The following is a 288,358-nucleotide window of genomic DNA, read 5'->3' on the forward strand; positions in this document are numbered from 1 at the left end:
CGCTTAAAAAGGTTACATATTTAAAGAAAATGTGACAAAGGCGTATTATTACAATTATCATTTCATCTTTTTGCTTCCCCTCCCAATTGTTGTAATTTTTTAGCCAACTTGTATGTTTTTAGAATCTGCCACACTTTGGACAACACTGAGTTAGATGGACACTAAACAACCCTAGTGAATAACACAAATAATTTTACACAAGTGTTGGGATTTGAGCATGAAGTAAAAAGGTCGTTGGAAGATGTAGTTTAGATTCTCGCTTTATTGGTCAACTTGATGAAAGACTACAAAACGAATTCACAAAAAAAAATCTCTTTCAAGTAATCAAATCTGTACAAACCTAAACTGCATGGGGGTTCAACAGCTCTGGCTCATATGAATCTGAAGAGTTGTGCATGTGTGCGGGCGTGCGAGAGAGAATGTGATGTCGTGTGGGTCAGCGAGATGCCGCAGAAACGCACGCGCGCACACATGTGGAGATTTTACAGTACAGAGGACTGGGAAAACAAAAACCTTCCCCCTCCCTCCACAAGGACACACACGCCACCTACTGGCAAGGGTCTGCTGCCTAATATTTCCTCACATCAGGCAAACGCTTGCCAGATTTTTCAGTCAAATTACTGTACACACTGTGGTTTTAACCTTTCCACAGGAAGAGTGGCAACAGAGAAGAGAGGGGAAAGTAGAAATCGCTAATACTCTCATAGCAAACGTACATGTGAACACCTTTTTAACGCTCACTGGCAGACGGGCACATGTGTTGCCTGCACATGCACGCACTCACACTCATTCGAAAATTTTGTAACATCATATGTTTTAAGAAGTACAGATAAAAAAGGGAAAAAAAGCCCTGGGTAAAGGTTTGATTTCTGGCTGTTTGGTGAAAGAAAGGATTAAGAGAGGTAGAGAGGGCAGAAAGGATGGGTCAGAGGTTAAGGGCAGACTACTGCTGTCATTTCTTAGCTTTTCTTGGGGGGGTGACTGGACGGCCGGAGCCCATGCCACCTCCCCCGCCGTAGAACAGCTTCTTTTCTGCAGGTTTGAGAATCTGAATTCGAAAAACAAAATGAAAAATCAGGGAAAAAATGTCAACTTATTATCTGTATATTGATTTGACTAGCTCACCTGGAATGAGCACATGAGGGTTTCATCTACGCTCATCATTGCGCCCGCATTGTCAAACTCCCCGCAATAGTTTGGAGCAGAGAACAGCGTGACCAACTGCCTCTTTGCAAAGAACTCATAGCCGTCCTCGACCACCTGAAACAGATGACCTCCGTCATGACCAGAATGCTCTAGATATGTTGCTAATTCATACAGCCTGTCCTAAAAGAAACAAGATGCCATCTGATTGGCTGCTCAGCTTCTGTGACTGACAGCGGAAGACACAAAAGTGGCAATAAGAAAGAAGTCTGCTGCCATCTGCTGGCAGATTGTTAGCAATGATGACTTCCACATTTGAACCCATATGATAGTTGGGAATCAATACCAATGTTAAGTACATTTGTGTGTTCATGTAGTAATACATGTTAATTTCTTTGATAATATAATTTAACTGTTCTTAACCTTTAACACTAAGCTTGATAAAAGTATAGTAATATTTGTTTTCTTACACTTATGTCTCTTATTTGCAAATATGCATTAATTTGAATGTCTTTAGTGTGATGCCTGGGGTCAGGAAGAAGTCTGCCAGTTTTGTTTTTTGCTGAGCCCTACAATGGGTATATACTGTAAGTTTTGTACTTATTACACACTAACACTTTGATTGTAACCTGGATCTCACCTGTTACTTTGAATACCAAATTTGGAGGAGTTGAAATCACCATGTACAAACCCCGTTTCCATATGAATTGGGAAATTGTGTTAGATGTAAATATAAACAGAATCCAATGATTTGCAAATCCTTTTCAACCCATATTCAATTGAATGCACTACAAACACAAGATATTTGATGTTCAAACTCATAAACTTTATTTTTTTTTTTGCAAATAATAACTAACTTAGAATTTTATGGCTGCAACACGTGCCAAAGTAGTTGGGAAAGGGCATGTTCACCACTGTCTTACATCACCTTTTCTTTTAACAACACTCAACGCAGCCCCATACCATCACAGATGCTGGCTTTTGAACTTTGCGTCGATAACAGTCTGAATGGTTCGCTTCCCCTTTGATCCGGATGACACGATGTTGAATATTTCCAAAAACAATTTGAAATGTGGACTCGTCAGACCACAGAACACTTTTCCACTTTGCATCAGTCCATCTTAGATGATCTCTGGCCCAGAGAAGCCGGCAGCGTTTATGGTAATTCTTTAACTTGCACTTACAGATGTAGCGACAAACTAGTGACAGTGGTTTTATGAAATGTTTCTGAGCCCAAATGGTGATATCCTTTAGAGATTGATGTCGGTTTTTGATACAGTGCCGTCTAAGGGATCGAAGGTCACGGTCATTCAATTAGGGCTGCAACAACTAATCGATTAAATCGATTATAAAAATAGTTGGCGATTAATTTAGTCATTGATTCCTTGGATGTATGCAATGCGCATGCGTGGAGGTTTTTTTCCCCCCCTAAACCTTTATTTATAAACTGCAACATTCACAAACAGCTGGAAAACAATATTAAAATAAGTACAAAAACAGTTCAAAACAGCGCCAGGGCGGCGCTGAGCCCACGTCTCATGAGGTGGCAATGAGCCAGCCAATGAGGTGTCATGTGCAGCTCACGTGACCACGGCGTATCCTTTGTGGAAACGTTCGAAAAATGGCGGAGGGAAACAGTACGTATAGTTCAGCGGAGAAACATCTCGAGGTTATAAAAGTGTACGACCCAAGTCGTCAAAAGTGTCGGAACAATTTACTTTAAAGACGACATTTCCTGCAAAATTATTGCTATTAAGCATTACAATTGTGCACTTTATAAAAGAAACCAAACATTTTTCTAACACTTGCATTGTTTTTTGGCAAGTCGAAAGGACATGGTGCCAGTATGCTGTTTTTTTAAAAATAAAGTATAGGAAAGGATAGAAATGTAGTTTGTCTTTTTTATGCGATTATTAATCAATTAATCTAAGTAATAATCGACAGATCAATCTATTATCAAATTAATCATTAGTTGCAGCCCTACATTCAATGTTGGTTTACAGCCATGCCGCTTACGTGGAGTGATTTCTCCAGATTCCCTGAAACTTTTGATGATATTATGGACCATAGATGTTGAAATCGCAAAATTTTTTGCCATTGCACTTTGAGAAACGTTGTTCTTAAACTGTTTGACTACGGCTAACCAGTAGCATGTATATGGCATAGCAAATATAAATTAGCATTGCACCAGGCATGTTTGCTTTGTTGGCATGGACAATTACAACATTACATAGAGAGTCTACTACAATTACGCCTATTTGTGCAACCGGATATGACATCACGTGCAACAAAGGTATTAAAATATGGTAGGGTTTTATTTTGCATTAATCAGAAGTCAGTAGCACAGACAAAATATGATCGATACTTCTAAAAGTACGGTACTGAATCCAATACCTATCCCGATAAATAACTTTTTTTTTTTTGGTTTATGGGGACAGATTATTTAAAACGTGTCCTGTTCAAAACTGACTTTGTAAATGGTGTAATCCAAGTAATATGTGACACTACACAGAGTTGGTTTATGAGACCCAAGTGTAAGAAAAATGTATCTCCCTTACTTGTCTGCTTGACCTCTTTGAAATAAGTGTCACTTTTGAAGTTGTGACTTCATGAAATAATGAAGGAAATTCGCATTGACATGACGCAACAACTGACCTGCTCCTGGATGGACAAATCTACCCTGTGTAGATGCTAGGGATGTAACGATTATTGATGACTGCTTAAAATTCCTGACGGTTAGTATTCCATCCATCCATTTTCTACCGCTTATTCCCTTTTGGGGTCGCGGGGGCGCTCGCGCCTATCTCAGCTACAATCGGGCGGAAGGTGGCGTACACCCTGGACAAGTCGCCACCTCATTGCAGGGCCAACACAGATAGACAACATTCACACTCACATTCAGACACTAGGGCCAATTTAGTGTTGCCAATCAACCTATCCCCTGGTGCATGTCTTTGGAAGTGGGAGGAAGCCGGAGTACCCGGAGGGAACCCACGCATTCACGGGGAGAACATGCAAACTCCACACAGAAAGATCCCGAGCCTGGGATTGAACCCAGGACTGCAGGACCTTCGTTTTGTGAGGCAGATGCACTAACCCCTCTGCCATTGTGAAGCCCACGGTTGGTATTACCGTTTTAAATTAAAATGATTGAAAAACCATGGTTAATAACTGCACTTTGATAGACTAAAGCACTGACTGGCGCCAGCTTTAATGCTAACATGAAAACTAGAGTCATTAACATCTTTCCCAATTAAAAAACAACACCCCAAACTACAGTTTTAAAAACATTCAATTGTACACATTGATTTTACAGTCTGTGCTCTCTTAGCTTGATCTTTCTATACTCAGCGGAATAAAAGACAGAGGTGTTGGTATTGTGCCGTTTTAAGGGCCGTTGACCATGGTAGCATGCCACAGTCTACTAGAAGTAATCCATTATATATTTTGTTACCTACTTTTCATTTAATTATATCCTAAAATGTGAGAGTATAAACCAATATTAAAATAAACTGCAACTGAACTAAACAAAATCAATAAGTCATTAAAACAGATAAAATACTGAAAATAAAAAAACACTATTAGTGAAGCATAACAAACAGAAAACATTCATAGTTTTCTAACATTGTGTCTATTTTTGTTGTTTGTTTTTAAATACCATGGTCAAAAGATTTATTTGCGCTATTACCTTTTGAGCACTGAAGGCTACACAATGAATGAAATTTTAATCATGACCACAATTTTGGCAGCGATGATTAAATGAGGTTGATCGTCGTTGATAAAATTTACAAACAGTCTCCACTGAATTTCAAACCAAGCACGTTCATAACCAACAGTCAGCCAACCACCAGGGGGCGACCGATAGACGGTGTACTTTTGAGGGTGAGTAAAAGTGATTGACAACAGAGATTGAAGGTAGATCAGCCAGTAGCTCTAAAAAATATTATGAAAAATAAATGCATTACATCGGTGTCCTCCTGGGCCACAAGATTACCCACAGGGTACCAACACAGGGCGCACATTTTAATCCCGAAACGCGATCTTTTTGCAGACACTTTCGCTCGTTTGCCAAAACCCGGAAATGCTCCCTAACGGGTGATCAAACAAACACCACAATGAATTGCACTGCAAATCTGCGTTGGTGTGCACATTTAAACAAATTATAAGTTGCAAAGATGTGTTATCCCTTCATTTCTCAACCACCATTGTAAGCTAGTTGCCAACAGAACAGGCCGCGCAATCGGCACAAAGCCCCAAAGGACAACTACAAAAGCGGGAGTTCCCAAAATACAAATGAGGGTAAAATCAATCACGCACAGAGGTACCCCTTATCCATCCACATTTCAAAGACATGTCAAAATAACGGACGTAATTAAGTTTTATTTGGCCGAAGTCATGTCCAATATATACTCTGAGCAGTTCAATGAATGTGTTTTTGTAGCTATGTGCCTTTTGCGCATAGTCTTATTTTTTCAACTTCTTTGCACTTCATGATCACACTCTGCAACTGCTTATTAATTTTAATTCCTCCTTTGTACATTTTATTTTATAAATAATATTTTTTATAGTTTAATTTAGAATTTAAAGCTATGTTCACACACTGTTTAAAATGGAATTTGCAGTTTTAGTTAACAGTAAATAATTGTGATTAATAATCGTGATTTCAATATTTATAAAAATAATTCTGATTATTATTTTGGTCATAATCGTCCAGCCCATTCAACGATATTGTGATAATGATAACTGTGAACATTATCGTCACGATAAATGTGATAAGAAATGTTTATATCTTTTATAACCCTCGTATACAACAACTTCATGGAGCTTTGCTACACATCTTAAAATTATTTTTTACCAACATTCTGTCATAAGCTACAGATGTGAGAGCTATATGTTTGGTCAAAATATGAGTGTAATGTTGGCATGTTAGCAACTGCTCAGTGGCCTAGTGGTTAGAGTGTCCGCCCTGAGATCGGTAGGTCTTGAGTTCAAACCCCAGCCAAGTCATTCCAAAGACTATAAAAACTGGACCCATTACCTCCCTGTTTGGCACTGAGCATCAAGGGTTGGAATTGGTGAAACGATTCCTGGGAGCAGCCAGAGCTGTTACTCAGTGCTCCCCTCACCTCCCAGGGGGTGAGGGTGATGGGTCAAATGCAGAGGATAATCTACCACACCTAGTGTGTGTTGACAATCATTGGTACTTAAACTTTATGTAGCTCACAGAGCTATGCTAGGGTTGCTAATGTTTCTGTCCTATCTCTTCACTACTGTTATGTTGTGTGATGTATGACATCTTTTACCTTGGACAAGTGCTTCCAGGAGCCATATACTGTCTGGGATAGGTGTGGACAAATACACAAAATAGTAGCACTACCTAAAAACAATTCTTAACATGCGTCTGAGAGGTTATCGATAGACCTCTGAGACAGACTTAAATTTGTTGAAAAACAGTACCGTAAGGAATCGTTAAATCTTCTAAACCTGACTCTGACCTGATGTGCCCGGCAGATGAGGTCCATGTCGTGTTTGTGAAGGAACTTGGTAACCACGTCAGCGCCAAATGTGAAAGAGACACCGCGGTCGTTCTCGCCCCAGCCCAGGACGTCCTTGTCGGGGTCGGCCCACAGCAAGTCGCATAGGAGGCCCTGGTCAGGCACATCTGTGGGTCGCATGACCCTTCGCACCTGCTCCATAGACTGCAGATCTGGAGATAAGCCTGGAAAGGAGGAACATGGCGGGAACGTCAAGTACTATCTTCTTGTTTAGAGATTACCAAACTAGTGCTAACACATTTATGGGGCTATAAGTGCAAAGGTGGCCACAAATGAATAACTCTGGCAAATACACTGTGTGTTTTGTTTGCCATCCAGTGGAACATCACATGATCAGACAGGGAGACGTGCTTATCCGCAGGATTATCACTGCCTGTTTGCATATTCAGCAAAGTGTGTGTTGATGGTTGAGACATGTATGAGAAAGCTGCTTGTGCTAGTCTATTAGGTAATGATTACATAATTAAAAAAAAAAAGTAAAAAGAAAATGTGGTCTCTCTGTTAGTGTCTACTATGATTTTACTGTTAAAACAACCACTGGCATCTAACACTTTTCAAATATATAATTTGTTCTATAAAAGTGTCTAAGGTCAAATACATCTATGTTGACAGTAAACATGGAGCAGAGACAAGCTGGAGTGTGTTTGTTGTTTTTATGTGGCTACTACCTCCATGGCAACAGAAGATCTTCTCATCAACAATGGCAGCGACAGGCAAACAGTTGAAACAGTCAGTGAAGGTCTTCCACAGCTTTATGTTGTATCGCCTTTTACCTGCAGAAAAACAAAACTTGATTGCGCTTATCTGGAAAACTATGAAATCTCTAAAAGGCTCTGCTTGTTGCATCACATTATTAGCACAGCCTTTTACACAATAGGGGCCAGTAAACAGGGTGTGATTTATTGCTTCCCATGCGGCTTGATCATGCTATCTAGCCTGACAGCACATGTAGCTTGAGGTTGTCAGTGTACCGTGACACCAATAATAACAAATTACTTTAAAACCAGAAGGCAAGAATGAACAAGCACACGGCGTTTAGAGGAAAATGTGCTCTGTATGCAAGTTAAAGTGTGTTCATGTTGTGCCCATTTTCAGGACTATATGCAGATTGTTTTTAGTTTGGGATCAATATTGCGCAAAATATGACCGCTTGTAGTGGACAATATATGCTCAGCTGGTTCTGTATTTCTACTAGCTTGACAATAGTATTAAGGCAACTTTTTATTATAGTGCTATACTAGTGAGAAAGCATTATACACAATGACAGACCTTAAATAACTTCCACCATTATTACATTTAACAACACATTTAGGGCCTAGAATTAAAATACAGCCTTTAATCATAATGCCAATGCCTGAGCGTACCATACAAAATTACATATCCACAGAAGGTACTTCACTGGTTGACATGTTGCAGTTTGTTATAGTCCCTGTTTTCTCTACTTGTTCAACCCCATTGCTACTTTATTACTTCATAACCTGTGTCACAATTAAAGCAGCCCTTACATCATTACGCTACACAGTGAGAACAGCATGAACGGTTGAAAAGGAATCATGACTCACACTCGTCGTAGAAGCCGTATATCCTGTTAATGGAGGCACACTCGTGGTTCCCCCTTAGCAGAAAGAAATTCTCGGGGTATTTTATCTTGTACGCCAGCAACAGGCAGATAGTCTCCAGCGATTGCTTGCCTCTGTCCACATAGTCCCCTAGGAAGAGGTAGTTGCTCTCAGGTGGGAAGCCGCCATATTCAAAGAGCCTCAGCAGGTCATAGTATTGTCCGTGAACATCCCCTGTTGAAGGAAACAACGTTAGTGGCAAGCTGGCAATGATGGAGTGATTATACTGATGTGGTAGCTGAGATAGGCGCCAGCGCCCCCCGCAACCCCGAAAGGGAATGAGCAGTAGAAAATGGATGGATGTTAATGCAAAACATCATAATTCCTTTGAATGGGCTTTATAAATCCTTACTGGTTCATAATTATGTTGCTTGTTTGGAATTGACTGGTGATTAAGTGAATATTACCGCAAATAGTGATATTGGGTGCATTACTTGGCTGCAACCTTCAGAGACACTGTTGATTTGATCTCAACTAGTTTGCTGCACAAAAAAGTTGACATGAACAACTAATACAACAGGGCTTTTTAAGTCAAATGCTAAAATTTGACTTCGATCTAAATTTCCTGGAAAAAAATCAAACAAAAACATGGTAGTTCCAACCTTCAAGTGCACCAGTGATGGTTAAGAAGAAAGGTTTTATGAGAGCCATAAATGGACTTGCTTGAACAACATATTGAATTTATCACAACGGAAAGGGGTAGCTATTCGTACAAAAAGTAATACAATTAATTAATAATATAAATAACATACAATGTATTATCAAATAGCTGCTAACAAATGTGGGTAGAGTGGCCATCTTGTAACTGGAGGGTTATCAGGTCGATCCCGGACGAGAGAGCTCATGTCGAAGTGTCCCCGAGCAAGACACCGAATCCCTAACTTCTCCCGACGTGTTGTGGTTAACGCCTTGCATGGCAGCTTCCGCCATCAGTCTGTGAATGGGTCAATATGATATACATTGTAAAGCGCTTTCAGGAACATAAAGCCTTATAAAAATACGGACCATTTACCTTTAAAGGGGAACTGCACTTTTGTATTTTACTTTGCCTATCGTCGATAATCATTATGAAATACATGAAGGATGGATGACATTATCTGTTTAGGGTACACTTATTAATGATGAAAAATTTGACCTATATGCAATGAATTTTTAGTTAACTTTGAACAATGTGATTAATCCCGATAAACATTTGAATTGTTTGACAGCCCTAATACATACAGTGGGGATAAAAAATATTTAGTCAGCCACCGGATGTGCAAGTTCTCCCACTTAAAATGACGACAGAGGTCTGTAATTTTCATCATAGGTACACTTCAACTGTGAGAGACAAAATGTGGAAAAAAAAAATCCAGGGATTCCAATTGTAGGAATTTTAAAGAATTTATTTCTAAATTATGGTGGAAAATAAGTATTTGGTCACTTCAAACAAGGAAGATCTCTGGCTCTCACAGACCTGTAGCTTCTTCTTTAAGAAGCTCTTCTGTCCTCCAATCGTTACCTGTATTAATGGAACCTGTTTGAACTCGTTATTTGTATAAAAGACACCTGTCCACAGCCTCAAACAACCAGACTCCAAACTCCACTATGGCCAAGACCAAAGAGCTGTCGAAGGACACCAGGAAAAGAATTGTAGACCTGCACCAGACTGGGAATAGTAAATCTACAATAGGCAAGCAGCTTGGTGTGAAAAAAAATCAACTTTGGGAGCAATTATCAGAAAACGGAAGACATACAAGACCACTGATAATCTCCCTCGATCTGGGGTCCACGCAAGATCTCATTCCGTGGGGTCAACATGATCATGAGAACGGTGAGCAAAAATATTCACCAGGTCCCCCCCGCACGGGGGGACCTGGTGAATGACCTGCACAGAGCTGGGACAAAAGTAACAAAGGTTACCATCAGTAACACACTACGCCGACAGGGAATCAAATCCTGCAGTGCCAGACGTGTCCCCCTGCTTAAGCCAGTGCATGTCCAGGCCCGTCTGAAGTTTGCCAGAGAGCACATGGATGATACAGCAGAGGATTAGGAGAATGTCATGTGGTCAGATGAAACCAAAATTTTACTTTTTGGTATAAACTCAACTTGTCGTGTTTGGAGGAAGAAGAATACTGAGTTGCATCCCAAGAACACCAGACCTACTGTGAAGTATGGGGGTGGAAACATCATTCTTTGGGGCGTTTTTTATGCTAAGGGGACAGGACGACTGATCTGTGTTAAGGAAAGAACGAATGGGGCCATGTATCATGATTTTGAGCCAAAACCTCCTTCCATCAGTGAGAGCTTTGAAGATGAAACGTGGCTGGGTCTTCCAGCATGACAATGATCCCAAACACACCGCCCGGGCAACGAAAGAGTGGCTCCGTAAGAAGCATTTGAAAGTCCTGGAGTGGCCTAGCTAGTCTCCAGACTTCAACCCCATAGAAAATCTATGGAGGGAGTTGAAAGTCCATGTTGCTCGGCGACAGCACCAAAACATCACTGCTCTCAAAGATGATCTGCATAGAGGAATGGGCCAAAATACCAGCTACTGTGTGTGCAAACCTGGTAAGACCTATAGTAATCGTTTGACCTCTGTTATTGCCAACAAAATGTTATATTACAAAGTATTGAGTTGAATTTTTGTTATTGACCAAAGACTTATTTTCCACCATAATTTACAAATAAATTCTTTACAATCCCTACAATGTGAATTCCTGGATTCTTTTTTCACATTCGGTCTCTCACAGTTGAAGTGTACCTATGATGAAAATTACAGACCTCTGTCATCATTTTAGGTGGGAGAACTTGCACAATCGGTGGCTGACTAACTACTTTATTTATATGCCCGACTGTACATAAAAATTTAGTTTTTATTGTCAATCTTATACTAATAACAGGCCTTATTCTAACAAGTATTCCTCCCACATCCTTCGAAACCTTATGTGATGATGTAAGCTGGTGTATATGCACCGGGTTGCCTGGAGCAGAAGCGGTATGCCTGCGCTGTGAACGTACTTTAAAGCATTCCAGTTGTACCTGCAGACAGCTATCTTCAAAATTTAAGATGACAGTGGCGGCTTTAAAACAGAGAAAAGCTTGCAGCAACGTGAAGCAAGAACGACGATAATGTGAATGCAGGTCTCTTTTCGTCGTCGACGTGGAGTGACAGGAGTAAAGAGTCTCTAAACTGTCTACGAGTACAGTCTCCAATAACACCAGAAATAGATGCTAAATTTGTTGCAAGTCGTGTTTAAGAAAGAGTAACTAACAGGACGGGAGAAATCTCTTGAAAAAAATTAATATTAGTGGTGTAACGATTCGTTTTAACAAACATTTGATTCAGAATTTGTGGTTGCCAATATGACTCAGGGACGATATTATTTTAGAACGATATGATCCAAAACGATTCAGTGAGTTGAAATCAATTCAGTAACTTGTTAGCAAACAAAAGTCAACCAGTGTGCCTGTGAAATATATACTGCATACAGCCACTGCAGGTGAAGTTTACTATATTCCTGTAGATATTTCTCATAAGGAAATCTGATATAAATTAATTATGAATGCAAACAAGCAAGTAAGTAAATAACAATTAATGGCCAATGCATTTACATCTATTTTGAATAAAGTGCAACCAGCACTTTAAGTTGAATTAACAGGAGAAAACACCTATGCTCTCATTTTCAATATTCAAGCAATGTTCAATAAGACTAAAGTTAATTTACTTGCTAAATAAAGTTCCCCGACCTGGCCATACAGTGTCTGTTCTGCGCCACGCTAATGAAGGACAGCATTCCATGTGTGCGGAAGCACGCATGTCTTCTCATCCTTGATGATGTTTGCCCCCTGTTTCCTAATTTCCATAGTCTCCTTCATCCATCTTTTGTATTTTTTGTTGCTGATGAAATCTTTTTTTTTGGCTGCTTGTTGTGTTCTGAAAGTCAGCACGTTCCTGTGACTTGCAGCGCTGTCGCTTCCGTTTTATAGGTCGCATCTTTTGTGGCTTAAAATTGCTTTATATTATTGTGTTATTGTTTGTCTTTGTTGTGGCTGTTGCAATTGTGCTGTAGCTGAAAGTTTGTGTTGTACTTTATGATATTGTTCTATTTGTTATGATGACACTACAGACGGGCAAACAGACTTAATGACAGTAGGAAAACAACGATGCTTGGTACAATCCTACACAAAACAATCCACCTTTATTGTCTCTGAATGAGTTTGTGTGCATGTGCATTTGTGCGCACGGCCATCACTGTCCACCGTCACAAGTCAGACTCGTCATGTCATAATAATGTTCAACAGCGCTGTACCCCTTCTACTTTACACAGCTATAAATGTGTAGTCCAGAAGAATACAATTAAAAAATATATGGCTAACACTAGCACAGAAGATGTGTCAACATATAGAAGGAGCAGTAACTTCAGTGATAGACTATAGTTTCACTGACTACTGCAGCTCAAGAGTAATCCTGCCCTGAATGCGGACTAGCAGGCAGGCACAGAATGTCTTTGTGACTGAAATACTGTGGGCTATTAATCCCAATTTAAAGAATAAACACATCTAATTTAATAAGGAAGACAATCTTTTTTTTATATATCTATATATTATGAATCAGAATGTGTGTGTGTTTGCCCTGATTCAACATGTACTAAAAACTCTGCAGACATTTGTTCATATCCTTTTTGAATTTATGGATGAAAAGATTTTGTTTTCGAAATAATCATTAAACATGTTTTATGTGTTGCTACACATTATTTTACAGTACCTCAAATTCAAACTGTACACTGAACAGCTACAGTAAGTGTTTTTAAAAACTCCACAATAGGGGCGGTATAGCTGGGTTGGTAGAGTGGCCGTGCCAGCAACTTGAGGGTTCCAGGTTCGATTCCAGCTTCTGCCATCCTAGTCACTGCCGTTGTGTCCTTGGGCAAGACACTTTACCAACCTGCTCCCAGTGCCACCCACACTGGTTTAAATGTAACTTAGATATTGGGTTTCACTATGTAAAGCGCTTTGAGTCACGAGAGAAAAGCGCTATATAAATACAATTCACTTCACAATCTGAATCACTGCTTGTTGAACAACAGGTAGGAGGCACCGATGTATACAAGTAATTAAGGAATACAAATAATAATTTACCATTTGAAAGTGTTTCGTAAAAGGCCTACTGAAACCCACTAATACCGACCACGCAGTCTGATAGTTTATAAGCCTACTGAAATTAGATTTTCTTATTTAAACGGGTATAGCAGGTCCATTCTATGTGTCATACTTGATCATATCGCGATATTGCCATATTTTTGCTGAAAGGATTTAGTAGAGACCATCGACAAAGTTTGCAACTTTTGGTCGCTAATAAAAAAGCCTTGCCTGTACCGGAAGTAGAAGCTGATGTGCGCGTGACGTCACCGGTGTGAGGGTTCCTCACATTGATTACAATCATAGACACCAGCAGCGCGAATGATTCTGACCGAGAAAGCGACAATTTGCCCATTAATTGGAGCGAGGATGAAAAATTTGTGTATGAGGATAGTGAGAGTGAAGGACTAGAAGAGAAAAAAAAAAAAAAAAAGACGAGGGCAGGAGCGATTCAGATGTTATTAGACACATTTACTAGGATAATTCTGGAAAATTCCCTTATCTGATTATTGTGTTATTAGTGTTTTAGTGAGCTTTTAAGGTCATACCTGAAAGTCGGAGGGGTGTGGTGATAGCCAGTGTCTCTGAGTGAAGCCATGGAGGAGCCAAGAAAGTCGCAGCTGCCTCTTTGACAGCTGCTGCAGGAAGAATGACACAAGCGCCGCTCATGTTTACGGTAAGAGCCAACTTATTACCACAATTTTCTCACCGAAACCTGCCGGTTGACATGTGGTAGAGAAACATGTTCGCTTGACCGCTCTGTTCCATATTAAAGCTTCACAACAAACAAAGAAACACCAGCTGTGTTTATGTTGCTACTGCCGGCCGAAATACACCGCTTTCCACCAAATGGATTCTTCTGTGTAGTACCCATTAATAATTGAACAAACTGCAAAAGATTCAGCAACACAGATGTCCAGAATACTGTGTAATTATGCGATTAAATCGGACGACTTTTAGCCGTGAGTGGTGCTGGGATAAAATGTCCGCTACAACCAATAACGTCACAAGCACGCGTCAACATAAGCGTCATCATTCCACGACGTGTTCAACAGGACAGTTCGCGGGAAATTTTAAAATGCAATGTAGTAAACTAAACCGGCCGTATTGGCATGTGTTGCAATGTTAAGATTTCATCATTGATATATAAACTATCCGACTTACTTGTCGGTAATAGTGGGTTTCAGTAGGCCTTTAAATATCAATGATGAAATCTTAACATTGCAACACATGCCAATACGGCCGGTTTAGTTTACTAAATTGCAATTTTAAATTTCCTGCGAAGTATCCTGTTGAAAACGTCGCGGAATGATGACGCGTGCGCGTGACATCACTGGTTGTAGCGGACATGTTCTTCCAGCACCGCTCACGGCTAAAAGAAGTCTCTTTTCATCGCATAATTACACAGTATTCTGGACATCTGTGTTGCTGAATCTTTTGCAATTTGTTAAATTAATAATAAAGAAGTCAAAGAACAAAGATGTAGGTGGGAAGCGATGTATTGCAGTTGCTTTTAGCAACACAAACACAGCCGGTGTTTCCTTGTTTACATTCCCGAAAGTGAAGCTTTACTATGGAAAAGATCGGTCAAGCGAACATGGTTCTCTACCACATGTCAACCGGCAGGTTTCGGTGAGAAAATTGTGGTAATAAGTCGGCTCTTACCGTAGATATGAGCGCAGCTTGCGTCCTCCTGCAGCTGCGGACTCTCTTACCTCCTCCCACCGGAGATACTGGCGATCACCACACCCCTCCGACTTTCAGGTACCATACAATCTCACTAAAACACAAGTAACACAACAAGCAGATAAGGGATTTTCCAGAATTATCTTTCATCCTCGCTCAAATTAATGGGGAAATCGTCGCTCTCTCGGTCCGAATCGCTCTCGCTGCTGGTGGCTATGATTGTAAACAATGTGAGGAGCTCCACAACCCGTGATGTCACGCGCACATCGTCTGCTACTTCCGGTACAGGCAAAGCTTTTTTATTAGCGACCAAAAGTAGCGAACTATCGTCGATGTTCTCTACTAAATCCTTTCAGCAAAAATATGGCAATATCGTAAAATGATCAAGTATGACACATAGAATGGACCTGCTATCCCAGTTTAAATAAGAAAATCTCATTTCAGTAGGCCTTTAATAATTGTCAACTAGAAATAAGCATTATCATATTCAGTATACCACTGATACTTTGGTTACTGCAGAAAGAAGTCTGTGATGACAAGCAAAATAACAAAATAACTTTGAGGGGAAAAGGTTGTTCTCTTTACCCCCACAAAAGGCACCGAAAAATAAGCAAAACTGTGGCTCTAAAACCGAGGAACAGACTGCAGCGGGGGTTACTTGTACCATTGCACTTCTAGTAAACCCAATCATAGATATGAACAAAATGATAGTTGTCAGTTGTTAGCACATATTACTGATCACACATGGTGGAAATATCTAACACGATACTGCAGTAGTAAACAGTAGGAATGCAATGGTACTCTGTGTAATCCTGCACTGATAATCCACCTTGAATAAAAATAAAAAAAATATTAACAATTGAGATCGGTTGATATTAAAAACATTAAATGTGATAATTTTTTCTTGCCATATCACCTAGCCTTTGCTGAAAGATTAACATCCCTAGTAATTACTACAATTTGTTGTGGATCGGTTCGCAGCAGAGTGTGAAGCGACCGGAATGAGAATCAGCACCTCCAAGTCCGAGTCCATGGTTCTCGCCCGGAAAAGTGTGGAGTGCCATTTCCGGGTTGGGGAGGAGACCCTGCCCCAAGTGGAGGAGTTCAAGTACCTAGGAGTCTTGTTCACGAGTGAGGGAAGAGTGGATCGTGAGATCGACAGGCGGATCGGTGCGGCGTCTTCAGTAATGCGGACGTTGTACCGGTCCGTTGTGGTGAAGAAGGAGCTGAGCCGGAAGGCAAAGCTCTCAATTTACCGGTCGATCTACGTTCCCATCCTCACCTATGGTCATGAGCTTTGGGTCATGACCGAAAGGATAAGATCACGGGTACAAGCGGCCGAAATGAGTTTCCTCCGCCGTGTGGCGGGGCTCTCCCTTAGAGATAGGGTGAGAAGCTCTGCCATCCGGGAGGAACTCAAAGTAAAGCCGCTGCTCCTTCACATCGAGAGGAACCAGATGAGGTGGTTCGGGCATCTGGTCAGGATGCCACCCGAACGCCTCCCTAGGGAGGTGTTTAGGGCACGTCCAACCGGTAGGAGGCCACGGGGAAGACCCAGGACACGTTGGGAAGACTATGTCTCCCGGCTGGCCTGGGAACGCCTCGGGATCCCCCGGGAAGAGCTAGACGAAGTGGCTGGGCAGAGGGAAGTCTGGGTTTCCCTGCTTAGGCTGTTGCCCCCGCGACCCGACCTCGGAGAAGCGGAAGATGATGATGATGATGATGATGTTGTGGATTTCATTTCATATTCGTGATGTGTTTACCAAGTTATAATTTATTGATATCATTGAAGAATTCAAATTCCTATTCTGTTCGACATGCATGTCACAAAATATGTTTTGTCTTTCAATCAATCAATCAATCAATGTTTATTTATATAGCCCCAAATCACAAATGTCTCAAAGGACTGCACAAATCATTACGACTACAACATCCTCGGAAGAACCCACAAAAGGGCAAGGAAAACTCACACCCAGTGGGCAGGGAGATTTCACATCCAGTGGGACGCCAGGGACAATGCTGACTATGAGAAACCTTGGAGAGGACCTCAGATGTGGGCAACCCCCCCCCCTCTAGGGGACCGAAAGCAATGGATGTCGAGCGGGTCTAACATGATACTGTGGAAGTTCAATCCATAGTGGCTCCAACACCCTGTTTATGTTTTTGTTTGTCTAAAGTCCCGGTTTTGGACCGTTAAAGCATAAACACTGTTTCAAAAGAACTATTTGGCACAGTCATCGATACAAATACCTAATCATAAAGGCTGTGAATGGTCGGCTTGTAATACATTAGGTCCTGTGTGTATATGACTCGTTTAGATAGCATACGGGCCACCTTTGTAAACGCCTTCTCCTTCGATTTCAGATCAATATTTGCAAAAAAATGACTGTTGTAAATATTGGATTAGTTCCACCTCCAATAAGACTTTCTTACCCAGAAGTACCATTGTTTGCTCAGTGGCCTAGTGGTTAGAGTGTCCGCGCTGAGATTGGGAGTTCAAACCCCGACCGAGTCATACCAAAGACTATAAAAAAAAAATGGGACCCATTACCTCCCTGCTTGGCAATCAGAATCAAGGGTTTGAATTGGGGGTTGAATCACCATAAATGATTCCCGGGCGCGTCACCGCTGCTGCCCACTGCTCCCCTCACTTCCCAGGGGATGATCAAGGGGATGGGTCAAATGTAGAAGACAAATTTCACCACACCTAGTGTGTGTGTGACAATCATTGGTACTTTAACTTAAAGGAAACTAACAAGCTAATAGTCTACGACAGTGGTGCCCATTACGTCGTTCGTGAGCTACTGGTCGATCGTGGATGTTGTGTCAGAGTTTGCCATCAATGTATTTCTTGTAAAGTGTATACAAAGTAAATATGAAAGCTGGACACATAAGATGCAAAAAAACAACCACTTTCACGAGGTATTGGACAGAAAGGAGAACTTTTTTTTCTCCTCCACAATGTAAATTAAAAGTTAGCAGCATTTCTGTGAATCCTGTCTGATTCCAAACAATGAAAGTCATCAAAATCAGGTAATATACCAATTTATATCCTTGTCCTCATGAAAGAAAGAAATATATTATATGGTTTGAGTTTATTTTGAACATGCATACAATTACAACACGATAGATGTGTTGAACATGCCTGTATTTTTGTTAAACAACTTTAACATATTAATGCACCCGCACACACACACGATTAGATAGATCACCTCGACACAGTCATTTGAAAAGTAGCTCGTCTGCTGAAAAAATGTGGGCACCCCTGGTTTACGAATTCCATGGCTGCTATCCAGATAACACTATCCCTACCGTTTCAGCAGAGAATTGCACATATGCTCAACTAGGGATGTAACTCTATTAAGGTGCTCAAAAAGTACTTATACACGCTGAAAACGTATGACCAAGTTAAAAATAAGTTAATACATTTTAAAACTGTGATAAAACCCACTATTTTTCTTGTTTTGTGTTTCTTGTTTTTCCACTGATAGTGATTTAGTCTTGGGATTTTCTCTGTTTTAATAATATTTTATTGCTTTAAATATTGGTTTGTAGTGTAGCACTTAAAAAAAATTTAAAAAATAAAATAAAATAAGAAATGTGCATACCAAATCATATTATTATTTCTGCGGGCATTCGGGCAGCCTACCCTGTTCAGCAGTCCTTGGAACACATTGTAAAAACACATCTGTCATGTATTCCTTAGTCTTGAACAATCATTGTAAGTTCAAAGTGTACAATTTAATATAATTGTTGCTGGGTACAGCAATGTGTTTATATACGTTTAGATTGGAGTTTCTTAAACGGGAAACAATAACTAGGTTTTAAGGCGGTAATACTAACCATGTGAAGTTTTACCGTGGTTATCATTGATACAGTTTATGGTTACATACCACAATCCAACCAAACAAAAAGCTCAAAAAGAAGGGACAACGGCATCGTGACGACGCAGTATCAAAATCCAGGCTTAAGTTTACTCTTTTGTAGTTGCATTATTCAATGGCTATACTAATTTAAGGTTTTATAACGACAGGTGTTTGACTGTTGTAATCAACTAATTACCATTATTTTCTTGATGGAATTTGTTCTAAAATTATAAATCTGGAAGTCAACCAACATTTTGGAACAGGTTGTGTTCATTTTGGGAGTTTCCAATGTGGGAAGTTGAACCCACTCAAGCTAAATTAACCAGCAACGGGTAGTGAAAAATGTTTATCTTTAGAAATCATAGTAGTATTGTTACGAAACATGATGGGAGAGGCTCATTGCAGAGTGACCAAAAGCTACATTATCGTATTCACGGGGCAGAGTCCAACATTTTTATGACCCTATTATTATTCATGCATGACTTATTCCTAACATAGCCTCCACACCTGGTAAACAAATTAAGCTATGGTTAGTAAGACCAACACAGCAGTGTGTTTGTATACTTTTGGACTGGGGTTTGGTGTTTCTTAATGGGGAAAGCCAATGTATCCTGTTTTCATTTTAGCACTTAAGCTAACAAGCTGGTGCGAGTCAGTCCATTAATTTATCAAACTGGAGTTTTGGTTTTTCAATAACTATGGTTTAAGGCGGTAATACTAACTGTCTGAACTTTTACCGCGGTTATCATTATTACAGTTTAAGATTTTATCCCCACACTCAAACGAAAAAAAAAGTTCAGTAAGAAGGCACGACACAGAATCGAAATCTAGGCTTAAGTTTACTTTTTTTGTAGTTGTAATATTCAGTAAATATAGTAAATTAAGGTTTTCTAACGACAAGCATTTGACTGTTGTAACCAAATGATTATCATTATTTTTTGTGGGAATGTGTTGTACAATTAGAATCTGTAAGTTTTGGAACAGGTTGTGTTCATCCTTGGAATTTCCAATGTGGGAAGTTGAACCCATTCAAGCTAATTTAATCAGCAACCAGCAATGGGTAGTGAAAATGTTTATCTTTAGGGATCACCCAGTAGTAATGTTACGAAATATGATGGGAGAGGCTCACTGCTGGGTAACTAAATTCTACATAATCGTATTCACAGGGAAGTGTCAAACATTTCTATGACCCTAATATTATTCAGGGCTTCACGGTGGGAGAGGGGTTAGTGCCTCTGCCTCAAAATACGAAGGTCCTGCAGTCCTGGGTTCAATCCCAGGCTCGGGATCTTTCTGTGTGGAGTTTGCATGTTCTCCCCGTAAATGCTTGGGTTCCCTCCGGGTACTATGGCTTCCTCCCACTTCCAAAGACACGCACGTTGGGATAGGTTGATTGGCAACACAAAATTGGCCCTAGTGTGTGAATGTGAGTGTGAATGTTGTCTGTCTATCTGTGTTGGCCCTGCGATGAGGTGGCGACTTGTCCAGGGTGTACACCGCCTTCCGCCCGATTGTGGCTGAGATAGGCGCCAGTGCCCCCCGCCACCCCAAAAGGGAATAAGCGGTAGAAAATGGATGGATATTATTCATACATGACTTATTCCTAACATATCCTCCACATCAGATAAACAAATGAAGCTATACTTAGTAAGAACAACACAGCAATGTGTTTATATATGTTTAGATTGGGGTTTGGTGTTTCTTAATGGAGAAAGCCAATGTCTCGTTTTCATTTTAGCACTTAAGCTAAAGAGCTAGCGCGAGTCAGTCCATTAATTTATCAAAATGCAGTTTTGGTTTTTCAGTAATGGCGGTAAAACCAACTGAACTTTTACCGTGGTTATCATTAATCCGGTTTAAGGTTTCCTCCCCACACTCAAACCAAATAAAAAGTTCAATAAGAAGGGACGACGCAGGATTGAAATCCAGGCTTAAGTTTAGTTTTAGTACTTGTAATATTCAGTGGCAATTGTATTTTAAGGTTTTCTAATGAGAAACATTTGACTGTTGTAACCCAATGATTATTATTTATTGCTGGAATTTGTTGTAAAATATGAATATTAAGTTTTGGAACAGTTTGTGTTCATCTTGGGAGTTTCCAATGTGGGAAGTTGAACCCATTCAAACTAATTCAATCAGCAACCAGCAATGGGTAGTGAAAAATGTTTTTCTTTAGAAATCACCCAGTAGTAATGTTACGAAATATGATGGGAGAGGCTCACTGCAGAGTAACCAAATGCTGCATTATCGTATTCACCAGGCACAGTCAAACATTGATATGACCCCAACTCGTATAGGACTTTCTCCTAACATATCCACATCAGGTAAACCAGTGGTTCTCAACCTTTTTTCAGTGTAGCACCCCCGTGAACTTTTTTTTAATTCAAGTACCCCCTAATCAGAGCAAAGCATTTTTAGTTGAAAAAAGGAGATAAAGAAGTAAAATACAGCACTATGTCATCAGTTTCTGATTTATTAAAATTGTATAACAGTGCAAAATATTGCTCATTTGTAGTGGTCTTTCTTGAACAATCGGGAAAAAATATATAAAAATAACAAAAAAACTTGTTGAAAAATTAACAAGTGATTCAATTATAAATAAAGATTTCTACACATAGAAGTAATCATCAACTTAAAGTGCCCTCTTTGGGGATTGTAATAGAGATCCATTTGGATTCATGAACTTAATTCTACACATTTCTTCACAAAAAAAGAAATCTTTAACATCAATATTTATGGAACATGTCCACAAAAAATCTAGCTGTCAACACTGAATATTGCATTGTTGCATTTCTTTTCACAGTTTATGAACTTACCTTTATATTTTGTTGAAGTATTATTCAACAAATAATATTTATAAAGGATTTTTGAATTGCTGCTATTTTTAGAATATATATTTTTTAAATCTCACGTACCCCCTGGGGTACGCGGACCCCCATTTGAGAACCACTGAGGTAGACAAATTAAGCTATGATCAGTAAGTAAAAATAAGTGTTGACATAAAATTGAGACTGTACAGACATTCCAAAACCGGCCCAAAACCCAAAAAAAACAAGTCTCACCACAAATCTTAAGAGGCGCCTCGAGTTCGAGCAGGATTGGCTGGCTGAGAAAGATCTCCCTGGATTTGAGACAGAGACCCCGAATTTCATTCTCTGTTAATTGGACATTTTTGCCTGGTCTGGAGCCTTTCACTGCAACCGAGAGAGACAAAAAAAGGAGAGGGCGTGAGAAGTTTTGAAACACTAAACAACCGATCGAGTCATTCAAACGTTGCATAGCCAAACACCTTAGAGCAGGGGTGTCAAACTCACTTTAGCTCAGGGGCCACATTGAGAAAAATCTACTCCCTAGTCGGCCAGACTGGTAAAATCAGGGCACAATAACTTAAAAATAAAGAACAACTTCAGATTGTCTTTTTTTTTTTTTTTTAATTGAACAGGCACATTCTGAAATTGTACAAATCGTAATGTTATTTTTTTACAATTACCTGTTGCGGTTAATAGTATTCTAGCTTTATCTGTCGTTATTTATTATTATGGGATAATGTCATATTCTTTCTGTTTCTGTTATATTGCAATAATGTCTCCGAAAATGATGACTTTTTTATGTAAAGTTATTACTTTTTAATGCGAAATGGCAAGATTTGTCATATACAATTCTGACTTAACACAATATTGACCATTTTTGTGGGTGTTTTTATTAAAATTGTGACTTTTGTCTTAATTTTGCCAATCAAAATTCCGATCATTATTATAATAGTGCCAACATTTTTAAGTTTTCCTACAAAATTGTGACTTTTGTCGAGTAAAATTACAACTCTTTTCATAAACTTGCCAAAATGTTAAGCTTTTCTTGTTAAATTGCGACAGTTATTGAGTTAAATTCCAACTTTTATCATAATATTGCACAAATGTTCAGTTTTTGTTGTAAAATTTTGACTTGCGTTGAGTAACATTACGACTTTTATTATAATACTGCCAAAATTCTGAGTTTTTGTGATAATGTTCATCAGTCAACTCATCGGTGTTAATTTTCAATCTATCAAGATAAAGAAAATTCTATCAAAATCCAATTACAGGATGTTATTTATGTAGTTTTCTCCTTTTCCTCGACTGATGTACTAACATCATGTGATTTTCTACATATGTAGCATCATCTACATAGATCAGTGGTTCTTAACCTCGTTGGAGGTACCGAACCTCACCAGTTTCATGTGCACATTCACCGAACCCTTCTTTAGTGAAAAAAATATATATACATTTTCAAATTCAAGACAAAGTTGTATATTTTTTCTACTGGTGCACAAAATTATCCATGCATGAACATCACCTTGTTCAAAGAACAAAACCAAAACAGTGCATGAACTCACAACAAATTACACACCTGAAAATCAGTGTGACGTCTGCTGTTGCCGTATCCATAATACGCAGATAGGGAGAAGTTTTTATTTACACGTTTAGTCATGTGTATCTTGACCTCTACCGAACCCGAGGCCGGCTCACTGAACCCGTAGGGTTCGATCGAACCCAGGTTAAGAACCACTGACATAGATACAAATAATTGCTATTGAGCCATCCAGTTGACACATTTAGAACATAAGTTTCTTTCATTCAAACATTTCAGGTTAATTTTTGTACTTGGCAAACTCAACCCGCGGGCCGGATAAAACCTGTTCGCGGGCCTGATCCCTCGGGCCGTACGTTTGACACCTCTGCCTTAGAGTTAGGAACAATTCTCAATACATTTCTGCAATACAGCAAAAAATCCTTGGTCAAGTAATAATTATTTGGTGAAAAGACTGCTTTATAGTTGTGCACTTCGCATGACTAGATTTATTACTCAAACTTCAAATACGTTAGAGCTTGCATATAAATGGAGGGAGAAATAGTGCGGCTTAAATTACATTAAACATACACTGACTCCTCTCGCTGAGCTACTCTGTACGTATTTACTATATATTAGATGTATGTGTTACTAAAACAGTGTTAAATCGTTGCCAGTTAAAAATAAATCTTAAATAGTAAAACAAGTAGCTGGGTGCCTTCCATCGTTGGCTGGAGTAACGAACTTAGCTAAAATGGCTACCTCGGTAGAGTATCGAGCGAAATATCGAGTCTTACCTTCCAGCAGGCGCTGAATGATGGAGTCGATGTTCAGTTTGTCGGGTTCTGCCATGTTATCCCCCGACTTTCGTCGTTTTTTTTTGTTTCAAATCCCTACGAGCCAAAAGCGGAGTAAGCGATAGCGGGCTCCTGAGTAAGAGTTAGCTCAACTAGTTTAGCGCGATAGCACTTAATCGGCTATCAGCTAGCTAGCTAACCTTGGGAAATAATGGGCCCCGCAAATGGCCGTCTACTAGCGTTGCTCAATACGTAACCCTTGAAATTTGCTTTAAAAAAATCCACTCCAGTCAACGATTTCCCGAGCGATATCCGAATTCAATGTGAATTGTCGATGATTGTCGTTGTTCCTGCCGTAATTTAGCACCATGCCATCGACAAAAAAAAGAAGACTGAATGAACGCTAGCTTGAAAGGAGGACAGGGCGGAAGTGGTAGCGCGAGATCGCGCCTTCTTATTGGTCAGTTGTAGGGGGAGGCGGGATTAGCGGGATTCAATATTCGTTGTTTCCAACGTCTGTTGGCATTTACTCACATGAAGAAAATTGCAATTTAAAATCACAAAAATTTACCCAACCGCCCTCTTCTCTGTGGGTTTCACACTGCCAGTATTAGTATTTAGTTTAGTTTAGTCTTTATGTTAAGGGACAATGCACAGAAACATTTAGGTCAAAGACAGATATGTTCTGTACCAGATTATAGCTAAATAGCTCCTTTCCATCTGCAGTCCCTGGCTACCTGAATTAAAGAGATACAAAAACCATTTAATAAAATAATTACAATAAAATCATACCATATCACATAATCAAATTTTAAAAAGTCATAAAATGCCTTTTCATGGACACATACTAATATACAATACAACCACATCTCATTTACATCATCACACAAAGACAATACGCCGTATTTCCTTGAATTGCAGCCGGGGTGCTAATTAATTTAAAACCTCTCCTCACTCCTGCGCTTACAAAAGGCATGCGGTAAAAGTAAGCATGCGCTAATTATTTTAAAACCTCTTCTCACTCTGGCACTTACCAAGGGTATGCAGTAAAAATTTGAGTGTGATGTAAGCTTGGACCTTAAATCCAGCTGAATAGCTCTTAATCTTCTTCCCTTTATGCGATTTCAAATTACCCGTATTGAAATCAGCCTCCTCCATTTTGAAAATGATGACAAGGGAAGTGTCACTCGTGACGTCACGAGTTTGACCAGGCGGTAATACTATCAATCAATCAATGTTTATTTATATAGCCCCAAATCACAAATGTCTCAAAGGACTGCACAAATCATTACGACTACAACATCCTCGGAAGAACCCACAAAAGGGCAAGAAAAACTCACACCCACTGGGCAGGGAGAATTCACATCCAGTGGGACGCCAGTGACAATGCTGACTATGAGAAACCTTGGAGAGGACCTCAGATGTGCCCCCCCCCCCCCCCCCCCCCCCCCCCCCTTCTAGGGGACCGAAAGCAATGGATGTCGAGCGGGTCTAACATGATACTGTGAAAGTTCAATCCATAGTGGCTCCAACACAGCCGCGAGAGTTCAGTTCAAGCGGATCCAAGACAGCAGCGAGAATCCCGTCCACAGGAGACCATCTCAAGCGGAGGCGGATCAGCAGCGTAGAGATGTCCCCAACCGATACAGGCGAGCGGTCCATCCTGGGTCCCGACGAGTGGTCCATCCTGGGTCTCGACTCTGAACAGCCAGTACTTCATCCATGGTCATCGGACCGGACCCCCTCCACAAGGGAGGGGGGGACATAGGAGAAAGAAAAGAAGCGGCAGATCAACTGGTCTAAAAAGGAGGTCTATTTAAAGGCTAGAGATACAGATGAGTTTTAAGGTGAGACTTAAATGCTTCTACTAAGCATGCGCTAATTATTTTGGGAAGTGAGTTTGACCCGGCAGTAATTCAAGGCAGGCGCATACTATACGCCCTGCGGCAATTCAAGGAAATACGGTACGCTCTTGTTCACATCTGTCATCATTTGTAAAACAACAAAAACAACCATGATTTCAACCCACACGCCTCACAATTTACAATTAAAATGCTGTCATGGATAAATATAATACACATTAATTTCATCTGTCAAACACAGTGCCCACCTCAGTGACCGTGTGAGCAGCTTTGATTATTCCAAAGCCACTTTTTAACTTCAATTGTAAATGTAATGTAATCTGTTAAACTTTTCAAGTTTGTTGTGAGGTTTTTCCATTCCTTTAGGGCTTTATATGAAAAGGCTGATTGTGCCAAATATGTTTTACATCTGGGTATGCTACACTGCCCCCTGGTGGAAGCTCGCATGTTTCTGGTTGCCACAGCAGATGTAAACTGGACAAAGTGCTTAAGTGGCGCTGGTGCTGTGTTTTTTTAGGATTCAAAGGGCCATTCGTATTGATGCTAATCTTTGAATATTAGCTAAGTCTAACAATCTATATTTTTGGAGAACTAAAGAGTGATGGTGGTGTTGTGGTTTTCGGTCAAGAATTTTGAGCGATTGTTTGGTACAAAGTTTCCAATGGCCTCAGAGTCATTTTGCTTGCCTGCGACCAACATGTTAGACAATAATAAAAATGAGACATAATCATTGCATTAAAATAAGTTTGAGCTGCCTCCAGTGTTAACGAATTCCTGATACATTTGAACGTTTTTATGTTGTATTTAAGACTCTGGCACATCTGTTTGATGTGTTTTTTAAAGCCAAGTGTTGGGTCTAAAATGACACCCAGGTAACGATATTCACTAACATTTTGTATTATCTCCTTATCAACCCGTATATTTGGAAAGGATGACATTTTATATTTATTTACAAAATACATTGTTGCCATTTTCTTAATGTTTAATGTAAGACAAGAGTCATGTAGCCATCTTGCCATCTTCTCCATGGCTGCTGTAAGTTTTCTGACAACCGTTTCAGCGTCTTTTCCCCAAGTATAAATAACCGTGTCATCTGCATACATCTGATATTTACATCCTCACATACAAAAACATCAAAAACATGCACGTCCCTCCTTCATGAACCCTGCCCCGTTTCTATCATGGGTTTGTTTGTTGTGCTTGAAAAGCAACACCCACAAAAGAAGAATGAAGGAACGAAGGAATGGAAATAATTTATGACCGACGTTGTTATGACGCAAATACCCAACCTTTCCTAATACATATGCACTTGTCCGTAGGTGGAGCAGTAGATGGATGATTTCAATCATCTGTTTGTGGAATGTGAGAGTGTACATGTGCTTTGGGAGGAGCAGAGATTGGCTGAGAAACAAGGGTGTGGAGTTGTCCCCATTCTCTATAGAAGAGATCAAATTTGGTATTTTTATAAACGACTGAAACATAAAGATGTTTGTCAACATCATTATACGCCAGGCAAAATTTTAACAATACTGAAATAAACAGCAAAAAAACAGTGCAATACATTTTCATGACATGGTCACTACTGCCTAGTTTCTCTTAATACATTCATATGTTTACTGCTAAATGATAAATGGGTTGTACTTGTATAGCGCTTTTCTACCTTCAAGGTACTCAAAACGCTTTGACACTACTTCCACATTTACCCATTCACACACACATGGAGGGAGCTGCCATGCAAGGCGCCAACCAGCACCCATCAGGAGCAAGGGTGAAGTGTCTTGCTCAGGACACAACAGACGTGACGAAGTTGGTACTAGGTGGGATTTGAACCAGGGACCCTCGGGTTGCGCACGGCCACTCTCCCTCTGCGCCACGCCGTCCCTACTGTTAAATTGTTATTGTTATGTTTTCTTTTTCTTTTTATTGTTGTATTTTATATTTTATTTCCATTCATACCCTTATTATTTACTTTTTACTTTAAAAATCGACCTCAATTCTGTACCCTGCTGCTGGAATTTTAATTTTCCTGAGAGAACTCTCCTGAAGGAATCAATAAAGTACTTTCTATCCATCTATCTATCTATCTATCTATCTATCTATCTATCTATCTATCTATCTATCTATCTATCTATCTATCTATCTATCTATCTATCTATCTATCTATCTATCTATCTATCTATCTATCTATCTATCTATCTATCTATCTATCTATCTGTCTGTCTGTCTGTCTGTCTGTCTGTCTGATTGTCTATCTATCTATCTATCCATCTATCTATCTATCTATCTATCTATCTATCAATCTATTTATCTATCTATCTATCTATCTATCTATCTATCTATCTATCTATCTATCTATCTATCTATCTATCTATCTATCTATCTATCTATCTATCTATCTATCTATGTCGATTTATGAAAGTAAAACCTACATTTTCTAATTGACTTAATGGTTTACAATTATCAATCAAATTTAGGAGAATGATGAATTGTACAAACGCCCTTAAATTGATATCCCTGTTAAAAAAACATTTAACCTCTTAAGTCCCAAGCTGTTTGTTTGCATATCTTTTTTATTTATTTATCTTTGTTATTTGGGCTTATTGGACCCTAATTAGAATAAAAACTAAGAATCATATTTTTATATGATGTACTTAGTCCATAAGTAACAAACGTGTACTTCATGTTGAGTGACATGCTAATTCTTATTTTTACACTTTTTTCCCCCCCCAAATTCCATTGTATGTTATACTCTTCTGACACCACCAGAAAGCAGTATAAGTCTCCACATAAGGGCCATAAGACCCCAATTCAGTAGTGTACACCATTTTGGAAATAAGAGCTAAAAGGTGCTGTCCACGCATGTGGACAACTAAGCCTTTAGAGAAGGGGTCACCAACGCGGTGCCCGCGGGCACTAGGTAGTCCGTAGGGACCAGATGAGTAGTCCGCTGGCCTGTTCTTAAAATAGCTCAAAGAGCAGCACTTACCAGTGAGCTTCCTCTATTTTTTAAATTGTATTTATTTACTAGCAAGCTGGTCTCGCTTTGCTTGTCATTTTTAATTCTAAGGGAGACAAAACTCAAATAGAATTTGAAAATCCAAGAAAATATTTTAAAGACTTGGTCTATGTAGAGTTTGCATTTTCTCCCCTTGACTGCGTGGGTTCCCTCCGGGTACTCCGGCTTCCTCCCACCTCCAAAGACATGCACCTGGGGATAGGTTGATTGGCAACACTAAATTGGCCCTACTGTGTGAATGTGAGTGTGGGCGACTTGTCCAGGGTGTACTCCACCTTCCGCCCGATTTTAGCTGAGATAATCACCAGCCCCCCCCGTGACCCCAAAGGGAATAAGCGGTAGAAAAATGGATGGACGGATGGTCTTCACTTGTTTAAATAAATTCATTCATTTTTTTACTTTGCTTCTTATAACTTTCAGAAAGACAATTTTAGAAGAAAAAAAACAACCTTAAAAATGATTTTAGGATTTTCAAACACATATACATTTTTACCTTTTAAATTCCTTCCTCTTCTTTCCTGACAATTTAAATCAATGTTCAAGTATTTTTTTTATTTTTTATTTTAAAGAATAATAAATACATTTTAATTTAATTCTTCATTTTAGCTTCTGTTTTTTCGACGAATAATATTTTTGAAATATTTCTTCAAATGTATTATGATTAAAATTCCCCAAAAATATTCTGGCGAATCTAGTAAATCTGTAGAATCCAATTCAAATCTTATTTCAAAGTCTTTTGAATGTCTTTTAAAATGTTTGTTCTGGAAAGTCTAGAAGAAATAATGATTTGTTTTTGTTAGAAATATAGCTTGGTCCAATTTGTTATAAATTATAACAAAGTTCAGATTGGATTTGAACCTATTTAAAACATGTCATCAAAATTCTAAAATTAATCTTAATCAGGACTAATTACTAATGATGTTCCATAAATTCTTTTTTTAATTTTTTCAAAAAGATTCGAATTAGCTAGTTTTTCTCTTCATTTTTTTCGGTTGAATTTTGAATTTTAAAGAGTCGAAATTGAAGATAAACTATATTTCAAAATTAAATTTTCATTTTTTTCGTGTTTTCTCCTCTTTTAAACCGTTCAGTTAAGTGTTTTTTTTTTCTCATCATTTATTCTCTACAAAAAAACCTTCCGTAAAAGGAAAACAAATAATACGACGGAATGACAGACAGAAATACCCATTTTTTTAAATATATAGATTTATTTCATAAATGTAAATTGAGCAAATTGGCTATTTCTGGCAATTTATTTAAAGGCCTACTGAAACCCACTACTACCGACCACGCAGTCTGATAGTTTATATATCAATGATGAAATATTAACATTGCAACACATGCCAATACGGCCTTTTTAGTTGACTAAATTGCAATTTTAAATTTCCCGCGAGTTTCTTGTTGAAAACGTCGCGGAATGATGACGCGTACGCGTGACGTCACGGACTGCAAGGAAATATTAGCGCTGCACCACACACAGCTAAAAGTCATCTGCTTTAATCGCATAATTATACTGTATGTTGGACATATGTATATTGCTGAATATTTTGCAATTTGTTCATTTAATAATGGAGACTATAAAGAACAATGCTGTTGGTGGAAAGCGGTGGATTGCAGCTGTCTTTAGCAACGAGACACAGCCGGTGTTTCTTTGTTTGTTGTAAAGCTTTAACACAGAGCGGTCAAGCGAACATGATTTCTCTACGTCAACCAGCATGTTTTTGGATGGGGAAATTGTGATATATATCTTACCGGAGACATCAATGGATTATTCGTCGTCCTGCAGCAGCTGTTATGTCAAAAAAGGCAGCTGTGAGCTTGGCTCCTCTCTGAGAAACTGCGTGTTCACCGCAGCCATCCGACCTCGAAGTGTGTCTTTACAATCTTTAAAATCTCACTAAAACACTATTAAAACAATAAGCAGATAAGGGATCTTCCAGAATGATCCTAGTAAATGTGTTTGATTACATCTGAAACGCTCACACTGCCGCCGCCCAGAGCCGTCGCTTTTTTTTCTTCTTCTATTCCTTCACTATCAATATCCTAATTCACGAATCTTTCATCCTCGCTTAAATCAATGGGGAAATTGTCGCTTTCTCGGTCCGAATTGCTCTTACTGCTGGTGGCTCCCATTATAAACATTGTGAATATGTGTGGTGCCCTGCAACTCGTGACGTCACGCACACATACTTCCGGTAAAGGCAGGGCTTTTCTATTAGCGACCAAAAGTTGCGAACTTTATCGTCGATGTTCTCTACTAAATCCATCCATTTTCTACCGCTTATTCCCTTTTGGGGTCGCTGGCGCCTATCACAGCTACAATCGGGCAGAAGGCGGGGTACACCCTGGACAAGTCGCCACCTCATCGCAGGGCCAACACGGATAGACAGACAACATTCACACTCACATTCACACACTAGGGCCAATTTAGTGTTGCCAATCAACTTATCCCCAGGTGCATGTTTTTGGAAGTGGGAGGAAGCCGGAGTACCCGGAGGGAACCCACGCATTCACGGGGAGAACATGCAAACTCCAAACAGAACGATTTCGAGCCTGGGATTGAACCCAGTACTGCAGGACCTTCGTATTGTGAGGCAGACGCACTAACCCCTCTTCCACTGTGAAGCCTCTACTAAATCCTTTCAGCAATATTGCCATATTTCTGCTGAAAGAATTTCTACTAAATCTTTTCAGCAAATATATGGCAATATCGCGAAATGATCAAGTTTGACACATAGAAAGGACCTGCTATTCCCGTTTGAATAAGAACATTTTATTTCAGTAGGCTTTTAAGTGTGTATCAAACTGGTGGCCCTTCGCATTAATCAGTACCCAAGAAGTAGCCCCTGATTTAAAAAATGTTGGTGACCCCTGCTTTAGAGGATGATTTAGGTTGCCCTTTTTGTCTTTATTCTTTTTTTTCTTATGTTTTATTATTATTATTATTATTATTCATTAATCTATGTGTATTTTCTTTGGTTTTCTTTATTTGATTATGACAGGTGAATTATAAATGCAGGTTTGTTGTTCAATAAAAAATAAAATAAAAAAAAAGGAAAAAAATAAAACAAACATATGCACTTGTCCGTACTTGTGAACGAGCGTAACGTCACCCACAGCCTTTTCAAAGGGCGTGTTAATTGTTTATGTCAATAAAGTTTGAAAAGCAAAAAGTAAAAATACCGAAATACCCGGATGTTTATTTACCTCATCCATTTTTTAATAGAAGACAGGCTAGCGCGTCATCGATACATGAGCATGTTTGGATTTAGCATCCATTCATTTTCAAGTTAAGAGATGATTTAAAAAAGCTAGTTTTAATGATGACGCTGAACACGGATTAGCGTGTGTACATCGTATATTTGCAGGTGTACAACATAACCAACCATGAAGCTACTTCACAGGGATATTGAAAAAGACAACACCGGGTGAGTAGCCGAAGTTAGCCGAGGAGCTAGCACGATGTGGCCAACGTAACGTAGCTAGCCTGCCTGCTACTTTTTTAACAGCTGATTCCCCCACGTGCCACGTAAAGTTTGTTGACATTCAAAACGAGCACGTAATTTACGTGTAATAACCGGGAACACGCTTATTTATATAAAAAAGACGTCAGTGTCAACTAGAGAATAAGCGGTAGGAAACGGATGGATGGAATACTGAACCGCAAACTTTCGAAGGATGGCATCGCATGTTGTGACGAGGGGTGTCAAATGCCAGCCATCCATCAATTTCCTACCATCCATCCATCCATTTCCTACCGCTTATTCCCTTTTGGGGTCGCGGGGGGCGCTGGCGCCTATCTCAGCTACAACCGGGCGGAAGGCGGTGTACACCCTGGACAAGTCGCCATCTCATCGCAGTGCCATCACAAATAGACAAACGACATTTACACTCACATTCAAACACTAGGGCCAATTTAGTATTGCCAATCAACCTATCCCCAGCCCACTTCCAATTTCCTACCGCTTGTCCTTAAAAGTTAACGTAACAATGATTGTCACACCAACACTTTGTGTGGTAAATTTAATCTCTGCATTTGACCCATCACCATGTTCACCCCCTGGGAGGTGAGGGGAACAGTGGGCAGCAGCGGTGGCTGCGCTCGGGAATAATTTTTTGGTGATTTAACCCCCCAATTCCAACCTTTGATTCTGAGTGCCAAGCAGGAAGGTAATGGGTCCCATTTGTATAGTCTTTGGTATGACTCAGCCAGGGTTTGAACTCACGACCTACCATGAATTTACCATGAATTGATTAATGTGGCCCTGCCCCAAGTGAAGGAGTTCAAGTACCTAGGAGTCTTATTCACGAGTGAGGGAAGAGTGGATCGTGAGATCGACAGGCGGATCGGTGCGGCGTATTCAGTAATGCGGACGTTGTACCGGTCCGTTGTGGTGAAGAAGGAGCTGAGCCGGAAGGCAATGCTCTCAATTTACCGTTCGATCTACGTTCCCATCCTCATCTATGGTCATGAGCTTTGGGTCATGACCGAAAGGATAAGATCACGGGTACAAGCGGCTGAAATGAGTTTCCTCCGCCGTGTGGCGGGGCTCTCCTTTAGAGATAGGGTGAGAAGCTCTGCCATCCGGGAGGAACTCAAAGTAAAGCCGCGGCTCCTCCACAGCGAGAGGAGCCAGATGAGGTGGTTTGGGCATCTGGTCAGGATGCCACCCGAACGCCTCCCTAGGGAGGTGTTTAGGGCACATCCAAACGGTAGGAGGCCACGGGGAAGACCCAGGACACGTTGGGAAGACTATGTCTCCCGGCTGGCCTGGAAACGCCTCGGGATCCCCCGGGAGGAGCTGGACTAAGTGGCTGGGGAGAGGGAAGTCTGGGCTTCCCTGCTTAGGCTGCTGCCCCCATGACCTGACCTCGGATAAGCGAAAGAAGATGAATGGAGATGGATGATTAACGTGGACCCCGAGTTAAACAAGTTGAAAAACTTATTCCGGTGTTACCATTTAGTGGTTAATCGTACGGGGAATATGTACTGTACTGTGCAGTCTACTAATAAAAGTTGCAATCAATCAATCAATCAATCAATCAATCAATCAAACCAATTTCAGGGTGGACACTCTAGCCGCAACGGGTCGCGGGGAGTGCTGTAGCCCAGTGGTTCTCAACCTTTTTTCAGTGATGTATCCCCTGTGAATATTTTTTTTAATTCAAGTACTCCCTAATCAGAGCGAAGCATTTTTGGTTGAAAATAAGAGATAAAGAAGTAAAATACAGCGCTATGTCATCAGTTTCTGATTTACTAAATTGTATAACAGTGCAAAATATTGCTCATTTGTAGTGATCTTTCTTGAACTTTTTGGAGAAAAAAAAAGATATAAAAGTAACTAAAAAACTTGTTGAAAAATAAACAAGTGATTCAATTATAAATACAGATTTCTACACATAGAAGTAATCATCAAATTAATGTGCCCTCTGTGGGGATTGTAATAGAGATCCATCTGGATTCATGAACTTAATTGTAAACATTTCTTCACAAAAAAGAAATCTTTAACATCAATATTTATGGAACATTTCCACAAAAAATCTATCTGTCAACACTGAATACTGCATTGTTGCATTTCTTTTCACAGTTAATGGACTTACATTCATATTTTGTTGAAGCATTATTCAATAAATATATTTATAAATTATTTTTTAATTGTTGCTATTAGAACATTTTTAAAAAATCTCACGTACCCCTTGGCATAACTTCAAGTACCCCCATTTGAGAACCACTGATGTAGCCTATCCCAGCTGCACATGGGCGGAAGGCAGTGTACACCCAGGATAAGTCGTGTGTCAAATTGTTATTTTTTTTTAAATCAATTTAGTCACGATTTGGATTAACCATGAATATTCACAGAATGTTACTCACTTGCATAATACATATTTGCTTAAGACAGGATCCCAATATTTGTACACAAAAGCAATTGTATTATCAGATTGTCATGCAGGAATATTTTTAAATGTTTTACTTGAATGCATGTCATTTATTTGCTCGCCACTGGTGACAGTTTTAAGTAAAGTTCTTTTAAGGCTGGATCATGGAGTAATATTTGCCAGGGAGGACACCAGTTGGCGTCTCCTCACTCATTTCAGTTTGACGTATGCATTGATCTCATCACTTGACTGTATAACGGCGATGGTAAAATGGCTTGTACGGTCCAAATAAGTTGCATGATGTATCCAAGAGTGTACATGATTAATGCGTTATTTTTTGTGATTCAACACAAAGGTATGATTTTGACAGCCCTGGTTGTGACACATCATGGCTCACCTGTCTAACATCTTTCTCAGCCAGGTGACTCTGATGCCAGAGGAAGCAGAGGACATGTGGCACACCTATAACCTGCTGCAAGAGGGTGACAGCTTGAGGGCCTCCACCATAAGGTACTGACAACAATACGACTATTTTCATGCCCTACGGCAGGGCCGTTCAACTGGCAGCCTGTGGGGTAAAACCTGTCAAAAGATGTCGAACCAGTCTGCAAGTTCAGTTCATTATTTGAGAGCATTTTAAGATTTTTGCAGCAGATTCCTTAACACACCAGAGCGTTGTTATGTATATGTATGATCCTTGGACTTAGGTGTTTATTTTGCCATGGGTCCTTGAAAAACAGCAGTGATCTTTTCTTATGCAGGATGTTTGACATATTTTCAGTGGTTTTTTTTATGACTATGTTATCCATTTGGGTAAGGTGTGGCAGAACCTTTATTAAATACAATGCCCCTTAAAATTTACAGTGTTAATCTGTTCCAAAGGATCTGTCGAAAAAACCAACACCATTTTTCCCAAATTATGCGTTCTATACACTAAAATGTTAACTCAAAACAGATTTATATGGAGCTATTATAGTTTAACATGTACATGCAATCACTTTTACCTTTTATTGAACATTCTTGTTGGCAGAGACGGCGGTGAGTGGCAAGGGAGGAAGGAAAGCACCTCCATGCTTCACTACGCCATCTCTTTCTTGAATTCAGCAGTTTTTTTTTTTCCCGACCTATTTATCAAAGTGCTGGCTGGCACTCTTGTTATATCCAAGACCACGGGGACAATGACTGTGTGATCACACGACTTTGTTTACATCAATGGATGCATTAGCATGCATGCGCAACAGTGCTCTACTGCACAACACATCGCACTGTCGGGAAGGGCTACACGATTTTGAGAAAAAACTTAATTGTGATTTTTCTCTCTAAAACTGCGATTCAACTTGAGAATTTTATATTTTGTACATATAGTGTATAATGTAGCCCGGAAGAGTTAGGGGTGCATGGGATTCTGGGTATTTGTTCTGTTGTGTTTATGTTGTCCTACAATGTGTTTGTCATTTTTGTTTGGTGTGGGTTCACAGTGTGGCGCATATTAGTAAGAGTGTTAAAGTTGTTTATATCACAACCCTCAGTGTAACCTGTATGGCTGTTAAACACGTATGCCTTGCAGTTGCCAACGCGCTGTGTCAGCAGCAGCACACTAGTATAGCATAGTATAAAAGCAGACGCGACAACATTGACGAGAGGACTTTTAAGGCATTGCCATCACAGCACGCCCTCATTATTGTTGTCTGAGTGAGAATCTGAGAATGTTATCCTGGGGAGACTTCTGGGAGAGGCACTGAAATCCGGAAACCTCCCGGAAAAATGGGGGGGTCGGCAAGTATGCAGATGAGCCACATCAGAGTGATCAAAGAGCCGCATGCGGCTCCGGAGCCGCGGGTTGCCGACCCTTGTTCTAGAGTATTTATAGTAGCCAGCGAGAAAATCTGTTTTTGACGTGATTGATTGTAAACAGAGGAAATATAATAGCCGAGGGGGCGTGGCAACTGGATAGAGTTGCCAAATGGGAAACATTTTCTATGTTCTTTACATGAATGTTATCGAATATTACATAACATTTTAAATAATGATAATGTTGGTAAATTATCTACTAAAAAACAACACATTATGTGGTACATTATATGGGACATGTAAGTGTCAAAAAGACAGCCAAAATAGTTTGGTAGATGAGAATAAATCTAAGGGTAAAACATAGTTTAGAAATTCACCCAATGGCAGGTAATGTTGTCTTGATTTACCAAATTTTCTTTCGGGGCTGGCGTGGTAGCACTTGGTGCCAATTGAAATGTTCCTCTTTTTTTCGTCAGTTTTCCTCTATTTTTTCAATGGGTGCTAACATGTTTGGTGATGGAAGATATGTGACTTTTAGACTGTCAATCAAAACATTCTTGTCTGAATGTGCCACACTTGAGAACAATATGCAATAATTTACTTCAATAAATATGTTACTTTTAGGGATGGCGTGGCGCAGTAGGAGAGTGGCCGTGCGCAACCCGAGGGTCCCTGGTTCAAATCCCACCTAGTACCAACCTCGTCACGTCCGTTGTGTCCTGAGCAAGACACTTCACCCTTGCTCCTGATGGGTGCTGGTTGGCGCCTTGCATGGCAGCTCCCTCCATCAGTGTGTGAATGTGTGTGTGAATGGGTAAATGTGGAGGTAGTGTCAAAGCGCTTTGAGTACCTTGAAGGTAGAAAAGCGCTATACAAGTACAACCCATTTATTTTATACAGACGTGAAGTGAATTATATTTATATAGCGCTTTTACTCTAGTGACTCAAAGCGCTTTACATAGTGAAACCCAATACCTAAATTACATTAAAACCAGTGTGGGTGGGACTGGGAGCAGGTGGGTAAAGTGTCTTGCCCAAGGACACAATGGCAGTGACTAGGATGGCGAAGTGGGGATCGAACTTGGAACCCCCAAGTTGCTGGCAAGGCCACTCTACCAACCGAGTAGAGCTTTTGTCTACATCAAAAATAAATAAAAACTATACAGTGTTTGTAATGTAATCATAATATATAATAATAATGCAAGTACCCATGTAAGAGGATATAAACTTGATTCTCATTACTGTAGAATTGTTTACATTCGTACTGTATTGGAAAGTAAATAACTTTGTTACCCTAAATGAATAATGTGCTCATTTCTGTGAGCAAAATTGAACTTAAATCTTAATCTTAAAGTGCATTTTTTTTAACAGTTGGAAAAACTAGGTCGGACATTGTGTTTTTGTTTATTGCTTTTACAGATCAAGGCGTTCTCGCTGTTTCATCCCCGTTGATGGGCTCATATAACCTATCTGATTTGAAGCTGAAATATCATAATCATATTTTTTTCCCTCACAATTTGTGTTATTTTGCAGAACTTTACACTGGCGAGTTGCAAGACTTTCTGTCTGTGTTTCCTGTGTGTGTATAACTGGCGCGCTGCTGTCCACCCACCAAGACAAAGGCCCACTGCCTTCAGTTAATCCGACTAAGACGAAGAAATGTGAAGCTCAAAATTTCTGATTGGCGAACGTGTCTTGTCACTCAAAAAAAACCTCAGCCTCTTGCGTTATCGTATCGCACTCGTTAAAACTTTGATGATGATTCGATGTCGATTAATTGGGCAGCCACACTGTTGTGACTCTCGCAAATTCCTTGGTAACCCCTCCTCCCCTTGCGAGGAAGTTCAGTTTCTTCCATGAAGGTGCCAGTGCAAGACCAGACCCTTCACAATCTTTGTAAGACCTATGGTTAGACCTAATTTAATCACTGTGGTGCGTTCAGTGACACTGTGGATACACAGACTCTTAATTAAGGCTCTTGTTGACATGGACTTTCTTTGGCCCAATAGTGGCTAATTTTGCATTCAAGAAAAAAACTCAGAGTTTGACTTTTTTTTCACACACAATGTTTAATCGTAGGAAAACCAAGACCATGTACGGAAACCGAGGCCAACTTGCGGTGCCAATGTACTTCGAAAACCGAGTTACGAGTGTAGTTGGATTGCCTAAATCAGTGGTTCTCAAACTTTTTTCACCTCAGAAAACACTTGGCTCTCCAAGTCCTGCCAAAATGACCAACATTAAAATACAGTAGCATAGTAGGCCTAAGTATTTATTAAAGCAAAGTGGAGGTTTCGTTTAAAAAGTATATTTCATTTTTTTTGTCCACTGTAACATTACACACAGTTTAAATATTTAATTGATTCTTTGGCGTACGACTAGACAAGTTTGCGTACAACTAGTTCAATCGCTGACCTATATCATTAAAATGATTAAAAAGGGAGTCAATATAATACTATGCTCATTACTGTGTTTTGTTGTCGTTCTTCACCAACAGAAAAGTACAGACAGAATCCAACACCGGAAGCGTGGGCAGCTCCAGAGTTCGGACTACCTTAACGTTATGCGTGGAGACCATCGACTTCGACACACAGGCCTGCCGACTGAGAGTAAAGGGGACCAACATCGAGGAGAACCAGTATGTCAAGGTCTGTGTTTGGCTTTAATAATGAGGACTAGTTTCATAAGTCCGTTCAAGCACAACAGCTTCCTTAAATAGGCACAAACACATTTAAACTACTCACAACAAGAATGTAAACAAGTTATTTAGTGCCTTCTCATGTGGTCTGCTATGACAAAGTTCCCTGAATGCTTGTAAAAGGTGTAGTGTGCTCTGTCAGGAGGAACGATATGTTTATTGTTGTGGTTGACTGGTGCTGAATGAGCAGTTACACACCACTACAATCGGCAGTATAACCATAGTAGTGACACTTCCTTCACTCCTCAGATGGGGGCGTACCACACTATCGAGCTGGAGCTCAACAGGAAGTTCACCCTGGCTAAAAAGAGCTGGGACAGCGTAGTCTTAGCCAGAATCGGTAAGCAAACAGCACCATAGTCCTTTCAGCTAAGTCATTGCAGTGTAATTAATATTGTTAAAGGGGAACTGCACATTTTTGGGGCATTTTGCTTATTGTTCACAAATATTATCAAAGACGTGACCACAAATTGAATTTTGTTAATGCATATGAATTGTTAAATAAATTAGTTCAAAAGTCAACTTACAATGGAGCCTATTGGAGCCGTTCAATTCTGCCTGTAGAGCTCCTAAAAAAATCCAAACACATCCAGTAGGGTTTTATATACATGTTGTAAAAATATATGTAATGTAGCAACAGGCACATTTATAATAACATTTAATATTAACTAATTTTGATCATTTTAAGCATACGCTGAACATTAATTAAAAAAATGTATCACAACTTTTTCTTTTTTTCTTCATCACTGAGTTCTGCTCACTGCAGACTTTATGAGAGCCAACAAACATAATAAAAAATCACTTACTGTACAAGGGGAGTGGGGAGACAAGCGCTTTTCGTGTCTCCCTCCTAAAATGGCTGTCAAAGTGTCCCAATTTGTTGGATTATATTCTCAGCCATCTACTTTTCTGATGAGAGGCATGATTTATGATCTACAAAAAACTTCTAGGGAACTTAAGGAAGCGAGAAAGAAGCAGACCACTCTGATGTAAACATAGGGACACACGGTAGTGATCACGATGCCGCTATAAAGTTTGTCTGCGTTAGAGCGTATAATAACAATATCACGAATACTCGGTTAATATTTAAACCAAGAAATGTAAATTGAGTTTTTTGGCGCTTTTTGAATGGTTATTTATCCATTTAATGTGCGGAGTAATGGAGCTGTTATCGGCTGCGCTCTGAGCTGACTTTTCTTTACGTCTGTTTAATATTTAGAATGCAATAATAAAAAAAAAATGTCTGTGGTCATGTCTTTCAGAATGATTGTGAACGATAGGCAAAATTCCAAAGAAAGTCCAGTTCCTGTTTAAAGGAGTTCTCTTATGCAGTCTGTTGGTACTTTTATATGTAGTTGGGATCCCCATAAATAGTGAAAATGGGAAATCAAACAATATGGTGGAGATATTTATAAAACATTCAGGAGCTGTTAGGAGTTTGAGACAATTGTGATGTATTTTCTCTAAGTTACATCTCTACCAGTTATAGTACAGGTTTACCGGAAGAGCTCTGCGTGAGCAAGTCCGCCATTTTTATTCAGTTGAAGTCAGTTATTTCTTTATCTTGAACCTTTTGTGGGGCAGACTGGCTTGTACATTTTTACACATTAAAGTTTTTTGTTTTTTTTTCACGTGAAAATACATTTAAGTAATATAATGTATAAATACAGTGTAATATGTTTGGGAGGGTTCTAATCTTTTTATGGCTGTTAAGTAGAGGAGACACGTACATCAGCATGGATCAACCTTAGCTTCCTTTTTCAACTTACATGTAAGCAAATACGTCACATTTCTTTGGTATCAAAATATGTAAAATATGGATACATATTTTGATTCCGAAGGAATAGTGATTGTTAAAGGACCGGAAGTGACGCTGTGGCGAGTTGAAAAATAAAGCTTGCGTTCGTCCACGCTGATGTCCGTCCGTGCCTCCTCTACTTAGTGATGCACCAAAAATTCGGCCTCTAAAATACCCTGCTCACCAAAACCAGATGTTGTAATGATGTATCCACTTCTGCTGGCGACTGCGTCTTTCCCCGCGCTCACGAATGAGGAAGCTCGCCGAAAGCTGACGAAAAAGTCTCATTCAGGTTGCATTGCTGTTTAGACTGAAGTTTAAAAAGATCAGATTCCAATCGGAATTGGACTACCTTCTAATGTGACCTGAGTCTGGTGTGCACTTTAAAGCACTTAGACAGGCAAAAACATCAGATCCGTATCACTTGAGGGCAGAAAAATCCGATTTGGTGTGCAGTGTAAACGGCGCCTTGGATAAAATTGTGTACACAAATAAATTTTATGAAGCAGACGGAAACATAAACTTGTAGCTGAAAGCAGAATGGCTAATGACTAAAGTACTGAAAACAGCTGAGTAGTTCAGTTTTTTTTATACAATTCCTAACTTTCTTTCACACTTAAATTAAAAGACCGCTTGTACGTTTAATGAAGGCCACAGTTTGACGCCGGAATGAATTAATTCACTTCACAATTCCAATTGAGGGAAATATCAACTTTGAAATGTCACAGCACAAAGTGAGTTGACCGTTGTTCTGCCGCAGACGAAGCATGCGATGCCACGCAGAAGGCAGACGTGGCGGCGGTGGTAATGCAGGAGGGTCTTGCCAACCTGGTGCTGGTGACGCCCGCCATGACGCTGCTGCGTGCCAAGGTGGAGCTCACCATTCCTCGCAAGAGAAGGGGCAGCTGCACCCAGCATGAAAAGGTAGCTAGATAGGACTTCCACTTGGGAGATGGTCACATTTTTGAGAGTGACTTGTGTCTCTGCAGGCTCTGGAGAGGTTCTACGACGCAGTAATGCAGGCTATACTGCGCCACATAAACTTTGATGGTGAGACTCTTTTTATATACGACAGCCGCCTTGTCAAGTTGTCATCTTTGCCTTCTTTCTCAGTGGTCAAGTGCATCCTGGTGGCCAGTCCCGGCTTTGTGAAGGACCAGTTCATGACGTACCTTTTTAAAGAGGCTGTGCGACAAGACAACAAGCTGCTGCTGGAGAATCGACCCAAATTCATGCTGGTCCACGCATCATCCGGTCACAAGTACTCGCTCAAAGGTTGTCATTGCAGATTATATTACTTTACATTAGCCAGTCTCGTGTGCTTAATAGAACCAAGTTCAAATGCTCTAATCCAACATGTTCAAAGAAATCTACCATTGCCAGTTTTCACAGATGCCAGTAATGCATCGGAAAATCTTGCGGATTAAGCGTTGTAATAAAACATTTTTTCAAATGTACTTGACCATATTTCATAGAAAGACTACTAATCTTACAACAACTGCATTATCGAAATAAACTGAAACTGATCTGAACTGATCTCACGTTTCGATTCGATTCCGATTCTTGGGGTGACAATATGAATCAGAATCGATTCTCGATTCAACACGATTCTTAATTCATATAAATTCTCGGAATATATTATTTGGGTTCAAAATATAATTAAACCTTTCAAAAGGGGTTAAAAAAACCCTCATCTTGGCTTATAACGCATATGTGCGGAGAGTCAGCACCGAGATGGCCTGAAAAACACATATATATTTTAATTTATTTATTTCTAATCAATTTTTGAAAATTATAAATACAGCATTTTTCGGAGTATAAGTCGCACCTGCCGAAAATGCATAATAAAGAAGGAAAAAAACATATGTAAGTCGCACTGGAGTATGAGTCGCAATTTTGGGGCAAATTTATTTGATAAAACCCAACACCAAGATTAGACATTTGAAAGGCAATTTAAAATAAAGAATAGTGAACAACAGGCTGAATAAGTGTACGTTATATGATGCATAAATAACCAACTGCGAGAGGTGTCTGGTATGTTAACGTAACATATTATGGTAAGAGTCATTCAAATAACTAAAACAAATAGAAAATGCTATAAATTTACCAAACAATCTGTCATTCCTAATCGCTAAATCCCATGAAATGTTATACGTCTAGTCTCTTACGAGAATCAGCTGAATAATATTATTTGATATTTTACGGTAATGTGTTAATAATTTCACACATAAGTCACTCCTGAGTATTAGTCGCACCCCTGGCCAAACTATGAAAAAAACTGCGACTTATAGTCCGAAAAATACGGTAGATTTTGAAAAAGTAGAATCTGAATAAATAAGACTAACCATAGGGATGGGAATTGATTTTTTTCCAGCACATCTAGTATTTTACATGTATACATATTTAAAGAAATTATTTTGTCATTGAAAAAATTGTCAAAGGTTTATTTGTATTTTACTTTCTTCCCCAAAATTAAAAAAAAAAAAATCAATTATGAAAATAGTGTCATAGGATTATTTTACTCCCATAATATATTTAGGATAAAATGAAAAGCAAAAATAAAACTAAGTACCGTATTTCCTTGAATTGCCGCAGGGCATATAGTATGCGCCTGCCTTGAATTACTGCCTGGTCAAACTCGCTTCGCAAAATAATTAGCGCATGCTTAGTATTACTGCCTGGTCAAACTCGTGACGTCACGAGTGACACTTCCCCTGTCATCATTTTTAAAATGAAGGACGCTGATTTCAATACCGGTTATTTGAAATCGCATAAAGGGATGAAGATTAAGAGCTATTCAGTAGGATTTAAGGTCCAAGCTTACATCACACTCAAATTTTTACTGCATGCCTTTGGTAAGTCCCGGAGTGAGAAGAGGTTTTAAAATAATTAGTGCCCCGGCAGCAATTCAAGGGAATACGGTATGTTTAAAAACACACATAGGGTTTTTTTCAAATGTAAAATAATACTTATGGGGGATTAAATACAAAATATGTAAAAACAAATGTATAGATATGAAATATTGTTATATTGATCAAAATAAAACTTTTAAGACATGCATTTATTAAGGCCTTGAAATATGATTATTATATGCAAATCTTTTTTGTTTATTGTATATTTCTTTGAATTCCGTTTTTATGTATTTCCTAAGCAACTGTAGCACAACTTTTTTTTTTAAATTTCCCCTCAGAAATCCTCTCGGACCCCACAGTAACAAACAGGCTGTCTGACACCAAGGCTGCTGGAGAAGTGAAAGCCCTGGAAGACTTCTACAAGATGCTCCAGCATGAGCCTGACAGAGCTTTTTATGGGTTAGACCTGTCACGATCACGCAGGCTGACACAAATAATCAACTATTGTCTGCTTCCTCACAGGGTGGCTCATGTGGAGAAGGCTGCAGACGCCCTCGCCGTCGACACTTTAATGATCAGCGATAAGCTGTTCAGGTAGGGGAGACGCAGAAAAACTCTTCACATGCTAGGACACCTGCAAGGTACTATTTGTCTCGTCTGCGCAGGCATCAGGAAGTCTCTAGCAGGGCTCGCTATGTCCGCTTGGTAGACAAAGTAAGAGACAGTGGCGGCAATGTCAGGTAAGAACCCTCTATTTTGTCCTGAGCCTAAAAGATGGGATTGGCGCAAATGTTTTTGTTTCCTCTTCACACAGAATATTCTCCAGCCTTCACGTCTCGGGTGAACGTAAGTTGCACAGAACAACAAGCCTACTTTCAAATAACTCCTTTGCATTTTTTTCACTATAGAAGCACACAATTGAATGCTAACTTCTTTGCGGCTTTAGATCAAAGTTGTCCAAACTATGGCCCGCTGACATCTTTAATTTGGCCTGTGAGACATCATGACTTTAATAAGGACACTTACTCACAGGGAGATTGCATTTATTTTAATTTTGATGCTGCTATAATGTTGCCATCTTTTGGACAAAGTGTGTAGTTCAGGTCAATGATCTTTAATTGCTCTATGTGCACAGCATATACTTCTATGACCCAATGTATACGATCTTATTTAGTCATGGTGCAAAAAAATTAATAAATATATATATATATATATATATATATATGTATATATATATATATATATATGTACACACATATATATATATATATGTACATACATATATATATATATATATATATATATAGCCAAAAGTATTTAGCCACCCTTTCAGGTGTCCTAATCACTTGGTCTGACCACAGGTGTATACAATCAAGCACTTATGCATGGAGACTCTCTACAAACATTTGTTCGAGAATGGACCACTCTCAGGAGCTCAGTGATTTCCAGCGTGGAAATGTCATAGGATGCCACCTGTGCAACAAATCCAGTCGTGAAATCTCCTCGCTCCTAAATATTCCAAAGTCAACTGTCTGCTTTATTATTATAAGAAAATGAAAGAGTTGGGGAACAACAGCAACTCGGCCACAAAGTGGTCGGCCACTTAAACTGGCAGAAAGGGGGTCAGCGAATGCTCAAGCGCATAGTGCAAAGACTTTCTGCACAGTCAATTGCTACAGAGCTCCAAAGTTCATGTGACCTTCCAAATTAGCCCACGTACAGTACGCAGAGAGCTTCATGGAACGGGTTTCCATGGCCGATCAGCTGCATCTAAGCCATACATCACCAAGTCCAATATAAAGCGTCGGATGCAGTGGTGTAAAGCACGCTGCACCGGACTCTAGAGAAGTGGATACATGTTCTCTGGAGTGATGAATAATGAATTTCCATCTGGAAATCTGGTGGACAAGTCTGGGTTTGGAATTTGCCAGGAGAACTGTACATTTCGGACTGCATTGTGCCGAGTATGAAAATTGGTGGAGGAGGAATTATGGTGTGGGGTTGTTTTTCAGGAGTTGGGCTTGGCCCTTTAGTTCCAGTGAAAGGAACTTTGCATGCTCCAGGATACCAAAACATTTTGGACAATTCCATGCTCCCAACCTGGTGGGAACAGTTTGGAGGGAGCCCCTTCCTCTTCCAAAATGACTTTGCACCAGTGCACAAAGCAAGGCCCATAAAGACATGGAGGACAGAGGCTGGTGTGGATAAACTTGACTGGCCTGCACAGAGTCCTGACCTGAACCCGATAGAACACCTTTGGGATGAATTAGAACGGAGACCGAGAGCCAGGGCTTCTCGACCAACATCAGTGTGTGACCTCACCAATGCGCTTTCGGAAGAATGGTTGAAAATTGCTATAAACACACTGTGCAACCTTGTGGACAGCCTTCCCAGAAGAGTTGAAGCTGGAATAGCTGCAAGAGGTGGACTGACATATTGAAACCTATGGGTCAGGAATGGGATGGCACTTTAAGTTCATATGTGGGTCAAGGCAAGTGGCCAAATACTATTGGCAATGTAAATGTAGTGTATATCCAACCAAAAGAAAATGTCAACAGACATGGTCACGCATAACAGAACCTGCTCACTGAACTTTGTGGAAATTATAAAAAAAAAAAAAAAAAAGTCTACTCACCATAAAAAAAAATATCTAAATCACACCCATTAAAAATCAATTACAGAGCATGATGGGGAAAATGCAAAACACTCTCCACACTTATCCATGTTTGGAACATTTTAGCTGCTTGCTATTTCTGAATGATTACAAAACATTAAGAAGGTTGACACGGAAGTAAACAAGGCAGAAGTCGAACTTTCACATACTCTTAGTATCCAACTATATTATTAATTATATACCGTTACATCAAGACAATATGTACATGAATGTGGAGGCTGTGTATATATATATATAAAATACTGTCCTAATACTTCAACATACATTTTCTTGTTTCCCCTTTCGTTAGAACTGACTCAGCTGAGCGGTGTGGCAGCCATCTTGCGCTTTCCTATTGCCGACTTTTCAGAGGGAGAAGACAGCAGCTCAGATGACGATTGATGACAGAAATATTGCTGATTAAAAGACACAAATTCAATATTGACTCTTTGGGTATTGCAATAATATCAGGTGCAGTCCGCCAGAAGAAACATTTTCAAAATGACAAAGCTACACAAATAGCAACATATTGGTTCCTCGCCAGCAAAAATGTCCTCCCACATTTCTGTTCACATTTATCTTTACACAAACCAAGCATTTTTAATTGTTATTGATTTGAATTTAAAATGATTTTACCTGCCCTGCGATGAAGTAGCGATTTGTCCAGGGTGTAACCGCCTTCCACCCAATTGTAGCTGATAGCCACCAGCGCCCCCAAAGGGAATAAGCGGTAGAAAATGGATGATTTTCCCTTCAAAGCATGCAGCAAGAGTTCTTAGGTTTTTGCATAGAAACCCATGGTACTGAAATGCCATCCATTTCTACCGCTTATTCCCTTTTGGGGTTGTGGGGGGCGCTGGTGCCTATCTCAGCTACAATCGGGCGGAAGGTGGCGTACACCCTGGACAAGTCGCCACATCATCGCAGGGCCAACACAGATAGACAACATTCACACTCACATTCACACACTAGGGCCAATTTAGTGTTGCCAATCAACCTATCCCCAGGTGCATAACTTTGGAGGTGGGAGGAAGCCGGCGTACCCGGAGGGAACCCACGCATTTTTTGGAGAGAACATGCAAACTCCACACAGGATTGTGTGGAGTTTGAACCCAGGACTACTCAGGACCTTTGTATTGTGAGGCCCGCTACTGAAATGATAAAATGGAAAAAATATATTCATATGTTTACACACACTACTTCCATGGCTTATGAGTTTCCTACGATCAGTTTATACATCAAATGCCTCTTAACTGCCTGAATTAATCGGTTTACAATACATCAAACTTATATTTAGGCCCGTTATGAGATTCTAGTGTTGTTAAATTGTTTTAAAATGACCTCATGACCGTGAATAATCAGTAATTATTAATCAACACTGTCCAAAACGTTGAGTCACTCACACACACACAAACTTTGGGATTTGGCGGACGTCTCAAAAAGATTCTCGAAATGCAATTAAGTATATTTTATAGACACAATGTTGATATACTCATGTGTAGCATTTGAAACTAGTAATAATTCACAAAAAAGTAATTAAACCTAAGCTATAGCAGAACCACTCACAGATTTCAAAGTGGTGGGTAAGCCTATATTTATTTTATTTAATAAATAAGAGAGCAGATATTGGACATATGCAAAATATTTAACTGTCATTTTAGCCAAAGGCTAATTTTGGTGTTCTCTCTGGTCAAGTTGATGTGATCATGCAGCAACAGAGTACTATTATCTAGACATGGTAACATTTCAAACAAAACGACAAGGGAGGCACAAGTTGTTTCTCTTACACCAAATGAAATGTAAGACCAGATAAAATGTCTTGTTTTTATTTCACAAATAATAGTACTAGTTATAAAGCGTATTTGTTGGCCTGGAAATTTCAAATGCTTTCAAACAATCAAACAATTGAATTAAAAGCAAACAGTGTTAATAACATACTTTTATTTAGCACAGGTAAAAAAAAAAAAAAAAGTGTTTTCAGCCTAGATGTAAACATTACACATGTGAGATGGTGAAATAGTATGGCTAAATAACCTGAGTTTTTTGTTCCAAAATTATTTCAACAACCCCACTTCATGTGATCACAAACAAAACCACTTTGCGGAAAAGTATTACAATAATGTGACTGTTGTAAAATAAACATACAGTATGCACATTTCATAAACATGGATTTAATCTCCTCTGTCCCTCTCTTGACTTAGATGTGGCTGCTTGTGACCAGAAGCTCCACCCACCTTGTCAAACATTTTGACAAAATACTTACCTTGCATGTAACCCCTTTTCAGCCCATAGACCAAATTAGTCCAGATCCAAAACCACTACAACTGGACTCATAACTAGAGCCCCGAGTGGCTTATTTTGATCTCAAACTGGACTAGTGTGGTTTTCATGCTGAAAAAGGGGTCAAATGTGTATTGCAGTCTCTCAAACTACATTTTTTCTTTATGGATTCAGTCCAAATTTTAGAGGTATTGGTAAATTGATTTTATTTTTATGTGGTCTAGATGTAACAGAGGCCAGCCTGTGTGGCTGGGCCATGTCTACTTTGGTTAAACTGCACAAGCAACGCTGGTTACTGGGTTGATAGCTCAGTAGCTAGCACACTCACTTCTCTCATGCTGGTTGACCAACAGAAGTAGGGACTGAACCAAGCGGGTTACACTAGTGCCATGACCCGGATGAGAGCGGTTTAGGGGGACTAGTGTGACAGAAGGCAGCCAGGGTGGCTGGGCCATGTGTAAATTAGTAAATTAGTCATTCCCTGCCTACCTTAAGAACATTGCTAGTTGTCAGGTTTATACTCTGGCTTTTAGCACGGTAGCTAGCACACTCATGCTGGACAATAGTTAGAGTTAAGTCCCGAGCAGAACAGAAAGCAGGGACTGAACCAGGCGGGTTACATACACTAATGTCCGCTTGTCGGAAATTTGATGAGTTGGGGTCACACATTCTAACGGTAACTTGCTGTACTTCTTTAATGTTCATTTATTATATTTTCACAAATGTAACTAAGGTTTCACAATTACAACTGTTTTCATAAGCTGTGTGTGATGTAGGCCCAATCTGAAAAGACCAAATAGAATGTATTTTTCTCTGAATTTGGACTAATGTGGTCACAAATAGATAAAAGATATAACAATTTATTTTTATACATATTTAAACGTTCATTTTTTGTTACAAGTATTCATTGATGACATTTCAAGTAAGGTGTCTGGTATCAATCACCAGTGCTAAAGTGCGTTTTAATACTTAGCTCCATTAATCCATTGACTTCTAAATAAATTTGATTTAATGACTAGGACACTGGTAGTTTTTAATCCAGGTCAGATCCTCCAGAGTCCCCCAGTGCAGGTAAATGATGGCGCAAATAACCATGACATGCATGATCTGGTGGCTATTTCCCCAGTTGTCAAAGAGCCCTGGGCTGAAACGCTCCGGTATCTGGATAACGTTGACCAGCCCACCCAGGACAGCCAGCACTTCCATGATGGCAAAGAGATGCAAAGAGTTAGGGCTGCCCACCCCAATACCGTACGCCCGAAAGAGGAAGAGGCTCAAGCGGAACAAGGCCTGCCACACAAAAGCCTGCAAACGCAGCACGTTGGTGCGAGCCGTGGTAGCACAGTAGATCCCGTAGGCCGACAAGAAGATGTAGACCAGCAAGGCAGCCTGCTGCACAGTCGGGAGGCACAGGAGCGTGATGTGGATGATGGGGAGAGCCCCTAGGGACAGAACATGTTTTTCCTCAGAGCAGTCGGATTACATACAACTACACTCCCAGCATAAAAAAAAAAAAAAAAGTATGACCTCCCCAAGTAATTGTAATAGTTTTTTCTACACTTACCACCTAGAACAAGACTTGTTTTATAGATACTATACATTCGTATCAATTACTGCCAAATTGCAGCAAGCTGACATTTGTTTCAAGATGATTCTAATTCAAATATGAAATAATTTAGTCAACATATGTTCCATCCATTTTCAACCGATTATCCCCTTTGGGGTCGCTGGTGCCTATCTCAGCTACAATCGGGCGGATGGCAGGGTACAACCTGGACAAGTCGCCACCTCATCGCAGGGCCAAAACAGATAGACTAACAACATTTACACACTAAAGTCAATTTAGTGTTGCCAATCAACCTATCACCAGGTGCATGTCTTTGGAGGTGGGAGGAAGCCGGAGTACCCGGAGAGGACATGCAAACTCCACACAGAAAGATCCCGAGCCCGGGATTGAACCCCAGACTACTTAGGACATTCGTATTGTGAGGCAGACATACTAACCACTCTTCCACCGTGAAGTCCCAATTCTAGCTAAAATGTGAATTTAAGAAATTATATGAAGTTCTTGTCAAAAATACAATCTGAAAGTAATATCTTAAACACTGATAAAGTAGATGTATGTAAATTTCATGAATTCATTTTAGCTTGTCATATTTTGAATATTTAACTGCAACCATAAACATAATGAAACAGCATTTAGATCACTAAAAATTTAAATGTATTTAATTTTGGCACAAAAAAAGGGAGCAAGTCAAAACAATGTATGTAGGCCAGTTTGTTTTAGATTACATAAGAATGTAAAATAAACTCGTTAAACCTATTTAAAAAAAACAAAAAATGAAACTGGACATATATATCCAGTATTTGCACCCACATTTTCATCAAAGAGCTGCAGCTTCGCCTTGGAGTTGGTAAAAGTCTGTGCTAAATTTTAAATCATGCCTCACACCTGTATGGTAGAAGGTTGTGTCCATACACCAGCACTTCTCAAATATGTTGTGTTACAACCTCCCCAGGAAGAAAATATTTCCACCGCTATTTGAGAGACTGCAATAAGCTAAGAAGTTGGTCAACTCTGAGATTCAATTAAGATATTGCGAGGGAGGCGTGAGAAGACGCTCATTTGGTCCCATTTTATTTTTAACTTGAGTGCATTATGCTTAATTCATTATGTAAATGGGGAACACACGTCTTGTGCTGAAAGATAAACATCCCATAAGTCAACATCTAACTGAAAGTAAACATTGTACAGTGATATGTTCATAGTTTGTATTTTATTTTTTTCAGAACCTGGTAAAACTGCTACATAATGCGTGTTTTTTTTTTTTTTTTTACATTCAACTGCTTATAAGCACCCAAAACTTGTAGCTCATTCTCTGTATTTTCAGGCTCAGAAATATAAAGTTCTGGATCATCTGTCTTAAAGTTGACATTGTTGTGTTCACGGTCTGCCATGATTAGTATTAGTAAAGGGAAATAGCGAACATTGTGATGCGCTCTGTTATTAATACACCACAATAGTGCTTAAAATGACCAAAATACAGTAATTACCTATGAAAATGCATTTTACTACATTACATGTACAGTACAGGCCAAAAGTTTGGACACCTTTTCATTCAATGTGTTTTATTTTCCTGATGAAGGCATCACAACTGTAAATGAACAAATTTTGAGTTATGTACTTAACAACAAAAAAAAAAAGGTGAAATAACTCAAAACATGTTTTTTATTCTACTTTCTTTAAAATAGCCACCTTGTCTGATTACTGCTTTGCACACTCTTGGCATTCTCTCGATGAGCTTCAAGCACACCTGTGAAGTCAAAACTATTTCAGGTAACTACCTCTTCAAGCTCATCGAGAGAATTCCAAAAGTGTGCAAAGCAGTAATCAGAGCAAAGGGTGGCTATTTAAGAAACTTAAATATAAAACATGTTTTCAGTTATTTCACATTTTTTTGTTAAGTACATAACTCAACATGTGTTCATTCATAGTATTGATGCCTTCAGTGACAGTGTACAATGCATGAAAATTAAGGTTTGTACTGTACTGCACTTATGGCATGAATATAAAACAACCTGCATTGTTAGCCACCTCTTGCTAACATTTAGTTATGATTTAGAAAGCATAAAAAAAAAAGTCTTGTCTCCTACAGGGATTGTGAGTGAGACAATTATAAAAAAAAAAGTGTTCACCTTTGATCATATAATTTAAGTTTCAGTTAGTTCTAATTTAATTTGCCAGCAGCGATCACATGGTTACACTGCCTTGTTAGACCAGATGTGGTTCCTTAAACATGTAAGACATCTATTGAGATATTTTTCCACCTACCCAGAGTGCTGACCAAGCACACACCAAACATGTCGAGCGAGAGCAGGGTGTCGTACACGTGCTCCCCTCCCACATGGTTCATGAACACGTGGTAGACCACCGAGCCCACTGTGGGGCTGAGGCAGGCCAAGTAGTGGACCACACAGATCCAGGCGCTGTCCACCTCTCTCCAAGGAATTCTGAAGGGCAGGAGGACCAGGAAGAGGAAGAAGGGAATACCTGCAGAGAAGATGCAGGCGGTCATTTGTTTGGAGCGGAACCAAGCTGGCACACATGCATTAATACCCTTTGCTTCCTCAGTAAGAGTGTTAGACTTAATTAACTTAAGGGATGGTGAAGGAGAAAATGAAGCAGAGCCTGACCCACCTGGAGTACTTGACACCTCAGCATGGTGCAACCCATAACATGCCCAACATTATTCTTTGTAAATGCACATGTTGGATATATTTGGCTGATTGTGCAGTTATAAACTTAAGCAAGGAGAAGTCAGCCGATAAAGAGCCGGTTAACAGTTGGATATTTCCAGAACAGGGATTCACAGGGCAGATTAGAGCTAATACCCCATATCCTCATTACACAGCTCTGTCAAGTCAGCTTTCAAACGGTCACTAGTGAGAGTACAGTAGACATCTGCGACAAGGTGAGCATCTTTTAGTGTATGCATGTTTAAAAAGACAGAAAAGTCTCACCATGAGTGTAGATGTTGCCCAGCTCATTATGCATGTAAAACAGGCTCCGCAGACACTCCTGAGCGGTGGACACTGGACGGTAGCCCGTCAGGACATACTTGTTGAATTGCAGATGAGACGGGGTTTTAGTGAAGTCCAACAGCCGTGGCCCTTTGCGAACCATCATAACTTCCCTGCTGGCCACATGCAGCATTCTTAAGAGAGGCCGCACAAGACCCTGACGAGGGCAAGACCTCTGCGACTGCCAGCCATCCCTGCACAGGTGTAATTGCGGCAGGCAGCGCAGGCAACCTGTAGCCCTGGTTGAGCAGCATGCTTGCAGTCCAACCAATCAGCACGCCCTTCTTACTCTTAAGGATAAAGCTGCACTAATCCTGGCAAAGAGCCACACACACTACTGCATCAGACTCTCGTCTTAGCAAACAGATCAATCACATTTCAAATTTCTTATTTACAAACAGAGAAGTATTAGAATTAATCACATGGGTACTTATGCCCAAGTCTTTTTTAACTTACAAACTGTACAAAGTTTTGGTGTGTCTGACTTTAATCCATCAAATACTGTACAATATATATATATATATATATATATATAAAACACATGCTTACAGGTAGTAATACAATTTTACCATGCCAAATAAATTATAATGCATTATTAGAAGTATTCTGATTTGTTTGCATGAACACAAAAGTGCAGGATGTATTGAAATTGCAGGGCGCATAAAACTATGTATAAAATGCACAAAAAACAAAGTGTCTACAAAATGGTAAATAGTAATGGGCAGGAGTAAATAGAATATACAATCAGCAAGTGATGAAAAAACTATCATACAATGACAGGAAGAGAAAGGATGGGCATCATTAACCTGTGTGGGAGGAAAAGTGCATATGAGAAAGGTGAGAATGTATCCATAAACGTTTGTTTTTACCTTTGTAGCCACTGTTCCCGAAGAAGCCATTCAAATCGTGATTAGCATCTTTGGTCCCTAAAGGAAAAAAACAAAAGATTGTTATTTTCCTACAATTCAAGCAATAACGTATATAAAGTTGTACACCTTCATTGACATGCATGCATCTTAAAAAAACAGAAGTCCGCTATACAAATCCAGAATTCCTCCTCAAGCCTCGCCCCTCTAGCAAGTTTCATGGGAATTTGAGTTTTTTATTTTTTTAAATTCTGCCCAGCAAAACAAAAACTGAAAGTTCCTCTGCAATGGCAGTTCATCCAATTTACGTGTGAGAAACCGGTTACGGCCACTTGTATTTTCTGTATAGTAAGCACCAATACACACCCAAACCTAAATATAGTATTCTAAAAAAAGAAAAGCCAGCTTTCCTTGAACACCTTACCCTACAGTGGTGCTCCTACAGTCACAAGAAAGCTAACTTTTACTCTTGAACTGCTGCATATAGTGAAAATTGGTTAAAAACATCCTGTGTTGCTTTCAGGGATGAGAGATAGGGCCTAAAATCGTTCACAAAATATATTGACGCCTCCTGTAATAATGATATACATCACAATATATTTGTCATATATACACAACCAATATAGATGCTGACACATAAATTGCATCATTTCAAGTTCAATCAATCAATCAATCAATCCATGTTTACTTATTTGGCCCTAAATCACTAGTGTCTAAAAGGGCTGCACAAACCACAACACGAACCACTACGACATCCTCGGTAGGCCCACATAAGGGCAAGGAAAACTCACACCCAGTGGGACGTCGGTGACAATGATGACTATGAGAACCTTGGAGAGGAGGAAAGCAATGGATGTCGAGCAGGTCTAACATGATACTGTGAAAGTTCAATCCATAATGGATCCAACACAGTCGCGAGAGTCCAGTCCAAAGTGGATCCAACACAGCAGCGAGAGTCCCGTTCACAGCGGAGCCAGCAGGAAACCATCCCAAGGGGAGGCGGATCAGCAGCACAGAGATGTCCCCAGCCGATACACAGGCAAGCGGTACATGGCCACCGGATCGGACCGGATTATTTCCTTTAAATTATTAATCATCTTGCTAATCAACTGTTTATAATCGATTACTTTCTGTGTAACATGGTTTCTATCTGCACATATGTACAAATGTAATGAGCACTTATTTTTCCGTTTGGCGACTTTGTGTTGGTTTTCAAATTTCCCTAAATATTTTTAGGTACAAAATGTAAAAGAGTCAATGTGTAAAATAACTAAAAAGCAAGAACTACTATTGCATCTTTCATGAATTAACTAAAAAAAGTTTTTGTGATCGTAAAAATGATCGATCACTGCAGTATCGCCAACAAAGGATATAATAAAGTACTTTGTATCACTATTCAATATTTGTATCAATCCGCCCACCAGTCTACATTTAAAAGCTCTAGCATAGCAGGCATGAAGCAATGCTTTTTGGTATCCTATAGTGTGTAGCATGTATAGCATTCCTTGCCTCAGTACTCCAGTGACATACTTGTAAAAACTGTTTATTTGCTGCCATGGAAGCAAGTGTTACTACATCGCGTTGACACATTGCTGTCAACGTTTCTGGTTTTGCCAGGAAATCCCATTTTTTCATCTTTTCTCTCCGCCACTTTGTCTCCGGATTTTGGCCGCCACCTAATCATGACTACTACTTAAAGTATATTTTTCTCATATTTTCTGTAATGTCAAGGGGGAAACAGTATCAGCCAGCTTGAACAAATTCTCAATCATAAGCGCTTTAAAGGGGCCCGAAATAGTTTATTTATGCAATATTACAGAGTTCCTTGTATCAAACTAGATTACTAGAGGGTTAAAAGCCAGTGTAACATTTTTCTAAATTGAATTAACTATTTGTGATGGAAATGAAAATACCTAATTCTTACCAATTTTTGGGGCAAATTTCCCATATTGTGAAAAGCAAGTGTTGACTGGTATGAAATTCCTTCATTTGCTTGTCAAATTTGCAGGACAAAGCTAGATTTTGTGTCAAGATTATCCTGATATGAAGATATTAAACGCTCGATTATCAGCCAAATTTCTATCATTTGTGTCATCCGTCGCACAACCCTAATTTTTTGTGCTATTTGACAAATATGCCGTTATTTTCCCTATAAATCGGATTGACTTAAAACTTCTAACAGCTTAATGTGCTCTACCAATTTGCTACACACCTATAGGTGACTGTCAAGTGTACATTTGAGCAAAATGGATTAAATAACATGGCCGCCATCAAGCAAACAGTTTTAGGGACTTGGCATTTAAGGCCATGTCCACATAAACACGCATATCCAGGGTTAAAAAACAATCTCCATCCCCACAAGTGTAATTTCAAAACTGACTGTCCACACAAACCCTTGCTGTCATGCACATTTTGTCTAATCAGAAGCCTGGAAAAACAGCTGACTTAATACAATACCTCTTAACGTTTGTGATGTAATAGCTGTACCATGACATAGATATCTTTAAATTCAGCGCTTTACTTAAAATTAACTGGCTTCTATTACATTCGCACGGACGTGCATGCATTCTGAGATGTTTTCCTCAACAAAATTACTTTAAAGATGGATGATTTTGCATTCTTGCTCTGGTGTTGAATAAAATCACTATGTTTTTTCAAACTGTTTTCATGCCCCCATGGTGTCCCTCTTTGCGGATGGATAAGAGGCCTAAACACATAGAAAAGAATGTTTTCATAAAGTACCTGTGTTCGTGTGGACAGACCAATTGTCCATAAGTCAAATGATTACACAATTTTAAGGATAGCTGTATTACATGTCTTGCAAAACATTTAGATCACAACCCATGACTATATTTCAATGTAAAAAGTATATTAGAGTGCTCTTTTAGTTAACCACTACATACCTTTTGGGTGAAAATGCAGTTTGAGGTGCTGCTGGATGTGTATTTGACGTGGCAGCTGCTCTGCGTCGTCCGGGTGCTCTGAACCCCGAGCCTGCTTGTCACCCACGCCCGCAGAATCATAAATGAGGCCGCCGGGGCCCGTGAGGTCAGAAGAGAGGTCATCTGTTCCAGCGGGTGTGAGGGCAGACTCCAGAATAGGGCCGGGAGTGGGCGCAGCAGGTAGCGAAACAACTTTGAAAAGGAAAAAAGGGAAGTTGTTTGTTTCCAATTATTAACTTCCCTATGGTAGTCTTACCTTCAGGCTGCAGTTTGCTTCCACTTATATAGCCAACATTTTCTGGAATTAGCAGAACATGACATTACATGACTACACTCCAGCCCAAAAAAACATGGAGGCCACTTACCATATTTAGTCGCCATTCCTGTATCTGCTTGTGCTGGAACACTTTCCACTGAGAAAAGATAAAGTAAATATTAATTGGGGTTGGGAGGGATATTTCAATTGATAGACATACCATTAGTATTGGCTGAGGTATCTGGCTGAGCTTCATAAGGTGGACCTGTTAAAACGGAACATATTTACACTGTGCTTCTTTCTATGTTGCAGAGGGATGTTGGAAAGTATGATTTATACCAGATTGACTTTCAGACGCTGATTCAAGAGACTGTGAGATGGGGACTCCCTGGTTATCTGTGGAAAAATCAAAAATCTATGTAGGAAATTCTTTTTCTGAAGACAGTGTAACATACCGTATTTCCCAGCAGGCTTTCCTTCACTGCCAAGCTCAGCACCTTGTGGCACATAGTAACCATCACCGCCCCCTTAGAAACACATGTTAGATGAATAACAAACTGGTGTTTTGTATGATGGCTCTAACTATAATTCTCACTTGGTGCAAATCCAACAGCTCCTGACTGATATGGTGAACCAGCTGGACCTGAATGTTGGAGTAGAATAACTCAAAATGAGGTTTTCTGAAATGTACACAGTCTAGGTTAAGTTATTGGAGTGCGTATCCTCCAGTAAAAACTGGTTGTACTCAAATTTCCTCCAGGTAAACTCAAACAAAATAGAAACTCTGATCAATACCCCCAATAAGAAGATCCCCCTGATCAAGAACTCTCTTGGTGCTCTGGGTATATCTGGTAAAGGCAGCCTCAAAAACCTTGTGGTTGTGTTTGATCAGTCAATGTCTTTGGAGGGTCACTGTTGTCAACTGACCAGAAACTGTTTTTAATCATCTCAGAAATATTTCTAAAGTGAGAAATTTGTAATTCAAAATTGGATCTCGAAATTATCATTCATTTCGTCTTGATTATTGCGATTCTCTCTTCACCCTTCAACAAGTCAACGCTAAAGAGACTTCAGACGTTACAAAATGCGGCTGCCAGACTTTTGACCAGTGCACCCAGAACAGCCCATATCAACCCCGTTTTATCAAGTCTTCATTAGCTTCCAGTCAAATTCCGCATTGAATTTAAGATTTTAGTCTTGACATTCCGTGCGTTGCATGGTGGGGCCCCTCAGTACATCACTGCACAGCCCCTGGTCTCCAGGCCAGGGTCTTCTAAAGATCCCGAAAACTCGTTTTAAAACCCGTGGAGACCTGGCATTCCAGGCTATTGCTCCCAGACTCGAACAATTTGCACCAGTCCTTCCGTGATCTTGACTGTTGAAACATTTGAAAATGTCTCTTTTTAGTAAAGCTTTTAATTAATGCACCTTTTAACTATCATTTTTAATCCACTTGGTATCCTTTTTATGATGTTGCCCCTGATGTTATAAATGTTTAACTTAACCTATGTTTTGTACAGCACTTTGTGATTTAATCTGTGAAAAGCGCTTTAGGAATAAAATTTTACTTACCATATATGCCAGCACCAGGAGACTGGACTTGAGGAACAAATCCAACTGGCTGAGCTTCATGGGGCATTCTTCCATATCCTGCAGAAAGAAATGAAACAAATCCAAACACCAAAACCATCATGTGTGTGTTAACACAAACTACTCACCATATTTGCCAGCAATATTTCCATTACTGCCAAAACCTAGAAGGTTGGGAAAGCCACCGTATCCTGAGCAAAGTAGATAAACATTCACCACCATCTCACTTTTGCTATACATTGTCTTGCTGGTGCATTATACAGACCATATGGAAACCCTCCCATACCAGCACCACCTGCAATGACATCACAAGCCATATTACTCACAGAACACAAACAAAAATGTATGAATGGCAAAAGGCAGATACACGTTACTTTTTCAAAGCTGGCTTTTAAAAATGTTGGCCAAAACAATGCTCCCATTTTCATATCCTCTTATCGCACAGCCAAACAATGTATTTGCTTGCGTATAACTCCTTGGCATCAAGTACTGAAACAAATCATCCCATGAGTTGACCTAGTCTATGTGATTTAAAAAAATATATTTGACCATTGCTGGAAAATAAACCCCCTTGGGGCCAAATAAAATTGCAAGTGCTAGCACTTTGATTAAAAGGTCAGACATTATTGAATTTAGTTAAAACATTTGTAAGAAAGTACCAAGAGAAAGACTGCAAGGTCTATATCGCAAGCATGTACAAACCATTTACAAACCCCTCATGAAACAAATATTGTACACAGAGACGTGATACATGCACCAAAACCTACTTTTAAATTTGTTTAATGGTTTGTAAAACCAATGTTTTATCCACTTTGTGTACCTCTCAGTACAGGCATTTTGTGCCCAGCAGCACAGCCATTGGGGCGGCCTGACCAATAGCCACATTTCATCCGCACCAATGTTGGGCAGTAGCTCGCTACATGTATCAAAGCTTAAAAGTATATTTCTCAGTAGCTTTGCTAATTTTTGAATGAGTAGCAGTTTCCACAGCTTAGCTATTTTTACACCCATGTAGCTGGTAGCTTAGCTACAAAGCTACAAAAGAATAGGGAGAAGAGATAAAAAGAAAAATAGACTAGTGCAACTCCTCAGGCAAATATATGGGGGAAAAAAAATCCATGATTGGTGGGATTAGGGAAAAACATTGCGGACAGGCCAGTAAGAGGAAAGATAGGACGGGTCTTCAAGCCAGATACGCACATCGGAGAAGAGAAGAGGGAATATTTAAGCGCGCGATTTAAAACAAAACAAAACAAAAAAAAACTAGTGGGAGATTGCAGAGGTATTCTCTTCCTAAGATGTTTCTTTTAGCGATGTCGACGTCCAGGAAACCCACTATGCATCTACTTGGCCACATTTGGACAAATGTGAGTTTGGATAAAACAAAGCCCAACCCATTCATTTTGTTTCCCCTTGTAAGCCCGAAATCAAAACGGCTCTCGACACGGAAGACATGGAACACACATTAAAGGCAACTTGAAATGGGATTTTCTTATTTAAACGGGGATAGCAGGTCCATTCTATGTGTCATACTTGATAATTTCGCGATATTGCCATATTTTTGCTGAAAGGATTTAGTAGAGAACATCTACGATAAAGTTCTCAACTTTTGGTCGTTAATAAAAAAGACTTGCCTGTACCGGAAGTAGCAGACAATGTGCGCGTGACGTCACCAGTTGTCGGGCTCCTCACATCCTCACATTGTTTACAATCATAGCCAACAGCAGCGAGAGCGATTCGGACAGAGAAAGCGACGATTTTCCCATTAATTCGAGAGTATGAAAGATTCGTGGATGAGGATAGTAAGAGTGAAGGACTAGAAGAAAAAAAAAAAGGCGAGGGCAGTGGGAGCGATTCGGATAGACATTTACTTGGATCATTCTGGAAAATCCCTTATCTGCTTATTGTGTTAGTGTTTTAGTGAGATTATATGGTACCTGAAAGTCGGAGGGGTGTGGCCACGGGTGTAGTGACTGCCAGTGTCTCCGGTGGGAGGAGGTAATAGTCCGCAAGCTCCGCTCATATCTACAGTAAAAGCCGACTTATTAGCACAATTTTCTCACCGAAACCTGCCAGTTGACATGTGGTCGGGAACCATGTTTGCTTGACCGCTCTGTTCAACAGTAAAGCTTCACCTTCGGGAATGTAAAAAAGGAAACACCGGCTGTGTTTGTGTTGCTAAAGGCAGCTGCAATACACCGCTTCCCACCTACATCTTTCTTCTTTGACTTCTCCATTAATAATTGAACAAATTGCAAAAGATTCAGCAACACAGATGTCCAGAATACTGTGTAATTATGTGATTAAAGCAGACTACTTATAGCTTGGATCGGGCTGGAAGAACATGTCCGCTACAACAGGTGACGTCAGGCGCACGCGCCATCATTCCGTGACGTTCTCAACAGGATTCCTCGCGGGAAATTTAAAATTGCAATTTAGTAAACTAAACCGGCCATATTGGCATGAGTTGCAATGTTAAGATTTCGTCATTGATATATAAACGATCAGACTGCGTGGTCGGTAGTAGTGGGTTTTAGTAGGCCTTTAAGGAGACCTGAGTTTTACTGCACACAACCATCAACTGTTCCCAAACACACAAAACAGTTTTTATGTCAAGCTGTTCTTATTTACTATAGGCAGAGAAAATTAAACAGTGTTTGGCCAAAGAAATTGCACACAAAAAAAAATACATACACTGGGGTGTGGGCACCCCCCGAAGGAGTTGTAGGGTGTCCCATTATGACAGTAAATAGCAATGGACCATTATTTGGTTGCATATGTCATGTTCGTCCTTCATTTTCGATGATGCCCAGGTGACTTCACATTGATTTGTGTGTGTGTGTGTGTGTGTGTGTGTGTGTGTGTGTGTGTGTGTGTGTGTGTGTGTACGAAGATGGCTGATGAGGTCAATCCTTGCGTGGAATGACTGGCTACAGTGAGGGCAGGTTATGGCTGCAGGGTGGCTGGCTTAGAGGGAGGTACGGTCTCTGGTCTTGCGGAGCTGTCGCTTCTGTTTGGCTTCATTGATGCGTTTTTCCTCGAAGTCAGCTACACCATGCCAGACTGCAGAGCGCCAGTTTGAGGCAGTTCGAGTTGGGCATCAGCTTCCCAGGTCTCTGGGTCAAGATCACAGCCATTGATGTCCTGAAAGAGTTTCTGCTGTCCGCCGCGTGAGCGCTTTCCATGGTGCAGTTCACCGTACAGGAGCATTTTTGGTAGGCGTTAGTTTGACATACAGCAATCATGGCCAGCCCTTCTCAGCTGTGAACGCTTGAGGATGGCATAGATGCTCTCCATCTAAGCCCCATGGAGGACCTCGGTGTCTGGGATCTTGTCCTGCCACCTGATGTTGAGCAGCCTCCTGAGTGATCTCATGTGGAAGGCGTTAAGTTGTTTAGCATGCCGGCTGTATACAGTCCAGGTCTCATAGGCATAAAAGCAGGGCGGGTAGGACAACAGCGCGGTAGACCTTCAGTTCGGTCCGTAGGCTGAGCCCTCTGTGCTCCCAGACAGAACTGCGGAGTCGGCCGAATGCAGCACTTCCATGCACTATCCTACACATGACCTCCTTGTCGATGTTGCCCATGCGTGACGAGGTGCTACCCAGGTAGACAAAACTTTACTGCATCTTTGAAGTCTTCACCGAGGGGCTTAGTGTACGGGTCTCCAGGAGCAGGTTGATGCATCGCCTCTGTTTTCTTTGTTGTGATGGTGAGTCCAAAGTCTGAGCCTGCCGTGGCGAAGTTATTCATGCTCAGTTGCATTTCCAGCTCGTTGGAAGCATTCAGGACACAGTCGTTCGCAAAGAGGAAGTCGCAAACCTTGGTGGTCTGTACTTGTCTTTGCCTGGAGTCTTCGCAGATTAAACAGCTTGCCATCCGTGCAGTAGCGCAGGTCTATTCCTTTTTTCCCGAAACCGGAAAGCATCTGTCAGCATGGCTGAGAACATGTTGAACAGAGTGTGTGCCAGAACACAGCCTTGTTTGACTCCATTTTCCACATGGAAAGGCTGAGATGATACACCGTTGTCCAGGAATTGTGCCTGCATTCCATCATGGAATCCAAAGATAATGTTTATGAAGATGTTTGAGCAGCCAAACTTAGTGATGAGCTTCCAGAGGCCCTCTCGGCTGACAGTGTTGAAAGCCTTCGTCAGATCTACAAAGATGGAGTATAGAGTGACATTCTGTTCTCAGCACTTCTCGGAGTTGGCGAGCAGCAAAGATCAAGTCGACTGTACCACGACCTTGTCTGAATCCGCATTGGCTCTCCGGTAGGAGGTTTTTGTGTTCAAGATGTTCCTTCAGGCGGTTTAGCAGAATTCTGGCCAGGATCTTTCCTGCTACAGACAGCAGAGCAATGCTGCGGTGGTTGTTGCAGTCCTGCCATTGCCCTTGCATTTGTATGGATCAGGGGTTGGCAACCTGCGGCTCCGGAGCTGCATCCGGCTCTTGGATCACTCTGTGGCTCAGCTGCATACTTGCTAACCCCCCCCATTTTTCCGGGAGGTTTTCCGGATAGCAGTGCCTCTCCCAGAAATCTCCCCAGGATAACATTCTCAGATTTTCACCCGGACAACAATATTGAGGGCGTGCCGTGATAGCAATGCCTTAAACGTCCCCTCGACCATGTCGTCGCGTCCGCTTTAATACTATGCTATCCGAGTGCCGGCCGGTCACATCTAATGTGTGGCTGCTGAATCAACACGTAAGCGACTGCAAGGCATACTTTTTCAACAGCCATACAGGTTACACTAAGGTTTGTGATATAAACAACTTTAACACTTAATATGCGCCACACTGTGAACCCACACCAAACAAGAATGACAAACATTTCGGAGAACATCCGCACTGTAACACAAGATAAACACAACAGAACAAATAACCATAATCCCATGCATCCCTAACTCTACAGGGCTACATTAGACACCCCCTCCAACAACCACCCCCCTACATGCGTTGGTTGAGGTGGGCGGGGTGTATAATGTAGCCTGGAAGAGTTCGGGATACATGGGATTCAGGGTATTGGTTCTGTTGTGTTTATGTTGTGTTACAGTGCGGATGTTCTCCCGAAATGTGTTTGTCATTCTTGTTTGGTGAAGTTTCACAGTGTGGCACATATTAGTAAGAGTGCTAAAGTTGTTTATATCACAACCCTCCGTGTAACCTGTATGGCTGTTGAGCAAGTATGCCTTGCAGTCGCTTATGTGTGTCTGCAGAAGCCTCATACGACATGTGAATGGGCTGGTAAGCTGTTTGTTACGGTTGTAGAGGGCGCTAAAACACATTGTTATCATAGCACGCCCTTATCATTGTTGTTTCGGTGAAAACCAGCAGACAGTCAAGAGAATGGTTGATCTGAAACTCGGTAGTCTCCCGGAAAAATAGAGAACGTTGGCAAATGTTATGTTGTCAAGCGGCATTCAAATAAAACTTGCGGGCCGCACTAATATTACATTTTTATATTTTAACAGGTGCGAGCCGCGTGTCTGAGACCCCTGGTTCATACATAGCACAAAGCAACAAAAAAAAAAAGAAAAAAAAAAGAAAAAAAAAAGAAAAAAAACTTTGTACACTGTGGTATTTCATTTTAAATTTCAAAATAATTTTGTCGCTCCCATAGTTTTATTTTGTAAAACAGGTCAAAATGGCTCTTTGAGTGGAAAAGGTTGCCGACCCCTGGTATAGAATGATGATTAAGGCGTCTGAACTCTGGTGGCAGCTTCCCTTGGTTCCACATGGTGCAGAATAGGTCTAACAGTTGTTTGGTCAGAGGTGGTCCACCAGTTTTGTAGATTTCTGCTGGAATTGCATTAACACCAGGTGCTTTGCCATTTTGAAGTCCTCTGATGGTTTTGATGACCTCAGCTTTCGTTGGTGGTTCGTCAAGGGAGGTGTTGACAGGGACTTGAGGGAGGCGTGCAATAGCTTCCTCATTAATGGCTGAGGGGCGGTTGAGAACACAGTGGAAGTACTCAGCCCAACGCTCAAGGATCTTCTCTTTGTCTGTGACCAGTGTGCTGCCACCAGCACTGAGGAGAGGGGAAGATCCTGATGCTGTGAGCCCATAGATGGCCTTGAGGGTGCTGTAGAACTTCTTGCTGTCATTCTGGTCTGCATGGGACTGAATCTCATCAGATTTTCGGCAGAGCCTGTCGTCCTGCATCCATCGCAGCTCTCGCTGGATGGTTGCTTTGATTTTCTTGAGGGCAGACTGTTTTCGAGAGGATGTTCAATCGCTGAGGTGGGCTTTATGCAGAGGATGTTTTTCCTGGAGAAGATCTCTGATGTGATCATTGTTCTCATCAAACCAGTCCTGTTGCCTGCGGGTTGTAGATCCTACTGCATTGAGAGCAGCAGTGTAGATGGTGTCTCTGAACGCAGTCCAGTCCTCCTCGAGGTTCCCAGAGGGTTTCAAGTCCTGCAGTTTGCTGGTGAGCTCTTCAGTCAGCGATTGCTTGACAGAAGCATTGGGGAGCCTAGAAACGTTCAAGCGCTTCAGAAGTTTGGAATCTTGAGGCCTTTTGGGAGGATGGATCTTGATGTTCAGCTCAGACACAAGGTGCCTATCGTCAGTCCAGCACTCTGCACCGCACACCGCCTTTGTAACCCTGACATCCTGTCTGTCCCTTTACCTCACAATGACATAGTCCAGTAGGTGCCAGTGTCTTGAGCTGGGATGCATCCATGAGGTCCTGTTGCGTCTTGATAGACGCTAAAGTGTTTTAATATTTTTGGCTGCCTGAAACAAAATTGATTTACATTCCTCACAGCAAAATTGCTTCTTCACATATTCCCTATATTTTAGGTCATTTAGCAGAGGTCAATGGATGCCATAACCTGCATGATAAAATTACACATATTTAAGAATACAGAAATGACTGTCTTGTTAATTTTCACTGAATAAATAAATGGGCAGACATTTCAAGAGAAGCTATAAGGAAACACCAACTTTTCTTACAAACCCTGTTTCCATATGAGTTGGGAAATTGTGTTAGATGTAAATAGAAACAAAATACAATGATTTGCAAATCCTTTTCAACCCATATTCAGTTGAATATACTACAAAGACAAGATATTTGATGTTCAAACTGTTAAACATTTTTTTTTGCAAATAATCATTAAGTTTATGATTTGATGCCAGCAACACGTGATAGAGAAGTTGGGAAAGGTGGCAATAAATGCTGATAAAGTTGAGGAATGCTCATCAAACACTTATTTGGAACATCCCACAGGTGTGCAGGCTAATTGGGAACAGGAGAGTGCCATGATTGGGTCTAAAAACAGCTTCCCAAAAAATGCTCAGTCTTTCACAAGGATGGGGCGAGGTACACCCCTTTGTCCACAAGCAATTGCAAGAAATTTAGGGATTTCAACATCTATGGTCCATAATATCATCAAAAGATTCAGAGACTAAAGAAATCCCTCCACGTAAGCGGCATGGCCGGAAACCAACATTGAATGACAGTGACAGACGGCACTGTATCAAAAACCGACATCAATCTCTAAAGGATATCACCAAATGGGCTCAGGAACACTTAAAAAAAACACTGTCACTAAATGCAGTTTGTCGCTACATCTGTAAGTGGAAGTTAAAGCTCTACTATGCAAAGCAAAAGCCATTTATCAACAACATCCAGAAACGCTGCCGGCTTCTCTGGGCCCGAGATCATCTAAGATGGACCGATGCAAAGTGGAAAAGTGTTCTGTGGTCTCACGAGTCCACAGTTCAAATTGTTTTTGGAAATATTCAACATTGTGTCATCCGGACCAAAAGGGGAAGCGAACCATCTAGACTGTTAGACGCAAAGTTCAAAAGCCAGTATCTGTGATGGTATGGGGCTGCATTAGTGCCCAAGGCATGGGTAACCTAAACATCTGTGAAGGCACTATTAATGCTAAAAAGGTACATACAGGTTTTGGAACAACATATGCTGCCATCTAAGCGCAGTCTTTTTCATGGACGCCCCTGCTTATTTCAGCAAGACAATGCCAAGCCACATTAAGCACGTGTTACAACAGTGTGGTTTGGTAAAAAAATAAATAAAAAGGAGTGCGGGTACTTTCCTGGCCCGCCTGCAGTCCAGACCTGTCTCCCCTCGAAAATGTGTGGCGCATTATAAAGCGTAAAATACGACAGCGGAGACCCTGGACGAAGCTCTGCATAAAACAAGAACGGGAAAGAATTCCACTTTCAAAGCTTCAACAATTAGTTTCCTCAGTTCCGAAACGTTTATTGAGTGTTAACAGAAAAGGTGATGTAACACAGTGGTGAACATGCTCTTTCCCAAATAATTTGGCATGTGTTGCAGCCGTGAAATTCTAACTTTATTATTATTTGCAAAAAAATAATAAAGTTCATGAGTTTGAACATCAAATATCTTGTCTTTGTAGTGCATTCAATTGAATATGGGTTGAAAAGGATTTGCAAGTCATTGTATTCTGTTTATATTTATCTCTAACACAATTTCCTAACTCATATGGAAAGGGGGTTTGTACTTATTGGTACCTGCTGTTGTGTATTTGTTATCTGCATAAGTCTAAAAAATGTGAAAATCAAATTGAAGATTTTGCACAACCTGTGACGTTTTTGACACAGATGACGTCAGCAATTACCCATATATGGTGTAATTTTACCCAAGTTCCTTCTTTTTTGTTATTGAGTTCTGGGTCAGACTGGTTTGTACATCGACATGCATCCTCGCTGTTGACATTTAACTACAATATAGCGTATATTTCAAACTTCAGCCGTCAGTAGACTCACTATGGAAGCGCTAAAAACTACAACAAAGATGGCTGGGAAGAGATAGTCGAAGTGGAGCCACATAAGTAAGACTGCCCACAAAACGGCGCATACTGAAGGAAGCGGCTTGAAAACTGTAAAACAATCTCTGCAAAATGTAGACCACATAACTACCATTAGATGTTATGTAGACTTCAAACTGCCTTAAAATGTATGTAATAGTTTACAAATCATAATATGACCTACCATAATTTCCTCCACCATCATTTCCTGCCAAGGGGTTGCCACCGAACTGCAGTCCACCAATACCTGATCAAAACCAAAAGGAGACTAAAGATAGATGAAAAAAAAGATGGCTTTTGTTAAAAATATGCAACCAAACTCACCATACTTGGCGTTTGAGTTTTCAGCACCCATCCCAGTCTGAACGCCATAAGGTAAGCCATCCATTCCTTTTAAAATTAAGCAAGAAAATTGCAACAAAAAAAATATTTCAATTATTACATTTTTATTTTAAACACGATATCAAAAAATATCCTTCAAGATCATTTCAAACAAAGTAGCGCTAATAAAGTAAAAAAAAGTATGTCCAAGGCTTTTTTGTCATTGCACATTAAGTAGCAGATGCTTATGTAGACACTCATATTACCTGATTCATAGTTACATAATACTGTGATCACAGGCTGACACACAAAGATGAAACATACCGCCATGAACGGGGCCTTGCTTTCTACTAGGACCAAGACCAGCTGATTGTGGCTCAGTCTGACTAGCGCCTAAAATAAATATGCATCATATTTGAAGCATTTAAAAAGACCACGTTAAAAAAAAAAAAAAGACTGATCTCTCCATATTCAAACTTAAACTCCCAGTAAAACCTTACCATTTAGTCCAGCTGGCACTGCTGGTGCACCATTGTAAGGAACCTGCATGCCACCACCTGCAGGTTTAGCAGATAAAAAGTAACACCCAAAAATTCCAGTCTCTGCCAAACATACTAGCACATCCTCAGTGAGGTCTAAACTTGCCGTTTTGCCATACCTGATTTTGCATCAGCAGTAGGAATACCATAGCCAAGACCTGCAGACAGTTCAAATATTTTAACAAATCTAAACACATCGATGTCTTTCAAAACAGCATTTTGTTGCTTACTAGCATAGTCAGGCTGTAAACCAGCACCATAGCCGTTTGGATAGCCTGCATAATGAACAGCATCAACTTGAGTAAGCTGGAGCCATTTTCACATAAAGATAAGCACAGAGCTTGCCTGCTTTAGAATTGACACCTTCTCCAGGGCCTGCATTTCCTGTAAATACAGTACATCACAATGTTCATTATTAACATACTCTTGTGCATGAACTGTATAGACATGCACAGATGAATGCTCACCTGCATAATAGTTTCCTTTTCCATAGCCAGGTCCTCCAAGATAAGCTCCTTGTCTGTAAACTGACAAAAAGCCCTTTAATACTTGTTTGCACCAAGTAACGCGTGTAAATAGTGTGCTCACTTGGCTGCTGGGGCTTGCCTCCGAAAGGATATCCAAGGCCTGCATTCACAACAATCACGCATTGATGACTAACCGATTTTTTATGCATGCACAATGTGGTGAAAAAATTACCAGCTGCATATCCATTTCGAGGCCCAGTATATCCTCCTGTTCCGTAACCTCCCAAGGATTATAGAATATTTGCAATTTTAAAAAACAATTGAGCAATAGACATTGACCGTTTGGTTTAGCACCATATCTATTGTGAGGAACACCAACTCCTGCTATGTAACCTAAGAACAAAAATATTTACAAGTATAAGAGAAACTAAAAGTGTTGTATAGAATTAGTACCTTTGGTGTTTGTGCCTGCTGATGCTTCAGGTCCTGCATTATAGCAATAAATGAATAAATTAGACATTTAAAATTAGACCCAAAAATGGCAATTACACATTTTCATGTCATAAAATAACTGGTTATATGTCCCAAAATGAGTTTATTAGATCCAGTAATACACTTAAAAGATTTGCACTACCTGGTCTAGGTATTTTCATCCACTGCCCATTTGCACCTCCAGGGCCACAGTCTGGAAAAAAACATACAATATAATAATCAGTACCACCCCAACATGTAGAAGGTGATTCCCAGCCACTGTGCTGTGGCAGATTCTGTAAAAGAGCTGATGTGCTGCTCGAAATTATCCAATTTCAGTTAGTCTAAAGATTTACAATTTCATGCAGTGCAAATCTGTTCATCTAATCATGGATGTCAAACTCATAATTGACGGCCACATCGCACTTACAGCAGTCCTGAGAGACGGCTATAAAAAGGTGAAAAAATGTACACTTAATAGATTTTTCAGTATAAAACTGTCAGCTAGTTGCCAGAACTTTACTTTAAAATTTGCAGGTTTTTTTTTTTTTTTTACAGATAACTGTCATTTAGTGAGCTGCCAGTTTGTTTATTTTTTCACTATATAATTTACAGTTAATACAGTAATACTGCAAATGGTAACAGTATAATTTTTACAGCAAAAATCTGACCACTGAGCTACCAGTTTACTTTAAAACATTTTTTAGAGTGTACAATTTGATGGATAAACCATAAGTCAGATATTTTAGTACTTACTATAATAAAAATGTTTGGAATGTATAATATAATTTGGTGTATTTGTTAATTCATCCATCCATCTACTACACTGCTTGTCCCTTTCAGGGTCACGGTATTAAAGTTTAAGACATGCAAATGCATGCGGTACATATATTTTTTTTCTGTCAAAAACGGAAAAAACTAAATACATTAGGTAAGAAAAGTACTTTAATCGATATTTCCAGGCTTTTGAGGGGCCATAAAATGTGGCGGGTCAGACCTGGCTTTGGGCCTTGAGTTTTATACCTGTGATCTATCTATAAGCTAGTGAAGTATACAATTAAAAGCTCTGAAGTATACAATTAAAAGCTCTTCCACCAGATGGCAGAAAGGTACAAAAATAAATATGTAGCCACTTGCTGTCATTCGAACAACAAAATAAGTCATGCACACTTCGCATATGTGCCTTGGCTCAGTAAAAGTTTGGGAAATACTGGTAATAAAACATGCATATTTACAGCCAGATAATGTATATTTACCAGGTTTGGTTGCTTTAGCTCCCTGTCCTTTAGAGTTTGAAGCTCCTCCATACTCTAAAAAGGAATGACAAAATGTGTCTTTTTGTAGACCAAGAATGCATGTGACATTATGTTTTACTGTAAAAACACACTGTTAGGTTACACTGCATGCAGCAAACTGAACATTAAATAAATGGCAAAGCTGTGAGAAGATGTCAAGATCCAAACAGAAAAGAAAACAAATGACATTTTCCAAGATAATAAACATTACATGCAACAAATACCACACAAACATCTCAACATAAAAGGGTCAATCAACACTACAACATGCATTATGACATCTAATTCAGGATCTACATAATTCAGTTTACCAATCGACCCAATTTTCCCTGAATGGACACCTTTGACCCCAAGCTTGTCAGGTCCTTCCTCAGGCTCCAGATGCTTGACTCCCTCCTCTGGGGGGGTGTAAACTCTCTGTGCTCTTTCAAGGAGGGTGTTCTCAAAACTTGTAGGAGCAGCTTGTGTGATGTCTTGAGGAACAGCATCCCCCTCACTGTTGCCCACCCCAAACACATCTGCCTCTGCACTTTTTTGTTTGGGCCCGGTGCTGTCAATCACATAACCTAGAGGCCATACATGCGGTCAACAACGGAGCACATTTTAAATGCTTTACTTTCCAAATCAAGCATATTAGCATGGAGCGATATAGCTGTTGGTAAATTCTAGAGCACTCCCATTGAAAAGTATCAAACAGGAAGCAGATCAATACTTGCCCTGAGGAAGAGCTCCGGGGGTCTCTACTGCCGGGTTGTGAACCCCTGCTGGTGGTGCGGCTTTCAGACTCTTGTCTTGCGAACCAGGGAATGTGGAACCAGTGTTTGGATGCTCTCCCAGCTTTGATTCTTTGCCCTGAGGAAATGCAGGAATCTGCTCTGGAAAACCTTGAGGCATCAGCTGCTTGTAGCTTTTCCCTTGTGGCACAGGTGAGGGCAGTCTTTGGTACTGGTCTTGGGTCACCAGAACAAGGCCACCATTTGTAGGCTCAGGCGCAGGAAGCATATCACCTCTTATGATTGGCCGTTGAGGAGCAGCACCCTCCTGTGGTGCTGACCTTGGTTGCTGAGGTGACAAAACGTCACCTTTAAGACCTCTTCCGTCTGGTGCACCAGGTAACTTTGGACCTTTTCCATACGGAATCTGGCCATAACCTGAGGACCAAACATAATCCTGGTCTGAATGCAGGAGACCACATGCATCCCTATAGCAGAGTTACCTGTGTTAGGCATCGGTCCAGTAGGTATTCCACCAGCACCCCCATAACCTGGACATAAAACAACACATCCAAGTTCAGATGTCCAGCATAGTTTGATATCAGAAAAGTACAAAGAACAACCTTGGCCAGGTGACACAGCTCCCACTCCTTTGTTGGTTGGAGGGTTTGGGCCCGCACCAATTCCTCCATATCCTGTATATTATAGTTTCTATTGATCATAAATGTACCCACACATGTGGCACTCCCTTTCTGACTAGATGAAACACACCATTTAGTTTACTTCCAGACCCTCCAAGAGCTGCACCATTTTTTACTCCCGGCCCTGTGGAGAACACAGAGCACAGGAGTTCTAATATGGGTGCTTCATTGTGCATTTACAGGTGTGTATGAGTGTCACCATTGGGTTTGGCTCCATATCCTTTAACACCAACGGCTCCAGCTCCATGGCCTTTAATCAGATGCAAACATTTTATACCATAGTTTTGGTAGTATTGGAAATTTTGTGATTGTGTAAGTGATAAACCATTTTGTGATCCAGTACCATTAGGTTTGCCTCCATATCCAATAGGAACAGCTCCAGTTCCATAACCTTGAAAAAATAAAAATAAAAAAATCAAAGAGATTGCATTTAATAGTAATTGTGTTTTAAATGCATTGGCCAATTTATTTCGCTCTTGCGGTACCTCCTCTGGTTGCACCATATCCTGAAAAACAGAATGTTCCTTTAATAGCTCAGACACTACTATAGTGGAAATGAGTATTTGAATTTTAAAAACATAAAAAAAGAGAAGTCTTACCATTAGGTTTAATGCCATTTCCATTTGGAACATTGCCATATCCTAACAGTCACAAGGAGGAAGCAGGATCACTTAGTTTATTAATTTATGTCGACATGAATATAAAGAGGTAAAATCACAAAGACCTGGTTTGGAAGGCTGGTTAGCGCCGCCACTTGGGTATCCATAAGCTTCATATAATCAAAGATCCATCATACAAATTACAATAAATAAAACATACAAAATTTAAATAGCTAATACGATTTTTACTCTTGTGGTGAAAGTATTAGGTACAGCATTAGAGTTTAATGGCCAAAGGTATTAGCTGGTAGCTAGTAAGTATGTTGCAAGCTTACCATTGGGAGTTCCATGTTGTCCGTTGTGCATACCCGCTCCTGCGGCATATCCTGAAGATGTAAAACATATGTGACAGACAGTTGACTTTTGAGGCTCATTTGTAAAGAAATTTTCATGGTTAACCTTGTTTGGGTCCTTTTGTTCCTCCATTTCCATACCGAGGTCCAAGACCCATACCAGCATTGCCATAACCAAAGTTGTAACCTTAGGACACATGGTCTAATCACTGCTGTGTCTAGAAAAAGGCCAAAGACGACTGACCTACCACTCATTGGGAGTCCTCCATAACCATTGTGACCATTATTTCCATATGCTGGAGGAGCAAAAAAAAATATTGAAAGATTAATGTAGCGCATGTATTGGTGATAAATTCACTCACATTTGCCCTTGTTCCTGGCAAGCTGAGGCACCCCCTGACCTTGGGATAGTCCAATCCCTGCACCGACACCTTTTTTGTTAACAAAAAAATTCAGTTATTAGGCATGAATTGAGTTTACCAATGAGTGCGCTTCAATCACCTGCTCCATAGTATGGTCGGCCATAGCCTTTCATTGGTTTACCTCCAGCCCCCGCCATACCTGGTACAAAAAATAAATACATAAATGACCTTTACCATATGGTAGTGTTTCTCAAAGAGTGAGTCAGGACACCCTGGGCTTTTGCTGGTAGCAGTAGAGATGTTCATTATTTGTATCTACACTTCGGTACTCATGTTAGAACAATACAAGTCTGCAGCTAGCTGGCAGCACTGCTCAATCTGATCAACAAGCTCCCTGTTCTACACTGTAGAAGTCATTTAATGGTAACAAAGCTAAAAAAATAAAAAAAAATTGCTGGGGTTAGGGGTGGGTCATAACAGAAAATAATTGAACCACCATCTTATGGGAATATACAAGTGACACGTTGGCTTTTGAAGTGATTACCATTGTTTCCTTTCGGTATTCCACCATTTGGTGCTCCATATCCTAAGAAGAGGAATAGGTATTGTAAATAGAAGTACTGATTCCAAACAGAAATTCAAATGTTGGAATGGTTTGTTTTAGGTGATAGTAAATGGTGTATTCATTTCGGATACATATAGAAAAACAGCAAAGGTTTTCTTACCATAACCTTTATTGGCAAGTCCTTTACGTCCAACACCATGACCTTTGAGTTGTAAATAAAATGTATATATTTAAAAAAAATAAAATAAATACACCTAGTCAAGAGTCAACATTATCAGTCACTCACCATTTGGACTAGCTCCATTTCCACCAAGCGCACCAGCAGCAGGGCCGTAACCTAAAAACATAATGCAACATTTACTGCATTGCTTTCAAATATAGGCTCATGCACAGTGCCGTCCCTGGCTAAATAAGGGCCCAAAGCCGGATTTTTTTGGAGGACGCTCCCATTACAATCGTCCCACACAAAATATTTTTTGACTCCAAATTTAGTTTGATGCATGTTTTGGACTAAAACAAATGGAAAAATGTTCAATAATATATTTAACAAAAGTAAAATAAATTACATAAAGAAAGTAAACCTTCCTGACAGTCTGAACAGGGAACAAACCACATACAACTATTTAAAATACCAGTGCAAACGCTCTACGCACAATGCGACACAGAATATCATGGGAAATTTGCCATTATATTGCAATTGCAAAAGCAGGAAGGAGCTAGGAATACGTTTGCAGTAAACTTTTATAATAAGCGCTTTGTCATTTATAATTGATCTTTCATATGCCCTCCTTCACGCAAAACGGGGCGTCCCACGGATCATGGGACCCTACACACAGCGCCTGATCTGCGTATAGGGAAGGCAGACCATGCTTATGGAACATTAACTGCACAAAATCAATTAATGTACCATTTATTGGACCTTTGTTAGCTTTCTGGGCTCCAGCAGCAGCACCCCCATAACCTGTGTAAAGAAAAATAGTTTAATAAATAAAAATCAACAAAAAAAAAAATATATATTAATAAATAGATTTAAAAAAAAATATTAATAAATAGATAAAAAAAAGGTGAGGCTGCCTTTATTTCCTTGTCCACCAAAGGCACCAGCGTGAGCGCCGTAGCCTGCAATGCAAATATTTTAAATGAAACACTGTACAAGAGTATTAATTCCGATAAATGAGAATGCTATTGTTGCCTTTCAATGGCTGTTGATTGTTTGGGCCAGCTTGACTACCATATCCTGGTAACAACAATATGTACCGGTCAGTGCCACTACTTGTACAATTGATTCTGATACTAGAATCCTGCCAAACCATTATATTTAGCTCCGCCCCGATTAGGTGAAACTGCTGGATTTCCTCCTTTAAAATACAAACAAAGATTGTACTTTTGTTTAACTTCTATCAGTAAAATGTATTGTACAAAATGTGAGCATTTTTTCTTCATTAACTACCTTGTCTCCCACCAGAACCTCTCACTGCACCATTTGTTGCTCCATAGCCTTAAAAACAAGATAGGGTTACAATTGTAATCGTAAAACAAGGGATTTAGTGACTTTCATGTCCTGCAGCTACTCCATAGTCTTCAATTATATTAAAATGTTCTTAATTTCATCTTGCAGCCTTGGCACGGTGGGTAACGCAACTGGAATTACATGTTCACTTACCGACTCCTTTCGTTGGGTATCCACCGTATACATTGTGAGCGCCCATTGGTGAACCTACACCTTAGGAAAGTAAGAGTTACTAACATCTGTTATGAATACCAGAATAATTCACTATGACAATGATGGATGTTAGACCTTTAGATGGCATCAGCATTCGTCCAACTCCTCCACCACTGTGAGTTTTCCTTCCTAAATGAAAAAACCTTTAACGCTTTGAACATAATTGAAACAAATTAGGTATGTATTTATCTACAGAAGATGACTGACCATTTAAATGTGGTCCCTGGCCATGGGATGCTGCAGCTCCATAACCTTGAACACATTATTGTAAATAAACAATTAGTTGGAAGTATAGGATTGTCCAAAATGTCTTAAAAAAAGATGGAGACTGCAAACTACACTAGATAGCTTTGTGCCAATGCTTTGGTGCATGACTACATTCTATACTGTGATGACTTTGAAGACCTTTGAGTAGTAGCGCAGTCAATGGAGTGACTGTGTACAAGCAGTAAAACCCATTCTCTTGCCTCCTCACAGTGGGATGTTAAATTTAGACAGCTGCTGCCACCTAAGCTCTGCTGCCTTTGATTTTACACATGCAGCCAGACCATGCTGGGAGAGAAGACAGAATATATGGCTGAGGGACAACACAGGGTGGTTGCTAAGATTTTAGGTTAACAGGATCGTTTGAAATTTGACAGGCAAACCCGAGCATTCGAAAGACATTCACCGCATGCATCCCTTCTCTCAGCACCTGCAACTTTAAGCAGGGTGCACCATTCATGCCACAAGGAGGAGGTGGCAAGTGTGCTGGGATGAATGAAGGCCAGAAAAACCACATGTCAATCATTAAAAGGAAAAAAAAAAGTGCAATAGCGTTGTGGTTAAGCTTCCACCACAATGGGCCTCCTAGATTGACAGTTGGGGAAACTACAATACTGAATTCCCCGTGCTTGTCATCTTAACTTGTGATTTGATCAGTTTGGATGTAAAATATCAAACGTGTAATATGAGGGGAGTTTATACAATAAGTCTTATATTCACTGTTACAAACGGCCCTCTGATGGCAACAACTGCGATGTGGCCTGCAAAACGCAAAACGAAATTGCCCCCCCGCACCCTCCAATCTAACCAATCAAAATAAAACTTGTAATATCAAAAAAGTAGACTATACAGGCCCGCAAAAAACAATGTGGGTCAAAGTACTTTGTTTTCCTAAGTTAATTCTAAATTTTGACAGAATGATGTACTGCATGCAATTCTCTTTTAAACTTTAATGTCTGATTATGCAACAAATATACTGTATACTCCAAACATTTGTTTTGTTATTATGGTTTTAAGTTATTTTGAACATGCATATAGTTACTATATGATAAGGCACATATTTCAAGTTTCTCAATACATGTCTAAAAAGTAGAAAAAAGCAGATCTTGTACAATGTTAAAATAAAAATAAATGCCTAAACACGTGCTTGTCATCCTAACTTGTGATTTGATCAGTTTGGATGTAAAATATCAAACGTGTAATATGAGGGGAGTTTATACAATAAGTCTTATATTCACTGTTACAAACGGCCCTCTGATGGAAACAACTGCGATGTGGCCTGCAAAACGAAATTGCCCCCCCGCACCCTCCAATCTAACCAATCAAAATAAAACTTGTAATATCAAAAAAGTAAAATATACAGTATATAGTTTTAAGGATGAGAATTTACTGGTATTTAAATGAATGCACTTTAAGAGAAAGCGCTAAAAGCTACATTCTAAGACATATTTAAGATTTGTACATTGATTTAAAGGAGTTTACTTGTCATCCTGGTCTCAAATTCCATGTGACAAAAATGTACAATGAGATGGAATCATTTTAGTATAGACAAGTGTTTTGTACTCACCCCCAGTGTGGGCACACTGTACCAACCACAAAATTAACACACTCTGAAGCAGCAAGCGTCCTTCCATGGTGCACCTGGGAAAAAAAAGGCCTTAAATGTTTTCATAAAAGGAGGATGAAGTGGTGAAGATGAGTGTCCAACGTAGCCTGATTGTGAGGAGGTCATATACCCTTTGGCTGCAGGTGCCCCCTCCCTCCAGACGCCCCACCAATCACCCCGTTCATCCACAACGGGTTTGCATACTCGCACATAAACACATATGCACAAAGTGACTAAATTGGTCACTTAAAACATTAGCCTAAAACAAAAAGTAAAGAGCACTTGGGCAGCGATTGATCAACTGTGCTTGGCATCCCTTATGTACAGACAATAAAAGCATATTTTAAAAAGGGCAGGTTATATGTAAAAATGTTATACCAGTTTTTTTTTTTCAGTCCCAAGTATAGTATCAAGCTTCACTGACATGGCATCACTCGAGTGTACAGTGAAATAAATGACATTGGTAATGGTGAGACAGATCTTTGACTTTCCATAGTGTCACCCTTTGCATATACACCAGGCGAGAGTGCCCCACTTACATGTTTTAAAAGCTAAATAGGCTTCAGGAGGAAAAAAAAGAGAGATCTCACCTTTAACTTAGATTCCTCACCCAAAGTCCAAATCCTACTCTTATGAGGTCAAAAAGAGGTTAACGTCTCACCTCCTGGTCCTCCCAGACCTCTCACATACTTGGCTTCTGCACAAACTCAGTAAACATCCATTCTGAACAACTTCCCATCGAAATACAGGCATTCAATTAAATGTCCATTGTCATTTTATAAGGTTTAACTCTACCGAGAACCCCAGCATGAAAATAACTTACTTAAAGATGGCTTACAGTTCTTAACTATCATTTAGTTTGAGTGTAAAATCTATTGTTGCATCAAAAAGGTTAAAAAAAAAGTAAGGTTTTGCGAGAAAATGTCCCAAAATTAAGTACATATTTTGCTTCCACTCAATTGTGTCCTGCTATTATTTGTTTTGCCAAATAAAAAAAAAGTCCAGAGATTTCTCATGTCCTGCTGAGGATGTTCTCTTTCAAGGAATGTCTCACACAGGCGGCGTCTAAAAAACACTAACTAGTCAAAAATAAACAACAATCATGGTAAATGTGGACTGCAGAAGGATGTAGCTTCCAATTTCAAAATTAGGTGATTTAAAAAAATGTTCCTGCACAAAACTGTTCATTTTTAAAGATGTTTTATTTATATTGCAAGTGCTCTACAAGAGTGATATTCAAATGATTCCTGTTTCCAAATGAATAAATAAAAGGTCACATCAAATACATTACATGTATACACAAGTCATGCCTTTATACAAAAAAAAACAAACGCAAAACTGCATGGCTGGTGTGCATGGGGCCATGCCTTGACAACATCTAGTGATTACTATTAACAAATAGGTTTGGCTGTACAATCATAATACATTACTATACAATCCTCAACAGAGTCACAAATTTCTTATCCAACGCAATTTGATTGTAAATACATAAATATGGACAAAAACCAGACTTCCGCGTAAATAATTTAATCTGCTTGAAACCAAACAGAGGGGAAAAAACAAAAACAGCTAATAAAAGAAAGAAAGGGAAACAGTTTTTGGGTGTGCACAAATGTGAGGTAGAAGGGGCTAGGAATAAGAATCTAAATATGAACATAGCTTTGGTGTAATGTGCAAGTTTCACCTCTGCTTCTTTTGTTCCACTGCCACTTGGCACGGAGGTCTCTTTGGTTTCCATCCTGATCAGGACGGAAGAGCCAGGCATCCTGTTGCAGACCTAAAAAATAAGAAAATAAGTGTTCCATTTTGAATTTGAAATCCATTTGCTGTCAGGAAGAGACAGCTTACTCTATGTTGCTTTTCAGCTGATGCACCGTGCGCTTGTCCAGGTAGCGGCAGAAAAGAGTCAGCAGGTTGGAGGGCAAGAGGAGCGGCTCCACCAGAGAACACTTGGAAAGCTGTCCCGCCACCTGGAATATTGTGTCTGTCCTGAAAGTGGACAGAAAGATGCCATCGTTATTAAAGACTCATGAATTTAACACCTTTAAGAGTGAATTGTACCATGTCTCAAAGTCGCCGATGCTGGGCTCCAGCGGAACGCCGGAAGACAACAACTTCTCTCCATGGGACAGCAGTGCATAAAGCAACGACAGACCGAACTAAAATGTGGGTGTGGGGAGCATATCAAATATTTATACAGTATAAGCATTTCCTTAGAAAGCTAATATGTTTTTCATCCTATACTGCAATATAAACAATATAAAATAACAAGAACTAGTACATTGCTTAGTACTGCATTACATCAAGAGTGTCCAAATTGCAGCCCATAGTTTAGTGTCATGCTGCAAATTCTAAAAATTAAAGCAAAAAGTAGGGTAGAGGGGGGGAAAAAGGTGGAATGACACTTGTCATGGCTTTGTATGATGCAATATGCCCCACTAGGTGTTATGACAAGTAACATTCCAGCTGTTTATTTGGAAATTATGTGCTTGTTGCTCAGCAACACATTGTTTATTAGAATCAGTGTTCACACAAAAAAATTCAAACAAGACCTTGTTCTGGCACGCTAGTGAGAGGCACTCATTGGTGGACGTTTCAGATGACGTCAGAACTCTGAGGATTCCTATCAGCTGACTGAAGGTCAAGCTGCCAATCACATTCCGAAGAGGTGGGTAAAGCACTGGAAGTGTCTAAAACAAACAAATGTAAGAAATCATTTAAATTGTCCATTACCAGATAAAGCATCCCTTACCTCTTCTGTGTCTCTGCTCATCAGCGTGGGAAGATTGAAGGACACGATCATCAGGATCTTAATGGCAGAGTCGTGCTTAAGAAATGGTATGAGACGGGCGAGAAGCTTTTTGCCCTTTGGGACAACCAAGAATGGCAGAAACTCTCCTCCTGAATCTCTACATCCAGATAAATTAGGGAATTGAAAAATCACCTTTTGACCACGTTTTCACGTCAGTAACTCACAGGGCGTCATGATGCTGCATCTCGGAGAAGATGAGCTCCACTTTCCTCTGGGTCTTCTCCATCAACCTTCTCTCTTCAGGCTCAGACATGACTGCTGTTTTTATCCGGTCTGTCTCTTCCACTTCTAACAGAACTATGAATAGCTATTAAAAAAAATAAAAATAAAAAAAATGTTCATAATGTTTGGCAAAGACTGCAATGATAGTTTTGTCTCCATCGCCTCTTACGGCACCTTTTCAATCTTGCTAAGGACCTCTAATCGCTGTCGTCTAGTGTCTTTTTGATCCTGCATTATGAAAGTAGGTGTCAGTCATGCAGGGTTTTTATTTCATACCATGGCAACAATTACCTCAGGTGGACTCTGAGCTTTAACCGCATGAACAGCGCCGATGGCACGCCGAGGAGAGTAACACGTGGACACCGCCACTTGACCCAGGGAGCCTTCAATGTGCACCACTGCAAGATCACACTCATAGCAAATTATTTCTTTAAAAGCACATTATCCAGGTCATTGACAAAGCAGGGTTCAATGTGGGCTTCCAAAGAGCTAAATGTGTGGCAGTGACATCCACTCTTTGCAAGCAAAGCACTTACACACGAAATTGCTGAATTTCAGCATTTCCCAATCAAATACAAACCAGAGATGAAACGGCAGCGAGCCGAGCTTCACTCAACGTACAATCTTTCAGAAAATGTGTTTTGCGCATGCTCATTTGTTTCTCAGCATGTCGCTTTTTATTTTTATAATAAGGACCGGATGTTGCCATTACTCATCAAAAGCAGTCCGGAAACTAAATTAAATTTATAACATTCAAATTATTATATCAAGAAGTCAATGGGAAAAATGGCATGTGACAAAAAGGCTTTTGCAGAAATATTTTATACACTAACTTTCCATAGCCGGCATAATGATTTCAAGTGACATTTTGCTAATCAAATAGACTGCAAAGCAAAGTCATGCAGAAACTTGAATAGTACTCAGTCACTTTTAATGCCACACCAGCCATTAACCTCTCTGAACGTCACTGACAAATTATAAACCCTACAAGCTACACAACATAGCATCCCCAAAAAGAAGGCAGGAAAAGTAACCTGGTGCGTATGCGTCGGTCTGTTTTATGTAAGGTGTTGTCAGCTTGGGTGGCTCCCTCTTGCCCCTGATTCCCAGCTCCTCTTCGGCCAGCTTTGCTTCTACTCGCCGGTAGTATTCCTAAGATACATTCAGACGCAAAAGACAGACACTATGTGCAGGACTTATGTTCCGATAAAACCCAGCAAATGGAAAGTAATAGATACACCCCCAGAAAATGTAAGATACCACTTATGAATGATGACATTTGATGTGCACCTTACAATTATTAAAACATACGACAATCAGGAAGTACAGGATAAAAAATAAACATCCAATTGCTACAGTCAAACCTCACACTAAAAATAAGTGTATTTTTAACACCATAGCTTCTTTGTCAAATTTCCAACAAAATAAATATTATTTTGTACTAGTCCTAGCATGCAGTGTAAAACAAGCTGAGAACATTAGTTAGCACTCAATTTAGCAGAGAAAACAAATCAATACGTTGTTCCCATGGAAAAAAATAAATTTCTTTTAAGATATCCAAGAATATGAAAAGGATTAAATCCCTAACCATGAATACAAACAACTTGAATAGACAAAACTAAGATTTATACCTGATAGTAGTAATCCTCAAGGTATGGATTCTCACTTTGCAACTGGATCATCTGTAGCCGGATGATCCACTCCTTCTCCTTGGCTGTCATCAGACTACAGTAGGGATCCCAGCCCTCCATTTTTCTATGAAATGTTTCAATTTACAATAAACCTACAGTCATCATCATGCATTTCTATGTACCCACCTCTGGAATATACGTTGTTTTTGGCTGAGTAAACGTTTATGTTGTGGGTGGAGCTGAGTGACTGGACCAGGGTATCTGCAAGTAAGAGCATGTCAAAATAATCAAAATAAACATTTTGACATGTTAAATGCACTAGACAAAAATGCATGCATCAATATACAATATACATATATACATACATACATATATATACATATATATACATACATATATATACATATACATACATATATATACATACATATATATACATATATACACACACACACACACACACACACACACACACACACACACACACACACACACACATATATATATATATATAATTTCGACCTGCTTGAGTGGTCTCGTGATTGGAATGTCCGCCCTGAGACTGAAAGGTTGAGGGTTTAAACAGAGTCATACCAAAGACAATAAAAATGGGACCCGTTGCCTCCCTGCTTTGCACTCAGCATCAAGGGTGGAATTGGGGTTTAAATCACCAAAATGATTCCCGAGCGCGGCCACCGCTGCTGCTTACTGCTCCCCTCACCTCCCAAGGGGTGAACATGGGGATGGGTCAAATGCAGAGGATAATTTCACCACACCTAGTGTGTACCTATCCTTGGGACTTGAACTTTGACTTTTAACTTTATGCATACACGAATTATTGCTTAAAAAAAAACTTTGTGCTGCAATTACCTCTGCTTGCCATCACAGTTTAAGTTCAAATACCGTAATACCAAAAAATGAAACATTTGGGATGAAAGTTGTTTAAAAATTGTGTATAAGAAAGCAAAAAAATACTTACCAAATTTTAGGAACCAATGAGGTACACCAAGAAGCTGATTGTACAGCTAGTTAAGTAAGGTTTTTTTTGCCAGTACCACAAATATTCAGGATTTATTCCATATTTGTCATCATCACACACCTGACGTGTTGCACGGGATTAACCGAGGGACTGTAGAAAGGGGACGGCCTTGGCGAGTTGGCCCCGAAGCGGAGTTGCATCATTTTGGGAGCGAGCGGCCGCGGGGTAGAGGGGCACGGACGGCTTGCAGGATACATAAATCCTCCTGTCTGATAACAAGAATTAGGACAATGCGCCACAATATCCTATAAGAGTAACCTTGGATCTGAGGAGACACCTGATTGTAGTGCTGCCTCTGAGTTAAGGGCTGGCATAAAAAGGGGGATCCTGGTATCATGGGTGCACGCATCTGGGAATAAAGTTGTCAAAATTGGAATATTAAAACTCATTAATGTCAAGCTGGTCATTCAGGTACATATATTATGCTTTGGTATAAAAAGTAACTATTCACCTGTGATAGGTCTCTTGGGTCAAACTGCCGCCTACAATAGGAGCCCCTTGGTTCTCCCCCTCTCCTACCCCTGAAGGAGGCTGCAGGATCCATGAAGATGGAGGTCTGGTGCTGCCCTCTGCCTCTGTGACCCTCAATTACACACACTATCGCACTGTCCTGAGGACCACAACCACATTTTATTTTAAATTGTATTCAGGCAAGTCCTTGTCACGTGTTATAAGACAGTAAAGACGTTAGCACATGAATCAAATCTTTTAAACTGTTCCTCCAAGTAAATGAGGAGAACTGATGGAGAAGTTGCAAGCTGTTTTTAATGCACATGCAGACACGTTAGCATTTGTCCACCCGACTGGAGACTGGACAGGAAAATGAGTCAGAGTCAAAGAAAACAGCATTTAGATTTACTTTTTTGGCGGCATAGCTCGGTTGGTAGAGTGGCCGTGCCAGCAACTTGAGGGTTGCAGGTTCAATTCCCACTTCCCCCATCCTAGTCACTGCCGTTGTGTCTTTGGGCAAGACCCTTTACCCACCTGCTCCCAGTGCCACCCACACTTTCGCAATATACTGTATATTTTGGTATAAAAATTATGATGACCTAAAAATAAAAATGTATTCTACTTTTTTTCTTTGTGTTAAAATTCTCTTGTGCTAGTTTTTTTTAGGTGAGGGAAAATTCAAAATAGTCTTGGGAATAGGACATCGCTTTATGAAATCTTAATGAAAACAAAATTTGTCAATTCAGTCACCAATAAAGTACTGTAATATTGGTGTAAAAATATTCTGATCTACATTAGCTTACAACTGCTACCAGTGATCGTTTCCTAGATTTAAAAAAAAATGAGGATAACGATCCAGTCTTTTGAAAACAGCAGCTCAAGATCTGTCTTCTTTCAAAAGAGCCCTAAATCCCGAATCTCCTGCCATCTTCACCTGAAGTATTGATCCAGAGATTCTTCGGGTCTTCCTGTAAGACGGTAACATCCACTGCAGGGAACATTGTTTTGACAATCTCCAAAAAATGTGCAAGAGAAAACATAACTAAAATATAAAAACACTCACATCCTCATCAAAGGAATGGTTGTACATGACGTTCCCACAGTCCACTATGGCGCTATCAAGACTCTGCAGTTAAAAAGCAGGAGGCTTTTAATTCAGCGCAACAATTCAGTTCGGCAAAATCTACCTTGAGGCTCGGTCGTCCTTCCACTATCCTCATCACGGCAGGGTCTTCAAAGATGGGACCCCTGCCAAGCACCCTCCTCGGCCCTCTACCTCGCTGCCCTGTGGGTGGCCGGGGCATGAACTTGAGCCCCGGTCTGGGCGGGGAAGGCAAGCTGTGAGGAGATGGAGGTCCTAAGAATGGAGATTTTGGGGACTTAGGCCTCGAGTCTGGCGGTGGTGGTGGTGGTGGTGGTGGTGGTGGTGGTGGCGGCGTGATTGGCCGACTCAGTGACTTGCCAAACTGTAGGAGGGCGTCGTTGGGATCGCCTGAGGCAATCTGGGAGTCTACTTCTAACACAAACAAAAAGGGGAAAGCAGATTACGACAAAAAAACCACCAACCCTCAAGTCTTTACTTTAACATAAATTTGATGATATATTTTGCATTCACCTGACGTCCTTCAAGTGCAATTAACTACAGTATGTGAGGCTCGAAATGGTGGGCCAGCAAGTCTATCATAGCGTTCTGGACAGCTTTATGATTTTCTTGAAAAAAAATGCCTTAGGATTGCATTGTTTTAGGCTGTTGGAACCATTCAAATTGCGAAAAAGATGACTGCTTTCAGCACATAAAGTTGAGATATATAGTTATATTTTGATAAAGACAGGGGAAAACACGCACCCATAAACAACATGTGCAATAACAAGGCAACAAACATGGCTGTCGACACAAGGTTAAACCATGAAATACAATCTTACTCAAGCAAAAACAATGCTTGATTTATCTGGGAGAATCTTGATAATTTCCTTGACCCAGTCACCCAAAGAAGTCGTAGACGTCGATGCTTTTCCAAATTTATCGTTTAGTCGTGTAAAATAATATCTGAAACACCGGATAGTTCGACATATCTGGTAACACAACCGACAGATAATCCTTGAGATGACTGGACAAATATTTTTTCTAATAAGCAAAGGGATAGATTCCACTGCATTGTTGGATTTTTTGCTAGCATCTGCTTTTTTTGGTAAGATCTAGGCCCCTTGCGTACTCAAATAGTTTGCACGGCTTGTTGCACAGTAGCCATATTGGTCTGGTGGCCCAGTATGGTAAACGAAGTGGTGGGCCGTTTCCGTTCAAAAGTCCCGTGAGTGGATACAACCTATTCCAAGATAAATGCATATCTAAATCATAAATTCCCAACCACTGTACTGTGGCAAATTGGTGTGCCATCAAGAGATCAGGTGTGTAAATGGATATTATCCAATGTTAGTCTGTGTTAGAGATTAACCAATGTTTTTTTCTTCATGTTAAAAAAAATAAAAATAATAAAAAGTATTAGGGAGTCAAGGAGGCTGATATTTTTAGAGTAGACATTCAATTGCTGTAAATGTAAACGTGAATAGTATAAGCCAGTAAACAGCTGGACAAGGCCTTAAATTTTTTTTTAGAAAGCGTCAGACTAGTAGCGACAATTTTTTATGCGGCCCTAATATAATTTAGTAATAAAAACATCAGGAGATTTTACAAACATCTTTTTCACTGCTGCGGTGAAAAAAAACTTCTCAAGCAGGGAAAAAGGTCTGGTTTATGAGTAATGATCTGGTATCATATGGATATTGTATCTTAAAAGAAAAAAAAAAAAGCTGATACGGTGCATGTCAAAATGCCAAATATTGGCGCCAAAAAAATAAATAAATAAATAAATAAAAAAAATTAAAAATCGGTCGATCTCTAGTGTGCATATCTGGTAATGTCCATACATTTTTAGTCTATTAAAGCACTTTTATGTATGAAAAGCGCTTTATAATTAGTTTATTTGAAAATAGGAGCCTTCAATATTTGCTACTTTTTTTAGCAACGCTTTTGCAGCATAGTTTACATATAACGGTTGTCTGTTCAACATCTTCCCGCTTGAAGCCAAACGTTTATTTTTCCTTTGTTACCAGATTCGCAGTTTGTCTCTCGTATTACCACTCGCAACGTTACCCATGCCGCTACCTCTCTGCTCGGTGAGGGCGTATGACACTGCAAGCGTGACAGTACCTGACGTAACATTAGGGGTGTAACGGTACGTGTATTTGTATTGAACCGTTTCGGTACGAAAGGATAAGATTACGGGTACAAGCGGCCGAAATGAGTTTCCTCCGCCGTGTGGCGGGGCTCTCCCTTAGAGATAGGGTGAAAAGCTCAGTCATCCGGGAGGAACTCAAAGTACAGCCGCTGCTCCTTCACATCGAGAGGAGCCCGATGAGGTGGTTCGGGCATCTGGTCAGGATGCCACCCGAACGCCTCCCTCGGTAGGAGGCCACGGGGAAGACCCAGGACACGTTGAAAAGACTATGTCTCCCGGCTGGCCTGGGAACGCCTCGGGATCCCCGGGGAGGAGCTGGACGAAGTGGCTGAGGAGAGGGAAGTCTGGGCTTCCCTGCTTAGGCTGCTGCCCCCGCGACCTGACCTCTGATAAGCGGAAGAAGATGGATGGATGGATGGATGGATGGTACGGGGGTTTCGGTTCGGAGGTGTACCGAACGAGTACACATGCTAGCAGCGGACGGGCTAGGACAACATGTTAAAACCAGAGCTGGAAGACCCTCCTGCCTCGTTAAGATCTCCCGTTTGGGAACACTTTGGCTGCACGATACAACAATGGAGGACGGAGGTTTGCCAAGATTGTTCAGCAGCTGCTTCTGATAACACGTCAAACGTGTTGCACCTTTCCTGCTTCCAGCTCCCATAGTGTCTCCCTTGCGGGCAAAACCCTTCACTCCACCCGGCAGTGGGTCTCCACAGCTCCGGACTCCAGGGTAAAAGAAGAGTCCGGCAATTAATTGCAAATCGTGGCTTTATTGAGGTCTTGCACCCAGCCAAACCAACAAAACACCAGCCACTCCCCGCACTCACGCTACCGCTCCTTCACCAGGCTCGCTCGCCCACACACTCATTGACGTCACATATTAAAAAGGGCCCCACACACACACACACACACACACATACGCTACTCTCATTTTACAGTGGTTCTCAACCTTTTTTCAGTGATGTACCCCCTGTGAACATTTTTTTAATTCAAGTACCCCCTAATCAGAGCAAAGCATTTTTGGTTGAAAAAAAGAGATAAAGAAGTAAAATACAGCACTATGTCATCAGTTTCTGATTTATTAAATTGTATAACAGTGCAAAATATTGCTCATTTGTAGTTGTCTTTCTTGAACTATTTGGAAAGAAAGATATAGAAATAACAAACCTTGTTGAAAAATAAACAAGTGATTCAATTATAAATAAAGATTTCTACACATAGAAGTAATCAACTTAAAGTCCCCTCTTTGGGGATTGTAATAGAAAGCCATCAACTTCATTCTAAACATTTCTTCACAAAAAAAGAAATCTTTAACATCAATACTTATGGAACATGTCTACAAAAAACGGCGGGCGGTGTTGATGAACGTGGACCCCGACTTAAACAAGTTGAAAAACTTATGAGTGTTAGCATTTAGTGGTCAATTGTATGGAATATGTACTGTACTATCTACTAGTAAAAGTCTCAATCAATCAAAAAAGCACTTTATATGTAGAAAGGTTTTGTTAAGAAACCATTCTGAGCCTCATCTTATTTAGTTTTTATTTTATATATGTTATATATGTATTAACCCTGGCAATGGACCCTGTGTGTATATGTATGTTATGCCATTGTTTACAAATTTGGTAAATAGCCAAAAAATTTATATTTCGTTGTTTTCTTACTGTACCGAAAATGAACCGAACCGTGACCTCTAAGCCGAGGTACGTGCCGAACCGAAATTTTTGTGTACTGTTACACCCCTACGTAACATGGTGCACTTGTTTTATCTCTGTGAGAAGGCAAGACAAGCCTGTAATGTAATGCCCGCAGCTAAAAGCAACTGCGTAAGAACGTATACTCGAATATTCACGAAATAGTCATTTTCTACATCACACAGAGACAAACCCGCGATATATCGATGACAGAGCCGACCTCCATAATGTCCAATCCCTATCACACCATGCACCGCACAGGAGGCCCCGAGTAGCTCTTTCAGCATTGGACCGTTACTTCCACAGTGCAAGGAGCGCTACCGCAGGTTCTTTCTCCCCACAGCCATAAGACTTTACAAACTTATGTTATTACTGTGATTTTTTTTTCTCTAATGTGCAGTACAGATCTCATGATAAGGTTTTGTGGCGACAGCGTGGCGCGGTTCGGAGAGTGGCCGTGCCAACCTCGTCCCGTCCGTTGTGTCCTTGAGCAAGACACTTTGCCCTTGCTCCTGATGGGTCGTGGTTAGGGCCTTGAATGGCAGCTCCCGCCATCAGTGTGTGAATTGGTGAATGTGGAAATGGTGTCAAAACGCTTTGACAAACTTAAAAGTAGAAAAGCACTATACAAGTATAACCCATTTACATTTGTTTTATTTTGATTGATACATAGTGCAACAGTAATAAATCCATATTGTGCACAAATTTTAAAGTTTTTCATTATGTTTGTATTTCTGTCACTATATATAAAAACCCGCACTGCAACCATATAATTTCATCAGTGGGATGAATAAATCGAGCTATGCCGGAGACCCATAATGAGAGAGAGAACAAAAATGGTATTCCACTCGATGGCAGGAGGTACATACTGTAATTATTTTGCTTATCCACCTGCTGCCATTCTTACAGATGAAAGAGTCACATTGTGCATTGAGATTTTTCTTATATAAAAATACTATGTGCCGAAGTACAGAACAGCCTTTGACCACTACATACACTATATTGCCAAAAGTATTTGGCCACCTGCCTTGACTCCCATATGAACTTGAAGTGCCACCCCATTCTGAACCCATAGGGTTCAATATGATGTCAGTCCACCTTTTGCAACTATTCCAGCTTTAACTCTTCTGGTAAGGCTAGCCACAAGGTTGCGGAGTGTGTTTATAGGAATTTTATCATTCTTTAAAAAGCGCATTGGTGAAGTCACACTGATGTTGGTCGAGAAGGCCTGGCTTTCAGTCTCCTTTGTAATCCATCCCAAAGGTGTTCTACTGGGTTCAGGTCAGGAATGTGTAGGCCAGTCAAGTTCATCCACACCAGACTGTAATCCATGTCTTTATGGACCTTGCTTTGTGTACTGGTGCCAGTAATGTTGGAAGAGGCCCGCTACAAACTGTTCCCACAAGGTTGGGAGAATGGAATTGTCCAAAATGTTGTGGTATCCTGAAACATTTAAAGTTCCCTTCACTGTAACTAAGGGGCCAAGCCCAACTCGTGAAAAAGAACCCCACACCATATTTCCTCCACCAAAATTCACATTCGGCAAATGTACCGTTCTAGCAACCGCCAAACGCAGACTCGTCAATCAGATTGCCAGATGGAAAAAAAGTGTTATTCATCACTCCAGAGAACATGTCTCCACTGCTCAAGTCCAGTCGCGACGTGCTTTATACCACTGCATCCAACGCTTTGTATTTGGTGATGTATGGCTTACATGCAGCTGCTCAGCCATGGAAACCAATTTCATGGAGCTCTCTGCGTACTGTACGTGGGCTAAATGGAAGGTCACATGAAGTTATGAGCTCTGTAGCAACAGACTGTGCAGAAAGTCTGCGACCTCTTTGCACTATGCGCTTCAGCATCCGCTGACCCCTTTGTCGGTTTATGTGGCCTACCAGTTCATGGCTGAGAGGCTGTTCCCAAAGTCTTCTATTTACTTATAATAAAAGGAGACAGTTGACATTGGAATATTTAGGAGCGAGGACATTTCACGACTGGATTTGTTGCAAAGGTGGCATCCTATGACAGTTCCAGTTCCTGAGAATGGCCCATTCTTTCTCAAATGTTTGTAGAAACTGTCTCCATGCCTAAGGCCATGTCTACATCTAGTCATTTAACCCCTTAAAACGAATAAGTATTTAGCCTAATCCCTGTTTCAGCCACACTAAACCAGCGTTTAAGGTCCCCCTCCTCGGATACATTTTTACACAGGCAAGTCAGCCCTGTAATTCTTGAATCTCCGGCACTTAGCTTTGTATGGACTTATTGATCGTTTACAATAGAGTTCGGCGAGGAAATGACGCCAGAAAGACCACGCCCACATAAGGCTGGGCAATAAATCGATATACGCGATATATTGGGGGTTTGTCTCTGTGCGATATAGAAAATGACTATATCATGATATTTGAGTATACGTTCTCACGCAGTTGCTTTTAGCTGCTGGCATTACACTACAGGCTCTTCTCACTCCTCCGTGTGTCTCCTCAAAGACAGCAAGCGCACAAACTTGCACACGTCACATACTGTCACGTCATACGTCACATACGTATACTCCCTCACGAAGCAGAGAGGTAGCAGACTGGGTAACGTTAGCTGTGATGCTACCGAAGCTGTGCGAGTGGTATTATACAAGAGAAAGGTGCGAATGAAGGAAAAAATAATTCCCAAGAAAAACATCGTCTGGCGGTGGTTCGGCTTCAAGCGGGAATTTTTCGAATAGACAACTTTAAATTTGTCAAGTGTGGGGCACAAGCGTTGCTACCAAAAGTAGTATTACTGCTAATATGTAGCATCATTTGGAAAGTCACCTGCTAATAACTTTAATAAATACAGTTTTTGTCAATTGACTTAGTTGTGATTTCCTTCTCTGCATGAAAGTTTAAAATGAGCATATATTAATGCAGTATGAACAGTAATGTTTTAATGTAGACACAGAATCATCATACTGCTGTGATTAAATGTATCAAGTGTTAATTCAAGGCTAAAGCAAAAATATCAAGATATCGTGTATCGCGATATGGCCTAAAAATAGATATTAAAAAAAAAAGTCCATATTGCCCAGCCCTACGCCCACACAGGAAGCGACATCAGAAAGAATGCACCACAGCCAGCTTCATAATAAAGCGGTTTCGTAACGCGGAGCTAACCACTGGAAATAGGAAGGAGAGTCATATAGACATGCCCGTGTTTCTTCTTCTTCATGACGCTTGGGGAAATCACGCATGAATATCTTTAGAGAAAGCGATTGCAGCTATTTTGGATACAACTCTTCTCAGACAGCAAGGGAACTTTTGAATGTCCGGCCGGGTCAGCCGTGTTTCCACTTAGCGAAAAACTTAGTCCATTTGCCGAAGGAGAGACAATGAGAATGCTAACTCCCGTGGATGTGACAAAAAAGTTAGCGTGTGCTTTGTCTTACCTGGCCGTCGAGGAAAACTGCAAATGCATTTGGACTGGAAAACCAAACTATCAGTTATTGTCTGCCATATACTGTATGTCGTGGACTCAACGTCTAGGTCTACAGTATATAAAGTAACCAAAAACAAATGGACAATGAAGGTGAAGGCAAAACAGTGAGCAGTGTCCTGACCAGACATCTAGATCCTAGTTTGATTGAGGTAAAACGTTCTATTATCAAATTGTTTACTCCGTGTTTTTCAATTCCTATGGCGCGGTACAGTCTGGTGTGCCGTGGGAGATTATCTAATTTCACCTATTTGAGTTAAAAATATTTTTTGAAAACCAGTTATTATAGTGTTGTTGCAAATTATGTGTTGCTGTTGAGTGTCGGTGCTGTCTAGAGCGCAGCAGAGTAACCATGTAATACTCTTTCATATCAGTTGGTGGCAGCGGGTAGATATATGCTTTGTAGATGTCGGAAACAGCGGGAGGCAGCATGCAGGTAAAAAGGTGTCTAATGCTTAAACCTAAATAAACAAAAAGGTGAGTGCCCTTATGAAAAGGCATTGAAGCTCAGGGAAGGCCATGCAGAACGAAACTAAAACTGAACTGGCAAAGTAAACAAAAACAGAATGCTCGACAAACATGACAATCAACAATGTCCCCACAAAGAAGGATAAAAACAACTGAAATATTATTGATTGCTAAAACAAGGTAGATGCGGAAAATATCGCTCAAAGGAAGACATGAAACTGCGACAGGAAAATACCAAAAAAAGAGAAAAAGCTACCAAAATAGGAGCGCAAGACAAGACTTAAAACACTACACAGGAAAACAGCAAAAAACCTCAAAATATGTCAGAGTGATGTGACAGGTCGTGACAGTACACCAACTTTGAGACAAGAGCTACTGTGATGCATGGTTGGTTATGGTTTAAAGCAGGGGTCGGGAACCTTTTTGGCTGAGAGCCATGAAAGCCAAATATTTTTAAATAAAATTTCCGTGAGAGCCATATAATATTTTTAACACCAAATACAACTAAATGCCTTGACAATATCCCCCCCACCCAGATTCCTCATGGACTCTGCCACTACAATTGCCCCAATAATCACATATAATAAACCTCTCAATCAAACAAGGCCAAGTACCCAGGGATTTCAAGATAGCAAGAGTAACCCCACTTTATAAAAAAAAGGAAGCAAATTAGAACCTTGTAACTACCGACCTGTTTCTATTCTCAATTCCATTTCAAAAGTAATGGAAAAAATAGTTTATGAACAGGTCGATAGATACCTTGCTACTAATAAACTAATGTACAAATTCCAATCCGGCTTCAGAACTAACCACTCCACTGACACATGCCTTCTCTATCTGACCGACCACACCAACATGAGGACGTGGGCAAATACTGCGGCATGGTCATGCTGGACATTCAGAAGGCCTTTGACACCATTAACCAAGATATACTGTTGGATAAGCTCAGAGCACTCAGATTCGATAAAACCTCATCGAGCTGGATGCAATCTTACTTGGAGGGGAGGTAACAGGTGGTAGATGTGAACGGCACCGTGTCCCCTCCCCTCTCAGTAAGCTGTGAAGTCCCCCCAAGGCAGTATACTAGGACCTTTACTGTTCCTAATATACGTGAATGACATGCCATCAGCATGCCACCGTGAATTGTTCCTGTATGCGGATGACTCGGCCCTGCTGGTATCCGGCAAGGACAAGTCACAGGTGGAACAAATCCTCAGTGCTGAACTCCTCAATATTTGCACCTGGCTCGCTGACAACAAGCTATCCATACACTTAGGTAAAACGGAATCCATCCTATTTGGGTCCCATATCAAACTTAAGAAGGTCAGTGACTTCACTATAAAAGTGGAAGACATTGTTATCACCAGGAAAGATGAGATCACCTACCTAGGTTCCATTCTAGAGGCCAATCTTTCCGGTGATAAAATGGCAACCAAGGTAATCAAAAAGGTCAACCAAAGAATGAGATTCCTCTACAGAATCTCCTCTCTGGTCAACAAAAGCACCTTGAAGATTCTAGCGGGAACTCTCATTCAGCCCTTTTTCGGTTACGCTTGCACAACCTGGTACCCCAGCACCTCCAAAACCCTCAAATCTAGACTCCAAAATTCCCAGAACAAGTAAGTCCAGTTACTTTTAGACCTCTACCCCAGATCACACCTAACTCCAACCCACTTCTCCAAAGTGGGCTGGCTCGGGGTGGAGGACAGAGTAAAACAATTTGCACTGAGCCTAGTCTATAAAATCCACTACACCTACCTGATACCGAAGTACATGTTACTTCCTTAACGTAAATGAGCGCCATAACCACAACACCAGGGGGAGCTCTACAAACCACGTCAAACCCAGATTCCGATCTAACAAAGGTCTTAACTCATTCTTTTTCTATGCCACATCAATGTGGAATGCACTCCGAACAGGTGTAAAAGTAAGTGGATCTCTATCCTCCTTTATAACCGCTCTAAAACAACAACTCCAGGCAACTTCAACCCTTTACTAATACCCTCCTCAATTCACATCCCATCTCCCCGGATTGTAAATAACCTAATGTAAATAATCAAATGTATTTCCAATGTATATACTTGTTATTATGCTATCTGAACTCACCATGTTCTCTGCTCGCTGCACATATCCTACTAAGTAAGACCTACACTGTTTCAATGTCCATTTCTCTGTTGATGCAGTTGTTGATGACTGAAGTACTGATATCAACCAAAGCTCCTCATTCCACCCCCCGGATTGTAAATAATTCAATGTATATACTATGATGATTAACTTGTGTGATGACTGTATTATGCTGATAGTATATATTTGTACCATGAATTGATTAACGTGGACTCCGACTTAAACAAGTTAAAACACTTATTTAGTGTTCAATTGTACAGAATTTGGACGGTGCAATCTACTAATAAAAGTTTCAATCAATCAATGCGTGCATTTTTAAGTAAGACCAACAATTTTAGAGTATAAGTCTCTTATTCTTTTTAATAACATTGTTATTCTGAAGCTAACCAATAAGGAAAATAAAATACTTCTTACCATTAATGTGACTTCTTGAACAGATGCGGTAAAAAAATGAATGGATGGATTAAAATGCATGAGAATGTATTGTATTTTGAACGTTATTTTTGACTGTGATTAGCGAAATTATTCATTACTTATCGTGTTAAGCAGTGTCAGCTAAGATTTACCTGAGAGCCAGAAGCGGTCATCAAAAGAGCCACAGGTTCTCTACACCAGGTTTAAAGTCATATCCAACAATTGAAACAACAACTTTTTACTGGCAACGGAGTTTCGTTTAATGATTTCTGCTGGTGGTGTGCCTCCGTATTTTTTCCAATGCAAAAAATGTGCCTCATCTCAAAAAGTTTGAAAAACACTGGTTTACGTGTCTAATAAAGATTTGATTAATTTATGATGGCTTAGGCGTGATTCCCTACAATAGGGCTCCACAGCACATTGGATTTCAGTTAATTGAAATACCACAAGATTCAGGCATATGATTTCACCACAATGAAAAAGACTGAAAAAATTTCCAGGGGTCTGGGGGACGAAGGCCCCCAGCCAGATCCAGGGCAGTGCCCTGATGGGGGGACCACTCCTGGTTTTTCACCAATTTAACATGCTAAAATTAACAAAGACAGCCCTATTTGAAGAAAATATTTTAGTGTTTAAAGACATAAAAACAATAGAACATACCCGGAACATCGGGGGTGCTGATTAAACCTTAAATATTTTGGAAAATAATCAAATTGTGATTTTATTTCCCCTACAATATTGCCACTGCGGTTCAATAAACAATTAGTTTTTCAATGTCCTCTTCTCATCTATTTTTCAACAAACAACCATTCAATCAGTATATACAATATATAATATTGGATTCATTGAACATCTTTGTTCTTCTAAATAATACAATTAAAAATATACTAAATACTTGCAGTGCACGTAATCACCTGCATTTGAACACCAGTAAAACTCAAGTGATTGAATAACGGCGGTCAGTTCAACCACCCACATTGGTAAACATTCAGCGATGAGATATGGAAAGTGGACTCATTTAACCTTCCTCTTGTGTTAGCGTTCTGTTACCATCTCTTATGTTAACGAGTTGGTTTTGACCCATGTCTTAAATCAACTGTAAAATACTCTAAAAACAATTATTTATCATCTAATTTGTTTCTCATCTCTTGGTTACCTTGTTAGGCTCTCTTATCCATGAAAATATTGGTTTTAATATTTTTGGTGTGGGCCATTGGGCCTTTTTTTTGTCAGTATACCCCTCGATTTCAATTTTAAAAAATGGTAAAACGGACCTCAAGAGAATCGTATAAATAAATAAAAAGTGTTACCTGAATATTACTGAGGGGTATTAGAACACGTTCTCTTAAATAAATTTGTTTTATTTATTTTTTCATTTTAATAATTTTAACTATAGTAACATCTATGGTGTTATGGGTCAATTTCGACCCATATATATTAACTTCAAGAAAAAGGCTAAAAGTATTTTTTTCAGCAACAGAACTTCAACATCAAACAAACAACAACCAATCAAGCAAATCAAACCAATATAAATAGATTACTGGTTCCAAAACTGATAAAAAAAAACAAAATCAGAGTAAAAGTCTCTGTGTGCAAGAACTTGCATGTGTATGTGTTTACATGCAAGCATGGCAAAAAGTGACACTTCTAGTGTGTTCTTTGCAGAGATATTTCTTGCAGTTGAAGCACAATACGTTTGTCCTCTCCTTACTGCTTGGGCAGACCTGACACCTCTTTTTTTAAGAATCAGTGGGCCTGAGTGGAGTTTGGGCGCTGGCTGTTTTGGTTGGTGTTGAGGCAGAGCTGGCTGAGGAGGATGCTGGCATGTAACTCACCAGTCATTACATATACGACAAACACATGGCTATTTCATTTAAGAGATATGTCGCTCGTTACCGCGCATATTTTTCCGTGATTATCAAGTGTTAAACTATTTCGCCTTGAAGTCAAACACCAGTAATATTTGCTTGTGGCTTTTTTGAGTTAGCCAACTGGCTAGTTAGCTTAACAGTTAGCATTGAAGCAAAAATACACACACTGCTTCACCGTGATGACCGAGGGCGTTGTTTATCTAACATTATAGAACATTAAATGTCCACATTTCAGGTTGTGGCGTTAACGCCAGCACTGTAATGTCCACCATACCTCGGCACACAGTTCGGGGACGAGCGACCTATCTCCCAGGTCACGAAGAGTTTCATGGGCACGGGCATGCCACCGGACCCCGAGCACAGGACTACAGCCCTGGCTAAGGATCCGGTCAGGAGCGTTGTCGGTGCTGGTACTACTTATTTTTGACATGTTTATCAATTTCTTTTACTCGTGAAGCGTCCTTTCTCTCGAGAAACGACATCGTTTACATTTGGAAAATGGCGGTAATGATGTTATTCATAACAGATGTCCTATTGGTCACAAGGAACATATAGACCAATCAACTACGGTGTAATATAAGTTACGTCTCGATTACAAAAGACGAATCGGCAAGTAAACGAATCATGACTTAGGGTCGGAAAAAAAAACGGAAAAACGGAAGATAATTTTTTGCCCCCCCCGAGATTAAAGACGGAATTACGACTTTAGACGGAAAAATCACATGCCTGAAGATTGGATATTTCAGATAAATTACATTTAAGAACTTGCACACAAAGCAACACTGGAGACCACGATGACTTGTGCATTTTCCGTGTATGAATAGCAGGTCGCGTTGCGCCGAAGAAAAAGGGGGGCATTGTTGTGTGGACACTGATAAGGTTAGGTGTGATTTGCCTTCTCCGGCTTAGTGTAAACGGAGCCTAAGTGCTTGGATTTTATACACCTATGGCCGGTGTCAAGCCAAATTCGTGCCCAGCCGAAATAAGTGCTCAGGGGGGGTGTGCGCATGCGCGCACCTGGGCAGTTTTTTGGCATTAAAACTACTGATCTTATTTGTTTCATCCTGCCGTTTCTCCATATTTAATAGCCTAAGACAGGGGCGCTCACACTTTTTCTGCAGGCGAGCTACTTTTCAATTGACCAAGTCGAGGAGATCTACCTCATTCCTATTTATAATTTATATTTATTTATTTATGAAAGAGACATTTTTGTTAACAAGTTAATGGTGTTTAATGATAATACAAGCATGTTTAACACACATAGATTCCTTTCTTTCATGAAGACAAGAATATAAGTTGGTGTATTTGATTCTGATGACTTGCATTCATTGGAATTAGACAGCGGTGCTGATAACTTCCGCATTTTCAAATGGAGGAAAAAAAAAGTCCTCCTTTCTGTCCAATACCACATGAAAGTGGTTGGATTTGGCATCTCATATGTCCAACTTGCATACTCGTTTTTAAACACTTTGTTATGAGAGTAGCATACGTGTGTGGCCCTTTAATGTCTGGCAGCAGGTGAGTGACGTCAGTGAATGTGCGGGTGGGCAAGCAAGTGAGAAAGCGGTCGCTGAGGGCAGGCGAGAAATACATTGGCATAAAACTCCGTAGCTTGCTAGCTTGTGCACGCTAGCTTTCTGAGACTCTTATTTTGTTAGCACAGGCAGGATGAAACAGGTCTTTTATGGTGAAGACAGGAACTGTGCTGTCGATCTTTAGAGTTTTGACAGTAGGTACGGAGTCTCTAGAAATAAAATGTGTTTCTCTGCGTCCGCCCTGTTAGTGATTTTTTTCTTAAATATGAGCTTGCAGCAGCCAGCGTCATCTCACAAGATCCTCGGGTGCCGAGAATGTCAAACAACTGACGAAAGTGAAGTCTTGGTATGATTGATGATTGCTCATTTTTATGTCTATTTTTTAATGCCTGGCTTGAGATCGACTGACACACCCTCCGAGATCGACCAGTCGATCGCGATCGACGTAATGGGCACCCCTGGCCTAAGACAATATATATCACAGTAACTTTGGTATGATACGGTTTTTCTTTTAGTTAACAATATCAGCAAATCCAAGTTTAACAAATGAGTATACCTCGTATGCACTCTCACTGAGGCCACAGGGGGAATTATTTGGCAAGCCGCCCCATACACACTCTATACAATAGGGTGGGCATACTGTATATTTCGCACTTAAGGCGCTAAATATACGCCCCAACACGCTTGGGCACTTATTTCGCAGCGAGCCCTTATTTCGCTTGACACCGGGCCAAGTGATTAGGACACCTGATTCTGATCATTTGGAAGGTTGGCCAAATATTTTTGTCAATATAGGGTATGAGGGCTGGGATTAAGCATTTGTGTGTTTTTTTATTTAATTATAAACGCCACGTAATTACCCATGCCAAATGTCTCCTCGTTGTGGACGTTGATCTCCTCATCCTCCTCCGCCATGGCCTGCAAAAGGCCGCAGTCCATGTTGTTCTCGGCCTCATCTTCACTCCAATCATCTCCATTTTCAGGCCACGCAGGCTGCTGCTTGGACTCTTCTGCTACTTTTTCGGCCACCTGGTGTTGGTGTGATGATATTTGACATTCTAAATTGCAACATCATGTGGAAATACGCCAGGAAATAGGTACTTTTTTGGAGAGACTCTCAACTTGAATTTCAGTTCACGCTTAGCCGTAAAATAACCGGAAGTAGCTAACATTTGACGAATTTCACTACATCCATCCATCAAGTTTCTCCATTTAAAACAAAATGTTAACTTACTTGCTGTTGCTCTGAATCACACATTGTGTATTCCCTTAGTTTAGAGCGCACGTACAGGCCACTGTGGTTTTTGTCCGTGTTATCTATCTGTTATCAGACCGTTACAGACTCTCATTACTGTTTAATTGACTACACCTGTCCTGTGTGCGTGATGCTACGTGCTTACGTCATCACGCCTCGGTCACGTACCACACCGATTTTTATGTTTTAATTTGCATTACTATTATTTTTTCTCAGTACTTATCTATGTAAAATGTACAAAATTAATCTTTTTACACCACTTTTGTCTAAAAATCTAAAATGTATTCAGTGCATATTTTCCCTTGAATTTTAATAGGCAAATACCGACATCTAGTGGTCAATTGGCATTACGTTCTACCTCCACCGGCCAAATCATAATTTAGTTACCAGATTGGAGAGTTTTGTGATTTTAAGAAAATAAAAAAATGTGGCATTAAAATAAAAACACAAAAGGTACAGCATAACATGCATTTATTATTTGGAAGATCTTTTGGCAAAGTGCATACAGCGTTTGTGAAAGAATGATATTAATTGGTCCTATTGAACATACATAGTGGATGACATAATATAAAGGCAGTGGCAGTGATGCTTTCTTTTAGCAATGTAAAGCAAGTATTGTACCTTGGACGACTATAAAAAAACGTTCTATTAATTTTTCTATATTTTTTTGAACACCAAATAAACAAATAGAATTGACATTGTTTCAATATGTCTATTTCAGTTGTTTTAATTCACACTGATAGTCTTAATGGAGTCAACTTTTTTAGCAAAAAAATAATAATATTTAGGAGGATTTTCATCTCCTTCAATACAAAGAGACCAGCTCCACCCTCATTGCTACAGTATAGAAATATTTTAAAAAAAGCCTCTGGTTTGATTTGGTGGAGGGTCATTCGGGTCCTTAACCGAAGAGTTTGATGAAGCACGGGTGGCAGTAGGGCTTGTTCTCCTGCTCCTTGAAGCAGCCTTTGCTCAGGGGCTTCAAACAGAAATGGCACACCAGGTGGTGTGGGTGGAACTTGGCGCCCATGGCGGTGACGCAGCGACCCAGGATGGGCTGCTGGCAGGCCTGACACATGCTGCCCCGCGACTGGTGGTAATGGGCCTCGCACAACGGCTTGCCCTCGTGCTCGAAGAAGCTGCCGTTGACAAAGGCACTGTAGCATTCCTGGAGGAGAGAGAAGGAAAAAGATATTTAAAACATTTAAAATAGTCATCTGGGAGTCACATGTAGCACAATGGGTGTATAATGGCCTTAACTACTTAACTAAATGCTAATAAATTCAAACCAAAGGCCAATTTGGCCTATTTAAGCATTTTTGAGTATAAGAATGGCTAAATAAAAACAACAATACTATGGTATTATTGGCCACCAGAGGAGACCACACCAACCATAGCACACTGCTCTGTATTGTGGCCACTGATTGGTTCAGCCTCACACAGCATAAAGGATCAAAGGAGTATATAGGCGACGAAAGGGAAATATGTCATGGCTAGAAGGCTCTCGTATGTTTAAAAAATTTATTTAGAAGGTCCCCCCCGCAACCCCAAAGGGAATAAGGCCCTCTACAAGAAGGGACAGAGCCGCCTCTACTTCCTCAGAAGGCTAGGATCCTTCAACGTCTGTACAAAGATGTTGAAGATGTTCTACGAGTCGGTGGTGGCTGGCGCTTTCTTGTATGCTGTGGCCTGCTGGGACAGCGGGCTGAGAGTGAGGGACGCAATCAGACTGGACAAGTTGGTAGAGAAGGCCAGTAACGTGATGGGAATGGAGCTGGACTCTGGCGGTGGTGTCAGAGAGGAGAAGTCTAGCAAAACTCCGAGCCATTATGCACAACACCTCCCACCCACTACACTCGGACCTTGCGGAGAGAATGAGCACGTTCAGTGGAAGGCTCAGACTCCCAAAATGCAACTTGGAACGACACAGGAGGACATTCATACCGACAGCCCTCAGACTGTATAATGCATATGTTCCTTCTTGACTGCACTTAAATGTAGAATATATGTAGAATATATTTATATTATTCATATATTATATATTTTATATATAATATATGTCATATATTATTTATTATTATTATTGTTTATTGTGAGCGAACTGTGGTGCTGAATTTCCCCCAGGGATCAATAAGGTACTTTCTATTCTATCCATCTATTCATCTAATAAGCGGTAGAAAATTAATGGATGGATGGATTTAGAAGGTCGTAAACAGGTTTTGTATATGCTCTAGCGATTATAATATTCAATTTATAATTAATGAGTCCTATATTTTGCGGAAATTCTTTTGGCGGGGTCAATAACCTTAATGACTGTATTTTTATATAATTTTTTCCATACATTGTCATTTCATTTAAATTATTGATTCTGTATTTTTTATAAACTTTCTTTTACTTTCACAGTTAAAGATGAATGAATCCAAATCTCTCAATGAAAGTCTCTGATCAAGTGAGTGACATTCCTTGCTAGTAATATTAAGAACAATGTAGAATACTTTTTAAATTACAATATCTACAAATTTAATATAAATAAACAAATGTTGAATGTTGAATAAACATTCAATAGTATTTAAATTATTTTGTATTATTTTTAGAAATTATCATTTTTTTAGTACATGAAACCAAAATTGACCTTGATACAAGTCTGTGATCTGTATAAATTATTAGAATTGTTTAAATTAATTCATTAAAAATAAATATCAACAATAACACTTTCTATGAATGGCATTTTTTATTTATTTAATATATTTTATTTTTATATACTATGTATTATTATTTTCTTATTTCATTTACACAATGGAGTTGCTATATTTTATGTACAATACACACATATATACACACACACACACACACACACACACACACACACACACATGTATATACTGTATATATACCATATGTATGTATGTATATATTGTATATAAATAATAAATAAATAAATGGGTTGTACTTGTATAGCGCTTTTCTACCTTCAAGGTACTCAAAGCGCTTTGACACTACTTCCACATTTACCCATTATATAAATATAAACACATAGTGTTTGTATATATATATATATATATATATATATATATATATATATATATATATATATATATATATTAGGGCTGCAAATCTTTGGGTGTCCCACAATTCGATTCAATATCGATTCTTGGTGTCGCGATTCGATCATATATCGATTTTTTCGGTTCTCGATTCAAAAACGATATTCTTCCGATTCAAAAACGATTCTGTATTCATTCAATACATAGGATTTCAGTAGGATCTACCCCAGTCTGCTGACATGCTAGCAGAGTAGTAGATTAAAAAAAGAAGCTTTTATAATTGTAAAGGACAATGTTTTATCAACTAATTGCAATAATTTAAATTTGTTTTAACTATTAAACGAACCAAAAATATGACTTATTTTATCTTTGTGAAAACATTGGACACAGTGTGTTGTCAAGCTTATGAGATGCGATGCAAGTGTAAGCCACTGTGAAACTATTGTTCTTTTTTAAAATTTTTATAAATGTGTAATGATAATGTCAATGAGGGATTTTTAATCACTGCTATGCTGAAATTATAAGTAATATTGATACTGTTGTTGATAATACTCATTTTTGTTTCACTACTTTAGGTTTGTTCTGTGTCGTGTTTGTGTCTCCTTTCAATTGCTCTGTTTATTGCAGTTCTGAGTGTCGCTGGGTCAGGTTTGGTTTTGGAATTGGATTGCATTGTTATGGTATTGCTGTGTATTGTTTTGTTGGATTGATTTAAAAAAATAAAAAATAAAGAAAATCAATTTAAAAAAAAAAGAGAATCGATTCTGAATCGCACAACGTGAGAATCGCGATTCGTATTCGAATCGATTTTTTCCCACACTCCTAATATACATATATATATATATATATATATATGTATATATATATATATATATATATATGTATATACACACACACATATATACACACACACATATACAGTGGTCTAGTGGCTAGACTGTCCGCCCTGAGATTGGTAGGTTGTGAGTTCAAACCCCAGCCGAGTCTAACCAAAGACTATAAAAATGGGACCCATTACCTCCCTGCTTGGTACTCAGCATCAAGGGTTTGAATTGGGGGTTAAATCACCAACAATAATTCCCGGGCGCGGCCACCGCTGCTGACCACTATCCCCTCACCTCCATGGGGTGATCAAGGGTGATGGGTCAAATGCAGAGAATATTTTCGCCACACCTAGTGTGTGTGTGACAATCATTGGTACTTTGACTTTTAACTTTAACTTACAGTATATATATATATATATATATATATATATATATATATATATATATATATATATATATATATATATATATATATATATATAATGTGTGTCTGTATATATATTTGTGTGTATTTACATATATATTTGTATATGTTTAGTGGAAAAACGGATCACTCACCCTGCATACAAAGCACTGTGGATGCCAGAGAGAGTTGAGGGCTGAGATGTAGTTTTCCAGGATGGGCTGACTGCAGCCTTGACAGCGGGAAGCAAACAGCGTCAGGAAGCACTGCTGGCAGTACTGCTGGCCCTCACGGTCATGGAAACCTGACAACGTTTGTAAGTGAGGTTTCTTGTCATGAGACTTGAGTATTTGTAAGCTGCTGTATTTTTGATAATTTTTTTATACCTTCCTCGCCAAAACTGCGGCTGCATTTGACGCAGCAGAAACACTCAGGGTGCCAGTTTTTGTCCAGAGCGGTCACCATTTTCTGATGAAGGAGGGAATGACATTAGCAAACGCGGCTCATGTGAGAGTCAACTCAGGTAGAGGCCTCTTACGTTGAGTATGGGCTTGTTACATTGTGCGCAGTGAGGGGAGAAGAGCGTGAAGTAGTCCGACTCGCAGTACGGCCGGCCGTCCTTCTCGAAGAAGTTGCGACTGCCCAGCTCTGTCTCACATTCTGTGCACACAAAGTGCTCGGGATGCCACACCTTTCCTAGAGCTGTCACCACCTGGATGAAAGAAATAATCACACGCTTCCTGAATATTGTGTGCTTTCCCAAAATGTATATTTTTTTCTACTTTAAGTACGCCGGTCTTTTAAAAATACTTATATCCAAAATATGAATCAGATATTGATTATATTTGTCATTATTACATTCAGTACATACATTGTGTATTTTAAAAAACAACAACAAACGAAAACAACAACAAAACAAAACAAATACACTTTTTACATTTACAGAATGGGGGGAAACAAGGCGTCCTCTGGTGGAAAAAGACAAAATTAATCAAAAGGAAAGCCAGTAGTCCAAAATAAAATCTTAACATAAATGATTGTATTAGTTTATGTTGGGATACAAGTTGGATCAAAATTAACATTTTCAATGGAATATTTTTTCCCCCACAAATAACACGTGTCACATTTTGTGTAGCTTAGATATTGGAGGTTAAATTTAATTTCACACAGATGGCAATTTAAAAATATCTTTAAAATGTACAGTACAGGCCAAAAGTTTGGACACACCTTCTCATTCCAATGCCTTTTCATTATTTTCATGACAATTCACATTGTAGATTGTCACTGAAGGAAACAAAACTATGAAAACCCTTTTCAGGTGACTACCTTTTGAAGCTCATCGAGAGAATGCCAAGAGTGTGCAAAACAGTAATCACAGCAAAAGGCGGATATTTTGATGAAACTCGAATACAACACACGTTTTCAGTTATTTCATCTTTTTTTGTTAAGTACATAACTCCACATGTGTTCATTCATAGTTTTGATGCCTTCAGTGACAATCTACAATGTAAATAATCATGAAAATAAAGAAAACCCATTGAATGAGAAGGTGTGCCCAAACCTTTGGCCTGTACTGTATATCCTCTTCCAACCACAATAACATGAACATTTAAATCTGTGTGGCACTGCCAGGATCAATATTAAACCCACTATAATAAACACATTCTTTGCAAATGTAGTCGTCCCAAAGAGCAAGATAGAACAGAGCTAGACCGTTTAGTATTTCATACGTAAGTAGTAAAACCTTGAAGTCGCAACTTAAGTGCACAGGAAGTCAGTGCAGGCTAGTATATACATGTATATATATATATATATATATATATATATATATATATATATATATATGCACCTAAGTTGTGACTTTAAGGTTTTACTACTTACGTATAAAATACTAAACGGTCTAGCTCCGTTCTACCTTGCTGATTGCATTGTACCGTATATCCTGGCCAGAAATCTGCATTCTAAGAACTACGGCTTATCAATGATTTCCAGAGCCCAAAAAAGGTTTGCAGCCATTTTCTATTAGGGCTCCATTACTCTGGAATGCCCTACAGGTAAAAGTTAGAGATGCTACCTCAGTAGAAGCATTTGAATCCCATCTTAAAACTCATTTATACACCTTCGCCTTTAAATAGACCCCTTTTAGTCCTGTTGATCTGCCACCTCTCTTTTCTGCTCTATCCCCCTCTCCTGCATGAAGAGATTATCAGGTGGCCACAGATCAGTTTCCGAGGAGGAAGCGCTAGCTGTTCCAAGTGGACCACTCCTCTGTGCATCAGTTGGTGACGTCTCTGCCCTGCTGACTTGTCTCCATGCAAGAGGATCCCCTGCTGACCTCCCTATGGACTCGACTCTCATATTATGGAGTTGGGACCAAGGGAGGACCACTTCTTTATGCATCAGTCGGTGACGTCTTGGCGCCCTGACTTATCAAGAGGATCCCACATCTGCGGTCTCTTCCAAGGTTTCTTTTTGTTCTAATTAGGTTGAGTTTTTTTCTTGCCCGGATGAGGGATCAGAGCCGAGAATCTCATTGTGATTTGTGAAGCCCTTTGAGGCATTTGTGATTAGGGGCTGTATAAATAAACTTTGATTGCTTGATTGATTTATAATTAATGATTGATACGTCGCGGAAATTGTCCGGACCCAATTAACAACAATAAACAAGGAATTATTGTACTTCTATCCCAAATATACATCAGATATTGATTCTATTTTGGTCAGTATGTTTGCACACATACATTTTGAATATAAAAAAACAACAATAGAACCACACAAAGCAGAAACATTTTGCTGCATGGTTTGAATGGGAACATGTTGCGCCCTCTGGTGGAAAAATACTAAATTAATTAAAAAAAGAAAGCCAACAGTCCAGATTGCAATCTTAACATAAATGATTGCATTAATTTATGTTGCGATAAATTTGGGACTTAAAAAACAATCTTTTTAATGGAATACTTTTGGTCACAAGGAATAAATATGTTGCTCTTTGTGTAGCTTTGACATTGATAATAATATATATTTTTTATTTATTTAGAAAGGCTTTTCCAAAAACTCAAGGCACATTAAAAAGTTCATTGAAGGAACACAGATGACAATTCTAAAATATCTTTAAAATATAAATATCCTATGCCAGCCACAATTGCATGAAAATGAAAAGCGAAGTGGCACTGTCAGTATCAATAATAAGATAGGGATGTTAATCTTTGGGCACTGCAGGATTCGATTCGATTCTTAGAAATTAACGATGAATTCAAAACTATTCTTGTTTCAAAATCTATACTTTTTATTTGCATTGGGTGCCAGTTATATGGTTAACTACATTCCTCTGTAAAATAGATCAACAGCTGTGGTACATTTATATTATACTTTAAAAAAGTGGTTTTGTTAAATAGAATTCTACCCAAACATTTAAAATAGTCGAATGCAAATAAGGCAACATGAGAAGTATTCCACACTTCTCTTTGTTAAAGTAAATCAACAAAATTATTTGCCTGAGTGGCCGGACAGAACAGGTTAAAAAAAAAGATACAAATGAAAATAAAAATACATTTACTTTTTTTCTTAATTGATTATGAATCGTTACAAATAAGAATCGCGATTTATTCAAAAATCTATTTTTATTGATACCCCTAATAATAAAGCCACTATAATAAACTGCTGCAGGTATGCCTAATGTTGCAGCATGTGCACACTCACCTGTCCCACGACCGGCTTCTGACAGGCGGAACAGTTTCCTTTGGAAGAGGTTTGAACGCCTTGCCTTGTCAAATCTGATTGGAGGAGCCCCAGCATGCTGTCCAATGAGCCGCCTGATGAAGACGGTGGCGGGACGGCCGGCTGCTGTGGGGCTGCTACTGCTGTTGTTGTTGTTGCTGTTGCAGTGATGACTGGACTGACAGTTGGCTGCAGCGAGACAGTTGGACAATTAACTGTTTTTAAAAACGCCGAGGGAGAGCATTTTGCATTATTCAGGACACGCAATCTAAAAAAAAAAAGAATACTTTCTTTAGTGCGGGTTGGCCGCTTGATTAATAACAATGTGGATGCACATTGTCTGAGACTAATTGCTGTCATCTGACACTGTCTGGTGACAGTGAACGCACCGCGAGTTCAAGTAAAGGCCTTTACCAGTCTCGCAACCTTGGCTGAAGGGATAGACAGATTTATCCAGATAATGATAGTATCGATATAAGGGGTAGTATCACTATCACATTGATACTACCTCGATGAGATCGATATTTTTTCAGTTTATCATTGTACTGTTTGTAATCACAAATATCTATATTTTTTGTGTGAATGGGGAAAACAGTGAATACCTTTTTGGAGATTGGAGGCTTTTAAGGGCAAAAAGCATTTGAATGAGAGTAGTTTCTACCTTTGTTTACTTAATATTGATTTTATTTCTGTCAAACAGTTGTATGTAATGAAAGTGAATAATGTAGTCATTGCATTATTGTGATGATATAGTTACGTTGTTAATTTTGTTTCCCACGGGACTGCAATCCATCTGTGGCTGTGGGTGGGTGCACATTGGCAATGACACATGTCATGTTTATGGATGCCGTGGTTTTACCTGTCAACATTTGCATTAGAAAGTAAATTAATTTTTTTTTTTTTAATTGAGAATTCTCAACAGGTGGTTGAATAAATGAATGTGTGGGAAATACTACTAAAAATATAATGTTTGTTCATCAAAACAAGTTTGCTTAAAATTGAAGGCAAAATCATTCAATGATCCTGAGACGTGGCATTCCAGGCTATAGCTCCCAGACTCCGGAACAATTTTCACCAGTCCCGCCGTGATCTTGACTGGGTTGAAACTTTTAAGAAACATTTGAAAATTCTCTTTTTAGTAAAGCTTTTCATTAATGCACCTTTTAACTGTCAATTTTTTATCCACTTTGTATCCTTTTTATGATGGTGACGCTGTTGCTTTAATTGAACTGTTGTTTTACTTCACCTATGTTTTGTACAGCGCTTTGTGATTTTATCTGTGAAAAGCGCTTTATAAATAAAATGTACTTACTTACTTACTTACTATCACATCTGTATCGGTATATCAGCAATACTGGCTCTGGATTTGTTTGGTATCAGATCAGTACTAAAATTAGCGGTATCGTCCACATCTATTTGGCTGACAATTCAATATAATGTATTTGCTGTGACACTAACAGTGTTATGTTACTATTCTGGTCTCTGAATGGAATCCACTTTGATGCAAAGAGAGTACACACCCAGAAGATGCAAACAAAGTTATATATAATCTAATTATGGCATGCCTTACCGTGCTCTGAACTCGGAAGTCGGACAGCGACGCCATCAGTTTGTCCAACTCCAGTGTGGCGGTTGTTGCGGATGGCTTTGCAGAACTGAAAGAAAACACAAAACTACAATAACAACCGGACATACACAGATTTTCTTCAAACAAACGTTAAGTGAAGGAAAAGGGTCAAAGGTCGTGTTAGCATGTGTTCCTTGTTAGCATCCATCGTGACAAAACCAGTCTTCCGATGTTAGGTAGCAAAAAACACTGTTTAAACCTGATTGATTTAAAGGATATCGACTCTGGAATGATTTTGAATGACAAGGTCAAATGTCAACAAAACAATGTTGACATCAAATCTGCAGTAGATTACCCAAAGATAATGGTAAATAAATAAATGATAAATGGGTTGTACTTGTGTATGGTAGTGGACTAATCCAATCCAATCCACTTTATTTATATAGCACATTTAAACAACAAGAACGTTTCCAAAGTGCTGCACAGCCATGTTAAAACAATATTAAAAACAATATTATGCTCCAGCAATGACTGAATAAAAACAAAAAATAAATAAATGTAAAACCAATATAAAAACAATCTAAAAATAAATATGATTAAAAACAATTTTAAAGGGTAAAAGCAATTAAACAGTGAAATAGAAATCAAAATGTATAAAAAACACAGGGGACAACAGAGGACAGAGGACCACACGTAGTGTTGAAAGCTAAAGAATAAAAGTGGGTCTTAAGACGAGACTTAAAACACTCCACTCTGGAAGCAGTTTGAACATGGAGTGGCAGAGTGTTCAGAGCAGAGAAGGCCCTGTCTCCCCTAATTTTAAGTCTGGTCTTGGGCACCACGAGCTGGAGCTGGCTCTCGGACCTCAGAGCGCGCGCAGGAGTGTAAATTTGGATGAGGTCCGAGATATACTTAGGTGCCAGTCCATGTAAAGATTTAAAAACAAACAGGAATGTTTTCAAATCAATTCTAAAATGAACAGGGAGCCAGTGCAAACTCTGAAGAATTGGGGTTATATGCTGGCATTTCCTGGCCCCTGTTAAAAGTCGTGCTGCCGCGTTCTGGACTAACTGCAACCAGGAGAGAGCTTTTTGGCTACTGCCAGCATAAAGTGCATTGCAGTAGTCCAGGCGACTTGAAATAAAAGCATGCACGACTTGTTCATAAAAGTTAAAAGATAAAAACGGTTTAATCTTTACTAAAAGACGAAGGTGATAAAAACACGATTTTAAAACGCCATTGACTGGTTTGTCAAGTTTAAAATCGCTGTCTATAGTGACGCCAAGGCTGGTGACTTTGGGACGCACATAATTTTGCAATTTAGAAAGTGAAATACAGCAAATGCTGCAATTAACTTCTTCCCCTATTCAATTAAGTAGTCTATAGTCACTAGTCACCCCCCTCCTGCAAGGAGAGCTTACCAGATGGACACGGATAAACCCTGGTGAGTTACCAGTCTAGAGGAGGTACTGGCTGTTTATTCTAAGTCATGACCAAGTGTAAACCACTCCTCTATCCCCTGGATGGAGATCTCTTACGACCCTCTGCTTGCCCCAGTGGACTGAACTCTTACATGATTATGAATGATGTCGTTGTGGTTTGTGCAGCTCTTACGAGGCACCTGTGATTAAGGGCTATACAAACAAACTTTGATTGATTGACTGACTGATATTTATTTTTATATTGTTTTGATATTAGTTTTATATTTATTTATTTATTGTTTTTATTCAGTCGTTGGTGGAGCATAATATTGTTTTTTAATATTGTTTTTAACATGGCTTGGCAGCACTTTGGAAACGTTCTTGTTGTTTAAATGTGCTATATAGATGAAGTGGATTGGATTGGATTGACAAACTACTGCAGTATAGTTCCATCCATCCATTTTCTACCGCTTATTCCCTTTCGGGGTCGCGGGGGGCGCTGGCGCCTATCTCAGTAGTAATTCTATTTTTTCTTTTTTCAAACAATATTTCTTGTCTTAAGGTTTTCTTCTTTTTAAAATGCATGTTACATGTCAAAATTGTTCTGTTTTCGAGGGGAAGCAAAAATTAAATTGATGTTGATTAAAGTCAGTGGGAGACGATTATTTGAGTTACAAGTGTTTAAAGTTAAAAGCTTTGTCACAGAACCAATTAAGACCATAAACTGACATACTTCTGTACTGAGTTACATGTTTTATAAATAACCTCTCTCCAATTATCAACTGCTTTTGAATAACAATGAATTACAATTCGAGTAATATTGGTTAATATAAACGTGCATGTGTTGTTACTTAGAATCTTTATCCTTGGTCCTGTCATCTTTCTTCGATGTTGGAAACTGGGCCAAGATTTCATCTGAAAGTGAAAAAAGGTCATAAAAACAGATTAGCTCATCTCCCCGACTCACACACACACACACACACACACACACACACACACACACACGCACACACACACACACACGCACACACACAGGTCATCATTTGGAATGGGGACCAAGTTTTTGATCATCACTTGTGGGGACCACCCTTTCTACAGGTTGTGGAGGCATAAAAAAAAAAATAGGTAAAATGGTCACTGCCCAGTTAGCTCATACACGTCTTTAAAGGCCTACTGAAACCCACTACTACCGACCACGCAGTCTGATAGTTTATATATCAATGCTGAAATATTAACATCGCAACACATGCCAATACGGCCTTGTTAGTTTTACTAAATTGCAATTTTAAATTTCCTTCGAAGTATCCTGTTGAAAACGTCGCGGAATGATGACGCGTATGATGACGTGTGCGCGTGATGTCACCGGTTGCAGCGGACATGTTCTTCCAGCACCAATCACAGCTAAAAGTCGTCTGCTTTAATCGCATAATTACACAGTATTCTGGACATCTGTGCTGCTGAATTTTTTGCGATTTGTTCAATTCATAATGGAGAAGTCAAAAAAGAAAGATGTAGGTAGGAAGCGGTGTATTGCAGCTGCTTTTAGTAACACAAACACAGCCGGTGTTTCCTTGTTCACATTTCCGAACGTGAAGCTTTACTATGGAAGAGAGCGGTCAAGCGAACATGGTTCCCGACCACATGTCAACCGGCAGGTTTCAGTGAGAAAATTGTGGTAATAAGTCGGCTCTCACCATAGACACGAGCGGAGCTTGCGTCCTCCTGCAGTTGCAGACTATTACCTCCTCCCACCGGAGACACTGGCGGTCACCAAACCCGTGGCCACACCCCTCCAACTTTCAGGTAACATATAATCTCACTAAAACACTAGTAACACAATAAGCAGATAAGGGATTTTCCTGAATTATCCTAGTAAATGTGTCTAATAACATCTGAATCGCTCCCACTGCCCTCGCTTTTTTTTTTTTCTAGTCCTTCACTCTCACTATCCTCATCCACAAATCTTTTATCCTCGCTCAAATTAATGGGGAAATCGTCGCTTTCTCGGTCCGAAGCACTCTCGCTGCTTGTGGCTATGATTATAAACAATGTGAGGATGTGAGGAGCCCGACAACCCGTGACGTCACGCGCACATCGGCTGCTACTTCCGGTACAGGCAAGGCTTTTTTTTTAACGACCAAAAGTTGAGAACTTTATCGTAGATGTTCTCTACTAAATCCTTTCAGCAAAAATATGGCAATATCGCGAAATGCTATCCCCGTTTAAACAGGAAAATCTCATTTCAGTAGGCCTTTAAATCTATGGATTGATGAAGTAATGTGCTGATCATTCTTACTGGGGACCCTGGGGAAAAGAGTTAATATGGTTAATGGGGATCAAAATTTAAAAATTTAAATAATAGACAAACCACCTTCATTATGGGGACCAGGTGGAAGTGATTAACTATACATGGAAGAAGTGTGAGCAGAACAGCGGGTGCAGTACCGGCTACAGCCCGATGAGGGGGCTGCTGTGCAAATGTCTCACACTCAAACTAACCAGTAAACATGTTTTATGGGCCAAAGCTTAAAAATCACTTAGGCATCTTCGGAATGGATCTGACTATCATTTAAAAAGGTTTGTCTTTAGGAGACCTGTTTTTTTGTCCCCATACCGTCAGAGGTCCCCTAAAGGCGACTCTGTAAACAGAGCGATGTCCCCATTAAGTAAGCATTGCCAGAAAACACACACACGCACGCACGCACGCACGCACGCACGCACACACACACACACACACACACACACACACACACACCTTCTTGTATTTGTTACCTTCTTGAGACCTGCGAAAAATGCCTACTGATTTAAGACCACCCTTTGTAGATATGTAAAGATTTGTATTTACAACATTAATAATATATATCTACTATGCAAATATAAAAAGGTAAACTTTTAGTTATTTTTAAAAAACAATTGTTGTAATTGTTTTTTAATCTTCATTATTTACTTCAAGATATTACAGTATGTCTTTATATTCATATATATATATATATATTGTATATATATATATATTTTTTTTTTTATAATTTTGGCAGAAGGGGGTGCATTTCAATTTTTTACACACACTTGTTTTTACATGTTGGCCAGAGGGGGAGCACTTAAAATATTTACACACACTTGTTATTTCATATGTTGACCAGAGGAGGAGCACTTTTAAAACCAACACATAGTCAATTAGAAAAATCCCTACTTTTTGGGACCACCCTAATTTTGATAGATTTCACCACCAGCGGTGCAAATGAGACATTCTCTATTAGATGCAATGGTTTTCTGTATTGGGGCCATGATTTCGATCCTAACTTGTTCACCGGTCCTCATACAGAAAGTACTTTTCCTTGTTGATGTCTAAAGAAGGGTAGAAATACAAGGACACACGCACACACACCTGTGATGTTGAACTGGGTGGCATTGAGCTCCTGCAGGAGATGGTCCAGTTCACTCAGACCTCCCCCTAGCAACGAGGAAGAGGAGAAGGCTGCAGGGGCCACATGTGGAGGAGGATCAGCTGAGCGGGGAGAGCGTGATTTACACACTGTGCTGGAGGAACAACAAGAAGACTCCCATGAGCACATAAATGAAGACACGTTGCAGGAAAAATTTAGAAAAGCAGAGCATGCACGAGTCCACGAATGCAGATTACCTGTATAGTTTGTCTGGGTTGGAGTTCTGGGACGACTTCATTGCTGCAGAAACAGTCTAATACAATACAACATGATATCATTAAAGATAGTTATGAATATACACGAGTGGGTGACAAAATATTGTAATGACCCAGATATTAGACTCTTTTTTTCTGTTTTTGGGAAACATTTTTGAAATAAAACTTGAAAAATGTATATTTCTTAGATGCTCATAAGTGTTATTATTATTATATTCGTATGAAAGTACAGATATTATCTTAGAATTAGCATCATAATGGCAGCGCTCCAATAATTTCTTATCTGTCAACTCCGCAATCAGAGTCAGTGGGCGGGGCTAACTGGGATCTAGTCCAATGATTGCTTTGGTCTGACAGGCTGCCATGAAGTCACCACTCAGTTGATAGGATCAGCTCACTGACTTTGACAGATAAAATTAATTCACAAAGCGCTGTCGAACAGGGTCATGAAATAAATCATTAAATAATACATAAAATCACGGAACAATGAAATTATTAGTATATTAAATAATTGATCAAATTAATTAAAAATGTATTGTATTCATACATTTAATAAAATGTATGAAGCATTTAATAACGTTTATGTACTTAATACCAATTATAATGAATTAATGACATTTAAGTTATTATTTGAAGATTTTGTCATGCTGTCATCATGTTTGATCACAATAAAGCGTTCTATTCCATTTTATTTATTTATTTAATTTTGTCCCATTTCACCCTCCATCTCATACTGCCACACATGTTCATGTAATATTTAAATTCTGAAATAATTTAATACATCATTAAATAATCAATTCAAAAATTTAAATAATAACCAATTAAATTCTTAAATTATTATTTAAATATTTGGAATAATTAAATGATCCAATAGTTAAATGTACTTTCACAAAAAATAAACAATAGCACATGCATATATTTATTACGTATTTAATTCCAATTATAAATAAATAATAACAAATAATACAATTTGGTCTCATTTGACCCTTCATATGCACAATGTCACACGTGTTCATTAAAATAATTACATCATAAAATAAGTAATTAATTGAACCACAAATTACCTAAATATAAAAAAAAATAATTAAATAATAACATGTACTTTTACAATAAATAATTGATGTAAATCAAGGTCATGACACATTGACCTATATATTTATATACTATTCAGCATCATACAAATATAATTGAATATTGACACATTTAAGTAAACATTTTTTGAAAATGTTCAATCGTATTATTTAGTTAAATTAAATTATGTCCCTAAATGCCTACTACACTCTCAGTTTTCTTTTCTTTTTTCTTTTTTATTCACGGGTTACTGTGTCATGGCTAACGCATCTCTCGGGGTCACGGGTATATGTGAGCGACAGGAGGAAAAGCTCTGATTCGCTCGAAGGAAATGACATTTGGCATCACCTTTTGGTACAAATTGCTAAAAATCTCAGAAAATAAAAAGACACATTTTATCCAAATTTTGTTATGTCTTTTGGCACCACCTGGGCTTTTTTTGCATTTATAAATTGCTAGAACCTTAAGACTATAAGACGACATGACTTTTCAAGACTATTTCTTGTCGGGGAAAAACTGCCATCTTATATTCGGGTCAATATTCTGCAAATATGTGTGAAATGGGCAATGACAGAGATACTTGGACTGGCATGATTGGGAGGAACGGTCTCACTGATCTGAACCTGAGTAGTGGATTGTTATTTGACTTCTGTACTCGTCATGGACTTATGGATAACAAACACCATGTTCAAGTATAAGGATGCTCAAAGGTGTACCTGGTACCAGTGCACCCGAGGCCAAAGATCAATAATGGATTTAGTAATCGTATTAGGTGATCTGAGGCTGTATGTTGAGGACACTCGGGTGCAGACAGGGGCTGAACTGTGAACTGATCACCATCTGGTGGTGAGTTGGGTCTGATGGCGGGGGAAACCTCTGGACAGACCTGGCAAACCCAAGCGTCTAGTGCGGGTTAACTGGGAACGTTTGGAGGAGTCCTCCTCTGTCCCGAAGGACTTCTCTGCAATCCCTGTGGAGGTTGGGGACATTGAACAGGAATGGGCTATGTTCGAAGCCTCTATTGCTAAAGCTGCAGCTGCGAGCTATGGGCAGAAGGTCTTAGGTGCTTCAAGGGGTGGTAACCCTTGAACACCCTGGTAGACAGCGGTAGTCAGGGAAGCCGTCCGATTAAAGAAGGAGTCTTACCGGGGTATGTTTTCCAAAGGGACTCCGGAGGCAGTTGCAAGGTACCGACAGGCCCGAAGGGCAGCAGTCGTGACTTTGGACGAGGCTAAGCAGAGGGTGTGGGAGTAGTTCGGGGAATCCTTTGAGAAGGACTATCAAGCAGCACCAAAGCTGTTCTGGAATACCATACAGCACCTCAGTAAGGGGAAGCAGGGAACCATCCAAGCTGTGTTCAGCAAGGATGGGACTCTGCTGACTTCAAGCGAGGAAGTCGTAGGGCATAGAGCACTTTGAGGAACTCCGGAACCCAACTACATCAGACACACCGTCTCTGACAGGAGCTGAGCCTGAGGATGATGGGGGATTGATGTCGATCTCTCGGAGTGAAGCCACTGAGGTAGTTAGACAACTCCACTGTGGCATCTCCTCTCTGGCCTGAGACGCTTTGGGATCCCCAAGGATGAAGTTGCTAATGTTACTCTGGACAGGGAAGTCGGGGGACTTTGCTGGAGCTGTTGTCCCCGCAACCCGATTCCGTATAAGCGGTTGAAGATGGATGGATGGATGGATGGATGGACATTGTTTTTGCCTAAAAAAAAGGCCACCAATGGAATTACTGTGCTAAGTACTAAAATTGTAAAAAAACAGTCCACAAGTTAACTATATTATAGGCTTTAAAGTCATTATTATGTTTAATAATGAAAGTGAGTGCGTAATAAGGGGAAAATATGCTTTGTAAGAGAGACTGTGGAACAATGGAAACTTGTCATGTGATCCGGAAAGAGGAGCATAAGAGGAAAAGAGATACTTCGTATTGTCATCTGGTAGTTATGGATCATGTAGTTTTGGATGCAACAGGAAGTCAGTTGAAGAAATGGCAAAGAGTGGCCATTACCTGTTGAGGGGTGTAGGCTGGCGGCGGCGGTCGGGCTTCAGCGGGGATCTGTGAGTCCGGATCAGCTTGCAATGGTGGATCGGATGTAAGGAGGACGGGACACCGAGCCAGAGGTGACCCTGTGTTCTCCAAATCTGCGAGGAGGGCGTCTGTATACAGTGGTGACGAGAGGGAAACAGTTTTAATAGAAGAGTACCAGGCCATGCAACATACTGCAGACAGGAAGTAGTGGGAAAAGAAGAAGCACATGCACAGACAGTTACGTACCAAAGACAACAATACGAGGATTGAGAGGGTAGTTAAATGTCTCAGGCAATCCTGAGGAGAAACGACACATACATAGAGCAGCTATAAGAGGTCACACATATTTCATAATCCAGACATGCCAGCGTGGAAAGGATGCAGAGGAGGAAGCGTGTTGGCCAGCTGATATATATTTAACCCCACCCACTTTATTATTTTTTTTCTTTTGTTTTATTAGCAGCTGCATGACATCACCACTGTGAACGAATGCTTTGAATTCTCAAGAAACATCATTACAGTCGTCAATAAAGGTGTCATCGTCTGCTCTATAGAGAAGAACACGAGTCATCAGCATATTTTTAATATTGTGACAGAATGAAAGCCGTGAGACATGAAAACAGTTGGGAATGGTTTACTGTCCTGATTAACTTTCCATCCAGCAAATAAGTAGCCAAGATGGAATGGAGCAAAAATATCAGGGTTTTTTTTCACTTAAAGGCCTACTGAAATGAGATTTTCTTATTTAAACAGGGATAGCAGGTCCATTCTATGTGTCATACTTGATCATTTCGTGATATTGCCATATTTTTGCTGAAAGGATTTAGTAGACAACATCGACGATAAATTTTGCAACTCTTGGTCGCTAATACCCTGCCTTCCGCCCGATTGTAGCTGAGATAGGCGCCAGCGCCCCCCGCGACCCCGAAAGGGAATAAGCGGTAGAAAATGGATGGATGGATGGAATAAAAAAGCCTTGCCTGTACCAGGAGTACCAGACGATGCGCACGTGACATCACCGGTGTGAGGGCTCCTCACATCCTCACATTGTTTATAATGTGAGCCACCAGCAGTAAGAGCAATTCGGACCGAGAAAGCGACGATTTCCCCATTAATTTGAGCGAGGATGAAAGATTTGTGGATGAGGAAAGTTAGAGTAAGGCAAGAAAAAAATAAAAAATTTAAAAAAAAGGAGAAAAAAAGAAAAGGTGACGGCTCCAGGCGGCGGCAGTGGGAGAGTTTCAGATGTAATTAGACACGTGTACTAGGATAATTCTGGAAAATCCCTTATCTGCTTATTGTGTTAATAGTATTTTACTGAGATTATAAAGTATTACCTGAAAGTCGAATGGCTGCGCTGAACGCCAGTGTCTCTGAGAGAAGCCAAGGAGCCAAGATCACAACTGCCTTTTTGAGCTGCAGGATGAGGTCGCGTAATCCACTCAAGTCTCCGGTAAGAGCCGACTTAATATCACAATTTTTCCATCCAAAAACTTGCTGGTTGACGTAGAGAAACATGTTCGCTTGACCGCTCTGTGTTAAAGCATTACAACAAACAAAGAAACACCGGCTGTGTTTTAGTGCTAAAGGCAGCTGCAATTCACCGCTTTCTACCAATAGCATTCTTATTTGACGTCTCCATTATTAATTGAACAAATTGCAAAAGATTCAGCAACACAGATGTCCAAAATATTGTGTAATTGCGTGATGAAAAGAGACGACTTTTAGCCGTAAGTGGTGCTGGGCTAATATGTCCCCTCCAACCAATAACGTCACAAACACGCGTCATCATTCCGCGATGTTTTCAACAGGTTACTCCGCGGGAAATTTAAAATTGCAATTTAGTAAACTAAAAAGGCCGTATTGGCATGTGTTGCAATGTTAAGATTTCATCATTGATATATAAAATATCTGACTGCGTGGTCGGTAGTAGTGGGTTTCAGTAGGCATTTAAGAAACTGTGTATTAAAGATTGGCTTTTTTTATGTTCAAACAGAGTCGGCACCTTTTCATAAAGCTAAGGAAAGCCTCCTTGTTTTGAGACGGGAGAGATCTGCTGTTTTTAAAAAATGCTAGTCAAAGATCCTATCAATAGGAGAGTGGTGACTTGCCGTTTTAGAAAACACGCTGAAAAAATACTATTTAAAAAACGTCCAACTGACAGGCGTGGGCTTCTGTCTTTTTGGAACTTTTAGCAGAAAGACTAGTCAAATGAAACAGGACTGTCTGCTTTTTTTTTTAAAGCTAGTTGATACTTCTTTATATGAGAGGAGAGCTCTGCTGTTTTTGAGGACGTACGGGAGTCGACTTTGGTCTTTGGGGACGTTTGGCAGAAACCCTAGTCAAATAAAATGCTGTTGTTTTTGAGGACACACTGAGAAAAAAATGCAAGTCAGTGATTCTCTATAAGACAGGAGAGCTCTGCTGTTTTAAGGACCTTGGGCACAAATCTAAGTAAACAAATATTGTATAGGACAGGTGTGCTCTGCTGTTTTTGAGGACATGCTAAAAAAACTCATTTAAAGATTCTCTATAACAATGGTCCCCAACCACCGGCCCCGATTGGTACCGGGCCGCAGAATAATTTTTTATTCATTTTTATTAAAAAAATAAATAAATAAATAAAAATATATATATATATATAATTTTTTATTTTTTTTATATAAAATCAACATAAAAAACACAATATACACTTACAATTAGTGCACCAACCACAAAGACCTCCCTTTTTCATGACAAAAACGTCCCTTTTTCAGGACAAAGAAAAAAAAAAAAAAGGATCTCCCCCTCCCCCGGGCCGCGGGACAAATTATTAAGCGTTGAGCGTTTTTATTTTTTTTTATATAAAATCAACATAAAAAACACAATATACACTTACAATTAGTGCACCAACCACAAAGACCTCCCTTTTTCATGACAAAAACGTCCCTTTTTCAGGACAAAGAAAAAGAAAAAAAAGGATCTCCCCCTCCCCCGGGCCGCGGGACAAATTATTAAGCGTTGATCGGTCCGCGGATATAAAAAGGTTGGGGACCACTGCTCTATAAAACAGGCATTCTCTGATGTTTTTGAGGACCTATGAAAAAAATGCTAGTCAAAATCCTGTCAAGAGTGCTCTTCTGTTTTTGAGGACACGCTAAAAAACACTATCTAAAGATTCTCTATCAGACAGGAATGCTCTACATACAAAAAAAAAACACAATTTAAAAATCACTAACTGACACGAGTGCATGCTCTTCTGTATTTAAGGACAAATGGCAAGAACACTTGTCAAAGATCCTTTATATAACAGGAGTGATCTGCTGTTCTTGAGGACATATGGCAAAAACACTTGTCTAATATCTTTTATATGACAGAAGTGATCTGCTGTTTTTGAGGACATATGGCAAAAACACTTGTCAAAAATCCTTTATATGACAGGATTGATCTGCTGTTCTTGAGGACATGCTGAAAAACACTAAAAAAGATTATCTTGAAGACAACAGTGCCTGCTGTTTTTGAGAACCTATACTGCAAAAAATCTCATCAAAGATCCTCTTTTTAAAAAAGAGTGTTCTGCTGTTTTTGAGGACGTAAGGGGAAAACTATCAAATATTCTCTACATGACAGGAGTTGCTCTGCTGTTTTTGTGGACGTACTGTAAAAATGCTAGTTAAAAAGGCTCTATAGGACAAGAGTGATCTGCTGTTCATGAGGGCACGCTGAAAAAAAAACAGTATTTAAAGATCCTCTATTCGACAGTAGTGCTCTGCGGTTTTTAAGGAGCTATTGAAAGAAATAGTCAAAGATCCTATATGACAGGAGTTGCTCTGGGGTTTTTGAAGACATGCTGAAAAACACCAATCAAAGATTCTGTATTTGGCCGTAATGCCTGCTGTTTTTGTGGATCTGCTGCAAAAAAGGCTAGTTAAAATCTTCTTCATGACAGGAGTGATCTGCTGCTTTTGAGGGCAAACTGAAAAAACACCACTTTTTTTTTATATAACAGGATATACTCATACATTATGAGTACTTTGCTGTATTTCAGGACCTACTGACAAACAATTGTCAAAGATCCACAACGTGACAGAAGGAGTGTCTGCTGTTTTTGAGGACCTAATACTAAAAACACTAGTCAATGATTCTTTACATAGGTGTTTCTTAACTGTAGGGCCGCTCAACTATGGGCCCCTTGGAGGGCCAGCAAAAGCATCTGTTTCTGCTCAGTTGCAATACCTTCCTCCATCATGTGCTTTGTTGGGAGAGTGACCGTGCCTTCAATCCCCACCTTCTACCCCCCTAGTCAGGTCCGTTGTGTCCTTGAGCAAGACACTTTACCCTTGTTCCTGATGGGTCGTGGTTAGGGCCTTGCATGGCAGCTCCCGCCATGAGTGTGTGAATGTGTGTGTGAATGTGGAATTAGTGTCAAAGCCATACTTGCCAACCTTGAGAACTCCGATTTCGGGAGGTGGGGGCGGGGGGTGGGGGCGGGATCGGGGGCGTGGTTAAGAGGGGAGGAGTATATTGCAGCTAGAATTCACCAAGTCAAGTATTTTATAAGTGAAGTGAAGTGAATTATATTTATATAGCGCTTTTCTCTAGTGACTCAAAGCGCTTTACATAGTGAAACCCAATATTTAAGTTACATTTAAACCAGTGTGGGTGGCACTGGGAGCAGGTGGGTAAAGTGTCTTGCCCAAGGACACAACGGCAGTGACTAGGATGGCGGAAGCTATATATATATATATATATATATATATATATATATATATATCCTGAAAATATGTAATCAAAACTGTGTTTGGATAATTGATACTTCAAACTTGCATAAATAAATCTTAAGGAATATAACATAACTTGGCTTCTGAGAGCTTCAAAATGTAATGAATAAAATTCTAAAGTTGTTGATAAACAAACAATTATTTTAATAATTAAATATGGTCATTTTAAATGAATTATTACGATCATTTAAAATCAATTATTTCAAATTGTTTATTTTAATGTATAATCCTATGGCTGGATGTAATAAGGAGTCAGAAAAAATAAAAATAAAAATACAATTAATTTTTATGTTTTCAGCAGAATATAGTAAAAATGTATTTAGTTTGTTTTTTTTTAATTAAAAAATATATTTATTTTTATGTAAAATAAACATAATACAATTTATCTCTAGTCTGGATGATTTAGTTCTTGTCACCCTGTTGTCCTCCCGTCTCTTCCCCAAGGATGGCTCCATGAACTGGGCAAACACCTGGAGATGCCTTACGTCAGTGGTCCCCAAGCTTTTTGTAGCTGCGGACCAGTCAACGGTTGAAAATGTGTCCCACGGACAGGGGTGGGGGGGGGGTGGTATTTTTTTTTAAATTGTTTTTTTCATAAAGAAATACAATCATGTGTGCTTACGGACTGTATCCCTGCAGACTGTATTGATCTATATTGATATATAATGTATATATTGTGTTTTGCATATTGATTTAATAAAAAAAATATATACATATATTTTTTTTATTTCTTGTGCGGCCCAGTACCAATCGGTCCGCGTGGTTGGGGACCACTGCCCTACGTCAACAACAAGGTCGGCGGCCCGTCGGTGTGCAGATCGTACATCACCGCCCTCTACTTCACCTTCAACAGCCTGACCAGTGTCGGCTTTGGAAACGTGTGCGCCAACACGGAGGCCGAGAAGATCTTCTCTACCATGCTCATCGCCGGTATGGAATAAGTGATTGGGCAAGCACGCTGTTTATATTGTGGGAAAGCGGACGTGAAAAAAGGCCTCCACCGCCAGCTGAAAATCGGGAGATTTTCGGGATAATATTTGTCCTAGGGGGTTTTCGGGAGAGGCGTTGAATTTCAGGAGTCTCCCGGAAAATCCGGGAGTGAAGTGAAGTGAAGTGAAGTGAAGTATATTAATATAGCGTTTTTTCTTTAGTGACTCAAATCACTTTACATAGTGAAACCCAATTTCTAATTTTTACATTTAAACCAGTGTGGGTGGCACTGGGAGCAGGTGGGTAAAGTGTCTTGCCCAAGGACACAACGGCAGTGACTAGGATGGCGGAAGCGGGGATCGAACCTGCAACCCTCAAGTTCCTGGCTCAGCCGCTCTACCAACCGAGCTCTACAGCAGGGAGAGTTGGCAAATATGGTCAAAGCGCTTTCAGAATCTTGAAGGTAAAAAAGCGCTATACAAGTACAACCCATTTACCATTTACCATTTATGTGTGTCGGTATTGTCTCAGTCAGTTGACTAAGTCGGCCAACATAAAAGGACGCTGGTTCTTAGAATATACACAAAACAGTGAAGGGAGAAGTATAGCCCTCAAGTCCTTACTGGAAATGTGGCCCCCCAAAGTATTTTAACTAAAGATCCCTGATAACAATAAGGCTATGTCTACACTAATTCATTTAACCCCTTAAATGAATAATTATTTAGCCTAAGCCACACTAAACCAGCATTTAATGTCCCCCTCCTCGGACAATTTTTTTACACGGTAAAGTGCGCCGTGTATTTCTTCAATCTCCGGCTCTTAACTTTGTATGGACTCATTGATCGTTTACAAACTGAGTTCGGAGAGGAAGTGACGCCAGAAAGACCGCGCCCCACACAGGAAGTGACATCAGAAAGAACGCTCCATAGCCTGCTTCATAATAAAGCGGTTTTGTAACTCGGAGCTAACCACTGGAAATATAGAGGCGAGTAATCCAGACATGCCCGTGTTTCTCCTTCTGGATGTACAGACGTTTGTGGAAATCACACATGAATACCTTAAGACAGGGGTCACCAACGCGGTGCCGCGGGCACCAGGTAGCCCGTAAGGACCAGATGAGTAGCCCGCTGGCCTGTTCTATAAATAGCAGCACTTACCAGTGAGCTGCCTCTATTTTGTGAATTTTATTTATTTACTAGCAAACTGGTCTCGCTTTGCTCGACATTTTTAATTCTACTAGAGACAAAACTCAAATAGAATTTGAAAATCCAAGAAAATATTTTAAAGACTTGGTCTTCAGTTGTTAAAATAAATTCATTTATTTTTTTTACTTTGCTTCTTATAACTTTCAGAAAGACAATTTTAGAGAAAAAATACAAACTTAAAAATTATTTTAGGATTTTTAAACACATATGCCTTTTTACCTTTTGAATTACTTCCTCTTGTTTCCTGACAATTTAAATCAATGTTCAAGTAAATTTATTTTTTTTAATTGTAAAGAATAATAAATACATTTTTATTCAATTCTTCATTTTAGCTGCTGTTTTTTCGACGAAGAATATCTGTGAAATATTTCTTCAAACTTATCATGATTAAAATTCAAAAAAATTATTCTGGCAAATCTAGAAATTCTTTAGAATCAAATTTAAATCTTATTTCAAAGTCTTTTGAATTTTTTAAATTTTGTTCTGGAAAATCTAAAAGAAATAATGATTTGTCTTTGTTAGAAATATAGCTTGGTCCAATTTGTTATATATTCTAACAAAATGCAGATTGGATTTTAACCTATTTAAAACATGTCATCACAATTCTAAAATGAATCTCAATCAGGAAAAATTACTAATGATGTTCCATAAATTACTTTTTTCAAAAAGATTCGAATTAGCTAGTTTTTCTCTTCTTTTTTTCGGTTGACTTTTGAATTTTAAAGAGTCGAGATTGAAGATAAACTATTTTTCAAAATGTATAATTTCATTTTTTCCTGTTTTCTCCTCTTTTAAACTGTTCAATTAAGTGTTTTTTCATCATTTATTCTCTAGAAAAAACCTTCCATAAAAGGAAAAAAAAAACGTACGACGGAATGACAGACAGAAATACCCATTTTATTATGTATATATAGATTTATTTATAAAGGTATATTGAGCTAATTGGCTAGTTCTGGCAATTTATTTAAGTGTGTATCAAACTGGTAGCCCTTCGCATTAATTAGTACCCAAGAAGTAACTCTTGGTTTCAAAAAGGTTGGTGACCCCTGCCTTAAGAGAAAGCAATTGCAGTTATTTTGGATACAATACTTCTCAGACGACAAGAGAACTTTCCAATGTCTGGGGTCAGCTGTGATTGTCCTTGCCGAAAAACCTTGTCTGTTTGTCGAAGGAGAGACAACGACAAAGGTAACGTGTGCTTTGTATTACCTGGCCGTCAAGGGAAGGCTACGGAAGACGGTGAATGCTTTTGGACTGGCAAAGCAGACTGTATCAGTTATTTTCAGCCATGTATGTCGCGGACTCAACGTCTATGTCCAGAGTATATAAAGTCACCAAAAACGAATGGACCCTGAACGTGAAGGCGAAAGAGTGAGGAGTGTCCTGACCAGATCTTAAACGACCATTGTGTGTGTGCGGACAAGTATAAGGTTGGGTGGGATTTACCCTGGATAATAAGTTGACTGGAAACACTAAATTAGCCCGAGTGAGTGAATGTGAGTGTGAATGTTGTCTATCTGTGTTGGTCCTGTGATGAGGTGGCGACTTGTCCAGGGTGTACGACGCCTTCCACCCAGAATGCAGCCGAAATAGGCTGCAGCCCCCACCCCCGCGATCCAGAATGGGACAAGCGGTAGGCAATGGATGGATGGAACCTTAGTCGGCTTAGTGTAGAAGTTAAAGTTAAAGTACCAATGATAGTCACACACACACACTAGGTGTGGTGAAAATTGTCCTCTGCATTTGACCCATCCCTTTGTTCACCCCCTGGGAGGTGAGGGGAGCAGTAGGGAACAGTGGGCAGCAGCGGTGCCGCGCCCGGGGATCATTTTTGGTGAATTAACCCCCAATTCCAACCAATGCCAAGCAGGGATGTAATGGGCCCTGTGTTCATAGTCTTTGGTATGACTCGGCCGGGGTTTGAACTCACAAGCTTCCGACCTCAGGGCGGACACTCTAACCACAAGGCCACTGAGTAGGTCAGGTTAGAAGGGGCCTAGGACTAGTGCTCTGCTGTTTTTGAAGACCGGCTGCTAAAGCACGGATTTCTGTCCCGAGTGCTTTGATGTTTTTCAAAATCTTGCTGTTTGACCTCGGGACTGATGTCATGAATGTGACTTCTTACTACATAAGTACTCTATATGAGTACTTTTGTTTTTGAGTACCTACTGACAAACAATAGTCAAAGATCTATGATGTGACAGGAGTGTCTGCTGTTTTTGAGGACCTATTGACAAATGTTAATCAAAGATCTACAATGTGACAGAAGGAGTGTCTTCTGTTTTTGAGGACCTCCTGATAAACAATAGTCAAAGATCTACGATGGGACAGAAGGAGTGTCTGCTGTTTTTGAGGACCTATTGACAAATATTAGTCAAAGATCCACAATGTGACAGAAGGAGTGTCTACTGTTTTTGAGGCCTTACTGACAAATAGTCAACGATCAGCTATGGATGCTGAGTACAGTGTTACTTAGTGTAACATCCCCTTGCTGTGTCACCTTTGGTGAACACTTGAAGCGTAACGCTGGCTTCTACAAACAACCCAGATGATGATTCACAGTTGTGGTGAAGATCATCTACAACTCAGCCCCCTCTTCCTCAGGCCCTACACTTAGACTGCTCATATAAGGAGGTGTTTTCCTCCCAATGGGAATGATGACCATATTTAGAGCGACTCCGTCTTGACTGTTTGCGTTGGCCTCCTGGTTCTCAACACACTTCCAACGTATGACAAAGAGCCTTAAAAAAAAAGTGAAGCAAACATGGCCACTGCATCAATCTAATCCAGATGTGTTCCAAGTTTTGCTTACGAATCCCGCACATTTTTCTGGACGCAGCAGCATGGCCTTGGGCTATTTGAGGGCACAATCTGGCAGGGTTCCTCCCAAACATAGTGTTTTTTTTGGTGGGATGGGGCAAGATGAACACGTTATTATCATAGGAGTGTGCTCCAACGTAAACTAAACTTGTTGGTATCAAAGGATTCCACAATCGCATGCCTGACAAGCCCTTAAGGCAGGGATGAGTGTTCACAAGCTATCAATAGACGGACTTATGCAGTCACTGTTAACTCTCAAACACGCAACATCGCTGTCCTGCATGGAAAAAAACAGCACAGAGTCAGCAGAGAGCTTATTTCCTGCAGCACAGAAGCCCTTCCCATAAAAAAATAAAAATAAAAACATCTCCCCTCATGCTTCCTCCCCCTTTATACTCACCCAAATCCTCCATAGTGGATCAGCCCAGCCTGGGTGTGATGTACAGTAGTCCTCAATATGAATGTATGGACTAGCTGCTATTGTCTGGCTGCAATAACTTCTCCAGCGCCGTTATTCGCCCACACGGGAGGGAGGAAGAGGAGGAGGGCGTCCAGTCTCCTTCCCGCCCCCCCTTCTTCCTGTGTAATGCCTTCTCTCCGTAGGGAAGGAGGAGGGAGAAGAATGCGGTTCCATGCCCGCATTCCCTGGACATGTGACGTCACTAGACATTCCCATATGTTAGTCACTAACATAATTGTGACAAATTCGTGCATTTTTTATATTCATAAAAATAAGTTGATCAATACCCGACCTATCTTTTGTGTCTTTAAAAAAGACTTTGAACTTTACATTAAAACGCTCTCTACCTCTAACAACAAAAAAGCTGTTAAAACGACGATGCTGCATTATGTGTTCCAAATTTAAGCCTATGGCTTTGCACTTTGTTTATTATATATATATCTTTTTTTGTATTCTATTTTTGTTATTTTGAATTTACAACCCCCTGGCGCTGAGTTGTGCTGTTTTCATAAAGTTTTATAATGTTGTATATTGTTGTTTGACTTACTGTTTGTAATTATTGAAATTTATGAATAAACATTTTAAAAAAAAAATTAAAAAAAATTGTGTTTTAAATAAAGTACCCCCAAAGGATGAATACTGAAAATATGTTTTTAAGTCCATCCATCCATTTTCTACCGCTTATTCCCTTTTGGGGTCATTGGCGCATATCTCAGCTACAACCAGGCAGAAGGCGGGGTATACCCTGGACAAGTCGCCACCTCATCGCAGGGCCAACACAGACAACATTCACACTCACATTCACACACTAGGGACCATTTAGTGTTCCCAATCAACCTATCCCCAGGTGCATGTCTTTGGAAGTGGGAGGAAGCCGGAGTATCCGGAGGGAACCCACGCATTCACGGGGAGAACATGCAAACCCCACACAGAAAGATCCCGAGCCTGGGATTGAACCCAGGACTGCAGGACCTTCATGTTGTGAGGCAGACGCACTAACCCCTCTGCCGTCATGGTTTAAAAATTTTTTTAACGTTCTGGATTTAAAAATATACCCAAATTGACATACTTTGATTACTTTAAATGCTGGGATAGGCTCCAGCGACCCCATAACTCTGACATGGAGCGGTAGAAATGGATGGATGGATACATGTCCCGCTCCCCTGCAACTTAGTGAACTGATTAAGTTTTATCCGTACAATTTTGTGGAAAAAGCATTTAAAAAAAAAAAAAAAAATCGGCTTTAGATACTTTTCAAAAAGTTGAAAAATAAAATGCTGTAAATGGCGCTAAAATACAATATGTACTTTGTATATTGTTAAAAATAATGAGTTGTCTCGTGATGAAGCACACAAAAATATCACGTTAATTATCCATCCATACATCCATCCATTTTCCACCGCTTGTCCCTTATGGGGTTAAAGGCAGGGGGGGGGGGGGGGGGGTCCTGGAGCCTATCCCAGCTGCACACGGGTGGAAGCCGGCGTACACCCAGGACAAGTCGCCACCTCATCGCAGGGTCATGTTAATTTTATACATATATACATATATATATATATATATATATATATAGATTGTAGCTGAGATAGGCGCCAGCGCCCCCCGGGACCCCACAAGGGAATAAGCGGTAGAAAATGGATGGATATATAGTATGTACAGTGAGGCCAAAAAGTATCCAGTCAGCCACCGATTGTGCAAGTTCTCCCACTTAAAATGATGACAGAGGTCTGTAATTTTCATCATAGGTACACTTCAACTGTGAGAGACAGAATGTGAAAAAAAAATCCAGGAATTCACATTGTAGGAAATTTAAAGAATTTATTTGTAAATTATGGTGGAAAATAAGTATTTGGTCACTTCAAACAAGGAAGATCTCTGGCTCTCACAGACCTGTAACTTCTTCTTTAAGAAGCTCTTCTGTCCTCCACTCGTTACCTGTATTATTGGAACCTGTTTGAACTCGTTATCTGTATAATAGACACCTGTCCACAGCCTCAAACAGTCGAGAGTCCAAACTCCACTATGGCCAAGACCAAAGAGCTGTCGAAGGACACCAGGAAATAAATTGTCAACCTGCACCAGACTGGGAAGAGTGAATCTACAATAGGCAAGCAGCTTGGTGTGAAAAAATCAACTGTGGGAGCAGTTATCAGAAAATGGAAGACATACAAGACCACTGATTATCTCCCTCGATCTGGGGCTCCACGCAAGATCTCATCCTGTGGGGTCAAAATGATCATGAGAACGGTGAGCAAAAATCCCAGAACCTCACGGGGGGACCTGGTGAATGACCTGCAGAGAGCTGGGACCAAAGTAACACAGTAACACACTACGCACGACGGGGAATCAAATCCTGCAGTGCCAGACGTGTCTCCCTGCTTAAGCCATTGTATGTCTAGGCCCGTCTGAAGTTTGCCAGAGAGCACATAGATGATACAGTAGAGGATTGGGAGAATGTCATGTGGTCAGATGAAACCAAAATAGAAATTTTTGGTATAAACTCAACTCGTCGTGTTTGGAGGAAGAAGAATACTGAGTTGCATCCCAAAAACACCATACCAACTGTGAAGCATGGGGGTGAAAACATCATGCTTTGGGGCTGTTTTTCTGCTAAGGGGACAGGACGATTCATCCGTGTTAAGGAAAGAATGAATGGGGCCATGTATCGTGAGATTTTGAGCCAAAACCTCCTTCCATCAGTGAGAGCTTTGAATGCTTGACCAAATACTTATTTTCCACCATAATTTACGAATAAATTCATTAAAATTCCTACAACGTGACTTCCTGGATTTTTTTTTCACATTCTGTCTCTCACAGTTGAAGTGTACCTATGATGAAAATTACAGACCGCTGTCATCATTTTAAGTGGGAGAACTTGCACAATCGGTGGCTGACTTTTTTGCCCCACTGTATAAATATATATATATACACACACACACACAGTATGTATATATATACATACACAGTATGTATATACATAGTATATATATACACAGTATGTATACATATATATATACAGAAATATATACACACTATATATATATATATATATATACACAGTATATACAAACACACACACTATATATATATATATTTATATAAATACACATACATACGCAGATTAATCACGCAGTTTTTGTTTTCTGCTTCAAAATACACCCGATGTGAATTTATATGGAACAATTACAAAGTTGTGATGAAATAAATTACGCACAACAAACATTTGGAAAATGTTCCTGGATGCCATTTGGACAGTCGTATCGCTTGTTTCCAAATATTAGATACTTTATTCATTCAGGATTTAATATTGGGGTCTTTTTTAAGTTAACTGAAATTTTGCAAGGGAGTGGTTGCAATGAATCGCTTACCTGTGATTAATTAATCATCCAATTTTGAGTGTGATTAAAAACAATTTGCATTATACACTCAGGTTGAATATTTTCTTATAACACTTAAATGAAAAATACACAAATGTTAAAATATAAATGCATATTAAAATGTATTTTTTTATATATGAAAATGTTAAATAGATGTTAAATTAATATAAAAATGTTATATACATATGTACATATATACATGTTAAAAAAATATTAGTCATACTAGATTAACTATGATAAATCTTTAGTGATAGATTACTTGCTTGCGTAACTAAACTTTGCTTAAGAAAAAAAAAACTATATTTGTACACCAGTGCAATTTTGTTGTCAGAATGTCATCCAGGGATAAGTTAAACTTGAATGCATGTAAAACACATTTTTACCAATATTTGGTAAGTTTTATCTTAAGTTCTAGCAGGCCATATTTTAGGAGTGAAATTTGGCAGCGAGCACACCAGTTGGAGTCTAGTCTCCGCACTATACTGACGTAAGTATTGATCTTATCACTGACCGTACAGCGGTTAAAATAAAAAGCTTGTACGGTCAAAATAAATTGCATGATTAATGCTATAATTCTGTGTGATTAATCATGAGTTAACATGTTAATCTAGACAATAATTAAAACATATGTAAAATAAAAATATAAAAATGTTTAAAAAATCATGATTCAACCCGCATCCACAGTTTATAAATATTTAGTACATAGTTGTAACAAACAACTTGAATAGGTCAACACATTTTAAATTGTCATTATTCTTTTTTTTAAATAAAAAAAGGCAATATATTGAAACTTAAATGTAATTATGGGCCACACCAATCATCACAAAATTGGATGTACTTTTGAGGACAAGGACGTGCAGAACATTTAATCAAGATTGGTTGAAAAACATGAGCGGCAATTGGTGGTTTACTAAAGTCTGGATGCCCATCAGTGGATTTTCTACAGCAAATCCGGATGACAGAAAAAACCCGTTTGAAAAAAAAAAAAAGGGAGAAGTGTAAAAAACTAAAAAGGAAAACCTTTAATTGAGCAAGCTCACAGTCACAGGGTATAATGTTGTTTTCGGGGGTTTACAATGATGCTAAAAAGGATGACTTGTGATTGAAAGACTTTCTAAAATAACTTTCCTCTTGGGTCCGAGGTGTACCTGGCTTTGGCCTTGGGTGGGGAAATGAAACAAAAAAACTGACGCAGTGATGACACAAAAAGACAACAATAACTTGAACAAAAGTATTTTTTAGACATGTACCACATGACGTATAAGGAAACTATAACATGTGAAGATAAAGCCCTCTCGGTCATGCAGTACCCACCCCCACCCCAACCCTCATTTACACACCACACTGCTTACCCATGCTTTTGACTTCTACGCTACTACACCTTCACTTTTTCCAAAATATTAATGAAAATAATTATAACAAGTCTCACACAAACACACACACATTCACTCACACTTTCAAAACCACTCAAGATTGGAGCCAAAGTGGAGGAGGAGAACCAAAGTGGAAATTTACTAAAAAAAATAAAATAAAAAAGACCTGACGTGTGAAGTAAATGAGGGACTGCTGCGGTGATAGCATGAAAGTAACATGGACAGGCGTGGTTACCCATAATGTCCCCGTCCATCAAGTGAAATGACACTACATATCCTCCAACCACTATTTCTTCAATGCAGTTAATCCACATATACACACACATTCTTCCAGAACTCTGGGCAATCACTGCACAGCTTGTTCATTGGCAGTGCTACTCGAATCCTGAGGCTTCATCACATCGGGGAGTTCAGGGGGGCTGGAGAAGGCCTCGATGTGCAGCTGCTCAAACATCTCATCTGGAGGGGAGAGGAGACCCGGTAAAAGATCTGATATATGTCAGAAGCCCTCACTGCAAAACGACAAGTCAAACACCCACTATATTGTTCATTGATGTCGAAGCTCCGACTTGTCGACATGCATTATTACCAAACCCACTCGGCATCCATTCCCCACATCCGCAGTCCCACCAAGGTTTGTCATTGTTCCCATTGGGTTGAGTTTTTTCTTGCTCGGACGTGGGATCAGATCCAAGGATGTCGTTGTGGTTTGTGAAGCCCTTTGAGGCATTTGTATTTAAGGGCTATTGTAAATAAACTTTCATTGATTGATCGATTGAAATATGACCGGACTACCATGCAGGTTTTAAGCCAACCGCTGCAAGAAGACTAGTCGTAGATCCTCAACATGACAGGTGTGCTCTGCTGTTTTCAGGGAGCTACTGCAAAAAGGCAAGTCAAAAATCATTGATATGACAGGAGTGCTCTGTTGTTTAAGGACCTACTGTTAATGCAAAGTCAAAGATCCTCCCTACGACAGGATGGCTATGCTGTTGTTCAAGGACCTACTGAAAAAAAGGCAAGTCAAATGTCCTCTATAAGACGTGACCATCTGGGATCTTCTGCTAAAAAAAAAGCAAGTCAAACATCCTCTATATCAGGGGTGCCCATTACGTCAATCGCGAGCTACCGGTCGATCGCGGAGGTTGTGTTAGACGATCGGCAGCCAGGCATTTAAAAAAATAGACCTAAAAATTAGCGATCATCAATCTTCACCAAGACGTCACTTTCGTCACTTGATTGACATTCACGACACCTGAGGGTCTTGTGAGATGACACTGGCTGCTGCGAGCTCATTATTAAGAAAAAGTGATAGACAGGAAGGCGAGAAACACTTTTTATTTCAACACATTCACGCTGTACCTGCTGTCAAAACTCTAAAGACCGACTGCACGGTTCCTATCTTCACAATAAAAGTGCTGCTTCCTCTTGCCTGCGCTAACAAAATAAGGGTCTCAGAAAGCTGGCGTGCACAAGCTCGCAAGCTACGGAGCTAATGGATTTCTTGTAAAGTGTATAAAAACGAGTATGGGAGCTGGACAAATATGATGCAAAAAACCAACCACTTTCATGTGGTATTGGACAGAAAGGAGGACTTTTGTTCTCCTCCATTTGAAAATGCCGACGTTATCCGCACTTCTGTCTGATTCCAACCAATGCAAGTCATCCGAATCAGGTAATACTCCAACTTATATTCTTGTCTCCATGAAAGAAAGGACTCTATATTTGTTAAACATTATTGCATTATCATTAAAAACCTTTAATCTGTTAACAAAAACGTATGTTTCATAAATAAAAACATATAAATGATCTATATGAATGAGGTAGATCCCCTCAACTTGGTCAATTTAAAAGTAGCTCACCTGCAGAAGAAGTGTGGGGACCCCTGCTCTATATGCTAGAAGAGCACTGCTGTTTTTAAGGCCCTTGTGCATAAAGGCAAGTCAAAGATCATTGATATGACAAAAGCGCTCTACTGTTTTTAAGGACCTATTGCAAAAAGGCAGTTCAAAGATCCTCAAAATCAAAAGTTCTCAAACTTTTCGACCTCGGGGCCCAACTTTTCCACTACAGAGGGCCCCGGGACTTAATCAAATGTTAATACTTAATTAGTAATCTTACTTTTGATTTTAATGCTATTCAATAATTATATCCAACCTACTTACTGTTTAACAGGATAAACCTTGTCAAATGCTATGAAAGTGTGTTAATGACAGATTATTATCAAGGCTTAGGTCGGGCTGGTTACAAAAATGATCAAATATACTGCAAAAGAAGGAACTCATAAAAACTGATGAAAAATGAATGTACACACAATTACACTATGCTAAAATAAATAAATACATTATTATTAATAATAATAATTTATATGTTTATGCATCACAATTGAGTATTGCTGCGATCCATACAGACCACAGCTGAGAAAGATATTTTTGGCGGCCCTCTAGGGGGTGCTCGCAGCCCAATAATGGGACCCGGCCCTATGATTAAGAAACACTGCTCTATATGAAAGGCCTGTTATGCTGTTTTCAAGGGCCTTCTGCTAAAAAAGGCAAGTCAAAGTTTCTCTAAATGACAGAACATTACACTGTTTTAAGAACAGACTAGAAAAGTCAAGTCAAAGTTGCTGAATATGACAGGAGGGTTCTGCAGTTTTAAGGGCCCACTGCAGAAAGGAGCGCACTACTATTTAGAGACCCACACTACAAGAGCACTTCTTTTTTAAACCCAGTTTCAAAAGACAAGTCGAAGATCCTGTATGTGACATAAGCACTTTACTGCTTTAAGAGGATGCAGTATAAAAATGTTTGTCAAAGAGCTGAAGGTCTTGTCACAAGGCCTCAGCGTGCTTCACCACACTACATGCAGATCAACAAGAAAGACAAGATTAACTTTGCCCTATTCACGCTTTTTGTTCGTGTGTTTTGTTTGGTGACAATAACTTAATACACAGACCTAAGTTATGACATCCCTTATCAGGCACATAAGGCAGAACTTTTTAGCACATAGCTTTTTTACATTTGTGTAGCAAGCAATTTTTAAATTTGTTTAAAGCTTCTATAATTTAAAGCTAAAACTTAGTGTGTTCCATCCATCCATCCATTTCTACCGTTAATTACCTTTGGGGTCGCTGGTGCCTATCTCAGTTACAATCGGGCGGAAGGCGGGGTACACCCTTGACAAGTCGCCAACTCATCGCAGTGTGTTATTGTTATTAATAAATACCAACTTTTTTTCTTCATACATGTATTTTACTTAAGAATATATTTTCTGATAGTGACAGTTTGACTGCGGAACAGATTATTTATTTCAATTATTTACAATAGGTAGAATATATATATATATATATATATATATATATATATATATATTTTTTTTTTTTAAAACAATATCACACATATTAACCGAAGGAGCCTCCACAACAGCGCAGGGTGCACCATTTTGTAACTAACTACTTTGCTGCCTAAATAGGCTGCAGAAATTTAAACAAAGTGGACTGGAAGTCAGACCTCCCTCCCAACAAAAAAAATTCAAATTGTCTTGTAAACACAAACTATAAAAAAATTGTTATTTGTGGTGGTCCAAATTTTTTCGTGGCGGGTTGCTACAAATAAAAGAAATGTGTAAGAAACCCAGAAACAAATGAAAGTCAATGGAGTGAGATTCCCCAGACTGGTTAAGCTAACATGTCAGCATTCTCTCAACTTTTTGAGGGGTAGTTTGCAATCTCTACAAAATGTTTACTTGCCATTGATTCTGAAAGCCAGACCAACTGTAGCTGGGGCCTGTGGTCTGGCGGTCTGGTTGGTAAATCCACTGTCACCCAGAGTCTTGCTGTCTTCTAGCATCTTGTCATCCTGTGAAATAACTGATACATCAGCCACTGACTTCTTACAAATGTATTCTTTTCAGTTAACTCACTTTGTAGAGCCGCTGGTCCTCGGGCGGTCTCTTAAGAATTCCCTCGACAATACGCTTTAGTTCATAGACTGTGGTGGACTCCTTGGCATCTGTGAAGATTGTGGTCTTGTGACGCCGGATCATTAAGAACACATCCTGTAAGAAAAAGCAGGAGGGTGAAAGGCGACAGGATGGAATATTCATGGGGATAGAGTCATAATCGGGATTTAAGAGGAGGGATTAAGGAAGTCCTGTGACACAGATGGACACTTTGTGTAATTTAGTTTTTCATTTTCAAACTATGTATACGCAAGGTGGTAATTTATTTTCAAAATTGAGCACTTTTGATTATTTTTAGTCCAAACAGGCAACAATGCACACAAAATGTCCCATTACAACGCATTTTTTTAAATCTCACATTTATCTTCCACTGTTACAACTAAAGCTGCATCTTTTTGATTATTTTAGTTATCAAGTAATCTAACGGTTTATTTGATTAATCGAGTAATCGGATAAGAAACTTTATTTTCAATCCGTATTTTAGGGAAAATATTTGAAATAGGAATGTAATGATATGAAGATTTCAGAGTTTCACAGTTATCGTGACCAAATTTATCACGCTTATCGTTATTATAATGCTATTGTTGAATGTGTACAAAAAGTACTTATAAACACACTGAAATCTTTTCACAAAGTTTTTTTTAGGTTAAGCCTAACCCTAAATAATTAAAATAAATTGACACACTATAAAAAAACAACACTAGTTTGCATGTTTTCTGTTTTTCTTTTTAATGATTCACTGATAGTGTTTTAGTCTTAGTATGACATCTGCTTTTATGGCTAAGCCTTTATCATTTCAAATATTGGTTTGTATTGTAGCACAGTAACACTTTAAAATGTATTTAAACAAAAGGTGCATAAAAAATTAAATCTATTAACTATCATTTCCGGCAGTTGTTGTTGCATCCTACTCTGTCCAACGGTCCTTGAACGCACCCGAAGAACACCTCATTCTTGTATTCTTCTAAGTATAAAACAAACGCTCTCAACAAAAAGAGTGCAGCTGGTAAGTTTAAAGAGCACAATTGAATATCTAAGTTGCTCAGGCAGAAATGTGTTTATGAAAGTAGTAACATAAGTTAAGATTGGGGTGTCATTTCTTAGTGGGGAAAGACGTTAATATCTATTGTATTTATGTTAGTATTAAGGCTAGCATGCTGGCTCGAGTCAATCCGTGAGTTTGTCAAAGTGCAGTTATCATTCACGGTTTTTCGATGATTTTCATTTAAAATGGTAACACTAACTGTGAGGACTTTTACCATGGTTATCATTATTACCGTTTATCTTAACATCCTCAAGTTGAAATAAAAAATGTTCAGCTTACCATAACCTTCATTCTTTTTTAATAAGAGTAAATCATCAAAATTTATATTGCACTTTTTGTATGTGTGCAATAATTAAAACCCCCCCAAAATCTTTCTGTTGTTTGCCGCGACTCAGATAACTGCAAATAGGGCTGTCTTAACCTGAGAGAGGCCCCCGGGCCTAAGGGGGTTATCCTCATTAGTTAACGAACATATTTACTTTGCGATGGACGCATGCAAATCTGTGTGAGTGCAATAGAGCTGGGAGACTGCCTGTGCTTTTAGCTCAGTAGTAGCACACTGGCCTTATACACCGACAACCTGGGTTCACGCCTCGCTCGGACTAGTAAGAAAATCAACGCAGCCTGGAGAGCTGAGCGGTTTGTGATCGACACCTACGAACACAAATCATTGCATTCCGCCGTCAAAATCAGCGGCCCCTGATTGGGTGGGGCCACTGGGCTTGAGCCCAAGTCAGGGTTGCACGGCACCCACACACCAGCAGAGCGCTCTATTACAGCAGGAAATGATGTCCAAGTATTTAAAATGCCAGGTTTCAATAGTGTTTATTCGTTACATTAATTAAACGAATAATCAAAGCAATAGAATATAAATCAAAGCTTATTTAAATTTACATTTATCGATGAAACGTTGCAGCCCTAGATAGAATGCATTAGGTTAAAATTTTATGTCTACTTTTTTCCATTCAAAGTGTGCAGCTTAATTTCCAGTTGTGTTGCTACATTTTTCACAGGTATCTGATTTTTTTAATGTCCACGTGAAGAGTTCAATTCTGTATATTTTTCAAATCCGACCCAGGTCTCTTTTTTAAGTAGATACAAACAGTATATGTATTTGACTGCAGTCTAAACATTCAGGTGGCGTTCATCTGACCTATAAGTCATCAAAAGGTGACAACACAATTATACACCAAAACAAACAGGAACAAATATAAATGCTGGACAAAGAATCCGAAAACACATTCAGTGGCGAAAATATGATGCTTTAAAGGGGAACATTATCAACAGACCTATGTAAGCGTCAATATATACCTTGATGGTGCAGAAAAAAGACCATATATTTTTTTAACCGATTTCCGAACTCTAAATGGGTGAATTTTGGCGAATTAAACGCCTTTCTGTTTATCGCGCTGGAGGCGATGACGTCAGAATGTGACGTCACCGAGGTTATACAGCCACCATTTTCATTTTCAACACATTACAAACACCGGGTCTCAGCTCTGTTATTTTCAGTTTTTTTGACTATTTTTTGGAACCTTGGAGACATCATGCCTCGACGGTGTGTTGTCGGAGGGTGTAACAACACCAACAGGGAGGGATTCAAGTTGCACCACTGGCCCGAAGATGCGAAAGTGTCTGCCGCCAGACCCCCATTGAATGGGCCAGAGTGTCTCCACATTTTACCGGCGATGCTAAGGCAGACATGGCACAGAGATGTATGAATAACATGCAGATGCATTTGCAACGATAGTCAACGAAATCACAAAGGTGAGTTTTGTTGATGTTGACTGCCAGCCAATCGATGCTAACATGCTATGCTAATCGATGCTAACATGCTATTTACCGGCGGTGCTAAAGCAGACATGGTACAGAGATGTATGGATAACCTGTAGATGCATTTGCAACTATATTACGTTTCCTTCCACCCACATTTAATGCGAAAAAAACACTTACCAATCGACGGATTTAAGTTGCTCCAGTGTCACAAGATGCGAAAGTCCTTTTCGTTTGGTACGCACATTTTACCGGCGATGCTAACGCGGCTATTCGGCCATGCTATGGCTATGAATAGCGTCCATAGCTATTCGCTCAATAGCTTCAGTTTCTTCTTCAATACTTTCATACTCCAACCATCTGTTTCAATACATGCGCAATCTGTTGAATCGCTTAAGTCGCTGAAATCCGAGTTATAATCCGAGCTAATGTCACTATATCTTGCTGTGGTATTCCCATTGTTTACATTGGCAGCACTGTGTGACGTCAAAGGGAAATGGATAGTGGTTTCGAAGATAGCGAAAATAATGCACTTTAAAGCTTTATTTAGGGATATTCCGAGACCGGTAAAATTTTGAAAAAAAATTCAAAAAATACAACAAGCCACTGGGAACTGATTTTTCTTGTTTTTAACCCTTTTGAAATTGTGATAATGTTCCCCTTTAAAAGGGATTAAAACAAAGAATATTGTCCGCATGTTCCACCGCTCTGTCTCCTCCTCCACACACTCTTAGGTACAGATGCCGCAATAAGAAAATACCATCGTTAAAATGATTGCCCTCTTTCCTAATCTCCTACATGAAAGAATAATGGTTGACTCCGTTTGCACAAACTCTTTAAAAGTTGCCATAAATGTGCAAGGACTGACTTCAACAGGAATTCCGGAATCATCTTTGGGCCCCGCGTTCGACATCATTTTCGTGCGCACGCTTACAGGTTTTACCTATGCATTTATTTCATATTAGACATACATAGAGGTAACATATTTTTTGGTAAACCACATCAAAAGATTTGATTTAACAAAAATAGGAATTGGGCCTCAAACACTGCAGTGTGAACATAGTCTAAGCCACCCATGGCTCTAGAAGCGCCTCCCTAGTGGTTCCCTGGACCTCTTTGAGATGTGTGAAAATGGAAAAAGATGAAAAAAATGATAATTTTTTGGTTTTAATAAATTTTCTGTAGAAGAAACATGACACATACCTTGCTAATTTACACTTTTCAACCGAGTTAAACAATTCCACCTTCAAGATATTCCACTCATCCTGGACATTCAAACTATTATTTTTCCAAGCTAAAATACATTCCAGGAATACCAGGAATTCCTGTTTTTTCAAACCCTTTTTTTAACCGTTTTTTTTTTAACTAGAAAAATTCCAGTTTTTCACAAAAATTCCAGTTTTTCACAAAAATCCGTAATACAATTTCTCAATTAAAAATGTTACTACTATGCTGATGTTAGCATTCTAACATTCTATGCTAGCTTGTGAGCTAAATTCTTACTTTTTAACCTAATCATGAATTCAGTTACTTGGTGCCATCTTAAAAGCATGCTAGCCTTTCACCTGTTAGCACGCTAATATTAGTGTGCTAATATTAGTATACTAATGGTTATGCTTGTATTTTAGCAATTTGTTTACATTTTAAATCTAATAATATTGGATTTTGTTACTTTTTAATTTTAAAAGTACCAATGATTGTCACACACACACACTAGGTGTGGCGAAATTATTTTCCGCATTTGACCCATCACCCTTGATCACCCCATGGGAGGTGAGGGGAGCAGTGAGCAGCAGCGGTGGCTGCACCCGGGAATCATTTTTGGTGATATAACCCCCAATTACGACCCTTGATGCTGAGTGCCAAGCAGGGAGGTAATGGGTCCCATTTTTATAGTCTTTGGTATGACTTGGTGTCTTGGTGCCATCCTACAATTGTGCTGAAAATGTCAATTTTCCTGAAGGAACTCTCCTGAAGGAATAAATAAAGTACTATCTATCTATCTATCTACAAGTATGCTAGCTATTCCACTGGAATCTTACTACTGTTAGCATGCTAATAGTTTATGCGAGCATCTTAAAACGTATGCAAGCCTTTCACCTATTAGAATGCTAACTTTAGCATTTCAATAATAGCACGCTACCATTTTATGCTAGCATATTAGCTAATTTTGTACATTTTAAACCCAATAATCATGGATTCCGTTACTTGGTGCCATATTATACTGTAAGTATGTTAAGTGTTCCCCTGTTACTATGCTAATTTTAGCATGCTAACACTTTAACTAATTTTGTTCTTTTCAACCAAATAACCATGGATTCTGTTACTTGGTGCCATCTTAAAAGTATGCTAGCTGTTTCATTGTTACCATGCTAATGTTAACATGTTAATGATTTATGCAAGCATTTTTACTTAGTTTCGTATTTTTTTAACCCAATAAACATGTATTTGTTACTTACCTCTATCTTAGAAGTATGTTAGCAAGTTAATGTTTTCTTTCTAGCATTTTAGCTAATATTGTACAATGTAAACCTAGTAGCCATGGATTTTGTTATTTGGTACCATGTTAAAAGTATGCTAGCTGTTACCCTGTTAGCATGAGGAGTTGTTATGCCAACATTTAAGCTAATGTCATAGCTAGAATATATAAATTACGTTACTTTGTAACCTCGGAAAGTATGGTAACTCTCCTAACTATAGAATACTTGCCAACCCGCCCGATTTTCTCACAAATTTCGGTGCCCCTCCCGAAACTCTCCCGGGGGCAAACATGCTCCCGAATTTCTCCCGATTTCCACCCAGACAACAATATTTGGGCCGGGCCTTAAAGGAACTGCCTTTAGTGTCCTCTCTCACCTGAAAAGGAGACTACTATGTATGTCTCTGTTATACATAGATTTCTATAACCCACAAAGTAGGCAGGTACGGAGCTATTTCTCAGCGTATGTTTATTCCAGCCGGCACGTTAATAGACTGACACACAACATCCGGATTCCCATCATGCACTGCTTCAAAACTGCGACAAAGCAGAAGAACGAAGAAGACACATGGCGACGACGAGTAAGAAGAAGTACGCTTGCAAGTTCCAAAATGATTGGAAAAAAATAATTTCAGTTCATCTAGGACAGCTCGAAGGGGAAGGGGTATGCTGCCTGCAAATTTTGTAGATCAGTCTTCTCCATTGAACACGGTGGCCGAATGGATATACTCATTCATTAACGTATTCTTTACAGTGAAGAAAATAAGTATTTGAGCACCCTGCTATTTTGCAAGTTCTCCCACTTAGAAATTAATGAGGGGAATGAAATTTTCACGTTAGGTGCATGTCCACTGTATTAGAGATAACCTAAAAAGAAAAATCCAGAAATCACAATCTATAATTTTTTTTAACAATTTATTTGTGTGATACAGATGAAAATAAGTATTTGAACACCTGTCCATCAGCTAGAATTCTGACCCTCAAAGACCTGTTAGTCCGCCTTTAAAAGTCCTCCTCCACTCCACTGTATTATCCTGAATCAGATGCACCTGTCTGAGGTCGTTAGCTGCATAAAGACAAATGTCCACCCCATAAAATCAGTAAGACCCAAACATTCAGCATGGCTAAGAGCAAAGAGCTGTCCAAAGACACCAGAGACAAAATTGTACAACTCCACAAGGATGGAAAGGGTTCCGGAGAAATTGCCAAGCAGCTTGGTGAAAAAAGGTCCACTGTTGGAGCAATCATTAGGAAATGGAAAAAGCTAAACATGACGGTAAATCTCAATCCGAGTGGAGCCCCATCCAAGATATCATTTTGAGGGGTCTCAATGATGTTAGGAAAGGTGAGGAATCAGCCCAGGACTACACGGAAGGACTTGGTCATTGACCTGAAAAGAGCTGGGACCACGGTTTCCATTGTCACTGTTGGTAATACACTAAGACGTCATGGTTTGAAATCATGCATGGCATGGAAGGTTCCCCTGCTTAAACCAGCACATGTTAACGCCCTTCTTAAGTTTGCCAATGACCATTTAGATGATCCAGATGAGTCATGGGATAAAGTTTTGTGGACAGATGAGACCAAAATTGACCTTTTTGGTCATAATTCCATTACCCGTGTTTGGAGGAAGAAGAATGATGCGTACCATCCCAAGAACACAATCCCTACTGTGAAGCATTGGGGTGGTAGCATCATGCTTTGGGGGTGTTTTTCTGCTCATGGGACAGGACAACTGTACTGTATTAAGGAGAGGATGACTGAAGCCATGTATTGTGAGATTTTGGCCCAAAACCTCCTTCCCTCAGTCAGATCATTGAAGATGAGTCGTGGCTGGATCTTCCAACATGACAATGACCCAAAGCACACAGCCAGGAAAACCAAGAAGTGGCTTCGTAAGAACCATATCAAGGTTCCGGAGTGGCCAAGCCAGTCTCCAGACCTAAATACAATTGAAAATCGGTGGAGGGAGCTGATAGTCTGTGTTACTCAGCGACAGCCCAGAAACCTGACTGATCTCGAGAAGATCTGTGTGGACCAAAATCCCTCCTGCAGTCTGTGCAAACCTTGTGAAGTACTATAGGAAACTTTTGACCTCTGTAATCGCAAACAAAGGCTACTCTACCAAATATTAATGTTGGTGTTCAAATACTTATTTTTAGCTTTATCACACAAATAAATTGTTAAAAAAATCATAGATTGTGATTTCTGGATTTTTCTTTTCAGGTTATCTCTCATACAGTGGACATGCACCTACCGTGTAAATTACAGACCCCTCCATGATTTCTAAGTGGGACAACTTGCAAAATAGCAGGGTGTTCAAATACTTATTTTATTCACTGTATATATACATAAGAAATTATTAAAAATCTTTACACCCCCCGCTACCCCATCTTCCGAATTTGGAGGTCTCAAGGTTGGCAAGTATGACTATACCGAGATTCATACTACATTTCAGTACAGCGTTTGCTCTTCACCTCTTAACCTTCTATTTTAACATTTTAACCATTTCGAAATTTCTCTAGTATTTCAGTTTAGCGCAAGCTTTTCAACATTCAAACAATTTTAACATTCAAACCATTTCAGCATTTAAACAGTTTCAAAATTCAATCCATTTCTACATTCACCCTACATTCCATTAGCTTTTCAGTTCAGCGTCAGCTCTTCAACATTCAAACAAGGGCTGGGCGATATATCGATATACACAATATATTGCGGGTTTGTCTCTGTGCGATATAGAAAATGACTAGATTGTGATATTCGAGTATACGAGTTCTCACGCAGTTGCTTTTAACTGCGGGCATTACATGACAGGCTCTCCTCACTCGTTCCTGTCTCTCCTTCTCATAGACAAGCGCACTTTCTTACATACGTCACATACTGTCACGTCATACCATGAATTGATTAACGTGGACCCGACTTAAACAAGTTGAAAAACTTATTCAGGTGTTACCATTTAGTGGTGAATTGGACAGAATATGTACTGAAATGTGCAATCTACTAATAAAAGTATCAATCAATCAATCAATCAATACGTCACATACGTATACGCCCTCTCCCGGCAGAGCGGTAGCAGCATGGGTAACGTTAGCTGTGATGCTAGTGGAGCCATGAGAGTGGTAATACGAGAGAAAGAAGGAGTGAATGAAGAAAGAATGAATTCCCAAAAAAACAGCAGGGGTTCCATCGTCTGGCGGTGGTTTGGCTTCAAGTGGGAATATGTCGAAAAGACAACCGTAAATTGTCAAGTGTGTGCCAAAAGCGTTGCTATAAAAAGTAGCATCACTGCTAATATGTAGCATCATATGAAAAGTCACCTGCTAGAGAATGAAGAGAATAACGTCCCTAGTAACCTACCACATAGCAAAGGACGAATACTATTTGATTTCCTATTATGCAGTTCATTTATATTTGACACTTAAAATGTCTCTGACAATCTTGCACTTTCTGTTTTGGAAATGACATGAACGTTTGTGCCACTGCTTAGTAACTATTCGATAAATACAGTTTTGGTCAATTGACTTAATTGTGATTTTCTTCTCTGCATGAAAGTTTTGAATTAGCATATATTATTGCTGTATGAATAAGAATGTTTTAATGTAGACACATAGAATCATCATACTGCTGTGATTATATGTATCAACTGTTCATTCAACGCCAAGGCAAAATATCGAGATATAGATCGTATATCTTACTGACAGGATGCAGTGCATCTCCCATAACAATGTGATCTCGGACTATGTTAAGGTAACGTGTGGAGTTCCCCAGGCTTCGGTCCTTTGCCCTGCACTCTTCAGCATCTACATGCTGCCGCTAGGTGACATCATACGCAAATACGGTGTTAGCTTTCACTGTTATGCTGATGACACCCAACTCTACATGCCCCTAAAGCTGACCAACACGCCGGATTGTAGTCAGCTGGAGGCATGTCTTAATGAAATTAAACAATGGATGTCCACTAACTTTTTGCAACTCAACGCCAAAAAAACGGAAATGCTGATTATCGGTCCTGCTGTAGACCGACATTTATTAAATAATACAACTTTAACAATTGACAACCAAACAATTAAACAAGGCGACTCAGTAAAGAATCTGGGTATTATCTTCGACTCAACTCTCTCGTTTTAGTCACCCATTAAGAATGTTACTAAAACGGCCTTCTTTCATCTCCGTAATATCGCAAAAATTCGCTCCATTTTGTCCACTAACGACGCCGAGATCATTATCCATGCGTTTGTTACGTCTCGTCTCGATTATTGTAACGTATTATTTTCGGGTCTCCCCATGTCTAGCATTAAAAGATTACAGTTGGTACAAAATGCGGCTGCTACACTTTTGACAAGAACAAGAAGGTTTGATCATATTACGCCTGTACTGGCTCACCTGCACTGGCTTCCTGTGCACTTAAGATGTGACTTTAAGGTTTTACTACTTACGTATAAAATACTACACGGTCTAGCTCCAACCTATCTTGCCGATTGTATTGTACCATATGTCCCGGCAAGAAATCTGCGTTCAAAGGACTCCGGCTTATTAGTGATTCCCAGAGCCCAAAAAAAGTCTGCGGGCTATAGAGCGTTTTCCGTTCGGGCTCCAGTACTCTGGAATGCCCTCCCTGTAACCGTTCGAGATGCTAACTCAGTAGAAGCATTTAAGACTCACCTTAAAACTCATTTGTATACTCTAGTCTTTAAATACACCCCCTTTTTAGACCAGTTGATCTGCTTTCTTTTCTTTTTCTCCTCTGTCCCACTCTCCCTTGTGGAGGGGGTCCGGTCCGGTGGCCATGCATGAAGTACTGGCTGTCCAGAGTCGGGACCCAGGATGGACCGCTCGTCCAGAGTCGGGACCCAGGATGGACCGCTCGCCTGCGTATCGACTGGGGACATCTCTGCGCTGCTGAACCGCCTCCGCTTGGGATGGTTTCCTGTTGGCTCCACTATGGACGTGACTCTCGCTACTGTGTTGGATCCACGATGGATTGAACTTTCACAGTATCATGTTAGACCCGCTCGACATCCATTGCTTTCGGTCCCCTAGGGGGGTGGGAGGTTGCCCACATATGCGGTCCTCTTCAAGGTTTCTCATAGTCATCACTGTCACTGACGTCCACTGGGGTGAGTTTTCCTTGCCCTTATGTGGGCTCTACCGAGGATGTTGTTGTGGTTTGTGCAGCCCTTTGAGACACTAGTGATTTAGGGCTATATAAATAAACATTGATTGATTGATATCGCGATATGGCCTAAAAATATAGAGATATTAAAAAACAGGCGATATCGCCCAGCCCTAGTTCAAACCATTTCTACATTCAAACTATTCTTACCTTCATACTAAATTCTATCAGCATTTCAGTTCAACTTCAGCATTGGAGCATTCACACGCAGTTCCTTCAGGAATTGCCTCATCTACTTAAATAATTGAGGGTTCAATGTTTAAGTTTTAAGTGTTTTCCTAAAATAATGTCAACAAATTAGGTCGTTGACTAGGTATGCATAAGGTAGACTTTTTTCAGAGAATAAATTAGTAATGTGAATGATTACTTTCATACCCATGACAAATCTGCTTACCGGAAATTAGGGTTTCTGGCATTATTCCAAACGCTAGCAACAGTGAGCTAATGGTGACAAGCAGCTGATTCAAAATGCAAACTTGGGTCATACCGAGGTGATGTTTCGCGGCTAAAAATAAATTTTATGACAGCAAGAGTATAAAGTTAGTCTACTTCCCAAAGATGAGTGTCTAACTTGAGTGAAATTACATCACCCCCAAGGTTGGCCAGGCTAATTTACCTCGCTGTTGGTTGACGGGAAGGCGAAGCTAACATAGCAAACTTAGCACAAGCTCGCATTTAATTACTTATATGTCTGTTTTTATGTGCCGCTCGCGTCGTTGTTTGGACACCGACCACTGAAGGTTAACGCCGGGAATCTATCGAGGTAGTAATATGACACAAAAGTGAGTAAAAACATGCACTTACCATCTCAAGTAATCAGCTAGCTAGCCCGATGCGCCAGCCCAGTAGTGCAGCAGAACCCCCCAGACTGCGCCGGCGCGGTTTACGGCGATTGCGTAATTGAAAGGAGCACGCTGTATTCACGAAAGACCAGTGCGCACGTCCACGTACGGTTATTTTCAGAATTTGGCGCGAGCGCGCTCAGATGCGTCACTCCAGCAGACGACGGAGATGATTGCTCAGTGGGCGCCACTGTCTTGGAAGACACCCTTGCTTTTTGGGATTAATGCTGAATTATGGTCAGTGTGAAACGTCCTTTACTTACACACATACACTTAAAGTTGTTATAAATGTGACTTACTCGTGGGCGGACACTTAGAATGTATTTGCTACGTGACGTGTTGACTGTACGTTAACGAGCTAGCGCCACGGTTAATGTTTTTGAAAACGGCCACGGCTCAACGCTATTTTACTTATTCGGACAATTGTCAAGTTCTGTCGTCATATTGCTACATCATTGTTTTTTGTGCCAATATAAATACAACAGATACTAGTATCAATATTCTTACCATGAATGTGATAACGTGGACCCCGACTTAAACAAGTTGAAACTCGTATTCGGGTGTTGCCATTTAGTGGTCAATTGTACGGAATATGTACTGTACTGTGCAATCTACTAATAAAAGTTTCAATCAAATGAACTTGTCAGTACCAGAAGTGTTTACATGCCTGAAGAGTGCATGTAAACAACTTGTCCAGCAGGATGGTTAGGTAGGCCGGTTCTCAAATGAGGGTACGCGTACCACTGGGGGTACTTAAAGGTATGCCGAGGGGTACGTGAGATTTATTTAAAATATTCTAAAAATAGCAATAATTCAAAAATCCTTTATAAAAAAAATGTATTGAGTAATATTTCAACGAAATATGAATGTAAGTTCATAAACTGAAAAGAAATGCAACAATGCAATATTCAGTGTTGACAGCTAGATTTTTTTTGTGGACATGTTCCATAAATATTGATGTTAAAGATTTCTTTTTTTCTGAAGAAATGTTTAGAATTAAGTTCATGAATCCGGATGGATCTCTATTACAATCCCCAAAGAGGGCACTTTAAGTTGATGATTACTTCTATGTGTAGAAACCTTTATTTATAATTGAATCACTTGTTTATTTTTCAACTAGTTTTTAGTTATTTATATAACTTTTTTTCCAAATAGTTCAAGAAAGACCACCACAAATGAGCAATATTTTGCACTGTTATACAATTTAATAAATCAGAAACTGATAACATAGTGCTGTATTTTACTTCTTTATCTGTTTTTTTCAACCAAAAATGCTTCGCTCTGATTAGGGGGTACTTGAATTAAAACAATGTTCACAGGGCGTATATCACTGAAAAAAGGTTGAGAACCACTGCGGTAGGGGATACACAAAAGACGTGAAGTGTACTTACTTAAACAGTTCCGTAATGGTGTAGTGTAGTAGTTTTAAACCAGATAACGACCACAAGAAAAACATTTTTTGCTCCCGCAATGTAATATACTGTAGTGTTGCTAGGAAGTACTTTCCATTTTCCATCATGCCTTATGGTGTTTTCTAATGATGTGTATTTGAAGCACCGTTGCCTCTTGAACGTCCCTCTTTGTGCCCTTTATGATGATGTGCCTTCTTTGTTAAGGTGTTTTTTCTTGGTTTGTCATTGCATCTTAGTGATAACACAATAAAGAGTGGTCCCTTACAACAGTGTTTTTCAACCTTTTTTGAGCCAAGTCAAGTTTTTTGCGTTGCAAAATCATTAGAAAAAGAAACTCCGTTGACAGTGAAAAGTCGTTGTCGCTATTGTTGGATATGACTTTATACCATGCATCAATATAGCTCTTGTCTCGAAATAGGTGTACTATCACCACCTGTCACATCAGGCCATGACTTATTTTGAGTTATTTGCTGTTTTCCTGTGTGTAGTGTTTTAGTTCTTGTCTTGCGCTCCTATTTTGGTGTCTTTTTCTATTTCTGTTTTGGTATTCTCCTGTAGCAGTTTCATGTCTTCCTTTGAACGATACCACATCTACTTTGTTTGAGCGATCAAGAACATTTCAGTTGTTTTTATCCTTCTTTGTGGGACATTGTGGATTGTCATGTCATGTTCAGATGTACATGGTGGACGCCGTCTTTGCACCACAGTAAGTCTTTGCCGTCGTCCAGCATTCTGCTTTTGTTTAGTTTGTAGCCAGTTCTGTATTAGCTTCGTTCTGTATAGCCTTCCCTAAGCTTCAATGCCTTTTCTTAGCGGCACTCACCTTTTGTTTATTTTTGGTTTAAACATTAGACACGTTTTTACCTGCACGCTGTTTCCGACATATACAAAGCAATTAGCTACTGGCTGCCACCTACTGATATGGAAGAGTATTACATGGCTACTCTGCCGAGTTCTAGACAGTACCGACACTCAACAACAACAACAACACATAATTTGCAGACTATAATTACTTGTTTTCAAAAAATATTTTGAACCCAAATAAGTGAAATTAGATAATCTCCCACGGCACACCAAACTGTATCTCACAGCACACTTCTGTGCTTCAGCACAGTGATTGAAAAACACTGCCTTACAAGAAGGCAGAACTGCCAAGGACCCAACTTTAGTAGACTCATTCATTAGAAGCTGTAAATCAGTGGTGCCAAATCCCTGGTCCAGGTACCGGTCCATGACACATTTGCTACTGGACCAAATGTGTCATGTATATGTGATCATGTTTTGTTTTAGTCATGTTCTGTTTGTTTTTTGGCCACTCAGTTCCTGTTTTTGCACTTCCTGGTTTGTTTTGTCACCATGACTACCCATTAGTTTTCACCTGTCATCATGTCTCACACCTGTTTTCACTAATCACCACAGTATTATTTAAGCCACAGTTGCAATGTAGTCAACCTGGCAACATCACCTCCTTCACACCCTCCATCACCTGCTACGCACCTTGTAATCCATGCCAATGATCCATGTCCCGTTCTCGTTCTGTTCCAAAGTACGTTTTCTCGTTATTTATGCCACAGTGCGAGGTTTTGTTTGATTTTCATAGTTTTGCCTTAGTGCGAGTTTTGTTTACACAGCCAAGTTTTTGTGCGCGCCTTTTATTTGCCTTTTTTTGTGCAGTTATTGTGTTAAAATAAAAGATGTCTTTACCTTCATGCCATCTCTGGTCCAAGTTCACTTGCATCTCGGGAAAACAACCACCCCCAAGTACAAGTATTGACAGGCTCTAGATTAGGGGTCACCAACCTTTTTGAAACCAAGAGCTACTTCTTGGGTACTGATTAATGCAAAGGGCTACCAGTTTGATACACACTTCAATAAATTGCCATAAATAGCCAATTTGCTCAATTTACCTTTAACTATATTTTATTATTAATAATTAATTATATTTATCTTTGTGGAAACACTGATCATCTTAATGATTTCTCACAATAAATATATATAGAAACAGATAAATATCAATATGCAACACTTTATTTTTATATTTTCTCTAAGTGCACATTTTCAAATGATCACTTCTTAGACAGTCTTGTGAAATCACAATATCCCATTTTAACTAGCTAGCCACTAACATTTTTTAACAAATCATGAATTACTTTGCACCATGTTTGTACAAATAATAACTCATGTAAAATACAAAAGTAAACTCTCAAATTTTTAAATACATCATGTCACACTTTTAAGTGGACACCAAATGTTGCATGGCGTTAACTAGTGTGTTGTACTCTGGTGTGTAACTTGACACTGCAACTCTGAGTGAATCTTGCAGATGAGCATCAGTGAGGCGTGTTCTGTGTTTGTTCTTGATGAAGTTCATGTCAGAAAAGGCTGATTCACAAGGATAAGTTGAACCAAACAGGCTTGCAACCTTCATAGCTGCTGCACATACACCACTGTACTTTTCTGTGTCAACAATGCACCAAAAGTTTGGTGCAGCCTGGTGGGCTTTAAATTTTAAATTGTCAGGAAAGAAGAGAAAGGAATTTAAAAGGTAACAAGGTATATGTGTTTAAAAATCCTCAAATCATTTTTAAGGTTGTATATTTTCTCTAAAATTGTCTTTCTGAAAGTTATGAGAAGCAAAGTAAAAAAATTAATATATTTATTAAAACAAGTGAAGACCAAGTCTTTAAAATATTTTCTTGGATTTTCAAATTCTGTTTGAGTTTTGTCTCTCTTAGAATTAAAAATGTCGAGCAAAGCGAGACCAGCTTGCTAGTAAAAAAAAAAAAAAATACAGGCAGCTCTCTGGTAAGTGCTGCTATTTGAGGTATTTATAGAACAGGCCAGCGGGCTACTCATCTGGTCCTTACGGGCTACCTGGTGCCCGCGGGCACCGCATTGGTGACCCCTGCTCTAGATCATTTGACGACCCAGGCGAAAGTTGCTCACCAAACCCACGGAGAAATGTTTATATGCAGCATTACACAGTTCGTAATTTTTAATTTTCTTGTCAAGACAAAAAAAATGCAATCTGAAGAAAAAATTTAAGCCATTTAATTAATTAGTTGATTAGATAATATAATAACACACCATCTACAAATGTAGTGCAAATGGCTTGGGGGAAAACGATTCATGTTTTCTTAATTTTTTCTCCATTCAGTAAATATTTAGTACGCGCTTCACCTGACACACAACACTTCCTCATTCTCTGCCAATCACCTTTAAGGCACGGAAGCTGTGCTTGCAAACATGGGAAAAACTAACATCAAATCCAAACCACACAAACATTAAACATTAACACCAGCTGGTCGTTACAGTATTAATCGATATAGGGCTGGGCAATTATATGATCGTGATTGTTGATATCGATTAATTTAAGTTTGATCACGGTGATCAGCTGTTAGCATATTTCCTCGATCAAACATGGCGTAAATGTCTTTTCAAATTACCACAGTAGGGAAGCAACAATGGTACAATCCTGCACGGAATAATCCACCTATATTGACCATGATCCTCTGTGTGTTTGTGTAAAAGTGTGTCCGTGTGCACGAACATCTCATTCCACCTTCGCAAAAGTCGACGTAATTAATTTTAATTACACAGCTGAATGTGCGCCCCAAAAGAACAAAATGAAGAAATATGACAAATATTGGCATGGAAATTGAAACACAACATTTAAAAGGAGCAGCGACTTCAGTTTCTCTATCTGCTGCAGCCACCCAGTAATCCTGCCCCAAATGCAGACTTGCAGGCACTCCGAAAACTTCTGTATGACTGTATTGGTCCCGACTGGGAGAATTAACTCACCCATTAATTTAATCAGTAAAGGCATTTTTATGTACCGGTATAAATATTTTTCTATAAGACTTTTTGTTTAAGTATCTGAAAACATTCCATTTCTCTAATATAACATGTACTAAAAGAAACATGTCCAGGCTGTTTGAATAACAGGCACACTAATACCCGTATACCGGTATAAAAGAAAAAGTCTGCTGACACTTTGTGTTCTTTTTGTTGGTTTGTGGATAACAATTTTTTTTCTTCCTGAAATTATCATAAACTTGTTCTTTGTGTTGGTACATATTATTTTACAGTACTTAAGTTTAAATCAGCACTTTAATGTATTTTCATTCAATATAAGATACAACATTCGAGTTTTAAAAACTCCACAATGTGGGTCACTGCTTGTTTGCCAAAGCACTGATGTGTATAAATAATTAAAGAATACAAATAATATACCGTTTGAAAGTGTTGTTTACGAAATGTCAACTTGAAATCAAATTATTTTAGTATTCACGACAGCAATTGTACTTAAATAATACTTCCATCGATCCATCCATTCATCCATTTTTCGGCCACTTATCCAAGTCCGGGTTGCGGCGGCTGCAGTCTAAGCAGAGATGCCCAGACTTCCCTGTGCCTGGCCACCTCCTCTTGTTCCAAAGCGGGGTATACCGAGGCGTTCCCAGGCCAGCTGTGAGACATAGTCCCTCCATCATGTCCTAGGTCTGCCCCAAGGCCTCCCCCCAGCAGGACATGCCCGAAACACCTCACCAGGGAGGCGTCCAGGAGGCTCCTCTCGACGTGTGTCTCCCGTATGACCAAGCTCTTCACCCTATCTTTGAGGGTGATACCAGACACCCTGCGGAGGAAACTAATTTCTGCCACTTGTACACGTAACCTTGTCCTTTCGGTCATTACCCAAAATTTGTGCCCATAGGTGAGGGTAGGAACGGAGACTGACCAGTAAATCAACAGCTTTTTACCGTCTGGTTTAGCTCCTTCTTCACCACAACAGACCGATACAATGACTGCATCACTGCAGTCACTGCACCAATCCGTCTGTCAATCTCTCGTTCCATTCTTCCCTCACTCGTGAACAAGACCCAGAGATACTTGAACTCCTCCACTTGAGGCAGAACTTCACTCCAGACCTGAGGGGTGCAGTCCACCCTTTTCCTACTGAGAACCATGGACTCAGATTTGGAGGTGCCGATCCTCGTCCCAGAAGCTTCACACTCGGCTGAAAACGGCCCCAGTAAACGCTGAAGGTCCCAGCCTGTTGAAGCCACCAGGACCTCATCATCTGCAAAAAGCAGAGATTCGATCCTCTGACCACCAAACTGGAAACCCTCCACACCCTGACTGCGCCTAGAAATTTTGTCCATAAAGACAATGAACAGGACCGGTGACAAAGGGCAGTCCTCACGGAGTCCAACGTCCACTGGGAGCATGTCTGACTTACTACCGGCAATGCGAACCACACTCCTGCTCTGCTTGTACAGGGACAGTATGGCCCGTAGCAACGGACCCTGTACTTCTGGAGCACCACCCACAGGACACTGCACAGTACACAATCAAATGCCTTTTCCAAATCCACAAAACACATGTGGACTTGTTGAGAAAACTCCCATGCCCACTCCAGTACCCTTGCGAGGGTATAAATCTGGTCCTGTGTTCCACAACCAGATTTTTAAAATTACAATAATACTTAATAAACAAAATAGCTTTGAGAGGGAAACAACCTGTTCTATTTACCCCCACAAAATGTACCATAAAGGAAGCAAAACCGTGGCCCTAAAACTAGGTACGGACCTTAGGGTGGGTTACCTGTACTGTTGCACCTCTGGTAAACAGCTCTTAGCATATGTCACCTCAATCAAACATGAGGAAAGCAGGAGTAAACAATAAGGATGCAGTACTGGGTATAATCCTGCATGATACATCCATCCATCCATTTCCTACCGCTTGTCCCTTTTGGGGGCACGGGGGGTGCTGGAGCCTATCTCAGCTGCATTCGGGCGGAAGACGGAGTACACCCAGGACAAGTCGCCCCCTCATCAAAGGGCCAACACAGATAGACAGACAACATTCACACTCAGATTCACACACGAGGGCCAATTTAGTGTTGCCAATCAATCTACCCCCAGGTGCATGCTTTTGGAGGTGGGAGGAAGCCATAGGTTAAGACACGATGTGTCTGTCTTCTTGTTAAACTTGTGAAGTCTTGCTGGTCGCATTGAAGACGCCAGTGGACCAAATGCGGCTAGCGGGCCGTAGTTTTTATTCTCCTGCACAAGACACACCATTTTTTATACTGTACCTTTGGTACATGGGACAATGCACATTAATGACCATATAAAATGTAAATGATGTACCAGATTGTAGTGAAAGGCTAATTTCCACCACAGGCCCCCAAAAAGTTCAATTTAGACAGCACCAACATCAGACAAACAGTATAACAAAACACATATATAGTAATAAAAATTGAATAAAACGGATACCCTTATAAAACAGTAGGTTGGTGCATGACCTCAGCTCAGGACATATCATGAATAAAGTCACTGCATTTGTTATTCTGCATTGAAAATTATATGGTTTTAAAGGGTAAGTGGGCTAAATTGGTGTTTATAAGAAGTAGGCTGAAAGAAAATACACATCTCCCTTGCCCTAGTCAATTAAAGTGTTATGCAGTTTACTGTGTTGTCAATTTGTCCAACATACTTGTTGATAAATACTGTATGACACTCGATGCAGCCAAAGTATCACCAGTGGTACTTTAACCACAGTTTGAGAATCAATGTTGTAATTAATTCTCTTTAATCATTGGTTGTGTTTCCCAGGGCTTTTCTGCTTAGTAACATTTGTGTGTGTGTCGTCTGTGACAGATTGCTGCCTGCGAAGAAAGCAACTGAAGGATACAATGTCGGTGACAGTGGAGACAACAGTGTCCAGCATACTCCCACTCCCAACCCACTTCGCCCAGGCCGAGCAGTCCTTCTCCTTAAAAAAGCGCCGCTTGCCCTTCTCCTCCTCATCCACGTCCAATTCGTCCACATCATCCCCTGCTCACTTGGCGCACTGTCCTCAGACGCTACAACAATCTAAAGAATGCCCTTTTGTGAGACATGTGTTCCCCCAGAAAATGACCCCCTGGACACCGCTGTCCTCCTCTCTCAGTCAGTCGCCTCCTCCGGAGTCTGTGTATGACCCCAAAAAGCAGCAGTCATATTTTAATCAGTGCTTCACTATGTTGGGCATGCTTGGAAGGGGTTCTTTTGGTGAAGTCTACAAGGTGAGATTTGGTGGAAAATCTAGCATCGTCACAGATGTCAGACACTAATGTTCTGTTTTGTTGTTTCAAGGTGCAAAGCCTCCAGGACGGTTGCCAGTATGCTGTGAAACGCTCTGTCAATCGTTTCAGAGGCAGCAAAGACAGAAACCGCAGGGTAAAGGAGGCAAGGGACCACGAATGCCTCTGTCCACACCCTCACATCCTCAACTTAGTGGCAGCTTGGGAGGAGAGTGAACGGCTGTACATCCAGACAGAACTATGTCGCAACAGTTTGCTGCTTCATGCTGAAAATCAGCCACCCTGCCTGGGTAAGCGCCATAATGCAATGTGATGTATAGGGTTGGCTGCTGGGCATCAAGCATCGGACATATATCTTTATATCTTCATACACTGTGTGAAGGTGCTCCACTAAGTCAATAATCCTCTATTATGGTAAATAAACAAACATTTTTACACATATCATTATCACTGGGGCACACAGAGTAAGCACAAGCACGACTAGGCAAGCTAATTGTTAAACTACCTTGAAACAACACAAACAATAAGTGCTTATTTACAGCGGAAAATAAGCAGCTATTAACAGGTAGATTATTAAGAATCAGAAAGCGGATAATATAACAACTGTTGGGCACCTTTGTTACTGTTTAGCAGGTACTGCCAGGCATACCTATAAGAAGAAAACAAATCAATCCATAGATTGGTAGTGTTGTTACAAAGGGTAGTATCAGTATATGATAAACGCTGGAGTGATTAGATTGCTATTTTTACCATCTCAAAATATTTTTGTTGTTGACATGTATAGGCTCCAGCACCCCCGCGACCCCAAACGGGACAAGCGGTAGAAAATGGATGGATGTTTAGAAATTTATGGAATAAAGCCTTAGAGCCTTAAAGCCCTTGACTCAGGAGAACATTGAGGGTCAAAACCAAAGGATTTAAATGAGTATGGATTTGTGCTTTGTGCTTACTGTGTACTATTGACTTTATTTTGCTCTATGAGTTGTATGGAATAAAATAAAATAAGAAAGTAGTTTAAATATCATGTTGATATTAGGGCTGGACCACAAAACAAGTTTTAATCTGGATTATGGCTTCTCACAATTGTATAAAAAATTAAATGGGCCGTGCAACATGCATGCAAATTTCAGAACGTGTGATGGTGAAACAGATAAGGAGAAAATTAGTGAAAATGTTTGGTATTTTTTTATCAGACACAGCGCTAGTATACCTAATCAATAATCACTGAACTCAACAAAAATATTAGTCATATGTTTTCCGTGTTCACATGATCGCAAATGGATTCACATAATTGGCCAATAAAACTTAATCCGCTGATGAACGCAAAATAATATCAGGGAATTTGACATAAAAGTGAATAAAATGTTTTCATTGTGCTGAGAAGAAACATTTGTTTTTGAAAATAATGTTTCCGGTAGTGCTACTTTAGCCCCGACACACTCAACTGCCCGGTCCTAAACTTAACAATCAATGTCGAGACGGCCACTTGAGACAACAACTAAAGTTCTACAAAAACGATCCATAAACCAACAACACATCACATCTGCTTGTGTTGTTGTCAACGACATCATCAATGCAACTATAATGTAAAAACATTGGTCGCAACTTGAGAGGCGCGCTCTCTTTTTTTTTTACAGCCTCAAGTGAGTCGCCTCTTTACTCGACAAGCTGAGAACGGCACAGCACACTTCCCCCTTTACAATAATAGCGCAGTGTGCCATATGTGGTCTGACTGCTCTAAAAATATTAAAGTTTTAAAAAAGTATATTGCACAAGCATAATGTACTTAAGGCACTTATTCATTCATTTAAACAATTAATATGCTTTGACCTAAAATACTGGTCAAAATTGTCCAAAGATGTATTGCACCAATAAATGTGAGAACTTTTCCATTTAATTAAAGCAGCACTAAGTAACTTTTCAGCCTTCATAAAATATTTTCATAACTTTTGGGATGATGGACTTACAACTAGTTGAATGACACCTCTGTCATGGCCTGAGGTGGTCTGTATCACTTTCTCTGGCACTAAGCAACTTTGAGGAGGGTGGTAGGCACCCTGCCACACAAAAAAATTACAAATGTGCTGACTTCGTTTACAGCTTACGTCACTCCCCCATTCATTAAAAAGACGAAAGTTGATGCCAACGCCTACGTGCCAGCAGAAAACTAAAAGAGGAAGAACGCCTTTGTGCAATTACTGCCATCATGGCAGAAGCTACAAAACAACCAAAGAAACGAAAAGTTTGAATAAAGGAGACGAGGAAAAAAAAAAGGGATGTAATGTCTAATAAAAAGGCTTTCACTCGCTGGCGTAAACTCAAAGATAAAGGATTTTCGACCAACGCTGCTCTGTTCCTGCTAAGCTAGTAAGTGACTTCGATGCTCCAATCAAAATGCTAATGCTAATGTTAACTATCAGTCATTTGCGTGGAAGCAATAAATAGTCACCAGATTGATAGTTTGCAGTACTGTCAAATTGTAAATAGCCCTTGCCATTAAATAATGACTGTTATTACATGTGATCGGTATTGGACAATATTACTCATCGATGATCGGATTTGGCAACATAAAAACCCTGATCAGAACAACCTTATCTCTAACACAATAACAACATGATGTGTATAAAATGTATATTTTCTGAGGTTTTAAAAAAATAAAGTGAAGCGTTTGTGAAAGTACTCTTGTGGAAATAAACTTCATGACATTTACATACAAGTTTAAATAATTTATGCAGTATTTGTACACTGGTTGAAAAAAGCCTCGCAAGAAATTTATTGTAAATTATTGACCTTGCCTATTCAAATAATCGAAACTGGAATTGAAATGAGGAACTGGACTCATAACCGGAATCGGTTATGATAATACAATTTTGCCTTGAATATTTTACTCTTACCATAATATGTTACTTTAACATACCAGGCACCTTCTCAGTTGGTTATTTATGCGTCATATAACGTACACTTATTCAGCCTGTTGTTCACTAGTCTTTATTTATTTTAAATTGCCTTTCAAATGTCTATTCTTGGTGTTGGGTTTTATCAAATACATTTCCCCCAAAAATGCGACTTATACTCCAGTGCGACTTATATGTTTTTTCCCTTCTTTATTATGCATTTTCGGCAGGTGCGACTTATACTCCTGAGCGACTTATACTCTGAAAAATACGGTAATCGGAACTGGAATGGAAATGAGGAACTGGAATCATAACCGTAATTGTCCAAATTTAAACAATGCCCAACCATAGTTATGTGCAGCATAAATTATATTTATACGCTTATGTTGATGTCGCTCAAATTGGAGGTTGGGTATTTATTCTAAATTGTAATACATTTAATTCAACAATATTAATTTAACAATTTGATAACATTGCAACCGGTCACCCTGGAAGTGGGGTCCCTGACTCCCTACATCTGCCTTCCCTTCTCAAGGATTGTTTTTCACCATATGGGTGTTTTTTCTTTTCCTTGCCCAGGTGTGGGTGTAGGACAGGGATGACTTTGTGAATACATATGAGGCACTTGTGATTAAGGGCTGTATAAATAAAATTTGATTGATTGATTGACTTGCTGACTGTTGGCATATGCTTGTCAACATAACCGAAACTAGCCATGACTTGCACATTGACTCGGGACTTTGGCCAGAGACATAAGTAGAACAAGCAATGATAAATGATTATTTTAACTACGATAGTTTGTTGACATCATTTATTCTTCATAAAGACAGGTTTTTGACCGACTTATGCGGGTTCCGATGTATGTATCGTAAATGCTCAATTGTAACGTGTTCTATAATCGACAGGTATGTGGTCTCCATAAGCAAATTACTGTCGGGGTCAAAAAACATTGTGTTTGTCGGAAGCCTCCTGATGTAGTCTTTTTTTAACGCCACAAGATAAAATTTATCTTTTAAATTGTCGCCTGTGTTAGTTTAAATGGATTTTTATGTCCTCTTGTTTGACACAGATGAGAACACTGCATGGTCCTACCTGTGTGACCTTCTCTCAGCGCTGGACCACCTGCACTCTCACGGTTTTGTTCATCTGGACCTCAAGCCTGCCAACGTCCTCATCACAGACTCGGGGCGTCTCAAGTTGGGGGACTTTGGGCTTCTGCTGGAAGTCAAGGGGAACAGCTCAGATCGATTGTTGGAGAAGGCGAGAGAAATCGACCAAGGAGGAGATCCCAGGTACATGGCACCTGAGCTGCTGCGGGATGAGTATGGACCTGCTGCAGATGTTTTCAGGTACAAAAGCAGTCAATGACTAAAAATAAAATCCTACTTTTGTTAAATTAATGTGTTACTTACATCGCTGTAACACACTCTTTTAGTTTGGGTGTTTCCATTCTGGAGCTCGCATGCAATGTTGAGGTTCCCAATGGAGGTGAGGGCTGGCAGCAACTCAGACAAGGGCGCCTCCCTCAGGTCACAAAGGGTAAGTGTATTTTTGTCAACTGATGTTAGAAATGGGCAAGATACTAATTTTGTAAAATATTGGATGTATTGCTGTAGCTAAGGATGTAATGATATGAAAATATCATAACACTGTTATAGGTAAAATTGCAAAAATCATTTTTGCAGCATGACTAGCTTTAAAATATAAAAATATTTTCCTACATATTTTTCTTTATCCTTTTCAAGCTGCTGCATCTAAATTCTCCAGTTGCTCCTCACACACTTTTGTCATTTGGTACCACAATCCAACAAAAGATGATTACCTGAGACCCCTAAATTGTATCACCTCTGCCTAGTACTTACATTTGCATGGTTTTGTACCCCAAAATCTTATCATCTAACTCTCACATATGCTTCTTGGTTCATAGGTATTGTCATATTGTATTGTAAATAACCCATTATATTCCTCAATTTTAAAAACTGTATGTCATAATGTTTGTTATCAGATGTGAACCAAGTTTGTGCTGTAAGCTCGGTTGGAAGCTGAAAAGCCTAAATCAAGTGTAATCCGGAGTTGATTCAAATTCAAAGTGTTCATCACACAGAGTTGTAGTTCTTTATTAAATTTAGTTCCATTCGTACGTCCAGAGCTTTCAGCAGACCTCCAGAGTGTTCTTCAGATGATGCTAGCTCCGGAACCTTCTGACAGGCCTACGGTGTCTCAGCTTCTCGCCCTCCCCTCAGTGAGGAAACGCAGGTGGAAGAGACGCCTTTATCTGACGTTTGCCGAAACTGTGCAGAATTTGGGGCTCTTCTGCCAGGTAATTTGTCGTCACAATCTCTTAGTATGATTTGATTCATCTTTTAATTGTCTCTTTTTGTTTGGTTTTAGCTGCTGATAAACTTTGGCCGCCGACTTTTCTTCTCCCTTCATTTGCCGTTCCACTTCGGGTGGAGCAAGCCGGCGCCCTGCACTCCTCCCAAAGAGCATTGGGACAAGGAGGTAATGCTGCTCCTCAGCGCTGCCCACTCCGACAGCTCAGATGACGACGCCGTGTTCCCAATAGAACCCGTAGGACCGGAGCTTTCCCCCACATTTTCTCACAGGTGAGGCGGTCCACACTTCTTTTTTTTTCTCTTCTTTGTGCCAAGATTAGTTTGTTGAACTCATCACAATTTTCCTCCTGCAGGATGAAAAACACGTCCACTCTTCTCCCCCATTTCCCAGGACTTGATCATCTAAGTCCACCCAATACCCCGAGTCGCCTGAGTCCACCCCGTACCCCGAGTCGCCTGAGTCCCTTAGAGTGGGCTCACTGTAACGGTGCACACACCGGCATCCACTCCACTGAGTGCCACACAATGACGCCTTCTTACAGCCCCTGTCTCTCAGAGACACACATTTCCTCCAGGCAGAACAGACGTTCCTCACAAAGGCGAGATAGCAAATGGATCTGCTCAGAAGACGATCCGTCACGAGCCAGCTTTAAACCAAAAAACCTTCTCTGTTTCTTTGAGGAATCCAACACGGAGGGACAGCCGTGACTTCTAAAGACTTTCTGTGCTTAGGGAGTGCAATTGGACATATTAAGTTCACTTCTTGCTGCTTCTTTTAGGAAATCTTTCTTTTTTTTCTTCTTAAAAGCATGCTTTGTGTTTCTATGAGTGCAATAACACACTAGTCAAGATGTGTTTCATGAGTGATATTTGAGTTCACGTCTAAAAAATAAACTGTTGTTAATGTTAAGCATACTTGGATACATGTTGGATGTGTTGATTAAAAATTGTTGTTTAGCTACAGATTTGGGTGTATATATCTTTCCTCCGGGTACTCCAGCTTCCTCCCACCTCCAAAGACATGCACCTGGGGATAGGTTGATTGGCAACACTAAATTGGCCCTAGTCTGTGAATGTGAGTGTTGTCTGTCTGTCTGTGTTGTGTTGGCCCTGCGATGAGTTGGCGGCTTGTCCAGGGTGTACGCCGCCTTCCGCCCGAATGCAGCTGAGATAGGCTCCAGCCCCCCCGCAACTCCGAAAGGGACAAGCGGTAGGACATGGATGGATATCATTACCAGTTGGTGGCAGCAAAAAGGAGCTAACGCCTTATTAATAGCTACTGTACAGAACAACGCCATTATTTGCTTACTTAAAACTTGCCGTGAACTGCCTTCGCAATCATTAGTATTTGCAGTCCGCTTGCAACCTAAACACACTGCCTCAGGCCATACATTTTAAAAATGTTACTAATTTCGTTAGTGGTTCACAAACATTTTTCACCAAGTACCACATCAGAAAACACTTGGCTCTCCAAGTGTTAACATTAAAATACAGTAGGGTAAAAGGCCAAAATATTTATTAAAAACAAGGAAGATGTTTATTTAACAAGTATATATTTAATATTTTGACATCTGTAACTCCCACTTCCAAAGACATGCACCTGGGGATAGGTTGATTGGCAACACTAAATTGGCCCTAGTGTGTGAATGTTGTCTGTCTATCTGTGTTGGCCCTGCGATGAGGTGGCGACTTGTCTAGGGTGTACCCTGCCTTCCGCCCGATTGTAGCTAAGATAGACGCCAGCGACCCCAAAAGGGAATAAGCGGTAGAAAATGGATGGATGGACATTTTGTTTGAATATAGGAAAATAAAACACTGTACTTAAATAACGAATCAAATAAAAGTAAAATAAGCATTGTACTAAAATAAATATGAAAATACAGTTTTTAAATATAAAATGTACCTAAAGCCTAGAAGTTAGCATATAAGGCCTATATATTTCTTTAAAAAAAGGCAGAAGTTTATTTAACAAGTATATATTTAATATTTTGACATCGGTAATGTTACACATAGTTTGAACAGTAATTTTGAATATATGAAAATAAAACTATTTAAATAATGAATCACATGCAATTAATTGCACATAAAAGTAAAATAAACATTGTACTAAATAAATTATAAAAATACAGTTTTTAAAGGGAAATGTATCTAAAAGCACAGGTATATACCGTATTTCCTTGAATTGCCGCAGGGCATATAGTAAGCGCCTGCCTTGAATTACTTTTCTTTTTTTTCTCCTTTGTCATGAAAAAAGGAGGTTTTTGTCATGAAAAATGGAGGTTTTTTGTGTTGGTGCACTATTTTTAAGTGTATCTTGTGTTTTTATGATAATTTAAAAAAAAAATGTTTTTCATTAAAAAAATGCTAATTTATAAAAAATTCTTCTGCGGCCCGGTACCAATCGAGTGGTTGGGGACCACTGCCTAAAATCACTGGTATACAGTATAATTTATTTGGTTCTTTAACGTACCACAGTTTGAGGATCACTGCATTTCATCATATATCATTAATTTTTACACGAAGTATAAAGGTATAAGGTTAAGTTACAATTATTTTGTCCTCTGATATGGTGGTATTTTTCTACAAACTCAGATAATGAACTTAAATGTTTTATGACTACTTTATTTATACTTAAAACGCAGGTAACCTTTATTTATTTATTTAAAATGTTTATTTATAAATTTCAACAATTACAAACAGTAATTCAAAGAACAACATAAAACATTATAAAACATTATGACGGAAGTAACCTTTATTGTGAAAGCTACCTCTCAAAACATTTTCCGGCGATTACTACGAAAGTACGCAGCTTTATACACAACTTTTATTAAACAAACATACGACAAATACTGCATGACTATCAACGTGAAATTCTTTACGAAAAACTCCATCTTCAGTTCGTTATGATATAAAGCAGTTCCACAGGTTTGTTTGTTTTTTTTTAATCCAAAAATGTTCCAGACAAAAATGGCAGGGTTCAAAGTGACGAAAGACTATTGGTTTTTAGAAATAGTTGACGGGACGTGTTTCTATGACGCTTCAAAGACAACAAAGCAGAAAGCTGTGCATGGATGGTCTTTGCACTAGTTGGAGTTGGCGAACATTGAATTAATGTTGGCCGTTATATGCTAGAACCAGAAGTTATTTCATATATGTGATTCTGTCAATCACAAATACACAATAAATAGCTGAACGAATAAGCATATTCAGAAATGGCGTCAAGATCCAAGACAGATGATGTCGAAGATGAACACTTTGGCAGCATCATGGGAGGGATGAACAATCTAAGAAAAAATGTGAGTAAAAGCTAGAAATGTGCAAATTGGTCGGAAATTTTTGCCAATGGAATGTGCTATTGTGCTGCCCGCTGGTGTGTTGTCTACAGGTATCGCGATATTTGGTGGAGTTGCGTGCTTTTCTATTAAATGTTTAATACCAACACAAAAACATCACTTTCTTTGCAGTTTGCCAATTTTCATTATGAGCAGTTTACATAGCTACGTAAAAAAAATTACAACCAGATAAGTATATCATATTGGAGAGACAATACAAAATGAAAAAAGACTAATAATTAAAAAAAATACTAACTATACATCGAACTGGGATTGTCTCAATCGGGGGTACCCAAACTATGGATCCGGCCCGCGTGAAGTCCAAGTTAAAGGCCTACTGAAACCCATTACTACCGACCACGCAGTCTGATAGTTTATATATCAATTATGAAATATTAACATTGCAACACATGCCAATACGGCCTTTTTAGTCTGCTAAATTGCAATTTTAAATTTCCCGCGAAGTGTCGTGTTGAAAACGTCCCAGTATGATGACGCGTATGATGACGCATGCGTTTGACGTCTCGGGTTGTAGCGGACATTATTTTCCAACCCGATCCAAGCTATAAGTAGTCTGCTTTAATCGCATAATTACACAGTATTCTGGACATCTGTGTTGCTGAATCTTTTGCAATTTGTTCAATTAATAATGGAAAAGTCAAAGTAGAAAGATGGAGGTGGGAAGCTTTTAGCCCTTAGCCACACAAAGACACGGTGTTTCCTTGTTTGAAATTCCCGGAGGTGAAGCTTTACTATGGATCAGAGCGGTCAAGTGAACATGGACCCCGACCAAATGTCAACCGGCAGTTTTCGGTGAGAAAATTGTGGTAATAAGTTTGCTCTTACCGGCGACATCAGCGGAGCTTCCAGCTGCGTGACTAATTCCCTCAGAGACACTGGGTCAACACACCCGTGGCCACACCCCTCAAACTTTCAGGTACTATTTAATCTCACTAAAACACTAACACAATAGGCAGATAAGGGATTTTCCAGAATTATCATTCTAAATGTGTGTAATAACATCTGAATCGCTCCCACTGCAATCGCTTTTTTTTTTTTTTTTTTTTGTCCTTCACTCTAAATTTCCTCATCCATGAATCTTTCATCCTTGCTCAAATTAATGGGTCCGGATCGCTCTCGGTGCTGGTGGCTATGATTGTAAACAATGTGAGGATGTGAGGAGCCCGACAACCTGTGACGTCACGCGCACATCGTCTGCTACTTCCGGTACAGGCAAGGCTTTTTTATTAGCGACCAAAAGTTGCGAACTTTATCTTCGATGTTCTCTACTAAATCCTTTCAGCAAAAATATGGCAATATCGCGAAATGATCAAGTATGACACATAGAATGGACCTGCTATCCCCGTTTAAATAAGAAAATCTCATTTCAGTAGGCCTTTAATACCTTTTTTTTTTCCTCAATAATTTTTTTTTTAAATCTGACCTTTATAATTAATTTTCTATTTCTTGTTACTCTCGGTGTGCCCTAGGCAAAATTATATTGCCTAAAAATACTTTTTGACATCAAAAATGTGACATCATCGCGCTCTTTCCGCGACAAGTGCTTGCTCTTTCAGTCCAGCGCCCGGCCAAATTGTTTTAACCAAATGCGGCCCCCGGGTCAAAAAGTTTGGGCACCCCTGGTCCAAATGAAATCCAAATCCTTGTAATTAAAGTAATTTGCTTTTAACCCTCCTGGGACATTACATTTCAATTGTCTTCCATTTGATTTGGATTTTTTAAAACTTTTTTTGTATAAGTTTCTTCATCAACTTCAGTCTTAATAAAATATTAAACATTTATTACTCTTTTTTTTTTTACTATGTTGGCCCTTTTCAAATGCCTTTTATTCAGGTATCACAGATTTAAATAGGAAAATAACTCATTGTATGTAAAGTAGGTGATTGAAAACAAACACAATTTGATCAAAATACCTTCAAAGGTTTAAAATAAAGGGCAGCACGGTGGAACAGGTGTTCGTGCGTTGGGTTCAATCCCGGGCTTGGGGTATTTCTGTGTGGAGTTTGCATGTTCTCTCCGTGACTGTGTGGGCTTCCTCCCACCTGCAAAAACATGCACCTGGGGATAGGTTGATTGGCAACACTAAAACTGGGCTCTCGTGTGTGAATGTGAGTGTGAATGTTGTCTGTATATCTGTGTTGGCCCTGCGATGAGGTGGCGAATTGTCCAGGGTGTGCCCCGCCTTCCGCCCAAATGTAGCTTTGATAGGCTCCAACGCCCCCCGCAACCTCGAAGGGAATAAGAAGTAGAAAATGGATGACGTGGCGCAGTGGGAGAGTGGCCGTGCGCAACCCGAGGGCCCCTGGTTCAAATCCCACCTAGAACCAACCTCGTCATGTCCGTTGTGTCCTGAGCAAGACACTTCCCCCCTGCTCCTGATGGGTGCTGGTTGGCGCCTTGCATGGCAGCTCCCTCCATCAGTGTGTGAATGTGTGTGTGAATGAGTAAATGTGGAAGAAGTGTCAAAGCGCTTTGAGTACCTTGAAGGTAGAAAAGCGCTATACAAGTACAACCCATTTATTTAAAATGGATGGATGGATGGATGGTTTAAAATAAGATAAAAACATATTTGGTATTTTTGTTTAGGGCTGAAGTTGATTGATGGATTTGACCAAAAAAGTAGAAAAAAACCCAAATTGAATCCAAAATGTTTTTGTGCCATTTTAAAAAATAAAGGACTTTTATGTCTTGTTTGGCTTTGTTTGGCTTTGAGGTATTGTCGGTCGAAATATGATGGCTAAAATACAGCAAGAGTGTTCCGAAAAGACAAAGTCAGCTTTTTTCCCCTGAAAGGAATTGTTTTTAAGTCATTAGCCTAATGTGAGTAATAAGGTTTTGCCTTGTATAATCTACTGTTTCCATCAAAAATATTAAAATAAAGCAGCATTATTTTTCCATTATTATTTTTTTGTTTGTTTCATATATAATCGTTTTTATTATTGAGAAGCAATATTAATTAAGTGTGTCCTGATCTGATATTGATATCTGATTTCCGTCTGAAATCAACAAAAAAAAAACCTGTATCGAATGATACCAGCTTGCATCTAAAATCTCCGATACAAACTCTGATACGAGCATTCCTGCAGAGCAATTAACATATAAATGTTACACAAAGTTGGTGTTATCTTGTATTTTTGTCATCATTTACTAAATGTAAACAGGGTAGGCTATAGACTACAAGGAGTAACAGCTACACAACAGCAAAGCACACAATAGCACACAAGCTTGACATAAGTCCTTAACCAATATTGAAACTGAAACATCACATTTGTCAAAATAAACACGTCTCAAATATTGTAATTGCATATTATTTACACAAACAGAGTCTACAAGGCAGGAAAGTATGTCAAAGTGTCCAGTAACAAAAGTGTCTGCATGTTTTAATTTAGTGTCATGAGCTTAATTTAATGAGTTATTGTGACCACTAGGTGTCACTAAAAACAAATTACCACTCCCACTTCAATTTGTAGACAGCATAAGTCCATTTCCAGTGAAAAAATAGGATGGTGTTTTCCATACTAACCGTTGATTTAGCTGTAATTTCAATTGATCGAGTTTTTTTTAACATTTCACACTCCATCAGTATGGACTATGATTGGTGCTGATATCATATCAGAATAATATCTGTAGTCGCCAGTACTCAAGACGCCAAATGTTGTGTAGTGAAAAAGTTGTATCGGAACACCCCTAATGTTTGTCACAAAAGTGCAAGTTGTCTCTTGGCGTGACCCCAAGATGTAGAGAAGGCAGGCGACATGCGGGTGAAAGGCCAATTTTAAAAAAACGAACCAGAAACAGAATGTGCAGCAGAAGAAAGAATCCAACAAGATGCGATACAAAACACGGAAAAACAAAAACAAAATCCAAAACTGTCATTGAGAGTGTTGTTTGTTGTTATTATCATGCTGGTATTATTATCACAACATATAACATACCAAAGAATGAACTATAACACAAGTCATGTATCTTGTGTAGCTTTGACTTATGTGTTTGTGTTTTGTTGCAGGGCACTCTGTGTGATGTGTGCTTGGTGGTTCAGAGCCAACAGTTTCCTGCCCACAGAATAGTGCTGGCAGCTGCCAGCAAATTCTTCAGGCTCATGTTTACCAGTATGTTTTCACACATGCATGTAGATCCAGACTCAATACTCTACCATTACTTTATCGCAGGGTTACTTTGCACACCCATTTTCGCGATTTATAATTTTTATAAATGTTACAGTATTTTCCAGGCTATAGAGCGCACCAATGTTTAAGCTGCACCCACCAAATTTTAGAATAAAGAAATATATTTACATATATTAGCAACATAAGCCGCGGATATATACCGTATGTAATATTTTGTAAATGTTTATTTAAATACCTTAATTATTTCCAAGTAGTACCTGTAACACAGCAGTAAAATGGCTGATTAAACAAAACAGAAGTCATCATCCTAGACCCAAGAGCTGCGGAAGCTAGCTCTCCAATCATTAAACAGATTTAAAAAATGTCAGTGACGTTTTGGGGAATTTATGAAACTGAAACAGTACAAAAAGAACGCCATTGGAAGTTAATAACACTAACACAGACACTTTTAAACATGTTAGCATATCTGTTAACGACGCTACCTTGATTACATTACAATAGCATATTCAAATATGCATGAAAACACTCCTACAGAAATAACACCGTAGTATGAATTAGTCAGTATTAATTGTTTTAGTTATATTGTAAAACTTACAAACCTTGCTAATAGTGATGAATGAAGAATCCTTATGAGCAGAAACGCTATGGACGGTTGTAGTTCCGGTAGAAGGAACGAAACAGGAAATATACACTGTCAAACTAACAGCACCTGCAGTGAGCAAACTTGTCCAAAAGATAGCGCCGTAGCACAAACAATAACACACTATTCAGTGTCTGCAAGTGTTTTATGAAAACTATTTGTTCAATACTAAACAATATGGACGTTTGGGAAGAAAAATGCATAAACTAGCTGCGCCATTTTATAAGCTGGGGGAAGGTTCAAAGCGTGGGGAAAAAAGTCAGGAAAATACGTTTTTTGCTTATAAAATCTCTATAAGCCCCTCCATACAGCTTTCACACACCCTTATAAACACTTTCCAAGCTCTTATAACACTTCATACACTTTAAAACCTACACAATTTTAACATAAAAACTTAAATGTGTACTCCCATGTCAATGTACTCAATTGTACTATAAAATGTGTAATGCACTGAGACCCTGAAGTGGCGAGGGAACATTGTTCATTCTGACGACAATAGGCCTGATCTACTAAGTAAGATCAAATAGCGTGTAAAATGCTATTACATTTTGTATACTTTTAGTGGTGCGTGTGAGCTACTAAGACTGCATTTAGAATAGATAAAAGTGGTGCAGACCGTCTTAACAAGGTTTTTGCATGTATCGTAACGGCTGTCACCATGGAGACACTCATTCCCCTCCAAATTTATGGCATATCGTCCAACCTGTGGAGCTTCGTCATGTTGTTGACATGCAGCACACAAATACAATATATGAGTTGTATAAAGTGTTATGTAGACCAGGGGTTCTTAACTTTTTTAACCTTGCACTGCAAAAACTGAAATCTAAGTAAGATTAAATATCTCAAATAAGGGTGATACTTGTTTATTTTCTGTTTGATAAGATAATTCTCCTCTCTAAGCATATTTTATGTTATAGAGTGTTTTACTTGTTTTAAGGGTTTTGGTCCTAAATGATCTCAGTAAGATATAACAGCATGTACCTAAGATTTGATGACCTATATTTAGCAAAACATGCTTGAAACTAGAATATCAACTGTTGCAAGGCTGTCTCATCAAAACTCACAAGTATAAAACTACTTTTTTAAAGTAATATTTTCTTATTTCAAGCATGAAAAAAAAAACATGACTTTGACACAATTGTCTCATACTTTAAAAAGATGACAGCCAAATGGACTTTGCTGTTTTATTTTCAATGAAACAATAGAACATACGTACTCATAAAGTAGTACAGTTGGCACAGTAAAGTAAACTGACAGTTCGTAAACTATTAACACGTGTAATTTCTAACAATTTTGAACAGAAATAGTTCATGCACATTCAGATGAATTCTTCAAAATTACAATTAAAAAGAGCACACACTTGGCGCGATGATGTCACGTTATCGATGGAAAAATGCATTTTTAGACCATATGATTTGTCTGAGCGGCCAGGAGACCCCGAGAGTAACAAGCGCTTGCCTTAGCTGGTTTCAAGAAATGTAATGCCGAACGCATATCATTATGGTCAAGATAATGGCACTAGCATTTACTTAATTTAAGAATATTTTTAAAAATATTGAGCAAAAAGTTGTCTTTTTTTATACCAAGAAAAGTCCACTTGTTATTAGTGAGAATGTACTTATTTTAAGGTATTTTGGGTTTATTGAAGTTAGCTAATTTTACTTGTTTTGGAAAGTCTTGACAAACCAAATGTTCTTGTTGTATTGGCAGATAATTTTGCTTAGTTCAAATAAAATACCCCTAATTTTTGTGTTTTATTCTTGTTTTTGAACACTGACTTTTTGCAATGTGGGGCCCAACTTTTCCACTACAGAGGGCCAGTCAAATTTTAACACTAAATTAATACCCCTACTTTTTATTTTGATTGTATTCAATAATTACATCTAACCTACTCACAGTTTAACAGGATAGACCTTGTGAAATGATATCAAAGCATGTTTCAATCACAGATTTAATTACGCTTAGGTCAGGATGAAAACAAACAGATACTAATCAAATCAAGAGAATGGACTCCTAAAAACTGATGAAAAATACATTCACATTGTAATGTGGTGCTAAAATAAATACATTTCAACTAAATTAATAATAAATAATAACAATAATATATATTTTTCTGAGAGTAACTGTTGTCTAAATTACAGTGCAAATGAAAATACAGCTTCACCACTTCAGTCATAATCTTTGCGCTTAAGAAACTTCTCTGAATACTTCTGTCTGTTTGAGATTGTCATTACTGCCACAAGTGGTGGAAAAGTGTATTACAACTGAGTACCGCTGCCACCCATACGGACCACAGCTGAGAAACAGATATATTGTGGCGGCCATCGAGGGGGCACTCACGGCCCAACCATGGTTAAAAAACACTGCTATAGACAATGGAACCTACTTTAGTACGACAAAGGTGCGCTCTGGAATGCAGTGCAGTGTAGTGATGATCTGGCCGCAAGAAAGTGCATAATGCAAGAAGTTTTTCCATAATTGAAAAAACAAAAATCATTAAAAACCGAAAAAAGTCATCCAACAGCTATGAAATTACAACATGTTTGTTGAAAAGACAATATTCTTTATTTCTGACGGTCCAAATATATTTATACGCACGCTGGCGGAATGTTTTCTCCATTAATCGTCTTTTTTCTCAGACGTTCCTGGGCATAAATGTGCTTGTTTGCACACCTATTCCAGATGTGCTGAATATGGACAAAAAACAGTGGCTGCAGAACAGTTTCAGTCTTACTAGATCACATTGCGAGTGCTAAATGAATATATTTGCATCCCACCCTCACAGTATTGCGGGCATTCTGATAATCAGCATATATTCTGCATATACATGAAGACAAACACGCTGATTGAATTGCACTCTCTATTTTGCTCATGTGAGAGATATGGCAACAGACACAAGACATTAAAACAAAGTTGAGAACATGTTGAATAATTAAATTGATTTGAGGGATCCAGCACGGACAACAGAGCAGGCAAGTCATTGTTTGGACTGCTTGAAGAAAAACAACATCTTAATCTACGATTTGACTCCCTCGAATGGCCTTGATGCAATCAGGAACAGGCTGTTCTAAAGAACTCCCCCGAGGACTCCTCAAGGATGGACGCTTTTGACCTTCCTTTTTTTCAACAACCCCTGGTGTCGAACTTTAAGATCGGCCCCAGTCCACAAAAACATTTCAACATCTCACCCAAGTTAATTGGGCATGCATGCACGCACACGCCCTTCCCCAAATCAACGCCTTCACCACTGCTTAATTCCTCCGGGGTTGTGGATGGCTGAGTAGCGCTTTATTGCGGCAGCCGGCCTCCAGGGCCCCAACTACCCCCCCCCCCCCCCCTGTTGCGAGTTGGTGTGATTACATGTACCATGTTTATGTGTGCCATGCTATGTGAGGTTTTTTTTCCTCAGACTCAGTCTGGACCCCTCCTGACGGTCCAGCCTTAGACTGATATTTTTTTTTACTCTTCCCCCTTTCCTAATGTCACTTTTTTTAAGGAGCGCCGTAAGTGGCTGATCCGTTGGCGGTCCCGTCTTGTCCCCTTGTAACGTATGTCTGCTCTTAGTGGGACTGTGCTGAAAATGTAATTTCTTTTCCTATGTGTCTTGTACATGTTAAGAATGGACAACAATAAAGCTGCTGTCTATCATAAGGTGCTGATGTTGAGCAACGCAAACATAACGTTGAAACAACATGCTTTTGATTGTACCATTGAAATTTTGTAATTTCCCAGCCAATATTCTACAACACAAATACAACGTTGAAACAACATTATTTTTGACGACGTTTATTCAACGTCAGGTTTTGACATTGATTTGACCATTGAAAGTAGGTAATTTCCCAAACGACAATGTGGATCCAACGTTAGACGTCAACGTTGTCTCAATGTACAAATACAATTTACAATGTTGCTTCAAAGTCACTTGTAAAAGATACGCATAATCAAAGTTGTATCAATGTCCTGTGCCAGCAGGGAGTCTTTGGTGCACAGTTTTAGTCTGTCAACTTTGCATGCACTATGAAGTTTGCACATGTATTAATAATAGGGCTGGGCAACGATTAAAAATTTTAATTGAAGTTAATCGCACTATTTCTCCGATTAATCGTGATTAACTGCATGGTATACGCAAAGCCCAAAAATGAATTCAAAAGTAGTGTGTAGTGCACCTTTATTGGAATATTCTCCCACATGAACAAAAGCGCCAAAACATTTGTTGTGCAAACACAATTTAAATCAGTCCTTGTTAAACAGTAGCAGTTAAATAGCATATTTTATGAAAATCAACTCAAAAAATGTAAATACAAACATTTGAGCTTATTGCCACTGCCAGGGTATTTAAGTTAGCCTGTTTGTTATGGAAAATAAATATAATCTACATACAAATCTCTGAACCACAGTCATAACATCTGAACAGGCAATTTCTGAGGTAACAGCAGAAACATTTTTTTTATCAGTGATCTTATGTTTAAAAAACCTATATTATAGGTAGTGGGCTGTTTTAGGGAATTTTTGCTCAAATTATCTGTAGTAGCAGTATTAATAATGTTGTGTTTATTCTGCGTAGTGCACTTAAAATAATTATGACCATATCTAGGAATTGATATGATGGGAATTTTCCGATTGTTTGCTTGGTGCTTTAATAAACTGAACGCATCATATACATGGTACTATATTGTGATGTTATGAGCCAGGGAAATAAAGAACTACCCTACCCAGCATGCAACAGGAGTGACGAGCATGCGCGGTAGCCCGGTAAAGGTTGTGTGTCGCCATGACGGCATCTTGTATGTTGTGATATGCACGCTCTGAAAGCAAACGTTAAGAACTCAGCCAACACTCCTGGTCTGCATTATTGATAAATAGACAACACATATACTCCGCTGCTTCACAGGCCGCTGGATGTAGCCGGCAAAGTATTCCCATGCTAGCTAGCCGGTCTAGCAAGCACGCGTCATTCAGTCCAAAACGGCCCGATCTATCCACATTCAGAATTGTCTGGCGGTCGTAAGTGATCCCGGAGTGACCACGCTGTAAGCCAGCCATGACATTTGCAGAATTGTCCGGTATTTTTGCCAAATGTTCCATCTTTACCAAGAGCCTCTCGACACCGAAGCCCGTCCGGGCGACGCCATCCTGTTAAGAAAAGGCGTTAACAAAATAAAAGCATGTAAACAACATACGCAAATGCGCGTTAAAATAATTGTCAGCGTTAATAGATTGATGAATTAACTTGTAATTAACGCATTAATTTGCCCACCCCTAATTAATACACACTAACCTATAGGTAGATCAAGTCATTTGTTTTTAGCAGACACTGCATGATAGAGACCATCATTTTTTTTACTTGTTTGCCATGTTTACTCTCAATTTTGAAGGTCTAAACCATGGGTGTCAAAATTTGGCCCGCCGTGTAATTTCATTTGGCCCTTGAGGCAATAATAAATTAACATTAGAGCTGGCCCGCCGGTATTACACAGTGGCGGTGCAGCTGTATCATCGCATTCAACGCTAATTCTCATACTTGCCAACCCTCCCGATCTTTCCAGGAGAATCACAAATTTCAGTGACCCCCCCCCCGAAAATCTCCTGGGGCCACCATTCTCCCGAATTTCCACCCGGACAACAATATTGGGGGCGTGCCTTAAAGGTACTGCTTTTAGCATCCTCTACAACCTGTCGTCACGTCCGCTTTTCCTCCATACAAACAGCGTGCCGGCCCAGTCACGTAATATATGCGGCTTCTACACACACACAAGTGAATGCAATGCATACTTGGTCAACAGCCATACAAGTTGTATAGTTGTATAAACAAACTTTAACACTGTTACACCACACTGTGAACCCACACCAAACAAGAATGACAAACACATTTCGGGAGAACATCCGCACCGTAACACAACATAAACACAACAGAACAAATACCAAGATCCCCTTGCAGCACTAACTCTTCCGGGACGCTACAACATATACCCCCGCTACCAAGAAAAGTCGATTTTGCATGTCACTATAAAGTTATATAAGCCTTGCTTGTTCAATATTCAATGCAAAACTTTTTTGGGTCCCTATTAAAAGGTTAAGTTGTTCAACTTCGGCCCACTCTGTATTTGAGTTTGACACCCCTGGTCTAAACGAAGACTTTCCAAAGTTTGCACAGCAATAAGTTCCATCCCGGAAATTATGTTTGGACTGACCATATTAGGTTGTAATCTGATAAACTGGGATAGGCTCCAGCACCCCCTGTGGACAAGCGGTAGAAAATGGATGGATGGATGGATGATTTTTAGACTGTCCAATAAAGATGTGGGCAGAGCCTTTGTTGTTAAGTAACGTGAAATCCAAATAACTGCTCTGTACATCAATTGGTATGTAAGAGGACACCCTGGAGAGATGTGTATCTATATTATTTAATACTTAGATATATCATTTAAACTAAAAATAATAAATATGTGTGCAAATGCAAGTGCCCATTTGTTCATTTTCATTTTCATGTCGGTTTCTTACTTTATTACTTATTTAACTATGTTTCGCTCTTTTTCTAACTTTCCGTTTTCTTCTCACTTACAGCCAATATGTTGGAGTCCAAGTCCTACGAGGTGGAACTCAGTAGTGTCGACCCCGAGATCATTGAACTGCTGTTAGAATATATCTACACAGCTGAGTAAGAACACAAATCACTTACAGATGCGCATTAGATGTATTAGTACATATTATATCCTGACCCCTGCACACTAAACCTATATGAAACAAATCAGGTTATTGTTTATTTATTTGAATTCAATCTATTTCATATGATATGATAGTGTTACGATCTGTTATGCCAGGCCATTCTTTGTTTAGTTTTTGGGTGTTTTTTTTCCTTTCCTGTGCTCTTATTTTGTATCCACTTCCTCTTCTGTTTGTGTTGTCCTTGCACTGGTTTCATACTTCTGCCTGGCGCTGTTTTCATCACCTGGTATTTGTAACAATGTTTTTAAGCCAGTCGGTTTGGGATCATTGCCTATTGATTTGTGGAGTCACCAGAACCGTTAGTGGATACTTAAAGGCCTACTGAAATGAGATTTTCTTATTTAAACGGGGATCGCAGGTCCATTCTATGTGTCATACTTGATCATTCCGCGATATTGCCATATTTTTGCTGAAAGGATTTAGTAGAGAACATCGACGATGAAGTTCGCAACTTTTGGTCGCTAATAAAAAAGCCTTGCCTTTACCGGAAGTTGCAGACGATGTGGGCGTGACGTCACTGGTTGTAGGGCTCCTCACATTGTTTACAATGTGAGCCACCAGCAGTAAGAGCAATTCGGACCGAGAAAGCGACAGTTTCCCCATTAATTTGAGCGAGGATGAAAGATTTGTGGATGAGGATATTGATAGTGAAGGACTAGAAAAAAAACTTATAACAAAAAAACAGGTAAGGGCAAGTGAGAGCGATTCAGATGTTTTTAGACACATTTACTAGGATAATTCTGGAAAATCCCTTATCTGCTATTGTGTTGCTAGTGTTTTAGTGAGATTAAATAGTACCTGAAGTCGGAGGGGTGTCAACGCCTTGACTGCGCCTAGAAATTCTGTCCATAAAAGTTATGAACCGAATCGGTGACAAAGGGCAGCCTTGGCGGAGTCCAACCCTCACTGGAAACAGCCTGCAACAGCCAGTCGGCCACATATGCCCAGGCCTCAAGCTCCTCCCACCTCACCCGCTCCACAGTTTTCCGAAAGCCCTGGTTTTCCTGGTGTGGTTCCAGCATCCCGGTTATTCAAGACCCGGTTTCTTGCCAATTAACGGCTACCCGGCTTCCCAAAACTCACCCACTCTTTGCTTCGGCCTTCGCTGAGTTTGTGGATCAACAGCTCCTCCATTTAGCTCGAGACAGCGTATGGAATACGCTTCTTGAGGGAGAGGCTAAGACTGGGAATGCACAGCTCCTTCCACCAAGGTCGCCTTCCAACCCTTCACTTTCGGAGATTGCGCCACCGCCAGTTGTACCTCCCGCAAAGCCGCAACATCCTGAAGGTCTGCGTCCTCCTGCTTTCTCTAGTTTCAAATCTGGTACGGTCTGTTAGGCCAGGCCATTCTTTTAGTTTTTGGGTGTTTTTTTCTGTTTTTGCTTCACTTCCTTTCTTGAGCTCTTGTTTTGTTTCCACTTCCTTTTATGTTTGTGTTGTTCCTGCGCTGTCTTCATCAGGTGGGGGTGATTAGTGATAATGTTTTTCACCGGCTGTGCACATGCTCCTTTAACCTAGACTGTGTATGGTTAGGCTTTGATCAGCTCAATGCATACGACAGTACAAAGATGAGTATAGACAGGGTTCCCCAACCTTTGTTCAATCAGGTACCGTTTAATGGGTGCATTATTTTCACAGAACGGCTTTTTACGTGTGGCAGATAAAAAAACAGCAAAAAATGCGCATGAAAAACAAACTTTTGGCTACAATCTGGCACATTAACATTTTACACAAACTTAGATTTATATCGCGCTTTTCTAAACACTCAAAGCTCTCAAAGAGATTTGGGACTCAACATTCATTCACACCTGGTGGTGGTAAGCTACATCAGTAGCCACAGCTGCCCTGGGGTAGACTGATGGAAGCGTGGCTGCCAGTTTGCGCCTACGGCCCCTCCGACCACCACCTATCATTCATTCATCATTCATTCACCAGTGTGAGCGGCACCGGGGGCAAAGGGTGTTGTGTCCTGCCCAAGGACACAACGGCAGCGATTTTTTGGATGTCAATAGGTGAGAAGCGAACCTGCAACCCTAAGGTTTCTGGCCGGCCGCTCTACCCACTACGCCATGCCGCCCCATGGCGGCGTATTAATGGCACATTAATGGACTTTATATGTCCATTAGTGTGCATTGTCCCATGGACTATAACAAAGGCGTTGTAATCTATTAACAAGCTTATTAATGTGTTCAGTGGAACAGGCGAAAGTTAAGTCGGTGAAAATGCGGTAGTTTATAAATTAATTATTGTTTCTCTGTGCGGCCCTGTAGCAAATGCGTCACGGACCGGTGTTAGGGGATCACTGACTTTGCGGAGACTGACTGGTAATTTAACATTAATAAATGCACATCATAAGCATTGAAAAGGTGATCTTAACATGTGTGCATTCATTTAAAAAGAAAATAAACAACTCTGCTGTTCACCTAAGTTTGCATACTCAAAGTTCTAGTCACTCGATGCAGTCCGGATTTTATCATTTTAATATAATTTATATAGTTGAAGTATTTCAATTACTAGTCTGTTTGTTAGGACTTGGACTATGAGGTGGATGGTTTTGCCGACGCAAAGGAAAATTGGCACGAGCAAGGGCGTGAATGAAGATACATCATTATTTATACACTAATAAACTACAAAAAAAGAAGGCAAACAAAAGGCGCGCATAATGGCGGTACAAAACTAGACGATGAAAACAAACAAATCACAAAGACAGAACTAAACAAACCAAAAAGTTACGTGGCATGGGCAGGAGGGATTAAACCATGGCATGGCATGAAGGAAGTATGTGTAAAGTCACCAGGCTGACCACACGGCAAGTACAGGTTTAAATAATAGCTATGGTAAGTGCAAACAGGTGTGAGACATGAGGACAAGGTGAAAACTAATGAGTTGCTATGGTAATAAGACAAAAAAGAAAGTGCAGGAACAGGAACTGATTGTCCAAAAAACCAAACCGAACATGACCAAAACAAAACATGATCCCAAGGACGTGACACTGTTTAACTTCAATGTTACAAATTAACAAAAGGACTATTATGTTTTTTGTGGGATTTTTTTTTTTTTTTTTTTTACAAATATGTGCATGTGTTTTTTTCAGGTTAAGGCATTGTTTGAGCAATGTTTTTTAAATGCTGATTTAGTAGTACTCGTATGGGTTGAAATGTAAACAATATGGTCAGACCATCATATAATAGACCCGCTCGACATCCATTGCTTTCCTCCTCTCTAAGGTTCTCATAGTCATCATTGTCACCGACGTCCCACTGGGTCATTATTGTCACCAATGTCCCACTGGGTGTGAGTTTTCCTACCGAGGATGTCGTGGTGGTTTGTGCAGCCCTTTGAGACACTAGTGATTTAGGGCTATATAAGTAAACATTGATTGATTGATTGATATGACCAATGAAGAGGTTTCCAACATATTGTTCATAGGAGGCCCCGCTCCCACCAGTTTGAAGCTGTGTCTTAACCGGAAAAAAAATTTGCAACCCAAAAAAAGTTTTGCAAATCATATTTTTGTGTAGACATTGTTTTGGGGTTTTTGAATCGTTCAGAAAAGGCTGCACCCACAAGGTTGAATTTAAGTCGTAACAAAAACAAAATTGCAACAAATTATTGTATAGAAGTTTTATAAACTGGATTTTTATGCCCTGAAAGTTTACACACTGAATTTTAAAGCACTGTAATTTAACGAACCAAATCTTTAAACGCATCAATGTTGCTCACTAATTATTTTTTGTTTATTCCATGAAATTGTCCGCATAATTTGATGTTAAAACATTTTTTTTTAAATCAGTTCACTAAATCTAAAGTTAAAATATTAAATTACACAAATTCAGTGTCCAAAAAAAGCTTTTGTAATAAAGACACAAATGAACCTCCATAACACACTCTGTAAGCCACCTATACATTGGGCACTATGTTACATTCAATAACCTGTTCTATGGGTATCATCACAGTGCCTTTTTGTCATCACAGGTGACTTTTAACGTATGGTATGTTTTATTTGTTTTAGACATGCTCTTTGATTTAAAACCTCTTAAGGCCCAATCTGTTTGTTTACATGCTTTTTTAATTTCTCTTTGCTATTGGGGCTTATTGGACCCTAATTAGAATAAAAACTAAGAATCATCTTTTGATATGATGTGCTTAGTCCATAAGCACATCATAACAAACGTGTATTTAATGTTTAGTGACATGCTAAATCTTATTTTTCTCCTTTTTTTTTCAAATTCCATTGTATGTTTACTCTTCTGACCCCACCAGATAGCAGTATAAGTGTCCAAATAAGCACATAAGACCCCAATTCAGTAGTGTACACAATTTTGGAAAAAAGAGCTAAAGGGTGCTGTCCACGCATGTGGCCAACTAAGCCTTTAGAGGTTTTAAAGCCTAACAAATGACACCCTGGTTACATTTGCAAAATTCATGGTCACAAATGAGTAGGAAGGAGTAGAGCTTATTTAAATCCCACAGTGTTTATATTTAGCACGCCAATAAATGATGTGTGAAAGTTGAATGTTTTGTGATATGTGATATTGTCTGTGTGAATGCCAGGGTTCCAGTGGATATTAGCAAAGTCCAGTCTCTGATGGAAGTTGCCAAACAATACCAGATTAAATGTCTCACGAACGTGTGTGTGGAGGTCCTCAAAAAACAGACGGCTGCCAGAAGACGCTCAGGTCAGAGGTCAAATTTCAACACATCTTCTGCATTTGTAGGATTCAACGATTCATTTATTGTTCTCCTCTGCAGGTGTTGGAAAGGTTTAGTTGGATTTGTCTCTGGAGACCCTGAAGGCATCGACCATCCCATGATGGTCATCTGTTCCTCTCAACGAGACGGCATTCGCTTTTCTCATTTAGACAGTCGGCCCTCGTCAGTGAAGAGGTAGCAGCCAGCAGTGGACAATCCCCTCCACGTGTTGACATGCCAGCTGTGTTTATGCGCCCATGAGACTAAAAGCATAAATATCCTGCTCATCATATAAACAGTTTGCTGATCATCGTTTCTTCATTAATAAAGAGTGAAATGAAGCTGATGTCGACTTATTGTTGAGGTGTGCATGATGAGGCTCAGATAACCTTAAAACACTTATTTTTTTATACAAACCCCGTTTCCATATGAGTTGGGAAATTGTGTTAGATGTAAATATAAACAGAATACAATGATTTGCAAATCATTTTCAACCCATATTCAGTTGAATATGCTACAAAGACAACATACTTGATGTTGAAACTGATAAAAAAAAAAAAATTATTAACTTTAGAATTTGAGGCCAGCAACAGGTGACAAAGAAGTTGGGAAAGGTGGCAATAAATACTGATAAAGTTGAGGAATGCTCATCAAATACTTTTTTGGAACATCCAGCAGGTGTGCAGGCTAATTGGGAACAGTTGGGTTCCATGATTGGGTATAAAAGCCAAAGTAATTCACAAACAAGGATGGGGCGAGGGTCACCACTTTGGAAGCAAATTGTCGAACAGTTTTAGAACAACATTTCTCAACGAGCTGTTGCAAGGAATTTAGGGATTTTAACATCTACGGTCCATAAAATCATCAAAAGTTTCAGAGAATTTGGAGAAATCACTGCACGTAAGTGATGATATTACGGACCTTTGACCCCTTAGGCGGTACTGCATCAAAAACAGACTTCAGTGTGTAAAGGATATCACCACATGGACTCAGGAACACTTCATAAAGCCACTGTCAGTAACTACAGTTGGTCGCTACATCTGTAAGTGCAAGTTAAAACTACTATGCAAAGCCAAACCCATTTATCAACAACACCCTGAAAAGCCACTAGCTTCGCTGGGCCCGAGCTCATTTAAGATGGACTGATGCAAAGTGGAAAAGTGTTCTGAGGTCTGACGAGTCCACAATTCAAATTATATTTGGAAACAGAGGACATGGTGTCCTCCAGAAAAAAGAGGAAAATAACCATTCGGGTTGTTATAGGCAAAAAGTTCAAAAGCCAGCATCTGTGATGGTATGGGGGTGTATTAGTGCCCAAGGCATGGGTAACTTACACATCTGTGAAGGCACCATTAATGCTGAAAGGTCCATACAGGTTTTGGAGCCACATATGTTGTCATCCAAGCAACGTTATCATGGACGCCCCTGCTTATTTCAGCAAGACAATGCCAAGCCACTTGTTACAACAGCGTGGCTTTGTAGTAAAAGAGTGCGGGTATTTTCCTGGCCCGCATGCAGTCCAAACCTGTCACAGGTGAGGGGACGGCGTGGCGAAGTTGGTAGAGTGGCTGTGCCAGCAACCGGAGGGTTATTGGTTCAATCCCCATCTTCTACCATCGTAGTCACGTCCATTGTGTCCATGGGCAAGACACTTCACCCTTGCTCCTGATGGGTCCTGGTGAGCGCCTTGCATGGCAGCTCCCGCCGTCAGTGTGTGAATGTGAGTGTGAATGGGTGAATGTGGAAATACTGTCAAAGCGCTTTGGGCTCCTTAAAAAGGGGTACAAAAGCGCTATACAAGTACAACCCATTTACCATTCACATCAAAAATATGTGGCGTAAAATATGACAGCGGAGACCCCGGACTGTTGAACGACTGAAGCTCTACATAAAACAAGAATAGGAAAGAATTTCACTTTCAAAGCTTCACCAATTAGTTTCCTCAGTTCCCAAACTTTTATAGAGTGTTGTTAAAAGAAAAGGTGATGTAACACAGTGGTGAACATGCCCTTTCCCAACAACTTTGGCACGTGTTGCAGCCATGAAATTCTAAGTCAATTATTATTTACAAAACAAAATAAAGTTCATGAGTATCTTGTCTTTGTAGTGCATTCAACTGAATATGGGTTGAAAAGGATTTGCAAGTCATTGTATTCCGTTTATATTTACATTTAACACAATTTCCCAACTCATATGGAAACGGGGTTTGTAATAAGTATGGATCAGGAGTCCTTATAAGAACTGTATCCTTTCAGATTTTTTGATGACACTATCTCTGGCTGTATCAGAGAGAGGCATTATGTCTACACTTTATTGCCAAAAGTATTTGGCCACCCATCCAAATGATCAGAATCAGGTGTCCTAATCACCTGGCCCGGCCACAGGCGGACAAAATCAAGCACCAAGGCATGGAGACTGTTTCTAGAAACATTTGTGAAAGAACGGGCCGCTCTCAGGAGCTTAGTGATTTCCAGCGTGGAACTGTCATAGGATGACACCTGTGCAACAAATAGTCGCAGAACGGTACATTTCGGACTACATTATGCCGAGTGTGAAATTTGGTGGAGGAGGAATTATGGTGTGGAGTTGTTTTTTAAGAGTTGGGCTTGGCCCTTTAGTTCAAGTGAGAGGAAATTTGAATGCTCAAGGATACCAAAACATTTTGGACAATTCCATGCGCCAAACTTTGTGGGAAAATTTTGGAGCAGGCCCCTTCTTCTTCCAACATGACTGCACCATTGGAGAGAGCAAGGGCCTTAAAGACATGGATGACAGAGTCTGATGGAGATTAACTTGACTTGCCTGCACAGAGTCCTGACCTGAACCTGATAGAATACCTTTGGGACGAATTAGTACGGAGACTTGAGAGCCAGGCCTTCTCGACCAACATCAGTGTGTGACTTCACCAATGCGCTTTTGGAAGAATGGTCGAAAATTCCTATAAACACACCCTACAACCTTGTGGACAGCCTTCCCAGAAGAGTTGAAGCTGTAATAGCTGCAAAAGGTTGACCAACAGCATATTGAACCCTATGGGTTAGGAATGGGATGGCACTTCAAGTTTATATGTGAGTCAAGGCGGGTGGCCGAATACTTTTGGCAATATAGTGTATGAGAGTGATGGGATGTGTTCATGATGAGTCGAACATGAAGAGAGAAAAAAATACAAGATTATGTTTCTCATTGTATTCCATTGGGTTGACTTTTTTTCTTGCCCTGATGTGGGATCAGAGCTGAGGATGTCGTTGTGGCTTTTGCAGCCCTTTGAGACATTTGTGATCAAGGCCTATATAAATACACTTTCATTGATTGATTGATTGATTGATTTAATACACATTTTCCAATTCATAGCAATTACTAACACAAATGTTCACTTTCTGTTCACATTTTTTAACACAATCTAAATCAATGAATTCTAAAAACAACAGTTGTCCTAAATAAATACCTAACTCAGTTAAGATTATCATGAGATATATGTTTGTGTATGTATATATGTGTATGTGTGCATGTTTGTATATAAATGTGTTTATATGTGTGTATGTATGTGTGTATATGTATGTATGTGTGTGAATATATGTATGTATGTGTATGTCTATATGTATGTATATGAATGTGTATGTGTATGTGTATGTGTGTGTATATAAATGTATGTATGTGTATGTGTATATGTATGTATATATGTATGTGTGTGTATATGTATGTTTATATGTTTATGTGTATGTATGTGTATATATACTTTATTGCATAGATGCATGTATGTACGTGTGTATGTGTGTGTATGTATATGTGTATATATGTATGTATGTATGTATATATATATATATATGTATGTATGTATATGTATAATGTATATATTATTATATATATATATATATATATATAATTGTTTTATTTAAATTTTTTTATTATTATTATTATTTATTTATTTCATTTTATTTTTTTATTTTTTTAAATATATTAATTATGTTTTTTTTTGTTTGTTTCCCCTCCCTCAAGGGGGGACTTCGACAGGGCGGTTGCTCGTTGTTCCATCTCCATTGTTGGGGTCCCTGCAGGTGGGGTGGGTGGTACCTGCGGCCCTGCGCTGGGTGGTCCTGTGGCGGCCGACTTGGGTGGGGTGGCCTGGTATGGGCCGCGCCGTGCTCCCCGGGGTCGGGGGGGCCCGGGTTCTGGTGGGGCGGGGGCGGTCTTCCCGTCCGGTTGCGGGGAGTCTCTGGGTTCCCCAGGGCGGGGCGTCCCGTCCTTCTGCCCGTGTGGGGGGGGGGGTTGTCTCTCGCTGGCTTGGGGTTTGGCCGTCCGCTGCTTCTCTCGTGCCCAGTCCTCTGCCGGGCGCGTCTGTCTGCGACCTGCTGCCTACTCTTCCGGGCGACGTGGTGGGCCGGGCTCTGGGGTTCCCGCCGCTGGCCGGCCTGGCTGCGTGGGGCCGGTGGTCCCCGGTTCCCTGGGCGCCACACCTGCTGTTTAGGTTGGGCTCTCTGGGGGGCTGGGGCCGCACTCTGGCTCCCACGCACACTGGGAGTCAAATATATTGTACATACAAATACACAAAGAACTCACACAAACACACGATTATTCAAACATACAAACGTACATACATAGGCACCTACGCTCCCGACAAATACATACACAAATACAGTACATACCTACATACTCCAAGTCCGTCCATCTACACGCACATTCACGGTACAAACATACACATACTGTACATATACATTCACTGTACAAACAAACATACATATACTGTACATATACATTTACTGTACAAACATTCATTTACACATTCTGTTCATATACAAGTACATATACATACATACACTCATGCACATAATCACGTTTCATCAAACATATATCAACGTTGTTGCCCTACGGCAGGGGTCGAGAACCTTTTTGGCTGAGAGAGCCATACAAGCCAAATATTTTTAAAAGTATTTCCGTGAGAGGCATACATTTTTTTATTTTTTTTTAAAACACTGCATACAACTATATGCCTGCAGTTTTAAGAAAGACCAACAATTTTTGAGTTTAATAAGTCTCTTATTCTTTTTAATAACATTGTTATTCTGAAGTTAACCAACAATAAATGAAATACTTCTTACCATTAATGCAACTTCTTGAACAGGTGCGGTAGAAACCGGATGGATGGATGAAAATGCATGAGAATGTTTTATATTTTGAACGTTCTTTTTGACACTGTGATTACCAGTGGAATTATTCATTAATTATCGTGTTAAGCAATGTCAGCTAAGATTTATCTGAGAGCCAGGTGCAGTCATCAAAAGAGCCACATCTGGCTCTAGAGCCATAGGTTCCCTACCCCTGCCCTAGGGTAAACTGGGTAACACATGGCATATTGACAAAGCTTAACCCATTGTTACTATAACAATCTACAAGATTAATATACAGTAGGTTGCCCCTCTCTCTTCCCCTCGAACTTCCGGTATTCCTTTTTTAAAATTTTTTTATTATTTCATTAATTATTTTTTTTTCTCTTTCTAGCTATCATTATGTATACGTATTGTTGCATTTGAACAACTGTATTGTTAAAAATAGAGGTAAACTATTGGTATTGTTCATGATCAATAGCGCTTTTTCTGTAGGTATTTGTATTGCTCCAGTTTTAGTGTAAAAATGCTCATTGACATCCATCCATCCATTTCCTACCGCTTATTCCCTTTTGGGGTCACGGGGGGCGCTGGCGCCTATCTCAGCTACAATCAGGCGGAAGGCGGCGTACACCCTGGACATTTCTATATTATTTATTTCACTAACTGCTTATTAGCTATCACTTTTACGATCATATTTGTACATATCGTATGTGCTGGTGTTGTTCTTTTGTTGTTGTTGTTTTTGTTGTTATTGTTGTGTTTATTGTTGTTGTTTTTGTCTCTCTGTTTAATCCCCCTTTTATCCCCACAACTTCCCCCTCTGTCTTCCTTTTTTCTTTCTTTCTATCCCCTCCTGCTCCGGCCCGGCTGCACCAAATGATAATATAAATACATTTAATAAAGTCAAATTCAAATAGGGCAACAAGAGACGTATCCTGCACTTCTCTTTTGTAAAGTAAATCTGAACAGCCGATATGGCCATCTACATCAACTATATGATTTGCCTGAGAAGCTGGACAGGACAAAAGAAAAAAAAAAGATTATCATGAGATAAAAAAAAAAGATCTCAATTTAAGGTTCAAGACGTTTTTCAGAATTAGTTACTCATTAGCCTTGTTTGGATATACATTAGTCCAAATATTAGCAACACCTTAGAAAAAATAGGTTTGGATCAAAACATTTCACAATCATTCATCTCTAAAAAAAAAAAAATATCGTGGCGCTTCTTTTTTCTGAGCCACGCCCCCACTCCGGGTACAGCCGGAAGTGATTGGCACACCTTTGAAGAAACTAAAAACACACTTTGACGCTTCCCTAAGGTGAGTAAACAACAACGGACAAGTGGACGTGAAGTAGCATAAATAGTTGTTATTGTTAATTATTGTGTCAATTAAATGTGTTACAATACAATTCAAAGATACTATGTATTTTTACAGACACTTTTTTACTCGGCTTTTTCACTCCTTTGGTGGTGCTTTAAACTCGCACAATCCATATCGTTTCTTTTTTAAATACACATTAAATACCAAGTTGACTTGTTTGAAAGTACAAGCAATACATTTGAGACTCTTTCAAACGGAGGAGCGTTTTCTTCTGTGCAACGCGGAAAGAAGCGCCACTTTCGGTTTAAACATGACTTTGACTTTCACCGCTTTTGCAAACACCAAATGACATAACTACTTGTGGTGAAAATGGACTCAAAGTTTGCAACAGTTGCTGGATGTTGCTACAGGTTCCGGTTTTGGAGCGGCCTGGGATGTTGAAATGAAGATACATGAGAAGGTTGTCTCCTTTTTTGAAGCCAGCAGCACACCTGTGGACAAAGAAGGATATCTCTTTAAAAAGGTAAGGTAATATAGGTGAGGTACAATTACAGTACAAAGGTAAACAATTCTACAGTAATGAGGAACACAAATGTATATCCTTTTAAATGGTTACTTGCATTATTATAATATATTATGAATGCATTACCTTATAATGACTGTATAGTTTTAAAGATGAGTTATTCAGTTTAAGAGCATGATGTGGACAAAAGCTCTGAGTCTGTCTGCATAAAGCCAAATCATTTTACATATTGTTCTCATGTGTGGCACCTTGAGACAAGAATATGTGGAATGACACTCTGAAATTAAAAGTCTAAAAGTTTCCCTTCACTCCTTATATTCCCATGTTTTTGCATTATTATGTATAAAATATAAAAATGGCAAATCGAATCGCAATCGTAGTCTTGGAGAGAAAAATCGCAATTAGGTTTTTCTCAAAATTATGCAGCCCTTTTCTTATGTATATTACAGACTGAATTAGTGACGGTTAAATCTATCAAAATCCATGTCTGTCTAACATTGGTTTTCTGAGATTTTGTCAACTGGTTGTACAATCTAATATGGTGGGGCAAAAAAGTATTTAGTCAGCCACCGTCTGTGCAAGTTCTCCCACTTAAAATGATGACAGATGTCTGTAATTTTTTATCATAGGTACACTTCAATGGTGAGAGACAGAATGTGAAAAGAAAATCCAGGAGTTCACATTGTAGGAATTTTAAATAATTTATTTGTAAATTATGGTGGAAAATAAGTATTTGGTCCACCATTCAAAGCTCTCACTGATGGACGGAGGTTTTGGCTCAAAATCTCACGATACATGGCCCCATTCATTCTTTCCTTAACACGGATCAATCGTCCTGTCCCCTTAGCAGAAAAACAGCCCCAAAGCATGATGTTTCCACCTCCATGCTTCACAGTAGGTGTGGTGTTCTTGGGATGCAACTCAGTATTCTTCTTCCTCCAAACACGACGAGGTGAGTTTATAGCAAAAAGTTCTATTTTGGTTTCATTTGACCACATGACATTCTCCCAATCCTCTGCTGTATAATCCATGTATCCATTTTGGTATAAACTCAACTTGTCGTGTTTGGAGGAAGAAGAACACTGAGTTGCATCCCAAGAACACCATACCTACTGTGAAGCATTTGATGAGGGTAATCAAAGTAATTGCGTCAATGTGTCTATTGCGCCCAAAAAATGCTCTTAAAACATCCAAAAACCCCTATCAATGTTTTATGTACATGCTGTAAGTGTATATGTAATGTAGTAACAGGCCCATTCATAACATGTAATATATACATATATACCTGATTTTTTAGCATAGAGCAGCGCATTAATTTCACAGACACATCACAATGTTCGCTATTACCGTCAACAACAACGACTAATTATGGCAGACTTAATAAGAGACAACAAAGACTACTTTAGGACAAATAATGATCCAGAAACGTATATTTTTGAGCCTGAACATATAGAAGATGAGTTAGAAGTTTTAGAAGATGAGTGATAAGTAGTTCCAGTAAGTAGCACTATCGCTAAGTGCTAAATTAGAACTACAAGCTACAAACATAATAAAAAAAACAATTACTGTACAGTGTCTGCTCTTACTGGGATGCCGACTGATGAGATGTTTATATCTTCCCATTTAAATGAAGAAGTAGTCATAATCCTTATGCAGATAAAAAAAATAAAAATAACATACAAGCATTTTTTGGTGTCTTTCTCGCCATCTCCACGTCAAAGTTGAATGTCAAAGTTGAATGTCAAAGTTGAACAAGTTCTCGGTTTATGGCCACATTCTTCTACTATAGAAGTGAGAGGCATGACTTATAATCGAGAATAAACTTTTACCAACTTAGAGGAAATGCAGCATATCACTGGCTCAGCACAGTATGTCAATAACTGCATAAGCTTACTTCTCTGTGATCACGGCGCTGCAAAAAGTAGTTCCTCGGCCTTAGCGCTTATAATAATATCGGTAATACTTGGTTTGATTGATTGATTGATTGATTGATACTTTTATTAGTAGATTGCACAGTTAATAATCAGGTCATGCAGTAAATGGGTAAATAAAGTATTTTTGGCCTTTTTTATTTTTTTGGAGGCCTCTAAGGGCACAATAGCATTAGCTCCAGTTAGCCGTATCTTACAAATTAGAATAGATTTTTTTAAAAATGTGTTCTTGGTTTATGTAGGGATTGTGAATGGTAGAGAAATTCCAGAAAAGTGCAGTTCCTCTTTAAGGTTTTCTTTTCACTAAATTAAACCTTCTATGTAAAATGTTTTTATAATATTAGTGTTTTTTTCCACTATATTTATACATTATTTTATTATTTAGTTTTTGTTATATTTGCTAAACTATGGCAATAGAGTAAAACCCAGTGAAGCTAATATTAGTGTTTGGAGCTTGAGCAAATCCTGCAACATTTAACGTCTTAGCTTCCTGTTGTGTAAGCCACAGAGTGAAAACCCTCTATTTTTAACCAGGGCGACATCAGGCCTTCCTACCACAAGCGCTGGTTCATTCTGAAGGGAAACCTCCTTTTCTACAAAGACCACCCGGATGACCGTGACCTCATCGGAGTCATTGTTCTTGAGGGCTGCACCGTCCAGCTGTGCGAGTCCGACGAGCAGTTCCCCTTCTCGTTGGTGTGGAGCGAGCCGAGTCTCCGACCCTACAAGTTCGCCGCAGAGGACCAGGCCGGCCAGGAGAGCTGGATAAAGGCCTTGCTCTCGGCCAACCACGGCTACTTGGCCCTGCTGGTGATGGACCTGGAGAAGAAGTACAGAGGTAAGGTACTCAAAGTCGTTGTTTGTCAAACTGAGTGTCCATTGTTCTGCAAGGCGGCTTCTGAACGCTCCGGTACACCATTGTTACCTTGTCTCAAAATGAAACAAAATATTACACAATATCTAATTGTGTGTGGGTGTGTGTGCGTGTGTATACATAAATGTATGTATAATATATTCATTATACACACACATCAGTTATGCTTTCATCTAATTTATTCTGATGTTAAATCATCTAGAAATGCATCAGCAGCATTCAATGGACCCCAAAATATATATTTTTTAACATGAGCTGCTTATTATAGTCAACCATTATCAATATGAGATTATGACGCTACAAATGACTTGCTGTTAAGTCAAAATGAGTGTTATAAAATAATACATTATTCAAAGTTGTTTTTAACTTTTATACTAATTAAAAAATACAGTAAAAAAATTCATAAAAAATAGGTTATTGGAGAATGGTAACAAAGTGTAGTTTAAAAAATTGTCAAAATGGTTTTATATAGATACAATATTTTGTATTAATCTCATTTTCAGTAACCTCAAAAAGACTGCATGATGTCATTAGCACCAAGTAGCATTCAGACCGCTACTATGCTGTCAAATCTTGTCTTCTTAGAGGGAAACAGTCTTTATTTTTCAGCGATAATGTAAAATACATTACTGCAGTATGTATGTAAGGCATAGTTCACTGTAAACATTTAAAAACATTTTCTGAGTTTACCTTGTATTTTTAGTTTGAAATGTTAGCATGTCATTAGTGAATGAGGTAGTATGGATGTGAAATATTTTATTTTTGGAGGGAAACTGTCTTCATAGTTGTTGATAAGGTAAAACAGGTTACTGCAGAATGTTATGTCGGCTATATTTCAAACATGTTCTGTATATATTTTCATTAAGACAAGAATGTTAGCAATTAGCTGCTAGTTTACATGTAACAGAAAACCTGCCATTTTAGAGTGAAATCAGTCTTTGTCAAACAAACAAAAATTATTTATGCAGGGTAAACATTTAATTTAAACTTCCCATAAAAATATGACACAAGCTACAAATATTTTAAATAATAAATAGAAATGTTTTAATTGATAATCATTCAAAAAGAATTTTATTTTATATTCGTTAAAATATACAGTTGAAAATTCATTTAAATACCAACAATATACCAAAAAAGCTGTGTATGTTTTAAATAATAATTAAGTATATTTTAAATGATGAATAGATGGATTGAACACAACGTTCCCTCTGAGGTGCACGCTTGCGCACAGCCTACCTATGCTGCAAACAAAATCAAATCCCATCTGAACTTTAAATTAAAAACTATTTATACTGTAAGCAACTGTGAATGACAGGTGACAACAAGGGGCCACAACAGATTAAAAACAATGTTTATGAACACTTCAATTTTTGTAACGTCTGTCAAGACACATTAAGGAAGGCAGGAATTCCATCGATCACTTTATTGAGCAAAACGGTTTGTCGGCCGTAACCACACCAAATACTTGAGTAGAAAACTTTTATCTAGCAAAACTGGTCATTTTCTGCCGTACAAACAAGGCCAAAGCCAACTTTCTGTCATCTGTCATATCAACCGCTCACTTGCCCCAACACACACACTCATGGCACTGTGTTAGTGATATGGCCACACAAAAAATCCAACACCACGCATATAGTGTAAATTCCCAGTCGTTACACTATACTTCCCAATCTGATGAGAGCTTAGTCTATTGTCATTTATTAAGAATCTTAATTTTTGAATATTGAATATGGAATGCTGTCACTAGACTACAGAAATGCTAATAAAAATATATTTTACAGACAGAAAGTTACAGAAATGTACTTTTTCTCCCGCGCTTAGATCTCATTATGCAACATAAGAATGTGTAAAAGGGAATCAATAGGGGTTTGGGAAATAATCACTGTTTAGATGCATCGAAATTTAGACATAGGCGATTATAAAATCAATTAGTAAAAGTCGATAATCACTGTATTTATTGTAAATAAAGTGATGCAGAAAGTTATCAAATTTGGCTGACTCCATTGAGCCACCTCACAGAGAGATCCGACCAGCTCCTTTATTTTAGGACACTTATGTTGCAGTTTTGCACACAGTTCCGTTAATTTAATAAATGTGGTAATTAATTTAAAAGTTTATTTTTGTAAATGCACTGTTGTTTTTTTTCAAGTTCCAAGTTATAAACACTTGATTAGTGACACAAAAAAAATTGTAACATCGCATCAATATACATAAATGTAAAATGCATCAATAATCGATTGTTGATCTAATCGTAGCTCCTGAATCATGAAGTGCCCAAGGAGTCCCACCTTTAGAAAATAATGTGATCTCTGAACGGGGTACACATCCTTTCCAAAGTAGGACCCCCACCTAGACATGCAATAATAGTACATAGTTAATGAAAAACAAGATCTTTTTTGTTTTTTGGTTTTGTAAATGTGACAAATGACTCATATTAGAAAATTATCTCATGGAAATGACTGCTGTCCTTTGATTAAAATAATGAGACATTTGTGTGTGTGCACAGTGTAATATCGGACTGCCGATATTACCGGCCGATAAATGCTTTATAATGTAATATCGAAATTATCGGTATCGATTTCAAAATTATCGGTATCTGTTTCAAAAAGTAAAATGTATAACTTTTTAAAACGCCGCTGTGTACACGGACGTAGGGAGAAGTACATAGCGCCAATAAACCTTAAAGGCACTGTTTTTGCGTGCCGGCCCAATCACATAATATCTACGGCTTTTCACACACACAAGTGAATGCCTTGCATACTTGGTCAACAGCCGTACAGGTCACACTGAGGGTGGCCGTATAAACAACTTTTACACTGTTGCAAATAAGCGCCACACTGTGAACCCACACCAAACAAGAATGACAAACACATTTCGGGAAAACATTCGCACCGTAACACAACATAAACACAAGAGAATAAATACCCCAAACCCTTTGCAGTACGCTACCATATACACCCCCCCGCTACCCCTTACCCCCTCACCTCACTACCTCAACCCTGCCCTTCCCAACCCCGCCCACCTCAACATCCTCATGCTCTGTCAGGTAGAGCATGTCCCAGATTCCAAGCAGCTATTTTGAGGCATGTTAAAAAAATAATGCACTTTCTGACTTCAATAATAAACATGGCATAGTTGCATTTTTATCCATAATTTGAGTTGATTTATTTTGGAAAACCTTGTTACATTGTTTAATGCATCCAGCGGGGCATCACACCAAAATTAGGCATAATAATGTGTTAATTCCATGACTGTATATATCGGTATCGGTTGATACCGGAATCGGTAATTAAGAGTTGGACGAATTCAGATATCGGCAAAAAAAGTCATCTCTAATATTAAACATTTCTTAATCACTTCATCCTTCATTATCTTAATTATATCCCAACACTACGCATTTAAGTGTGAAATTGTACAAGAACATGCACCCCTACTGTGTTGTCAGAACTATCATTATTCTGACAAATACACTACATGATGGCTGGTGCTATTATTAAATATCAAAGTTTGACGTCAAAGGGTCATATTGACTTGAAATTTCTCACGCAGCTCAAGACACTCAACAAACCACCCATCGTAACTTTAATGTGTTTGTAGTTCGGTCACCACAAAATTTGATGCCCTCATTAAAGAGACTGGCAAGCATGTGTGTAAAGTTTAAGAAAGTTTGGTTAAAAACATGGCCGCAATCAAGTAAAAATGTTCTTGGAGCATCTGTCTTCCTGCTCATGTAAATATATATATTTTTTTCAAATCTGCTTCCTGTTCCTGTAGAGACGTTAGATGCATTGTTCAGTGACCCCGCCAACAGTGCTGCTACACCAAACCTCCTCACGACAAAAGCCGACTGTCAATCGAACTCGCGGTCGTCCACATGGCACGCAGCAGCCGCAGCAGTGGCCTCTGGCCCAAGTGTGAGCTCCAACAGGACCCTCCCAACCCCGTCCATTCCCCCCAAGTCAGCCTGCAGGAGGTCCCCTAAACTGTGGGCCAAGAGGACCGCCAACGTGACGCCTGTCGACGAGCCTGCCGCGCCTGCCGGGCACTGGTCAGCGGTGTGTTCAGGGACACAGGAGGATTTTGGAAAATTGCACGAGGACTTTGGAAAGGAAGTAAAAGACCTTATCGCCGACTGGTCAAGAAGCAGACAAGTCGGCACAGCCGCCCTCGAAGAGAATTTGATAGATTTCTGAGTGTCCAAATACATTTTTCTAAACCTCATTTCAATATTATTGACGGCAGTGCAGTACTTTCAAAACGGTTTAATTTTGCTTGCATGTACACTTCAGCACGCACCTTAGACATATTTCCAGGTAAAATAACATTTTTACTTACAGAACGGTGCTTGATTATTTTTAGCTTTAATTTTTTTATATTTTATTATTTCATATTTTATCTTTTTGTTCAAACAAAAAAACAAAAATGCCCAAAATATTCATATACCTGTTATATCCAGTGTTATAAGTGGATAGGAGATTAGAATATACAACATGACTATTTAAAGTAAATGACGCCCGATTGTAGCTGAGATAGGCGCCAGCGCCCCCCGCGATCCCAAAAGGGAATAAGCGGTAGAAAATGGATGGATGGACGGACCCAGGGATGACATCGGACCAGTTGCCAGAGGATTTTTGACTTGCTTTTTTTTTTTTTTTCAATAGTTCCTTACAAAACAGCAGCACTCCTGTCGGACAGTTTCTTTGACTATCATTGGTCTTTAAAAACAGCAGAGATCTTCTGTCATGAAGGGAATCTTTGACTAGCATTTTTTTATTTGCAATAGATCCTTAAAAACATCAACGAGCTCCTGTCATACACTCTTTTTGACCAGCGTCGATCCTTATAAACATCAACAGAATATTTGACCAGCACTTCTTTTTAACACTAATTCCTTAAAACAGAAGACGACCTGTCTTACAGAGGATCTTTGACTAACTGTTTTGCAATAGGTCCAAAAACACAGCAACACTCCTTTCCGACAGTTTCTTTGACAAGCGTTGGTTTATAAAAACAGCAGAGACCTCCTGTCATTAAGAGAATCTATGACCAGCACTTCTTTTTTTTTACACTTGTTCCTTAAAACAGCAGATGACCTGTTTTATAAAGGATCTTTGAGTAGCTGTTTTGCAATAGATCCTTAAAAAACAGCAGCACTCCTTTCCGACAGTTTCTTTGACTCGTGTTGGTTTTTAAAAACAACAGAGACCTCCTGTCATTAAGATAATCAATGACTAGCATTTTTTTGCAGTAGATCCTTAAAACATAAACAAACTCCTGTCATATAGTTTCTGTGACCAGCGTCGATCCTTAAAAACGTCAACAGAATCTTTGACCAGCACTTTTTTTTTTACAGTAGTTTCTTAAAGCAGCAGACGACCTGTCATATTGAGGATCTTTGAGTAGCTGTTTTGCAATAGGTCCTTAAAAAAACGCAGCACTCTTTCCGACAGTTTCTTTGACTAGTGTTGGTCTTTAAAAACAACAGAGATCTCCTGTCATTAAGAGAATCTATGACTAGCATTTTTTTTTTTTGCAGTAGATCTTTAAAACATCAACAAGCTCATGTCATATAGTTTCTTTGACCAGTGTCGATCCTTAAAAACGTCAACAGAATCTTTGACCAGCACTTTTTTTATAGTAGTTCCTTAACCTTTGTCTTGTGCTTTAGTTTTCAAATGCATAAAAGAACCACATACATTTATTTGTATGCATCAATGCTTTTTGACTTTGTCAGGAACCTCTATTTCAACAAAATAAAACTTTTTTTTTTTGTTTCCAAAAATTATAAAATGCTCCGGTTGAAATTATGACATTGGTGTTGTTAGGTTCGGTTTTGACCCGGTTATAAAAATAAGACTATATAGCAGTAAGTAGAGCCAAAACTGAACACACTGACAGCCAGCTCCTCTCCCAATCATGTGAGCTTTAGGGGATTCTCATTTTACCTTGTTATCCAGTACAAGAACAAACATAGACGGGCATATCCAGACATGTGAGGTCAATTCAGTATAGAGTTGTTGACTTGCAGAGTGCACATCTCCAATTTGCAGCATGCAAAAAAGATTTACAGTGAGAGAAGTTCTGGATAATATTTTTGGTGAAAATGAGGGAGAGGACACAGAGCAGCATAGTGATATGGATGAACAGGTTTCTGAGGAGGAAGACAATGAGGAGTATCATCCAGAAGACACACACATCTGATGAGTCTGATGGTGAAGCTACTCCCGCTGAAAGATTCAAGTCCAAAAATGCTAAGATCTGTTGGAACACCCATCAGGGATGTTTGGGACAGATAGGTGCAGCTCCTTCCACTGATGTTCAACTCAGGGCCAGAGATGACAGTGGATGAACTTCTTGTCCCTTTCTGAGGAAAATGCAGTTTCCGACAATACATAAGAGGAAGAACGGCATAAAAATCTGGGCAGCCTGTGATGCAAAAACCAGCTATGCCTGCAATATACAGATATAGACAGGCAAAGCTGCGAGTGGCATCCCTGAGAAAAACCAAGGAAAATGTGTTGTCCTTGATATGACTACTGGACTGCAGGGTCACAATATCACAATTTCTTTACCAGCTATCACCTTAGACAAGAACTTCTCAAGAGGAAACTTACCATGGTGGGCACAGCGAAGAAAAATAAACCTGAGCTGCCTGCTGAAATCTTGCAGGTGAAGGACAGGGCTCCGCTTTCTTCAAAGTTTGCTTTAACAGACACCACCACTGTTGTGTCATATTGTCCCCCCCAAAAAAACGGAATGTGATACTTATGTCTACTCTTCACAAAGTTGCATCAGGAAGTGACAAAAAGCCCACAATTATCCTCGACAACTAAGGAGTGGACAAGCTGACTGCCACTTACACTTGCCAGCGAATGACCAGGAGATGGCCAATGGTTGTGTTTTACAACATCCTCGATGTGTCTGCATGTCATGCATTTGTGTTTTGGACCCACATCCGCCAAAGGTGGAAGTCGACCTAAAAAACCTAGGGGAGAATGTTTCTTGAAGAGCTGGGAAGTTCCCTTGTCAAGCCACACATTGAGCAAAGGGTACGGGAGCCCCGAGACTCAGACGCTGCAGCCTTGGTCAGGCAGCTGCAGAGCTCACCTAGCACTCCGTCCACCTTATCAGCAACACAAAGAGCATCCATGCCAGAATCCTCTTCAGCCAGCTCTGCCTCAACACCAACCAGAACAACCACAGCTACAACCCCACTCAGGCCACCTGATTCTAAAAGACAGAGGTGTTGGGTCGCCCAAGCAGTCAGGACGGAAAGACAAATGTATTGTGCTTCAACTGCAAGAAATATCTCTGCAGAGAACACACTAAAAGTTTAACTTTTTTTGCTCACAGAGACTTTTACTCCGATTTTGTTTTTTATTAGTTTTGGAACTACCATATTTCCTTGAATTGCTGCAGGGCATATAGTATTCGCCTGCCTTGAATTACTGCCGGGTCAAACTTGCTTTGCAAAATAATTAGCGCATGCTTAGTATTACCGCCTGGTCAAACTTGTGACGTCACGAGTGACACTTCCCCTGTCATCATTTTCAAAATGGAGGAGGCTGATCTCAATACTGGTAATTTGAAATCGTATAAAGGGAAGAAAATTAAGAGCTATTAAATTGGATTTAAGGTCCAAGCTTACATCACTCTGAATTTTTTTACTGCATGCCTTTGGTAAGTGCTGGAGTGAGAAGATGTTTTAAAATAATTAGCGGATGCTTACTTTTACCACATGCCTTTGGTAAGCGTAGGAGTGAGAAGAGGTTTTAAATTAATTAGCGCCCCAGCGGCAATTCAAGGAAATACGGTAGTCATTTATTTCTATTGGTTTGATTTGCTTGATTGGTTAATGTTTGTTTGACCTTGGAAATCTATATTTTGTGTTATGACTTGTTCTGCTTTTCATTTTGTGTTTGTATTAAAGGTCTGTTGCTGAAAAAAATACTTTTGTGCCTTTTTCTTGAGGAAATATATATTGTTTGAAATTGACCCGTAACACAATAGATGTTACTATAGTTAAAATTACTCAAATGAAAAAATAAATAAAACACATTTATTTAACACAGGGGTCACCAACCTTTTAGAAACCAAGAGCTACTTCTTGGGTACTGATTAATGCGAAGGGTTACAAGTTTGATACACACTTAAATAAATTGCCAGAAATAGCCAATTTGCTCAATTTACCTTTAATAAATAAATCTATATATATGTATTAAAAAATGGGTATTTCTGTCTGTTATTCCGTCGTACATTTTTTTTCCTTTAATGGAAGGTTTTTTGCAGAGAATAAATGATGAAAAAATCACTTAATTAAGCGGTTTAAAAGAGGAGAAAACACACAAAAAATAAATAAAAAAATTTTAAACATACTTTATCTTCAATTTCGACTCTTTAAAATTCAACCGAAAAAAATTAAGAGAAAAACTAGCTAATTTGAATCTTTCTGAAAAGATTCAAAAAATAAGTTATGGAACATCATTAGTAATTTATCCTGATTAAGATTAATTTTTAGAATTTTGATGACATGTTTTAAATAGTTTAAAATCCAATCTGCACTTTGTTAGAATATATAACAAATTAGACCAAGCTATATTTCTAACAAAGACAAATCATTATTTCTTTTAGATTTTCCATAACAAAAACTTTAAAAGAAATTCAAAAGACTTTGAAATAAGATTTGAATTTGATTCTACAGAATTTTAATCATAATAAGTTTGAAGAAATATTTCACAAATAGTCTTTGTCGAAAAAACAGAAGCTAAAATGAAGAATTAAATTAAAATGTATTTATTATTATTTACAATAAAAAAAAATTACTTGAACATTGATGTAAATTGTCAGGAAAGAAGAGGAAGGAATTTAAAAGGTAAAAACGTATATGTGTTTAAAAATCCTAAAATAATTTTTAAGGTTGTATTTTTCTCTAAAATTGTCTTTCTGAAAGTCATAAGAAGGAAAGTAAAAAAATAAGTGAATTTATTTAAACCAGTGAAGACCAAGTCTTTAAAATATTTTCTTGGATTTTCAAATTCTATTTGAGTTTTGTCTCTCTTAGAATTAAAAATGTCGAGCAAAGCGAGACCAGCTTGCTAGTAAATAAATACAATTTAAAAAAATAGAGGCAGCTCACTGGTAAGTGCTGATATTTGAGCTATTTTTAGAACAGGCCAGCGGGCGACTCATCTGGTCTTACGGGCCACCTGGTGCCCACGGGCCCCGCGTTGGTGACCCCTGATTTAAGAGACGTGTTCTAATACCCTTCAGTAATATTCAGGTAACACAACAATCTTTTATTTATTCATACAATTCTCTTGAGGTTCATTTTACCATTTTTTATGGAAATCGAGGGGTATACTTACAAAAAAATGTCCCACACCAAAAATATTAAAACCAATATTTTCATGGATAAGGAAGTCTAACAATGTAACAAAGAGATGGGAAACACATTGGATGATAGATAATTGTTTTTAGTGTACTTTACAGCTAATTTAGGACATGGGTCAAAACCGACAAGTTAACATAAGAGATGGTAACAGAAAGCTAACACAAGAGGAAGGTTAAAGCAACAAGTCATGTAGAGGATCTTTGACTAGCTTTTTTGCAATAGGTCCTTAAAACACAGCAGCACTCCTTTCTGACAGTTTCTTTGACCTCCTGTCATGAAGAGAATCTATGGCCAGCACTTCTGTTTTTTTTTACACTAGTTCCTTAAAGCAGCAGACAACCTATCATATAGAGAATCTTTGATTAGTATTTATATTATTTTTTTTTACATTTAACGTTCACCTAAAAAAACAAAACAGAGTGCCCCGATCAGATGGAGAATATTTGACTAGTGTTTTAGGCAATTGTTTTTTTAAAAGAGCAACGCAGTCTTGCGTCATTTATTGGGAATCTTTAACCAGCACTTTTTTTTTTGTACAGTAGTTCTTTAAAACAGCAGACGACCTGTCCTATAGAGCAGTGCTTCTCAACCGTTTTTCAGTGACGTACCCCATGTGAAAATTTTTTTTAATTCAAGTACCCCCTAATCAAACCAAAGCCTTTTTTGGTTGAAAAAAAAGAGATAAAGAAGTAAAATACAGCACTATGTGATCAGTTTCTGATTTTTTAAATTGTATAACAGTGCAAAATATTGCTCATTTGTAGTGGTCTTTTTTTAACTATTTGGAAAAAAAGATATACAAATAACTAAAAACTTGTTGAAAAATAAACAAGTGATTCGATTATAAATAAAGATTTCTACACGTACAAGTAATCATCAACTTAAAGTGCCCTCTTAGGGGATTGTAATAGGGATCCATCTGGATTGATGAACTTAATTCTAAACATTTCTTCACAAAAAAAGAAATCTTTAACATCAATATTTATGGAACATGTCCACAAAAAATCTAGCTCTCAACACTGAATATTGCATTGTTGCATTTCTTTTCACAGTTTATGAACTTACATTCATATTTTGTTGAAGTATTATTCAGTAAATATATTTATAAAGGATTTTGGAATTGTTGCTATTTTTCAATTGATTGATTGAAACTTTTATTAGTAGATTGCACAGTACAGTACATATTCCGTACAACTGACCATTAAATGGTAACACCCCAATAAGTTCTTCAATTTGTTTAAGTCAGGGTCCACGTTAATCCATTCATGGTACAAATATATACTATCAGCATAATACATTCATCACACAAGTTAATCATCATAGTATATACATTGAATTATTTACAATCCGGGGGGTGGGATGAGGAGCTTTGGTTGATATCAGTACTTCAGTCATCTACAAATAAATACATTTATAAAGGATTTTTGAATTGTTGCTATTTTTAGAATATTTAAAAAAAAAATCTCACGTACCCCTTGGCATACCTTCAAGTGCCCCCAAGGGTACGCGTACCCCCATTTGAGAACCACTGCTACAGAGGATCTTTGAATATCTTTTTTAAAAGGTCCTTAAAAAACAGCAGCCTCATAGCTTAAAAATACCACAAAACTGGAACATTTTGTCAAAGAAGTTTTTTGCCACCTTTTATTGTCATTTTTAGCCAATACAAACAAATCCACCGGATAAACACATACTTTTACTGGAAATGAAACCGTAATGTTGGACTTATTTGTGTGATGGATGCACATCCGGCTCGGTCGAGATTAAAGATTAGTAGTCCACACAAACTACTAACATGGCCTCTGAATTAGTTAACGGTCAGACTGATCAACGCTTGAACTCTTTTAATGAGGGCGGTTGGTTGAAAAGGGGACTGTCGGGTCAAGGCAACAAGGCAGATTTTTAGAAGTAAGGGAAAATGGCTGAGAAAGAGAATGATGGCGAGGTTGGGAAGCCAGGGCTATTTCAGTCAGTACAGCTGTCTGGTTTTTATGGTCTTTCTCTCTCTCTTTTCACCTTCACCACGCTTTCCTGTGCCGGTGACCTTAATCAACCGACTTTCCTGTTGGTGTTTGCCAGCATTTAAAGCAAACCAAAGTAGACCACCGATGCAATGGGCAGTAAAAAAAACAAAAAACAACAACATGGGTATTGATCCAATTAGAAGTAGCTGTGATGGCCTATATCAGTTCCCCCGTGACATGCCTCATGATTGACAGCAGCCAATGGAGCTCATATATGGAGTTAAGTGGGCGGGCCTCTTTTCTTGCTGTTGGAAAGCGACTATAACGGGCACGACCCAAATTAGTGCAACTGCCAAAAAAACAACAACAATCATTTGGATAATGAAACACTTTTAATGATATGCGATCTGCTTCCCGTCGGAGTATTAAATACATCCGCCTGCTTCAGTGTCATGTTTGCATTTCTCGCTCATATCCCAGGCCGTGTTGTCGCGTGCCATCCATCCCCTGGACCGGACCCAAAGCCCATCTGCCAACTGTTTCCAAGTTTCACGGCTGTTCATACACCCGAGTAGTCCTCTACGCCCCTGAGACAGGTGATGATGGCGGGTTATGCCACTTAGGACGGTGGGCAATAGGCCGCCTCAAAAAGCGGCCTTTTCGGCCATATTAGTACGCACACGTTGGCGTTAAATCCGCCTCATTCCAAAACTCCTCATGCCTATTTTGGATGGTTGGTAAGGCGATACGGCCCCTGTCACCTCCTCGCTCCGCCCTTTTTTTCTTTTACTTTTCCCTTAGCTCTGTTTTCCTGCCAAACCTGATGCGGGGTCTAACTTTAGCCCCTCGCGGACCGGTATATAATGCCCCATGGGTGCCTTGCTTACATGTCAGTCACATCGGTTTGGCGTAAGGCTTCTCTTCTTGACCAACAACAACCCAACAAACTTGAGAGATGGTGAGTTTAGTTTATGTAGGGGATGGCATGAAATACTTTTTTTTTTTTTTCCACACAATTCACAAGAATTCCATTCTCATGTGTTTTTTTTTGACCTTCCGTCTCAGGCACCCAAGAAGGCCAAGAGGAGGCAGCAGCAGGGCGAGGGTGGATCCTCCAACGTGTTCTCCATGTTTGAGCAGAGCCAGATCCAGGAGTACAAAGAGGTAAAAAAAATACCCCACTGGAATTCTGCCACACAGCTGATGGGATCCATAAACTGCATTGGAAACTCAAACTTTGCGCTATCATACGAGGGTGTTCAAAGTGTAGCACAGGGGCCATTTTTACTGTTTTTTTTTTTCATTGACCTTTGACATGTTCTAAAAAAACAAATTGTTATAAAAAAAATGTTGGGATATAAAAACTATGTGCTTTGTCAAGCAATGATTACAATGTTTAAAAAGCTTAGCATATACTGATGTCTATTGAATTTGTTTTAGCAGATTTAATGTGCAAAATGGATCAAAGAGGCCCCCGGATTAAGTTTTTCAGTATGCTGCACACTGAAGGGTAAAAACGTATCAAAACATACACCTCTACTGCGGTGCCTGTGCTATTATTTTCATGACCAATAAACACACAACACGGTGCCACTTTAATAAACCCCTCAGGTCAAACTAGAAAAAGTAGACTATTGTGCAAAAGTGCATTCATGTCAGCAATTCAAATTCAAATGTGAAACTCATTACATGCAAAGTGAGATATGTCAAGCTTTATTTGTTATAATTTAAATTTTAATCATCATGGCTTACAGTTTTTGAAAACCCCAAATTTTCTGAGGTTTTTAATTTGAGATTTTCATAAACTACGGCCATAGTTTGGCTGAATAAGGCGCGTTTTTTTTTTTTTTTAATTTGTCTTTTCTAATTTATTTTCTACCGCTTGTTACTCATGGGGTTTCCCAGCCGCTCAGGCAAATCATATAGTCTAAAAATGTATTTTCCCATCGATAACGTGACATCGCGCTTGCGCCTTAGTGTCAGGCGAGCTTGCACACACGGCCCACTCTTTTAGTCAATTAGTGCGTGAGAATTATATATATATATATATATATATATATATATATATATATATATATATATATATATATATATATATATATATATATATATATACACATATATATGTACACACATATATATATATACACACACATATATATATACACATATATATATATATATATATATATATATATGTATATACACATATATATATATGTATATACACATATATATGAATGGTGCTGAGATAGACTCCAGACCCCCCCCCCCCCACCCCAATAAGCGGCCACCCCAATAAGCGGTAGGAAATGGATGGATGGATATATTGGATACAAACATATATATATATATATATATATATATAAATATATATATATATATATATGTGTATATGTTTGTGTGAATGGTGCTGAGGTAGGTTCCAGCACCTCCCGCGACCCCAAAAGGGACAAGCGGTAGAAAATGGATAGATGGATAGTGAAGTGAATTATATTTATATAGCGCTTTTTCTATAGTGACTCAAAGCACTTAAAATAGTGAAACCCAATATCTATTTTTTATTTAGATTTAAACCAGTGTGGGTGGCACTGGGAGCAGGTGGGCAAAGTGTCTTGCCCAAGGACACAACAGCAGTGACTAGGATGGTGGAAGCGGAAATCGAACCTGCAACCCTCAAGTTGCTGGCACGGCGGCTCTACGAACCAAACTATACTGCCCCATGTAGATATATATATGTATATATATATATATATATATATATATATACACACAAAAACACACACAGCCCGGCTAAACATTTTTTAACCCAATCCCGCCCCCAAGTCAAAAAATTTGTGGACCTCTGCTGCAAGCCATAATTATCAAAATGTTATCAACAAAGGCTTGGCATATCTTGTGTCGCATATTAGTTTCACTTTCTAAATTTGATTCATGTAATAAGCAAACCTTTGCACAATATTCAGATTTATTGAGTTTCACCTGTCGGTGTTCTTGACATTTCTCACACAGTTCAATGCGATCTATGCTGTAACTTTGGGGCGTTTTGTTGAATCACCACAAAACCTGACACATACCTTCAGGGGACCGACAAGCACATGTGAGTAAAATTCAGGCAAGATTTCTATAAATAAAAAAATCATGGCCGCCACAAACTAACCAATGAGGGTTTTGTTTGATTGTAAAACTATATATATATATATATATATATATATATATATATATATATATATATACAGTACTACATATACAGAGCATTTTGACCGCAGCACATATGGGGCGCCGCGGGTGTTTTTTTTTTTTTTACGTGTTATTTTAGTCCTCACATAGCTCCAGAAGTGCAAAGGTGATGGAACATATTGCAGACGGAGGAAGAATAGTCACGCGGCCCAGTGGGAGTGGGGGTGACAGCTGTAATCAATACCCTCTGCCTAAATGTAACGCAATGCAACGGGCTTGTCCGGCATTCCGAGACCATTTTAACACCTCAGGAAAACAAGTGGCCGACCAGCTGCCAAGTCCCGGGAAGGTTTCTGTTGCCATCTTTGGTTTCACTGCGGAGAAGTGCAACGTTTACGCGTGCCAATCATCGCGTCATTCTGTTGTCTGGGTACACTACATATTCATGCGCACATGAAACAATAGTAAGCTAAGAGGAGCTGGCAAAAACTAAGAAAAAAGTTGGATTTATGTCATGTGAGGACATGTTTTGTCCCCGGCAGGCTTTCACAATCATCGACCAGAACAGAGATGGCATCATCAGCAAGGACGACCTGAGGGACGTGCTGGCCACCATGGGTCAACTCAACGTGAAGAATGAGGAGCTGGAGGCCATGGTGAAGGAGGCCAGCGGCCCCATCAACTTCACCGTCTTCCTCACCATGTTCGGAGAGAAGCTGAAGGGTGCGTTAAAACCTCTCACTTGGCACCCAAAAATGGGATACAGGTCCATTTTTATGGACAAGATGTATTTAAATAATGACAATTTGTTAGAGGCGTAACGGTACGTGTATTTGTATTGAGCCGTTTCGGTCCGGTTCGGAGGCGTATCGAACGAGTTTGTAATCTAAAGTCTTAACAAGCTGCTCTGCTTTCTGCCTCTGTCTGAACACCCAGCATTGTCCCGCCCACACAACCATCTGATTGGTTACATACAAAGCCAATCAGCAGTGCGTATTCAAAGCGATGTAACAGCCAATCAGCAGTGCGTATTCAAAGCGATGTAACAGCCAATCAGCAGTGCGTATTCAGGACGCATGTTGTCAATGCTTCAGCGTCGAGCAGATATGTGTTTAGCAGCGGACAGCGTACTCTCTCCAAATTATAAAAAACACTTCCCAGTCACAACGACTACTAGCATCACTATGAGCCTGTTGACCTTCTAGAAACTTAAACTGCAGCTCAGCTCACTCGCAGTTCTGGCTTGAGGTGAAGGCTAATCTAATTAGCTTTTAGCGTAACGTTAACTCATTTTGCTAAGTGTGTGTGTGTGTGTGTGTGTGCGCGCGTGCGTGTGTGTGTGTGCGTGTGTGTGTGTGTGTGTATGTGTGTGTTAGGGGCAGCAAAGCCCTGTCTGTCTGTTATTTCACTTGTTTCAGGGATGTATAGTCTCTCCAATTGCTATTGTACTATTTTTTTCAGCTATAGTTATATTAATCATTAGTAATGTAGCAGCCTAGTTTGAATGGCAGGGTCCCTGCTGTTACATGTTGACAAAAATATAACATTTACATAATAAAAGTCAACTACAGGCTTCCCAAATGCTGTAATAAAGTAAGCATGATGAGTTGACTTGAAACTGTTTAATGTTGCACTTTTTATATGTAGAAGAAAGGTTTTGTCATTTTATTTAATCAAAGCAACAACTTGAGGCAGATTAATGTGGATTAACGTGGGCAGAATTATTGAAGTGTTCCCAATGTTAAAAGGATAAAGCCATTGTGTACAAATTTGGTAAAAAAATAACCAAAAATTTATATTTTGTTGTTTTCTTACTGTACCGAAAATGAACCGAACCGTCACCTCTAAACCGAGGTACGTACCGAACCGAAATGTTTGTGTACCGTTACACCCCTACAATTTGTTGACTTGTTTTTTTTTCATATAGGTGCTGATCCCGAGGACGTTATCGTGAGCGCTTTCAAGGTCCTGGATCCCGAGGCCACGGGCTCCATCAAGAAAGAATTGTAAGCTTATGATATTATTATATTTATCTTTTTTAAATGTAAGTCTTTGCGTGTCTATTGAGCTGTTTTTGTCCACGCCAGTGTACTATGTGCACTCGTCCAATGAGTGCCTTTTATCACATACAACAGGGAAATTTGCAGCCCCTCGGCCCATATTTTGTGGCCCTCTACTTATCTTCATGGTTTAGTGCAGTGTTTCTTAACCATTGTTGGGCCCCCAAAAAATATCTGTTTCCCAGCTGTGGGCAATATGGGCCGCAGCAGTACTCAGGTGTAATACACTTTTCCACCACTTGTGGCAGTAAAGACACTCTCAGAGAAAGTCTGGAGCTGAAGTCATAGAAAAGTTTTTGAACATTTTTATACTAAAGTTCTGACGCTCTACTTTCATTTGTTTTTTAGTTTTATTGACCGTAAATACTTATGTGCATGAGATTTCTTAGAGGTTTTAAAAAAATAAATTTTTCGAAAATTCTTAAACGTTTTACATTGTCATTATGGGGTATTGAGAGTACAATTTTGAGGGCAAAAAATATTTATTCCAGTTTAATTAAGAAAAATATTTATAATTATTCCGTTGATTCACTTTAGCACAACGTAGTTGTATGTAAATGTATTTTTTGTCAGGTATTTACATACTTGCCAACCTTGAGACATCCGATTTCGGGAGGTGGAGGACGTGGTCGGGGCTAAGGCAGGGGGCGTGGTCGGGGGCGGGGCGTGGTTAAGAGGGGAGGAGTATATTTACAGCTAGATTCACCAAGTCAAGTACTTCATATATATATGTATATATATATATTAGGGGTGGGCAAATTAATGCGTTAATTACGAGTTAACTCATCAATCTATGCACGCCGACAATTATTTTATCGCACATTTGCGTATGTTGTTTACATGGTTTTATTTTGTTAACGTCTTTTCTTAAGAAGATGGCGTGGCCCGGATGGGCTTCGGCGTCGAGGGGCCCTTTGCAAAGATGGAACATTTGGCAAAAATACCGAACGATTCTGCAAATTTCATGGCTGGCTTACAGCGTGGTCACTCCGGGATCACTTACGACCGCCAGACAATTCTGGATGTGGATAGATCGGGCCGTTTTGGACTGAATGACGCGTGCTTGCTAGACCGGCAAGCTAGCATGGGAATACTTTGCCGGCTACATCCAGCGGCCTATGAAGCAGCGGAGTATATGTGTTGTCTGTCTATTTATCAATAATGCAGACGAGGAGTGTTGGCTGAGTTCTTAACGTTTACTTTCAGAGCGTGCATATCACAACATACAAGATGCCGTCATGGCGACACAACCTATACCGGACTACCGCGCATGCTCGTCACTCCTGTTGCATGCTGGGTAGGGTAGTTTTTTTTCCCCTGGCTCATAACATCACAATATAGTATCAATCAATCAATCAATGTTTATTTATATAGCCCCAAATCACAAATGTCTCAAAGGACTGCACAAATCATTACGACTACAATGTATATGCGTTCAGTTTATCAAAGCACCAAGCAAACAATCGAAAATTCCCATCATATCAATTCCTAGATATGGTCATAATTATTTTAAGTGCACTACGCAGAATAAACACAACATTATTAATATTGCTACTACGGAGAATTTGATCAAACATTCCCTAAAACAGCCCACTACCTATAATATAGGTTTTTTAAACATAAGATCCCTGATTAAAAAAAATGTTTCTGCTGTTACCTCAGAAATTGCCTGTTCAGATGTTATGATTGTGGCTCAGAGATTTGTATGTAGATTATATTTATTTTCCATAACAAACAGGCTACCTTAAATACCCTGGCAGTGGCAATAAGCTCAAATGTTTGTATTTACATTTTTTGAGTTGATTTTCATAAAATATGCTATTTAACTGCTACTGTTTAACAAGGACTGATTTAAATTGTGTTTGCACAACAAATGTTTTGGCGCTTTTGTTCATGTGGGAGAATATTCCAATAAAGGTGCACTACACACTACTTTTGAATTCATTATTGGGCTTTGCGTATACAATGCAGTTAATCGCGATTAATCGGAGAAATAGTGCGATTAACTTCGATTAAAATTTTTAATCGTTGCCCAGCCCTAATATATATATATATATATCTGCATATATATATATATATATGTATATATATATATACATATACATATATATATATATATATACTGTATATAATTTCAGTGTTCATTTATTTACACACACATAACACTCATCTACTCATTGTTGAGTTAAGGGTTGAATTGTCCATCCTTGTTTTTCTAACCATATGCATGTACAGTAGATGGCAGTATTGTCCTGTTTGCTGTTTACGGCAGACAAACTGCTTTACGGTAGACGAAAACAGACTGCTGTTGTTGTGTGTTGTTACCGCGCTGGGAGGAGGTTAATGAAACTGCCTAACAATAATCCCACATAAGAAACCAAGAACACGCCCTCGATCATTCTACAGTTATAACGTCATTGGGCAGACATGCTGTTTATATTGTGGGAAAGCGGACGTGAAAACAGGCTGTCGACACGTCACTCAGGTCCGCATGGAGCTGCAGGGGGCGTTGCCTCAAATTCCGCCTGAGTTTCGGGAGATTTTTGGGAGAAAATTTGTCCCGGGAGGTTTTCGGGTGAGGCGCTGAATTTCGGGAGTCTCACGGAAAATCCAGGAGGGTTGGCAAGTATGGTTATTTATGAGTCCCTTCTTACGCAGTATATTTGGTAAGCACTTATTTTTATAATCAGCGGCAGACGGACCTGAGGCTAAAGTTAATGTCCATCCATCCATCCATTTTCTACCGCTTACTCCCTTTCGGGGTCGCGGGGGGCGCTGGCGCCTATCTCAGCTACAAATAAATAATAATCTTTGTGATTAACACATGGTCGACAAGGTTGTAAACTCTAAGTAGGTCAGATATAACTTGCACTTACTTACAGATGGAGCGACCAACTGTAGTTACTGACAGTGGTTTTCTGAAGTGTTCCTGAGCCCATGTGGTGATATCCTTTATACACTGATGCCGATTTTTGATGCAGTACTGCCTGAGGGATAAAAGGTTATGGCCATTCAATGTTGGTTTTGAGTCTTGCTGCGTACTTGCAGTGATTTCTCCAGATTCTCTTAACCATTTTGATGACATTACGGACCGTTGATGGTGAAATTTTTAAATTCCTTGCAATAGCTGGTTGAGAAATGTTGTTCTTAAACAATTTGCTCACGCATTTGTTCACAAAGTGGTGACCCTTGCTCTACTCTTGTACGTATTACATATAATACCTGTGGTTTACCTGACACATGAAACGTGACGGTGGGTGCACTATCCAATTCAGCCACCAGATAGCAGTACAGTGTAAACTATCTTAAAATGTGTTTTTGCGGCAATTTTCACCACAGGGTCAGTTGTTATGGAGAGTGGCGCTTTCCATCATTTTCAGCAGACCGCATTGCCAAATGATTAAGCCATACGTCACCTCACGCGAGATCTATTCAGGAAAAGAATCCTTCCCTACTGTAAATTAGCCCCGCTTTTAGTCAATAGTTGAATATTTTTGAAAAATGTTACAATACAAACGATGCAACACAACAATTACAGCACACCAAACATTTGGCAACACAAAAAGCGACTTGCATTAAGCAAGCTGAAATTATAAGTTTTGGTTGGTTAAACCGTGATCCCGAAGTAAATACTTTCCAGCTTACCCAGAATCCACCTCAAATCTTTGACTACCGACTAGCATAGTGACGCTCGTTATAGTAAATGGTAAATGGGTTGTACTTGTATAGCGCTTTTCTACCCCTTTTTAAGGAGCCCAAAGCGCTTTGACAGTATTTCCACATTCACCCATTCACACACACATTCACACACTGACGGTGGGAGTTGCCATGCAAGGCGCTCACCAGGACCCATCAGGAGCAAGGGAGAAGTGTCTTGCCCAAGGACACAACGGACGTGACTAGGATGGTAGAAGGTGGGGATTGAACCAGTAACCCTCAGATTGCAGGCACAGCCACTCTACCAACTTCACCACGCTTGCATTACACTCACATTTTCAACAGCAATAGCCTATTTGCTAAAGAAATACAAAATGTCTGTAACTGGCCAGCTGATGGTTGGTAAAGCGGGATGGCGTGGCGCAGTGGGAGAGTGGCCGTGCGCAACTCGAGGGTCACTGGTTCAAATCCTACCTAGAACCAACCTCGTCACGTCCGTTGTGTCCTGAGCAAGACACTTCACCCTTGCTCCTGATGGGTGCTGGTTGGCGCCTTGCATGGCAGCTCCCTCCATCAGTGTGTGAATGTGTGTGTGAATGGGTAAATGTGGAAGTAGTGTCAAAGCGCTTTGAGTACCTTGAAGGTAGAAAAGCGCTATACAAGTACAACCCATTTATTTATCTTAAGATGTGTAGCAAAGCCTTTTTTTTTTTTTAATAAATGTAGTTTTTCACATCAAATCACTGTTAAAATATTTGTCTGTTTCCCTTCTCTAGCCTTGAGGAGCTCCTGACCACACAGTGCGACAGGTTCACCGCTGAGGAGGTGGGCTTCATTGGCTTTTATCATGGCCAAAAACATTACGTCACAGGCGCATCATTTCTAAGCCGTCTCTTTCGTGTGCCCTCCAGATGACCAACTTGTGGGCCGCCTTCCCTCCCGATGTAGCCGGCAATGTGGACTACAAGAGCATCTGCTACGTCATCACACACGGGGAAGAAAAGGAAGAGTAAAAAGTTGCCTTTCTACCGAGCTCCCGCCATACCCGCCCCACACGCCGACCACCACCAACTCTCTCCGACGCACACACACACGCGCCCACCCGCCTTACTCCTTTCTTCTCGCCGGCTCAGAAAAGACTCCTTTTAGCGAGGACTTGAAGTCTGCGGTGGGTGTTTGTGTGTGGGAACCGACAGGATGATTATTTTCTAAATAAGAAATAATCTCGTGACAATTGAAACAAACTCTCTCTCCATCTCTGTCCCATGTCTTTTTCGTCCCGTTCCCTTTCCCCCTCCATTTTGTGCATGTGCGTTGAGGCCAGCAGTGCGTGCATCACACCTACGAAATGTATTTTTGAATCTCGGGTGCTGTGATGCATGCAAAGTCACTTACTTGAAACAAGTAAGACGCCTGACCCACCCTGGTCTGTTAGCCTCAACCTTGCATGCGGCGCCTAATGGATCCGTCTTTTTTTCTTTGTAAAGGAGAAGAGTGGGCACTAGAATAGTCTGCCAACCCCTCTCCTTCATACAATCAAAGCTGCAGGGAGTTAATTTGTGGCTTGAAAGCTGCATGTCGGACAGAGATGGCGAAAGATGAGGAGGAGGGGCGGTGAAGGATAACTTCCTGCTCGCCTTCTCGCTGCCGTTTCCCTCCTGTCGTTGTGACTGTCTATATATCATCACTGTAACAAGGAAAGAAGTACAAATAAAATTCACTATCTTTCGTATGCGACTGTGTCTTGTCTTTTGCCGTAGTTGGGGCGTTGTGGGGGGGAAAGTCTTAGAATATAGCATTTGCTACACACTGACTGCCGTATGCATTTCAAGGATTTTCACACTAACTTATGGGCCTTTGCATTGAATCATTACGTCTGTACTTTTTATAACTCCATCCATCCATCCATTTTCTACCGCTTATTCCCTTTCGGGGTCGCGGGGGGCGCTGGCGCCTATCTCAGCTACAATCGGGCGGAAGGCAGGGTACACCCTGGACAAGTCGCCACCTCATCACAGGGCCAACACAGATAGACAGACAACATTCACACTCACATTCACACACTAGGGCCAATTTAGTGTTGCCAATCAACCTATCCCCAGGTGCATGTCTGAAAAAACATATATTAAAATGTGCATTGGCCCATTTTTGGAAACTGCAAGGTCCATGAATTGATTAACATGGACCTCAACTTAAACAAGTTGAAAAACTTATTAGGGTGTTACCATTTAGTGGTCAATTCTACGGAATATTTACTGTACTGTGCAATCTACTTATAAAAGTTTCAATCTATCAAGTCCCTAAGGAGAATACATTGTATCCAAAAAGTATTCACACCGCTTCACATTTTCCACATTTTGTTGTGTTACAGCCTTATTCCAAATGGAATAAACATTTTTTTTGTCCTCAAAATGTAAAACGTTTTTTGAGATTTTCTTACAAATAAAAAACTAAGAAATCTCATGCACATACTGCGAGTATTCACACGGAACATGGGTTAGTGCATGTGCCTCACAATACGTAGGTCCTGGGTTCGATCCCCTGGGCTCATGGTCTTTCTGTGTGGAGTTTCTATGTTCTCCCTGTGACTGTATGCGCTTCCTCCCACCTCCAAAGACATGCACCTGGGGATAGGTTGATTGGCAACACTAAATGGGCCCAAGAGTGTGAATGTTGTCTGTCTATCTGTGTTGGTCCTGCCATGAGGGGGTGACTTTTCCTGGGTGTACCCTGCCTTCCACCCAAATGCAGCTGAGATAGGCTCCAGCGACCCCAAAAAAGGGACAATTGGTAGAAAATGGATGGATGGAAAAGTATCCACAGCCTTTGCCCCGAAGCCTAAACGTGAGATGAAGTGCATCCTGTTTCAACTGATCATCCTTGAGATGTTTCTACAGTTTAACTGGATTCACCTTGGGTAAATTCAGTTGGTTGGACATGATTTGGAAAGGCACACACCTGTTTTTTTTTTAATAACCAGCAAGCACAGTACAGTTAGTAGAACAACTATGTTTTTATTACTGTGTATTTGATAGGTGGCCTCGGAAATTCATCTATTTATTTTATTTATATATATATAATAAAATAAATATATATAGCTAGAATTCACTGAAAGTCAAGTATTTCATACACACACACACATATATATATATGTATATATATGTGTATATAGTATTTCATACACACACACACATATATATATATATATATATATATGAAATACTCGAGTAGAGTTGGTGAATTATACGCCACCCCTCTTAACCACGCCCCCGCCCCGACCACGCCTCCGCCCCACCCCCTGCCCCCACCTCCCGAAATCGGAGGTCTCAAGGTTGGCAAGTATGAACACAATTGAGTGAGTGAAAACGCAGAGACACAACTTAAGTGTGAATTTCGATTATTTTGAAAGAAAATACTGTAACCGAGAAATAATAAAACACAAACTCTTATGAGGGATTTACATGGTTATATTTCATGATAAATGTTAGAAAGTGGCAACAGCAGTGACGTGCTGTGGGGGGAGGGGGATATGGAAGTACAATTGTCTCACATCAACTTATATATATCAATATGATGCATATATTAATAAATATACAAATACAAATTTAATATACAAATAAATAATTTGTATAAATAAATGCGTAATTGTAAATATATTTTTGAGATTTGAAAATATATACAAATAACATGTATAAATATAAAATGTGACATACAAATAAATCAATAATTTGTAGAAATAAACATGTATTTGTAAATATACTTCTGAGATCTGAAAATAAATATGCTTGATGTTGTATTTGTATTGAATTCGCATGTGTGGACCGCTTTTTTGCTTTGTGTCGATGAGACATTCCTCCCACAAACCACATGCACAAATAAATGTAACCTACACACTCCCCTGAACAACCAGCAGAGGGCACTGCAGCCAGAGCGGTCTGGGTCACAGAGCATTATATGCATTATAAGCAAAAATCCCGGAGTTCTCTGCACAAAAACCATTCACGTCTTCACAGAGAGAACGCACAACGGGCCTGAGCTAGCTAACATTAGCGTTGTATTAATTATTGCTAATTCACCCAGTTCATCTGGAAGACCGTGCCAGCTGCTTATCTTAATATATCAATGCCATTTAATGACCTTGTCCCGATGTCAATACCATCTCTTATCAGTGCAATGTGTCTCCAATCATCATCATATATCAATCATCATATGACCCTACTGAGTGTGCCTCTGATTGGCTCGCCAGTGTCTGACCATGTCTATGACTTAGACCGCTCTGGCTGCAGTGCCCTCTGCTGGTTGTTCAGGGGAGTGTGTATTTAATAACTTTATTAAATACTTTTTGGACCCATTTATCATATCATAATATCATTATGATAACGTTTTTAATGAAAGCGAATAACTCCCTTCATTTTCCTTTTACTCTAATCCATCCATCATCCATCCATCATCTTCCGCTTATCCGAGGTCGGGTCGCGGGGGCAACAGCCTAAGCAGGGAAACCCAGACTTCCCTCTCCCCAGCCACTTCGTCTAGCTCTTCCCGGGGGATCCCGAGGCGTTCCCAGGCCAGCCGGGAGACATAGTCTTCCCAACGTGTCCTGGGTCTTCCCCGTGGCCTCCTACCGGTTGGACGTGCCCTAAACACCTCCCTAGGGAGGCGTTCGGGTGGCATCCTGACCAGATGCCCGAACCACCTCATCTGGCTCCTCTCGATGTGAAGGAGCAGCGGCTTTACTTTGAGTTCCTCCCGGATGGCAGAGCTTCTCACCCTATCTCTAAGGGAGAGCCCCGCCGCACGGCGGAGGAAACTCATTTCGGCCGCTTGTACCCGTGATCTTATCCTTTCGGTCATGACCCAAAGCTCATGACCATAGGTGAGGATGGGAACGTAGATCGACCGGTAAATTGAGAGCTTTACCTTCCGGCTCAGCTCCTTCTTCACCACAACGGATCGATACAACGTCCGCATTACTGAAGACGCCGCACCGATCCGCCTGTCGATCTCACGATCCACTCTTCCCTCACTCGTGAACAAGACTCCTAGGTACTTGAACTCCTCCACTTGGGGAAGGGTCTCCTCCCCAACCCGGGGATGGCACTCCACCCTTTTCCGGGCGAGAACCATGGACTCGGACTTGGAGGTGCTGATTCTCATTCCGGTCGCTTCACACTCGGCTGCGAAACGATCCAGCGAGACCTGAAGATCCCGGTCAGATGAAGCCATCAGGACCACATCATCTGCAAAAAGCAGAGACCTAATCCTGCGGTTACCAAACCGGAACCCCTCAACGCCTAGACTGCGCCTAGAAATTCTGTCCATAAAAGTTATGAACAGAATCGGTGACAAAGGACAGCCTTGGCGGAGTCCAACCCTCACTGGAAATGTGTTCGACTTACTGCCGGCAATGCGGACCAAGCTCTGGCACTGATCGTACAGGGAACGGACCGCCACAATAAGACAGTCCGATACCCCATACTCTCTGAGCACTCCCCACAGGACTCCCCGAGGGACACGGTCGAATGCCTTCTCCAAGTCCACAAAGCACATGTAGACTGGTTGGGCAAACTCCCATGCACCCTCAAGAACCCTGCCGAGAGTATAGAGCTGGTCCACAGTTCCACGACCAGGACGAAAACCACACTGTTCCTCCTGAATCCGAGGTTCGACTATCCGACGTAGCCTCCTCTCCAGTACACCTGAATAAACCTTACCGGGAAGGCTGAGGAGTGTGATCCCACGATAGTTGGAACACACCCTCTGGTCCCCCTTCTTAAAGAGAGGAACCACCACCCCGGTCTGCCAATCCAGAGGTACTGCCCCCGATGTCCACGCGATGCTGCAAAGTCTTGTCAACCAAGACAGCCCCACAGCATCCAGAGCCTTAAGGAACTCCGGGCGGATCTCGTCCACCCCTGGGGCCTTGCCACCGAGGAGCTTTTTAACTACCTCAGCGACCTCAGCCCCAGAAATAGGAGAGACCACCACAGATTCCCCAGGCACTGCTTCCTCATAGGAAGACGTGTTGGTGGGATTGAGGAGGTCTTCGAAGTATTCCTTCCACCTATCCACAACATCCGCAGTCGAGGTCAGCAGAACACCATCCGCACCATACACGGTGTTGATAGTGCACTGCTTCCCCTTCCTGAGGCGGCGGACGGTGGTCCAGAATCGCTTCGAAGCCGTCCGGAAGTCGTTTTCCATGGCTTCCCCGAACTCTTCCCATGTCCGAGTTTTTGCCTCCCAGACCGCTGAAGCTGCACACCGCTTGGCCTGTCGGTACCTGTCCACTGCCTCCGGAGTCCTATTAGCCAAAAGGACCCGATAGGACTCCTTCTTCAGCTTGACGGCATCCCTCACCGCTGGTGTCCACCAAGGGGTTTTAGGATTGCCGCCCCGACAGGCACCAACTACCTTGCGGCCACAGCTCCGATCTGCCGCCTCGACAATAGAGGTGCGGAACATGGTCCACTCGGAGTCAATGTCCAGCACCTCCCTCGTGACATGTTCAAAGTTCTTCCGGAGGTGGGAATTGAAACTTTGTCTGACAGGAGACTCTGCCAGACGTTCCCAGCAGACCCTCACAATGCGTTTGGGCCTCCCAGGTCTTTCCGGCATCCTCCCCCACCATCGCAGCCAACTCACCACCAGGTGGTGATCGGTAGAAAGCTCCGCCCCTCTCTTCACCCGAGTGTCCATAACATGAGGCCGCAAATCCGATGACACAACTACAAAGTCGATCATGGAACTGCGGCCTAGGGTGTCCTGGTGCCAAGTGCACATATGGACACCCTTATGTTTGAACATGGTGTTTGTTATCGACAAACTGTGACGAGCACAAAAGTCCAATAACAAAACACCACTCGGGTTCAGATCCGGGCGGCCATTCTTCCCAATCACGCCTCTCCAGGTTTCACTGTCGTTGCCAACGTGAGCGTTGAAGTCTCCCAGTAGGACAAGGGAATCACCCGGGGGAGCACTTTCCAGTACTCCCTCGAGCGTTCCCAAAAAGGGTGGGTACTCTGAACTGCTGTTTGGTGCATAAGCACAAACAACAGTCAGGACCCGTCCCCCCACCCGAAGGCGGAGGGAGGCTACCCTTTCGTCCACCGGGTTGAACTCCAACGTACAGGCTTTGAGCCGGGGGGAAACAAGAATTGCCACCCCAGCCCGTCGCCTCTCACTGCCGGCAACGCCAGAGTGGAAGAGGGTCCAATCCCTCTCGAGAGAAGTGGTTCCAGAGCCCTTGCTGTGCGTCGAAGTGAGTCCGACTATTTCCAGCCGGAATTTCTCGACTTCGCGCACTAGCTCAGGCTCTTTCCCCCCCAGTGACGTGACGTTCCACGTCCCAAGAGCTAGCTTCTGTAGCCGAGGATCGGACCGCCAAGTGCCCTGCCTTCGGCTGTCGCCCAGCTCACAATGCACCCGACCTCTATGGCCCCTGCTATGGGTGGTGAGCCCATTGGAGGGGGGACCCACGTTGCTTCTTCGGGCTGTGCCCGGCCGGGCCCCATGGGAACAGGCCCGGCCACCAGGCGCTCGCCATCGTGCCCCACCTCCGGGCCTGGCTCCAGAGGGGGGCCCCGGTGACCCGCGTCCGGGCGAGGGAAATCTGGGTCCATGATGTTTCTTCTTCATAAAGGTCTTCGAGCTGCTCTTTGTCTGATCCCTCACCTAGAACCTGTTTGCCTTGGGAGACCCTACCAGGGGGCTTTATGCCCCCGGACAACATAGCTCCTAGGATCATTGGGACACGCAAACTCCTCTACCACGATAAGGTTGCAGCTCAGAGAGGAGCTTTTACTCTAATGTGTAAACTAAATCAACAATGATTAGAGCTCCACATATGAATTTAAGTTAAAGAAAAAAAAGAGAAAAAAAAAAGAAAATAGTTTTTATGCCTCACCTGGTGTTTAGTTCACCGCACGTCACTGGGCAACAGGGACAAACTGCTTATTTTCCAGTGTGCAAGGTGCAGTGGTTTAAATGAATCTTTTTTTTTTTTAAACAATATTTATTAGATTTGCAATCATATCAATTTATAGGACACTTTTTTGCTTTCCTAAAAAAAATCCTCATTTGGTGGCCCTAAGACATGAGGTAAATCATAATATTTAAACATAAATGGAGGTCAGTTAAAAAACAACATTGTAATCTGTGTTGGCCCTGTGGTGGCGACTTGTCCAGGCTGTACTCTGCCTTCCGCCCGAATGCAGGTGAGATAGGCTCCAGCACCCCCCACAACCCCAAAAGGGACAAATGGTAGAAAATGGATAAATGGATGTGTGGATGGTTAATAAGGGCAATGCTTTATTACAGTGTTGCCCAACCTCCGGGCCGCGGCTCGATTGGTACTGGGCCGCAGAATAATTTAATAATTTAATAATTTATTATATTTTTTTTTTTTTTTTTTTTTTTATTTATTTATTTTTTATTAAATCAACATAAAAAACACAAGATACACTTACAATTAGTGGACCAACCGAAAAAAACTCCCTTTTTCATGACAAAAAAGACATACCTTTTTACCTTCTAAATTCCTTCCTCTTCTTTCCTGACAATTGAAATCAATGTTCAATTAAATTTATTGTTTTTAATGTAAAGAATAATAAACACATTTTAATTTATTCTTCATTTTAGCTTCTGTTTTTTCGACAAAGAATATTTGTGAAATATTTCTTCAAACTTATTATGATTAAAATTCAAAAAAATTATTTTGGCAAATTTAGAAAATCTTTCAAATCAAATTGAAATATTATTTCAAAGTCTTTTAAATTTCTTTTAAAAAATTTGTTCCGGAAAATCTAGAAGAAATAATAATTTGTCTTTGTTAGAAATATAACTTGGTCCAATTTGTTATATATTTAAAAAAAATGCAGATTGGATTTTAACCTATTCAAAACATGTCATCAAAATCCTAACATTAATCTTAATCAGGAAAAATTACTAATGATGTTCCAAAAATTATTCTTTTAATTTTTTTTAAAAAGATTCGAATGAGCTAGTTTTTCCCTTCATTTTTTTCGGTTGAATTTTGAATTTTAAAGAGTCGAAATTGAAGATAAACTATGTTTCAAAATTTCATTTTCATTTTTTTCCCCTGTTTTCTCCTCTTTAAACCATTCAATTAAGATTTTTTTTCATCATTTATTCTCTACAAAAAAACTTCCCTAAAAGGAAAAAAAATGTACAACAGAATGACAGACAGAAATACCCATTTTTTAAATATATATATAGATTTATTTATTAAAGGTAAATTGAGCAAATTGGCTATTTCTGCCAATTTATTTAAGTGTGTATCAAACTGGTAGCCCTTCGCATTAATCAGTACCCAAGAAGTAGCTCTTGGTTTTAAAAATGTTGGTGACCCCTGCCCCATACAAAACCCCAATAATAATTGATACATTATTTTTTATTAAATTTTAAAACTAAAAAAATCTTAAAATGATAGATTTTGGATAGTGTACGTAATAAAGTGGCTGTTTTCATTTGTGCGTTGTCCGGTACTGGGTCATGTGACTATCAGGAAGTAAATTTCTACCAGGAACAAAACGAGTTGCCTCTTAAAAATAAAACAATCAGGTTGCTTTTCAACCAGTAAATACATGGCTATATAAAATGTGATTATTATTTCTACATGTGTGTAGAAATACAAAGCTGAATTCAGGTTAACATATAACACGTTAGCAACAAAAAAGGGCGTTCTCATACAGAATACATTTATTTTGGAATAATACCGGAAGTAAAGGTTGTGCATGAATTGCGACCATTTCCAAAAGAGTAGGGGGGCGACTGTATGGTATCCAGTACTCTAACAGACTATTAACCCACAGAAAACCAGACCTCAAACCCAAATGTCGGTTTGGTGATGTGGACCGTCGGTAACGGACTTCCTCTCTACTGTAGTCGCCTCGCCGTGCCTTCGTGAGTACTGAGGGCCGAGACCCGCCATGGCCTCGCCGTCACTGGGCTGCACATCTGTCAGAGCCGCCGCTGTGACGCCGGTAGCGGTCGTCGTCGTGCTCCTGATGTCGGCAGCTCCCGTTCAGTCTTCCCAGGGCGACAAAGAGCCGGTGTACCGAGACTGCGTGAAGCAGTGTGTCCAGACCAACTGCACCGGACCCCGGCTACGATGGTACCAGACCCTCCAACCGCAGTACATGGCGCTGACAGGTGGGCTGCCTTTGTTATTGTTGGTAGGAGGTGTGTTTACCAGCTAAATACCGACACTTGCTAAATTAGCATGAACTGGACAAACAGTTCTCCTTGCTTTATTTATTTTCTCACTGGAATTAAAGGCCTACTGAAATGAGTTTTTCTTATTTAAACAGGGATAGCAGGTCCATTCCATGTGTCATACTTGATCATTTCGTGATATTGCCATATTTTTGCTGAAAGGATTTAGTAGAGAACATCGACGATAAAGTTCGCAACTTTTGGTCGCCAATAAAAAAGCCTTATCTGTACTGGAAGTAGCAGACGATGTGAGCGTGACGTCACGGGTTGTGGAGCTCCTCACATCCTCACATTGTTTACAATCATAGCCACCAGCAGCTAGAGCGATTCGGACCGAGAAAGCGACAATTTTCCCATTAATTTGAGCGAGGATGAAAGATTTGTGAATGAGGATATTGAGAGTGAAGGACTAGAAAGAAAAAAAAAAGGTGACCACCAGTGTTTCCGTGGGAGGAGGTAATAGCAGCTGCAGGAGGACATAGGCTCCGCTCATAACTACGGTAAGAGCCAACTTATTACCACAGTTTTCTCACCGAAACCTGGTGGTTGACATGTCGGGATCCATGTTCTCTTGACCGGTCTGTTCCATAGTAAAGCTTCACCTTCCGGAATTTTAAACAAGGAAACACCGGCTGTGTTTGCGTGGCTCAAGGCTAAAAGCTTCCCACCTCCATCTTTCTACTTTGACTTCTCCATTATTAATTGAACAAATTGCAAAAAATTCAGCAACACAGATGTCCAGAATACTGTGTAATTATGCGATTAAAGCAGACTACTTATAGCTTGAATCGGGCTGGAAAATAATGTCTGCTACAACCCGAGACGTCAAACGCACGCGTCATCATACCGCAACGTTTTCAACACAACACTTCGCGGGAAATTTAAAATTGCAATTTAGTAAACTAAAAAGGCCGTATTGGCATGTGTTGCAATGTTAATATTTCATCATTGATATATAAACTATCAGACTGCGTGGTCGGTAGTAGTTGGTTTCAGTAGGCCTTTAAAGAAAGTTGTGAGGCTGTTGAGAGTTTTAAATGTATATAAATGTAGAATGGAAAAACAAACATGAGCAGAAACTAGTTTTCGCTAACAGCTATCAGCTAATTATCATCCCCTTGTGTCAGTCGAATGGGATGTAAACCGGTTTTTCTTGCCTATCCAAGTGTATAGTAGCCACTCAGGTTTCATCACCCACACAGTATTTTGAAGCATCTAAATCCAAATGATACTGAAGGTCAAGAACAAAAAGTGGGCCTTAGCTGAGGTATTATTCTTTATTACAGCACGGTGGGACAGGGGTTAGTGCATGTGACTCATAATACAAAGGTACCGAGTAGTCCTGAGTTCAATCCCGGGCTCGGGATCTTTCTGTGTGGGGTTTGCATGTTCTCTCCTTGACTGCGTGGTATCTCTCCCTCCCCCCTCCAAAGACATGCAACTGGGGATAGGTTGATTCAATGTTTTATCAATCAATCAATATTTATTTATATAGCCCTAAATCGTAAGTGTCTCAAAGGGCTCCACAAGCCACAACGACATCCGCGGTACAGAGCCCACATAAGGGCAAAGAAAAACTCACCCCAGTGGGACGTCAGTGACAATGACTATGAGATACCTTTGAGAGGACCGCATATGTGGGCAACCCTTCCCCAGGGGAGACCAAAAGCAATGGATGTCGAGCGGGTCTAACATGATATTGTGAAAGTCCAGTCCATAGTGGATCCGACATAGCAGTGAGAGTCCAGTCCACAGTGGATGCAATATAGTAGCATTGGCAACACTAAATTGGCCCTCGTGTGGGAATGTGAGTGTGAATGTTGTCTGTCTATCTGTGTTGGCCCTGTGATGAGGTTGCCACTTCTCCAGGGTGTACTCCGCCTTTCGCCCAAATGCAGCTGAGATAGGCTCCATCACCCCCGCGACCCCAAAAGGGACTGTACAGCCCTTACCTCTGGGCTGATACTGAGGGCGACTGTGTTGACCAGTTTGACGCGTGTAAATGATAGAATGTCCAGTACTGTAGAACTGTGATTGGATTTGAAAATCCGTTTATTTTGAAGCTATCAAATGTATGCTATAACACGAAAGGTATGCTGATCTTGGCTGGCATATTGATACAGCATTGTCACTACAACTCACGGCACGACACGTTCGCTGACACGACACGAAAACTGTTTGTCTTCCAATCGCCCTGCCCATGCTCACACCTGGACCCAATTTAAAGGAGGTTACCATGGTAACCACCCCGTATCAACAATCCCCTCCCTGTCAACACTTCCTGATACCTAACAGGAGGTGGGCGGAGCAATCCACCAAAAAAGGAAATTCCCTCTGGGCTGAGGCCAGCAATCAATTAAAGAAAAGAAAATAAACAATATAAACAAATAAGGACATTTGGCTCCAACAGGGACAATTGGTAGAAAATGGATGGATGTTGTATTGGCAAAAGACCGGCTCAGGGGCCGTTTGTGGCCCGTAGCTTGTTTATTAGGGGCCAGTGGCGTTACAAGGAAATGTTGTTGCTACACATATGTACACATAGGCACCGACAATGCCGAACACCCATGTGGCGTTGATGGCAACTTTCAGTATTTAAAATAATTTTTGAAAAATCAATCTTGTTGTAGTTTATTTTGTGGCGAATTTGGACTGTTTAATACAATAATAAGGCCACAAATCATAAGAGATATTAATTTCGCTAAATGTAAATGATAAATGGTAAATGGGTTAGCTCATACTTGCCAACCTTCCCGATTTTCCCGGGAAACTCCTGAATTTCAGTGCCTCTCCCGGGGCAACCGTTCTCCCAAATTTCTCCCGATTTCCACTCGGACAACAATATTGGAAGCGTGCTTTAAAAGCACTTCCTTGAGCGTCCTGTACAACCTGTCTTCACGTCGGCTTTTCCTCCATACAAACAGCCCAGTCAAATAATATATGCGGCTTTTACACACATACGGCCACTGCTGCTGCTCGCTGCTCCCCTCACTCGCCACATCGAGTGTGTGTGTGACAATCATTGGCGGCCTGGCGTAGTGGGTAAAGCGGCCATGCCAGAAACCTGAGGGTTGCAGGTTCGCTTCCCACCTATGGACATCAAAGTCGCTGCCGTTGTGTCCTTGGGCAGGACACTTCACCCTTTGCCCCCGGTGCCGCTCACACCGGTGAATGAATGACGAATGTATGATTGGTGGTGGTCGGAGGGGCCGTAGGCACAAACTGGCAGCCACGCTTCCGCCAGTCTACCCCAGGGCAGCTGTGGCTACAGATGTAGCTTACCACCACTAGGTGTGAATGAATGATGGGTTCCCACTTCTCTGTGAGCGCTTTGAGTATCTAACAATAGAAAAGCGCGATATAAATCTAATCCATTATTATTATTATTACTTTAACTTTATAAGTGAATGCAAGGCATACTTGATCAACACTGAGGGTGGCCGTATAAACAACTTTAACACTGTTACAAGTATGCGCCACACTGTGAACCCACACCAAACAAGAATGACAAACACATTTCGGGAGAACATCCGCACCGGAACAGAACATAAACACAACAGAACAAATACCCAGAACCCCTCGCAGCACTAACTCTTCTGGGATGCTACAATATACACCCCTGCTACAACCAAATCTCCGCATCTCCCGAATTTGGAGGTCTCAAGGTTTGCAAGTATGGTTAGGCTTGTATAGCGCTTTTCTACCTTCAAGGTACTCAAAGCGCTTTGACACTATTTCCACATTCACCCATTCACACACACATTCACGCACTGATGGCGGGAGCTGCCATGCAAGGCCATAACCAGCACCCATCAGGAGCAAGGGGAAAGTGTCTTGCTTAAGGACACAGCGGACGTGACTAGGTTGGTAGAAGTTGGGGATTGAACCAGGAACCCTCAAGTTGCTTGCACGGCCACTCTCTCAACCACGCTATGCCGTACCCGTCTATTTTTTTTTTAATACATACACACCGAGAACCCACTGACGGAAATGTAGTATATATATATATATATATATATATATATATATATATATATATACATAATATAATTATTTATTTGTTTTCATTTTCAATCAATCCATCAAAGTTTATTTATACAGCCCTGTGGAGGGAGGTTGTGATCAGCACAATGCAGATGTAAATGTCAGCGACCCCGTCTGGGCTACTGGAGACAGTGCACCCTCAGACGGGGGCGTGGCATGGGCGGGACGGCGAGACGCAGCTGGCAGGCGATTAGATTTCGCAGGTGGTACGCGTGAATCTAATCAACTGTTGTCTTTAAGAATGAGGAGGCGATAGGATTGGAGAGACTGAAAAGTCTACATGAAAATGCACTTGGTCGAGAAGAACGATATTAAAAACCCTGTCAACTCTGAGCCACTGGCTTCTGGCGTGGATCTGTGGCACTGTGAGTAGGAAAAAGCTTACAAGCCCTAAATCACAAGTGTCTCAAAGGGCTGCACAAGCCACAACGACATCCTCGGCTCAGCTACCACTTCAGGCCAAGAAAAAACTCAACCCAATGGGATACGATGAGAAACCTTGGAGGGGACCGCAGATGTGGGGACTACTCTTTATTGACAAAGCATAAGCATCCCTCGTGTGTTGTGTGCATGGAATGTAATTGCATCTGCTGTATTTGTATGGTCTACTCCTCTTTAATGTAAATTATGCAACTGATTGTATTTTTAGTGTCTTATTGCAACTCGTAGAAATAGGAGTAAAATGCTGCACATTCACCAAATATTGTTTCTTTTTAAAGCTATCTGTAGGAATAAATCAATTTTAGAGCTAAATAGAGAAATGAGGCCGCCATACATGTCAGGAAGTAACTGATAGTATTTTGCACTTTGACCCTGGATTCTATAAGTGGGGGTGACTCCTAGAATGAAAGGACTTTATTCTTCCTACTTCTACTACTGCTTTGTCATCCATGAAACAGTGAAAGGAAAAGGGGGTGCCGCATAAGTTACGGAATCATTTGACTTCCCATCAGATGCAATTTGAAACTTAATTTGGTTGTTTTGTGCAGTTTTACTGTGTTTTTAAGTGATTAAGTGATGCGATTTATATTGGATCCGTTCATTTTGTCTTCTAAATTTGCCTAATATTTTTACACAATGTCCAACTAGCAAGTGCACATGGTTAAAAACTACATCCAAAAAATATTTGTACATTTCTGATGCACCAGATTTAATGACAATTAATTTGTAAGAAATGCTTAATAAAGTGTAACACAATAAGTGCAAAGTGTGTAAATGTAAATAGGAAAACTTGTAAAGAACTGTTTTCTGCAGGTTTATTGCCAGGAATTTAAATAATCTGTGTAACATCTGGTTGGTGGTCTGTTATTCTTATGGAAATTAAAATATGCTATTCAGTAGTTGGAGAGTGGCCATGCGCAACCCGAGGGTCCCTGGTTCAATACCCACCTAGTACCAACCTCGTCACGTCCATTGTGTCCTTGAGCAAGACACTTCTCCCTTGCTCCTGATGGGTGCTGGTTATGTTATTTGTTTTAGTTTTACAGTCCTGTACTTTAGTTCCTAGCTGATTCCGTTTGGAACGGACGTGAATTAAAAATAAAAAATAACCGTGGCGGAGGACTACAGTGCGTTAAAAAAAAGCGGGGGGAAAAAAAAATAACTGCCATACTGTCGAGGTAACTTTTCCTTTTTTTTTTTACACAATTTCTTCGCTCTCTGCAGCACTCTTTAATTTATCTTCTCACAAAGCAACAACAGGACATCGAGATGACGCAACCAAACATATTAGATACTGTTACACAATTGGCATGCTTCATTATTTACGGTTTATGCCGACCAACAAAATTATGTATTTATTGAACGTTTTATCGAACGTGTTTTATATTGATATCAATTACATGTCTATCGCGATATATATTGATATAATTTTATTGGCCCAGCCTTACTACAGCAACACCTTAGTAACGTCAAGCCCTATACGAAAAAAATGTGTAACTGCCAAAAAAGGAGAGGACTTAAAAGGAAGCCTTGAGGAACTCCTCAGTTATGTAAATGCTCTGTATGGAGAAATATCACTGTTAAGGCATCATTAAAGTACAGTGGGGCAAAAAAGTATTTAGTCAGCCACCGATTGTGCAAGTTCTCCCACTTAAAATGATGACAGAGGTCTGTGATTTTCATCATAGGTATACTTCAACTGTGAGAGACAGAATGTGGGGGAAAAATCCAGGAATTCACATTGTAGGAATTTTAAAGAATTTATTTGTAAATTATGGTGGAAAATAAGTATTTGGTCACTTCAAACAAGGAAGATCTCTGGCTCTCACAGACCTGTAATTTCTTCTTTAAGAAGCTCTTCTGTCCACTCGTTACCTGTATTAATGTCCCTTGTTTGAACTTATTTGTATAAAAGACACCTGTCCACAGCCTCAAACAGTCAGACTCCAAACTCCACTATAGCCAAGACCAAAGAGCTGCTGAAGGACACCAGGAAAAGAATTGTAGACCCGCACCAGACTGGGAAGAGTGAATCTACAATAGGCAAGCAGCTTGGTGTGAAAAAATCAACTGTGGGAGCAATGATCAGTAAATGGAAGACATACAAGACCACTGATAATCTCCCTCGATCTGGGGCTCCACGCAAGATCTCATCCCATGGGGTCAAAATGATCATGAGAACGGTAAGCAAAAATCCCAGAAACACACGGGGGGACCTGGTGAATGACCTGCAGAGAGCTGGGACCAAAGTAACAAGGGTCACCATCAGTAACACACTACGCCGACAGGGATTTAAATCCTGCAGTGCCAGACGTGTCCCACTGCTTAAGCCAGTGCATGTCCAGGCCTGTCTGAAGTTTGCCAGAGGGCACATGGATGATACAGCAGAGGATTGGGAGAATGTCATGTGGTCAGATGAAACCAAAGTAGAACCTTTTGGTATAAACTCAACTCGTCGTGTTTGGAGGAAGAAGAATACTGAGTTGCATCCCAAGAACACCACACCTACTGTGAAGCATGGGGTTGGAAACATCATGCTTTGGGGCTGTTTTCTGCTAAGGGGACAGGATGATTGATCCGTGTTAAGGAAAGAATGAATGGGGCCATGTATCGTGAGATTTTGAGCCAAAACCTAATTCCAACAGTGAGAGCTTTGAATGGTTGACCAAATACTTATTTTCCACCATAATTTACAAATAAATTATTTAAAATTCCTACAATTTGAATTCCTGGATTTTTTTTTCACATTCTGTCTTTCACAGTTGAAGTGTACCTATGATGAAAATTACAGACCTCTGTCATCATTTTAAGTGGGAGAACTTGCACAATCGATGGCTGACTAAATACTTTTTCGCCCCACTGTATATTAGCGGATATTTAAAATGTTGGGACTCCCCTAAATCGTTGCTTCCTTCCTTGTCTTGTAGGTTGGACTTGTCGTGACGACTGTCGCTATGAGTGCATGTGGGCCACAGTGGGTCTTTACCAGGCTGGGGGGTACAGAGTCCCGCAGTTCCATGGCAAGGTTCAAAATCTGTATTATTTTTAACATGAAGTCATATACTGTAGTTTTAGTGGCAAAGGGAGATAATGAACCGTATTTCTCCTCCCAGTGGCCGTTTGCGCGCTTTCTCTGCTTCGAGGAGCCGGCGTCCGCCCTGGCCTCACTTCTCAACGGCCTGGCCTGCCTTCTCATGCTGCTGCGCTACAGGAGCACCGTGCCAAGACAAAGCCCCATGTTCCACACCATCAACGCCTTCTCTCTGGTATTTACGGCTAATCCCAAGTCCTCCGTAATGTCATTAAAAAAAATGAACATTGTTTATTTTTAAATGTATTTCTGCAGGTGTCCCTCAACGCATGGTTCTGGTCCACAGTGTTCCACACACGGGACACCTTCCTCACTGAGGTAAAGTGTCACTCTTCCTGGTTTCCTTCCACGTCCGTGTGTTTAGAGAAGTGTTTTGCACTTTAATTCACTTAGGAGCTTAGCTAATGAGTAAGCATCAATCTCAAACTGGACCTGGCTTTGTGTTCTCTTGCAGAAAATGGACTATTTCTGTGCTACAGCAGTGATTCTCTACTCCATTTATTTATGCTGTGTCAGGTAATTATTTGAGTAAACTTAGCTTGTGTGTCCACAAACAAAATATTTTATTTTAGTTCATTTCATTTTATATGTTTATGTATATTTACATTTACCTGCATACATACCTTTACACATAACTGCCAAACTACACACTATCTGTAATCTTTAATTTAGCTTTGTTGTTTTATGCTTACCAACTAATCTAGTGTGTCCACATATATTATTAAATTTGAATATCCATCCATCCATTTCCTACCACGTATTCCCTTCGGGGTGGCGCAGGGCGCTGGAGCCTATCTCAGCTACAATCGGGCGGAAGCCGGGCTACACCCTGGACAAGTCGCCATATCATCACATATTTTAATGAAATACTATGTATTTTATTTGTTTTTAATTACCTGCGTAATAAGTACATAGGTAACTGCTAAATTACATACTAACAGTAATCTATGTCCACATATGTAACTTCATTTTATTTCATTCAAATGTGATTATATTTATTTTATGTTATTTTTGTAAGATTGTGATTATATGGTTTCACAATTTTTACCATTATTAAATTTGAATATATTTTAATGAAATACTATGTATTCTAATATATTTGTTTTTAATTACCTGCATAATAAGCAATGTTCCCTTTAATTTTTAATGTGTGTGAGCAAACGCAAAAAGTCCTTGAGCATTCAGTGGAGCACGTGTGAGCAAAATCAGTGTACATTGAGGCCACACCTGTTGCACACCTGTCCCAAATCTGACTAAATAACAAGTTAAATTTCTTATTATTCAAATCAAATGACAGCAGTCACTTCCATGTGATCATTTTCTAATGTAAGTTTTTTGGCCCACTTACAATGACAAGAACCACAAATATTGTTTTTCATTGAGCTGTGTACTAGTATTGTGTGTCTGGGTGGGGGCCCTGCTTTGGAAATAATTTGTACCCCTTTCAGATATCACATTTAGTTCCCATTAAAACATTCACATGTTGCACAATGAGATGTAAGCACTGGATCATGTGTAAGTTGTCGTAACTTTCCGTTTGTAAAATATATATATTTTTTAGTATTTCTTTAATATAATAACAGCATTTCATGATACATTTTTATAAATTAAGATTCTTAATAAATGACAGTAGAATGAGCACACATTTGATTGGTAACTCATAGTGTAACGACCTGGAATTACACATAATGTGCGGTGTCGGAAATGTCCGCCTTTTTGTGTGGCTGTAAAGGCATCACTGGCTCAGTGCCATATGTGCATGTGTTGGCACAAGTGAGAAAGAGCTAGCGGCTGCTGTTGATATGACAGATGGCAAAATTGGTTTTGGTCTGGTTTGTACGGCAGAAAATGACCAGCTTTGCTAGATAGAAATTGTTTAGCAATGTTTTTGGTCATGCGTTTATAAGGAGTTTTGCTCAATAAAGTGATTGATGGAATTCATGTCCTCCTCAACGCGTCTTGGCAGACGTTACAATAATTGAACAGTGATAACGCAAACTGTTGTCTCTGTTTTGGCCTCTTGTTGTCAGTCACTTTGAAAATTGCTTTTTTTTTTTATTTTGATTTTGTGCGCGGCATAGATTTGCCGCGGGCAGAAGACTCGTGAGCAGTGCGCAATTGAACAGGCGCGCACCTCAGAGGGAACGTTGATAATAAATACATATGTAACTGCTAGATTACATACTAACAGTAATCTACAAACCCCGTTTCCATATGAGTTGGGAAATTGTGTTAGATGTAAATATAAACGGAATACAATGATTTGCATATCATTTTCAACCCATATTCTGTTGAATATGCTACAAAGACCACATTTTATGTTCAAACTGATAAACATTTTTTTTGTGCAAATAATCATTAACTTTAGAATTCAGTGCCATCAACACGTGATAAAGAAGTTGGGAAAGGTGGCAATAAATACTGATAAAGTTGAGGAATGCTCATCAAACACTTATTTGGAACATTCCAGGGGTGTGCAGGCTAATTGGGAACAGGCGAGTGCCATGATTGGCTATAAAAACAGCTTCCCAAAAAATGCTCAGTCCTTCACAAGAAAGGATGGGGCGAGGTACACCCCTTTGTCCACAACTGCGTGAGCAAATAGTCAAACAGTTTAAGTACAACGTTTCGCAAAGTGCAGTTGCAAGAAGTTTAGGGATTTCAACATCTACGGTCCATGATATCATCAAAAGGTTCAGAGAATCTGGAGAAATCACTCCACGTAAGCGGCATGGCCAGAAACCAACATTGAATGACCGTAACCTTCGATCCCTCAGACGGCACTGTATCAAAAACCGACATCAATCTCTATAGGATGTCACCACATGGGCTCAGGAACACTTCAGAAAACTACTGTCACTAAATACAGTTTGTCGCTACATCTGTAAGTGCAAGTTAAAACGCTACAATGCAAAACGAAAGCCATTCATCAACAACATCCAGAAACGGCTTCTCTGGGCCCGAGATCATCTAAGATGGACTGATGGAAAGTGGAAAAGTGTTTTGTGGTCTGACGAGTCCACATTTCAAATTGTTTTTGGAAATATTTGACATTTCCAAAGGGAAAGCGAACTATCCAGGCTGTTATCGACGCGAAGTTCAAAAGCCAGCCTCTGTGATGGTATGGGGGTGCATTAGTGCCCAAGGCATGGGTAACTTACACATCTGTGAAGGCCCCATTAATGCTGAAAGGTACATACGGGTTTTGGAAAAACTTATGCTGCCATCTAAGCGCCGTCGTTTTCAAGGACGCCCCTGCTTATTTCAGCAAGACAATGCCAAGCCACATTCAGCACGTGTTACAACAGCGTGGCTTCGTAAAAAAAGAGTGCGGGTACTTCCCTGGCCCGCCTGCAGTCCAGACCTGTCTCCCTTCGAAAATGTGTGGCGCATTATGAAGCGTAAAATAAGACAGCGGAGATCCCGGACTGTTGAACGACTGAAGCTCTACATAAAACAAGAATGGGAAAGAATTCCAATTCCAAAGCTTCAACAATTAGTTTCCACAGTTCCCAAATGTTTATTGAGTGTTGTTAAAAGAAAAGATGATGTAACACAGTTGTGAACATGCCCTTTCCCAACTACTTTGGCACGTGTTGCAGCCATGAAATTCTAAGTTAATTATTATCTGCAAAAAAATAAAAAATAAAGTTTATGAGTTTGAACATCAAATATCTTGTCTTTGTAGTGCATTCAACTGAATATGGGTTAAAAAGGATTTGCAAATCATTGTATACCGTTTATATTTACATCCAACACAATTTCCCAACTCATATGGAAACGGGGTTTGTATGTCCACATATGTAACTTGATTTTATTTCATTCAAATATGATTTACATTTATTTAATTTTAAATTTTTGTAAGATTGTGATTATATTGTTTCACAATTTTTACCAGTAGTTCCATTTTATATGCCTTTTTTCGCCTGCGTCTCTTTGCCAGAACGTTGGGTCTGAGGCACCCGGGGGTGTCCAGCATCGTGGGAGTGCTGCTCATCTTGGCCTTCACATCCCACATCTCCTACTTGACATTTGTCAGTTTCGACTACGGCTACAACATGGCCGCTAACGCCACCATCGGTATGACGAACGTGTTGAAAATGGCCAGAATGTGTACAGAACTGCACGTCAACAAGAAAGTAATCGGCACTTTGTATTGTCTTCCCTTCGAAGGCATGGTGAACCTCCTGTGGTGGCTGTGTTGGTGCTGGAGGAACAGGCGCACGCTGCCCTACTGGTGGAAGTGTGGCCTGGTGGTGCTGCTGCTCCACGGTCTGGCCCTGCTGGAGCTCCTGGACTTCCCCCCGTTGCTCTGGATCCTGGATGCGCATGCCATCTGGCACCTGAGCACCATCCCTGTGCACTTCCTTTTCTACAGGTACTCCCCTTTTTCTTCCTGCTTGCTTTCGTCTCTCAAACACAACATTCTCAACTGTCCTCGTTCGCTCCCTGCAGTTTCCTGATTGACGACAGCCTCTACTTACTAAACACGGAGAAGCTGGGCGTCAAAGTGGAGTAGGAGGAGATTCACGAGCAGCGTTGCACCTGTCCAAACATGGCCGCCGGACACCCCGACATAGAAGTAGCTCCGCTTCCCAGATGACCTGCATGACACCTTCCACTTTCATCAGGCAAATCTTGTGTTTACATTTTTCTGGTTTTATTTTGCCTATTTATTTGTGTTGATTTGATCATGATTGACTGTACTTTACATTTGCCTTATCATTTATCATACGTGGACGAAAGCGTAAGAGAACTTTCAAGCTTTGAGAATGAACTATTTTTTTAACCTTGCACGGATGCTGCGTGTCAGTATGTGGCGACAAATTACCTCCAGCATGTGTCATGTTGCCGAAAGGGGACCCCCTCAGTCCGACGGATGGTTCTAGAGAGAATGGAATAATTTTAGCTGACTGAGCTATTTCTCCTCCACCTTTTGTTTTGTGCCTCAGTTGCTGCTTTTTCTACATCCGAACTCTTGCTTTTAATTTTATTTTATCACCTGCTTCCTTAATTATAATCATTTTATGTTTTTTGACTTGGGTGGGACGTGCGTGACGATCATTTTATTCACCTTGGATGCCTTTTAGTGTGAGCAAACGGGGAAAGTTTTGGAAATGAAATTTAAATGATTATTTAGAAGATAGTTTGATGGTATATTTTGTATGGATTGAGTTTCCATTGCTGCAGTATCATTCTCCATTTTGGCCTCATGCTGCTTGTAAATTAGCACAGTCCCCTCAGAGCTGTTGTCAGACAGTGTATGTTTTTCCACCCCTCTCTGAGCCCCCTGCCGTACTTTTCCATATGTGCACTTTAGGGATGCACGCGTCCATGGTTTTTTGTTTGGAATCCACACTCATGCCTTTGTAGCTCTGTTTGACACTGAGGACAATGGCCACTACATAATGTTTTTTGCTGTTGTGGTGCACATTTAGATGGTTCCTAACCTTTCTGTGTGTAGATGTACACTCACGTGACAGTTTTGAGGTACACATACATCAAGTGAGTGCAGTTGAATGCATCAGCCCTGCAGCTGAGCCTTCCCAAATGAGTTTTTCAACACCTTGGAAATAATGTTACTCTTTTTACCTTTTTAAGTCCTAAAACTGTTATTCTCATAAAAGTATTTTTAAACCATTTTCATCACATCAATACTTTTCAACAATTTCAGTTATTATGTAGGTTTAGTCATAAGACCCCTTATTTTTCTGAGTAATTTAGCTGGATAATTGATAACATTTCCTCAAACCCTTATTACATTGTCATGAGGGGCATTTGTGTACCTAATATATTTGGAGTGTGTATGTATGGCTGGGAAAATGTAGTGTTGTCATATTGGGCAATGTGATTGACATAAGAAATTATTATAATTATGGTAGGCAAAATGGGATAAGCGGGCTTCACGGTGGAAGATGGGTTAGTGCGTCTGCCTCACAATATGAAAGTCCTGAGTAGTACTGGGTTCAATCCCGGGCTCGGGATCTTTCTGTGTGGAGTTTGCATGTCCACTCCGTGAATGCATGGGTTCCCTCCGGGTACTCCAACTTCCTCCCACCTCCAAAGACATGCACCTGGGGATAGGTTGATTGGCAACACTAATTTGGCCCTATAGTGTGTGAATGTGAGTGTGAATGTTGTCTATCTGTGTTGTCCCTGCCATGAGGTGGCGACTTGTCCAGGGTGTACCCCGCCCTCCACCCGATTGTAGCTGAGATAGGCACAAGCGCCCCCTGTGATCCCAAAGGGAATAAGCAGTAGAAAATGGATGAGATGGAAATGGGATAACAAGCAAATGGACGCATCATATTATGATTATATGCATATATTAATAAATACACAAATACAAATGTGGTATACAAATAAATAATTTGTATAAACGCGTATTTGTAATTATATTTTTGAGATTTTAAAATATATCCAAATTTAATTTATAAATATAAAAATGTGACTTACAAATACATCAAGAATTTGTATAAATAAACGTCTAATTGTAAATATATTTTTGAGATTTGAATTTAAATATGCTTGATTTTGTATTTGTTTTTGTATTGAATTTGCATATGTAGATCGCTTTTTTGCTTTTGTGTCGAGACATTTCTACCACAAACCAGATGCACAAATAAATGTGACCTACACAATCCCCTGAAGAACCAGCAGAGGGCACTGCAGCCAAAGCGGTCTAACTCATCCATTTCCAACCGCTTATCCCTTTCAGGGTCGCGGGGGGTGCTGGAGCCTATCAGCTACAATCGGTCGGAAGGCGGGATACACCCAGGACAAGTCGCTATCTCATCGCAGGGTTAACACTGATAGACAACAGTCACACACAAGGGCCAATTTAGTTTTGCCAATCAACCAAAATCAAGCATATTTATATTCAAATCTCAAAAATATATTTAAAAACACGTTTATTAATACAAATTATTGATTTATTTGTATGTCACGTTTTTATATTTATAAATTATATTTATATGTATTTTCAAATCTGAAAAATACACGTTTATTTATAGATGATTTATTCATTTGTATATCACATTTGTATTTGTATATTTATTAATACATGCATATGTATTAATATCATATTGATATGTATAAGTTGATGTGAGACAATTCTACTTCCAGAGTTGCGTCCCATACAGTTTTACAGCAAAAAACTATTTGGGTATACTTAAAATTCACAGGAATCTCCTCTCATGTGCTTGCTTAATTTAATGTCCATGCATAGTCATTATCATTTCCCGGAAAATATATTGTATTCTTTCCTTGTTCCTTTCTCTCCAATCTGCAGTTTCCCCTGCATATCTACTGCCCTCTAGCTGCCACCTTGTGCACTACACCACTGCCAAGCAATGCTCCTTTGCTCTCATGTTATACTATATTTTAAGAACCGGAAAGAATAAAACTATTCTTTATTGACAAAGCATAAGCATCCCTCGTGTGTTGTGTGCATGGAATGTAATTGCATCTGCTGTATTTGTATGGTCTACTCCTGTTTGATGTAAATAATGCATCTGGTTGTATTTTATTGTCTTATTGCAACTTATAAAAATATGAGTGTAATGCTGCACATTCACAAAATAGTGTTTTACTTTGAAGCTCTCTCTAGGAATTCAGCAATTCTAGAGCTAAATAGAGATATGTGGACGCCATACATGTCATGAAGTAACTGATAGTATTTTGCACTTTGACCCTGCATTCTATGGTGGGGTGAATCCTGGGATGAAAGGACTTTATTCTTCCTACTTCTACTACTGCTTTGTCATCCATGAAACCGTGAAATGAAAAGGGGGTGTCGCATAAGTTACAGAAAATGTTCACTTCCCCTCAGATTCAATTTGAAAGTTAATTGGTTTTGTGCAGTTTTACTGTGTTTTTACGATACTTGCCAACCTTGAGACCTCCGATTTCGGGAGGTGGGGGTGGGGGGCGGAGGCGTGGTTGGGGGCGTGGTTAAGAGGGGTGGCGTATAATTCACCAACTCGAGTATTTCATATATATATATATATATATATATATATGAAATACTTGACTTTCAGTGAATTCTAGCTATATATATTTATTTCATTATATATATATAAAAAAAAATTTCGACGGCACCTATCAAACACACACTAATAAAAACTCTGTACTGTGCTTGCTGGTTACTAAAAAACAACACTTTCACTATTTGAGTAACCTTTGTTCTGCCATTTGCGTATTGGCGAGCGATCTCCGAATCCGGGAACATCTTTCACGGATTTTGTTGTAGACATCCGCAAATGAGAACGGGATGTTGCTTCCAGCTATCAGCATAGCCATCTTTGTCTCTGCATAAGATACACCATCAGATCTCCATTTTGCGAGGTGGGCAATAATACTGGGTTGTGAACGATGCTGCGCTGCGGACGCTCTGTGCTTCGCTGACCGTTCATGGCTGACTGTATCCGTTTGGCCGCCGTGTTCAATGGAGAAGTCTGTTCTACAAAATTTACAGGCAACATACCCCTTCCCTTTCGAACTCTCCTGGATAAACTGAAATTCTTGTTTCCAATCGTTCTGGAACTTGCAAGCGTACTTCTTCATTTTGCTCATCGATGGTGTAATATATTGGGTTGGAGTCAATAACCAAGAGACGTGATGAAGTTACGTCTCTTTACTGTAGGCTTCAGAACAGACTCCCTAATGCATGTTCCTTGACTGCACTTAAATGTAGAATATATTTACATTCTGTTTTATGTACAGTAGATGGCAGTATTGTCCAGTTTAAGAGGGTCACAACATTGAGTCAGGGCTGGAGCTGGAGGGGGCGTGGCCTCCAGCTCCGCCTGAATTTCGGGAGCTTTTCGGGAGAAAATTTGTCCCGGTAGGTTTTTGGGCAGAGTCGCTGAATTTCGGGAGTCTTCCGGGAAATCCGTGAGCATTGGCAAGTATGGGACCGATGAAGTGATCTGATGATATTGGATTTGTCTATTTTCTCTTCCAAATGTGATTAATATATTAAACACAATGTCCAACTAGCAAGTGCACATGGTTAAAAACTACATTCAAAAAATATTTTTATAAAATTTCTGATGCACCTGATGTCCTATTTTCAAGCAATTTCAAACTATCATTTTTGGGAGCATATTTAAAAGTACAAAACAAATGCAAAATTGGTCTCAAATTCTTAAGGACTTAGTATAAAGGACACTTTATCAACTCAACTCCAGTAAAAAATAAAAAATAAAAAATAAAAGTTTATTTCACATCTAAAATATTTATGTACGGTGCTTCTTAGGTTTTGTTGATAACCTTAAATCAAAGAGGGACAGCATCAAAATGCTTCTACATTAACACTACTGTAAACATTTGGGTGCTCAAGTAATCAATTTACATTCAAATCGTGATTTTATATATTCCAATTCTAAACCGATTCATCATTTTTGAGAAACGGGAAAAAAAAAAGTTTTTCTTTCAATTGACAATTTTTGGAATATGTGTTGGGATTAAAACAATAAACAACTATGTGTTTTTATTATTATTCATATACTGTGGCTTTTATTAATATTCTGCTTTCCTTTTTACAATATTGTATTTGCATTGTCTTCTCAATTGGCAGGTAAATATTTTAAATCCTAACTATTCTGAAGTTAGGAATGGGTTGGAGTTACTCTCTGTTTTTTTTTTTTAAGACTGATTAACATTCTGTGAATTTTGTAAGTAAAAAAAAGTATAATTTTTTTAATATATTTTTTTTAATCATTTTTTATTCTCAAATTTCTTATATATAATTATTTTTTAAGGACAGTTTTTAGGACAAGACTGCGCGTACTGTATAAAATGTACGTCAGCAGCCAAGGAGATTTTGTAACCTGTAACCTGTTTTGGAAAGGTTTTATCAGAATTTACATACTAAATTCAACACAATGTTAAGAGAATTGTGTTGAATCAAGAATCGTTACTGAATTGAATCATCACACCAACATCCATCCATCCATTTTCTACCGCTTATTCCCTTTTGGGGTCGCGGAGGGTGCTGGCGCCTATCTCAGCTACAATCGGGCGGAAGGCGGGGTACACGCTGGACAAGTCGCCACCTCATCACAGGGCCAACACAGATAGACAGACAACTTTCACACTCACATTTAAAGACTAGGGCCAATTTAATGTTGCCAACCAACCTATCCCCAGGTGCATGTCTTTGGAAGTGGGAGGAAGCCGGAGTACCCGGAGGGAACCCACGCATTCACGGGGAGAACATGCAAACTCCACACCGAAAGTTTCAATCTAATCGAATCAAAAGGTGCCCAAAGATTTCCACCTATATTAAACATTGTTCAGGTAAATAGCAATGAGTATTTGCATCAAACCATGGATCTTGGATGGGAACAACTGGTGTTTCGATTCAATTCTGGGGTGACGATTCATTTCAGATACGATTCTTGCATTCTATTTTGTGGCGAATAAGCGCGGCTATGGCTTAAAAACGGCTTTTTAAAAATGTATTCCTAAAGTATAAATAAAAATATGTCAAAATACATTTTTGAAAATTATGACTTGATTCAAACCGTGTTAAGTTAGAATCACGATTCAGATGTGAATTGATTTTTTTTTTGTAACCTCATTTGTTTGCCGTCTCTCCGTTCTAAGACATGTACCAATGGTTCTTAAAAGATTACAGTTGGTACAAAATGCGGCTGCTAGACTTTTGACCAGAACAAGAAAGTTTGATCACATTACGCCTGTACTGGCTCACCTGCACTGGCTTCCTGTGCACTTAAGATCTGACTTTAAGGTTTTACTACTTACGTATAAAATACTACACGGTCTAGCTCCATCCCAACTTGCCGATTGTATTGTACCATATGCCACCACAGTAGAAGCATTTAAGTCTCACCTTAACACTCATTTGTATACTCTAGCCTTTAAATAGACTCCCTTTTTAGACCAGTTGATCTGCCGTTTCTTTTCTTTTTCTCCTATGTCCCACTCTCCCTTGTGGAGGGGGTCCGGTCCGATCCGGTGCCCATGTACTGCTTGCCTGTGTATCGGCTGGGGACATCTCTGCGCTGCTGATCCGCCTCCGCTTGGGATGGTTTCCTGCTGGCTCCGCTGTGAACGGGACTCTCGCTGCTGTGGTGGATCCGCTTTGGACTGGACTCTCGCGACTGTGTTGGATCCATTATGGATTGAACTCTCACAGTATCATGTTAGACCCGCTCGACATCCATTGCTTTCCTCCTCTCCAAGGTTCTCATGGTCATCATTGTCACCGACGTCCCACTGGGTGTGAGTTTTCCTTGCCCTTATGTGGGCCTACCGAGGATGTCATAGTGGTTTGTGCAGCCCTTTGAGACACTAGTGATTTTGGGCTATATAAGTAAACATTGATTGATTGATTGATTGATTGATTCTTGTTCATAAATAATATAATTCCCTGATATTCAACCTTGTTTAAGGCAGCTATAAATATAAATCTATATCAAATAGTTTGCTTTGCAAGTAATGAATGACATTTAAGTCTGCATTCCTGTAAAATTCAATTTATTTTTCATTTTATATATTATGTTTATTATCATGTTCATTGTTTCTATTTTGCAATGTTTCTGCTGTTGCATCATGCTGTATACTTGTTTTGATTGTACTATCTGTATTTTAACAATGTGAAGCACTTTGTGAGCTCTCTCTGTGAGAAGTGTGATATCCAAAACCCAAAACCAGTGAAGTTGGCACGTTGTGTAATTAGTAAATAAAAACAGTATGCAATGACTTGCAAATCCTTTTCAACCTATATTCAATTAATTAGACTGCAAAGGGCCCTGCGATGAGGTGGCAGTTTGTCCAGGGTGTACTCCGCCTTCCGCCCGATTGTAGCTGAGATAGGCACCAGCGACCCCCATGACCCCAAAGGGAATAAGCGGTCGACAATGAATAGATGGATGGATGGACTTCAAAGACAAGATATTTAACGTTCACACTGAGGAACTTATTTTTTGCAAATAATAACTAACTTAGAATTTAATGGCAGCAACACATTGCAAAAAAAGTTGGCACAGGGGCATCTTTACCACTGTGTAACAAGGCCTTTCCTTTCAACAACACTCATTAAATGTTTGGGAATTGAGGAGACCAATTTTTTAAGCTTCTCAGGTGTAATTCTTTCCCATTCTTGCTTGATGTACAGTGTAAGTTGTTCAACAGTCTGGGGTCTCTGTTGTGGTATTTTAGGCTTCATATTGCGCCACACATTTTCAATGGGAGACAGGTCTAAACTACAGGGAGGCCAGTCCAGTACCCGCACTCTTTTACTTCTTGCTGAAATAAGCAGGGGCGTCCATGATAGCGTTGCTTGGATGGCAACATATGTTGCTCCAAAACCTGTATGTACTTTCAGCATTAATGGTGCCTTCACAGATGTGTAAGTTACCCATGCCTTGAGCACTAATACACCCCCACGCCATCACAGATGCTGGCTTTTGAACTTTGCGCCTATAACAGTCTGGATGGTTCTTTTTCTCTTTATTCCAGAAGACACAACATCCACAGTTTCCAAAAACAATTTGAAATGTGGACTCGTTAGACCACAGAACACTTTTCCACTTTGAATCAGTCCATCTTAGATGAGCTTGGGCCCAGCGAAGCCGACTGCGTTTCTGGGTGTTGTTGATAAATGGCTTTCGCTTTGCATAGTAGAGTTTTAACTTGCACTTACAGATGTGGCGACAAACTTTGGTTACTGACAGTGCTTTTTTGAAGTACTCTTGAGCCCATGTGGTAATATCCTTTACACACAGATGATACTCTTTGATGCAGTACCGCCTGAGGTATCAAAGGTCCGTAATATCGTCGATTATGTGCAGTGATTTCTCCAGATTCTCTGAACCTTTTGATGATATTACGGACTGTAGATTGTGAAATCCCTAAATTCCTTGCAATAGCTGGTTGAGAAATGTTGTTTGCTCACGCATTTGTTCACAAAGTAGTGACCCTTGCCTCATCCTTGTTTGTGAATGACTAAGCATTTCATGGAAGCAATTAGCCTGTTCACCTGTGGGATCTTCCAAATAAGTGTTTGATGAGCATTCCTCAACATTCTCAGTCTTTTTGCCACTTGTGCCAGCTTTTTTGAAACATATTGCAGGCATCAAATTCCAAATGTGCTAATATTTGCAAAAATTAACAAAAGGTCTCCAGTTCGAACGTTAAGTATACCTTGCAGTCTACTCAATTGAATATAGGTCGAAAATGATTTGCCAATCATTGTATTCTTTTTTTAATTTACGATTTGCAAAATGTGCCAACTTCCATGGTTTTGGGGTTTGTAAACACATTTACTTACTTATCATGGGGAAGACACAGGACACAGTGGAGAGACTATGTCTCACTGTTGGCCATGGAGCGCCTCGGGATCCCCCAGGAAGACCTGGACGAAGTAGCTGGGGAGAGGGAAGTCTAGAGTTCTCTGCTTAGGCTGCTGCCCCCGAGACCCAACTTCGAATGAGCGGAAGAAGATGGATGGATGGATGGATGGATGGATACTACTTACTTAATTATAGGTTTTGTCTTGTGCTGGGATAGACTCTTTTGGCCCAAATGAGGGAACAGTATAGATTCAAAAGGCTTTCTATTGGATCTCATTTGATGATTGATAATGCGGATGAAAAGAGCACAGCTCCCCCCCCCCCCATTCTCACCACATTCTACAGAGGCACTATAGAGAGTGCAACTGCATCTCTGGCCAGACTGGAGCCTACAGTGCCTCAGACTGAGAGATCATCAGGAATCCTCTTCCTCCTATGCGGGAAATCACAAAAAGCCCCCTCCCACCCCCACCAAGGACTGTTTTCACTGCTGGACTCTAGAAAGAGGTTCCGCAGGTTCTGTAACAGCTTATTTCCTCAGGCCATAAGACTCTTGAACGCACCATAATAATCCCCTCAATTGCCCCCAAAAACTGATTAACTCGCTGGAATATAAAGACAATGTGACGTACATTCATAAATGTGGATGCATATGCAAAAGTGAAATATATTTATCTGTATACGTAATCTATTTATTTATATCTGCACCTTATTGCTTTTTTATCCTGCACTACCATGAGCTAATGCAACAAAATGTTCTAATATGTACTGTGAAGTTCAAATTTGAATGACAATAATTGCCTTGTAGTGTCCGCCCTGAGATCGGTAGCTTTGAGTTAAAACCCTGGTCGAGTCATACCATCCATCCATCCATTTTCTACCGCTTGTCCCTTTTGGGGCTGTGGGGTGCTGGACCCATTACCACCTTGCTTCGCACTCAGCATCAGGGGTTGGAATTGGGGGTTGAACCACCAAAATTAATTCCCAGGCACGGCCACCGTTGCTGCTCACTGCTCCCCTCACCTAACAAGAGGTGAAACAAGGGTATGGGTCAAATGCAGAGGGTAATAACGCCACTCCTATCAATGGTACTGTAACTTTAACTCCACACCGCAGACATGCGGCCTCAACTCAAGACAAACACTTCTTTTCTTATAGACTCCCTTTTTAGACCAGTTGATCTGCCGTTTCTTTTCTTTTTCTCCTATGTCCCACTCTCCCTTGTGGAGGGGGTCCGGTCCGATCCGGTGCCCATGTACTGCTCGCCTGTGTATCGGCTGGGGACATCTCTGCGCTGCTGATCCGCCTCCACTTGGGATGTTTTCCTGCTGGCTCCGCTGTGAACGGGACTCTCGCTGCTGTGTTGGATCCGCTTTGGACTGGACTCTTGCGACTGTGTTGGATCCATTATGGATTGAACTTTCACAGTATCATGGTAGACCCGCTCGACATCCATTGCTTTCCTCCTCTCCAAGGTTCTCATAGTCATCATTGTCACCGACGTCCCACTGGGTGTGAGTTTTCCTTGCCCTTATGTGGGCCTACCGAGGATTTCGTAGTGGTTTGTGCAGCCCTTTGAGACACTAGTGATTTAGGGCTATATAAGTAAACATTGATTGATTGATTGATTGATTGATGTCATCGCGACATCCATTTTTTTTAGTATCATATTTGAAAATATTCCATAACTAAAAAAATTGGTGCATCATTAATCTCCTAGTGCAGTGGTTCTCAACCTTTTTTCAGTGATGCACCCCCTGTGAACATTTTTTTAATTCAAGTACCCCCTAATCAGAGCAAAGCATTTTTGGTTGAATAAGGGAGATAAAGAATTAATATACAGCACTATGTCAACAATTTTTGATTGATTAAATTGTATAACAGTGCAAAATATTGCTCATTTGTAGTGGTCTTTCTTGAACTATTTGGAAAAAAAGATCTAAAAAGAAAATTTAAAATTGTTGAAAAATAAACAAGTGATTCAATTATAAATAAAGATTTCTACACATAGAAGTAATCATCAACTTAAAGTGCCCTCTTTGGGGATTGTAATAGAGATCCATCTGGATTCATGAACTTAATTCTAAACATATCTTCACAAAAAAAACAAATCTTTAACATCAATATTTATGGAACATGTCCACGAAAAATCTAGCTGTCAACACTGAATATTGCATTGTTGCATTTCTTTTCACAGTTTATTAACTTACGTTCATATTTTGTTGAAGTATTATTCAACAAATATATTTATAAAGGATTTTTGAATTGCTGCTATTTTTAAAATATTTTTAAAAAATCTCACGTACCCCTTGGCATACCTTCAAGTACCCCCAGGGGTACGCGTACCCCCATTTGAGAACCACTGTCCTAGTGTGTGTGAGACAATGTCCTGGGCATGATATTTAAGTGCCTCCGGCAGTGGAGGCTCCTCTATGGGGTCTTGGGGCACTAGGAGGTTAACCCCTTTTCTAGTGTTACCCCAGGTGGCCCTTGGCAAAGGCCCAGTACCTGACTGCCCCCCAGCCAGGGATACGGTGAAGACCTCAACGGCGGAGCAGGCGGAAGACGGTAGATTTTAAGAACTACCACAACGGCTGTGATGGCGGAGGAAGGCTGCAGAAGAAAAGGGTCCCCAGTCGTCTTGGACTCCATGCCACTGGACCCTGACCCGATTTCTGTCAAGGATCGTGTGGCGACTGTGCACCAGTCTCCCCACGTTAAAGTAAGTCACGCATAGGCATCCTCCATAAACGATCGTCATAGTTGTTTGAGTGACCACCGTTGATGATGTGTGACAATCCATCCATCCATTTCCTACCGCTTATTCCCTTTGGGGTGGCGGGGGGGCGCTGGTGCATATCTCAGCTACAATCGGGCTGAAGGCGGAGTACACCCTGGACAAGTCGCCACCTCATCACAGGGCCAACACAGATAGACAACATTTACACTCATTTCACACATTGGTACAAAAAAACGAATAAAAAATAAATAAATGCACGCTGCAGTTCCATTATGCGCTAATCTGGAGCAAATCAATCACAAAAAAAAAAACAGGTGGGTGGGTGTTATGTGGGTTCTTCCAAGGATGTCGTAGTCGTAATGGTTTGTACAGTCCTTTGAGACATTTGTGATTTAGGGCTATATAAATAGACATTGATTGATTGATTGATTGATTGATGTTTGGCTGACAACAAGCTTTTTGAATATTTGGGCGATCCGGCGCTGATTTAGTTTTTTCATGATGAGTGACCGCATTCTCAAGGAAATATTTGTGTCGAGCATTCCTAGCTTAGGGCAGCTCGGTGGCAGAGGGGTTAGTTCGTGTGCCTTACAATAAACAGGTCCTGGGTTCAATCCCGGACTCGGGATCTTTCTGTGTGGAGTTTGCATGTTCTCCCTGCGACTGAGTGGTTTCCCTCTGGGTACTCGGGCTTCCTCCCACCTCCAAAGACATGCACCTGGGGATAGGTTGATTGGCAACACTAAATGGGCCCTATAGTGCAGTGGTTCTCAAATGGGGGTAGGCGTACCCCTGGGGGCACTTGAAGGTATGCCAAGGGGTACGTAAGATTTTTTTTTTAAAACATTCTAAAAACAGCAACAATTCAAAAATCATTTATAAATATATTTATTGAATAATACTTCAACAAAATATGAATGTAAGTTCATAAACTGTGAAAAGAAATGCAACAATGCAATATTCAGTGTTGACGGATAGATTTTTTGTGGACATGTTCCATAAATATTGATGTTAAAGATTTCTTTTTTTGTGAAGAAATGTTTAGAATAAAGTTGATGAATCCAGATGGATCTCTATTACAATCCCTAAAGAGGACACTTTAAGTTGATGATTACTTCTATGTGTAGAAATCTTTATTTATAATTGAATCACTTGTTTATTTTTCAACAAGTTTTTAGTTATTTTTATATCTTTTTTTTCCAAATAGTTCAAGAAAGACTACTACCAATGAGCGATATTTTCCACTGTTATACAATTTAATAAATCAGAAACTGATGACATAGTGCTGTCTTTTACTTTATCTCTGTTTTTCAACCAAAAATGCTTTGCTCTGATTAGGGGGTACTTGAATTAAAAAAACTTTCACAGGGGGTACATCACTGAAAAAAGGTTGAGAACCACTGCTATAATGTGTGTGAATGTGAGTGGGAATGTTGTCTGTCTATCTGTGTCGGCCCTGTGATGAGGTGGCGACTTGTTCAGGGTGTACCCCGCCTTCCACCCGAATGCAGCTGAGATAGGCTCCAGCACCCCCTGCCACCCCAAAAAGGGATGAGCGGTAGAAAATGGATGGATGGATGAATGTTGTCTGTCTATCTGTGTTGGCCCTGTGATGAGGTGGCGACTTGTTCCGGGTGTAGCCCGCCTTCCGCCCGAATGCTGCTGAGATAGGCTACTGCACCCCCAAAAAGGGACAAGCGGTAGAAAATGGATGGATGGATGAATATTGTCTGTCTATCAGTGTTGGCCCTGTGATGAGGTGGCGACTTGTCCAGGGTGTACGCCGTCTTCTGCCTGAATGCACCTGAGATACCCCCCCCCCCGCCTCCCACAGGAACTTGAAAGGGAAGAGCAGTAGAAAAATGATGGATGGATGAAATGAAAATAAGTCTAAGTCCAAGTCATTTGACTGTGCAAGTGTGCCTAATTAAGTGGCCAGAGGCGTGAACACGTGACTCAAAGTCGCTTTATCGGGACTATATACGACTTGCCGCACAAATATTGGAATAAATGACAAAAAAACAAAGTGTAAAATGAATTGCAAATAAAGTTAGAGAGCGTTGAGTAAGTTTGAAATGAGGGCGGGCTGCTGCTAGCCGCCACTCCCCTATCAGGCCTTCACGGGAACGCGCCTTGAGTCCAGGCGGGCGCGAGCCTACACGCGTTACTACCAACAGGCACGGAATTCCAGAGAGGAAATCGGAGATTTTAGTCGAAGGGGGAAGAAGGAAATCTCCAAGTAACCAAGACGTGTTGTCTCTACGTGTGAGAGCAGCCACTGTCTTTAACCGGGGAAAAGTGAACGGAAACCCGCTCGAGAATATGGACTACGGCCGCTGATGGAGGCGGTGAGAAGTTTGCTGTTGCTCGGGGCCGTCTTGCTCGCAGCGACGGGCTCGCTGGCCAGAGAAGGTGGGTGACTTTAGCAGCCATACTTGTCGCGACTAGATACTCTGGTACTTTAAAAAAAAACACTAATTTGAGTACAATTCTTAGTTTTAAAGTGTTTAAGAACTAAATGGACGTGGATTTACACTCGCTACTCTCTCGAGGGGTTTGATGACGCGGTAATCACACCTGTCACCAACAAAAGTTGCGTTCAAGTGCTTGCTTTTTTTTTGGGGAAACTTGAGTGTAGTGTGTAAACACACAAACACAGACACACACATGCCAACAACTGGGAGTAGTAGTAACAGAAGGCCAAGTAACAAATACGATAACCTGCTTTGCCACTTTAGATTGTGTGGCGTGTGCAGGCGGTGAGCTAGCTATAGCTAGCTGGTTGGGGTTTGATTGATTGATTGACACTTTTATTAGTAGATGGCACAGTACAGTACATATTCCGTACAATTGACCACCTAAATGGTAACAACCGAATACGTTTTTCAACTTGTTTAAAGGCCTGCTGAAATAGATTTAGCAGGTCTATTCTATGTGTTATACTTAATCATTTCACGATATAGCCATATTTTTGCTGAATGGATTTAGTAGAGAACATCGACGATAAAGTTTGCAACTTTTGGTCGCTAATTAAAAGGCCTTGCCTTTACCGGAAGTAGCAGACAATGTGTGCGCAACATCACGGGTTGTAGGGCTCCTCACATCCTCACATTATTTATAATGTGAGCCTCCAGCAGCAAGAGCTATTCGGACCGAGAAAGCGACAATTTTGAGTGAGGATGAAAGATTTGTGGATGAGGAAAGTTAGAGTGAAGCACCAAAAAAACCACACAAAAAAAAGAAAAGGCGACAGTTCCAGGCGGCGGCAGTGGGACCGTTTCAGATGTAATTAGACACATTTACTAGGATATTTCTGGAAGATCCCTTATCTGCTTATTGTTATAATAGTGTTTTAGTGAGATTATAAAGTCATACCTGAAAATCGGATGGCTGCGGTGAACGCCAGGGTCTCTGATTGATTGATTGATTGATACTTTTATTAGTAGATTGCACAGTACAGTACATATTCCGTATAATTGACCACTAAATTGTAACACCCGAATAAGTTTTTCAACTTGTTTAAGTCGGGGTCCACGTTAATCAATTCATGGTACAAATATATACTATCAACATAATAAAGTCATCACACAAGTTAATCATCATAGTATGTACATTGAATTATTTACATTATTTACAATCCGGGGGGTGGGATGAGGAGCTTTGGTTGATATCAGAACTTCAGTCATCAACAATTGCATCAACAGAGAAATGTGGACATTGAAACAGTGTAGGTCTTATTTAGTAGGATATGTACAGCCAGCAGAGAAGCCAATGGAGGAGCCAAGATCACAGCTGCCTTTTTGAGCTGCAGGAGGAAGTCCCATAATCCACTGAAGTCTCCGGTAAGAGCCGACTTAATATCACAATTTTCCCATCCAAAAACTTGCTGGTTAACGTAGACAAACATGTTCGCTTGACCGCTCCGTGTTAAAGCATTACAACAAACAAAGAAACACAGGCTGTGTTTCGGTGCTAAAGACATCTGCAATCCACCGCTTTCCACCAACAGCATTGTTCTTTATAGTCTCCATTATTAATTGAACAAATTGCAAAAGATTCAGCAACACAGATGTCCAAAATACTGTGTAATTGCGCGATGAAAAGACGACTTTTAGCCGTAAGTGGTGCTGGGCTAATATGTCCGCTACAACCCGAGACGTCACAAACACGTTTCATCATATGCGTCATCATTCTGCGACGTTTTCAACAAGAAACTCCGCGGGAAATTTAAAACTGTAATTTAGTAAACTAAACCGGCCGCATTGGCATGTGTTGCAATGTTAGGATTTCATCATTGATGTATAAACTATCAGACTGCGTGGTCGGTAGTAGTGGGTTTCAGTAGGCCTTTAAGTCGGGGTCCACGTTAATCAATTCATGGTACATGGTGCATAAACAATAACAACAACAAGCAGTGCATTGTGCTGCAGAGGATCATGACCATGTCAATTATTCACTAGTGCAGGCTGCAAAAAAGAGAGGACAATGTCTGATAGAGGGCCACTTGTCTCACACATGCCAGCCAGTGTGACGAGAACTCACTGAGCGCGCAAAAACAGTTTGAAACATTCTTGTTTGGAAGCTAATTGGATCATGTGTGAGTGTCAGCAGCCTTAGTTACATGTTTGCAAAAAATATGTGCACCCTTGCAACTGGTGTCTGAGTTTGAGTTGATTTCGAACATGCATGCGTACAACATGATGCATCACAATTGCCTGTTTCTCTGTTCAACATGTTCGAAAACGAGTAGGAAGCAGAGCTTATTAATCCTACCCCTGTTTCTTTACATAGCAGTTGATAAAACTTTTGTTCACTTCCTGTTCTCAACAATATGCTCCACAAGTAAAAACAATAAATATATAACAATTGTTGAAGTAATTTATATTTCATATGGTGAGATGAGTAAGCTTACCGTATTTCCTTGAATAGCCGCCGGGCATGTAATATGGGCCTGCCTTGAATTACTGCCGGGTAAAACGTGCTCTCCAAACTTATAAGTGCCTGCTTACTTTTACCGCCGGGTCAACTCGTGACGTCACGAGTGACGCTTCCCTTGCCGTCATTTTCATAATGGCAGAGTAGTTGTTTTTTTTTGCTTTTACTATGAGTAAACCAGGGGTCTTGTTCCACAGCCATACAGAACACACTGAAGGTTGTGATATAAAACAACTTTAACACTCTTACTAATATGCGCTACACTCTGTGAACCCTAAACAAACAAGAATAACAAACACATTTCTGGAGAACATTGGCTCTGTAACACATTATAAACGCAACATAAGAATTACCCAGAATTCCGATGCATCCATGACTCTTGGCTATATTATACACCCGCTAGCACCAATTTTTTTTTAATCACACTAAATTTTTTTACTGCATGCCATTGGTAAGCGCTGGGGTGAGAAGAAGTTTTAAAATAATTAGCGCCTGCTTACTTTTACCGCATGCCTTGAATAAGCGCAGGAGTAAGAAGAGGTTTTAAATTAATTAGCGCCCCGGCGGCTATTCAAGGAAATACGGTATCTTGAAAATGAATGACTGGATGTAAAAAATTCAGAATGTTTATCATTGTTCTTCTTTTTTGTACTTTGTAAACAATAAGTTTGAAGAGTTTCTTGAAGTGGATCATATTAGTACATTGTTTGATTTCTTTGCTTAGTCCATTCCATAATTTAATTTCACATACTGATATACTGAAGGTGTTAAAGGCCTACTGACACCCACTACTACCGACCACGCAGTCTGATAGTTTATATATCAATGATGAAATATTAACATTGCAACACATGCCAATACGGCCTTTTAGTTTACTAAATTGCAATTTAAAATTTCCCGGGAGCTTCTTGTTGAAAACGTCTCGGAATAATGACGCGTTCGCGGGACGTCACGTGTTGGAGGGAACATATTAGCGCAGCACCAAACACGGCTAAAAGTCGTCTCTGTTCATGGCTTAATTACACAGTATTTTGGACATTTGTGTAGCTGAATCTTTTGCAATTTGTTCATTTAATAATGGAGACTATAAAGAACAATGCTGTTGGTGGAAAGCTGTGGATTGCAGCTGTCTTTAGCACCGAGACACAGCCGGTGTTTCTTTGTTTGTTGTGAAGCAGAGCGGTCAAGCAAACATGTTTTCTCTACGTCAACCAGCCTGTCTTCGGATGGGGAAAATTGTGATATTAAGTCTTACCGGAGAAATCAGTGGATTATGGGACTTCCTCCTGCAGTAGCTGTCAAAAAAGGCAGCTGTGAGCTTGGCTCCTCAGCTTCTCTCTGAGACACTGCGTGTTTACCGCAGCCATCCGACCTCGAGGTATGTTATCTTTAGAATGTCACTAAAACACTATTAAAACAATAAGCAGATAAGGGATCTTCCAGAATTATCCTAGTAAATGTGTCTAATTACATCTGAAACGCTCACACTGCCGCTGCCCGGAGCCCTCGCTTTTTTTTCTTTTTTCTTTCTAGTCCTTCACTATCTATATCCTAATTCACAAATCTTTCATCCTCGCTCAAATTAATGGGGAAATTGTCGCTTTCTCGGTCCGAATTGCTCTTACTGTTGGTGGCTCCCATTATAAACAATGTGAATATGTGTGGAGCCCTGCAACTCGTGACATCACGCGCACATACTTCCCGTAAAGGCAGGGCTTTTCTATTAGCGACCAAAAGTTGCGAACTTTATCGTAGATGTTCTCTACTAAATCCTTTCAGAAAAAATATGGTAATATCTAGAAATGATCAAGTATGCCACATAGAATGGACTTGCTATCCATCCATCCATCCATTTTCTACCGCTTATTCCCTTTCGGGGTCGCGGGGGGCGCTGGCGCCTATCCCAGCTACAATCGGGCGGAAGGCGGTGTACACCCTGGACAAGTCGCCACCTCATCGCAGGGCCAACACAGATAGACAGACAACATTCACACTCACATTTACACATTAGGGCCAATTTAGTGTTGCCAATCAACCTATCCCCAGGTGCATGTCTTTGGAGGTGGGAAGAAGCCGGAGTACCCGAAGGGAACCCACGCATTCACGGGGAGAACATGCAAACTCCACACAGAAAGATCCCGAGCCTGGGATTTAACCCAAGACTGCAGGACCTTCGTATTGTGAGGCAGACGCACTAACCCCTCTCCCACCGTGAAGCCATGGACCTGCTATTCCCGTTTAAATAAGAAAATCTCATTTCAGTAGGCCTTTAAGTGTTGTACGTGCGTACAAATGTTTTAAATTACATTTTTCTCTAAGATTATATTTCTCCTCTTTTGTTGAGAAGAATTGTTGTATATTCTTGGGTAGCAGATTGTAGTTTGCTTTGTGTATAACTTTAGCTGTTTGCAAATACATGTATGTCCTCTATATCCAACATTATGTATTATTCTAACGGATATTTTTTGTAACACTGTTATTTAATGAAGTGTACTTTGTAGTTATATCCCCATATTTCTACACAAAAACCCAGATATGATAACACTAGCGAGCAGTAGAGAATATGGGGTGATATTTGGTCTAGAACATGTTTTGCTTTATTCATTATTGACGTGTTTTTTGCTACTTTATGTTGTATATTTTTTACATGAGATTTCCAGTTCAATTTGTGTTGTCCCGATACCAATATTTTGGCACAAGTACCAAAATTATTTACCCAAATAATTAGATTAGTCACCCAAAATCAACAGGGAATTCCTTGACCAGACAAACAACTGTCCATCGAGTGAGTCATAATTTAATATTGATAATGATACACGCAGAATGTCCTGCGTGTTATTACAACTACAGTACATATGCTCTCTGGCTCGCTGTGTACAAACAAAACACGAAATGTGGGCTAATACTTTACAGATACTCTGTGATTGTTCATGTTTTTCAGTCAGTACAGATTGGTGTCCTATCTCAGTGTTGTGCATTACAAACTCAAATGCGTTTTGTGGCGACGTAGAAGCGAGGTTTCTTCTCTTGCTGTAGTTAGCTTCTACGGCTAATACCGTAGAATGCCGATGTGTTAGTGTGCTCCAAAAAGAGTTCCTCGGTGTTCGCTCCTACAATAACAATGTCACTACAGTTTGGCTATTATACAGGTTACGGAACGTAAATAAAGTATTGTTAACAGTTTTTGATTGTTTTTTTTGAAGTGATTTAGTGGTAGACTTGATTAATCCCATTAGCTGAATTGTTAGCCTCCAAAAACGTGACAATTATTACTAGAGATGTCCGATAATGGCTTTTTTGCTGATATTCCGATATTGTCAAACTCTTAATTACCGATTCCGATATCAACCGGTACCGATATATACAGTCGTGGAATTAACACATTATTATGCCTAATTTTGTTGTGATGCCCCGCTGGATGCATTAAACAATACAACAAGGTTTTCCAAAATAAATCAACTCAAGTTATGGAAAAAAATGCCAACGTGGCACTGCCCTATTTTTTATTGAAGTCACAAAGTGTAATATTTTTTTAACATGCCTCAAAACAGCAGCTTGGAATTTTGAGGCATGAGGAGGTTTAGGTGTGCGGGGGTTGAAATGGAGGGATTGTTGGGGGTGGGGGGTGTATATTGTAGCGTCCTGGAAGAGTTAGTGCTGCAAGCGGTTCTGGGTATTTGTTCTATTGTGTTTGTGTTGTGTTTATGTTGTGTTACGGTGCGGATGTTCTCCCGAAATGTGTTTGTCATTCTTGTTTGGTGTCGGTTCACAGTGTGGCACTTATTTGTAACAGTGTTAAAGTTGTTTATACGGCCACCCTCAGTGTGACCTGTATGGCTTTTGACCAAGTATGCTTGCATTCACTCGTGTGTCCGAAAAGCTGTAGATATTATGTGATTGGGCCGGCACGCAAATGCAGTGCCTTTAAGGCACGCCCCCAATATTGTTGTCTGGGTGGAAATCAGGAGAAATTTGGGAGAATGGAGTGTGAATGTTGTCTGTCTATCTGTGTTGGCCCTGCGATGAGGTGGCGACTTGTCCAGGGTGTACCCCGCCTTTCGCCCGATTGTAGCTGAGAGAGGCACCAGGGCCCCCGCGACCCCAAAGGGAATAGGCGGTAGAAAATGGATGGATGCATAGTTGCCCCGGGAGATTTTCAGGAGGGGCACTGAATTTGGGAGTCTCCCGGGAAAATCGGGAGGGTTGACAAGTAGGGGTGTGGGAAAAAATCGATTCAAATTCGTATCGCGATTCTCACGTTGTGCGAGTCAGAATTGATTCTCATTTTAAAAAAATCGATTTTTTGGGGGGGATTTTTATTTTTTTAATTGATTTTTTTATTTTTTATTTTTTTAAATTAATCAATCCAACAAAACAATACACAGCAATACCATAGCAATGCAATCCAATTCCAAAACCAAACCTGACCCAGCAACACTTAGAACTGCAATAAACAGAGCAATTGAGAGGAGACACAAACACGCCACAGAACCAACCAAAAGTAGTGAAACAAAAATGAATATTATCACAACGGTATCAATATTAGTTATAATTTCAACATAGCAGTAATTAAAATCCGTCATTGACATTATCATTAGACATTTATAAAAAAAAAAAGAACAATAGTGTTACAGTGGCTTACACTTGCATCGCATCTCATAAGCTTGACAACACACTGTGTCCAATATTTTCACAAAGATAAAATAAGTCATATTTTTAGTTCATTTAATAGTTAAAACAAATGTACATAATTGCAATCAGTTGATAAAAGATTGTCCTTCACAATTATAAAAGCTTTTTACAAAAATCTACTACTCTGCTTGCATGTCAGCAGACTGGGGTAGATCCTGCTGAAATCCAATGTATTAAATGAATAGAGAATCCTTTTGAATCGGGAAAAAATCATTTTTGAATCGAGAATCGTGTTGAATTGAAAAAAATAAATCGATTTTGAATCCAATCGTGACCCCAAGAATCGATATTGAATCAAATCGTGGCACATCCAAAGATTCACAGGCCTATTGACAAGTATGATGGGGAGACGCAACTGCTCTGTTCTTCTCCCTATGTCCGTGTACCACTCCGTACAGCAGCGTGTTAAAAAGTCATAGATTTAAATTTTTTAAACCGATACCTATAATTTCCAATATTACATATTAAAGCATTTATCGGCCGATAATATCGGCAGTCCAATATTATCGAAGATCTCAAATTTTTACTGATTTTTAATGATTGTGAACTATAGGCAAAAATCTCCAAAACATGCAATTACCCTTTAAGAACTATTGCTTTGGTCATTTTTCAAAGAATTGTCAGCTCCACCGTGATTGAGAACTGTTCTTGAGATTAAGAAAAAATATGTGCATATTTTTGTTTGCTAAGTCCTTGTCCAAAGGTATTTATTAATTCTGTTTTATAGGCCTTTGCAATACATTGATTTTATTGATAAATTTGAGATTTATGTTGCAGACGATTTAAAAAAAAAAAAAAAAAAAAAAAAAAAACTGTTCTCCTCTTGCTCTGGCATACTTTTTGACTCCAATAGCTTCTATAAACTTCCACCCACCCTATTTCCTTAGCGGCACACCGAGCAAAACATGGCTAATGCTAATTAAAGCTAGCGTTTGTCAAAACATTTGACCCAAAGAAAATAAGGTGTTGCCAGTAGTTTGGTTTTGCGTCAACAGTTGTAGAACAAATTAAAAGCACGCTGCAAAGTATATTTTAAAAAGGCAGCAGCCCAACAAACTTACTCGAGCATCTGAAACCAAAGCCTCCAGTCAAGTGAGGGAATTGCAACTCTTTACGAAGCGAACAAGACCGTAAAAAGAAACTACAGTTAAAAATCTATGTATGTATACATATTGTGTATATTGAGAAAGAAGCACAGTTGAACGATCACTAAAGCAGTTGCTCTGCACACCAAAATGTGTGAATTAAAAAGTCTGCATTCATTCACTTACTGAAACTAGTCTTCTCAATGTTTTACTCGGATATTTTTTTGCATACCATGTATATTGCCCTGCGATGAAGTGGCGACTTGTCCAGGGTGTACCCCGCCATCCACCTGAATGCAGCTGAGATAGGTTCCAGCATCCACCGCGTCTCCGAAAAGGGACAAGCGGGAGAAAATGTTTCGAGAGATGGATATATATTAATAGTATTTTTTATTTACGTAAGTACTTTATTCAAGACAGAAGTTTTAAGTTTTTAAAGTTTTTATATGTTTGCATGCAATGTGCAATGCCACATTTTGTTAACAGAAGTATTTTATTCATGACAGACGTAATGCTTCTCAGAGAATCCTCTTTAATGTAGTTCTTTGAAAATTATTCCAGTACAAAAAGTACAATTTCTATCTGGTTTAAAAAGTCCAACATTATCCAAATTAGAGTTTTGCTAGTAGTAAAAGGCAGTGCAATTTCAAACTATTAGTTTGAAAAGAAAAACTTAAATCATCAGTCATTTGTACTCATTGGTTTCTTTATATATGGAAAACATTTGAAAAAAAACAAAACACGTGCGATGTAATTTTTAGGCCCAAAAAATTTTAGATAGCTAAACATTTTTGAATTAATCAAGTCTACCAGATTGCTAATAAAGCCAGGAGTTGATCAATAACTAATAACATACTTGTGTGTAGCTATGTAAACACATCACAAAAAATGCTTGTTTCTTTTTGAGGAAGTTAGATAGCTTTGGTGTTTGTTGTTTTTATTGTTGCTATTTTTACTCTCCTTTGATTTCTTAAAAAAGTATAGTTTGTTTTTTCAGCACCGGGCCTGTCTTTGCTTTTAAATGGACAAACGTTTAATAGATCCTTTTGTTTTGTAACAGCCTTGTGAGTAACATACTTCCAGTATAAATAAACATTTTGAATAAACTACTCTATTAGCACACGCTAAAAATATCTTGCGATGAATATGAAAAGCAGGTGGCTAAATTAGAGCCACTGGATAGGTTTATGCTTCATAATCCGATTAGTTGACTAAATGTTAAGGTAATCGATGACTCGTAGACTATCAAAGTATTCGTTAGTTGCAGCAGTAGTAAATACCACATAAACGCACATTTCATTCCATTAGAGCTTGGCGATATGACTGAAATCTGTATTGCGTTGTAAGTGTTTAATATCGGTCGATAATTATTTTAATTTTCTAAGACCGATTGAAAATAAAACAAAGAGAAAAACATTAAATGTTTACAATTTTTGGTTAATATTTAACTTTTCTCTGATTGTAATCTCCTCAACTACCAAGGCAAAAAGGAAAGCAAATGTCAACACAACTGTGGGAAACACTCAATGTAAACACAATTGTAAAATCACATTGAACACTTAACTTCCAAGGTGCAATAAAAATAAATACGTAATAAATGCTTTAATAAAATGTAAAACAAAAAAAAATTGTGCAAAGTGTTTAACTGTAAACATAGAGCAACTTGAGAATAACTATTTTTCTGCCAAGAAGTTATGAACTTACAGCTGAGCAGTGTACTGTGGGTGAACGCGGCTAAGATGTTGTGGTCTTCGTTGTGACTACTGTCCGTTTAAAAAAATCCCCAAAACAGCCTCACTGTTTAGGTGGGCAGCACATAGACAGGGATTAGTGCATGTGACTCACAATAAGAAGGTCTTGGGTTTGATCCCCAGGCTCGTTGTCTTTCTGTGTGGAGTTTGCATGTTCTCCCCGTGACTGCATGGGTTCCCTCTGGGCACTCCAACTTCCTTCCACCTCCAAAGACAGGCACCTGGGGATAAGCTGATTGGCAACACTAAATTGGCTCTAGTGTGTCTAACCCGCATTTTCAGACTGGGAGGCTGACATGGTGACCACTAGGCCACGGTGTGGTCGCATTGGCTCTCGTATACACCTTTTTGTCAGTTGAGGATGATGCTTTTGGATTTAAAGTGAATGCTTGTAGATCAATACCACTAAAAGCATTTTTCAAAGGCGTCAATATGACCCATTAATACTCAAATCAATATCACAGATTTTTCTTGCAATGCAGTCGTTTACCAACGTAGGCTGTCTGTTTTCATTAGATAGTTGATTAATGAAATAGGAGTCATTTTGAACACATTGGGACACAGCCTGTTGACACAGGTAAACAAATCTGCTTTGTCGTCAGGGAACAAGTTTGTTCACTTTATTTTACCGTGTCAATCAATCCAAAGCATCAGTTCAGCATGAGCGCTGTCAGAGGTTGTTATCACTTGATGCACAGTAGAATACACAATACAGTACCTGCAGAATAAATAAAAAGAGCTGCGTCGTTCTCAAAGACTCTCTGCATGACATATAGTGGCTTTATGTCCTTTTCCCCACACCAGGAAAACTCACCGTGAAGCGATTAAGTTCAGCTGAAGTTGGCCACAGTTTCAAGTTAACCCGGCCAGACGTGACTCACCAGTCTAGATGACATGATAGTAATATAACAGCTGAGGCAGGGTCCATCGCATTATCAGCCTTTGAGGAAATGTTTAAAACTGTTTTAATGTTGTGGAGTTGCATAATTAAAGGGGAACTGCACTTTTTTATTTTATTTTGCCTATCGTTCACAATCCTTATGAGAGACAATAAGACATTTTTTTTTCTCGCCTTCTAACGTATAAAAATTGGCTCGTTGTAGGTGGGTAGCAATGCAGTTAATGGGAGCAATGGATTCTACCTCTCATTCACTTTAAATATGCATTCAAAAAGGTCAGCAATACTACATTTACGTTCAGTAACCCGTATAGTAACCAAGCTGTAGCGACATTGTTATTGTAAGAGCTAAGACTAAGGAACTCTTTTTCTAGCGTAGTAACACATTGCCATACTATGGTATTATCCGTAAAAGCTAGCTACAGCAAGAGATAAGCTAGCTTCTACAACAACACGACATGCGTTTGCACAACACTGAGATACAACACCAATGAAATGTATTAGCCCAAATTTAATGCTTTGTTTGTTCACAGCTGAGCTAGCCAGACGGCGTATGCAGTGTAGTTGTACTAACACGCATGCCCTGCTGCATGTATCATGATCAAATTTATAGTGACTTACTCGATAGACAGCTGTTAGTCTGGTCCAGCTGGAATGTTTCCTTTTGATTTTGTGTAAGCAATCCTTTTATGTCGAAATAGCTTTGCTCCAAGTTAGCGTCAAAATCGCTTATACGTGTGTGTGTACGTATTTATATATATATATATATATATATATATATATATATATATATATATATATATATATATATATATATATATATATATACATATACATATACATATATACTGTATATATATATATATATATATATATATATACTGTGTGTATATATATATATATATATATATATATATATATAGAACATTGCTTATATATTGCCTATACATATATATATATATATATATATATTTATGCATGTATATACACATGTGTATATACATATATGTACATACAGTATATATATACATTAATATATATATATATATGTATATATATATATAATGTGGGTATATATATACATTTATATGTATATATGTATGTATATATATATATATATATATATATATATATATATATATATATATATATATATATATAATGTGGGTATATATATACATTTATATATATAATGTGTGTTTGTGTGTGTGTATATATATGTATGTATATATATATATATATATATATATATACAGGGTTTCCCACACATTCATTTATTTGTGGCGGCCCACCACGAAAGAATTACGGCCGCCACAAATAAAAAAAATAAAATAAAAAAAAAAGATTATTGTTATTATTATTATTTTTTTTTTTCCGGCTTTTGACTCACTCGACCGCTCATAAAAGCAATGGGGCTCTGTCTGTGAATGGAGTTTGTAGTTACATATTATATAAATATGTAAATATTATATAAATATGTACATAAAGTGTTGTAATTATATTCCAACTCCGCGTTCTTCTTGGTCATCGCGCCTTATTGCAGTGAAACTTGCCAAGGGACATGTAACCAAATATTAACATTGATGTATGTATACTTTTGACCCAGCGGATTTGGTCATGTTTTCAGTAGACCCATAATTAATGCATAAAAGAACCAAAACTTCATGAATGATTTTTGTGACCAACAAGTATGTGCGCCAATCACTCTATCACAAAAAAATAAGAGTGGAGAAAATATTGGAAACTCAAGACAGCCATGACATTATGTTCTTTACAAGTGTGTGTAAATTTTGATCGCCACTGTACATAAAGCGTGAACATATACATAAAATACAAAATAATTTCTTTGTGACTGTCAACATAAATAACAAACAAATGCTGTAGCTCAATGATAATTTACAATTGAAAGTGCCATATATGTGCTACCAGTTAGCATTAGAGATATTATATTGAGATTTTAAACACCTTCAAATATGACAGACAGACAACAAGGATGGACAGGTGATATAATTTAGCATAACATTTTTAGGCGATAACTTTTTAAACTTTTGTAATAATTTGGAGTGGATGAGAAAGGAAAACAGTGCCGATGTCTTTGATCACATGGTCTTTCATCATCATTAAGTGTAATGAACTCATCAACACTGGTCCTGTGGCTGTTCAAACAACAATACAGCAAGTGGAACAACAACAGCTGAGCAGCGTAACCAACATTTTGAAATGCATGCTGAGGTCGATAGTAATGCTGGATTTTGACCACTAAATATACTCTAAATCAATCCTTCTCTAATAGTGGGGCAGGCTATAGTCACTAAGCCCCCAGTGGCTATAGGAAAATTGGTAGTTTATTGAATGGAAGTGGTATTTAGTACTTTCACTGTAAAGTACAAATGTAGACCACCACAAGGTGTCCCACCACAGTGTTTAAATGTTACTTGAAAGTAAGGGATGGACTTAGTTGATTTATTTGGACCTAGGGCTTGGGAATATATTGAATATACACGATATATCGCGGGTTTGACTCTGTGCGATATAGAAAATTACTATATCAGGATATTCAAGTATATGTTCTCACGTAGTTGCTTTTAACTGCGGGCATTACACTACAGGCTTTTATCACACTTTGTTGTCTCTGCTTCTCTCAGACGTAAAACAAGCGCACCTTCTTACATACGTCACATACATATACGCCCTCGCGGAGCAGAGAGGCAGCGACATGGGTAACGTTAGCTGTGGTGCGAGTGATAATACGAGAGAAAGAAGTTGCGAATCTGGTAACAAATAAAGGAATAATTAATTCCCAAGAAAAACTGCAGGGGGTCCATCATCCAGCGGGGATTTGGCTTCAAGCGGGAATATGTCAAACAGACAACCGTACTTTGTCAAGTGTGGGGCAAAAGCGCTGCTAAAAAAAAGTAGAAGCACTGCTAATGTGTAGCACCATTTGAAAAGTCACCCGCTAGAGAATGAAGAGTGCTTGAAATTTCGCATGTCAACATCTCTTTTCTTTCCCACCCCAACAAAATGCCGAGGCAACCATTTCCACATCAAGACCGTATGAAAAAAATAAAATAGTCAACAACAGAAGGACACAACTTCCGCAGGAACCTACCACATAGCGATGGACATACACTTTTTTATTTCATATTATGCAGTTAGGGCTTCACGGTGGAAGAAGGGTTAGTCCGTCTGCCTCACATTACGAAGGTCCTGAGTAGTCAGGGTTCAATCCCGGGCTCGGGATCTTTCTGTGTGAGGTTTGCATGTTCTCCCCGTGAATGCGTGGGTTCCCTCCGGGTACTCCGGCTTCCTCCCACTTCCAACATACATGCACCTAGGGATAGGTTGATTGGCAACACTAAATTGGCCCTAGTGTGTGAATGTTGTCTGTCTATCTGTGTTGGCCCTGCGATGAGGTGGCGACTTGTCCAGGGTGTATAACCGCCTTCCGCCCGGTTGTAGCTCAGATAGGCACCAGCGCCCCTCGCAACCCCAAAGGGAATAAGCGGTAGAAAATGGATGGATTTTGCAGCTATTTTTTATTTGACAGTTATTGAAATATCTTGTGTGACATCATGGACAAAAGTGCTCTTTATTTGTTTTAAACTATTGTAGCGGCATTCTGTACAAAAAGTGCACTTTAAATTAGTTTTGTTTTGATAAGTCATCTTAGTAACATCATGCACAAAAGTGCACTAATAGCTTATTTTAAAATGTCTCTGACAATCTTGCACTTTCTGTTTTGAAATGACATGAATGTTTGTGCCACTGCTTAATAACTGTTTATTAAATACACTTTTAGTAAATTGACTTAGTTGTGATTGCCCTCTCTGTATGAAAGTTTAACATGAGCATACCGTATACTAATGCAGTATGAACAAGAATGTTTTAATGTAGACACATAGAATCATCATACTGGTGTGATTATATCCATCAAGTGTTTATTCAAGGCTGAGGCAAAATATTGAGATGAATCTTGAAATGGCCTAAAAATATTGAGATATTAAAAAAAGGCCACATCGCCCCAGCCCTATTTGGACCTCATTCAATATTGCAGCTTTCTGTACTATTACGCAGTTGTCGGTTGTGTATTTTGTGCCACTTTCTTGTGCTCTTTTAGTTTCATATTTATTATGTATTAAACAATTTGCACTTTGTCTGAACCTTTGATACAATCCAACCATTTAAAGTCAAATGCAGCTGCTCCCACACAGCAGTAGAACATTTGCACCATTCTGTGTGTGTGTGTGCGTGCGTGTTGTGTGCAATGGAAAGCCAGTCGTGTTTGTGATGGTAATCTTGACATGACAGAAGGCATGGGTGAGGACTACAGGTATGTAACTCCAGTCGTGTTCAGATCCTGTTCTGCTTGTCTGTTGAGCAACACTTCTTTTTTTTTTTTGTTTCCATTTCAGCTGCAGAGTGAATGGGAAGAAAATGTGTTTGGGGACACATCTAAGCATTGAAAAGCATTACTGTATTATTAGTTGTGAAGGTGATTAAACTTCAGAGAAAGTTCTGTTGGATCAACTTGTTTTGTTTGTGGAGCTTTCTAAGGATCGGCTCCACTAAGCCCAGTGACCAGATGATCTTTGCACTGCTACTGTACGTTTTTCACCATGCTGCAGGAGCGCCGTGTGTTTGTCACTCATTGCTTACACAACCATGCTGATATTGCATGGACTGGCACGTAGCCACGTTAAAGGTGTGGTTTTAACCTTCATTTTGAACTTCCACGGTACTAGTCAACTATATTGACTCAGTTCCCAGTCACTGAAGTGTCACAATAACAACAATCACAGACTTGCTGGTACGTCTGGCTGTATTTGCTTATGAGTCCACTTTGTACATAGTAGGTACGCGGGCAATGTGTTCTCATAGAACGCATCTCCCTGTGCCTCTTTCAGAAATATGACGTTGCAATTGTTGATTGCAGTATTCAAATGTAATATGGCCTTCCGCCCGATTTTAGCTGAGATAAGCACCAGCGCCCCCCGCGATCCCAAAGGGAATAAGCGGTAGGAAATGGATGGATGGAATAAATAATAAAATAAGATAAAAAAAACTACCAAGGCGACTTCAACTTTGTTGCTGAAATACTTTCGTATAGCAATGAGAAATCAAAAGAAAAGCAGGCTTAACCAACACACAACACTGTAAAAATTCAAAATTCACTCAGATTAATACATGCGTCCACATTTTTTGCGTAAGAAATCATTGATTATTATTTTCTTCAAAAGAGTGACTGATGTGATTAAAAAAAATTTTTACAGCACCAACATAGATATCAAATGATGTATTAGTAACTTGATTGTCATATTTTACAAGTAAAACAATTTACTATGATGTCATCGCTGGAGCGGTGAGGCACTGGAATTGTCATTTGACACAAGCTGTGACGACTGGGTGTGTATTTTTGGCGGCCTTACTGTCAACCCTCACGCCATTTGCTGCTGCAAGAGTGACAGTGGTTCTTCTCGTCAGGTTTAAGGGCCCCCTTCTCAATATTTGGACCTACGCAGTGATCTGCATAACTTGAGCCCTGAATGTGATATTAAAACCTGTGATGCATCTCTACAATGTCTGTAAAAGTAGATACACAGATAGCACAAGTGGTGGTGGGCCCCATTAGAAAAAGTGGATTTGGCTATTGAGGGGCTGTTGGAAGCAAGCCAGAGGAAGTCATTTATAACCTCAAAAAGAAAAGGAGGAGGAGGGACCGTTCACTATATGACTGCACACTCAAGCATGGAAGCTATGCGAGAATGTGTGAACCCTCAACCCCCACACTGGTGTGGATTGTCATATTGTACGACCCTGAATGTAGTGCTGCTGTGTGACACTGGGGGAATCTCTGCACACTTTGTGGCTAGTGGAAATTACATCTACATAAACATATACAAAACCCAAAACCAGTCAAGTTGGCACATTGTGTAAATCGTAAACATAAAGCAAAATACAATGACTTTCAAATCTTTTTCAACCTATATTCAATTGAATAGACTGCAAACATTACATACTTAGCGTTCAAACTGGAAAATGTTATTTTTTAGCAAATATTATCTCATTTGGAAATTGATGTCTGCAACATGTTTAAAAAAAACTGGCACAAGTGGCAAAAAAGACTGAGAAAGTTGAGGAATGCTCATCAAGCAGTTATTTGGAACATCCCACAGGTGAACAGGCTAATTGGGAACAGGTGGGTGCAATCATTGGGTATAGAAGCAGCTTCCATGAAATACTCAGTTATTCACAATCAAGGATGGGGCGAGGTTCACCACTTTGTGAACAAATGCGTGAGCAAATTATCCCAGCTCTTTCAGAACAAAATTTCTCAGCGAGCTATTGCAAGGAATTTAGGGATTTTATCATATACAGTCCGTAACATCATCAAAAGGTTTAGAGAAGCTGTAGAAATCACTGCACGAAAGCGATGATATTATGGACCTTTGATGTCTCAGGCGGTACTGCATCAAAAAGCGACATCAATGTGTAAAGGATATCACCACATGGGCTAAGGAACACTCCGGAAAAACACTGTCAGTAACTACAGTTTGTCGCTATATCTGTAATTTGCAACAAAAAAAAAGTAAGTTTCTCAGTTCAAACATTGAATATCTTGTATTTGCAGTCTTTTCAATTGAATATAAGTTGAAAAGGATTTGCAAATCATTGTATTCTGTTTTTATTCACGAATTTCACGACGTGCTAACTTCACTGGTTTTGGTTTTTGTACAATACATGGCATGTGCAATGTATTATGTGTAAAGTATGTATTGTAAAAGTAAAATAGGAATGGGCATTTCATTTCTCCCCTCACTAATGTAAACACACAAACATATCGATGACTTGTCATCTGTTGCAGTGTGCCTGGGTACAGACATGAAGCTGGCCCTGCCTTCCAGCTTGGAAAACCACTATGAGACATTAAAGCTGCTCTACACCGACTGCCAGGTCATCCATGGAAACCTGGAGATCACACACCTTCATGGACAGCCCGACCTCTCCTTCCTACAGGTATTCATTCATTCATTCACCATAATGTGAAATAATGCAAAAGCCTTTGCAAGAGTAGTCTAACAGTTTCTGTCAAAGGTTGGTTCTGTGTTTACTATATGACAACCCTTCTAAAAGTTACACCCTTTTTTTTGCATCATATGGTCACCTTTTTATGTCTTTTTAACCAGGGGATTGTGGAGGTACAAGGCTATGTGCTGGTGGCTCATGTCTCAGTGAGCCTAGTTCCTCTGGACAACCTTCGGATTATCCGAGGCAGTCAGCTGTACAATTCCAGCTATGCCCTGGTGGTAGAGGATAACACTCTGGGTGGACAAGGTGGACTCAGGACACTTCGACTCCGTAGCCTCACAGGTTCGGAAACTGTCGCCGCACTTTCAAGCCTTTCAAATTCAATATAATACAAATGTATCTCCCCTGCAGAGATCCTTTTGGGTGGGGTCTATATTTGGGGGAACCCCCAGCTCTGCTTCCCTGACCCCCAGAACATTTCGTGGAGAGACACTTTGGACGAACAGAACATCCACGCCAAGCAGTACCGACTGCAAGCTCGGGCTTCTAACTGTAAGCAAATAATTTTAGAGCATTGTATTGCCCAAATAATTTTAATATATACCTTTTCCCCTTCTACTTTGATACATTTTGTCTATCAAACATGCGAAAACCGGTATTTCCTTGCCACTTTGCAGTAAATTTAGAGCGAATTTTAAAGTTGTATTTGTTTAGGTATTTTTGTATACATGCATCTATTTGATATTACCATCCTTTTTCTCCTATTTGTTCTACCTCAGCGCCGTGTAGCTCTGCTGGAGTGTTTGTTTCACAGTTTTTTTTGAGAATTTTTTTTTTTTAAATCCTTACGATGTCATTCAAACATTCAGTGCCTTTTAAGGCTTCTGGCACAGAACCCCAGCACCTCAGAAAGCTGCTTACCATCAGAGAAAAAGTGGACATTGACATACTAAAGGAGGGTTGCTTACGACAAGTTGCTATCTACTATCACCAATTACAAAGTCAATTGATCTCAATTTGCTACATAAGGAAGGAGGTATAAAATATAAGGATGACGGCAACAGTGTTTAAAAAACAAAAACCGTACCAACAACTCTCTTTAACTTGTTTGTCACTTGGAAGAAGCCAATAGTGAGCACCCCCACTGGCTAATTATCATTAGACTTAGACAAGTTTTATTGATCCACAAGTGAAATTGTTGTTATCATGCTGTTTCAATTCTTCAGTCATTATTCACTAGTACTATTTCTTTATTTTATAATTTATAAGGTTATTGTATGTATTTTAGATCACTATAAGGAGGTTTTATATTTATTTTATAATTTATAAGGTTATTGTGTGTATTTTAGATCATTATAAGGAGGTTTTATAATGACCTAATATACGTACAATAGCCTTGTAAATTATAAAATAAATTGTGTCCCTACTTCACAGAAATGAACCCTTCATGGGGTGTCTGGAACGTAACTCCCGCGAGCAATCAAAGTTTATTTATACAACTCTTACTCACAGGTGCCTAGAAGGGCTGCACAAACCACAATGACATCACTGGCGATATGACCTAAAAAAAAAAAAAATTTTTTTTTTTCTCTCACAAAATATTTGATTTGCGATAGATTTTTTTGTTACATTTTCCCCTGCTTTTTAAAGAAACCAATCAATACAAATTATAATAATTCATAACAACTTTCACTTTTATTTGATCAAAAACTGGTAGTTAGAAATGGCACTGCATGCATTACATCTTACTCTTAGCAAAAATAAGAACAGATATCAATACATTTTTTGATATGTTGATCAGTATGCAATGTTCTAACTAAATAAATGTATTCAATATAGAGCTTATGGGAGGAAAAACTTCGGTCTTGCATAAAATACTTGTGTAAATAAAAATGTAACATTAAGAGATCTCTAATTTAGTAAGTGGATAAACACATGCTTCTGCACTGTTTGAGCACCCCATCTTTAGTGATGTGCAGAGCGACCGCTTTCGTGATTTTTTTCTCCTCATGGTACCTTGTGTAAATGATTCCACCGCAGTTCTACTTTTTAGCCGGGGTTTGTTTGTTTGTTGTTACATTTTTGTTGACCTTGTAAAGAGTTGCATTTCCCCCTCTGGGCTGGATGTTTCTGTTTCAGATTCTGGAATAAGTTTGTTGTGCTGCTGTCTTTTTTTAAACAAACTTTGCAGCGTGCAAACTTATGTTCTTCGCCTGTTGTCGCAAAACAAAACCACTGACAACACTGTTCTTTTCTTTGGAGCAAACGTTTCACTCTCGTTTGCATTAGTATTACCCTTGTTGTCCTATGTATGTGAATCTCCCTAAGGACTCAAAGGGAAGCGGGTGGGTGTGGGGGCAAAAAATATGCTGGAGCAAGAGGAGAAACATTTTTTTATTTTAAATCGTCCACAAAAACAACAAAAACTCATTTATCGACAAAATTGATTTATTATTGTTATTATTATTATTATTATTATTATTATTATGTGTGCTATATTTCTCAAAAAACATTGTCATCTTAGCTTTGTGATATCAGTGTCAAAGCAAACTAGAGTGATATCTAATTGTAATTTTCATTTAAAAAATGTTGTTTTTACTATATAGAGACCAGTTAAAAAAAACAGCTGTGTGCCAAAATGTTCCACTGGGCTGCACTTTGGACAACATTGCTTTATAATGCCAGGCTGACAATGATTTTAATTGAATTTTATTTATTTTTTTTACAAAAAACAGGTTCAAGTTGTGCTCCTGCATGTAAGAACAGCTGCTGGGGAGAAACAGCAGAGGATTGCCAAACTTGTGAGTTATGTTTAATCCTATTCACACCATTTTCTGTGCCCACACACATTGCAATTAAGATGAACATGTGTCCACTTTTGCCCCCAGTGACGCATATTAGTTGTGCATCAGGCTGCCAGCGGTGTAAAGGCCCCCTGCCCAATGACTGCTGTCACATGCAGTGTGCCGCCGGATGCACAGGACCCAAAGACTCAGATTGTCTGGTAAGGAGGACACATGCCTTTGAATGTTACTAAGTTACATTTCTCAGCGCAGTCAAAGATCGTCCACTGGCGTCTTCTCTGCAGGCATGTCGACACTTCAATGACAGTGGCGTGTGTAAAGACAACTGTCCTCCGCCCACCATTTACGACCCCGTCAGCTTTCAGACCAAACTCAACCCAGACAAGAAGTTCAACTTTGGAGCCACCTGCGTCAAGACGTGTCCCTGTGAGAAGTTCTTTTTGGTGGATGAAATCTGTAATGTAGCCAAAGTGTGTCCAAACAACTTACATAGTATTCTTTTTGGTAACAAGCTGTTCGCATTGTTCTGTCAGCTTGGTGTTAGTTTTTCTCCATGACATTTCTATGTAGTGGACTGGATGGGGCAGAGCCATGTGACTACTACTTCTGCTGGTTTTCTGGCAGCGTTCACACTTTGCAACACCTGGTTGCTTGTTGTGGAACTACACACCCAGTATTGTATTTTAGGAGAGTGTTGTATCAGTAAAGAGAGTACTGTCTACTGACAGATATGTTAGAACAATACGCTACTTTCTATTAGAAATGGCAACAATGGAGGATGCATGTGCATGGACGAGCGAGTCTGCTCCACAACAACAGGACAGAGAAAAACAAGAAACTTGTTGACTACAGAGTCAGACTACAATGGCGGACTTGCGGAAAACTCTTCGAGTAAAACTTCACCTCTGCTGATGTAACCAATGGGTATTACGTCTCAAATTGGGCAACTTCTAAACGGCTTGTTTGGGGGAAGTGTGAAGGAAAGCAAGATTATTTTATAAATACAGTATCTACGCCCTACCTATATGGTTTGATTTCAAACTTTCGTGACTTGCACGGATTTCTAAATACACAAAAACAGTTACCAATATGTAAGAACATTTTTGTTTTGCATAATAGGTGATGAAGAAGTGATGAGAAACGATTAGCAGTTGCAAGTTGTCCGACTGCAAGTCCTTCTTCTTCGCTCTTCTCAATAAAGTAAAATATTTTGCAAAACTTGCTTGATAAAGACTGTTAGGACAAAGAGACCAATTAAAGCCTGAGGAAACTTTTGCAGAAAATATAAGAACATTTAAATAGAACGTGAACCAGTTTCATATTTTAAACAATATTAGACTTGTAGGCAATTTCTCACATACAAGATACTACATTTGGGTTTTTATTAGCTGCAACATATCACAATCAAATGTATTAAGAAGTTAAAAAATACATTCTTGAAATCTTTCACTGGAGTAATAACTAATTTGGGTCGCTGCTCACCATTAAAGGGTGATGGTGCCAAACCAGTTGAGAAACACTAATCTAGAGGCCACTGTGCAGCTTTTGATGAAAGTTGATCCATTCTTTCTTTCTTTTCTTTAGATAACTATCTGGCTATGGATGTAGCGTGCACATTAGTCTGCCCCAAAGCCAACCAGGAAGTCATCATCTCCCATCCCGATGGGAACGAGACTCAAAAATGTGAAAAATGTGAAGGAGACTGTCCCAAAGGTGAGAATGACTAGTTAAACTTACTTACTTATTACTTTACTTAACCTTGGACTTTGATTTGCAGTGTGCTACGGTTTGGGTATAGACAACCTTGGCGTCATGGACAATCACGGTGTCACCATGGTAACGTCTTCCAATGTCGAGAAGTTCAATGCTTGTAAAAAGATTTTTGGAAGTTTGGCCTTCCTCCCTCAGAGCTTTACTTGGTAAGATGTTCTCCTCTGTGGTTTTCAAATAGTCTTAAGGTAGAAAGCAGGAAGTGAGGCTGGATTTTTATGCTACTTTACTTCACTTGCATGTCATATGTCCACTTATCTTGAATGTTGTCATAAAGGGACGCCGTTACCAACACATCCGGCCTGACTCTCGAGCAACTCAGTGCTTTTAAGAACCTGGAGGAGATTACAGGTTGTTTTTTTAATCATTTTACCCTGCAAGTATAATCCGACGCGATATTTTGACATTTCTTCACAACAGTTTGTGCAGTCAAGGCAAGAATGTTGCCTCTGCACTGTGTACATTGTGTCTTCATTGGACATTGCTTTGCAGGTTATTTGTACATGGACGCCTGGCCAGAAGACTGGACTGACCTGTCTGTGTTTGAGAACCTAAAGGTGATCCGAGGCCGCAGCCTCTACAAGTAAGGCTTTCTCTCTCAGTAAAAGCCGATAATATTGCCACATTACTTTAGCGAGTATATGTCCTTAAATGAGTAAGTGTATTATGAAGAGACAACTAAAACCACAAAAAAAGACTATTTGAAACAATTTTGATAATTAAAAGTGGTCTGGATCCCAAACATGGTCATGATCTGTGTCACCACATGCCACTGATCTGAGGCTCAGTCTGTTCTTTCTTTCTCTTTACTCTCTCCGTTTCAGTTGAGCCAGATTCAGGGTTATAAAGGCTAATTATTAGCCAGCACAGCTGCTTTTACTGGAAACACACGGCTGCCAGGACAAAAGTAACAGTCAGTGTGGACGAGGACAGGCACAACATGTACAAATTAGGTCATAGCAAGTGCAAATAAATAATCTTGTTTTTCCTTCCCTTTCCATTTCATGGCCATGTGTCTCAACACTGCTGCATCTTAGTGCATTGCACATCATGTAGTTATTGTCATTAAAAAAAACAACAACTATCTTACTGTCTTTTCAGGGGTGTCTTTTCCCTTGCTGTTCAGAATCTACGCATCCAGTCTCTTGGGTTGCGTTCGCTACGCAGCATCAGTGGAGGTTTGATCTTGTTGCACAACAATTCTCAGCTATGTTACACCAATTCACTGCCGTGGGAGCGCCTCCTCCATCCCGCCAAGGGGCCCCACTATATTGTCAACCATAACCAGGACTCTCAACTATGTGGTGGGTAAACTATGTTATGTACAATGTTAATCATGTTTTTATTTATGCCAATGTAACATTAATGCTGCTAAGCGATTAAAAATTGAGCAATTCATTTATAATGATGTTTAATTAATTAATTTAATCTTTTATTTCACCAAAAAATGCAAAGAAAAGCCTTCAACTTGATGCATTTTCTTTTAAATTCATTGCATTATTATGAAGACAGATAATACAAACATAAAAAGTTGCTTTTTGAAGTATTTTATTGTTTTCAACGGAATTGAACAGATGCAGTATGTTTTTTCAATAGAATAAAAAATCAGGTCCATATAAGGTGCTGAGGTTAATGCATCAAAAAACAACACTTTTTTGAGCAATAAATATTGAATGTTGAACTTGTTGCTTTTCAACTTATTGAGAAAAAATCTAATAAATAAAAAAGACCCACCAATCACAATAATGCTAGCATGTGTTACCTATTGAGGTTTAAAAGAACAGATTTAACAAATGTCTAAATTTGTCCCAATTGCAATCACAGAGAACACAGTAGATTACATCAATGTGAAACAATACCTCATATTTTAAACCCTATTTAACGACAAAGTTAAATAGGGTTTAAGTTATTTACTTATGAGTTTTGTTTTCTTTCCGTCCGGCAGACAAGCGAGTTTGCAATTTATGACTTGCATGGGCAGTTAAAACTACATCTTTTTCCATGTAAGTGTGCCTCGATTTTAGATATAATGTACACTTTATTGTTCATATAATATATCAATATATTGACGCACAGATGTGTTACAATAGTATGAATTTAGTTTAATGTGTCAAAACACGCACCAGTGACGCCATTGCGGTCCGTTAAAAACGATAATATTCAAACTTGTATATATACAATTATACAAACCATAAACACACTTCTGATACGTCTTTAAGTTTAATATCAATATTTTACACTAATGTTCGATATCATTTATCCTATTCTCACTATTTAAAACTGCTAACATCAGTCTTGTGACAGAGTGAGACCTCTTTTTTTTACCAAGGCTCCATATTATCATACATGTACGGCAGGGGTCGGGAACCTTTTTGGCTGAGAGAGCCATACAAGCCAAATATTTTTTAAAGTATTTCCGTGAGAGCCATATAATGTTTGTTTTTTTAACACTGAATACAACTATATGCTTGCATTTTTAAGAAAGACCAACATTTTTAGAGTATAATAAGTCTCTTATTCTTTTTAATAAAATTGTTATTCTGCGTCTAACCAAAAATAAATGAAATACTTCTTACCATTAATGCATACTTCTTGAACAGGTGCGGTAGAAACCGGATGGATGGATAAAAATGCATGAGAATGTTCTATATTTTGAATGTTATTTTTGACACTGTGATTACCTGCGGAATAATTATTCATTACTTATCTTGTTAAGCAATGTCAGCTAAGATTTATATGAGAGCCAGTTGCAGTCATCAAAAGAGCCAAATCTGGCTCTAGAGCCATAGGTTCCCTACCCCTGATGTACGGTATTGCGTTTAGTCAAGTACAGAGACCGTGAAATTAAAGAGTACAAATTAGACTATGGCGATTCAAAAAAACATAACGTGTTGAATATGACTGTCAATGTACATTGTAGTGTAGCTGAAACAGAAATTCTCAAGTGGCTTTTTTTATGTTTCAGAGGCAGAAGGACGTGTGTGTCACCCGCTGTGTGAAGGCGGCTGTTGGGGGCCGGGGCCCAGCCAGTGTGTGTCCTGCAAGACTTTCCAGCGTGGCAATGAGTGTGTCGAGCAGTGTGACCGCCATCAGGGGTCAGCGATATGATGAATACAAATAAAATACCGTTGCAACATTCATAAAACATGCAAACTAATATTTACTTGCAAATTTGGACTTAAATGTCTGTCATATTGATAGTGTTTTCAAATGAGTGGGCTTGTTTACTGTGTGGTTCGTGTCATAAACAGCTTCTAAAATGCTTGTGTCGCAGGCCCGTACGCGAGTACATCGATGAATTCTTGTGCGTCCCCTGCCATACAGAGTGTCGACCTCTTAATGGCTCCGCCTCCTGTCACGGCCGGGTAAGATGCACAGGAAGAAGTCACACACTATGTGAATCTTTGTAAAAACATGCATACATGTGTGTACAGGGTGCAGACCAGTGCGTAGAGTGCCAGAACTTCCAGGACGGCGATTTTTGTGTGGACCACTGCCCCAGCGGCGTAAAGGAGGATCAGCATACTGTGTGGAAGTACAGCAATGCCACAGGACACTGTTTGCCCTGCAACACCAACTGCACCTTGTCGTGAGTGGACACTTCCAGCACATTGTAAGCACACTGGGGGAACAATCTCACACCGTGTTTTCCCTGGCTCAGCTGCACTAAGATGGACGAGAGAGGTTGCCCTATCCATACCAAGACAGGGTGAGAGACATTTTTAGTATCAGCTTGCCTAAAATAAAGCATCGTCTACTGGGAAGTTAAGAGTAATCCATTTAATCCACTTTATTTGTATAGCATATTTAAACAGCATAAATGTTTTCCAAAGTGCTGCACAACAATATTAAAAACAATATTCAAATATCCATAGCTCCACCAATGACTGAATAAAAAAATAAAACCAATATAAAAATAATAAATAAATACAAATAAATATGATTAAAAACAATTTTAAAGGGTAAAACCAATTGAAAAATAAATAGAAATAAAAAAACAAACAAACAAAAAAAAACAGAGGACCACACAACTCAGACTAATATTTCCTCTGTGCAGACCAGCCACCACAATCGCAGCTGCTGTGGGTGGTGTGGTGCTCTTCTTCATCCTGCTGGCTCTGCTCGTCTTCTACCTGAAGAGGCAGAAGAAGTTGAAAAAAAAGGCAACCTTGAGGAGGATACTGCAAGAGCATGAGGTGGGCACCAAGCACTGGCATTAAGCAAGATGGAGCTGAAGTGTGTACTAATTGAGAAATGTGCTTTCACAGCTGGTGGAGCCTTTGACACCCAGCGGGGCTTCACCCAATCAAGCTCAAATGCGCATCCTAAAGGAAACCGAGTTAGAAAAACTTCGAGTGTTGGGTGCTGGAGCTTTTGGTACTGTTTACAAGGTTTGTGGCCTGTTAAATTACATTATGATGACCAACTAGTTATTATTAGGTCATTGTTGATGTATTTTGCTGTGTTCTGTAGGGAGTGTGGACTCCTGATGGGGAAAATGTGAAGATACCAGTTGCCATCAAAGTTTTGAGAGAGAACACCTCACCAAGGGCCAATAAAGAGATCCTCGATGTGTGTAAATTGAACCTTAATGACTCACATTTACAAACTATGTACATATTAAACTTGTATCTTCTCTTTCCCAGGAAGCGTACGTGATGGCAGGTGTGGCCAGTCCGTATGTGTGTCGTCTATTGGGCATTTGTTTGACCTCTACAGTGCAGCTGGTCACTCAGCTGATGCCGTACGGCTGCCTCCTGGATTACGTAAGGGAGAATAAGGACCACATCGGCTCCCAGTTTCTCCTCAACTGGTGTGTCCAGATTGCCAAGGTGCGTTCATTATTAAATTCCCATATTACTGTATATTATTTTTCAAAACTAGTATAAAGTGTCCGAAATCCACAAGTGAGTTGTTCCAAATTTAGCCTTGATATTGGAATATAGACTGTTTAAATGTGCTTTAAAGGGATAATATATATTATTTTCTACATTTAAACACTTATTTGTTGTTTACTTAACATGTAATGGTGGTTTTTGGTCAAAGTTTTGCATAGATTATATTTTACAGACCATTTTCAGGCCGCTTTCTGACCGTCTCTCTCCGGATGTGCCTTTTTGTGGGTAGTATTATTTACGTGGCTCAACTTAGACTGCGTCTTCTCACTGTCAGCCATATTGTAGTTTTTAGTGCTTCCATATGGAGTCCGGAAGAACTTATTGACTACAGCGTCGGACTACCATGGTGGACTCCATAATGCCTCTATGATTTGATTTAAAATTTTCGGGACTGGGGGATCCCAAATGCAAAAAGCAGGTATAATCAGGTAAGAAAAGTTGTATTTGCATAATAGGCCCCCTTTAATGTATGTATGTAGCTTTAATAATAATAACCTGTTTTCGCACATGTATCTTTCAGTGTGTCACCAAAATGTATTTTCCACTTTTTAGAAAAACACTAACTCTAAACTTGATGCCATACAGCAGTGGTTCTCAAATGGGGGTATGCGTACCCCCGGGGGTACTTGAAGGTATGCCAAGGGGTACGTGAGATTTTTTTTTAAATATTCTAAAAATACAACAATTCAAAAATCTTTTATAAAAATATATTTATTTATTGAATAATACTTCAACAAAATATGAATGTAAGTTCATAAACTGTGAAAAGAAATGCAACAATGCAATATTCAGTGTTGACAGCTAGATTTTTTTGTGGACATGTTCCATAAATATTGATGTTAAAGATTTCTTTTTTTGTGCAGAAATGTTTAGTAATAAGTTCATGAATCCAGATGGATCTCTATTACAATCCCCAAAGAGGGCACTTTAAGTTCATGATTACCTCTATGTGTAGAAATATTTTTTATAATTGAATCACTTGTTTATTTTTCAACAAGTTTTTAGATATTTTCGTATATTTTTTTCAAATAGTTCAAGAAAGACCACTACAAATGAGCAATATTTTGGACTGTTATACAATTTAATAAATCAGAAACTGATGACATAGTGCTGTATTTTACTTCTTTATCTCTTTTTTTTTTTCAACCAAAAATGCTTTCCTCTGATTAGGGGGTGCTTGAATTAAAAAAAATGTTCACAGGGGGGTTCATCACTGAAAAAAGGTTGAGAACCACTGCCTTTTAGCAATGTGACTTTAGGTACTAGAATAGAGGTTACAAACGTTAGCAACCCTAGCATTGTTTTTTTAGCTACAGTGCTAACCTTACGCTCACGTTTCGCTGAGGAGAAAACAAAGAGCTCCCACGTCTCCATGTGACTGACAGATAGTTGACAAAATTCCAGGCTTTTATTTTTTCAATGTTTAGTGAAGCCTACATACTCTGTATATGTATAAGTCACGTTAGGTGGTGATAAACCAAAAAATCGGAGACTAATGTTGCAACAAATTTTTATCCATGGAATATTATGAAATATTATACTTGGGCAATAAAAAAACGGATGTCTCCATGAAATAAAAGGAAGCGTTAGTCTTAAATTGAGGCCGCATGTCTGTGGTGTGGAGGGGACATACTTCGATATACCCAGGAAAGATCCACAGACTGTGATCTGCAAAACGTGTGAACTAATATCAAGAGGGGATCTTCTGCAAAAACGTTCTCTATTTTGGTTTAAATTTATCATGTGAAATCCAAACAAGGGAAGTACCCCTAGTACACTGTTGAAATACCAAGGTTCAAAATTAATATATTTGTACCCACAGGTAGATTTGTTTAGCAGGTAAAAAATTGAGGAGGACATCTGCAAAGACATTAAATAAACAGAATTGATGCTACAAAACAAACCATTACAAAATACTCACAGGTTGCCCTGGAACAAAAACAGGAAAATAAAAAAAAGTCACATGAACAATAAAATTAAAACCATCATACAATTATAAATAAATATGTGCTATATATCTGTAACTTATTAAAAGTGTAGCTGTGGCTTGAACAAAGTTGTTTCTGTAGTGAGTAGTCGGAAATAAATATTTTCATGATAATAAATACTTTTACTTTTTGAAGGAAAAAATATAATTGTGCATTTGCTATGGCTTGATTTTAGTGATGGTAGTACACAGTCATACTTCGCCATGAATGTAATGTTGATAATAATTGGCATAATTTATTTTGGTGTTTCAATTATCAGCCTTGGTTTTCTTTTTTGGTTTCAAATTTTCGTTAGCGCGCAGCCCGATCGAAGTCCATTTCAATAGCAATGCTTCTGTAAATTTGACTTCCTTCATATTGAATGTAGTATAATTTTTCCCCGACTGTGTGTTGACATAGGGGATGAACTATCTCGAGGAGGTGCGCCTCGTCCACCGAGATTTGGCAGCCCGAAACGTCCTGGTGAAGAACCCAAACCATGTGAAGATCACAGACTTTGGCCTGGCCCGCTTGCTTGATATCGATGAGACAGAATATCACGCCGACGGAGGCAAGGTAAAGTGGACACTGTAGCGTTATCGCCGTTTGCAGTTTAAGAATGGCAAATTCACTGGTGTTTGCTTTCAGGTGCCGATAAAATGGATGGCGTTGGAGTCTATCCTGCACAGAAGGTTCACACATCAGAGTGACGTCTGGAGCTATGGTCTGTGGTCTTCGGTGCTAATTAGAAATGAACTAGCTGAAGTCGAAATGACACATTTTGTACTTTATTTCCTGAATTCAGGGGTCACCGTTTGGGAGCTGATGACTTTTGGCGCTAAACCCTACGACATGATCCCTGCCAGAGAAATCCCAGATGTCTTAGAGGGGGGAGAGCGACTCCCGCAGCCCCTTATCTGCACCATCGACGTCTATATGTTCATGGTTAAATGTTAGTAAGCTTCAAAATAAAGGCACGGCAGTATTAACGTCAATTCTACCACGGCAACAAACACAATTATTATTTATTTATTTTCAGGATTGTTAGCTACCGGGCAACCAAATCATTACTGTCATTGTAGTCAGCAAAATTACCACACACAGAAGTCAAAGTAAATATAGCTGTCGGTTCAAAAAAAACTTGATAGCCATTCTAGTTATATCTTTGGCGAAAGTCACAAGTAAATTATGTGCAAGCAATGACTATTTTTGGCTTCGGTTTTGCCGACAACCGCTTATGTCGACGTGAGTCAGCCAGTCCAAAGGGCGTTTTGCACTGTAATTTAAAAATGTATGATCAGACTTTGGTGTATATGGTTGTTGCTGCTGTTTTGGTGAGCAATGAATCATAATCTTGGCTCCTTTTTCTTCGGAAGGTTGGATGATCGACCCAGACAGCCGACCCAAATTCAAAGATCTGGTAAATGATTTTTCCGCCATGGCCAGGGATCCGTCCCGCTATGTAGTCATCCAGGTGTGTATGGAAACAGATGTTTTGTACATATGTAGACATTACCATCCATGCAAACATCTGGCCTGGTCATGTTTGCAGAATGATGAGCAGATGAGCCTATCTAGTCCAGTGGATAGCCAGTTCTTCCGGAAGCTTTTAGAAGAGGACGGAAACAACATGAGGGAGCTGCTGGATGCTGAGAAGTATCTGGTGCCTCAACCCAACCTCCTCCCCAGGCCTCAGGGTGATGGGGCCCAATCAAACGGGCCGTCCAGGCACCAATCATACAGGGTGTGTGCCATACGAATTGCTTATCATATTTTCTGGTTTCTGTTGATGTCCCAGATTGATGATTTACATTCTCTCGGTAGCAGAGCAGGGATCAGGGCTTAGATGTAGAGCCACCAGTGACCGCAGCGGCCCCTCGGACCATGTACTCCTCCCTCAGCACGCTGGGCCGCAGTCAGTACCCGACCCTGCCAGTAGGAGCCAGCGCCTCCAACGGCACATGGACCCCTCACTACCCCACGCTGGCACGCAGCCCCTCTGCTGGTGGACAGTCAGACTCCGTCTTCCTGGATGGGCCCACAGATGACCAGTCGCTGCTTCCGGCCAGCCCGGGTCGCTATTGCAAAGATCCCACCTTCGGGAGCCAGGGCGAGCTGGAGACGGACGGGCCCAACGGCTTCTTTCATCCTCAACATCTTCATCACTCGCTGCCCAGAAGAAACCATGGCAATAGTCACAATCACGCCTTGCCAGGTGAGTCTGCAACCTCATACTGTAGATAGGGAGTGATTGAGTGTACTATGCAGTATGTGAGTAAGCAAATGTGCTATGGATGGAGTGAGTGTACATACGATGGAGTAAGTGAGTGTACTGTGGATGAATGAAAGAATGAGTGAGTACTATGGATGAATGAGTGAGTGAGTGTACGATGGATGGATGGAGTGAGTGTGAGAGTACGATGGATAGATGGATGGATGAATGAAGGAATAAATGAGTGAGAATACAATTGATGAATGAGTGAGTGAGTGTATGATGGATTGATGAATGAGTGAGTACGTACTATGGATGGAGTGGGCAAGTTAGTATACTATGAATGGATGGAGTGACTACCGTTTTGGAGTGAGTGAGTGAGTGAGTGAGCGAGTGAGTTATACCATGGATGGATGGAGTGAATGAGTATACTATGGAGTGAGTGAGTATATTATGGATGGATAGATAGAGTAAATATACTATGGAAGATGGAGTGAATAAGTATACTATGGAGTGAGTGAGTATATTATGGATGGATGGATGGATGGATAGAGTGAGTATACTATGGATGATGGAGTGAGTATACTGTGGAGGGATAGAGTGAGTGAGCGAGTGAGTTACACCATGGATGGATGGAGTGAAGGAGTATACTATGGATGGATGGAGTGAGTAAGTATATTATGGATGGATGGAGAGAGTGAGTATATATATACAATGTGTATATATATATATATACTATGGATGATGGAGTAAGTATACTGTGGAGGGATAGAGTAAGTGAGCGAGTGAGTTATACCATGGATGGTGTGAATGAGTATACTATGGATGGGTGATCAGAGTGAGTGAGTATACTATGGATGGATAGAGTGAGTGTTTATACTATGGTTGGATGAAGTGATAGAGCGAGTGAGTATACGATGAATGAAGTGAGTAAGTTGGTACAGTATATTATAGTGAGTGAGTATGCTATTTAGTGACTATACAATGAATAAAGTGAGTAAAATTACTATGGATGGAGTGAGTGAGCGAGTATACTATAGATGGATGGAGTGAATATACTGTGGATAGATGGAGTGAGTCCAGCCTATCGTTCCAAGTTATATCACCTGCTGACCTTAATTAGGACACCAAGCAGTGAAGAAAATGTATTACGGATAATTACAAAGATTTTTCCATCTCTCAGTCATCATTTTACATGCATTTTTGATCGGCTCTCTGAGGACTCTGGAAAAACTAGAAATAGGTTTTCCACCGCATAATAAAAGTTGTGTACCTCTGTCTATTGCCTTCTTAGAGTACGTCAATCACGAGGTCCACGAGCTGAGGCCTCAGCGACCCAGCACGCTGCCTCGCAAAGTCTCCAAGGTGGAGCGACGCCTCCCTAATGGCCTAACGTCCGGCCACAGTGTGGACAACCCAAGGTACTTGGTGCCCGCCAGCTCCCCTGCCTTTGACAACCCGTACTACCTGGACCTTGTGGCCAAGGCCAACGCCGTCGCCGGGGCTGCAGAGGCGGACGACCAGGGGCAAGTCAACGGATTTGTAACCCCGACGGCCGAGAATCCAGAATATTTGGGTTTAGCGGACACTTGGAGTGGGTACACCTGAACCTGAAGGGAAGTGCGAGACAATATTTATGCGACTGGGCGTGTTTTTTGTTTATGGGCGATTGTGCAAACAATTAGCCAGCATCCAGTCAGTCACCAGATTAGAAGGTAGTGACACACAGTGACTCATTACATTCATCCCGTGTTCTTGGTCACGTTTGTATTGGCCTCAACAACAACATGCCCTCTCCTGGAAACTCTGTAAATAATTTACAATCCAACTGAGGATCTTTTTGAAGAAAATGTTTTTCTTGCATCTCACCACTAAAGTGAGACACGCTATGCATCGAGGGGAATGTTTGGTATTCCACTCAGCGTCTTCCCAACCTGATGCGGTTCTTTGTTTACGCTCAAAGACGTTTTGTTGCGGTCAGAGGGGTCCCTGTGTGCGACACGTTTGGCAAGGGCCTCCTTAGAAGAAAAGCCTGCTGTTTGTTGAAGACGGCGGGAGACAACGTGTGACAACGGCGCACACCCGCACGTGTGTCTGCATCTACTTTGTGGTACGGCCATCAGGGATTTTTGCATTTGTACAAAGCATGATGATGTCGGCCCACCGTGCTTCAAGTGGACGATCGCTGTACCCAGAGGCCACCGGAGAATTAATTGTGAAGAATTAACGTGCGTGTTAATGTGTTAAATGTTAGCGCTGTGTATTCAGAGGTAGCTCCTGTTGGGTGTCAAGGCATCACTCCAATTTCACCCAGCAACACATACACACACTTGCCTCCCAGTTAATAATCAACTGCCTTTTCTGTCAACTGGTGGCCAGAGGGAGGTCAAAACTAGTCAATGGAGACATTGTCCAATCTCAACATACCCGTTGCTCGATCTTACCCGCCAATGATCTTGCTGCACGAGCTTAAACACTTCTAAAAAAATAAAATAAAAAGAAGAAGAAAAAGTGCACTATCGGGTTGACAAGTTACAATTACACACAAATCTACCACTGCGAACTTTCACTATTGCTACATGGACACAGGACGCTTTCTGTGGAATTCAACTGGCAAAAGTGATAATTAAGCTATTTTAAACTAATTTCTCTCCTGGAAAATTAGTTTTTTGGGGTTGCATCATAATATTATTGTTATACTAACATTGTTAATTGTCTTTTATGAGATAGGAGCACACAAAAGCTTTTTTTATAATGCTTTTACATATTGTTTTAAAACTTTTTACTGTGAGACAAACTTATAAGACAAATTTAATGAGCAAATAAAACGATTAAATGTGTAAAATACATCAATATGTATATAGATATGTATATATATGTTTATGTATATTATATGGATGTGAATGTGTTTATGTATATGTATGTATTGTGTGTGAATGTATTCATATATATAAATGATATATATGTAAGTATATATAATATGTATATGTATACACAAACACATTTATATGTATTATATGTAGATGTGTGTATACATGTGTATGTATATATTTATACATGTATACATATTTTTATTTTGTTATGTATATACGTATACATACACACACACGTGTGTGTATATATACATACATACATACACGTATTTGTATATGTATATATATATATATATATATGTATATATATATATATATATATATATATATATATATATATATATATGTGTATATATGTGTGTGTGTGTGTGTGTGTGTGACCAGTCTTTTGTGAAAAATAAAATGCAATACCTTATGAAGAAAATTGTCAATTTTACACAGATTATTTTTGCATATCGTGTGTTTTAAAAAATAAAAACCTGCAAAAATATTTGTAGAGCATTCATGTAAATTTGTCAGTTTACAGTGCTCCAATGCTGTGCTTTGAATTACATTCCAATGGATGAAAAAAAACCTGCATAGTGTACATACTGTTTTAGTTTGAAAGAAAATGGATGGTTAACATCAGATATTATTAGACACAATTTTCTGCCATCTTGTGGCTATGATTAGAAGTACAGCGTGGCTATTTTTAAATTTCATAACTAACTCAACATACATTTTCTGCTCTGCTTGTGTTTTTATAAAGCAGTGTATTCATCATATAATATATGCCTTCTCCAGTGGGAATATGTAAATAATGTTCCAGCGCACCTGCAGGATATTAAAATAACCACCTTGTTTATTTTGTAACCTGTAGATGAGCAATGTTATTTAAAGACTGTCATTTGCTTTTCAAAATATATTTCAACGTAACTACTTCATTCAACTCCAAGTCTCATAATGCACATTTTGAACTACACAAAATATATACAGGCCCATCTCAAGGGGTTTTATTAGATTTTTGTACAAGATTGCTAAGAAAACGATAACTTATTCAAAGGGACTGTTTGCAGCTAACTGACAATGCAGTCGTATTTATGATAGAATATAAATTCAATGATAGCTAACATTAGACTGACCATACGTCCTCTTTTCCACGTGTATGTCCTCTTTTGCGGGGCTGTCAGGGTGGAGTCTCTTAAATGCCTCAAATGTCCAGAATTTTGAGTTAGTGTTGCGTGTATTTTCAATGTACGTTAGGGGTTGAGAAGGGGTTAAAAACAAAACAAATTGTGATGGTGTGAGCACTCAACAGCATTCGTGAGGAAGGGGCAGAGACGGAGAAAGCGAGAGAGTTATGATGAACGTGTATGCGTCGCCAGGCTCTGCTTTGTATTGATAGATTTATCAGATTTATTTTTTTATTATCTATAGCAGGGGTATCAAAAGTGTGCCCCGGAGGCCATTTGCGCCCCATAGCTAAAGGCCCACGACACATTCTAAAAATACTATTAAAATAAACAAAAACATAAGAAAAGTGAAATAAAAAAGCTTAAAGGTGAAATGTAATTTTAAAAAAAGTTGCGATGTTGACTAATAAAACAGAGCTGTTTTTTTTCTTTCAAACTGTCATTGCTCAAAATATAATATTGAATCAAAATCAATGTTATTATGAATTATTGAACTCTCCAAGGTTCCCATTACTTCACATCAAATATTCCACTTTGAAAATTATTTTCGGTGGAAGATTTTGCACAGTTTGTGTGTTTGTCATTAAAACCAAAGTTTTGTTTGACAAGCAAGGGCGGAAAACAAACAAAAAAAACTACATAAAAAAAACATTTTGAACTGAGGGATGGATCTGAAGTTGATGTAGACTCCAAAGGTTTAAGCGTTAAATATAAAATGTATGTATGCCCTGGCACACCGTTATCATTTCATGACCGAAGCAAAACACTTTTTGCACTTTTATACTGAAATAAATACACCTACAACTTACTAAATAAAAACATAGAAACAACTACCAGCAGTGGTATAGTTCAGATCCATGAAGGAAAGAAGAAAGTGAATGAATGTTTATAATTGAATACATTTACATACGTATACAAATATGTATTATTTTTTTTATTATTTATTTTAATGAATTAAGTAACGTTTATGAAAACCTTTTTCCAAAACACATTATAGAATGTGAGATATAACAGGATAATGCATATGTTTATCTTAAAAAAAAAAAAAAAACACAAAAAGTGGGACCCCCAAAATTTACAATGGGACCCCATTTTTATGACTTGATGGGGTCCCATTTTTAAATTTCCTAGCGCCAACGCTGCTGTCAACAGAGGAGAAAAAATGCTTTATTTAAATAAATATATTTATTTATAATGCAAGTTCCGGTATCATTGGCAAATTTTCACCTATAGCCTCGGCCTTGACGTGCTGCCTGCATATGTGTGTCCTCTTTTTGGGATTTCAGAATATGGTCAGCCTAGCTAACTTTCTATTACTGGTTGAAAACATATGTGGATATAATGCTTACAACACTTAAGGTTGCAATCAGCCTATTTCAAGTAACAGGAGTGAGTTTTTAGGCTATTAGCAAATCGAAATATAGCCACATGGCATGTATTTCTATTACATTAATACAACCAAAAATAGGGTGTTCAGGGTTTTAAGATGATTTCAATTTTTTTTTTTTTTTTAGGAAAATCAAATTAAGGCGTAAAAAAAGGATTTAGATCCGAACTATAAACCGCAACCCTTTTCCTGCACATTGAATCCTGCGGGCTCGTTTATGGATTTCTCTTAGCTCACCTCCATATTACACATTTTTTCAAAAGAAGAAAACAGGCAAATACACAGAAAAGTTGTTTTATGGTTTGTGTTATGGCGCCATCTTCCGGACGAGTTCTATAATTGTCTTTCCATTTACCGGGAGTGCTTTCAACAGGAAGTGGAGTCCTGTTCAGTCTTCTCGCTGTCCACGCTGGTGTTTCTACTCATATGGATTCTTCACTCCAAGTAACGTTTGTAAGTTTTTTAAAATGTTCATACTTACTAAACCGTCTCATGTGTGACGTCTGTATGAGTGTTTTCATGCATATCTCTACGTGCTATCGGAATGCTAACGACACTAGCGTCGTTAGCATTAGCTAATTTGCTAACACGTTTACAAGTGTAATTGTTAGTATTATTCATTTGCAACTGCATGCTATCTGTATTGTTTCTGTTCCACAAATATCTCAGTAAACTCACCAAACAACTAAGGTATTTAAATAAACATCTATATAATCTATCTATGTAAAAAATTCTCATTTCACAAGGTATTTATATGCGGCTTACAGTCCAGTGCAGCTAATATATGTAAAATATAGTTTCGTGGGTGCGGTTAATATACAGGTGCGTTCTACAGTATGTTACGTTAAAGTAGGGCTGGGCGATATATGGCCTTTTTTTAAATATCTCGATATTTTTAGGCCATGTCGCTATACGCGATATATATCTCAATATTTTTCCTGAGCTTTGAATGAACACTTGATACTTATAATCACAGTAGTAAGATGATTCTATGTGTCTACTTTAAAACATTTTTCTTCATACAGCGTTAATATATGTTTATTTTAAACTTTCATGCTCAGAGAGAAATCGCAATTACCGTATTTCCTTGAATTGTCGCCGGGGCGCTAATTAATTTAAAACCTCTTCTCACTCTTGCGCTTACCAAAGGCATGCGGTAAAAGTAAGCATGTGCTAATAATTTTAAAACCTCTTCTCACTCCGGCACTTACCAAAGGCATGCAGTAAAAATTTGAGTGTGATGTAAGCTTGGACCTTAAATCCTACTGAATAGCTCTTAAAGGCCTACTGAAACCCACTACTACCGATCATGCAGTCTGATATTTTATATATTAATGATGAAATATTACATTGCAACACATGCCAATACGGCCTTTTTAGTTTACTAAATTGCAATTTTAAATCTACCGCGAGTTTCCTGTTGAAAACGTCGCGGAATGATGACGCGTACGCGTGACGTCACGGACTGTCAGGAAATATTAGCGCTGCACCATTCGCGGCTAAAAGTCGTCTGCTTTAACCGCATAATTACACAGTATTTTGGACATCTGTGTTGCTGAATCTTTTGCAATTTGTTCATTTAATAATGGAGACTATAAAAAACAATGTTGTTGGTGGAAAGCGGTGGATTGCAGCTGTCTTTAGCACCGAGACACAGCCGGTGTTTCTTTGTTTGTTGTGAAGGGGAGCGGTCAAGCGAACATGTTTTCTCTACGTCAACCAGCATGTTTTTGGATGGGGAAATTGTGATATATATCTTGCCGGAGAAATCATGTGATTATTCGTCGTTCTGCACCAGCTGTTTAAAAGGCAGCTGTGAGCTTGGCTCCTCGGCTTCTCTCTGAGACACTTCGTGTTCACCGCAGCCATCCGACCTCGAGGTATGTCTTTACAATCTTTAAAATCTCACTAAAACACTATTAAAACAATAAGCAGATAAGGGATCTTCCAGAATTATCCCAGTAAATTTGTCTAAACCCTTACACTGCCGCCGCCTGGAGCCGTCACTTTTTTTTCCTTTTTTTCTTGTCCTTCACTATCAATATCTTAATTCACAAATCTTTCATCTTCGCTCAGATTAATGGGGAAATTGTCGCTTTCTCGGTCCGAATTGCTCTTACTGCTGGTGGCTCCCATTATAAACAATGTGAATATGTGTGGAGCCCTGCAACTCGTGACGTCACGCGCACATACTTCCGGTAAAGGCAGGGCGTTTTTATTAGCGAGCAGAAGTTGTGAACTTTATCGTCGATGTTCTCTATTAAATCCTTTCACCAAAAATATGGCAATGTCACAAAATGATCAAGTATGACACATAAAATGGACCTGCTATTCCCGTTTAAATAAGAAAATCTCATTTCAGTAGGCCTTTAATCTTCTTCCCTTTATGTGATTTCAAATTACCGGTATTGAAATCAGCCGCCTCCATTTTGAAAATGATGACAAGGGAAGCGTCACTCGTGACGTCACAAATTTGACTCGGCGGTAATACTAAGCATGCGCTAATTCTTTTGCGAAGCGATTTTGACCCGGCAGTAATTCAAGGCAGGCGCAAACTATATGCCCTGTGGCAATTCAAGGAAATAAGGTAAGTCCATTTCCATCCATTTTCTACCGCTTGGCCTTTTCAGGGTCGTGGGGGGTCACAACTAAGTCAATATACCAAAACTGTATTTATTAAACAGTCATTAAGCAGTGGCACAAACATTTTTATTTCAAAACAGAAAGTGCTAGATTGTCAGAGCCATTTTTAAACAAGCTATTAGTGCACTTTTGTGCTTGATGTCACGAAGATGACATATCAAAACAACACTAAATTAAAGTGCACTTTTTGTACAAAACGCCAATAAAATAGTTTAAAACAAATAAAGTGCACTTTTGTGCATGATGTCACACAAGATATTTCAACGTCTGTCAAAAAAAAAAAAGAGCTGCATAATAGGAAATCAAATAGTGTTCGTCCTTCGCTATGTGGTAGGTTACTGCGGACATTATCTCCTTTCGTTGTTGACCATTTTTTTCGTATGGTGTTGACCTGGAAATATTTGCCACGGCATGAAGAGGTTGATGTGGGGTAGTAAGCACTTCATTCTCTAGATGGTGACTTTTCAAATGGTGCTACATATTAGCACCATTTTAGTAGTGTCACCATAGACAAGGTGACACTACTATATGCATGGAATATATAGGTAGTGGCTAAATGTAATCTGGGACATGTTTCCGCCGGCCATAGAGGAGCCTATTCAGGTCTATAGTGTGTAGGCGGAGATCAATAAAGTTCAGCAGACCTCCTCGCGAACACTGTCTTTCATGCAACTGCCTCCATAGAGAGTGGGTTTAGGTACTGTAGTCCCTCAAACCACTTTCACCCCGCCCCAAAACCGTTGAAATGTGTACAACATACAAAACTAATCCCTCTTAAAAAATATTTCTGGGCCCGATTGCAGACCCTAATGTTAAATAAAGGCCTACTGAAATGAGATTTTCTTATTTAAACGGGGATAGCAGGTCCATTTTATGTGTCGTACTTGATCATTTCGCGATATTGACATATTTTTGCTGAAAGGATTTAGTAGAGAACATTGAGGATAAAGTTCGCAACTTTTGGTGCT

The 288,358-nt window shown here is 39.7% G+C and overlaps 13 protein-coding genes and 1 long non-coding RNA gene across 20 annotated transcripts; 7 read left to right on the forward strand and 7 right to left on the reverse strand.

Annotated features, from left to right (window-relative positions):
- Positions 1-244: 244 nt before the first annotated feature.
- On the reverse strand, positions 245-24,548 carry LOC133558244 (serine/threonine-protein phosphatase alpha-2 isoform-like). The gene is made up of 7 exons (XM_061909471.1): positions 24,117-24,548; positions 22,056-22,187; positions 8,261-8,491; positions 7,367-7,471; positions 6,639-6,862; positions 1,126-1,260; positions 245-1,048 (listed from the first exon to the last, which is right to left on the reverse strand). The coding sequence occupies exons 1-7, from the start codon at positions 24,169-24,171 to the stop codon at positions 953-955; spliced, it is 978 nt and encodes a 325-aa protein (XP_061765455.1). The 5' UTR covers positions 24,172-24,548; the 3' UTR covers positions 245-952.
- Positions 24,549-32,194: 7,646 nt separating this feature from the next.
- On the forward strand, positions 32,195-47,102 carry pelo (pelota mRNA surveillance and ribosome rescue factor). The gene is made up of 12 exons (XM_061909472.1): positions 32,195-32,422; positions 35,289-35,381; positions 39,160-39,310; positions 39,610-39,700; positions 41,919-42,082; positions 42,148-42,208; positions 42,272-42,433; positions 44,349-44,469; positions 44,533-44,604; positions 44,676-44,750; positions 44,825-44,856; positions 46,974-47,102. The coding sequence occupies exons 1-12, from the start codon at positions 32,382-32,384 to the stop codon at positions 47,063-47,065; spliced, it is 1,155 nt and encodes a 384-aa protein (XP_061765456.1). The 5' UTR covers positions 32,195-32,381; the 3' UTR covers positions 47,066-47,102.
- Positions 47,103-49,132: 2,030 nt separating this feature from the next.
- On the reverse strand, positions 49,133-53,801 carry paqr4b (progestin and adipoQ receptor family member IVb). The gene is made up of 3 exons (XM_061909474.1): positions 53,465-53,801; positions 52,776-52,994; positions 49,133-50,385 (listed from the first exon to the last, which is right to left on the reverse strand). The coding sequence occupies exons 1-3, from the start codon at positions 53,655-53,657 to the stop codon at positions 49,952-49,954; spliced, it is 846 nt and encodes a 281-aa protein (XP_061765458.1). The 5' UTR covers positions 53,658-53,801; the 3' UTR covers positions 49,133-49,951.
- Positions 53,802-54,027: 226 nt separating this feature from the next.
- LOC133558453 (fibroin heavy chain-like) lies at positions 54,028-73,128 on the reverse strand. Its single transcript, XM_061909835.1, has 34 exons — positions 73,089-73,128; positions 72,975-72,995; positions 72,833-72,880; positions 72,689-72,739; positions 72,560-72,613; positions 72,412-72,483; positions 72,292-72,339; positions 71,792-72,226; positions 71,417-71,641; positions 71,037-71,090; positions 69,944-69,994; positions 69,763-69,795; positions 69,542-69,589; positions 69,431-69,469; positions 69,310-69,369; positions 69,188-69,226; positions 69,073-69,117; positions 68,962-69,000; positions 68,804-68,860; positions 68,628-68,696; positions 68,307-68,372; positions 68,167-68,229; positions 59,444-59,473; positions 59,307-59,369; positions 59,161-59,238; positions 58,184-58,231; positions 58,044-58,115; positions 57,928-57,984; positions 57,809-57,853; positions 57,698-57,745; positions 57,589-57,630; positions 57,294-57,524; positions 54,394-54,450; positions 54,028-54,330 (listed from the first exon to the last, which is right to left on the reverse strand). Exons 7-34 carry the CDS (start codon positions 72,302-72,304, stop codon positions 54,326-54,328), a joined length of 2,112 nt encoding a protein of 703 aa, XP_061765819.1. The 5' UTR covers positions 72,305-72,339; positions 72,412-72,483; positions 72,560-72,613; positions 72,689-72,739; positions 72,833-72,880; positions 72,975-72,995; positions 73,089-73,128; the 3' UTR covers positions 54,028-54,325.
- A 679-nt stretch (positions 73,129-73,807) lies between these two features.
- LOC133557109 (uncharacterized) lies at positions 73,808-74,390 on the reverse strand. The gene is made up of 3 exons (XR_009807698.1): positions 74,348-74,390; positions 73,943-74,002; positions 73,808-73,872 (listed from the first exon to the last, which is right to left on the reverse strand). It is a non-coding gene; the product is annotated as an uncharacterized LOC133557109 (long non-coding RNA).
- Positions 74,391-79,144: 4,754 nt separating this feature from the next.
- patl2 (PAT1 homolog 2) lies at positions 79,145-100,314 on the reverse strand. 4 transcript variants are annotated; one of them, XM_061909476.1, is made up of 19 exons: positions 100,160-100,314; positions 99,786-99,954; positions 85,303-85,628; positions 85,179-85,241; positions 85,050-85,103; positions 84,117-84,275; positions 83,943-84,014; positions 83,726-83,874; positions 82,813-82,887; positions 82,627-82,750; positions 82,030-82,147; positions 81,287-81,393; positions 81,170-81,223; positions 80,938-81,080; positions 80,714-80,870; positions 80,514-80,651; positions 80,023-80,120; positions 79,810-79,950; positions 79,145-79,738 (listed from the first exon to the last, which is right to left on the reverse strand). In XM_061909476.1, the coding sequence occupies exons 1-19, from the start codon at positions 100,181-100,183 to the stop codon at positions 79,705-79,707; spliced, it is 2,205 nt and encodes a 734-aa protein (XP_061765460.1). In that variant the 5' UTR covers positions 100,184-100,314; the 3' UTR covers positions 79,145-79,704. The 4 variants fall into 4 exon arrangements, with proteins under 4 accessions (XP_061765460.1, XP_061765459.1, XP_061765461.1 ...); XM_061909475.1 differs by having other exon boundaries at positions 85,303-85,631; XM_061909477.1 differs by lacking the exon at positions 85,050-85,103 and having other exon boundaries at positions 85,303-85,631.
- A 320-nt stretch (positions 100,315-100,634) lies between these two features.
- Positions 100,635-128,228, reverse strand: LOC133558248 (transforming growth factor beta-1-induced transcript 1 protein-like). 2 transcript variants are annotated; one of them, XM_061909479.1, is made up of 12 exons: positions 128,042-128,228; positions 118,173-118,223; positions 117,906-118,054; positions 114,797-114,852; positions 114,542-114,693; positions 112,008-112,071; positions 109,739-109,823; positions 108,151-108,357; positions 104,990-105,163; positions 104,838-104,919; positions 104,607-104,755; positions 100,635-101,348 (listed from the first exon to the last, which is right to left on the reverse strand). In XM_061909479.1, exons 1-12 carry the CDS (start codon positions 128,052-128,054, stop codon positions 101,082-101,084), a joined length of 1,449 nt encoding a protein of 482 aa, XP_061765463.1. In that variant the 5' UTR covers positions 128,055-128,228; the 3' UTR covers positions 100,635-101,081. The 2 variants fall into 2 exon arrangements, with proteins under 2 accessions (XP_061765463.1, XP_061765464.1); XM_061909480.1 differs by lacking the exon at positions 118,173-118,223 and having other exon boundaries at positions 128,042-128,226.
- Positions 128,229-132,477: 4,249 nt separating this feature from the next.
- LOC133558251 (elongin-B-like) lies at positions 132,478-148,243 on the reverse strand. The gene is made up of 4 exons (XM_061909482.1): positions 148,086-148,243; positions 136,773-136,907; positions 136,600-136,708; positions 132,478-133,310 (listed from the first exon to the last, which is right to left on the reverse strand). The coding sequence occupies exons 1-4, from the start codon at positions 148,086-148,088 to the stop codon at positions 133,198-133,200; spliced, it is 360 nt and encodes a 119-aa protein (XP_061765466.1). The 5' UTR covers positions 148,089-148,243; the 3' UTR covers positions 132,478-133,197.
- Positions 147,962-162,818, forward strand: pkmyt1 (protein kinase, membrane associated tyrosine/threonine 1). Its single transcript, XM_061909481.1, has 8 exons — positions 147,962-148,360; positions 156,201-156,607; positions 156,678-156,915; positions 160,589-160,868; positions 160,955-161,058; positions 161,667-161,839; positions 161,911-162,125; positions 162,209-162,818. Exons 1-8 carry the CDS (start codon positions 148,348-148,350, stop codon positions 162,561-162,563), a joined length of 1,785 nt encoding a protein of 594 aa, XP_061765465.1. The 5' UTR covers positions 147,962-148,347; the 3' UTR covers positions 162,564-162,818.
- Positions 162,819-164,631: 1,813 nt separating this feature from the next.
- Positions 164,632-181,739, forward strand: LOC133558252 (kelch-like protein 7). The gene is made up of 5 exons (XM_061909483.1): positions 164,632-165,151; positions 169,215-169,317; positions 176,540-176,633; positions 181,256-181,380; positions 181,454-181,739. The coding sequence occupies exons 1-5, from the start codon at positions 165,068-165,070 to the stop codon at positions 181,468-181,470; spliced, it is 423 nt and encodes a 140-aa protein (XP_061765467.1). The 5' UTR covers positions 164,632-165,067; the 3' UTR covers positions 181,471-181,739.
- Positions 181,740-187,738: 5,999 nt separating this feature from the next.
- Positions 187,739-202,646, forward strand: LOC133558253 (sesquipedalian-1-like). The gene is made up of 4 exons (XM_061909484.1): positions 187,739-187,817; positions 188,231-188,343; positions 190,809-191,112; positions 194,923-202,646. The coding sequence occupies exons 2-4, from the start codon at positions 188,263-188,265 to the stop codon at positions 195,339-195,341; spliced, it is 804 nt and encodes a 267-aa protein (XP_061765468.1). The 5' UTR covers positions 187,739-187,817; positions 188,231-188,262; the 3' UTR covers positions 195,342-202,646.
- Positions 202,647-203,302: 656 nt separating this feature from the next.
- On the forward strand, positions 203,303-213,132 carry mylpfb (myosin light chain, phosphorylatable, fast skeletal muscle b). Its single transcript, XM_061909486.1, has 6 exons — positions 203,303-203,461; positions 203,569-203,667; positions 206,226-206,406; positions 207,611-207,689; positions 212,177-212,225; positions 212,312-213,132. Exons 1-6 carry the CDS (start codon positions 203,459-203,461, stop codon positions 212,411-212,413), a joined length of 513 nt encoding a protein of 170 aa, XP_061765470.1. The 5' UTR covers positions 203,303-203,458; the 3' UTR covers positions 212,414-213,132.
- Positions 213,133-221,125: 7,993 nt separating this feature from the next.
- Positions 221,126-236,635, forward strand: pgap3 (post-GPI attachment to proteins phospholipase 3). 2 transcript variants are annotated; one of them, XM_061909487.1, is made up of 8 exons: positions 221,126-221,573; positions 229,049-229,146; positions 229,235-229,387; positions 229,468-229,530; positions 229,667-229,728; positions 233,156-233,292; positions 233,386-233,590; positions 233,668-236,635. In XM_061909487.1, exons 1-8 carry the CDS (start codon positions 221,351-221,353, stop codon positions 233,729-233,731), a joined length of 1,005 nt encoding a protein of 334 aa, XP_061765471.1. In that variant the 5' UTR covers positions 221,126-221,350; the 3' UTR covers positions 233,732-236,635. The 2 variants fall into 2 exon arrangements, with proteins under 2 accessions (XP_061765471.1, XP_061765472.1); XM_061909488.1 differs by lacking the exon at positions 221,126-221,573 and adding an exon at positions 225,924-226,045.
- A 10,749-nt stretch (positions 236,636-247,384) lies between these two features.
- erbb2 (erb-b2 receptor tyrosine kinase 2) lies at positions 247,385-282,678 on the forward strand. 2 transcript variants are annotated; one of them, XM_061909489.1, is made up of 27 exons: positions 247,385-247,686; positions 265,501-265,652; positions 265,823-266,006; positions 266,076-266,216; positions 268,400-268,465; positions 268,553-268,668; positions 268,753-268,894; positions 270,053-270,181; positions 270,246-270,387; positions 270,516-270,589; positions 270,731-270,821; positions 271,340-271,542; positions 273,204-273,333; positions 273,513-273,603; positions 273,673-273,827; positions 273,900-273,947; positions 274,296-274,434; positions 274,507-274,629; positions 274,712-274,810; positions 274,885-275,070; positions 277,524-277,679; positions 277,752-277,827; positions 277,909-278,055; positions 278,480-278,577; positions 278,656-278,847; positions 278,928-279,318; positions 280,610-282,678. In XM_061909489.1, exons 1-27 carry the CDS (start codon positions 247,614-247,616, stop codon positions 280,921-280,923), a joined length of 3,858 nt encoding a protein of 1,285 aa, XP_061765473.1. In that variant the 5' UTR covers positions 247,385-247,613; the 3' UTR covers positions 280,924-282,678. The 2 variants fall into 2 exon arrangements, with proteins under 2 accessions (XP_061765473.1, XP_061765474.1); XM_061909490.1 differs by having other exon boundaries at positions 247,386-247,686; positions 278,931-279,318.
- Positions 282,679-288,358: the final 5,680 nt, after the last annotated feature.

Source organism: Nerophis ophidion, linkage group LG08, assembly GCF_033978795.1.
Source record: "Nerophis ophidion isolate RoL-2023_Sa linkage group LG08, RoL_Noph_v1.0, whole genome shotgun sequence".
Taxonomy (NCBI): Eukaryota; Metazoa; Chordata; class Actinopteri; order Syngnathiformes; family Syngnathidae; genus Nerophis; species Nerophis ophidion.

Coding starts and splice junctions, on each gene's coding strand:
- LOC133558244 (XM_061909471.1), bottom strand. CDS start 24,171: ATGGCAGAACCCGACAAACTGAACATCGACTCCATCATTCAGCGCCTG. Junction 22,188..24,116: donor CATTCAGCGCCTGCTGGAAG/GTAAGACTCGAT, acceptor TCTCGGTTGCAG/TGAAAGGCTCCAGACCAGGC. Junction 1,261..6,638: donor TCATCTGCCGGGCACATCAG/GTCAGAGTCAGG, acceptor CATCTGTTTCAG/GTGGTCGAGGACGGCTATGA.
- pelo (XM_061909472.1), top strand. CDS start 32,382: ATGAAGCTACTTCACAGGGATATTGAAAAAGACAACACCGG. Junction 35,382..39,159: donor TTGAGGGCCTCCACCATAAG/GTACTGACAACA, acceptor CTTCACCAACAG/AAAAGTACAGACAGAATCCA. Junction 44,751..44,824: donor GACAGTGGCGGCAATGTCAG/GTAAGAACCCTC, acceptor CTCTTCACACAG/AATATTCTCCAGCCTTCACG.
- paqr4b (XM_061909474.1), bottom strand. CDS start 53,657: ATGCTGCATGTGGCCAGCAGGGAAGTTATGATGGTTCGCAAAGGGCCA. Junction 52,995..53,464: donor GGGCAACATCTACACTCATG/GTGAGACTTTTC, acceptor TCTTCTCTGCAG/GTATTCCCTTCTTCCTCTTC. Junction 50,386..52,775: donor GTGCTTGGTCAGCACTCTGG/GTAGGTGGAAAA, acceptor TTCTGTCCCTAG/GGGCTCTCCCCATCATCCAC.
- LOC133558453 (XM_061909835.1), bottom strand. Junction 71,642..71,791: donor CCCCGGAGCTCTTCCTCAGG/GCAAGTATTGAT, acceptor TATGGCCTCTAG/GTTATGTGATTGACAGCACC. Junction 57,854..57,927: donor AGCGTCTGAAAGTCAATCTG/GTATAAATCATA, acceptor CCGTTTTAACAG/GTCCACCTTATGAAGCTCAG.
- patl2 (XM_061909475.1), bottom strand. CDS start 100,183: ATGTGTGATTCAGAGCAACAGCAA. Junction 99,955..100,159: donor GTGATTCAGAGCAACAGCAA/GTAAGTTAACAT, acceptor CACCAACACCAG/GTGGCCGAAAAAGTAGCAGA. Junction 80,652..80,713: donor TGAGCAGAGACACAGAAGAG/GTAAGGGATGCT, acceptor TGTTTGTTTTAG/ACACTTCCAGTGCTTTACCC.
- LOC133558248 (XM_061909479.1), bottom strand. Junction 105,164..108,150: donor AGAAGCCGGTCGTGGGACAG/GTGAGTGTGCAC, acceptor TCTTTCATCCAG/GTGGTGACAGCTCTAGGAAA. Junction 101,349..104,606: donor CACAGTGCTTTGTATGCAGG/GTGAGTGATCCG, acceptor TCTCTCCTCCAG/GAATGCTACAGTGCCTTTGT.
- LOC133558251 (XM_061909482.1), bottom strand. Junction 136,709..136,772: donor AGGACCAGCGGCTCTACAAA/GTGAGTTAACTG, acceptor GTTATTTCACAG/GATGACAAGATGCTAGAAGA. Junction 133,311..136,599: donor TCTGGCTTTCAGAATCAATG/GCAAGTAAACAT, acceptor TCTCCCCTCCAG/ATGAGATGTTTGAGCAGCTG.
- pkmyt1 (XM_061909481.1), top strand. Junction 156,608..156,677: donor CTTTTGGTGAAGTCTACAAG/GTGAGATTTGGT, acceptor TGTTGTTTCAAG/GTGCAAAGCCTCCAGGACGG. Junction 162,126..162,208: donor TCCCCCACATTTTCTCACAG/GTGAGGCGGTCC, acceptor TTCCTCCTGCAG/GATGAAAAACACGTCCACTC.
- LOC133558252 (XM_061909483.1), top strand. CDS start 165,068: ATGGCGTCAAGATCCAAGACAGATGATGTCGAAGATGAACACTTTGGC. Junction 169,318..176,539: donor CTTCAGGCTCATGTTTACCA/GTATGTTTTCAC, acceptor TCTCACTTACAG/CCAATATGTTGGAGTCCAAG. Junction 176,634..181,255: donor GAATATATCTACACAGCTGA/GTAAGAACACAA, acceptor TGTGAATGCCAG/GGTTCCAGTGGATATTAGCA.
- LOC133558253 (XM_061909484.1), top strand. CDS start 188,263: ATGAAGATACATGAGAAGGTTGTCTCCTTTTTTGAAGCCAGCAGCACA. Junction 188,344..190,808: donor AAGGATATCTCTTTAAAAAG/GTAAGGTAATAT, acceptor ATTTTTAACCAG/GGCGACATCAGGCCTTCCTA. Junction 191,113..194,922: donor CCTGGAGAAGAAGTACAGAG/GTAAGGTACTCA, acceptor CTGTTCCTGTAG/AGACGTTAGATGCATTGTTC.
- mylpfb (XM_061909486.1), top strand. Junction 207,690..212,176: donor GGCTCCATCAAGAAAGAATT/GTAAGCTTATGA, acceptor TCCCTTCTCTAG/CCTTGAGGAGCTCCTGACCA. Junction 212,226..212,311: donor ACAGGTTCACCGCTGAGGAG/GTGGGCTTCATT, acceptor TGTGCCCTCCAG/ATGACCAACTTGTGGGCCGC.
- pgap3 (XM_061909487.1), top strand. CDS start 221,351: ATGGCCTCGCCGTCACTGGGCTGCACATCTGTCAGAGCCGCCGCTGTG. Junction 229,388..229,467: donor CCATCAACGCCTTCTCTCTG/GTATTTACGGCT, acceptor GTATTTCTGCAG/GTGTCCCTCAACGCATGGTT. Junction 233,293..233,385: donor GGCCGCTAACGCCACCATCG/GTATGACGAACG, acceptor TTCCCTTCGAAG/GCATGGTGAACCTCCTGTGG.
- erbb2 (XM_061909489.1), top strand. CDS start 247,614: ATGGAGGCGGTGAGAAGTTTGCTGTTGCTCGGGGCCGTCTTGCTCGCA. Junction 278,578..278,655: donor CCCGCTATGTAGTCATCCAG/GTGTGTATGGAA, acceptor TCATGTTTGCAG/AATGATGAGCAGATGAGCCT. Junction 279,319..280,609: donor TCACAATCACGCCTTGCCAG/GTGAGTCTGCAA, acceptor TTGCCTTCTTAG/AGTACGTCAATCACGAGGTC.